Source organism: Indicator indicator, chromosome 11 (genome assembly GCF_027791375.1).
Source record: "Indicator indicator isolate 239-I01 chromosome 11, UM_Iind_1.1, whole genome shotgun sequence".
NCBI lineage: Eukaryota > Metazoa > Chordata > Aves > Piciformes > Indicatoridae > Indicator > Indicator indicator.
Genome location: NC_072020.1, coordinates 18,504,061 through 18,743,725, shown reverse-complemented (window position 1 = coordinate 18,743,725; position 239,665 = coordinate 18,504,061). Strand labels below are relative to the sequence as shown.

The window sequence follows — 239,665 nt, the reverse complement described above, 5'->3', positions numbered from 1 at the left end:
ATGGTTTAGTGGCCATGGTGATGTTGGGTTGATGGTGCCTTGCTGATCAGAGATCTTTTCCAACCTTAAAGACTCTGTGATTTAAGCCACTGGACGGTAGCGTACCCCTCTTGGCTGCCAAACGCCATCACCCTCGGCCCGGGCCACGTCCCCACAGCCCAGGGGGTCCCGCCTCCGCCATTGGCTCCCTCTAGACGGCCAGACCCCCCTGGGCAGCCAATGAGGGGCGGAGGAGTGCGGCTCTCCTGGATCTTGGCAGGGCCGCCCCGCTGCTGACATTGCCCAGCAAACAAGGTCACGGCTGGGGCGCGGGGCCAGCACCGCACCCCGCACCCCCGACGCCGGCCCCGCGGCACCCCTGCGGCTCCCCGGCCAGCCCGGCCTTCCTGGCGCTCCAACCGCGGGTTGGCCACCCGCCCGCTGCCCTCGGGACCGTGGGGGGCGGAGGGGAGCCCCGCCAACGCCTGTCACGGGGGGAACGTTCCATTAAGGGCAGCGAGGCGTGGCCTGGCCGAGCCCGCCCCGCGGGGGCTGTAAATAGAGGCGGCACGTTCCGCCTCCCGTCACAGCGAGGGGACAGCCGGAGTCTTGTAGTTACTCGCCCGTCGGATAGCCAGCGACCGAGCAGTCCGCCCGCTTACCTGCCTGCCACCCGCCCAGCGCCCAGCCGTCAGCTCCCGTCAGACCGACCGAAGCCCCGGGAGCGATGAAGGCCGCCCGGATCGCCCTGCGCACCGCCGCGCCCCTGGTCGGGGGCAGTGGGAGCAGCGGTGGCAACAGCAGTTTTCCCAGCGTTTTGGAGCACTTTTCCCGCTTCTCCCCCTCCCCTCTCTCCATCAAGCAGTTGCTGGACTTCGGTGAGAGGCAGGACGACCACGGGAGGGACGGGGCGCGGGTCTGATCGGTGGGGGACTGCGGCTCGAAGGCTTCCCCGGCTGAGGGGAGAAGCCCAGGGACTGCGGCGGGAGGGGGCTGCAGGAGCCAGCGATCCTCTACCTGGGGAGGTCCGGGCTCTGCCTGCGCTGAAGAAGCCGCCGTCTCCTGGCCTGACTCCCCAGCGCAGAGGAGTAAAAGGAGTAGCGGGGCCGAGCCGGCCCCGGAGGTGGCAGCGGCGGGGGGGAGGTCGCCTTGGTAGCCAGAGGCACCCACCGGGGTAACTGGCGGCCCGTGGGTGGCCTGCGAGTGCCTCAGTTACAACTGGAGATAGGCTACAGCCGGTGGTTTTAGTGGCATGGGGGGCTGAGCTAAATCAGCCAAGAGGTGTTTTCGTGTTACGCTGTGCTTGTTAGCAGGGAGGAGTCACGAGTCTTGTGTTGGAGTGAACGAGCTGTACCCAGATCCGATTACTGCTCGGGCAGCTGTAAACTCTTGCTCACATGCCATTTCCAGACGTCACCCAGAAGAAGCCCGTATTTACAAAGGCTGGAGTGCTTCTTCCAGCAGATTACAAACAAATCCCGCGTCTCAAATGGGAAATGTATAAGTGTGCCTCCCAGGAACGTGCTGTCTTGCTCTCATGTAAACAAATACAGCACAAACATAGAATCATAGAATCGTTAAGGTTGGAAAAGACCTCTAAGGTCATCGAATCCAGCTGTCAACCTAACACCACCATGCCCACTAAAACCATGTCCTGAAATGTCATGTCTGCACGTGTTTTGAACACCCCCGGGGATGGTGACACCACCACCTCCCCTGGGCAGCCTGTTCCAATGCCTGACCACTCTCAGTATGCTTAGGAGAACTGGCCAGTAATAACATGGTGCTGGCTAAGGAATACAGTCCTGAAGTCTGTGGAAAGACAGCAATTTGTAATTATATATCAAAACACCTTAAAAGATTTGTCTTGGATGTATTCACAGGCTCAACTAATGGATGTGAGAGAACTTCTTTTTCATTTTTGAGACAAGAGCTTCCTGTGAGGTTTGCAAACATACTGAGAGAAATTGATCTTCTTCCTGATAAATTGCTAGGCACTCCATCAGTACAGTTAGTCAAAAGCTGGTAAGTAAGAACTACTTGAACTCAGCTTGCAGTTTCTTAATCAAAGCTGAATTTCAATCTATTACGCACTGTCATTACGTAGCAGTAGAAAAGCAAGCTGGTTGCGTTACTGTTTTTAAATAGCTTGGGGTGTTTTTAAACAGTTCAAAATAGCCAGTAGAGCAAATCTCCCTTTTTACCTTTATAAGAATCATAGCAGTGTTTTGGTTGGAAAAGACCTTTAAGATCATCCAGTCCAACCATTCTCTAATTCTACCAAGGCTGGGGCTAAACCATATCTGTCAGCATCACATCTGTGCCTCTTTGAAACACCTCCAGGGATGGGGACTCCATCACCTCCTTGCGGAGCCTGTTCCAGGGTTTGAGAACCTTTTCAGTCAAGAAGTTTCTTCTAATATACAACATAAACTTCCCCTGGTACAATTGAAGGCCATTTCCTCTCATCCTGTCAGTTGTTGCTAGGAGAAGAGACCAACCCCTACTTGTCTCCAAACTCTTTTCAGGGAGTTGTAGAGAGCTAGAAAGTTGCTCCTCAGCCTCCTTTTTTCCAGACTAAACAACCCCAGTTCCCTCAGCTGCTCCTCACCAGAGCTGTTTTCCTGACCCTTCACCAGCTTCATTGCCCTTCTGTGGATCTGCTCCAGCACTCAATGTCTTTCTTGGAGTGAGGACCCCAAAACTGAACCATAGACTCAAGGTGTGGCTTCACCAGTGCTGAGGACAGGGGGAAATAACTTCCCTGGTCCTGCTGGTCACACTACTGCTAATCCAGACCAGGATGCTGTTGCCTTCTTGACCACCTGGGCACAGACTAGCTTATCTTCTGCTGGCTGTTGATCAGTGCCCTCAGGTCTTTCTTGGCTGGGCAGCTTTCCAGTCACTCTTTTCCAAACCTAGAGAGTGTTCATGAGGTGATTACAGGGCATTACAGATCCTCAGAGGTACACAAGATGCAGGCCACTCTCTTGTTTACACCTCTGACTGATGGCATTAAGAATAGGGCAGCCCTACCATAGCCTTGACCTGTCCAGCCAGTGGTTGGAGTTCAGCTAACGTAATCTCTGTGGCTGACACAGTGGCTGGATCTCATTTAACCTCATGGTACTGGCACAGCTGAAGCCTTTGCAGGGATGGCTGAGATAAAGGGCAAAAGTATTAGGGTGAGATCCAGATCTAGCAAACAGTTGTGCCCTTGCAGCGTGCATCAAAGCTGTCAGGTGCCAGCAGAAGAGGCTGAAGTGCTTAGCTTGTGATGAAGATGATCAGATCTGGAAAAAAATTGCTTGACTGGCTTTCTGATCAGTATTGTCATTTGGATCTTCCTGTGAAACAGTTCTCAAGAATTGTAAGGGCATCCTACGTATCTCAAGTGAGGGTTTAGATTCCTTTCTGGGTGGCAAGTGCAAGGAAAAACTTCTAAAACTTCTAGGGTTCAAGAAATGACCATCTGTGATTCCATACTTGGATGGAACTTTGGTACTTCAAAGATGCTTCAAACTTCCAGCTAACTTATTAAGAGTAATGATTTGGACAACACAAAGTGTTTTTCCTGGACTAATGAAAATCAAACCAACAGCATGTATTTCTTGTGTTCTTTCTCAAATAGGTATGTCCAAAGCCTAATGGAGTTGGTTGAGTTCCATCAGAAAAGTCCAGATGATCAAAAAGTCTTATCTGAGTAAGCTTTTCATTTGTTTCTGCAAAATCCTGATCTCATGTTCCACTCTTCAATGATAACTGTCATGAGCTGAAGTTGAGGATCTAGCATGAGGTGCTGTACATAGAGCAAGCTGCTTTAGATCTCTGATCATATTTAGCAACATTTCAAATAAAAATGACCCTTTGCAGCTTGGTTTGAAAGCCATGCTGTCCCTTGAACTGTCATGACAGAGTAATAGCAGTTATCTCTGTGGCCGTATCCCTGCTTCTTTCCAAGATGTCAGCTCGGGGACTTATTCCTTTCCTCACGGTCTCCTCTGCTCAAACTATTAAGAATGAGCAAACAGGGAGTGAATTTGGCATGGCTAATGATTACACCTTCTATATTAAAATATCAAACTGCTCTGGTTTGGGTCAGGGAGAAATTACTTTTGAAAGATAGAATATTAAGGTCAAACACTTGTCTTTGCTGCTGCTGGCTGGCTAATGACACGATACAAAGCTTACATCAGTGCAGTCTTAGAATAATGTTCTAAAATGATCTGTTTTTGTTTTAACCTAGCTTCATAGATACATTAATTAAAGTCCGAAACAGGCATCATGATGTGGTTCCTACAATGGCACAAGGAGTCATTGAATACAAAGACACTTTTAAAGTAGATCCTGTCACCAATCAAAACATTCAGTATTTTTTGGATCGTTTTTACATGAGCAGGATCTCTACCCGGATGCTAATGAACCAACACAGTAAGTAGAAATTTCTACCTGAGGAAAAACTTCAGCTTCAGGAAAACCACATTCATGCAAACATTTCTGAAAACCATTGGAGATTGGCCTTAGGTGGTTTCTTGTGACACTGAAAAATTAAATATGTAACTTAGAAAAATAATAAGAAAACTTCTTTTCTAGGCTACAGACTAGTTGTAAGTCTTGCATGGTATATTTAGGGATCATGGAATCATAGAATGGTTTGGGTTGGAAGGGACCTTAAAGATATCTAGCTCCACCCCCCCTGCCACAGGCAGGGACACCTTACACTAGACCAGGTTGTTCAAGACCCCGTCCAGCCTGGCCTTGAACACCTGCAGGGAGGGGGCATCCACAGCCTCCCTGGGCAACCTGTTCCAGTGTCTCACCACTTTCACTGTAAAGAATTTCTTCCTAATTTCCAGTCTCCTCTTCCAGCCTAAATCCATTCCCTCTCATCCTATCACTACTAGCCCTTCTCATTCTTCAGCTGAAAAGCCTTTAGATGTTGAACAACAGAGCAGGCAATACATAGCATTTTAACTAACAAAACGCATAAACAGCACGCAGCGGTTCATATATTTTGTGATCACATTGTTTTAGTCTCAGCTCAAGGCTTTTTTAACTTAAAGAGTACTTGGGATTAAATACAGCATGGTTTTCCTCCCAAACAGCCCTTCTTTTTGATGATAAATCTCGCTCGGGGCACCCAAGGCACATTGGAAGCATTGATCCTTGCTGTGATGTTGTTGAGGTGGTGAATGGTGAGTATTCTGGGATCTTCACGATCAGTATTTATATCTGATGGCAACTGATTTGGGTAACCATCATGGGATGTACAGGATGCTGAATGGTTTTCATTGAAACAGCTGAAAACTGCTTACCAACCAGCAGCTTTTATAGGACAGAATTTAAGATACAAAAAAAATCACAAAACAAAAGACTAAAGGTTGGAGTGAGGCTTAGCAAGTGAGAGATGAGGCAGGAGTTAGTTGGTGGTGGTGTTGAGATTGGCTTTACCTCCTGATAGCATATGTCTCTTCTACAGAATTATCAAATTGTGAGGAAAATTTGCTCATGCTGCTGCAGTTGCTTCTTCTCTGTTCTAAGCTGTGCAGAAGATGCAGTTATCGTTCTTAGAGTCTAACACCTTAGCAGCTGAAAATCCTGTTTTGCCATGCTTTAGAATGAATTCCTGCAGTGCTTGCTGTTATACCTCATGTATTTTATTGAAATAAATATTTCAGATGCTTTTGAAAGTTCCAAGATGTTGTGTGAGCAGTATTACTTAACATCTCCAGAGCTGAAACTCAACCAAGTGAATGGTAAGATGAGAGTTCTTACATCCGTCTTCCTGTCCTTAGGCAATCTGCTGAGTCAAAAGGCTCCCATTTTTACAGCCGTACTTGGACATACCAGCTCATCTGTCTTGGGCTAGTTCCTTTCAACTCTCTGGTCTAGGCACCTAAAATTTAACTTCCTGTGTTACATGTCATTGTATCTTAAATCCTAGGTAATATTAATGAGTTTGAGAGAAGTAAAACTAATCTATCCTTAAAGTAACATAAGTTGCTAGAGAAGAGATTTTTATCTGGGGTGAGGAACTGGGGCTGTTGACTGAAAGACTGGTTCTGGTCCAAGCTGCCTGTCTCATCTCAGGCGGTCTGCTTAACCTCTGAAATTCTTTACTTAAAGGGAATTAATGCTTGATTTTGTGTGTGTGTGTGTATTTAAAAAAAACTGTTATAAGCAAGTGGCATTTACAGTCTAAACACTGTTCTAAATGCATAAAGTTGTTTGCCTATTTGAGGGGGAAGAAGCAATGAAACTAACTTGACTTATTTTCTGTTTTGTTGTGGCATATAGAAAAAAACCCACCACTCTTTTTAAACATTGCTTGCATTTTCCCCTTCCTCTAGGAAAACTTCCGGGAGAGCCAATTAACATTGTATATGTTCCATCTCATCTTTATCACATGCTTTTTGAGCTTTTCAAGGTATGTCAATATAAACTGCTTCTTCCTTTAGCAGTCTGAGCTGAAGCATCAATACTTAAAGTCTCTAGACTTTAAAAGAAAGAAGTAAAAAAAGAAAGAAGTAAAGCTTTGCATAGGACAGTGAGGCTTCTAAAATGTTCTTATTTGGTAAAAATAGCTTTGGCATTTAGGAAAGAAATGGTTGCAGTTTGTAGGAGAGTGTTTGGACACTTGTGTGATGGTAAATGGGACAGAGGGAAGGGAGAAAGACAATGAAAGTGGGACATGAGATTGTGACCACTACTAACCTTCTGCTTTTAGAAATTGCCCTGATGTCTTTTCTGAGAAGTGAGGGGTGATACATCTTGAAGTAGTGAATGTGGCCAAACTAATGTGCTGCCAACATTAGTTCAGCCTTTAGCAACTGCTGAACTCTGCTCTTGTCCAGAAACCTGGTGACTCTAAAGGGAGTTATGCTACTTAATTTATTTTGGCTGAGTAATGTTGGGCAAGGGCAGTGTGTAATCCTCCACACATGAAAGTTTTGGCTGTGCTTAGTGCCTTTCAGGTGTGAGGTCTGCTATGGTCCTGTTATGATAGGTTGTTAGGTGTGTTCCTTGGATACTAGGCTCTGATAGGAATGGAGGGTAACTGTGCTCTGCTTCTGCATAACAGGGGTGTGATTTCAAGTGCATAGCTCCCACACTCTGCTAATGGTAACCTTCTTTTCTGTAGAATTCAATGAGGGCAACTGTTGAATTCCAAGAAAACAGCTCTTCCCTTTCTCCAATTGAAGTGACAGTTGTTCTAGGACAAGAAGACCTGGCAATTAAGGTATTTTGTGGCCTACTACAGTATGGGCTTAATGTAATCTTCATGATTAAATATGCTGCAGCAAATTCTACTGAAAGAACTTCCAGCCCCTGACAACAGATCAGAGATACTGGCCTCCATTCAGAGGTGCAAAACAAATGTTTGCATCTATTACTATTGGAATCATTTGTTCAAATAACAGAATTTTAAAATACCATTCTTAGGACATGATTGTAGTTAGTTTTTTTCTCTTTTAAATCAGATCTCAGACAGAGGAGGTGGTGTTCCAGCAAGCAAAATTGAGAAGCTGTTTAGTTACATGTATTCCACTGCACCCACACCAAGGATGGATGATGGCCGGAATGCCCCTCTTGTAAGATATTTTCCATACTCATGTTGGTAATAAAGTTGCTCTAAGTGTCAGACAGATTGATAACTTAATAAATTATGAAATACTGTGTCCATCCTACTGCCTTGTGGGATGTGCAAAGATCATTGAGCCTCACAAATAGCAATTAATAGTTTCTGAAGCATTGTTAATATCTGGCTTAGTGGACAAAAATATACTTTTAAAGGTAGAAACAAAAATGAACATTCTACCCTGAAATCTAAGCCATCAAGTGACAGTCATTTACTTGGTTTTCACTCCCACTCAGTCTTCCTCAAACTTAATTATACTGTCTATATGGAGGCAAGCACAACTGGAATAGGCTTAGGCTACTGTAACAGTTTAAAGTCTCTGAGCACTGTTCAGCTCTTTTAAGTCAGTAAAAATACAAAGCCAGTCATAAAAGCTAGGAAAAAAGACAGTAAAAAAAAATTAATTTTCTCTTTTATTTCTAGGCTGGTTTTGGGTATGGCTTGCCAATTTCTCGTCTGTATGCTAAATATTTCCAAGGCAATCTAAATCTCTACTCCATATGTGGTTATGGAACAGATGCTATTATCTACTTGAAGGTATGTATTTTCAGTTGGTTAAATCAAATTAACTACTATGTAACGCAGTGAGGTAACTACTCAGCATTAATTTAAGGTAAATAAATGCTCTGTCATGAGGAGAAAAGCTCTCATTGATGAAGAAATGTCAGCATAATTTGTACTGGTATTTAGAATTAAAAAGGTTGTTTGGCTTTAACTAGTTGATTTGAAAAATTACAGGTGAGAGCCTCATTATTTTATAGGTTGTGTTAAGATTTGTTATCTACTGGTTCATGAAATACAAAGTACTGGAGGAGGGCAGGCTAAGGGAGCTGGAGTTGTTCAGCCTGAAGAAGGCTCCATGAAGACCTAATAGCAGCCTGCCAGTACCTGAAGGAGGCTACAAGAAGGCTGCAGAGGGACTGTTTGCAAAGGCCTGCAGGGACAGGACAAGGAGCAATGGGTTGAAATGAGAGCAGAGCAGATTTAGATTGGATGCTAGGAACAAGTTCTGCACCATGAGCATTCATGAGCATGATGGAGCACTGCAACAGGTTGCCCAGGGAGGTAGCTGAGGCCCCACTTCTGGAGATATTCAAGGTGAGGCTGGACAAGACTCTGAGCAAGCTGCTCTAGTGGAGGATGGACCTTTGGAGGTCCCTTCCAACCCAGACCATCCTATGATTCTAACGGTGTGAGTAACCAATCTGGTTTATTTACTGTTACTTCTTTACTCTGACAACCAGAATGTTTGTAGAAACTAATCCTTAAGGGGTCCAGTACCTGATCCTGTTCAGCATCAGCCATGTAGCACATATCTGTAATCTGAAATACTTGTATAACATGCACTGCTGGGTTTATAAATCACCTGGAAGAAAGCACTACTGTGGTACTTTCCACTCACCACAACTACACATGTTTTTCTACTTTGTGTTTACTCATGAGGAAAACTTGCTTTGAATTCATTCCAGTAAACCAAAACAAAATATAATAGGAAGAGATGGTTTAGCTATGCATGTTACATTTCTATGTAACAGTTGCCCAATAGGATTGGTTTTGACTGCACAATACAGGATTAGGAAAGGAATGTATTTTAAAGTTTCTCTGGAATTCTGTCAGTGGAAGCTCTTTTCCAAATCTTCCAGGTGTATCTTGAAAACAGGTTGCACAGTAACTCATAAGACCTATCAAATTGAGCAGATAGGATTTGATGTCACTGTACTTGTCCTGACTGATTATCCAAAGCAAACAGAGATACTGAAGCACATTAAACTACCATCATAGAAACATTTTTGTAAATAACTGTGATCTGTAGTGTCACTTAACACTTGAAACTACTTGAAGTTTTGCAGAGTGGCATTACTCAGAGGTAGAAAACAAGTGACTTTTTTTCCCTTCTTAACTTCTAGGCCCTGTCAACAGACTCAGTAGAAAAACTCCCAGTTTTTAACAAATCAGCCTTCAAGCATTACCAGGCTACCACAGAGGCAGATGATTGGTGTGTACCAAGTAAAGGCCCAAGGAGTGGATCAGAGCGGAGTGCAGCTGCATGAAGCTGGTATCCAAGCACTCAATGGGATCAAGCTGGCTTCTCAAAAAATAATGATGTTTGGAAGTCTTCATTTACCTCCAAACAAGACAATTCTTCATTTTCTGGACTGACAGAAAAGAAGATCAGGACATTGTAGCCTAGACTGTCTGCACTGAATGTGAAAACTTGCTGTGGACTTCAGGATGAGGAAAACAGGAGCACGTGATATCTTTAAAGAAATGTGTATAGAGGAGAATCAGACTTCCCTTTTTTCCTTACGATCAAAGACTCGATGTGGTAGAGGTGTGCAATTGCTGAGTCCTGTCAAATGCTTGAATTCTCAATACTGCTAAATGCCAGTTATGCTGGTGTATATTTTTCTCTTAGAATAGTTATCAGCAGTTCGTCTTAGTACAGAACGTCTCAGGTAGATAAGAAAACTCCTGTACTTCAAAGCTGTATTTATAACATTTGGAAAAGATCCACTTTAAATGGCAGTCTTGTAGCAAGATACAAACAACAACATCCTCCTGAGAGGTAGGGAGAAAGTGTTTTCCATGTATAAGGAAATCTCATTTTTAAAACACCCTGAATGATCCTCCAGTAATAATTCTTCTGTGATGCCTTGCTCTGTGAGTTTCATTGCTAGATTTTTCTTTTATCCTAGGCTGCTCATGGAAAACTAGACAAGTAAGGCTCCTGTGCATAAGGTAACAAAGAAATCAGCATTTTTTAGAAAGCTGCTGGAAAGCAATGGTTGGACCAGCTGCAAGGTAATGCTACATCCAGCCTACATCCCTGCAAAGCACATGCCAAGTCAGTTGGTCAGGATTTTCCAAGAGCAGACATGCAAGTTGAATGGAAAGGTTTTGGTGTATGTAAGTGTGACATGGAAAACAGCACGTTCAAAACAAGATTTTGTGGTTCCTTTTTGTCATGCTGTTAGATTAATGGCTCAGTACACTAAACTAGAACCTGTCTGTTATCTTTGGCAGCTTTCTAACGTAAAGAGGTACCTGGGAATTCCACACCTGAAAGCTGTGATGAGCACTGAAGGTCTGTTTGGAAGGTTTTCAGGAAGAGTGGTGTTGGAACTAGAGTTCTCCTCTAAGAACTCTTAATTGCAATGGAAAAGGCTTAGGAAGTGAGAATTTTCAAACTGAGCAGTGCTGAAAACTAGAGAGTAACTTTGATGGACAGCAGAATAATGGGGAATTGTCACAGGAACAGTGCCAATGGGAGAGAGCTGTTGCAAAAATCTCCATTCTCAGTAAGTTTCTTCCTTTCCATCTTCTGTGTGCATTTTCCCCCTTGTGAGCAAGGTAAACTTCACAATGGAATAGAATTGAAACTATTTGACATTACCAAACTGGGCAGTCAGCTTGTCAGGGCTGCATAACATTACTTGAATTTTTTTTTTTTTAAACTAATTAGCACCTTATCTTAAGTGTACGGGATCCTTTGCAAGAAGTTGCAAGTGCAGTATTTAAAGCATCCTGCTCAGTCATAGGAGAGTTTTCTAAGATATATTTCTTGGACATAAAGCCACTCCTTACTCTACTGTGAATATCAAATGTCTCCTTTTGTGACAGGATTTCTCAATCAAAAATAAAATAGTGCTTCACTTCTTTTAAAAACGACATTTAGAAGTGTTGATGATAACTACTGAGCACAATGACTTCAGTACTGCATCAAGGCTGGGTTTTATCACAGTGGATAAGCTGCAGGCATCAAAGGGCATCAGATTGTATTAGAGCTCAGCTCAGCAAATGAACTGGGTAATAAAAATGAAATATATTTGTGCAGACTATAGAGTTGTGAAAAAGCTGCCTTCACTGCCATAAGAACTTGAGTAGTTGTTGATTTTTGTATTGAATACAAGGTCAAAAAAACATAGCTGGGTGTAGTCAACGTTGTCAAGTTAACACAAATTAGACCTCTCTCTCTGCACCTGATGATGCTTGCACACAAGCTGTCATCTCATGGTCTGCTGTACATCTGTAAATCTGTTGTCATCTCAAGGTCTGCTGTACACCTGTACCATAGCCACAGCTCATTCAGGTGGGAGCTGTAACTTCTATTTCAAAGCAGCTGAACCACACGGGTGCTGCAAACATGTCTGATGTTGTTTGCAGAGAGAAGCTGCTGTGCAGTCCTGACGCAGACAGAGGTGTGTCTGCAGCACTTAAGGAACCCATGTGGAATTTCTGTAGTAGTAAAAATCACTGAAGGGCTATCTATCTAGAAAATACAGTTTCTTTTTCAGTGTTTACTGAATTTTTATTCCTGAAGGTAGAGCTGTAATTTTAAGCATTGTGTGTCAATGTTGAAATAATTTTATAATAAAGCCTTCTAAATGGTTGTGTTTCTTTTTTTTCTGAGATGCAGGGCTTTTATTTTAAGTATCAACAACTTTTATACTGTGTCAAATAGAGGTAGGAGGGAGTGAAACACTGAAACAACTGTGCTTACACTTAATGGTACATCTTTCATCTCCTGAGAGTTCAGGTAGTGCCTAAAATCAGTGCATCCCCTCACACGTCAGCTTACTCTCAAATTAGTATAGTGTTAAGAGATGAAAACCAAGAATTCTTCATCAGTGCACATCTTACCCTCTAAAGTACCTGGGTTTTCAGTTGCAAAAAATGTGAAGATTCAGCCCTGGTTTTCTATTAAAAAAAAAAAGAGACCCACCATTGAGTACTTAACAGATAACATTTTACACAAACTCCAAACCCTCTCTTGCAGCTCTGAAGCAGTGAGACAACTGGCTTTTACTGACTGGTTTGTAAGAGTGGTGGTTACTAGACAGAACAGACTGTGCTATGATAAACCAGTCCTCCACAGCTGGTGTTTTAGCAGGCTTGGTGTTCCTGGGAATCTCCCACATCTCCCTTCATTGTAAGTAGTGTAAAAATGTGTCTAGGTGCTTTACCTGAGAGAGGAGAGGTGAAAACCAGGCAGGCTCGGGATGTATGGTGGTAAAGCTGTAAGTTACAGCCTTTTGTGCTGCATTCTCCCTTCTTCACAATGCTTGCTTCACCTACAATGCCAGGGAAAAGGATCAGATGGTGTCAGCTTTGATTTACACTCACAGAAAGGTAGCGGTCTGATACATACCAGTGTGGTGGGAGAAACAACCCAAAGCTAAAGTACACCTGGGACTTAAAGTAATTAAAACTACTCCAGAAACCAACAACAAAAATGCCTCTTGTGCTTTCTATTCCCCATGCACCTTTGCTGGCCTGAAGCCCCTGGAAACAGGACTAGCACATTTCCCCTTGGGTTCTTCCAAGCAGAAATAATCTGGGTGCATTCTGCACCCCACTCATGGCCAGCTCGGGAGATGTACACACTTCCCACGGGAGCTGGGATGCCATGGATGCAACAGGATGTACAGGACCTTCCATGGAGTCTGCGTCAAGCACGTGGTCCCAGCAGGCAATGTGTGGCCTCCTCGCAGCACATTGCTCAGACATCACCAGTTCTAGCCAAGCTCCTGCGGTCCAGAAGGCTCCAGAAGCTAAAATGGTTGTTTAGTGAAGTGACAGAGGCCACACACCCAGCTCCTGATTCAGCAAAGCACCAGAGGTATGGGGCTGGCTTGCTCCTAGCACATCACAGGTTCACTGAAATCAGCAAGTTTGCTCATGGCTAAAAGGCAATCTGGTTTCGCAGGAGATAAGCAGATGTTACACTTCTCCCCCCAGTCAGGACATTACAAAGCCAGGTTCCTGATGTCAACAGAAACCAAGCCAAATCACCCTGTGTTTTTTCTTCCAGATCATTAGCTAAAACACAAGTACTGATTTTGTTACTGGTGCCTTGGGCACCCTGCAGCCTTGATAACCAGTTGTTCATTATCGTCTTTTTTCTATCACTTAACCAAGCTTTCAAATCCACCAGACTTTGCCCTAAGCATGCAATCATGTTCTTCCTAGAGCATTATTACAAAACAAGCTTCGTTACCTTTGATAAGAAATACTACTGGACTGGAAAAACAGCTATTATTTTTTTTTCCCCTTTATGGTAGTGATGATGACTTGAGAGGATCAAGGTATAACCCCCAAGAATTGTCTGCCCTTAAATTCTTGAGCAGTTCTGGCAAACAGAAGGTAAAACTTGGAACTTAATGATTCATAGATTCATAGAATGGGTTGGGTCAGAAAAGACCTTAGAGATCATCTAGTTCCAATCCCCTGCCATCGCCAGGGACATCTTCCACTAGACCTGGTTATTCAAGGCCTCATCCAACCTGGGCTTGAACACCTCCAGGGAGGGACATCCACAACCTCCCTGGGCAACTTCTTGCAGTGTCTCACCACCCTTAATGTAAAGAATTTCTTCCTAATCTCCAGGCTAAATCTCCCTTACTCAAGCTTCAATCCATTCCCTCTTGCCCTATCACTACAAGCCCTTGTAAAAAGTCTCTCCCTCAGCTAATTTAGGGAGGGATGAGGATGGTAAAGAGGAAGGGGCACACTTCTGGGTTGACACCTTTGGGTTTTCATTCCCCAGAAGCTGACAATGTAACTTTAGATGCCTATATTCACACTCTGTATTACAGGCCCTAACGTGGCTTTGTACATCAGCATTGCTGTGGACGGTGAGGGCAGAATGACTGAACTGGGGCCTGGGCACATAGGTGCTGCTCCTCCTTGTAGTCAGCAAAGAGAAAGCAGGACACCCCTGCTGGCAGCCTCACTCGGTCCTGCTTCTCCTCATTCACCTCATAGAGAGGAAAGGGCTGAAAATCCCCAGGCAGTCTGAATTCTTCCCTGCAATCTCAAATGTTGGATGGCACAGCAAGAGGCTGGAACACAGCCCTGGGTCTTAGAAGGTTCTGAATCCTCTTTAAAAAGTAATATTTTATATAAGTAGGAAAAGATGGATGGGTTATCAGGAGTTACTCTTCACCGATTCTCCTCAGTATTCCTTCTGCAGCTATGAAAGAAAACCAAAAGAGTGCAACGAATTGGCCCATACAAGTTGCACCAGGAGGGGTTTAGAATGGATATTAGGAAAAATTTCTTTACTGCAAAAGTGGTCAGGCATTGGAACACGCTGCCCAGGTTGCCCTGAAGTCACCATCCCTGGAGGTGTTCATGAAACATTTAGACGTGGCACTTTGGGACATGGTTTAGCGTCCCTGGTGGTGTTATGCTGATGGTTGGACAATGATCTTAGAGATCTTTTCCAACATTAATGATTCTATGAAAAACTCAATTACTGGGCTGACCTTTTGCAGAAAATGAGGAGCAAACTGTAGCTGGAGTTGCCTGTGAAACTGTGAGGCACACTGAGCAATGAGATGCATTGGAAGCTCTTTTCTGAGTGTTTATTCTTTTGAGTGATTTTCTCTTCCTAGCAGATTTGCTGTCCACACAGTTCTGGCTGATTTTTAACAGACTAATTGGGAAACAGGGTGGAACAGCTGGCAGGGACACTTGTCCTTCCCTCCAATCCCTGCAGCACTCTTTGTACCATGCATTGCAAAGGGTATTGGTCACCCAGAGTCACACCCCTGCTTCCAGAGGGTGTTACTGGTGGAATTCAACCTTGGTGCAGGGGTGGATCAGATGGTTTATACCATGCTGGGTATTAACAGGTCTGTGTCATTGCTTCACAGGCTGTAGGAAGCTGTTTGCTCAGGCATAAAACTTGGTCTGTGTTGACACAGGAGACACAGAAGCACTTGTTTGTGCTTAGTTAGGACCTGTTGTAAACCCCTCTGAACAACTTTCCCTTGCTTTTGACCAGCTTTGTCTCAGGTTTTACATAAATACACGATGAAGGAAGCTTTAGTTTCAGGCTCTGACCAAGGGCACTCTTAATTTTTTACTATTTATGTTACTTGTCGAGATGCCCAGAAGTCTTCTGCTGGTCCAAAACTCTTCATGGGCTTTGCCTCTGCGGCCTCACCCTCCTTTTCCTCTGTTCTTCCTACTCCTGCTGCTGGTGTCAGGCTGTGCACACTCAGAGCATATCTGCTGTAGCAGAAGTATGGAAGCACAACTTTGGAGGCATGTCATATTTCCAAAAGCTTGTGATGATTTCCCAGGGCCACTGGATGCTCAGTTCTCTTGAGGAAAAAAAATATGTATAGCATCCTCTGCATAGTCCCAGGCTTTTGAATGACAACACCCATGTCAGAACAACTGGGAAAATGGCAAAACTCTTCACTGGAATGTCGTAAAGTGATGCAGGTAGACCTTGGAAACTATGTTCCAGGGATTAGTATTCAGGGATGACTGAAATAGATGTTTCCATCATTCTCCACAGAGCTGTCCTTGCCTCTTTGCTCTGCAGCAGAATGATACTCTGTACCTGTGAGTGCTGATGTTAAGAAAGAGGATGTGTCTTGACTTTAAATTTGCACTATTGCAGAGAAGAGCTGCAGATCCTCCCATTCCTTCTCACTGCTGTAGGAAATGAGAGTTTGGGAAAGAAGGTCCATCCTCAACAGCACACTTTCAGAAGGGGGTTGTTTCATTTCCTAAGAACAGAAAGATGATTCCAGCAAAGCTGTTGCCAATGAAAGGCTATAAGGAATGTTTTTCACCATTTCTTTCCATAAGCACTGGTAAGTTTGGTTTGTTTGTGGGTTTTTAATGTAGACATTTCTAGCAGAATATTTGTGTCCCTTATGTTAAGATGTCATTTAAAGAAGTACTTTAAAAAAATATAGATTCAGAAGCAGTTATTAATTGTTTTCCATAGAGTGTGGGCATGGAACACAGAACATAGGTAATAGACCCATAGGCTGTCTATAAGCATACCTGAGAAAAGATCTTTAAGATCATCAAGTCCAACCATTCTCTAACAAGGCTGGGGCTAAACCATGTCCCTCAGCACCACATCTCTGCCTCTTTGAAACACCTCCAGGGATAGGGATTCCACAACCTCCCTGTGCAGCCTGTTCCAGTGTTTGAGAACCACTTCAGTGAAGAAGTTTCTTGCAATATTCAACCTAAACTTCTGCTGGTGCGACTTGAAGCCATTTCGTCTCTTATCACTTGTTACTGGGGAGAAGAGACCAACCCCACCTGGCTCCAGCCTCTTTTCAGGGAGTTGTAGAGAGCTAGAAGGTCTCCCTTCATGGTCTTTTCCCAAACAGAAATTAAATGTAAGTTTGTGCATGCCTGTGTACAAATATAACCACCACAGTTACTTTAGAATATTGATGAAACTTTAACAAGTGAGAAGATAATAAATTAGTGTGGGATAAAGGAGCTTTGCCCACGTCTGAAAGAAGAAGGACAGGACTCTTTAAGGGTACACAACCATAAGCATCTACTGCTTGTGCTCATTTCACACCCCTGAGGCTTTTGTAAAGAGCAGGATTAAGTGTGTCCAAGCCCAGAGCAATGTGAGGGCTGTAAATAAAGAGTGAAGAGTTATAAACCTTAAAAATACCTCTCGGGAAATGCACAGCTGCTGATAAATTGCTAGCTGCGGGTTCTTTTGTTCTTCTTACAGAGGAAGGAAGGAAGGAAGGAAGGAAGGAAGGAAGGAAGGAAGGAAGGAAGGAAGGAAGGAAGGAAGGAAGGAAGGAAGGAAGGAAGGAAGGAAGGAAGGAAGGAAGGAAGGAAGGAAGGAAGGAAGGAAGGAAGGAAGGAAGGAAGGAAGGAAGGAAGGAAGGAAGGGTGAGTGAAAGTGAGAAAGAGAGAAATAAAAGAAATAAACAAAACAGAGAAAGAACCAGTGAAATTCTGTGGGTCTATGGTGGAGGGAAGGCTGTGCCAGACCCAGATGACAGACTGGAGCCCAGATTATGCTCAGCACAGACAGCAGTAGGCAACATGGCCTTGAGTTCAGGCCAGCTGTGCACCTTTGCCCCAGCAGTGAACTCGGAAACAGCAGGATGGGCTCACCAAAGGGCCAGCTCAGCTTTAGGAGGTGGATACAATTCAACAGATCTGACTGCACCTGGGCCTTTAGGGTCAGTCTAACTCTGTATGGGTGTTAAAATAGCTACATTAATTTTTGTCAGGAATTGGCTTTTCCCTGACCACAGTGATAGCTCTTCACCTGCGCTCCCCAGCACGCTGTGTGCCTACAGTCAGCCTGGGCAGAGTCCTGCCCATCAGCAGTGCCCTGCCCCTCAGCAGTGCCTGTGTTTTCATGCTCTGTGAGCCTCTGCCCAGATATTTACAGGGCACACAGTTCTGTCCTCTCCTTGTTATAAAACAGACTTTCTGTGAGTGCTGCTGATCTTCTATTCCTTCACCTTTTCCCTCAGACCTTAGCAGCTATTTACTCTTAGCCCCTGACCAAGCAGTGGGTTATGTAAAGTTGTGAGGAGTAAAGACTCCTCTTCTTGACCAGCAGTGTCTGGATTGAACCCCCTGCCTTCCCACAGCCAGCCAGCCAACTTCTGGCTGTACTGAGGCAGCACAGCATCCCTCTGACTCACTGTTGACGTAACCTAACTCAGTGCTAATTGCAGCACCAAGAGCCTAAGCCCCCATATCAATTGCACTGTTACAAGGCTAAGACATGGTGTGAATCTAGCACCAGGCAAAAAGTTGACACCAGCATCCCATGCCAGCCCCAGCTTGAAAGAATGGAGCTGAAAGTGCCATCAGCACTTTGTAAAAAATCACCATGGGCTGGCACAGAATCAAAGAATGAAAAGGGTTAGAAAGGACCTCTGGAGATCATCTAGTCTCACATCTTTGTTTCAAACACCTTAATAGCAATTTAGCAGTACTCCACAGCGTGCCTGTGCAACATAAAGAGCAGCTGCCAGGCACAGAAAATGTTAACTGTGTATGGAAATCCAGCAGGTCTCTGGAATGCACAAAACCCATTGTCACCTTCCCATTTTGTGTCTTACCAGTCTTAAGAGGCATTTGGAGAAATAGTTAGAAACAAATTTCTGAGCAGCCAACCAATTTCAGCTGCCAGCTGCTGTATATAGCAATCTTTTCTGACCCACACATCTGCTGCACCAGAGGTCCCTGCCACTCGACAAATAGAGCCTGTGGTGGATCCTTCTGTGCCTTTAATGCAATTCTTGGGGAGGTCAAGGTGTCAGACAGTAGCTAGGCTTTGGCATCTCTGCTAACAGCATGTTCTCCACTGTCATTTAGTAGAAGAGCAAACCCTAGGGAGTACAGGGAAATTCTACTGCCATATCCTGAAAGTAAATGGAAATATTGCTGTGTCTGACCTGTCTCTATCTTGTAGCATTTCAGAAAGGCAGCAGAAGCCCTTCAAGAGCCTTGCAGGCCTTCCAGTGCACTGAAAAGCTGATGTGCCTCTGGCTTCTCAGAGTTTAATAAAAGTATATAACAGCACCCCAGACTGTTTCAATCTTCCTTCCAATCTTAAAGACTGATCTCTTGTATGTTTAATTTGAAGGTACTTGTCTCATGAGGAAGATCTGCTGCCAGCAGCATTAGCACATTTTCAAAGGACATTCCTCAAATATGAGCTCTAGCCAAGCCACTGTGTGATCATTTTAATTGACCCAACAGTGTGGGCAACTAAAAGTAAAGCTGCAGACCAGACCTTCTCTCCTGCCCCCTAATATTTTTCTTCTTAACACTTTGCAAAAATAATCATCAGTCTTGCTCAGCCTGAGAGTTTTTTTAAATTTGCAATCACAGCAGAGAGTTTGATTCTATCAAAACTGGTGTACAGGATAGAAGATATTGTCCCACAGAAAGAAGAGAAATGTTTTTTCAAGACAGTGAGTTCTGAGTAAGGAAAATTTCATTGATGTCAAAACCCTTATGGGGATGTACTGGTTTCAGGTCTGATGTGGGCTGAAAATCTCTGGTTCAATCCAAATCAAAGATTTTGACTGGGATCTCTCTGCAAGTCTCCCCACAAATGCACACCCATGACCCTGCAGAGCAACCAGAATCAAAATGGGCATTTCAATACCACTCTGCTTCTATGTAGTCAGGAGGTTTTCCTCAAAATCTTACAAGATGATACAGAAAATCTCATCATGCTCCATGCAGACCTAGCAACAATGCTATGTAACAGCTAAATGCAGAAAGACATGGAGATCCTGGCTGGCTGTGCCAGGTGGCCCCAAGGACCTATATTTCAGTCTGAGCTTTGTACCTTCTCCAAAGTAATATGCATGCAGCTCATTATGAGAGGAACAAGGGCTGTAGATCCAGCTTCCCCTTGTGCTGAAGGTCCTGAGGCTGAGTATTGCTACCATTTGGCCAAGGAACAGACTGTCATCAGGGAGCCTGGTTTTGGAGTAGAAGTAGGTGATACCAACTGTTAAGCACCAGTGATAAGCACATAACAAAACATGTATCATGCTGCAGGACCAGTCTGTACGTGGACAGATGCTGATACTTATTCAAAGCCACTTTTGTGGAGAGAAGACTTATTTACCACAACTCCAAGCCTTGTGCAACCCTTATGATCTTGATACCATTGCACGAAGCAGTAGGCAGATGAGAAACACATCCTTCCCCTCCTGCCATGAAAAGCACTGAGAAACCAGCCTGTCTTAAGGATGAATGGTGAAGGCTTTAAAAACACCTTGGCTGGAGGCTGAGCTTTAGTTCTTCTTCCAACATCCTGAGTTGCTGCTTTGTAGTTGCTGGCTTCTCTTCTTGGCACTAAGCCCATCAGGATGAGCAGCAGTGTTGGAGAGCTGAAGCAGCACTGCTGTTTTGGGCTCACTGTCCTAGCATCGAAGAGCTGACCAGATATAAATAGATATTTAAAGGTTTTGCAGGAAAATACACTCCTGAGCACTGCCTTTCATTTCACCTCCTCTCCATGGATAAATTGTTGGACCTTTGAGTCAAGCTGGATCCCATCAGCATTCAGGGGCTAGGTTTAAAATCACTGCAAGAGCACTTTACAGAAAGAATGTCCATATTTCCATGGACAGCTGGACCATGGCTCTGCTGTGACCCACAAATACATGCAGTGTCCCTCTGGTCATAGATGGGATAACTTCTTTTGTCAATCACATGTGTGGCTTAAGAACATCTCTTCATATACATCACTTAAAAAGTACAAGGACCAAATCATGAAATCTCATTGCTCTCCATTGAGAAGCCATTAAGGGAGCTGGGGGAAAGGGCTGCCAGTGGGAAAGTATGCTTCATTCTTCATGCCATCTGCTTTAAATATGCTAACAGGCTGTGAAATGCAGTGGCAATATCTCACACGTGGCTCCATCTCTACTAAGAAGCCAAATGGCAAAAAGCATTCTTCTTCTCTTTCACAGAAGACACCAGACAACCCTGAAAACAATTTTCTGTCATTTAAGGTTATGATTAAATTCAGACTTGCAGCGTAGGGATGACACCTCAGTCTCTCATTATTTCCACCTACAACCACCCAATCTGTTGCAGCTTTGAAAATAGAATCATAGAATATTTAAAGCTGGAAAAGATCTCTAAGGTCATCAAGTCCAACTGTCAACACCAAAACATCATACCATACTAAATCATGTCCTAAAGTGCCATGTCTACACATTTTCTTAACATCTTCAGGGATGGTGACTGCACCACCTCCCTGGGCAGCCTGTTCCAACGCTTGGCCACTCTTTCAGTAAAGAATTTTTTCTTACTATCCAATCTAAAGCTCCCCTGGTGTAACTTGAGGCTATTTTCTCTCACTTTATTGTTAGCTACTCTGGGAGAAGTATCTCCCCTCTCTCCTCTCCTCTCCCTTCTCCTCTCCTATCTCTTCTCCTCTCCTCTCCCTTCCCCTCTCCTCTCCCTTCTCTCCTCTCCTCTCCTCTCCTCTCCTCTCCTCTCCTCTCCTCTCCTCTCCTCTCCTCTCCTCTCCTCTCCTCTCCTCTCCTCTCCTCTCCTCTCCTCTCCTCTCCTCTCCTCTCCTCTCCTCTCCTCTCCTCTCCTCTCCTCTCCTCTCCTCTCCTCTCCTCTCCTCTCCTCTCCTCTCCTCTCCTCTCCTCTCCTCTCCTCTCCTCTCCTCTCCTCTCCTCTCCTCTCCTCTCCTCTCCTCTCCTCTCTTCTCATCTCTCCTCTCATCTCTCCTCTTCTCATCTCTCCTCTCCTCTCCTCTCTTCTCCTCCCTCCTCTCCTCTCCTCTCCTCTCCTCTCCTCTCCTCTCCTCTCCTCTCCTCTCCTCTCCTCTCCTCTCCTCTCCTCTCCTCTCCTCTCCTCTCCTCTCCTCTCCTCTCCTCTCCTCTCCTCTCCTCTCCTCTCCTCTCCTCTCCTCTCCCATAAATTTAATAAACCATGACCTTGTTATCATGTACTTCCACACCTCACACGAGCAACTCCATCCACTGGATGGGAATAGAGTACAGACAGAGGAAAAAGGGAGGAAATGCTAAAAGGTAACAAATAACAAGGTTTGCTTACTGTTGATATTTCTAATTGCACCAACAGAAGCAATAAAAGTGCATCAATCAGGTCTTTTTGCCACGGTGGGGATGTTCTCCAGTGTTTTTTAACAGCTTGCAAATTCCTATGACTACAATCAGTTTGATCCCACTGTGCTCCCTGTCAGATTCCACAATGGCTATAATCTGGCACCTGCTTAGTACAAAGCTTGGAAGCGAGGCTGGGTGCCCACAGAATAAAAATGAAGCCTGTTCACTGCAGAGGGGGAGGATCAGAGGGAATTTAGGAACACTGGCAACAGCCTTCTTTTTCTTCTCCCTCAGCAAGAGAGTCCTGACTACGACAGGTCAGAAAATGCTCTGACCTGCCTTAAACCTCCCTCTTCCAGATGTAGAATTGTCACTTCCAGAAGCTGCCAGAGCAGGGATGTGTTCCAACTAAAATCAGCTACCTCCAGCTGTCTCTTCTGGACTACACAACTCGCTCCATTGTCAAACTGTTCAGAAAGCAACAAACGTTTTCTTGCCTTGACCAGTTTGCAAATCCTCTTTCCCATGCTTGGCTTACATAGAATCATTAAGGCTGGAAAAGACCTCTAAGACCATCAAGTCCAGCTGTCAACCCAACACCACCATGCCCACTAAACCATGTCCCCAGGTGCCACCATGTCTACATGTTTTTTTTAACACCTCCAGGGACAGTGACTCCACTACCACGCTGGGGAACCTGTTCCAATGCTTGACCACCCTTTCAGTAAAGAATGTTTCCCTAATATCCTAAGTGTATCTCCTCGGAAGCAGTGGGTTTAGAGAACCTAAGTGGTTTTTTTTCATCCTTCCATATTCAATCTTTTTTCCTCAGAATTCAGTGGATCCCATTGACCTGGAATCACAGAATCATTGAATTCCTGAATCACAGAGTCGTGGATCATAGAATCACAGAATCATAGAATGGTAGAGGTTGGAAGGAACTGTCTCAAGCAGATTTTTCTATAGGCAGCCTGCCTCAGATTCTAATCCTCGCCCGCCAACCTCTGTAGTGTCTCTGATAGAGAGATTTCTGCAGCTCTGCGGGAATCTTTCATCAGTTTAGAAAATACAGGGACATATATTACAACTTCATTCATGTGAGAAAGCATTTTCTCATGGCCTGTGTTGTCTTTGAAATTCTCCATTGGAACTGGAAGCTGTTAAACAGCAATCTGCATTGCTGTCTGGCTAAACATAAACAGACCCATGAGCTGGATTCTCTCCTAGAGCAGCATACAAGCTTTGATTCATGAAAACTGAGATGAAAAGAAAGAGAAGTGATTTATAACACTAAACAATCTGCACATTTCTTCAAGTGCTGTTACTGCCACTTTGCAAGACACAGAGCCACTGAACAGCTTGGTTACTCCTGTCTGGCTGCCAACAGCCTAATGTGCTGTGGGTTCTCTTGCAAAGTGATATTAATAATCAGAGAGTCACAGAATGCTTTAGGTTGGAGGGGACCTTTGAAGATCATCTAGTCCAACATCTCCACTGAGCAGAAACATCTTTAACTACATCAAGTTGCTCAGAGCCCTGTCCAACCCCAGGGATGGGGTTTCTACCACCCTCTCTGGGTAACCTGTTCTCCACTTGTCTATCTCTTGCTCTGGATCCCTGATGCTCCTTAACTTTTCTACCTCCTCTCACACATCTTCAACTTGGAAACACCTTTCAGCTGAGGAGAGATTCCTCTCACCTGCACTTAGCTGCTAAAAGATGACGTGCATAGTCTATATTAGCAGGCTAAGTTCCTTTTATAGTCAGTGAAGCAAGGGTTTGTATCCTTCCCAGATCCCATCCAACACCATCCTGTGCAGGATGCAGAGGCAAGTCCATTCCACCTGTGTTTCTTGACACCAGGATATGAATTGATCATCAGGCACAATGAGAGACAGCATCTCCTAAAAGCTACCTGGGCATGAATACCAATGTGAAGAAATTCCAGTGCTGCTGATTTCAACCCTTTTCACATGCTATGACTGCTCATGGGGGAAAAATAATCTTACCATTTAAAAGGGTATCATTATGACAAAGCTTTATAATATACAGACAGGTGCAGGGAGCTAACACTGAACTGAGAATCAATCCATAGGGATATGTGGGAACTCCTGCAGTCCTGTCTGTGGTCATGGCTGTATGCAGTGGCCCATTTCTTTCTGGGAAAGCAATTCTGTGACTCAAATAAACGTCCTGGGTTTTGATAGCATCCTTCTTTTTACTCTTAATGACAGAAAAACATATCAAAGGCTGTTCAGACTGAACCAAGTGCTATCTAGCAGGCAGCAGAATAAATACCAAAGGAAGCAGCAGCATTGTTTAAGCTAGAGTGAAAAAAGCATGGAAGTTTGCACCCCTGTGTTTGTTTGGAGCAGGGAATCTTTCCAGCTCTGCCTCCCCCAGCCTGCAGCTGTGATTTCTCAATGCAGGAAAAGAGAGAGGCTCTGAGGAGAGCTGGTAAAGCCCAGCTCAGCTCAGGCTGGTACAGAAGCGAAAGGTTGTGTCAGGGCTTTGCTTGGATCTCCAGCACCCCTCAGAGGTACGTGGATCTAGGAAGGGAGATGCCAGTGGCAGCTCTGCTGCAGTTCAGTAGATGATTCCTTCTGGTTCCAGCAGCAAGTACTTCTTCATGGAGAGGGGGATGGGGAGCAAGGGGACTCCTCGGTGGCACCTTTCTGACAGTATCTCCCGAACTGCACATCTGCATAAGTGCATGAGAGACCGCGGGGAATTGCTGCACACATTGAACAAAGAGTCATAGAAATCCTGGTGCCGCTGTAAAAAACCACAAGTGCTTTTTAGGGCAGTAAGCCTCTTTCCCTTCCCTCCCCTGCCCACATGCAGCCCTCGGCAGGACAAGGCAAAAAGCACAGACAGTCAGCCTGGCCCTTGGAGGCACATCAAGCACTAGGCACCGGGGGCAGCCAAATGCCTGCACAGAATCTTTATGCAAGTCTCAATTATTTAGTGTTAAAGGCCATGAATCTTTAGGTTTGGTGTGTTCGAGGTGGGTGCTCCTTTGTGGTGCTAGCCCTGATCTGCACAGGTTCTGCATCCATTTCAGGGGCAGTGCAAGTGGATGAGTTATCCTCTAAACCTCACCACAAGGCAGCAAAATGCTGGTCTTACTGGTGAATTCTCTGGGGCTGTGAACAGCAAAGCACCTTTGGTCCTGCTTATCACTCCAATGATCTTTTAGAATAAACAAAATCACATCCACACGAGAAGAAAAGTGCAGGTGCTTGCAAATGGTGTTGAATAAAAGGAGCAAATGGCAAATATGTGTGACTGCATGTGACTTGACCCTATTTTATGATCTTGCTACTTGACAGACCTGCTTCCACATATTTTCAGATACACTTTTATGTATGAAGAAGAATGTATCAACAAGAAATGTTCTTCAGTTTCATGTCAAATTTGGAAAATAGCTTTGACAACTAAAATTAAAATCTCAACAAAGCAATAAGGCAACTTTTTCCAAATAAGAATGTCCCAACAGTTTAGATTCATAGAATCATGGAATGGCTTAGTTTGGAGGGTACTTTAGAGATCATCTATTCCAACATCCCTGCCATGGGCAGCAACGCCTCTCAACTCTCAGCTGCTCAAGGCCTCATTCAACCTGGCCTTAAACATCCCCAGGGAGAAGCCATCCACAACCTCCCTGGGCAACCTATGCCCTGAAGAACAACACTTTTGTCCTGAATAACACCATCCTTGTCCTAAGATCCAGTCTAGAATGGTTTGGGGTTGAACACAATGATCTTTTGAGGTCCTTTCCAGCCCCTAACATTCTGTGATTCTGTGTGATTCTGTGGTTTGGGTTGGAAGGGACCTTAAAGATCATCTAGCTCCAACTCCCTTGCAATGGGCAGGGACACCTTCCACTAGACCAGGTTGCTCAAGTGTCCATCCAACCTGGCCTTCAATGTCTCCAGTTTGTTATTTGAAGAAAAGTAGTAGTGGTAGTAGTGGTAGTGGTAGTGGTGGTAGTAGTGGTAGTGGTGGTAGTAGTGGTAGTGGTGGTAGTAGTAGTAGCAGCAGCAGCAGCAGCAGCAGCAGCAACAGTAATATCAATATTAACATTATCAGTATGAGTACTGTTATCATTGTTACTAAGGTGAAAAGACAACCTTTAACTTTTAATTTTGTGTTCATCCAAAATGATTTAATTTTTTTGCTGAATAAACCTGAACCCCAAAAACTCTCACAGTCCCTCTGGCTCTATAACTCTGTGTTATCATATGGATGTAGTTCCCTAAACATCACCGATAATCAGATATTAATACACTTAATTTCAGCACTGATTTGAAAGTTGGGGAAAAGCTCACTATTAATTAAAACCTAGGCTTAAACTGGAATATCAGGACTATGAGGACTGCTGCATAAAAGTCATCATTATGTGAAAACATGTAGTTGGCCCCACAATTTTGCCTTCTGACAATATCTTGTCTTCTCCGATCTTTCATTTGCCATTTAAATTCTCCCTTGTATCCACAGCTCACTAGCCCTGCTCCATAGAAATCCAACCCATGCAACAGAACCTAAAGATACATAGGCATGCCTGGGTAACATGGCACTGTAAAAATATTATCTGACTTAAAAATATATATAAATATACACAGAGACAGATTTACAGGAAGACCAATCCCAGACAGAATCTTTGCACTTGCTGAGTGCAGGGACAGCTGAGCTCCTGCAGCTCCCCTGACCACGAGCACTCCGAGGGATAACATTGCAATGAGAATTTTCAAACATGTCTTTTGCTCAGTCAGTGATGTGGCTTTTGTCAAGTGAGGAAGTGGAACATTCTGAATCCTCTGAGAGTTTCTTCTCTTTCTCTGCCTCATTGAAACACCTCCAGGGACAGGGATTCAACCACCTCCCTAGGGAGCCTGTTCTAGGTTTTGACAACACTTTCAGTCAAGAAGTTGCTTCTAATCTCCAACCTAAACTTCCCCAGTACAACTTGAGGCCATTTCCTCTCTTCCTGTCACTTGTGACTAGGCTGAAGAGTAGGCCTGGCTCACCTGGCTCCAACCTCTTTTCAGGGAGTTGTAGAGAGCATGAGGTCTCCCCTCAGCCTCCTTTTCTCTAGGCTAAGCGACCCCAGTTCCTCCAGCTGCTCCTCACCAGCCCTGTTCTCCAGACCCTTCTGCAGCTTTGTTGCCCTTCTCTGGACCTGCTCCAGCACCTCAATGTCCTTCCTGTAGTGGTGGGCCCAAAACTGAACCCAGTCCTCAACACATGGCCTCACCAGTGTTGAGGACAGGGGTCAATCACTTCCCTAGTCCCACTGGTCACACTGTTGCTGATGAAGGCCAGGATGCTTCTTGACCACCCAGGCACACTGGCTCATGTTCAAGCCAGCTCTCAATCAACATTCCCAGGTCTTTCTTGGCCAGGCAGCTTTCCAGCCACTCATCCCCAAGCTTGGAGCATTGCATGGGGTTGTTGTGACCAAAGGAATACAAACAGTAAGCTTGGACTGTACTTTATCACAACTCATTAAGAGCTTACCTCAAAGACATCATCAGGTATGGCTGCTTTCCACTTAGATGTTGATTTGATGTGTTCATAGGTATTGACAACAACCTCCACAGCTCTGGGGTGGGAATGACAGGCTTGGAGCACCTGCAGGTAGGATGCACAAAGACCATGAGTACCACCAAGAAGCTGGGGCTAGCCTGCATGCTTGGCACTGTGCAGTGGTGCACTGAGGTGGACACAAAGAATCATGAGAGGATAAAGCTGAAGATGCAAAAGACACCAGCCCTGTCTACACTACTCAGTGGAAGTACAGCTAGCCCCCCATGCTAGCCCTGCATTTTAAAACACCGTACAGAAATACTGGCTTGGATCTCCAGAGCAGAGTAACTTGCTGATGGGGTGGGCTTTATCACCCAAATCTGGAGATAACTTGTTTACAGTTGGATTGAGTGACTTGACACCAAGCAGAGGCATGCACCAAGTCCTTGCTCCAGGTCATGCAGCACAGGAACAGAAAAAAAAATGCCATTATATGAATAAAAAATGCATTATTACAGGAAAATATAAAAGAAGACTGGGACATAACATAGCCCAGAAATAAGGCTTCCAAGCCATATGAGGTCTCTGAAACTTCTCTGCCCAGTAAATTCAGCACAGTAGGAAAAAAACCAAAGACTGTTGTCACATTCAGGGACTAACACTTTGCAAGGATTTCATACTGTACAATGCACAGCTTTGTCCCACACAGTCCCCAGGCTTTCACAAAAACAGAACTGCAGAACATCCCTCTGGGATATCTAGCTAGCTAGCTAGCTAAGCCTACTTATTTTACAGGTGGCAAATGATGGTTTGGAAAGGAGACCCTCTCTGTGCAACAGAAGAAAGGTGGAGGCTGGAGTAAGAGACCCCAGACCCAGCTCTCAAACATGCTCTAGGACACTAACGTGTTGCTCTGTTACAGACAGGGCCAGCTCATCCTGGGCTCAAGAGGACACAAGCAAAAGTTGGCATTTTATTCAAAGGATTCTGGTTGTTTGGCTTGTTAAAATTTTACATATACAGTAGAGGAGCTGCATGATGTTGCTCAGGGCAATGGATGAGAGAGAGTAAGTCCTGGCTTCAGCAAGTTTACTTAGTTATCTGATATAATAAGACAGAGCTTTGGGCTTTGCAGATAAACATCTGCAAAATTCTTTGGGAGGGATCCTGTAATTATTTATCTTTTTTTTTCTTTCTTTTCTTTTCCTCAACTATGAGCCCAGGCCAAGCATTTCCCCTTAATTTCTCACATTTCCTGGGAATAAGCTTGAGCTTTATTGAGACACATTTAATTTTGAATGGATTTGAATAGATTTTAAAGGTCAGAAGTGACAAAGTGAATCAGCTGGCCTGATCTCCACTCTTTGGTGGAAGTCATGAAATACTCATTTTGTATAACCCAGTTAAGCCTGTATGGAGCCAGGTTTGACAAAGGCATGTAGGTTTTCTGAAATGAGAAAGTGAATCAGCTCTGAAAAATCAGGCTTGAACCAGTATTCAGTGTTTGGGTTAGTTAAGAATAAAAATGGAATCTGGGTCTGGTTTCTGGCGTTACCAACTGTAATTTTGCTTTGGTTAAATGATACCACTCTTATACCAGTTTGGCACACAAACCAAATGTGGGCATTCTGGGCCCACAGTTTACAAGATTCCAGCAAATCCAGATACCACCAAACCCTGAGATTTGGATCTCTTGTCCCATTCCTGTTCAAGACATCACCACTCTTCATATCCCTAATATACAAAGCCAATCTTAACCTTGTGGAATTGCAGAGGATATACTCTAGCTGCTCCATGATTCAGTAGCAGCTGGTAGCAGATGTCAGGCTGGGCAGCTGGCCGCACAGATGTGACTTTTATGATGTATTGCAGGGGTGCACAGCCATTGACATCCATAATGTTTGCTTCTGCTCCTGCCTCCAGCAGCATATGCAGCAGGACATGATCACAGTTCCAGGCAGCTTTGTGGAGTGGTGATTTGAAATCTTCATCACGAGCATTCACTTCGGCTTTATAGTCTAAAAGCATCCGACAGATGAGGTGGTGATCCTGGCTGTATAGCTGATCCTTATAGTGCAGGGCCCAATAGGCTGCACAGGCCAGGGGAGTCTCCATGTAGGCATTGAGGGCGTCGACTTGTGCTCCTTGCTCCACGTAAAAGGCCACGAGCTCTGGGACACCCAAACGTGCAACAGTGTGCAGAGGAGTCTCCTCATCTTGGTTATTTGTTTTGATGTTTACATTTGCTCCTGCCAAAGAAAGATTATGGGGAAAAGATGAAGGCAATGAAATCCTGGTTTAGGCATCTCTCTGCTTGAGCCCTGCTACTCAAAGAGAAGGTGAGGGTGGACACCTGCCATGAAAGGCACACATGGAAACTCAAACAACTGGAGGTGTGGGTTCTTGTGTTTCTTAGGCCTCCAGGAAACCTGTAGAAACTTCAGGTTCTTGAATCAAGCTTCAGATGTGAGAGCTTGACCCCCAGCTGGCAGAAGAGCTTATCTGAACACTGTTTTGGGGCAGCGTGCAGGTCCCAATCTCTGTGCAAAGTGCTTTTTCATATAAATCAAGAACCAAAAGAAAAAGGAGAGCTTTGCCCCTCGCTCAGCTCAAATCCTGAGAATGCTTCCTGCAGCATCTCAGTAACTGCAGGCCTGAGAGAAAGGACATTTTCTGATCGATCCATAGGTGATAACAAAAAACCCCAAACCTTGCATCACCTGCCGAGGATCGGGGGCCTGTTTTCATGTTGTTCATCTCCATTTGTGCCGAGCGGCTGCCGCAGCTGAAGCAACAGCACCATCTAGTGGGCAGCGAGGCGGGGACACGGCGCGGCAGGCCCTGAGCACCGGGCCCCTGCAGGCCACCACCGGCGCTGGCCTGCGTGCGGCAGGCCCGGAGTCCTCCGCCCGCCCGGCGCTGGCCTGCGTGCGGCGGTGCCTTCACTCCTCACCCCCCCGGCCCTGCCCCAGGCTCTTTGAAGCTGAGACCTTGGCAAAGTGACAGTAAAAGCACTGGTGCAAGAGCAGGTGCAAGCAGTGTGGCCAGGCCTCATGAAGTCACAGCCTGGGTGGGGGTTGGAAGGGAGCTCTGGAGATCATTTGGTCCAACCTGCCTGACAGAGCAGGATCACCTAGAGTAAATCCAACAAGGACACACCCAGGTTGAATACCTCCAGAGATGGAGACTCCACAGTCTGGCCTGGTCCAGTGCTTTGCCACCCTCAAAGTGAAGAAGTTTATGTTTAGGTGGGACCTCTTGTGTTCCAGTTTGTGTCCATTGCCCTTTGTCCTGCCACTGGCCACCACTGAGAAGAGTCTGTCTCCATCCTCCTGACACTCACTCTTTAGATACTGATTAGCACTAATAAGACCCCCCTCAGTCTCTTCTCCAGGTTAAACAGTCCCATCTCTCTCAGCCTCTCCTCACAAAGCAGATCTTCCAGTCCCCTCATCATCTTAGTGAATCTCTGCTAGGCTCTCTCCATTAGTTCCTTCTTCTGTCCAGGCTCACAAAAGCCCTTGCATGGCCAAAGTCACACTAAGACCGAGATGTAAGGATTAGGAAGGAGGAAGCGAAGTCAAGAATTGGCTCTGGGCTGGAAAACCTGAGTGCTAATGCTGTTAAGCCATGTGGAGTGTTAGTCATGTCAGATGTGCATGAGAGTATCATCAATCTAAGTTGGAGGTGGTAAATTGACACAGGCTCAGCTTTGCTTGGCTGGCGAGTTGCCCAGATCAGAAGTGGTTAAACTGCATTTACCTGAATTGACCCAGAGTGACAGCACTGAGTGGAGATGGCAGAGTGGGAGATGCATCTTGAAAACTTTGGTACAGGAACCAAACCCCTGGTTTTGGCTTTTGGTAGTGCTGCTGTGTGTGTGTGTGTGTGTGTGTGTGTGTGCGTGCACCTGCCATGTTTTGCTCCAGACCATTCCCATTTCATCTGGTCTTGAGGTTCAGCTCAGATGGAGACAGGAGTTTCCCAAGTACCTTGAGAAGAAGGGTGGTTTGTAAATTATTATTACTAGTATTATTCCACCTGTACTCAGCACTGGTGAGGCCACACCTCAAGTACTGGATTCAGTTTTGGGCCCCTGATTCCAAGCACATTGAGGCGCTGGAGCAGGTACAGAGAAGGGCAACAAAGCTGGTGAAATGTCTGAAGAACAGGGCTGGTGAGGAGAGGCTAAGGGGACTTGGATTGTCTAGTCTGGAGAAAAGAAAGCTGAGGGAAGATCTCACTGTTCTCTACAACTCCCTGAAAGGAGGTGGTGGTTTGTTCTCCCTAGTAACAAGTGACAGGATGAGAGGAAAGGGCTTCAAGTTGCCCCAGGGGAGGTTAAGATTAGCGATTAGAAGAAACTTCTTGACCAAAAGGGTTGTCAAACCCTGAAACAGGCTTCCCAGGGAGGTTGGTTGAGTCCTCATCCCTAGAGGTGTTGAAAAAAACATGTAGACTTGGCAGTTTGGGATATGGTTTAATGGCCAGGGTGGTGTGGGTTGACAGTCAGACTCAATGATCTTAGAAGCCTTTTCCAACCTAAACAATTCTATGATTCTGATGGGTGGGTGGAGAAAGCCTACAAGAATCCTTCCTTTCATTTGCATTCATTCCATGCTATATTGTCTAAGAGTAGATTTGACTTTCTAGCCTGTTCACTGTAGTAAATTGAACTCCTGCAGTCATGCCTGTTTACTTTGGGCAGGATACTAGTAGCAGCATTTATTTTCCTTTCTACCAACCCAAACACTATGTATCTTTCCATCAGAAGAAAAGCAATGTGGTTATTCATTCAGGATTGCAAAGCATCTCAGGAAAAGCCTTCAATAACAACACATGTAGCAAAAAAACTCAAACCCTCAGAAGCACTTACATTTGCCATGGCAATGTGTGATCAATAGGGAAATCTGTCTATTGATGAAGACTTCAACTACCTGACCTTACTGTACCTTTTATGTCTGTCTTTTCCTGTGTCCTGAGTCAGAAGGACTTTGCCCTTGTGTTAAGGAAATGGTGTGCAACACCAATATATTTATCCAGGAATTACATCTTCATTTGCTAGAGGACCAGCAGCATAATGTGTCTGTCTTTGGGAAAACAAAACCCTTTTACCCTTATATAATAGCCTTTTTACAGTCCCTACATAGATGCAGGAGTTGGGCTGCTGACAAATGAAGACATGGTATGGAAAACTACGTCCAGTTTTCCAAGGTCAGGTCTCAAAAAATAAGTGGTTAGAATAATTGTACTGAGACCAAGGAAATTTGATCAAGAAGAGAGGGGTGTACTTCCACTTGAGAATACTTGAATAGTAAACCTGGATGAAGAAAAGAAGTAGAGAAATAGAAACTCCCTGATTGAGAGGAGTTCTTCTGCTGAGGGACTGACCAGGCAGTCAGCTGGAGGCACTGAAACACGAAACAATCATGGTGTAAGGTGTAAGGGCTAGTGGCCAGGAAGGACACATAGGGAGAGGAATCATAATCAGAGAAACTTCCTCTCATGAAAGAGATGGGGAAATGCAGTCAGCTGTGGATGGAAGGGACAAATACACATGGACTTTGACAAAATGCTTCCTAAGAGAAACCACAGACCATGGCCACTGTCTCTGGACAGGCCATGAGAGACGCTCCAGAGCTTCCCCTTACCTCTCCAGAGCAGCTGCTGGGCACAAGGCATGGAGGTTCGTGTTGTACAGAAGTGCAAGGGTGCCTGCCCACTCATTGAAAAGCAGTTGAGCTTAGCTCCATGGTTACAGAGGATCTTGAGACACTCCACATTGGCCATTTCACACGCGATGTGGATCGCAGCTTTCCCGTTGGGCCGGCAGTTGATTGTGGCTTTGTGACTGAGGAGGACCAAAAGGCTCTCCAGATGTCCATACATGACAGCTAGATGAAGTCCAGTTGCCCAGGATATTTTTAATTTGTAGCTAGGCAGCCAGTACCCTATACAAAGAGAAAATGTGTTACCATCCTTGGCAAGGACTTGTCTTTGGACTATCCACCTGCTGAGAATAATTGAGGGGGAAGGAAGAGTTGGAGTTTTGTTTTAATTTACTGTCGTTTTTCACCAGCTACAGCTTAGTGTACACCAAGTTCTCTCAAGCATAACTTCATTTTCATTAAGCACTTTCACTACATGCAATGAATAGCCTGCCTTTTGGAGAGATAATTCCTGTGTAGATGTACTCTGAAAGCAGCTTTTGTTTTTCTTGTGACCTGTGCAGACAAGATAAAAAATCTGCTTAGAGCATTTGAAATGCCATCAGCTAAAAAATATGGGGGAAATGGGATCTTCAGCCTGCCAATAGCTGAACAGAGGCGGCAATGGAATAATAAGGCAGTATTTACTTCAGCCAGAGAGCTCATCCTGCTGTTTCTGCATGGGAGATGGCAGGATCTTGCATGTCAGGGGCTAGACTTAGACCTCCACTGATGAATCGAACATAGATGACCACTGGCAACGTGGCTGCAGCTGTGTCACAGACCTCCTGGCAACTGCTGCCCCTGAGGAGTATGGAGTGAGGGCTTTGGATGATGATGTAAATTAGGTTGGAGAACCAAATACCATAGTGACAATTAAATTTGACTCCAAAATGTTTGAACTCTTTTCTGAAAATTTCACTGTGATCTTTTTTTTTTTCCCACTTACTTGGCCTTACAGGTGTAGGGTTAGGGTTAGGGTTAGGGTTAGGGTAAGGTGTAAGGCCAAGTAACACTTAAATATTTGTCCCCAAAATAGGACTACATGCTTAATGACTGCACAGAGACAGTCTCACAAGTGATTACTGTAATAAGTTATTTTTTAAAAGTAAACCATAAAAATAATAATAATGTGCAGAAGGGCAGAAGAAGTTTAAAATTTCTTGTCTCTTTTTGATTTTCTTTAGGTACAGAAGCTGCTTCTTAGCTAGAATGTGCCCATAAAAATTTCAGGGTTTGATTTATCTGTTTTTCCTTGGATGAATGCCTGGTTGAATACTGTTATCATGTAAAGGACATAGAAAATGTGGTAAAGATGCATAATGAGGTCAAATTAATCCAGACCTTCATTTTACAATCTCTACTTGTCTATCATTTTTTTACCTTAATATCATATAGTACAGGTTTTTACAGTATTAATGTGTGTTGTATTGGACAGAAAGAAGATAGAAAGGAAGGGAAAAGAGAGATAGAAACAAAGTGCTGGGGGCAGGAAGAAACTTATATTCAAGTTTTTCTTCCCTCCTAGTTAAATTGCAAGTACATTCTGAGATAGATGCCAGCAATGCAGTTCTGGTACGACTCGATTTCCACTGGAAGGTTCCAGATATAAAATGGACAATCGTGAGAGCAGCAGCACCTCCTGCTCCAGCATGCCTGCAGGGACTTGTTGCTGACCAACATAAACACTTTAGTACTACCAGAGTGTGAGATGTCACGGGTGAGAAACAGACCATGACATCCACTCTAGGACTACATTTTGGGGACTAACAAACCCAGTCCCCATGGAATCCATGCCACAAATGACTACAGCAGACAGCTCTGAGGCACCTGAGTGTCCAAGTAGGGTGCCAGGCTGCTCTGCAGCTGCTCAACCCTCTCTCAACTTGCTGACTATACAGGCTATGCTGGCAACTCTGGTGCAGTAACTTTTTCATCTTATGCCCCCAAACTGGGCACAAAGAACTGGGCTATTTCCCAGAGTCCATACATATAGCAGAACAAGTTTCCTAAGTCATCTCTCTGTCCAAATTCATGTGCAATATTCCTCCTTGTTACCTGCAAGCTGTGGAGCACTGCTGGCTTACCCTACAAAAACCAGGCCCTCACATTTATGGTCAGATGTGAGCCATAGATTCATAGAATTATTTTGCTTGGAAAAGACCTTTAAGATTATCCAGTCCAACCATTCTCTAACTCTGACAAATCTGGTGTTAAACCATGTCCCTCAGCACCACATCTCTGCCTCTTTTAATGATACATGACAGCAGGAAAGTGATCCTCAAAAGCTGTTATCACTTTACATACCCATAATTTTCTTGATTGAGACTACCATTTATTTCTTTGCAAGTGCTGCTGCAGGTGAGCTGGGCTCAGATATCCTGAGGGTTCATCTCCATGTCCTCTGTCCAAAACCACAGATATCTCAGCCCAAGGAACAGGAACCAGGCACTGAGCAGGAAACAGACATGGAATCTATGGGAGGCCTCATTCAGCTTGCCTGTTTTTTAGGTGGAAACATGAGAAAGCCATGGCACACACACAAGGTCAGTGTCCTTGGGAGCTCTCAGCCTCTTTGAAAGAGAGGAAGCAAAGCTACTCTGTCACCCATAGCATCTCTTTTCCACTTCATCACTTAGGGCTGTGGCAAACCTCAGACTGTTTGAATGGTGGGTCCTAATTTTTGTCCCACTCTCTCTCCTCAAGGGCATTCCTGTCTCATATCATAGTTACCTGGGAATCAGAATAAAAATAGGGTAGAGTGCCTCCTGCCTTTCAGAAAAAATGAATATACTGCTGTGATTTAAGCCACAGGGTGCATTTACCTCTCTACTTTTCGGAGAAAGGAAAGACTTCTTCAGACTAGACAGATTAATGCTTGCAGCCAAATGATCTACAGTTAAAAATCTGTGCCTTAACCTGTAGTCTCAAACCACAACCTGAATGCAGCTCAGCCTGCTGAGGACAGAAGAAAGGGTATGTTAAGATACATTCAGAACAGACACTGTCCTGAAGGGAAGTACATCATGACAGGTTGCCTAGTGAGGTTGTGGATGCCCCCTCCCTAGAGGTGTTCAAGGCCAGGCTGGACAAGGCCTTGAACAACCTGGTCTAGTGGAAGGTGTACCTGCCCATGGGACTAGATGATCTTTAAGGTCCATTCCAACCCAAACCATTCTATGATCCTAAGACTGCATCACCCTCAGCCTAATGAAATCAAAAGAACAGGAGCCATTGATTAAATAAGAGGGAAACACAGAAAAGAAGAGGTGGGATGTTGTTCCTTCTATGCCACAGAAAAGAAAGTGCATTTGCTGTGCTGCTGGCACTGGAGGTGTTTATCTGCACATAGGATTAACTTCTGGCAGAGGCTGTTCATTACTGTTTTCTAGTTACACACTAAGAGTCTGTCATCAAGTGTCTCACGAAGTGTGTTGATTTTAGCAGGGACCAAACTTGGTTTATTGTTTTAAGTTTTTGGAAATTCAGCCAGTGTCTGGCTGAGAACTGGCCTGGGTTTTCTACACTCCAAAAGAGATGTCTTTTCTGGTTAGGGTTTTCCAGATGATTTTTCCTGTTTTGATAAGCCAGCACATTCTCACTTTCTGTTAGCTTGAAAATTAAATCTCCTCCCATCCAGCAACATCCAAGGTCCACAGGATTTCCTTAGCTCTCCTGAGCTAGGGAGAATTCAGTCTACTACTACTGTAAACCGAAAATGGAAGGCACTGAGTATTTTAGGTTTCTGACTGGTCTGTACATGTGGCTGGGTACATGCAAGAAATGTGTGTACCACTCTTAGTCTACACATTTCTATTCCAGGCTTTGCACTCCAGCTCTCTGTGATGAAATGACAAAGGATTCCTCTTTCTGTTCTCCCCTGAAGCTGCAACAGCTGCCTGTTCAGCTGTTCAGGCTGTTCCCTGGCCTGCCTTCCACAAAGTCCAGCAGGTACAGGTGATAAGGTGCCCTACTGAGGTGACTGTGGCTCTATGAACCTACTGAGATGTTACTGCCTATGACAGCTTACATTGCAGCTTCAGAAGAGATAAAAGGCCACAGTTTCTTGAAAACCACTCAAACCCACCTACTTTCTGGCTGAGGAATGCTGCCACATTTACCTTGTTTGTAGGATGCCAGAATCAGGTTTTCATCTTCCACTTCAAACACCGTGTCCACGTCTATTTTCTTTTGGCTCAAGAGCTCTTCCAGTGTTTCAAAGTCATTGGACTTCAGGGCTTCAAGAAAAGCCTTTTTCACCAACTTTGCAGCTGCAGCTCGAGTAATTTTCCCCTCCATATTCTCTCCCTCTTTGTATGTCTTCTCCAGATCCATTTCTAGACGTATTTGTTTGTGCTGTGAAGAGGGGTACACTGAGGTTCCTATAGCACAGTTGCATGCTGAAGTTCCTGAAGACCAGAAGGTAATTTTATCACTCAGTCATGCTGATCTGCTTGTTCTATTTATATGAGGAGCATTTCAGGCACTGAAATGCCACACTTAGATATCACCACACTCTTTTTATGAAAGTGAGGGCAGACATGCTAGCAATAACACCAAAATCAGAGTTATCTCCGTGGGCTTTATACACATTAAGCTTCATCAACCTCACGGTTACCCTCTGCTCCTGCCACACACTTCCATTAAAAGACACTAGTCCCAGGTGCTATTTCTCAGCTGGAGAAGCACTCACATTTCCTTTCATAGTTATCATTGCTGATTTATTGACTGCAATAGGATGTGATGCTCCACCTGCAGATGCCTTTAACTAATGCATTTCAGAAAAATAATAAATCCCCAAGGCATTTGAGGTACTGGAACGTGTCCAGAGAAGGGCAGCGAAGCTGGTGAGGGGCCTGGAACACAAACCCTATGAGGAGAGGCTGAGGGAGCTGGGACTGTTTAGCCTGGAGAAGAGGAGGCTCAAGGGTGACCTCATTGCTGTCTACAACTACCTGAAGGGAGGTTGTAGCCAGGAGGGGGTTGGGCTCTTCTCCCAGGCAACCAGCACCAGAACAAGAGGACACAGTCTCAAGCTGCACCAGGGGAAGTTTAGGCTGGAGGTGAGGAGAAAGTTCTTCACAGAGAGAGTTGTTAGAGGTTGGAATGTGCTGCCCAGGGAGGTGGTGGAGTCACCATCCCTGGAGACGTTCAGGAGGAGACTGGATGAGGCACTTAGTGCCACGGTCTAGTTGATTGGATAGGGCTGGGTGATCGGTTGGACTGGATGATCTTGGAGGTCTCTTCCAACCTGGTTGATTCTATGATTCTTCCTGTGGGAGATAGCTCACTCTTCCCCAGGACAGCATTCAGTATGTTGGTCCTGGTTTCATTCCTCCAGCTATCAGGCAGGCCTCTACAAGAGCTCCCCAACACACAGGTCTCACACCTACCCTGATCGGTAAAGCCTCAAGGGATCATTGCATTGGTCTAGACTGACCTCCTGCATAACACCCTCATCAGCAGGATGTCTCTAGTGTGCTCAGTGCTCCTCGGAAGGAGAAATGCTGGGATGAAGGGTCTGCAGAGCTGTACAGTCATGTTATGGGGTACAGCAGGCTTACATGTGAATTAACTTGGGTGCAAGCACTGGAGGCTGCGTTGACTCATGGGCTCTTCTCCTTCCCCTGACTACCTTTCATCTAAATTCAGACTTTCTCTTTCACAACCCCATCACCCACTGAACACTTCCCCCTCCCTCCCTTTTCCTTCTGTCTTTGCCAGTTCTGTCCCTGTGTTGACAGCAGGCTGTGAAGACATAAACCCACACATGGCTAGCATAAAAGTGGTTCACACCTACACCTACTTGGGCTGCTGGATGAGACCTTAGCTAGAAGGTGACTATCCACCCTTGATTTAAATCACCTAGCAAAGGACGCCACCACAACCTTCCTGGGAGTTTGGCTGTGGCTACATGATACTAGAAGTTGAAGTAGCCCTTGAGCTCATAGGGTTTCCATGAGCCAAGCCCCATGAGGACCTGGAGGACCCCTGTCCACGGAAATGCTCACCAGCTCTCTCCTTGAGCCAGTGCTAAGGTAAGATGTTACAGAACAGCAGCTCACGCAGAACTGTGACATTTCTGAGTTCCTTCTACTTATGTATTTTTAGATGAAGAATATAAAAAGTACTTTGTAACAGGTAGAGGGGAGTGGAAAATTGTCTGTCCTGTTGTTATAGGTCCCAGGAAGCTCATCTGGGTCTTTCTAGGCTCACTTAAGAGTCAGCATCAGGCTCTCCATGTGCTTCCATTCCTTCCTGCATGACTGCCTCCCTCTTGCTTTGTTACTGTAAGTAGTGAATGACTCCATTTCATACTTTAACAAAAAGTGTTAAGCCTTGTCTGGCACAAGCAGATGAACAAAACATGAAGTCCAGAACTCATGGGCTTCTTGTTACCTGCACCTTGTTTTTTAAACCATTATATTCCTGAAGAGTCATGAATGCACAACACACTGGCCTGACTGCAATCAGTTGTTCACCTCAGGTACATTCTTCAGTTTGAAATGGACTAGATTTCCATCTATCATCTTTCAGAAATCACATTAGATGAACCAAGGATATTCAATCTAGCTGAAGGAATCATGCCAGTATGTCTCCATGCTAGTCTGCTGCTTGGAGGTTGAGATGCAGAAGCACATTGCTGTAATAGATTACTGCACATCTGCTGATCTGTTGTGCTTGCTCTTGGTTGACAAGCAAGGTGAAGTAATCTGTGACAGCTCAGCCCACAGTGGAAGAGAAAGCTGATTAAAATTACCTTACATCCATCATACTCCAAGAGTGTGCACAAGAACCTCAGACCAGATGATGCACTCCGACTTGCTCCCCTTCAGCAATTTCTGTAGCCCTGTTCTGCCTCCCATAGAAATTTTTCTTGACATGAATGAGCTTAAAAAAGAGAAAGGAAACAATTACAGATAGCTGTAGTCTTTGTAGTTTGTGTTTTCCTGTAAGCTGCATTTGGATCTCATCTTGAAAAACCTACTCAGGTGAATGCACTGGTGGCTTCAGTACAGTAACAGATAAGAATGAAGAAATGCTTTTAAAGCACAACATAAGAATTTTTATTAAATTGCCTGAACTATAGTCCAAACATACTTAAGAATAGATAAATACTCTTAAGTCATTGGCTGGGCAAAGAGGAGAAGATTGAGAAGGGATCTAATAAATGTCTATAAATATCTGAAGGCTGGGTGTCAGGAAGGAAGGGACAGACTCTGCTCCTTGTGCCCTGTGATAGGACAAGGGGCAATGGATGTAAACTACAGCACAGGAAGTTCCACTTCAACATGAGGAAGAACTTCTTTACTGTAAGGGTCACAGAGCACTGGAACAGGCTCCCCAGAGAGGTTGTGGACTCTCCTTCTCTTGAGACTTTCAATTCAAGCCCTGTCTGGATGTGTTCCCGTGCAACCTGCGCTAGATTCTGTGGTCCTGCGCTGGCAGTGGGTTTGGACTCAAAGATCTCCAGAGGTCCCTTCAACCCCTAACATCCTGGGATCACTTTTTATTCCATGTCTGTATTTTTGCTATCCTTGATTTCCTACAAGCATCTCCTTCACTGTACCACGAGGTGGCAGTTTGATTTTGAAAGTCAAAACTGATGTCATCCAAGCCCCAAGGCTGCCAAATATTCTCATCATCTCACTGTGAAACAATAGCTCATCCTTTATTTAATCTCAAGAGCAGTACCAGCATTTACTCTATTTCTAAGTTAGACTTGAGGCCACCATGATGGGCACTGTGCACTCACATGCTGCATCCACTCAGAAAACCTGGTTTCCACATCTAGGATCAAGTGTCTAAATTACATAGCTAATGTAAAGGCACATTTTTACCAGTCCTGCTTGCAAGTTTTCTTTCTGCTCCACACAGTGCCACACCACACCCTCCTGTTCCCAGAACAAGCTGCAGGCACACACCTGCATCTTATGGCTGATTCTGCTGGTTCTGCCCCTCATAAGTAGTTACAGCAAGTCAGAAGAAACAAGTGTGAAGGGACACGACAAGTAAGAGAAGAGCAGACAACCCTCTTGGAGTGCACACTACTTTCCCCTTAAGGTGATGGGACTGTCATGACTGGCTTCAAATGGGCTGCCGAAGACCCTCTCCTTCAAATTACACCAGGCTTGTTCCAAAGCCCACTTAGGTCAAGAGAAGTATTTCCACTGAGGTCCAGAAAGGATGCGGATTCTCCTTCTCTATAGACTTTCAAGACTTGTCTGGATGTGTTCCTATATGTCCTGCCCTAGGTGATCCTGCTTAGGCAGGGAGGTTGGACCTGATCTCTGGAGGTCCCTTCCAACCCCTTCCTTTCTACAATTCTATGTCCTTTACTGGGTTGGACACCAAGCAGCAGAGCTAAGCCAGGAAAAGCTGCTTGGAGGTGAGTGGATGAACACACTGGCATGGTATTATGAGGAGGGTGATGAGTGGCACAGGAGTGTGTATGAAAATCAGTGTTGTGACTGCTCACAGAACACAAAGAGGAGAAAATGAGAAAAAATGTACTGGCAGGCTGTGCAGAATGTGTCTCCTGAGGAGCTAGGGCCCCTCCACTGGCACATGCTGATGCAGAGCAGTGATCTACTGGCAGCTACATAACTCACAGCAGTGCTGGGAACAGCTCGAGCAGAGTTTTGTAGGTGAAACAACATCCTGAACTCTGTGCTGGGGTAGACAGAAAGCCAACAAAAGGAAAAAGTGCTCCAGAAGAACAGTGATGATGCAGCCAGAGCAGTGGAGCTATTCCTGGCTGCTGCCAGCCTGCTCTGCAGCAACTCTACCCCAAAGGCAGCAGTGGTGGGAGTGGCTGGGGACAGCATTAGTAGAGGCAGGGTCACCTACTTGCAGGTTTTGCAGGGGTGTGACAAACGTTCTTCTTGCTCCCACGTACAGAGAGGACCTTGGAAGTGCTGCTTGCAGCCTCCTGCTGTGAGCCTTGCAGCCGCGTATTGGCACACTTGGCTTGGGAGGATTCAGCTCTGCCCTTTCCTTCCCTCAGCAGGTCGCTGAAGCAGCAGTACTGCAGCCTCCACACGAAGCAGCCTGTACTGCTCAGAAACCTTACATGTTAAAGAGGGAAACATGCTGAACATCAGATCTGTGGCCCTGAAGCAACAAACAAATCCTTGAGTTAGTCCCACACTTTCATCTCTTCTGAGCAGTGCACACTTGTAAAAATCCTGCTGCAGCAGCGACTGCAATCCCCTCGCTTTGCTGCAGCCCTTGCAGCGTCTGCAGCATTGAGCCAAGTCTACCAGGCTGCTGCCCACTCTGTGGGCAGTGTTGCCTGTCTATCCCTTGTGTTGCCAAGTATATCCCTTGTTCCTTCTTGACAGCACTCAGTTCCCAAACTGGATTATGCAGAACCCTCTTGCTTATTCATATCACACATCTTTTTGCTAATATTCATATTGATTTTTCCCTCCATTGCTGTACATATCTAACCGCTGCTATATTTTATCTGATTTTCTTCTTCCAGGATGCTGACTCTGAGTGAGAAGATCACATAAATCTTCTTCAGGCTTCTTGCTTCATTTCTTATTAGAAAAAAAGTTCTTTATCTCTGCCAGATACAAACTATTTTCTCCAGGTGCTCAGCTACAAATCATCTTCTGAGAAAAGTCCTCTGTGTAAATTCATCCATATGACTGGTTAAGTGAAAACTTCTTAACAACAATAGATCAGAATCTTCCTGTTGTTCTTTGCTGTATTATTTCACTTTTGTGCTTATTTGCTAGAGCTGGGGGAGAAAAATAATCCAAGTCCTTAAAGGATAAAAGACATAAAACTCCCAACTCCCCGGAAATCATATTCCTAGGAGTTGGGAACCTCTGTTTTCAGAGGTTTTCTCTTCTGGTTTTGTTTTCAGTAATAAGCTCAAGTCTAATTTAGCAATATAGGTCAAGTGAGGTGTTTAAGCCTTAAGGTATGTACATGTTATGAAACCAAAGTGGATGCCAACAACACTGAATTTTTGTTGTCACGGAACTTCAGGTCTGAAGACTTCATGGCAAAAGCTTAATCCGTCCTTCCATGGGTTTTGTTTTGGCTTTCATGCCTGTTATTTCCATCTTTAGCCCCAGTGATCTGAGGGCTTTTCTGTGTTTCTTCACATTGTTCCAACTCCTGCTATCAGTGTGTTAGAATGTGCAGAAGCTCATGGTTAGAGCAGTTACTGATGTTAGGGTGTTAGCTGTTGAACTTGGGATGTTTTAAAATGAGGAATAATCTCTCAAAAAATACTACTAATATAATTAATAGTTTGTCATCCTGTAGAAAGTATACACAAAATGCACTGATTTTGCAAAATGGTTAGAACAAAAGCCATCTTTACCCAAACACAACATTTTTTGGTTCTCTTTCATTCAAAAGGTGTGATGTATGGATACAGAGTGAAATTGAAGTCAGGTGCACAGTATTTTCAAAGCACGGAAGAAGAATCCAAATCTTGCCTAACTATGCTTAGTGGAAAATTCTTCTTGTAAGTCTTGCAGCTTGATGGCATAGTACCTGACAGCCTTTAAACAGTGAGACTTTGCAACCAGATTTAAACTCTGAATCTCTTCCTGAAGAAGTGAGGCAGGGACTATGGGTTTAAATGAAGCCTGTGGAAGCAGCTCTTTAAAGAAAAGTGTTCCTTCATAGTGTCGAGACTAAAATAATTCATTGCCCATAGAAAGAGCCCAGCAGGCAGCTGTGTCTCTCTTACCCTCTCTCATGCCCAGATCCCTGCTGCTTGGCTGTGCTCCCTGGCAGGGCTGCAACTCTTGTAGTAGCTGGTCAAAAATGAGACAGTCTCATCAGGCTCTTCTCAGCAGCTTTTGCCTTCCTGAGTGAAATCTGTGTGGAGCCGAGATGATGTAATGTGAGATGATTCCTATATATTAAATAGTTTCCTAGATATCAAATAAAGTGACAGGAGATTTGGGATAGGCAAATAGCCAAAGCATGAAAGGATCTCCAGTTCTGCAACTGCTCTAAATGCACAAAGGAACACACACTGCAGAAGCTGTAGGGGAGCTCTTTGAACAGTCATCAAGCAGCTGGCTGCTTGCTGGCAAGGGGGTTGGTCTCTTCTCCCTGGAATCAAGTGATAGAAAGAGAGGAAATGCCCTCAAGTTGCACCGGGGAAGGTTTAGGCTGGATATTAAGAAAAATTTCTTTAGCGAAAGAGCGGTCAAGCAGTGGAACAGGCTGTTCAGGGAGGTGGTGGAGTCACTATCTCTGGAGGTGTTAAAAAATCACGTGGCCGTGGCATTTTGGGACATAGTTTAATGACCATGGTAATATTGGGTCAACGGTTGGACTTGATGATCTGAGAGGTCTTTTTCAACCAAACCAATTCTATGATTCTATGAATAAGAAACTTGCTGGAAGTGTGAAAGGTGTGGAGAGGGAAGGAGAGAGAGCATGAAATAAACAGCGGACCACAGGCAAGGCTGAATGCAGTGGTGGGGCAGCCAGGGACGGTGCATGGCTCTGGTGAGTCGTGCCAGTGGGTTTGATGAATGTTTTCAATCTTTCCTGCTGCCTGTGCTTCCCACCCTTTCCTGATAAATCAGTCACTGATACATAATGATAGCCACATAAGCTATCAAAGCTTGCTCCTTCATAGTATTGCTGTCTACCTTCCCTGCACATGACAGAACAAGTCCTCAGGTGCAGAAGTGACAATGTAGGTAGGCTAAATCAGAATGTGCATATTAAATGCTGATTTATGGGGGGGTTGGTTTTTTTTCGTTTGTACAATACTGGATAATTTTGGTCCAATTGCTTGAATTCCAGCTCTTACTGACACACCCAAAATTAGTATGAATGATGCAAGGCTAGCCCGGCTTTGATGCCTTTGCAAGGAGTGCAGAGCAAAAGAGGGTGAGAAGTGAATCACCTCTGTCAGAGTTCAGGCTGTAAGAACAACCTCTTAGGTCATGGGATGGAGCTCAATATGGTGACTCAACCAGCTAGAGCCCATTAGTGTAAAAGCCAAGAAAACAAAAGCAAATAGCTCTCATTTAAGCTTATAGTTGCCTTGATTCACACCAGTTATTAAAAGACTTCCTGGGGAAAGAAAATAACTAGTGTTGCTGTTTACCTCCTGAGCCTCTGAGTGACTGAACCAGTAATATGGTAAAAACATCAACATCTGATAGCTATTTATACCGTGATCTCTGCATATTGGTGTTCCTAGCTCTATATAGAATACCTATTGTAAAATTATACTCATTTTAATGAGGTCTGAGTTCATGTACTAGAGCTGTATAGAAAAATGTGCTTGCAGTATTAAAAGCTTTTTATTCCATTTAAATATCTGTTGCCATAGTGACCGATCACAACTTTCTCAGTAGCTTTGTCTAGGAATTGGATGGAGGTTTTATTTTCGCTTTGTTGTATTTTTCATCTTGCATTCTCTGGGCCAAGTCCTCGTTTAACTCATTTGTATTCTTCTTATAGTCTGTCCTTTCCCAGCCATATTCTCAATTAAGTCAGTAAGAGTTCTGACTGAATTCAAACTAAAGATCATGACTTGGGCTCTGCTTCCTTTTAAATAATTATGTAAGAAACAGGAAAAAAATCCACAATGTTGCACACTGTGGACTTTCCTTATCATCAACACATCATCCAGACCTAATAAAAGAAGGAGTCTTGAAGTATCAAAAGCCTTGGGAGTCTGATATTCTTCAGTATCAACGTAATAGTCATGTCAAATATATGGCGAATTGCATCTAAAATGGAAAAGCATTTGGAAAAAAGCTTTGATATTTCAAGGAGATTCTTTGCAACCAAACCTTTAAAAAAAAAATCAATCCACTTATAGCTCTGTTGCAGCCTAAATCTTGTCAAAAATGTACCTCCTTCCAAGAAATGGTGCTGTTAGGGTAATAGTATTTTTGTAAGTTGTAGCTTTATGGCACTTTGCTCAATGCTTGTGTTTTGCTGTAGCACAAAACATCATAGCATAGTGCGTTTCTTATTTGTTACTATATTTATAAGTCAAGGCTATTTCCTCCCTTTCTTTGTGTTGAAGTAGTTTAAAAGCTGTTGAATTTCTAAATCTTAGTTTGTATCTTTTTACAGAGACATTGTATCCTGGAAATTCAGCTTTTGTTGTTTTTTCCTGAGAAATTTCCCTGATACTTGCATAAATAAATAAGGGTAGCCCTGAGTAATGCTTAATTGGGCATTTCCCTCAGAGTCCTTTTCTATGTCGTCATGTTGTTCACTTTGGTGAGAGGCTGGACGGCATCAGTATATCAACCCTACCACAGCAGTCAGCAGTGAGCCTCCTGTTTTGGGAAACTGATGCCACAATGGGAAATCAGTGCTAGATGCCTGCCGATAAGGTTGCATTGGACTCTACTTCCACCTTCTACCCTAGGAGAGAATCGTTGAATCATAGAATCAGAATCACTGAATCCTTGAATCACTGAATCCTTGAATCACTGAATCATAATCACATGATCACGGAATTATTTTGGTTGGGAAAGACCTCTAAGATCATCAAGTCCAACTGTCAACCTAAGACCACCATGGCCATTAAACCACATCCCAAAGTGCCATGCCCACAAATTTCTTGAACACCTCTAGGAATCTGTGATGGTTTGAAACTGTCTTTTTAATTTTTCCTTGCAAAGTTCAGAACAGAGAAAGTGAAAGAATGTAAATAAGTCACTATTGGGTGTAAGAAAGCAAAATAACGATTGTTCTAAACACTTCCATTGGATAGATAGAAATGTTTAAGAACTATTACCCAAAACAAAGTAGGCATTCTGCACATTCTGCGTTCGGCAGTGGGGGCAGTTGCTGGGCTGTCTGGTTGCTGTTTCTTCTTCTCTTCTGGCTGAAGATAACACGACTGACCTTGGCAGCTAAGTTAACAACTTTCTGCTTAACTAACTCTGCTTCTCTGTCCAGGGGGGTCTGGGGGGAAGCTCCTGGGAGAGAGAGGCCCCTTTGGGAGGGTCCCCTTGGGGGGAAGCAAAGGGAGATCGGTTGTGCTTTTTCTGTTGATTGTATATATTTGTGAATGTTGTGAATTTTGTATATTTGTACATATTCATTGCATTTCATTGTAGATTTTAGACTCTGCTTGTAAATACAGCTTTTCATTTGCTTCCAGACTGAGCTAGCCTGGTTATTGTTGGTGGGGGGGGAATTTCAGCTCACACCGACACACTTTTTATTTTTGGCGCCCAACGTGGGGCTCGATTGCTTGTTTGATTTATTTCTGCTCAGATTAGGAAGCAAAATGAAGCTGTTTTGGATTTTGAGTAATTTTATTTCATCTATTATCGGTGCAATTGTTTACAGATGGGCTGTTACCTGCATGATAGACAAGATTGTGAGATATGTGGCATATAAGTCATTTCTTTGGGTTAAGAACAAGTTACTGAATGTTGGTGAATTCTGTTGTGGTCTTATTGGGCTAAGAAACTATGGTAACTCAACTATGGATCTGCTAGCAGACACATATGAGTTTGTTACTCCTCTTACAACTACAGAGGGTCTTTGGAACCAGTGGTACCCTAGATATCTTGTGCTTGCCTTAATTTTGTTGCTTCTTGGAATAATCATATGGCTGCTGATAGCACTGTGTCAAGAAAGACATAAGGCTACTTGCTCTTCCAACTCTGCTGTGAATGTGAAAACCAAGCCAGTAAATTTGGTGGCCACTGTAACCAGAAAGCGTAAAGGAGATGCAGATGCTGCAGGAGATGGTGCAGATGGAGATGAGGGTCCTTCTACTCAGGGTCCCTCTGTTAAGAAAGATCCTTCTGATGAGGAAGAGAGGGTTAGCCTTAAAACTCTGGTAGACCTCTTGAGACCCCACATGGATGATGGAGATGTAGGTCAGGATGTAGACCCTAGTAGATTAGCAACTGCTGGTAGTGCCTCTGAACTCAAAGAAATTCAACGGAGGATTAAAATAGGATTATGGGGACAGCAACCTCAGGATGATGATGATGATGAGGAGGAGGATGACATACAGTCAGCTAATGCACCCAGACAGGAAATTAGACATGTGAGGAAGGATTACATCAGAGGAGATAACGAGCCAGTCCTGTCTTGGCTAGCCAGGTGTTTTGATATGGGAGCCCCAGCATTGGTGGTAGGCGACAAGTCGGCCTCTCAGTTGGGGATGCTCTCAAAGGATACAGGCATAGACAGGCATCTAGGCAAGTGCATTGGTAAAGTTTCTCTGTGGGCACGCCTCCTACTGGCAGTCTCGCTGAGGTACCCCAGCAGAGATGATTTACCATGGAACCCTAAGCCTTGGACCACAATAGCTGAGGGAATCAAGCGTCTGAGAGAGTTTGCTGTGAGAGAAGTAATGTATGGAGATCATAAGACTCTGAATCCTGATGAAATTCCTGTTGGAACAGGCCTTGCCAAAAAGCTCATTAAGCTTGCTCCTCCTAATTATGCTACTATTCTGGCAAGCAGGATTGTGGCAAGAAATTATGGTGGAGCACCTCCTACTGTTGGCCATTTCACTGACCAGATGAGGCAATTGGAGGATAGTCTTGCACGTACTTCTTTGGTTTCAGCCATTGAAACTCTGTCTGGAAAGATGAAGAATTGCATGAAAGAGCTGAAGGAGGAACTTAAAACCTCCATATCCAACTTGATGAAGGGGGATGATTCTGATTCCTCTTCCTCCAGATGGATACAAGTTTCAGCTGTTAGGAACAGACGTGCTCCAAGAAGGCCATTCCAGAATAGGTCAAACCAAAACAGACAGCAGAGGCAATCACGTGGCAGTATCTGGATAACTCTGCGTGATCAGTTTGGTGAGAACATGAACAGATGGGATGGTCAACCAACTTCTGATCTTTTCAAGAGGTTACGGGAGCTGCAGAGGGGCAGATCCCGAGGTAGCAATACCAGGAGGGTAGCTGTCGCTTCCTCAGTTTCCCAGAACAACTCTGATAGCTCCAACAGTGATCCTAATTCTGGTGCTGGACATTGTGCCAGCTGTACATGTGGAGGTAATCCCCACCATTAGGGGTGCCCTGCCTTCCGCCAGGGGGAGGTAAGGGATAATGGAGATAACAGAATCTATTGGGATGTGTACATCCAGTGGCCTGGCACTTCAAAATTTCAGAAGTACAGGGCCTTGGTTGACACAGGAGCTCAGTGCACCATAATACCATCAAATTATCAAGGGGGAGAATCTATAACTATTCAGGGAGTCACTGGTGGATCTCAAGAGTTGTTTAAGATAGAGGTTGATATAAGTTTAACTGGGAAGCAGTGGAAGAAACATACTATTGTAACAGGACCTAATGCACCTTGTATTTTGGGAATTGACTTTCTGAGAGAAGGGCGTTTTAAAGACCCTAAGGGTTACAAATGGGCTTTTGGAATAGCAACTGTAGAAATTGATGGAGGAAAATTGAAGTTGTCTATTAGACCTGAGCTTTCAGATGAATCTGCAGTTGTGGGACAACATGAGATAGAGGATGTAAAGCTGCCGGTTGCTTCTCAAACTGTGCATCACAGACAATACAGAACCAACCGTGACTCTTTGGTGCCCATTCAAAACTTGATTCGTCAGTTGGAGAGTCAGAAGGTCATCAGCAAAACTCATTCACCTTTCAACAGTCCAATCTGGCCTGTGAGAAAGCAGAATGGAGAGTGGCGTCTGACAGTTGATTTCCGTGCCTTGAATGAAGTAACTCCACCCATGAGTGCAGCTGTACCAGACATGATGGAACTCCAATATGAGCTGGAATCCAAGCAGGCCAAATGGTATGCTACCATAGACATTGCTAATGCTTTCTTCTCTATTCCCATAGCAGAGGAATGCAGGCCTCAGTTTGCTTTCACCTGGAGAGGCATTCAGTACACATTCAATCGTTTGCCCCAGGGGTGGATTCACAGTTCAACCATCTGCCATGCAGTGATCCATGATGCTTTGGAGAAAGGTGGAGCTCCAGAACACATTCAGTTCATCGATGACATCATCGTCTGGGGTGAGACTGCTGAAGAAGTCTTCGAGAAAGGTAACAAAATCCTTGACATTCTCTTGCAAGCTGGTTTCGCTATCAAGCGAGACAAGGTGAAAGGACCTGCCAGAGAAATCCAGTTTCTGGGAGTGCGGTGGCAAGATGGTCGCCGTCACATCCCAATGGATGTGATAAACAGAGTCTCCACCATGGCAAATCCCATCAACAAGAAAGAAACTCTGCGCTTCCTAGGCATAGTGGGATTTTGGAGACTGCACATTCCTGGATACAGTCAGATTGTGAAACCTCTCTATGATGTGACTCGAAAGAGAAACAGTTTCCAATGGGGTCCTGAGCAACAAGCAGCCTTTGACCAGATCAAGCGAGAGGTAGTCCAAGCGATGGGTCTGGGACCTGTCCGAACTGGTCCAGACATTAAGAACATTCTGTACACGGCCGCGAGTGACAATGGTCCAACCTGGTGCTTATGGCAAAGAGCTCCAGGGGAGACACGAGGACGTCCTCTTGGTTTCTGGGGTCGTGGCTACAGAGGCTCAGAGGCAAACTACACTCCAACAGAGAAAGAGATTTTAGCTGCTTATGAAGGAGTGAAAGCTGCTTCTGAAGTGATTGGAACTGAGTCACAACTTCTTCCAGCTCCTAGATTGCCAGTTCTGAATTGGATGTTCAAAGGCAAAGGTTCTTCACCACATCATGCAACAGATGCTACCTGGTCTAAGTGGATGGCTCTGATAACACAGAGAGCTCGAATGGGAAATCTCGAAAGGCCTGGTTTGGTGGAGGTGATCACAAACTGGCCAGAAGGCACAAGCTGTGCAAAACCTCCAGAGGAGAGAGTAACTCGTGCTGAGGAAGCTCCTCCTTACAGTGATCTGTCTGATGATGAAAAGAGATATGCTTTGTTCACAGACGGTTCCTGTCGTCTGGTTGGGAACAAGCGGAGATGGAAATCTGCAGTGTGGAGTCCAACGCGCAGAGTTGCAGAAGCGAGAGATGGAGAAGGAGAATCCAGTCAATTTGCAGAGGTAAAAGCTGTCCAGCTAGCTCTTAACGTAGCTGAACGTGAGAGATGGCCAAAGCTTTATCTCTACACCGACTCGTGGATGGTAGCCAATGCCTTGTGGGGTTGGCTGAAAGACTGGAAGAAGAATGGCTGGCAGAGGAAAGGAAAGCCAATCTGGGCTGCAGATCTGTGGCAAGACATTGCTGCTCGCATTGAGAGAATCCCAGTGAAAGTGAGACACATCGATGCTCACATTCCTAAGAGCAAAGCTACTGAGGAACAACAACACAACCATCAGGCAGATCTAGCTGCAAGAGTTTCCCAGGTGGACACAAACTCTGATCCTGATCCTGATCTTGACTGGAAACACTGAGGTGAGCTGTTCTTAGCCGGTGGGCCCATGACTCGTCAGGACATCAAGGCAGAGATGCAACCTACCGATGGGCTCGTGACAGATCCATTGACATTTCCATGGATGCTATCACACAAGTCATCCATGACTGTGACATTTGTGCTGCTATTAAGCAGGCAAAGCGGATCAAGCCCTTGTGGTACGGTGACCGATGGTCCAAGTACAAGTATGGTGAAGCCTGGCAGATTGACTACATCACTCTACCTCGTTCTCGATCTGGTAAGCAGTATGTGCTGACTATGGTAGAGGCAAGCACTGGATGGCTGGAAACTTATCCAGTTCCTCATGCAACTGCACGTAACACCATTCTTGGCCTGGAGAGACAAATCCTGTGGAGACACGGAACTCCAGAGAGGATTGAGTCAGACAACGGAACTCATTTCAAGAACAATCTTGTAAAAAACTGGGCCAAAGAGCACGGCATCGAGTGGATATTCCACATTCCCTACTATGCACCAGCTGCAGGGAAGATCGAACGCTACAACGGTTTGCTGAAAACCACTCTCAAAGCCATGGGGGGTGGATCTTTGAAAAACTGGGAGAAACATTTAGCACAAGCAACCTGGTTGGTGAATAGTAGAGGTTCAGTGAATCGAGCTGGACCTGCCCAATCAGATTTGTTGCGAAAGGAAGAAGGTGATAGAGTTCCTGTTATCAGAGAAAAGAATCTGTTAGGCAAAACTGTTTGGGTATTTTCTCCTTCAGGAGAGGCCAAACCTGTCCGAGGGGTGGTTTCTGCTGAAGGTCCTGGTCACACCTATTGGGTGATGCAAGAAAATGGTGAAATTCAGTGCATTCCACAAAGAAATCTAACTTTGGCTGAGAGAGGTTAAATTCAGAGTGTTGCGCAGATACAGCATCGCGCCCAAGAGGAGAGTTCATGAGATCTACGGTGCACGAACCCTGAGAGCCCTGAGTCACCTGAGAGTCCCTGTTCCTTCCTTCGCTCCATCTGTGAGGAAACAAGCTGTTTGCTGTTTTTCCTGTGATTTGACTCTTTTGAATCATCTACATCTGAGATAGCCGGAATGGACTATGGTCTTTATTCACCTATTGTTGTAGATATTATTTTAGATTAGATAAATGATAGTAGCAGCCAATGGAATTGTTTAGAAGGGGTGGACTGTGATGGTTTGAAACTGTCTTTTTAATTTTTCCTTGCAAAGTTCAGAACAGAGAAAGTGAAAGAATGTAAATAAGTCACTATTGGGTGTAAGAAAGCAAAATAACGATTGTTCTAAACACTTCCATTGGATAGATAGAAATGTTTAAGAACTATTACCCAAAACAAAGTAGGCATTCTGCACATTCTGCGTTCGGCAGTGGGGGCAGTTGCTGGGCTGTCTGGCTGCTGTTTCTTCTTCTCTTCTGGCTGAAGATAACACACTGACCTTGGCAGCTAAGTTAACAACTTTCTGCTTAACTAACTCTGCTTCTCTGTCCAGGGGGGTCTGGGGGGGAAGCTCCTGGGAGAGAGAGGCCCCTTTGGGAGGGTCCCCTTGGGGGGAAGCAAAGGGAGATCGGTTGTGCTTTTTCTGTTGATTGTATATATTTGTGAATGTTGTGAATTTTGTATATTTGTACATATTCATTGCATTTCATTGTAGATTTTAGACTCTGCTTGTAAATACAGCTTTTCATTTGCTTCCAGACTGAGCTAGCCTGGTTATTGTTGGGGGGGGGGGAAATTTCAGCTCACACCGACACAGAATCCTATGTGTAATGCTTTGCCTGATACATGCACTAATGCTCACACCAATGTAGCTAAGCCTGCAAGAATCTTTGGCAGCGATTAATAGGTGACAGGGATTCAAATCTCAGTGTTCAGGATGTTGTTCTGACTTTTTAAAGTGCAAGAGTGTGAAAGTAGTGCACACAGACTGGGCTGAGACTCAGAGCCACTGTTGTATGTTGCCTGAGAGTTTTACTGTGCAGAGAGTGATGATGATGACAAGAAGGCAGCTATCTTTTACTTGTGAAGTCAGGAACCTCCTTCACTTCACACACAGCTTTTATTTTTCAAAACCTACATGACACTCTCCCTCCTTTGAACAACCATTATCAGTCATGGTGCTTGAGGAGCTGCAAGTTAGCGGAATTTCACCTGGCAGACTCAAGCATTGTATTTCCAAGGCACACTACTGGCTCAGCATGCTTCTCCCTGGGGAAAAAAACAGCATTATTTGCTTTATGCTTGTGACAAGGCTGAGCCACAGCACAGCAATCAAAGCTACCAGTAATATTCTGCATACCCAGCACACCGTCAGCAGCAAAGGGCAGACTGCCTGAGAGGACCTCTCTGACTTTGGGTTTAACCTGGCATCTCTCCAGCTTAGCAATTCTGTCACCTACAAAATAGTTAAAGCAGCTCCCTTCACTGCAGCTTACTCCAGATGCAGCAGGAAGCACTGCTTCATAAAAGTCAGTTAACAAAAGTTGGTCTAGGACATAGCCCTGCTTGGGGCTGTTTTTGACAGTGACATATTCTGACATCTTGTCATCACTGAGAACCTTTGCATTACCTCACACCATCACGAAATAACCAAAATATGCTCATAAACTTATCTGGGCATCCAGATTTATGCAGACGCCTCTGGGCTGCTCATGGCTGACAGTGCTGGAGTCTTTAGTTAGCTCCACAAAGGCCAGGCAGAGGCATTTGCTCACTTTGAATTAGGACGAGGCTGAAAGCCAGACTGTTTCTGCAAGAGCCTTTTCAACAGCCTCACCAACAAATCCATTGATGTCATTTTGACATGGATTATTCTCAGCAGCTGAGAAAATCAATACATCTTGGTGTTGCTGCAGGAATTGATTTTAGCTTTGTAAAAGGCACTATGCATCTATAGTCATGAACCCCTTGAGGTACCACCTCTTCATAAGGAGAATGTGGTGAACTCCAGTTTTCTAACCAGTTGTTGACACTGTATTTAGCTATAGTAGTAGGGTATGAGCAGGGACTGTATCTTGCCTTGCCCTATGGCAGCTGCCCAGCAGCTGTAGGAATCTCTCCTCCCTGCCTTTGAACAGGGAGCTGATAAGTGGTTTTTAACTCTAGCAGAGCTGAAAAACACAGGGTTTGAAAAAATGCTGAGGTCTTTGAGCAAGCCATCTACAATTTCCCTTTGATCAGCTGACAGGGTTAAAGTGGGTCTAGGCCACAGCCTTTGCAGAGAATCTTGTAATTTGTATGATCAGCAGCTTTCCCCCCTTGCTTGTGATTTCTGCCTAGTTTTCTGCTAAGCATCTTTCTTGCCTACCACTTTACCTGAAGCTGGTGCAGCACCAGCATGTCAGTAGCAGTCTGATGAGTGTACCCTTCTCATTTACCCAGTCAAGGAATCAGAGAATCATTTTGGTTGTAAAAGACCTTTAAGATCATCCAGGCCAACCATTCTCTAACTCTCATACTAAACCCTGTCTCTGTATTAGTTTGGGGTTAAATTAACAAGGTGGGAATTATAAAAATATATTTTTATTTTCCTGAAACCCCTGCCCCAAAATTATGTACAAAACTAATAAAAATTATTTACAGGTTCTATTCGGTCGTGAATTCTTCCAGGATGTTTATGGCAATTTTTAATACAATTTGGAGAGTTCAGAGACTGGAAAAGGCTAGGTCACAAATAGCTTCACCCACTTATAAATCAAAAGGCCGACCGATAACCCCTAGGGACATATGAGCAAGCCAGGGTTTACTCACAAACGTCGGAGTAGGAATTTGGAGACGGTCCCTAGCTCGTTCTCCCTGCTGGCAAGTTCCAGAAACCGCGGATTTGTGATCCAGTGCGAGGCTCACGGCTTCACGGGATCGGTCCCAGGCAGTGAGGGTCACAGCAGGATCGCTCCCGAGCAGGAGCCGTCCCAGGCTGGCGGTGGCAGGCAGGTCCCACAGCTGGTGGGCCGGGCTGGGGAGAAGTGAGCAAGAGCAGCGAGAGTTGAGCGCCCAAAACGGCAGAGCCGAAAGGAGCGGGCCCCGGAACAGGGGTGAGCAGTGTGAAGTGAGAGTGGCAGAAAGGGAGAGCCCCCCCTGCTCTCTGCTCACCCTTTTTATATATGACTAGACAATCAGTCCAGGCCAAGATGTGACATACCCCCTTATCACATTTCCAAATCCCAGTGGGCTTCTCCCCACACCGGTAAATACCTGTGGGGCCTCCAGCCGGCAGGGACAATAGGTGGTTACTACTGTCGTCAGGGCAGGGGAAGACCATTTCACACCTTTGTCTCCCTGATTCAGACCTCTGCTGATAGATAATGAGGGAAGGTGGGGGTGGGGTGGGGTGGGGGGGTGGTTGGAGCATCCTGCAACAGTCCCTCAGCACATCTCTGCATCTTTTAGACATTTCCAGGGATGGGGATTCAAACCACTTCCCTGAGGATCCTGTTCCAGTCTTTTAAGAACTGTTCCAGTCAAGATGTTTTTTCCTGCTATCCAATCTAAACCTTCCCTGGGGCAACTTGAAGCCATTTTCTCTCATCCTATTACTTGTTACTAGGGAGAGGAGACCAGCGCCCACCTGATTCCAACCTCCTTTCAGGCAGTGGCAGAGAGCCAGAAGGTCTCCTCTCAGCCTCCTTTTCTCCAGGCTAAACAACCCCAGTTCCCTCAACTGCTCCTCACCAGCCCTGTTCTTCAGACCTTTCCCCAGCTTTGTTGCCCTTCTCTGGACCTGCTCCAGCACCTCGATGTCTTTCTTGGAGAGAGGGCCCCAAAATTGAACCCAGGACTCAAGGTGTGGCCTCTCCAGTGCTTAGTCTAGGGGCATACTCACTTCCCCGGTCCTGCTGGCCACACCATTGCTGATGCAGGCCAGGATGCTGGTGGCCTTCTTGGCCACCTGGGCATATGCTGGCTCATGTTCAGTCAGCTGTCGATCAGTGCTCCCCAGTGTTTCTTCACTGGGCAATTTCCAGCCACTCTTCCCCAAGCCTGGAGCGTTCATGAAGTTGTTGTGACCCAGGTGCAGGACCTGGCACTTGGCCTTGTTGAACCTCATACAACCGGCCTCAGCTCATCAATCCAGACTGTCCAGGTCCCTCTGTAAGGCCTACCTACCCTAAAGCAGATCAACATTCCCACCCAGTTTGGTGTCATCTGCAAACTTACTGAGGGTGCCCTTGATCCCTTCACCCAGAAAACTGACGAAGATATTGAACAGAACAGACCCTAATACTGAGTCCTGGAGAACTCTGCTTGTGACTGGCCACACCTGGATTTAATTCTATTCACTATGTTTCATTTATTTATTTATACCACAGTTTAATTTGCAAGAGCACATACTGCTTACTGTCTGGGTCCCATTTTTGGTACAAGATATGTTCAATTAATCTGATAAAATCTGAGTGTCTACAGGGGAGATGGAGATACCAGAGCTGGTTATCAGATTACAAAAGTGGCCATACTGTGTCAGACCAAGGGTTCATTTATCTCAACAGCCAACATAGGTGGTAGGTGGGCTTAAGGAGGAGTAAGGAAATGGGGGGGCAAGTTGGATAGATCCCTCAAGTTTCTTTCCCAGCTTCTAATGATGCTCAGCTCAGTATGATGAGCTTTACCTGGTTAGTGACTTTTAATAGATGTATCTTTTAAGTACTGTCCTGTCTTCCCTTAAAGTAAGTTGTGCCTTTGACATGCTTACCTGATGTCAAGTCACCAAGTCACCCAAGTCACCTGTACAGTCAGAGCAGGGCAACAGTTACTGTGAGGTAGCAATTCATGTGAGAGGTGCCTAAAATAGATTAAGAAGTATTCCCTAAGAAGCAATAATTTCTTTGTATTCATTGGAAAGGAGCCTATAGTACCTATAGATGCCTGATGGTAGATGGAGTGAATCTGCCTTAAAGTCTCTGCTCATCAAGTCACACATGACAGAAGAAAGATCTGGGTTTTCTCAGCAATTTGCCTTCTCCTCACAATCCCAGTCAGCCTGGGACCTGCCCACTGGCACTGCCACCATCCACTGTGTATTCCCTTCCCCAGCACCCCACTGGCTAGCTGAGTAGCTGCAGCAATGCTAGAAAATACATGTCTGCTTTTCGGTCTTTTACAAATTTCCCTGAGCTCTTGATCTCTGGGGCAGACAGAAGAGACTTGAGAGTGACCTCTTGCCATGCAGTGCAATGCCTAAAAGCAGGAATGAGGTGTGTGCACATAACCAGCTGTGGAGGGATGTGTACTGTGCCTGGCAGTGGAGGAAGTGAGCAGGGCAGGGAGACAGGATAAATCTTGTTCTATATATTAGTTATTAGACTCCACTACAGGCAGAAAAAGAAAAGCATCCCTCTGTAAACATGTCCAAGGGTGGATTCATTCCATGGGGGGAAGCATGGGTGAAGTAGGACAAACAGTGCTCTGTAGATGCCTGACCTCACTTTCTCTCCACTCACAACAGAGGAAAGTTAAGAGAACTTGATATGCAAATAATAGGCAATGTTTACATGGCTAAAGACAAAGGGAATAATTTCTACCAGATACTTTGGAAGCCTTACATCTTCTCTATCATGTATCATCATAGGAACATAGAATCACAGAATGCATTGGGTTGGAAAGGACCTTTAAAGGTCATCTAGTCTACCCCCCTGCAAAAAAGCAGGCACAGGCTTAACCAGATCAGGTTGCTCAGAGCACCACCCTCATAGTAAAGGAGTTCTTCTTAATGTTCAATCTAAATCTACCTTTCTCTAGTTTAAAAACATTGCCCCTTGTCCTGTTGCTACAGGGCTTTGTAAACAGTCCCTCCCCAGCTTTCCTGTAGCTCCCATCAGGTACTGGAAGACTGCTCTAAGGTCTCCCCACAGCCTTGTCTTCTCCATGTTGTACAACCCCAGCTCTCTCAGCCTGTCTTTATAGGAGACCTGCTCCAGTCCTCTTGATAGTTTTTGTGGCCTCCTCTGGAACTGCTCCACCAGGTCTATGTCCTTCTTGTGTTGAGGGCCCCAGAGCTGGACACAGTTCTCCAGGTGAGGTCTCATCAGAGCAGAAAGGCAGAATCACCTCTCTCAATCTGCTGGACACAATTCTTTTGATGCAGCCCAGAATGATCTGTTTTAAGAAGTAAGATATATCAGACAGATCTGGATTTCACAATGAACTATTTTGAAATGCATTGTGCTTGAGTCAGTGGCAAAACACCAGGTGCTTTACCAAACCAACTTTAAAAACAAGAAAGCTATTTTTTTATCTAGATTTTGCCCTCTCTTCTGCTGATGTTGATCTACAGTAAATTCACTCATAACTGCATTGCCAAAGTATTTACGATGGATTTACACTAAAGTTTATAGGTCAGAATATTATTCTGGAGCACTTTTGGTTGGCTGATCTGACTAAATGCAGAGGCATAATATTATTGACTAGACCCTTCAGACTATGAAAGATGTTGAGGATTTTAAGCTACGCAGGGCATTGAGGGCAAATCTGATCAGCTAGTGAGGAGTCAGTGCTTGTTGACTCAGAGGTGTGGGCATGAAGACAAGGCAAACATGAGGAAGCTGGCAGAAACCAACCTTGGTGTTGCTGCAGTTTAGAAACAAGCAGAAGATGTCAACACAATGCGCAGTTTCAAGGAGAGTGTAAGGAGATCTTAAACTGAACTCACTGGTGTTGCCAAATGCAGATCTGAGAACTTGGGGGAGAGCAGCTGAAGCATTTTCCAGTAGAGAAAGACCTGGGAGCACTGATTGGCTGCCATCTGAAGATGACCCAGGGTGTGTCCAGGTGGCCAAGAAGGCCACCAGAATACTGGCCTGTAGCAGGAACAGTGTGACCAGCAGGACCAGAGAAGGGATTGTCCCCATGGACTCAGAATACCTTGAGTCCTGGGTTCGGTTTTGGAGCACTCACTCCAAGAAAGACGTTGAGGTGCTGGAGCAGGTCCAGAGCAGGGCAACAAAGCTGAGGAAGGGTCTGGAGAACAGGTCTGGTGAGGAGCAGCTGATGAACTGAGGTTGTTCAATCTGAAGAAAAGGAGGCTATGGGGAAGCCTTCTGGCTCTCAACAACTCCCTGAAAGGAGGCTGTAGCCAGGTGGGTTTGGTCTCTTTTGCACCAGAACACAGAATCCAGAACTGTGTCCTCCTGTCTGGGTGCTGCAGTGTGGTGCCTCCATAGCTACACTCGTTCGGGCTCCTTCTGCCCTGGAGCGTCAGCCCTGTCCCTGCAGCCCGCTGGCCGCTGCCGGCCAGAGCCGCTTTTGCAGGGCAGGTCACCGGTTCCCTGCCGTCGCTCGGGGCGGGCCGGGAGGGGGGCCGGGCCGGCAGCCTGCGGTGAGTGCAGCGCCGTGCCGGGGCGCGGCCGAGCCGGGAGCGAGCATGGGGAAGCTGCTGGCGCTGGCTCTCGTCGGGATAGCGGCAGCTTTGGTAGCCGAGCGGCTGCTGGCGTTGCGGTGAGTTACCAGGGGTCGCCGGACGGCCCGCAGCGGGGAGGGGAGACAAGGTCCCGTCGGGGAACGGAGGTGCGGGGCCCAGGGGGGTACCGAGGATGGGCTGTAGGGGCTCGGACCTGCGGGCGGTGCAGGGGAGACTGAACTGACGCCTCAGGGTCGGTGCCGAATCGGGCAGGGGATGACGGTCGCACCCCTCCGAGCGTGGAGGCACTTCAGCGCCTTCTCGGGCCTGACTTCAGGGAACAAACACCTGGCTCCAGCCTCCTTTCAGGGAGTTGTGAGTGAGGTTTCCTCTCAGCTGCCTTCAGGCTATACAACCGCAGCTCCCTCAGCTGCTCCTCAGCAGCCTTGTTGTCCAGACCTTTCACCAGCTCTGTTGCCCTTCTCTGGACCCGCTCCAGCCAGGTGAAGGTCCATCATCACTCTTGTCATAATCATCATTGCTATCTTCATCACTATCAAGTTAAACAGTTTTCCCTGGACAAAAACTATCCAGTGGCCTGCCCAGCAGTGTCCCGTGCATCCTCTCTATGGCATAAACTCACCACAGGAGCATTTGTCCAAGCAGAAATGCCGTTTGCAATGAGGGGGATGGGAAATTCTCCCCAGGATTTCTGCCCCTCTCTTTGGGGTCAAGGGTGCCCAAAAGGGGAGAGGACGTCTTGTGGCAGGGGGTCTGCTACCTCTGTTTTTGTAGAAGCTGCAGTTAAGGGGGATGTGCCAAAACTGGGATCTGTGAATGTCCATCATTTCCTTCCCATAGCATAAACAGTAAGTCAAAATCAGGTTCCCAGAAACTTGTGGTGTTTTCTGCTGAAGCTGGCATTTGGATAACAATAATCCCTGTGTACATGAGGTTTCCTTTGAAGGAGCACAGACTTCTGTGATGGTAAATTGGAGCCTCAGTCACTATGAGCTAAAGTACCCAGCCACATCATGCTCTATATCGTACACCTCATGTCATGAGGTGTGAATGCGAACATTGTTAGAGCAGCTTCAGACCACAGGGACTCCAAGCACCCGACTTCAAAGCAGTGATATCCAGCTAATTGATCTCTGGGTAGGTAGCAATTGTAGCTCATTACAGAAGGAGGGCTGTGCTGCCTGAACCCAGGTGCCTCACATACATTTTATATCTTGCACTATTCCACCACAAGTGTTGCTAATAACCAGGGTGGTAGCAGGACCCACCTACCCTGGAGTTGCTCTAGGTGGAATGGCAGAGCTGGAAAACACTTCCAGGCTTTTGTACAGTGAAGCATTTCAATGCGCTATGAAAAGCAAGGGATCCCACGTCCCTTCCAAGTTGAAGGGACAAATGCAGCATTTAGTATCTGGCAAGTTGAATCTCCTGGTAGAAGTAGGATCCCTGCCATCTCTGTAGCTCTCTGTGGGTTTTTCTTGTGTGCTGTGTTTTCAGCAAACTGCAGCCTAGCAGTGGTCTTAAGATGGTTGCAGAGCTTGGAAATACAACTTCAGATAACAAAGTGCTCTTAAATAATTTAATACAGCCTTGAGAAGAGAAACTCTGGGTGGTGTTAACTCTTGCCAGGCCTCTCTATTATCCATCCCCCGCCCCGAAGGCAGGAATCCAGCAGACTATTTGCTGTTTCTTCTGAGTTTGATACCTTGTGTTCAGGTAGTATGACACAAGAATCTGTGAAATACTTAAAGATAAGGCTTGAAGAATTGTTACAAGTCTCATAGAAACTCAATTCTTCTTCAGTCAGGTTTATGTATCTTCTACACTCTTGATAGCTACCAAATGGACTTGAGTAGGACTTGTGCAGCAGAAAACTGGTGAAGTCCTTGTATGTTACCAACTGAAATGACACTGTTTCCACTGCTGACGTTTTAAATTGCTAATTCTTCTCTGAAGGTCTGAGCAAATTTGCAAAACTTGAATGTGAATTATACTTTTTTTTCCCCCTCAAAACAACATGCATGTGATATTATTGCTCATGTACAGATACATTTACATGCAGACACAGTGTTATCATTTCATAACACTCTGTTCTGATAGGGTGCTCAGCTTGCACGCTGTTTAAAACAGAAGTGTGCTTCCAGAAAGATCCTCACCATACAGAGATCAGTTGGAACAAGTCCAGAGAAGGGCCACAAAGGTGATCTGGGGGCTGGAACATGTCTGCTATGAGGATAGACTGAGGGACCTGGGATTGTTCAGCCTGGAGAAGACTCCAGGGGGACCTTGTAACTGCCTTCCAATGCCTGAAAGGAACCTACAGGAAGGCTGGAGAGGGACTTTTTACAAGAGTGTCCACTAATAGGACAAGGGGAAATGGATTTAAAGTGAAGGTTTGTATTGGATCTTAGGAAGAAATTCTTCAGTATGAGGGTGGCAAAACTCTGGAATGGATTGTCCAAAGAGATTGTGGATGCCCCCTCCCTGGAGATGTTCAAGGCCAGGTTAGATGGGGCCTTGAGTAACCTGGTCTAGTTGAGAGCTGTCCCTGCCTATGGAATGGAGGTTGGATTAGATGATCTCTAAGGTCTCTTTCAGCCTAAGCCATTCTATGATTGGGAAAGAACTGGGAACAAACCCCAAAATAACAGATGATTTTCAGTCCTATCAGTAAAAAAGATCTGGGACTGGTTAGTCTAGAGAAGACAAAAACTGAAAGAGGTCTTGGAATATGCAGCAGGTTGCTGCAGAAGGAAAGGGGGTGACTGCCATTTGTGTCCTACAATGTGAGACAGTGGGTGGATGACTGAAACTGGGAAGAGAAGACTGAGTGGGAAAAGGCATTATGCACAGGGGTTGCACCAAGCAACAAAATTCCTGCTGCTTTGGAAGTTGCATCTCCCACAGTTTGCAGGTTTGCTGTGTTTTCAGTATGGGTAGTAGTTATCTGGGCCATCTGGCTTAGTAGCTAAGGCTGTCTGAGCTAGATAAACTGACACATTTTGGAAAAGCTGCTCTAAATACTGCAGGCTTGTGACCAGTGTCCTTTTGAATTATTCTCATTCCAGTCCATGAAGTGTTTCCCTGGGAATGCTGTCAGGATATCATCATCCCTTGTTGGCTGCTGGCTGAGTTCCGGCTGTGCTTTTGGTGCAGTCTGCCTAGGAGAGGCTGATGCAGATAGGAAAGGGACAATCCCTCAACAGGCAGCACTGTGGACTTGGAGCATGATTGCCCTAAGCCACCCCTATTGGTTCAGTTCTGCTGGGATGCCAAGGGGCAAAGGGAGACCTGGTATCTCTTCTGTACAGCTTGTGGGCTGAGAACCAGTGTAATTCCCTGTCAGAACTCCTGAGCTGAGGGAGAGGGCTTGGGAGAATTTAACTTGACTCCTTTCCCTTGATGTCCTCTGTGCTTTTTACCCTTTTTTTTTTCCCCCTCTGGCCTTATGTTAACAATCTGTGTCAATTCTATAGCATTAAAGCAACTCAGAATTCTTAATTAAGTGATTAAAAAACTGCAGGACTGACATACCATATGGTGCTCTCAGCCATATCACATATTTTTCATACCTTAGATTAATAGTGCTGTTTAGTTTATGTTTTTGCCTGAAACTGTAACATAAACATGGCTGGGTTTAGCTATGGGATCTTTGCATTCAGAATTGCTTGGGGTTGGAGCAAGTACAGCCTCAGCACATACTACAGACATGCAAAGGAGTGACTGGGTTAGTTTAAGAGCTTTCTCTTAGGAAAAAAAAAAAAAAAGAAATATTCTAATGTGCTAGCTTGAACATTCTTACATAGAGACACAACATATTTTCTTATGGCACTAGGGACCAGAGTGGTCAAACACTTCAGTGCTACTAGTGAGTCATAGAATCATAGAACTGCTGAGGTTGGAGGAGACCTTTGAGAGCATCAAGTTCAAGTGCTCACCTAGAGCTCACAATCCCACCACTACTGCTAAGCTACTACCACTAAACCCTAAGCACCACATCCAGATATCTTTTAAGTACCTCCAGAAATGGTGACTCCACCACTTCCTTGGGCAGCCTGTTCCCAAGCTTGATAACCCTTTCTGTGAAGAAAATTTTCCTATTATCCAACATGAACCTCCCATGGCAAAAATTGAAGCCATTTCCTCTTTGTCCTGTTAACTGCTGCATGTGAGAAGAGACTGACACCCACTTTGCTGTAGCCTCCTTTCATAGAGTTGTAGAGGGTGATGAGGTCTTCCTTCAGCCTCCTCTTCTGAAGACTAAACAACCCCAGTCCCTTCAGCTGCTCCTCATAAGACTCGTGTTCAAGGCCCTTCACCAGATTTGTTACCATTCTCTGGACCTGTTCCTGCACCTCCAATGTCTTTCTTGTAGCAAGAGGCCCAAAATTGAATGCAGTACTTGAGGTGTGGTGTGGCCTGACCAGTGCTGAGTGGAGTGGGACAATTGCATCCCTAGACAAATCTATGTGAAAAGCACCTCCTAGTGAGGCTCCTTTCATACAGATTTGTAGACAGCTTGGAATCCAAGAGATGGAGAAATAGGAACTCAAGTAGTTTCTTGCCTCTGTCTGCTTGTCCAGTAAATCATGAGCCAGAGATCAAGTTTTGTGGGCACTGAGGAATGAAATAAGCACTACTGAAGGATAATGCTCTGGGTGGGCACCAGCAGAAAAGAAGAATGGGCAAGCTGATTGCTAAAAACTGTACTACCAAGTCCTACCAGCTGTTAGGAAATAGATATTCCTACCTTGCAACTACACTGTTGCTACCTTTGAATGTGGACTAAGAAATGTAGAAAGTGCAACTGCTGATAGCCTGTCCACCAAAAATAGCCAATGGGTTGGGGTAGAAGGTTGCCCTCTCCTCATTTGAAATGCTGATCCTAACTGTGGGGTGCTACTATATTTAGGTGGCTGAAACCTGAAGAAAGTGTGGCTATGATATTTTATCGTTTGAGCTGCAGTGGGGTCATGGAAGCTTGCTCCTGAAGCTCATGAACCAAGTCAGGTTCATGAAGTTATTCAGTGCAAGAGAATCACTTAATCCCTGCCTGTGTGGAGCCATCACAGCGATTTGGAGCAATTGCTGTTGTCAGTTCTGGGTTTTGCTTATTCAGTGTTTTACAGATGATTTGTTGCAGTGATATGACAGACAACAAACCGAGGATCAAGCGAGGATTTTACCTGTGCAAAGCTGGCTGTATGCTGTTAATCCTGCTCTTCCCTCCTGCAGGAACAGGCTCAATGCTTCCCGGGAAGTAGCTCCGGTAACCCTCCCGAACTGCCGCCTCATTAAAGGCATTGGTACGTGCTCCAAATGACTCAGTGCATTGCTTTTGTCCAGCTTGCTTTTGCAACTACTTCTCAAAGCCAGCTTCCTAAGCCTCATCCTGAAAACAATTTGACTTTCATTTGATGCTTGGACTCTGCAGTAGGGAGAAACTGTGGGAAGAAATTATACTGAAAATCAAACTAGTTTGGTTTAATACTTTTTGCTTTTGGTATTTGATCTTCCTGATGCAGGATCAAGTCTGCTGTCACTGCAGCTGTTCAGACAGTTGCTCAGCCCTTTGCCAGCTTGGTTGCAGATTCACAGATTGCATCAGGTTGGAAGGGACCCTCAAAGGTTATCTTATTCAACCCTGCTGGCAGTCAGCAGGGACACCTCCAACTAGGTTAGGCTGCCCAGGGCCACATCAATTCTGATCCTGAATGTCTGCAGGGATGGGGCCTCAACCACATCCCTGGGCAACGTGTTTCAGAATTTCACCATTCTCATGGTAAAGAACTTCCTCCTAATGTCCAACCTAAATCTACTCTGCTCCAGTTTCAAACCATTGCCCCTTGTTCTATCACTACAGGCCCTTCTAAAGAGTCCCTCCCTGGCCTTCCTGTAGGTCCCCTTCAGATACTGAAATGTAGTTATAAGGTTTCCCTGGAGAATTCTCTTCTCAGGCAGAACAGCCCCAACTCTTTCAACCTATTGTTTCAGATTTATTAGACAAAGCTGGCTTGTGCTAGGGAGGGGAAGCAGCAACTCCCTTCTTGGATGTTCTGGCAGAATTGATAGGTCTTTGCTGGCATGCATATAGTCCCACTGCAGAAACTGCAACTTTTATTCATTATTGAGAAGGAGCAAAACAATCAAGGAAGAGAGATGATGTCTGATCATCAAATAAAACGAAGAAGCAGTGACGCACAAGGTTTGTTTTGCTGTTGTGGCATCTCCTTCTCTGGAGACTTTCCAGACCTGTCTGAATGCATTCTTGTGTTGCCTGCCCTGGGTGATTCTGCTTTGGCAGAGGGATTGGACTAGACAATTTCCAGGGATCCCTTCCAACCTCTACCATTCTGTGATTCTGATCCCTTTCTTCAAAATTCATGCCTTGCAAACACTTCTGTGTTGCTAAGCCACTTAGGAAATTATTTGGCCTTTAGACGAGGGTGTGCAGAATCTCCAGGCAGGTGGCTACAGGTGCTTGTCAGCTCATGACATGTTGAAGAGAGGCCAAACTACCAGGCTGGAAGCTTTTGCAAGAAGGCCACAGGCGCGTGGTGAAGGAGTGGCAACTGAATGCCAGCTGGGATTGCTCACTTTAGTGCCTCATTTTGCAGAGATTTAGGAGCAAGCTGGTCCCATGTGGTGCAAATAGCAGACAGAAGCTTGGCATGGTTGCACAATTCAGCTGTGTGGTTTCAAAGAGCAAAGGGTCATATTTGTCATCTTAGCTTGGTTTGCAGAGAGGTTTAACAGGGTGGCTGAAATGTTGACTTTGTACTTTGGATCATTTATTTAGCACACGGCAACGTTTCTATCGTTTCTATCTTGTTTTGTTTCTCTTCCTTTAGGATAAGCAGGGTATAAAATGGATAGCTTTACATTTCATAGCTTTTTTATCTTCTTTTCCCCCAAACTGTCATTTTTTAAACTTAATACAGGCTTAATGGCTGGGGTTTATTCTCCTCCTCAGTATTTTTGGGAATGTCTGAAATTCTGTTGAATTTTGCCTAGATTTTGCTTGTGTAAAAAAAAAAAAATAGTCACTGAATGAGCTTTAAGAGCTTTGCCTTTGGGGCTTGCTGAGTCACTGAGTTGATTTCATAAATCTTGCTTCTTCCTTGTGTCAGGAATCAAACATCTTTGTAAAGTCAAATTACTGCTGTCTGCAGAGCTCCTTTGCCCAAGGTTATGTGCAGAAGGAATTTCACTTAAAAAGTTTTCTGAGTCTTCTAGATTGAGCTGAAAGTTACTCAAGGAGGACTCTGAGTAATGCTTATTTGATGGTGTTTAACAGAAAACTAATTGCTGAGTAATTCTTTGAAGCACATCACTATTGCATTCTCTACAAGACTTTTTGCATCATGTTGTCTCTGTTGAGGAAAGAAGGAAAGCTGGAAATTGCAAATACAGATGTGTTTAATTAATGAACAGTTATCTCATTTTGGATGCCTGATATTTACATGGAGAATCTGAGAACCTGGCTCTGCTCAGAGGCTGAGAGAGTCGGAGTTGTTCAGCCTGGAGAATGCTCCAGGGAAACCTTAGAGCAGCCTTTCAGTATTTGAAGGGGGTCTCCAGGAGAGCTGGAGAGGGACTTTTAGCAAAGCTATGAACTGACAGGACAAGGGGTAATGGCTTCAAATTGGAAGGCATTAGGAAGCAATTCTTTCCCATGAAGGTGGTGAGGCACTGGTTGCCCAGAGAAGTTGTGGAAACTGCAAGCCTGGAAGTGTTCAAAGGCAGGCTGGCTGCAGCCTTGAGCAAGCTGATCTAGTAGAAGGTATCCTTGCCCATGGCAGGGGGTTAGAACTAGATGATCTTTAAAGTTCTTTCCCTCCCAAAGCATTCTATGATTCTTCCTTTAAAATACTGTGTCAAAATTGAATAAACAGTCTGTCTTTATTTTAATATTTAAAATAGTTCTTCTGGCCTCTTAAATGGGACACAGGTAATGAGCTGGATTAGCTCTGAATAAAATTATCTTAAGCTATTCATCTTGCCCATGGAAGAGTAAACATCTGGTGTGGGCTTTCATAAACAACTTAGAAGTGATGCATCTGTATTAAGGGAAGCAAACCCAGAGTGAACGGGAAAAAAGATTCTGGTCAACACTTTTCTTTCTGCAGAATTTTTTCTCTCTCATTTTAAGACTTTGATTTTTTTTTTAATATCATGCAATGTACAGACAGATGCAAATACTGAAAAAAACCCAAACCTGAAGCTTGTCCTAAACCTCACTCACAGGTATGCAGAAAAAGCTGCAGATGTAGAATAAACAGGGTCTTCTGAATTATGGTAGTCAGCTGTTGGTACTGTTTATAGCAGAATCATAGAATGGTTTGGGTTGAAAGGGACCTCCAAAGGTCATCTAGTCCAGCCCCTCTGCAGTCAGCAGGGACATCCTCCACTCAGAGCCTTGTCCAGCCTCACCTTGAATATCTCCAGGGATAGGGCCTCCACCAGCTCCCTGGGCAACCTGTTCCAGCATTCCAGCACCCTCATGGTACAGAACTTGCTCCTCACATCCAATCTAAATCTGCTCTGCTCTCATTTCAAACCCTTCCCCTTGTCCTGTCCCTGCAGGCCTTTGCAAACAGTCCTACTGCAGCCTTCTTGTAGCCCCCTCCAGGTACTGGCAGGCTGCTGTTAGGTGTCCTCAGAGCCTTCTCTTCTGCAGGCTGAACAACCCCAGCTCCCTCAGCCTGTCCTTGTAGCAGAGGTGCTCCAGGCTCCTGATCATTTTCATGTCCCTCCTCTGGACCCTCTCCATCAGGTCCATCTCCTTCCTGTATTGAGGACTCCTGAGCTGAATGCAGTACTGCAGGTGAGGTCTCACCAGAGCAAAGTGGCAGAACCATCTCTCTCCATCTGCTGGCCACATCAACAATAAATTAACTGCATGCCCTAAACTAATTCCTATGATAGAAACTGCTAGAAATACTTGCTTCTTGGCACAGTTCCTGGGGTATTGGCAAAATAGTCACTTACTTTGGGACATGAAATCCAGGTGATTTTTTTTGTTGGATGCACCTGTAGAATACATCATAGTAAGATAAAATAAAGACCAAAACCTATCCCCCACAATTCTAGGGTAGACAGAGACCAAGAGTGGGGCAAAGAAAAGGAGCTTGCTGCTTAAACCAGAGCATGAGCCAAGCTGAAACAACACAACTCCAAAGCTTCAGTTGGAAAATACCGGTTCTAAATGTCTCTCGGCACATCAGTGCAGATGTCTGCCTCCTGCCAGGAGCCCAGCTGACATTCAGAACCAAAACCTAGGAGGTGGATAATGGGATGTCTCCCAAAATTTGTTCTTGAGACATTTTGCATTTCAGAAGGCAGGGATGCTCCACTTGTTAGATATGGGATGGGGCTTGCTTGCTGAGGCTGAGCAGAAGCTGGCTATGTCTCTCTCCCCTGTGCCTCTGGAAGAAGTTGTGTCACCAGATCTCCCCAGAGCTGAGCCTGGGAGGAACTTGCCTGAATGGGGGAATTTGAGGATCAGATTCCTCCCCACAGAGCTGTTTGGTGGCTTCAGGGTGAATTGCAGCCCAGCTGAACTAGTGCTGGGATAAAGAGGAGTTACATAAAAGCAAACAAAAAACCCAGCTCAGATTTGCAGGCGCTTCCCTGGAAGGAGATGCCAAGGGTGGTGTGAACTTTGTAGGGTGCTCTATGGCCAAGCAGGAGGGGTTGTGGAAAGCTGGGCAAACTGTATGGAAGCTCTGTTAAAGAAAACCTGCAGAGCAATTTCCTCCTTGAAGCAAATGCTCCCGGGTGGGTTTAATCCAGCCATCCTTTGGGGAGTGGCTTGAGGGGAGTGCTGGTTGTGCTGGTGACTTGGAGAGCAGAGGGAAGGCTTCTCAGGGCAGCAGTCAAAATCTGGGATGGCAAACAGGCTTTGGCATCAGACTAAAAGCTCTGTGGAGAGTACTTGATCAAACCCTAAAATTGTGTTTTTACTAAAGGGATTTTATTTTTTTCTAGCAGGGAAAAATATTACAGGAACTGCAGGAACTGGCAATAGTGGAAATGCTTACCCAGAGTTAAAAGTGTGGTCTAACTATTAAAGCCCCAGCTGTTAAAGACAGGTTCTCTGTCACTTGAAGCATCCCAGCTCAGTCAGAATTAGTGTGTGCAGTTTCCAGAGCTGCCTTCTGCAAGTGCTGGGGCTGAGTGATGGGTACAGTCCTGCCCTGAAAATCCCAGCACTAACTGCTTGCAGCAGAACATTATCATCAAAAGTGGGTGATTCATCCCCTGCCACCCCAGGGCACATGAAGCCTGCAGGGACAGTGACTCCACCACCTCCCTGGGCAACCTGTTCCAATGCCTGACCAGGAGACCGCTTGGCCACCACAGGGGCACCTCTAAACCCCCAGAAAGATAGGAACCCCCAGAGTAATTTCTTACCCTGGCCTGCCACTGCCTTCTGCTACCACTTCTAATGCGATGTGAACTTTTCTGCTGCGCTTGTGCAGTCGTATCAGAAAGGGACATTCCTGAGAGCTGGACTTGTACTAAAAATGAGGTTTTTTGATGGAAAATATTTAATATAATCTGAGGAAGCCTCTTTATCTCTGTCTTGCAGAAACTGGTTCAGAAGACATCGACATACTTCCCAATGGCCTGGCTTTCATTAGCTCTGTAAGTGCCCATGCCTCCTCCCCATGGAGGGGCCCTCCCTGCTTCCTTATCTACAGAAGCCACAGGTGAAAATTGCAAGATGGACTTTTTTCCTACAAGGCTGACTGGCTCCACAGAAACAGCCCAGATTTTTATCAGCTTAGCTGCTGTTTTCTTCTGCTTGAGCAAGTGGACTCCTTGTGACTGAAGTGGTGGTGGTGGCTGACACATGTGTCCTCCTGCACTGGCTTATCTGCCCACATAATCTTTCATTTCTTTCACACTGCTTCCTTGACATGTTGACAGTTCAACTTTCCCTTATTAAGAAGGTGTGTTAATTCCCTGACTTAAAAAAAAATACCAGATTTTATGTGTTGATTTTGTTTTTTAGCCTTTAGGGCACAGATTTTCAAGCTTTTCTTTGCAGGATGACTAGTGATTATTTTCTCAAGCAGAAGCTGATGTTCTCATCCACACGCTCCAAGGACATCCAGGGAATGATAAGGTTGCAAAATTCATGCCAGAAATTGTGAGCTGTCACACCACTGCTATTCCCTGTGGCTTTACCATGTTGGATACAGTCAGTGGTGCTGTACTTCCAGTTTGTCCTTCCCTAGTGTGGGCTTGATTTGCAGAGTGGTTTGACATATGGGGAGCACCCACCAAGGTGGTGTCTTGGTGGTGCCATCCATGCAGCCTGCTCCCTCTGCACTACAATCAAGGGCTCACCAGGGAAAGCAGAGCTGGTCCCTCTCTGTCCATCTTGGCATGGTGGGCTGAAGCACAGGGACACCTAAAGGCTTCTTAAAGCCTGGAACAGGCTTCCCAGGGAGGTGGTTAAATCCATATCCCTGAAGGTGTTTCAGAGAGGCAGATGTGGTGCTGAGTAACATGGTTTAGCACCAGCCTTGGCAGAGTGAGAGAATGGTTGGACTTAATGATCTTAAAGGTCTTTTCCAACCAAAACTATTCTGTGATTCCATGACGTCCTGATGTGTGCTTGCAAGCCTGACCAAGCCTCCAGCATTTTCAGCCCTGTGATGCTTCCCTTTACCTTTTTTTCCAGGAATGATTTTTATATGTTTTGATTTTACAGGGCTTGAAATATCCAGGAATAAAAAGCCTTGCACCAGACAAGCCAGGAGAAATATTTTTGATGGATTTAAATGAAAATAACCCCAGAGCAGTGTCACTGAGAGTCAGCCGAGGGTTTGACCTGGCATCATTTAACCCTCATGGAATCAGCACCTATACAGACAAAGGTAAAGCTGTCTGAGGCAGATCTCAGCCTCAAGAGCACAAACAGAAATACCTCTGTAGCCTTGCACTGTACCTCCACTGCTCTTGCTGGGAGAGAGAAAGCTTTTTCAGGCTGTTTTGTCTTTCTAGAGCTCTTTTCTAAATGCCATCTGCTAAAACAAGCATCTTTGCTCAGTTATCTCAGGCTGACTGAGGCAGAAAGATGCCCTATAGGACACCTATAGGAAAGAAAATACTGGAAAAGTCTGATAAGTTGAAAACCACAAAAAAGCTTTTTTTACCAATTTACATGTCTCACCCAGGGCTCAAGGGTTTTGAGGAGCAGTGACCTCAAAAAAGAGGAGGCTGTGACTAAGAGTGACCAGAATGGAGACTTTTGTGGCTAAACAGTAAATTATCAAATCATTGCAAGCTAACAAAATCTCTGATACACTACAGCCAGCCATAGAATGCAGAGGGTTGGAAGGGACCCTTAAAGGTCATCTTGTCCAACCCACCCTGCAGTGAGCAGGGACATCTCCAACTAGATCAGGTTGCTCAGGACCCCATCACGTTTGACCTTGAATGTCTCCAGGGACGGGGCATCCACCACTGTCCCCATACTGTGACTGCATGGGGACTTAGGTCAAGCTGCAGCAATGGTTCTCTTTCTCTAGCTATTTGCAAACTCCTATTTCCCTTGCCTTCAGGGAAAGGATAGGGAGAGGAAGAATGGCATGAAAGGTATTTTATTGGTAGCCAGAGCTTGCCATAGGACAATATGTCTTGGAGAGGAGAACATGGCAATGGTTTTAAACTAGAGCAGGGTAGATTTAGGTTAGACATTAGGAACAAGCTGTTCACAATGAGGGTAGTAAAATACTGCAACAAGTTGCCCAGACAGGTTGTGGATTCTCCATCTCTGGAGACCTGCCTGGATGCCATCTTGTTCTAGGTGAACCTGCTCAGGGAAGGTTGTTGGACTCCAGAGATCTTCTAACCCCTGTCATTCTGTAGTTGTGTGATGAAGACATGATTTCTTTCTTCCTTGGTAGAACTAGCAAAGATGTAGTTTACACAGCAGTTCCCTATAGAGTGAGCCTGGGAGAAGAGCAGCTGGAGCTCTGGAGCCAGTTGCACTGGCACCCTGCATTACTTTGGTGCTTGTCCTTCTACCTCTGAGGAGCTGAGAGACAAATGCACAAAATCCAACATGTACTCTGTACTGGGGGCTGCTTCAGAGCTGTGGGTGCTTAGCCATGCAGACAGGTGCAGAAAATTCAGCTGTTTCCATCTCTTTTTTCAAGATGACACTGTGTACCTCTTTGTTGTGAACCATCCCCAGCAGAAGAGCACAGTAGAATTGTTTAAGTTTATGGAAGATGACAATTCTCTTCTGCACCTGAAAACGATCCGACATGACCTCCTGATAAGGTACTGGAGCTAAATACTGGCCTCACAGGAACAGGCTGCCTTGGTAAAAGCCAGAGTGGGAGGTTTTCTCTTTCTCAGCTTTGCTGTTTCTCTTACTGATTGCTGCTTCTCTGTGTAATCAAAACTTTATCCTTTTCTCATGTAATCCACTCTTGGGTCTCTTTCTTCCCTTTCCCCCCGCCTTTCCCCCTTTTCCCCCCCCTTTCCTCCTTTTTCGCCCCCTTTCCTTCTTCCCCCCCCTTTCCCCCTACCCTTTCTCCCTTTTCCACCCCCTTTCCCCCCTTTATTTCCCCCTTTCCCCCCTTTATTTCCCCCTTTCCCCCCTTTATTTCCCCCTTTCCCCCTTTATTTCCCCCTTTCCCCCTTTATTTTCCCCCTTCCCCCTTTATTTCCCACTTTCCCCCTTTTCCCCACTCCCCTTCCCCCTTCCCCCTCCCAATGGACTTACAGGCAAATAACCAGAACTCTAACTGATACCTCATGGTACTGTTCAGGTCTCAGCACTGTATAGTCCTGGTTTGTATAAAAGCAAACAGAAGTAAAAAGGGATCTAAATAACTCAGTGTCTGTCTGAAGTGAGATGACCATGTCCTGGGTGGATTCTGGGCAGTCCTGCAATGCTTTCATTTAGTTCTTTTATTTTTCTCTGTCTCTTTTTATTTTGTTAGTGTGAACGATATAGTAGCTATGGGACCAGACAGTTTCTATGCCACCAATGACCACTACTTCACTGATTTCATCTTGATGGCCTTGGAGATGTTCTTGGGTTTAACTTGGTCAAATGTTGTTTACTACAGTCCAAAAGAAGTTAGGGAAGTAGCAGCTGGGTTTTATTCAGCCAATGGAATTAACACCTCACCAGACAGAAAGTAAGTTTCTTGTTGCCTTAGATTTTGTTTGCTCACACAAAAGAATCCCCAAATTCTGATTTGTAGCTGTGGTCCTTCTGTGGCTAAGTGTCTAAGCTGACTTGTGTAAGGTAAGGTGCTACCTGCACAATCTCACTGATGTGGAGGATTTGCAGAGCAGAACTCTTGTGTCTTGTTCTTAATTAGAGGCCATGCTTCTGGCTTTGCACAGGATCAAAAGCTGCTGCACTTCAACCAGCCATAGGTATATTGCTTGTAAGGATTCATGGGGCAGGATTTCTGCAAGGGGGGAATGCTCCACAGTCTGAGAGCCTGCCTAACGGAGTCAACCAGCCTGGAGGTGTACATAAGTGATCTTAAATTTGAAGAAAAGTGTATTTGTGGGCCTTAGGATCCAAGGTCTGTGTCAGTGTCACAATGGCACTGAGAAGACCTGGCACAGCGTGAAGCTACAGTGGTGTCCCAGCAGGCTGGCTTCAGTTCACTGACCTGTGGTCTGCTTGCAGTATCTGTTGCTCTGTGAGAACTGTGAGCTGGATTTCCTCATGGGAAGAGCTGGGCTTGCACAGGAGGAACTGGCTGGTTTTGGTGTCTGCTTACTCATCTGTATCTCTTAAAAGCTGCTTTCTTTTGAAGGTACATCTATGTTGCAGATGTACTTGACCACAATATCCATGTTATGGAGAAACATGCCAACTGGAGTCTAACCCATGTGAAGGTAAGGTGCTGCTGTTCCATGGAAAAGAGGCCTGTGTGAATGTTGGACAGATTAGTCCCCATGAATGCTTGAGATTTCAGCCTGACCATGTGTAAAGTTCTGGTCTGGATGGCTCCTGATGTGGGTTTGCAGCAGGGCAGTGTGCCCCTTACACATCTTCAGGTCTTCCACTCTCACACCAGCAAGCAGAGGTGGATCCTTGGGTGTACTGTAGAGCCACAGTGGAGATCTGCCTCAGTCAGTCTGGGTCACATAACCAAGCACTGAAGCCATCAATAAGCACAAGTGTAGGTAGGGAGGATTGGAGTAGCAAGCAGGTTTGTCATGGCACAGAGGAGGGTATGGAGCACACCAGGGGCAAAGTGTAACAGCACTGGAGGAGAAAAGACTTCTTAACAATCAAAGTTCTGTCAGCTGGGAGCACTGGACAAGGCTGTTGGTTATGTTCTGGTTTGCTTCCAGGACTTACACTTGCTTTAACTTCTCTGTTTTCCTCACTTTTTCCCTCTGTGTTGGACAGACCCTGCAGCTGGACACATTGCTCGATAACTTGTTTGTTGACCCTCACACTGGAGACATCTGGACAGGATGTCATCCCAATGGCATGAAGCTGTTCTACAGTGATCCTGACAATCTGCCTGCATCTGAGGTACCTTGTGGGAGAAGTCACTGGTCTCTGGGCTGTGTTTCTGCCAGAAAGTTGCTGTTCAAATCTCCCTACTCTAACTTAGCTCTGCGTTACACAGAGAAGTGTCTGGGCAGCCTTTGTGAAAGCCAAGGCTTAGCTGGCTTCCAGCTTATAGCTTCTGCTCTCAAGGGGAAAGCCTGCACAGTACATGCTCACTAACAAACACCTATTCAGTTCCTTAGCAGACAACAGAATCATTTCCACCCAGTAGCTCAGCTCAGCCATTCTGGACACCTCAGGCTGCTTTCTGTGCAGCTGTGGCTGTTCAATCAGACTTTGATGAACTTGTTAATGACTGAGCCAGCACCAAACAAAAAATAATTGAGTGCAAAGCATGACTAGAAACGTTGGCACTGGAATGATTTATCTGTGCCAGTGTAGTTCCTCAGTAGGTGACACTGGCCTTCTTCTTCCCTTCTGAAATCAATGAGGTACTGGCATCAGTATGCTAGCAGCTGGGATCGCAGGGGCCTGGTTAGTGTCGTTTGACTTCAGCCTTGTCTGAAGCTCTTCATAAGACACTTCTCAAAATTAACATGTTCAGTAGCAGATTTATCATCACAGAATCATAGAATGGTTTAGGTTGGAAGGGATCTTAAAGATCATCCAATTCCAAACCTCTCTGCCATGGGTAGGGACACCTTCCACTAGACCAAATTGCTTAAAGAAGGCCTCATCCAGCCTGGCTTTGAACATTCCAGGGAAGGGGCATCCTCCCTGGGCAACCTGTCCCAGTGTCTGACCACTCTCACTGTAAAGATTTTCTCCCTAATCTCCAGTCTAATGCTCCCCGCCTCAAGCTTCAATCCATTCCCTCTCACCCTATCACTACAAGCCCTTGTCAAAAGTCCCTTCCCAGCTTTCTTGTAGCCCCCTTCAGGTACTGGAAGGCTGCACTAAGGTCTCCCTGTAGCTGCCTTCTCTCCAGGCTGAACAACTCAAACCTTCTCAGCCTGTCTTGTATACAGGAGGTGCTCCAGCCCTCTGATTATCTTTGTGGTTTCCTCTGACCTGCTCCAGCAGGTCCGTGTCCCTCTGTGCTGTATGCAGTGGTGCAGGTGGGGTGTCACCAGAGCAGAGGGGCAGAATCACCTGCTTTGCCCTGCCGGTCACACTGCTTTGGATGCAGTCATCATGGGCAGTGTTTCACTGCCGCAGCATGTGTGGCCCTACCACAGGAGTCACTCGGCTGCAGCCACCAGCAGCTGCTCAACCTAACTAACTTGTTTCCAGCTAACATCCTGCTGTTCCCTCGGGGGGTGGAGGCCTTTCACCCGTGGTCATTTCAGCAGCTGTGTCCCTCTCCCCCCGGGGCAGGTGCTGCACATCCAGGACATGCTGGGGGAGCGGCCAGTGGTGACGCGCGTCTACGCTGACGACGGCTCCGTGCTGCAGGGCAGCTCCGTGGCAGCTGTCTACGAGGGCAAGCTGCTTATTGGCACTGTCTTCCACAGAGCTCTCTACTGTGAGCTGTAGCTCAGAGAGGGTAAGATCTGCTGCACTGGAATGAATTGAATTCCTTGAGAACTTAGCTTCTGCTAGATTGCTTGTCATCAACATCTGGGCCATTCCAGGGACTACTGTGCTAAGGGTTCTCCTTCCAGACCTTTCTCTTGGTTTTCCCTAATGCTCCTAAAATAACTGGGAGGAGAATGGAGAATAAATGTTATTTCAGTCTCACTTCTTCCTTCATCCCCCTTCAAGTCATCTCCTAACCTGACTTCAGTTTCATAATTTGCCTTAATCCTCCTGAGGAAAGAGGACGGCATCCCTTTGGGTGGTTTCTTACTGAGTCTTCCAAAGGGAGTTTAAAAAAAAAAGCCTTTTTTTTTGTTATCTGAAGAGTGGGAAACAACTCCTGAGCTCCTTCAGTGAAAAGTGCATTAACAACTGCTGTCTGTCACAGCAAAGGAAACATTTCTGAGCTCTTTGCCACAGTGACCTCCCCTTGGTGTTGGTCACCCACTTCCAGTCCATATCAAGCGGATTCCTGCTATGCTGCTCTGCAGCAGGCACCTGCTTCACCTTCATCCAGTGTCAGTTATGGGTAAGGTTATCCACTGCTGACAGACCTGTCCAGCTTCCCACCAGCTGGTGTTTTTTAGCATGGTGTTAGCTAGCAGTCACTTGTCACAAACCAAACTGAGTCCCTTCAAGCTGGAAACCAGTTTTCTGCTTTCCAATTTGCACAGCAAGATGCCAGTTTGGCAGAAGTCCCTCTTTGAGCCACCAACTTCCTGCCCCTGGAGTGAGCTCTTCTTTCATAGTTTAGATGTCCTTACCCACAGGTCAGCTCCTCCTGCTCCTGTAGTCCTCAGAGTTCCCATCTTTGATCACTCACCACTGGTTTTGTCAGAGATGCTGCCATGTGGTAATAGAGAAGGCTCTGTGTTACCTGCAGTGCCACTTCTCAGCAGCTTGGCTGCCTCTCCAAACAATGTCACGAGATAGACCTGGGGGCCACCACCCAGCTGCATCCTTTAGCTGATGCAACAGCATTTCCTTGCTGCTGTTCTCCCACTGCTTTGTGGACCACGGCGGCAGGTTGCCCATGAAGCAGCAGCTAAGGATGAGAAAGAGCCAGCTCCTGGGTGTTAATTGCTGTTCTGGCCTTGCTGCTCTCTCCTGCTATCTGCTTTGCCACCAGCCACAGTCCCCTTTAATGAGAGGGAGTGCAGTACTTTGAAAGCACAGGAGCACTTCTGCCTACAAGGCAGAACAAATAACCTGCTCTGTAGCAGCCTGAGCATGGAGCCAACAGACAGAATGTGTGCAGACCTTCATCTGGCTTTGGGTTTTGCCAGGAGGTGTTCCTGTAGGGGTAAGGTTTGGGGAGCAGCAGCCCTGACCAGCACATCTCTTGGCTCCTGCACCTGCTTTTTAACACAAAACAACCCTGATGGCTTTCATCCCCTGTTATAAAGGAGTAACTGCTCCTTCTCCAAGGGAAAGGGACAGCAAGGAGTCAGGGCAAGGGCCTATTCTCAAGACCTTATTTTTAAAAGATTAAAAAAAAAAGAAAAAAGAATCAAGCAATATTCTCAATACCTGGGCTTGCAACTCAGAGAAGGGCATCAGCCATCATTTTTTACAAGCTGTAGTGTTTGGAGCAGTTCTTGAGCATTTCAGAAACCAAAGTGCAGGTGTCTGAGACAACCTGCACAAAGAACAAGGCCATGGTAGAGTTAGAGAATGGTTGGACTGAATGATCTTAAAGGTCTTTTCCAACCAAAACCATTCTATGATGACTCCTCCAAGCTTAGGAGGCTGCTGAGCAGACAGTGTCAGTAGTGGACTGAGAGCTTCTTACCATACCTATTTTAATTAAGATAATAATTGTCTGGATTGAGGATTCTTTTATCTTCTTGCAGGTGGTGGCCACATTAGCAGCAAGGAAGATTTCTGAGTCAGCTGCAGGGAAACACAGACTGGGTTAAGACAGATTAACTACAGAGTGTTTGGCCTAGATTCTGCCAGATGTAAATCCAGTGAAATGGCAACACAAATTGGACAGCCTGTCCCCTTCTGCTTCTCCCTCACTGAATGCTTCAAAGAAATACAAACATCTGAGGCATGTTCAGAACTGCTGTGCTGTCTGAAGTGCCCAATACCACCAACCTAACACTTAGGTGTAAAACCACAGGATCACAGGATGTTAGGGGTTCGAAGGGACTTCTGGAGACCTTCGGGTCCACATTCCCCTGCCAGAGCAGGACCATGGAATCAGCAGAGGCTGTCCCTTCCTTCCTGACACCCAGCCCTCAGATATTTATAGACATTTATTAGATCCCCTCTCAGTCTTCTCCTCTCCAGACTGGACAGCCCCAGGTCTCTCAACCCTTCCTCATAAGGCAGTGCTCCAGTCCCTTAATCATCCTTGTAGCCTTCCATTGGACTCTCAAGTAGATCCCTGCCGCTCCTGAACTGGGGAGCCCAGAACTGGGTGCAGTATTCCAGGTGAGGTCTCACTAGGGCAGAGTAGAATCATAGAATCATAGTCAGGGTTGGAAGGGACCACAAGGATCATCCAGTTCCAACCCCCCTGCATTGGCAGGGACACCTCACACTAGATCAGGCTGGCCAGAGCCTCATCCAGCCTGGCCTTAAACACCTCCAGTGATGGGGCCTCAACCACCTCCCTGGACAACCCATTCCAGGCTCTCACCACTCTCATGGTGAAGAACTTCCTCACATCCAGCCTGAATCTCCCCACTTCCAGCTGTATTCCATTCCCCCTAGTCCTATCACTACCTGATATCCTAAAAAGTCCCTCCCCACCTTTCTTGTAGGCCCCCTTCAGATATTGAAAGGCCACAATAAGGTCACCTCGGAGCCTTCTCTTCTCCAGACTGAACAGCCCCAACTCTTTCAGTCTCTCCTCATAGGAGAGGTGCTCCAGCCCTCTGATCATCCTCATGGCCCTTCTCTGGACACGTTCCAGCATGTCCAGATCCCTCTTGTAATAGGGGCTCCAGAACTGGACACGGTACTCCAGGTGGGGTCTCACCAGAGCTGAGTAGAGGGGGAGAATCACCTCCCTTGACCTGCTGGCCACACTTCTCTTGATGCAGCCCAGGCTTTGGTTGGCGTTCTGGGCTGCAAGTGCACACTGACAGCTCATGTTGAGCTTCTTGTCCACCAGCACCCCCAAGTCCCTCTCCTCAGGGCTGCTTTCCAGCCACTCACTGCCCAGCCTGGATTTGTGCTTGGGATTGCCTCGACCCAGATGCAGGACCTTGCGTTTTGTCTTGTTGAACCTCATGAGGTTGGCTTGTGCCCACCTCTCCAGCCTCTCCAGGTCCCTCTGGATGGCATCCCTTCCCTCCAGCTGTCTGCTGCACCACACAGCTTGGTGTCATCAGCAAACTTGGTGAGGGTGCACTCAATGCCACTGTCCATGTCACCAACAAAGATGTTGAACAAGACTGGTCCCAGGACTGAGCCCTGAGGGACTCTGCTTGTCACTGGCCTCCACTGGGACATGGAGCCATTGACAGTCACTCTTTGGGTAGAGTTGAAATGTTTTCTGTACCAAAACTAACCCAAGGCTTTTCAGCATCAGCAGCCTATTTTCACATCACTCTGCAGGCTACATTTCACTTGCATAAGAACAACAACAAAAAATGGCCATTCTCTTTACTTACTCTCATTTTTTTTTCTTGCATTTTAACATAATTACAGATGAGATCCACTCAGAGGCCTGTGAATCATGGCAATTGGGCCAAGAGCTGGCATTGAAATAATCTCCACTGAGCAGAAGGAAGGAAAGAACAATCAGGGCAAGATCCATGTCCTTCCCCTCACAGTCTGCCCCATGCAGCAACAGCTGTCCAGTCGTGCTCTCTGTTATTTTCTCTGGAATGACCAAGAAATGGGCAAGAAAAGTGAGGACTCGATACAAATGGTAATAAAGATTCAGGATTTCTCAGTTTATTGCATTCGTTGTCTAACAACAAGAATACTCATTGGCAAGAAAGTTATTTACACTAACAAATCAATTTGAAACCACGAGGCTTTGTTGTTTGTATTTAAACTGTAAGAAAACAAAGGGCCACCATGATGGATGTTTTTTGATGTCTCCCAATAACTAAGTATTAACCAAAGTTGGAGGTGTTTTTTGGGGGGAGGAAGGGGGGAGAACTTAACAATCTAGAGAAGTTCATAGCAACCAAGCACAAGAGAGCAAGCTCAGACATGGCACTACTGTGTCTTTCATGCAGATGATCATGTACAAATGAAAAGTTCAGGAAAACATGCACTTCATATACATTTGACCTCTCGGAAAAAGAAAGAAAAGGAAAATCTTGGAAGCTCAACCACCTCTCTTCCACCATAGAAAAAGAAACCATGTGAGTAGCCAATTTGTACAGTGAGCACAGTGCAGTTTAGTCTTTTAGCTGCCAGGTCTTCTAGCAATGGCTGGCACTTGTCAGTGGCCAGTGAGATACCTCTGCAATGGGATTGGAAAAGAGGAAAGCAGTATGGCAGTCTAAAGGATTCTCTGTGCACGCCCCACTTTCAGGTGGGCTGCCTGCTCTGCATCCCCCTTTCCTTCACACACTCCTGTACCAGGCTCTAAACCCACTTCTGCTGGTGCCAGTGACAAATCTGCCAGCAGGATACTCAAGCTCCTGGGTTACGGGAGACGGGACCCCATCTCATGAGCTGTGCGCCCTCCTCACCTCTCCTCACTCTGCCAAACTCAGCAGAGCAGGTTTCACAAACCCTCCAGCTCATTCCTAACACAGTGCAGCCTTCCCCAAGAAACAGGCAGCTCAAGGCACTGCTGCCAAGCCTTCCAGTAAGACATGGACTTGTGAAATCACTACTTCATGCCAACAGCATAAGTACCAGTTAGTACTGCCAGTTAGTCGCAGAAGGCTCAGTTTGTGAGGGATTGGAGGCATGACTAAGGTATCACAACTTTGAAAAAATCAGTTTTATACATGGAAAAGTACAGCAAAATCCACACAGGAGGTCAACCATAGGGACTGTGCAACCCACACTCCACTGTACTGTGTGGGTAGGTCACCTTGGATGTCACTCATAATCCTTCTCAAAAGCAAGCTGCTGAAAGTGCTCCAATGGAAATCAAAAGTTAGGGTTAAAAATACACAAAAAGATTTCCTTCCTAGAATAGTGCCACTCCAATAAACCAATCCTGCCAACCTCCTGCCCCTTAGAACATTTCTAGAAAGACTGATTTGAATTCTTTTCAATCACTAATTTACCAAAACTAAACCAAACCCATCCACCTGCTCTTGTGCACTCTGCAACCTGTTTTGACTGGTAAAGACTCACAGGTTGATTAAAGAGGTGCTGCTTTGTTCAAATATCTGGGTTTCAAGTGGTTTGGGCCCTAACATCCTGAGGTTTTCAAGTTAGGGAGAGCAGAGAGGGAAGGAAGTGCTAAGAAGGGTCCAGCTCCTCCATCACTTTGATGACAGTGCAGGGACAAGGCCACACCTAAAAAGAGCAGGATCACATTTTGCATTTGCCTTGCCAGTATTTTCTCTCTGCAAACACAGGGCTAATAAATCAACACAAGCCTTAATTCCTGCAGACTGCCCCTAAATTTCAGCAGTGAAAACCAGAGCAGCCTGCAGTGCAGATGCCATGGAGAACTGCAGCTCAAGCTGCGCAAACCTTGCCTTTGGATTTGCAGCGCTGTGCTAGTGCCTGGAATGGTAATTCACGGCCACACACAACTAAAGGAGGATCCTCTTCCTTCCTACTGCAGAACTGGATTCTGCACCCACTGACAGGAGTGGTGTTTCTTTCCCTGATGGAAAACTAGGACACAACTCATTCCCCAAAACCACACAGCATTGCCCACCTCTTACTCACCAGCATGTGTGCCAGGAGGTGACGATGGAGCTGCTCAGGAGGACTTCGATGGGAGTGATGAGTGTCAGGAACCCTGGTGCTCAGTGTCAAGCACCTCTGAATGTTGATCAGAGTTGAGGAGTGGTAGGCTTCAGGAGAAAGCTGCTCAGTAATTCCAGCAGAAACTTGATTCATGTGGAAGGCCTGCAGCAGACTACAGTCATGGCACAGCAAACACTGAGATGCAAACATCACCTAACTCTGCTCAGCTTTTATCACTGGCCTCTGTCACACTGTGCAATTCTAACCTGTGATCTAGAACAGGCTCCACTTACAGTGACTCCCACCACACCTCTTCAGAGAGGGGAGTGAAATGCAGACAGCAGTGGACAACACTGTGCACTGCACCTTCCTCATACCTTGATCCTGGTCTGCCTGGACAGATCCAACCCAAGCTGGGATTTTAACACAGAAGTCACACGGGTGCAGTACCTCAACAAATATGAGCTGGAAGCAAGGAATGCTTGTCTGGTTTGGACAGAGCAAGAGCCACCACTCCACAATCCCAGTACAAACACTAGGATTTGTTAGGACTGAAGTAACCTGTGGACTCCTACTTTCTCTCTGTTTCAGAGTACCACTTTTTGCTACATCTCCTTCCTTCACCCTTTGAGAGGCTCCAAATATTCGCAACTTAGCAGCACCACAACAATGAGCAGAATTAGAGGTTACAGAACCAGGGAGAAGTGACCAGGGTGGTTGTCTGGGTGTAAAGATGGCACAGAAACATGGCTGGAGGCCTGGAAACCCCACACTGCCAGCATAGCTGTTTAAAGGTGGGCAGGCAGGTCAAAAGCTTTAACCCCACGAATAAATACGGAGCAACAAACAGATGAGAGTTCCAGCTGCAGGTGAGCCAAAAGACAAAGGCTTTCCAGGGACTTGTTTCTGTTGTGACATCAAACCCCACATTACTCTGAACTGCCACTGATTTACAGGGAGTTTGAGAATGACAAGAAATCCACATCTTCTGTTTCATGTGTGCTGTCACACAACACAAGGAGAACAAATACAAGACAACTTGGAAGGTCTTGGAGAACAGGAACCAGCGTTTCTAACTGTGCTTTACCCCTGCTGTTAGCACTCCAGCCGGGAGTGACCACACTGAATGCAGTAACAGACACAGCAGCAAAACTCTTGGAAGTGCTCTGCTTGCTCAGTTTTCATCTGCTGATCAAAATACATTCGGGGTTTTCATTGAAATTCAAGCTGTGAGGGGTTTATTCAAGTTAGGATTTTTTTAAAGGTAGGATTTTGTTTAAAGTTAGTTTTCTTATTTGATTTTTTTAAACTTAGTTTTTTGTTGGATTTTTTTCAAATTAGGTTTTGTTGTTTTTTTTTTTTTTTTTTTAAACTTAGTTTTAAGGATTTTTGTTTGGTTGGTTTGGTTTTTTGTTTGTTTGGGGTTTTTTTAAGTTAGGTTTTTGTTGTTTGGTTTTTTTAGCCTGCTCATGCAGGGGGGTTGGACTCGATCTTTCAAGGTCTCTCCCTTAACACTCTGTGAAAAGCAAAACAACCTTAGCACAAAGCAACAAAACCTCCCTGAATACCTGAACGATTGAAGCCCAATCACAGAATCAACCAGGTTGGAAGAGGCTTCCAAGATCATCAAGTCCAACCAGTTACTCTGCAGGACAAGACTCTGCTTTCCCAAGGGATTAAGCAGGCACAGTTCTAAGCAGCAAGGATGAAAACTCAACCTGGAACTGCCAAGCAAGTCTCCTCAGCTTTCCACAAACCCAACATGAACCAGGGACACCACACCTTGGATGACCATATAGAAACCACTTAAAACATTGCTACAGTTTAAACGTCATCTAAATTAAAACCAATCACTGAATGCATTTATCAACATTGTATTTAAAATAGGTAAGTTTCCAGTTTTCCCAGATCATTTCTCTCTTACTCACATATACATGGATGACCTCCTAAAATAGCAAAATGCTCGTTTTACAAGCATGTTAAAAAAAAAAAATTCTGTCATTATTTTCTCCTACAAAGAGCAAAGAAAGATTCACTGCAATGTGGAGTTCTTGTTAGCAAGTTTTTTTTGGGTTCTTTTGGTTTTGGTTTGTTTTCCCTATCTCAACAAAAATATCCCAAGCCTTTAGGAATGGGAGGAACTATCTTCTAGGGCAATTTAATTTTCAGACCTGAAGAAAATATACATCAGAAAGGTGTAGGAACTGGATTTGGAAGGAAAAAGAAAGCTAAGGCTAACTAGATCTGGTGTGTGTTAATTTTGAAGGAACAAGGCTCTCTCAGTCCACAAACCGTTTTACTTGTCAAAGAAGTTAATTCTCAGGATGAAAAGCAATTGAGCTGTAAATACTGCACCCCACCCATTCCACATGTGAACTTCAGAAACAAATCTGAATGCCATCAAGTACAGAGCCAGAGAAGTCAAGCCCAACTAAACCAAGTATTTTCTTCAGGAGATTCCCAGCATTTGCATTTTTTTAGACTGGCAAAGTTTTAAGTTCAGGATCCCAACCTGATCTTAAATGACTTCTATGTTGGCCTAGCTAAGTGAAGACTGCTCTGGCAGGGGGATTGGACTCGATGATCTTACAAAGTCCCTTCCAACCCCTACCATTCTGTGATGCTGTGAAAGGGCATTGAGTTTGACTACAAAGCAGGAAGCTAACACCTCTGGCTTCTCATTGTGGGTGTTTGCCTGGTGTCTCTCCATTCTTCTGAAGAAATACTGAATACTCTGCTTTTAAGAGGCAGTGACACCTTGCAGTGCCAGCTCTACATTGCTAGTGACACAGCCAGAACTACACTGCAGGCTTTGCCAATGGCCTCATGGACCAGGAAGAGAGGAATCTCTGAAGGATGGAACATGACCACTGCTAAGCCATCAAAACATTCTAGAGCCTAGGCCCCAAAATTCTGGGGTTTGTGGGGATATTCTTCAAACATCAATCCAACCAGTTAACAGATGGCAGCTTTGGATTAGTTTGTAACCATCACCTCCACGGCAACATTGATTTTAAAAACAATGTACACAATTCAACCAGAATCCCTCCTCTTCCTCTTCTTAAAGTGCTGTTCTGTAAAAACTACACCTCTTCAGCACACTCAAGTTTGACAACCATTTCTAACAACAGCTTCATAACAGTGCAGCACAAAGCTTTTGTTCTCCACAGTGCTTCCTGGAGAAGGAATCTGAAGATGTGGTGATTTTCTTGGGGAGGGGAAAAAACCCACCCAAACCCTGAAAGAAAATAAGCCCAGGTGCCTGTTCAAAACACATGAAAAAGAAAGCAGAGTGCACTATAAGAAAGTTGCTTACACACCAGGAGCACAAGGAGATTTGTACAGATCTACAGGCTGTGAGAGATTCCTCCTTGCTCAGATACCTGCAGGATAAATGTTATCCTCAGATCTCTATGTAAACCCACAGAATCAGTTAAGGCTTTGCCTCCTTCCTGGGTTAGCTATTGTGCAGTTAATAGAGTTCCATCTCCTGTCTCTGGCCCAGGATAGATATTGACTTTCCTGGCTTGATCTCCAGTGTGTGATTAGAAGTCACTGAACAGTTGTGTTTCCAGAGCAGTGTTGCTTCAAGGTACTGGCCAAGATGAAGCTTACTCCGGTTGACAGAGTTGAGTATCCAAACACTGGGAAGAATCTGAACTTCCAGTTAGAAAGTGAAGTCAACTCTTACCAGACAGAGAACAACTCCTTCTATCCAGCTGAAGAAAGGTCCCCCAGTCCTTCTGACTGGCTACCCTGTTCAGAAGAGGTGAAGCAGTGGACCGTGCTCCTCGGCATCATGCTGGTTACTGACGTGACCAAACACACAGAGCTCAACAGAGAAGTTTGGAAGGAAACATTGCCACATGAACATGAAATCGGTCAGCTGTCAACAACAATGAAACAATCCGAGGGGCTGGGCTCATGCCACACGGCACCGCCAAGGCGTGGGAGTGGGTATGAGGGAAAAGGAACCTACACAATGGAGACCTGGCAGGGAACTCTATGTACAGCCCCACTTCGCTGTGCACACCTCCTGGAAGCAGCACAAGGAAGCTGCAGAGGCACCAGAGTGATCTGAGTTTCTTTTCCCTTGAGGTGCCTCCACCTGCCCACAGGGCAGCTGCCTGTCACTGCTCGTTGGTGCCCTCTGTCGCATCTGACGAACACTTGTCTGGCTTCTTCGATTTCCTCTGCAGCTGCTCTTGTTCCTTCCTCCGCAGCTTTTCCCTTTGCTTCTCCATCTTCTCTTGAGCTTTGCGAGCTTTCTCCAAGGATGCTTTCATTTCCTTTAGTTTTTTTTTAATGACTGCTCTGTCCTGGGAAGATGTCATACCGAGAGCCTGAGGTGGGGAAAGCAAAAGTATAAGACAATTTCATACCTTTTATCTCCATCTTTTTTCTATTCCAGTAATAACTTTTCTTAGGTAGAATCATAGAATAGTTTTGGTTGGAAGAGACTTCAACCAGAATCCCTCCTCTTCCTCTTCTTAAAGTGCTGTTCTGTAAAAACTACACCAGCAACCTAACACCTCCACAGCCAAAGAAGACTCTAACAATCTGAGACACATTCAGAGACATAAATGCTATGCAAGGAACACACTTGCCATGTACTACTGTACTACTTGCCACGCCTTCCACTTCTGGAGTATCAAAGAATTACATCCCATTGCACTACCAATGCCAATTTCATTGATTAAATGAGGCAAATAAAGGTTAAACTATTTGCCTGAAGTCATCTAAGCTGACATAGAACAAGATGGTTGGACCTGATGATCTTAAAGGTCTTTTCAAATGAAAGGATTCTGTGATTCTAAGACTTCCCTAACTCTCACTGCTATGCCTTAGACAAAAGTTCACTCTTCTAAAACCCCCAGAGTTAGTGAAACGCCAGCAAAAAATTTCAGGAAGGAAACATCAAACTTGGACTTTCAGATCTGCCGAGCTTCCCACAACCCCCTCCTGTAATTATTTTTGACAAAAGCAGGCTCATATTTTCACTACAAGAACCATGGCACACTTCAACCATCACAGCTGGATTTATCATAGAATCGTGGAATGGTTTGTGTTGGAAGAGACCTTAGACATCATCTAGTTCCAACCCCTTTGCCATGGGCAGGGACACCTTCCACTCAACCAGATTGCTCATAGCTTCATCCAGCCTGGTCTTAAAACACTTCCAGGGATCAGGTGTCCGCAGCTTCCCTGGGCAACCCATTTCATTTAGCTCTACTGGTATCAACTCATACCTCCAGTACCTCACTAATCCATTTTCCAGTTGCTGCTTTTGATTTATGTCTGTTTACTGTCTTCTCTGGATCACCAGCCAGAGCTGGATGAGAAATCTGTGCACGCAAACAGCGCCTAATGTGCTGCTGTGTGATTTATGCAAATAAGGGCACATTTTACACAGCCAGAGTTTTCAGAAGGCAAAGGACAGACTTTCCTTCAACTTTTCATCACTGCTTCTGAAGCTTCAGGATCCAAGTGCACGTGGGAATTCCTGAAGGTGCTGCGGTGGCTTTCTGCTCTGTGTTTGCTATTCTAGCCCAGCACCACCTCACAGACATGGAGTCACTGCTGCTGGCTGAAGTCTTACCTAAGTGACAACAAAGATTAGTTTTTCTTGAATTCCAGCCATTTACCTTGAGCTTGCTGCCATCCAGCTGAAGGAGATACTCCCCATTAACATTCTGGGCGCTGAATTCAGACACATACTGCTCCAGGTTGAGGCTCATCAGCCAGTGGGACACCTGCTGCACGCTCCACTCCTGAACGGCACGGCTCTGGCACTGGCTGTGCTTAGGTGACTGCCCCTCATCCAGGATCTGTGACAAAGCCATACTGTCTTGTTAATGGTAGGTAAGGTGGGTGAGGAACAGCATTCTTCTGTACAAGCCACCAGCATCAGAGCAGAGGTAGCTGTGCTAGCTTTACACTGCAGTCATAACAGTTTCACACCACTCTACCCCATCTGAATCTAACCTGGTATCTAAGGGTTGGTACAAGGTACCCAAGAAGTCTTCTATCTATAGACAGAAGAAAAGAAAGGAGCTGGCATTCCTTTGAACCCAAAGAGGGACTGAAATGCCCAGCTGACACCATTCCAACCAGGTATGCTCCCACTTCCTCTCCTTCAAATTGCAACATTTCTAAGGGATGCAATGAATACTGCATCCCACTTCACAGGCTTATTCACAGAGTTGTTTAAGCTATGGACCAAGAAATTGAGCAGGGAAAAAACCCTCAGGAAACCACTCTGAAGATCAAAGTGATGACATCAAACAGCCACTGAGAGTTATGCTGTTTATGGAAGACTATGAGATGACACAGAGGAGCAGTAAGGAATGCACAGCTGTCCCACAGCCCTGGCCCTGCTCTCCTCACCTTGTGCTGCTGCTGCAGAGAGCACAAACACAGCACCAGGAGGGGCAGGTGGGGTGCCAGCTGCTGGAGAAGTCCCATGTCCCTGCTCTGCCAGTTTATTCCACCCAGGGCTATGCCAGTGGGGCCCGGAACAAAAGCTACTCTATCCCAGCCATAGTCAGCAAAGCAGCTGCTAAAGCCTGCAGCAGCTGTCTGCTGTTAGAGCAACTTTTACAAAGGAGTGAGATGATGCTGGGAGCTCTCAGCTTCCCTCTGCCCAGTTCTCAGGGCTGAGGAGAAGACAGTTTAAGCACCATCTTTTCCTTCTCCTATCACCAGCAGGAGCTCAGTGCAGCTGACGCGTGGACTGCTGGATTTGCTCCACCTTCCAGCACGCTGTAAAAACTGCAATTTGCAACGGCTTTGAAATCTCCTAGCAGAGAGGAGAGGGGAACTGCAGAGAAGGAGAGAGGAGGCGGTGACATCTGTGTGCTGTGCTGGAACAAGAGGATTTGCCACACCACAGGCATGACATGAGGAACGTGACTCTGGGAACGGGGACACCACGTCGGCACGCCACGGTCACACGATACACCACAACGGCACACTAGTATCTCACCTCATCATCAATCATATCCAGGCTCTGAGTGAGGGAGCAACAAAGAAATGGGAAAGAAAAGCATTATAGAAACAAAGTACAGAACACGTAACAGCATGTCAAAGTTCAGGCAAGGGCAGCACTGAGATTTGCAAACAGAGAGGGCCACTCAAAACCAAAGGGATCTCTTTAAATCAAAAATCTTTCCAGAAGCAGAGAAGCTATGCTGAAAGCTCAGCACACACATGACTTGGCAGCTAAACCTCTAAACTGTCAACCAAACCCTCCTGGAGTTCCTGGTCTGGACAGCCTAGAACTGGTGGGGTCCTTCCTGATGGCTCCAAGAGCAAAAGCTCCTTAGAGGAGAACCTGAAGAATATGGCTTCCTCCCCATCCTCTCATTTTTGTCATCCTTCAAATGCTCAGGTCAGATCTGCTGGAAATACCAGAAAGGGAATGCTGGCAGCTATGGGAGGCTGAAGAGCAACACTGGCCTAGTCCCCTGCCAGGGTGGCTGTGAAGGTTTCCACCACACCTCTTGCTGAACACACTTCCTGATCTGTTTGGCAGACAGGAGAGGATGGAGAAAATTCATTTTTTTAGACCTGTTGAGGCTTGATTATTTTAGAAGTGATAAAGCAGAGAGGTGAACAAGCAGAATGAAAACATTTTCAGGCTCTTAATTCCATGCTGCTGGGAACGAGGCCTTGCCACAATAAAATACACAAAGTGAGGGGAAGGAAATGTGGTAAGAGATGGAAATGCTTGTTGTAGTGTTTGTCCTTTACCACCTGCAGTCAGTAACCTCCATGGAACGGTTGGATTTGGAGCCTTGCACTTTGGTCTGTAGGGTTGCATGGAGCAGCTCTCATTCTTTAAATCCATGCAAAGCATGCAGGCAGGAAGAGAACAAACCTAACTATCATTAAAAACAAGGAGGACATAGATACTTCAAGTTCCTCCGCTCTTGAAAAAAAAGCCTGGCTCAAATGTCACATAGAAAATCATGGAATGGTTTGGGGTTGGAAGGGATTTTAAAGATCATCCAGTTCCAACCCCCTGCCACTGGTAGGGACACCTCCTACTAAACCAGCTGGATCAAGTCCCCAGCCTTTGAATGGTGCCAGGGCTGCAGCCTCCACAACTTCTCTGGGCAACCTGTTCCAGTGCTTCACCACCCTCATGAGGAATTGCTTCCTCATGTCTAACCTCAAGCCAGCTTCTTCCAGTCTGAAGCCATTACCCCTTGTGCCGTTCACTCCATTCCTCTGTAAAAAGTCCCTCTCCAGCTCTCCTGGATGCCCATTTCAAATTCTGATAGGCTGCTCTAAGGTCTCCCTGAAGCCTTCACTTCTGCAGGCTGAAGAACCCCAACTCTCTCAGCTTGTCTTCATAGGGGACCTGTAAAATTCTCCCGGACTGCCTGTGAAGAACACAGGCACAGGCTGTCACCAGTTCCCAAGGTCTGGAATGCTTTTTCACATTGCCACTGTTTAGAAAACCTCTGGTTTGAAGTAACTGAATTCAAATCCACTGTGCAAAGCAAGCAGAAAGCATGCAGAGTGGATTGACACATAGACATTCTAATCAAGGTACATACACTCAGGTACAGTAACACACAATTACTGCAGCTGCAGCTTGGCATTGTTTTATCAGGGGAAAAATCAGTCCAGGGGAAGGTGCCTTGCAGATCAACTAGATGGACCAAACCACCCTGTATCTTTGTTTTCTCGTAACTGTCTCAATTCCATCCAGTTCAGTGTAGGTATATCTACACCTATGGGCCCACAGGTACATATTTACAATGTAGAAGAATGTATGAGGAGACAGCATCTTTTAGGAGACCAATTTCACTCTGTTTTCCCATGATAATGCCACAGGACCTTTATTTTGACTCATTATTAAATGAACAAGAAAATCATCATCTAGAAACTGAGATTAATTTCCTTTTCCCATTCTACTCCCTAAAAAAATATCCCTTTATTATTTGAGTATCAAAGAAAAAAAAATCTGTATCCCATCTTAAACCAATTCCACCAGCATACCTCATCTGAAGACAGTGCCAAGGAATGTGAGAAACCTGGGGGTTTAGGTTCTGCTCCTAAGCCACTCAAATCAGCTGAGCTCGTGCTGCTGGGACTGAAATCATCGTTGAACGTGAAATTCTGTGGAGAAAACAAAGGAGTCTGAATGAATAAACAACCTCATATGTGCTTCTACAAGGGACATTTGCTTTCTGTCCTCCAGGCTGGCATAGTTCAGGAGTGATTTCCAGCTGACACAACACACATGGAAGGAGCCTGGGTTTTGGCATTAATATTTCTAGGATATGCAGTATTTTTACCACTGCGTACTTCAAGAGATGTCTTTGCCAGTTTAATGCCTCAGTGGGGTCTGGAAGCAATTTCCAGACTCCCTCTTAAGATGCTGGCTCTCATCCTGGAGCTAAATTACTGCTTCCATGGGTTAATCACTAGCATTTTACTGTCCTCCAAGTATTTAGGACAAGCACAGCACAGGCAGTAGCACAAAGAACAGGACAGAAGATTAATTAGCAGAGAGAAATGAAAACTGCTATTGAAAGAACAAGAAGAAGGTCCTGTGAATCCATGTTTGAGTCCCAAATCATCTCCTAGGAGAAAGATCCTCCCTCTTTTCCCATATTTTTAGAAGAAACTGAAGGTAAAAGAGATCTTTGGACAGTGTTATTTACTGAGCTAACAACAGAACAACCCCTGTTTTTTGGTAACAATGCAATGGCAGACATCACACCAAACAGCAAAGGACAGCAGAAGCATGCAGAGATCTTTTCCCCAGGAATACAGTAAAATTACTATCAGAATACAACAAAAAATTAACTAATATTTCACATTAGAGTAAGAACCATAAAAACCCAGGATCTGTAAACAATTAAGGAGACCAGGATATTTGATTTACCTTGAATATACAGCTGATGATGTAGAGCCCTTTCATCTCTAGCCTAACATCTAAATGAAGACCAAATTAAATTCACCTTTGACATTCAATTAAACATAGAATCAAACATCAAAACTAAAAACAACATTAGGAAGGTTATTCTTTTATCTCACCCAAAGATATCTGACCTATCTCTCCTGAAAACAAGAAGCCTTCCAAAAATATAGTGTTCATTCTCCAAGGTTTGCTGCAACTGAAAAGTGGTAACAAACTGTGCCTTGAAAACCTGAAGAGCAGTACAGGAATTGTTAATTTAAGAGCTTGTAAACTTTACAGGGAATGTCAAAATGGCTTTGTGACCACTCTTCTCACGCCTACATTCAGAATTCCTGTTCTGCTTCTCGCAGCTCTTTATACAGGAGAAGCAAATCCGAGCAGCTTCCTTAATATGCAAACTTGTAGCCCCCACAGTGTTGTTAGAGCAGGACTTCAACCACTCTACCTCCTGTTGTGTGAAGAACACTGTTTTGCTTTTTTTAAGCACTCTGATTTTCCTTTCACCTCTATTTTGTGCCAAGCTTCAGCTTTATGATGAATTTAAGTCTTTAATGAATTTAAGGATTTAAGTCTTTAATGAATTTAAGGATAAACACAAGACAGCCAATGCCTACTAGTAATTGCAATAGCAGGATAAACCTCTTCCCAAAAGCCTCATACTCACACAATCTGTACAAGAAGGTGCCTCTTTCCCCTCCATTTGAAAATCACTTTCACACAATCTTTGTTTGGTACTACAAACAGGATTTGCAAATCTCATTCTTACCTTCCTTTTTCAAAAGAATCATAGGTTCGTAGAATGGTTTGGGTTGGAAGGGACCTTAAAGATCATTTAGTTCCAGCGCCCCTGCCATGGGCAGGGACACCTTCCACTAGAGCAGGTTGCTCAGGGCCTCATCCAACCTGGCCTTGAACACCTCTTGGGAGGAGGCATCCACAATGTCCCTGGGCAACTTGTTCCAGTGTCTCACCTCTAAATAAATGAGGTAACCAGTTAGCTTCCCTTTAATCATCAAAGATTTCATCTGTGGTATTCTTGATTGATCTGCTCTGGCCTTCTCAACCTTTTCTTGCACCTCCTACCACGCCAAACACAGCTATGAGCTTGGTGCACAGCAGAAGTAAGGCATCACCAACTCTTGGAACCAAGAGAATAAGAAAAGTCTGTGGACACTGCTATTATACACAGGTGTTTGTAGAGGACAGAGAAATCGCATTTCTCATTCATATTCCTGTACATAAAGTGAAGAACCATACCTGCTTCTTTTTACCAGACCAAGATAAAAAGTCAACTGCTGCAAGTCAGAAGAAGAATGAGGCAGAGAAATACTTCCCAGAAGTGAAAACAAAGCAAAGTAGTTTGCTGTAACTAAGGGTTATTGGAGGAGTCATCATGCTGCAACATTCATGCACATAGAAAGGAATCACACAGAGAGCTATTAAACTGCAATAGTTCAGATTTCCACTTCAAATAAAGAATTAAATCCAACATCCAGCATGCATGACAAACAGATTTAATTACTGGGGGGGGAGAAGAAGGCAGATGACTGACAGCATACAGCATTTCCTCACTTGCAAACACCTCTGCTGAACGCAGGCAGGTTTTCCCCTCATCAGTTCTGAAGAATGCAGAAAATACCCAGCACTGAACACACAAACCCAGCATTTGCTCAGTGGATCCAAATGCTCATTTCCACTGGCACCACTTTGCTTTCTGTTATGGTGCAGCACACCAGGGTTAGGTCACTGAATTCATGAACACTGAGACAGTCAAAAAGGTAGAATGCGAATGGTACAAGGACAGAGATGTTCTGTTTGGATGAGCTGTTCCCATACAATGAACACCATGCACTGTTTGTTGTAGTAGTCATAGATTGGCCTGTTCTTTCTTTCCAGAAACAGGAAGCCAATTATGCCACTCAGCAGGGTGGGAAGAAGGTAGCTTTGATGTTCTACCTTTGACCCTTTTTTAGCTGGACTTATGTTTTCAGAGGAAGGTTCGGTTGAGCTGGTGGGCGACGGCAGGTTGCTGGAAGAATTGGATCCCTTGCCACTCTCTCCATACCATGTGAATGGTACACAGTGTGGGAGAGAGGAGGATCTCTCTGATAAGGGTTTAGTGCTGGCTTGCTTCTGCAGCACATCCTTGGCCATCCTGTGTAACAGAAAGGAGCAGGAACATCTGTTAGGTTGCAAAATGGGAGAAAATAAAATGCTACAGGGGCAGTTCATAGATTCATAGAATGGTCTGGGTTGAAAAGGGCCCTAAAGAACATCCAGTTACAGCCTCCCAGTCATAGGCAGGGACACCTCCCACTAGCCCAGCTTGCCCAAGGCCTCATCCAACCTGGCCTTGAACACCTCCAGGGAAGAGGCATCCACAACCTCCTTGGGCAACCTGTTCCAGTTTCTCCCCACCCTCACTGCAAAGGATTTCTTCATAATCTCCAGTCTAAATCTGTTTTTCTCAAGCTTCACTCCATTCCCCGACATCCTATCACTACAGGATGTAGTAAAATGTCCCTCCAAAGCCTTCTCTTCTCCAGTTCATCCTAAGCAAGAGTGACATTCCCTGTAAATGTAACTAAAGAACTGAGTGGCATGCAGCTGGTAGGGGCATGCTTGAAATCTCTCTCAGCAAAAGAAGGAAAAAGTGTGTTCTTTTGATTCTTTGTTTAACCCAGGCTCTCTTAGACAACGCACACCCAGCAAATGGAGGCAGAAGCCTCTACTTCTGATGTTCAGATGTGAACCAGCTCCAGGCAAGAAGCTGCACGCTGTGCTGGTGCATTTCTGAGCCCCACTGGTATCTCACCATGACTAAACAGATCAGGCTTAGCACTGGCCCAAGTGGACTTGATTCCCAGAGAAGGTCTGGCTTGGGATTTTATAGGATCATAGAATTGTTCTGGTTGGAAAAGATCCCTAAGATCATCGAGTCCAACCATGACATGCAGAACGAATCAGGTGCATCTCTATCCATCTATGGAGATCTGCCTTTGGAACAATAGCTAAGCACTGATAAAGGTTATTAAATATTAAAAATGTTAATTTATTAAAACAAAATAAACACCTATGAGATACTATCAGCTTCTCTCTTTGTAGTAACAGAGACAGCATTGCATAATGTCATCAAGGCAAAGGCAGCAGTTAGAAAATGCCTAAATTATTCATTAATATCTCCTCTCAACAGCACAGGCTGTAAATCAAAACCAACTATGCAAGGTGTCTGCCTCAGATCAGTGCTGCATCTCTGGTATTATTTATACCCATATATATATATATATGGGTATAAATAATATCATACACACACACACACACACATATTACTGTTTCAGAGCATTAAACTTCTACTGCTCTTAGCAGCCACCAGTAAACTGCACATATGTAAATCTCCCCTTTGCTTCTACCTTCTGGACAGCTTCTAAATCATGATTAAGATAATAATTAGAGCTTTGTATATTGTCAAACCTCTTCTCTGTGTGGACACAACTGAGGTTGTCAAAGGACCCCCATCCATGGAAGCAGAAGAATAATCCTCCCTCCATTTAGCTTCATAAAGAAAGGTAGATAGAGATATCTGACCCAGTCCTTACTCCTCCCTCATGCTCTAATCTTGTTTGAAACTAGGAAGAAAAAACAAATGATGCTGCCTGAACCTCCTAGCTCCAGAGAGTGGAATATATGCTTCTTAAACTGGGACTTTTTATACACCTAACATTAGTGGCAGACTTGGGAAACAATTCAGGATTTTATTTACATGTCCTCAGAGCTATTTTTCTGGCAATGGCAAAATAATGCATGCAACATCCATCTGACAGTATGATTAATTCTACATCATCAGGATTAATTCTACATCATCAGGGTTGATACTACATCAGTTCTTGGACATGAAGAAGTTATTTGGACATTAGCAAGGAGTTCTTTGGACACTAGGTAGAAGTTCTTTACTATTAGGGATGGTGGAATACTGCAACAGGTTGCTCAGGGAGGTGGTAGAGGCCCCATCCCTGGAGACATTCAAGGTCAGGCTTGATGGGGCTCTGAGTGATCTGATCTAGCTGGGGATGTCCCTGCTGACTGCAAGAGGGTTGGATGAGATGACCTCTAGAGGTCCCTGGGCAGCTTGTTGCAGTGTTTCAGCACCCTCATGGTGCAGAACTTGTTCCTCACATCCAATCTAAATCTGCTCTGCTCTCATTTCAAACCATTTACCCTCATCCTGTCACTGCAGGCCTTTGCAAACAGTTCCTCTATAGCCTTCTGGTAGCTCCCTTCAGGTACTGGAAAGGCTGCTACTGGGTCTCCCTAGAGCCTTCACTAACTCCAGGTCACACTGCAAGCAGACCCACCACTGGAACCAGCTAGAACAGGTTTTCTGTCACCAGCACAGAGGTGATGCCTAAGCTCACTGAAGATCCTGCCAGACGTTTGTGGGGTACAAATGTACATAAGGTTGCTGAGACAGAACTTTGCACTTCAATACAGTCTGCCTGAGGGAGTAAGTCAGAAATCTAAGGTCTCTTTCGCTGATTTTATGGAGCTACAAAACAGACTTGTCACTGAGTCTCCATATATTAGATTGTCAGCAAACCCCACAGATATCCACCATTATGACTGAGTAGCACTCAAAGTTTGCTTTCTTCCTGTACTCTTTCATGTTAGGGGTTCTCTTTTGCTTTGTTTTATGTCCAGAGAGTTTTTGAGTTGCTATGTCCTGTCTAGCCTTCTGGACCATATTAAGTTTGCTTAGTACTCCTGATATAAAATTGTCTTTTCATATCTGGACCCAGGTATTACTGCCTGTAGCTGTGATCCTGTCAGACTCATCAATATCAGTAAAACTATACATTGGCTTTTGCAGAGACAATTGCTTCCTGCCATTCTGAACATTCATTTATCTATTCAGAGGCCAGATGCTGGTGATGTGGTCTCCTCAGATCACACAAGGGTCTCACAATTCCTTCCCTGAGAGATGGTATTGTGACAAATGCAGTCAGCATTTTCCCTGTCTTTGACAAATGCAGTCAGCATTTTTCCTGTCTGTTTTCAGCCCATGATGCTCATCTTCAGAAACAAACCCTCCTGAAAGCTTTCCTGATGTGTCTGCTGTGAAGCTGCAGTGAACAGCTGCTGCCCACCCTTGCTCTAGGGGCTTTTATAAAATTGTGTCAGGATTTCTGCTTCATAGGGATTATTAACCAGCTGTGTGTGCATCTTGTAGGCCAGCTCTGATAACCTACTTCTGCAAATTTCATTAGTGGATACAAGAGCAGTAATGATGTCATGGTATTATAAGCTTCCAAGTATTTGTAGGTTACATGTTAGTCTTTCATTATCATGGAACCACAGACTTGTTCTGTCTGGAAAACACCTCTGAGATCATTGAGTCCAACTATTAACCTAAGACCACCATGGCCATTAAACCGTGTCCCAAAGAGCCACCATGTCCACACATTTTCTTGAACACTTTCAGGGACAAACTTGGTAACCAAACTTGCTGCTCTCAAACATGTCCCAAACCCTCAGTTTGTAAGTTCAGAGGTTATCTCAAAGCTTAACACTTATTCTGTGAAGTCAGTGGCTCTGACATCTCCCATCTGCTAGGAGGATCAGGTTTTCCCACTGTTTCTGACAAATCATTTCTTGCACCCTCCATTTTTTTCCCCATACCTACTGCCACAGGTCACCCTAACAGCTTCTTTCTCTTTCCGCTTCTTGCCCTTGTTTGAACTCCTCCTCAAGGGAGCCCTGTAAGAATATTAGAAAACACCAGGAAACATCTTTGAAATGTTACTTTTAATCCTTTTTAATGAAAAAAAAAATTTAAAAAAGTATTTGAAAGAAGAAAATGCTTACCCAAGATCTGCAAGCTTTCGCTTTAGTTTTTCTGTATGCCCTATAGCAGGGCCAGTTGTTCTTGCTGCCTGAGCACATGTGGCACCATCTAGGACATATTTGTACATGGAAGAATGTACATATTATTATTATTTTTAATTACTACTGATTGCTATTGCACTTGCCAGAACAGTTTGTCTATCTTTTGCTGATTAGACATGCATGCGTGTACACCTGTGTGAGCACACCTGAGTTCTTCTCATTTTTAAGATGATGGTGTGAGGAGGAATAAAAATCAAGAAATACTTTCACAATCATAGAATCATAGAATGGTCTGGGTTGGAGGGGACCTCCAAAGGTCATCTGGTTCAACCCTCTCTGCAGTAAGCAGGGGCATCCTCAACTAGATCAGGTTGCTGAAAGTGCACCTGAGGAACTTGTAATTGAAAGAAACGGAAAGTTCACTTTGGTTGAGTTTTAATGTTCTAGGGCACAAAAAATTTCCAGGTAAACATTCCAGTGAATCCAGTTGTAAACTCAGCAGTAGCCACTTCAGTTGGCTGTTATGGCATTCATTTGGTGTGCATGCATCGCTTCTAAATGACTCCTGAAATGCTTGCTTAATCTTTGGAGCCAAGACTACCTTTTATGACAGACATGCTAGGTTAACTGTTCAGCTTCAGCTTCAACATCTTTATTACCATAAACATTTAACTTGAAATCCAATAATTCTGAATTAAAAAAAAATAATTAAAAGTAGCTTAGTTTATAAATTTGCCCTCAGATGCCAATCAATTTTTGATCTCTTCCACAAACACCGTTAAAATCTCAAGAGGAAACAGCCTGCACTACCTCTAGAGTGAAAACAATGAATCTGAGTCTGCAAAACTTTCTGTGAAATCTAGATGGAAGCTAAGAGAAAACACACAGCAGCTGCAAAACTCAGGCACAGCTTCTGTGATTCTTAAACATAACCAGTGTCCCCAGATACTCTAGAGGCAGCAATTAAAGGTCAGCCATTTATGTCACTTGCGGTTTGGTGGCTTTTGCAACGTGACCTGAGATGTACAGAGACTTCTAACTGAAAGTACTGCTGGGTTTGTGGATTTTTGGCATAAGAAGCCCTCAGAATTAACTCAAAATCCCCCAGAGCTAACCCAGAACAGTCAACCCTGTGCACAGAACTTTGTACACTGCTTTGTGGGTAATAGTTGAGCAAATTTTCATTCAGCTAAAAAAAAAAAATCAGTGTTCAACTGGTTCATAAATCCTGGAAAAGCAGGAAAAGAAGCCTCCTGCAACATCCACACTCTTAAAGCCACACAACTTTTACCACCAGAAGTCCTGATATTAAAAAAAACCAACGTTCAGGAACAACTGACCAATAACCTCATGTCAAAAAAAAAGCAAACAAAAAACAAGTGCTAGGAAGAGTGACAAAAGCAAGGTGAAGCCTCCTGAGAAGAAATCTGTTCCTTAGGGAGGCTGAAGAGAACTTCAGGCAATGCACATCAACCCTATACTGTGCACACTCCTCTCTTGTCTCCTCTTACGGTTTCCTCTTTCACCTTTAATCCCCGTTTCTCATTTAGCCACTCTCAATTTTGCCGTTTTAAAGAATGAAAGTCATAATGCCTATTTTCACACCAGCTATTCACAGGCAAGTGTGGCTTAGGGGCCAGTAGTGGGCTTCTTGGGGAGCTTCTTCATGAAAGTGAGCGACACAATCAGGCACCGCTAGCTTTCCCATGTTCACACCCTTGTTTTTACTGCCAGAACTCAAACATTCATTAATTATACAATTAAGAACACATAGACCACCTGTTTCAGAACCCATATCAAACCCTAGTATATATTAACTGCTCTTAAATTCAACACAACTTCCTGAAACTGCTTTTTAGGAAGCTGCGTGAAAGCCTTGCATGAAAATGAAGAAAAAAAAACCAAATCAGTGACAAGTCTTTTCAGCCACACAAAAATCCTCAACAAATTGTCCTTGGCAGTCAATTTAAATAAGCCAAAGTTTGTTAGGAACCTCCCCAGACCCATTCCTGCAGTTGTCACTTACAAACAATTATTATGAGGTATTTTAGTTTACTAGAACACATCATAACACAAAATAGTGACTGGCAGAGAATGCAAGGGACAGAGCTAAGCCTAGAGTTATGTAAAAGGTAAATTCTGACTTCACAAGCACCTAAAACTGAGGACTCAGTGTTCTGTGCCATTATTATACTCTTAATTCATGTAACAAACTGCTCAGATGGACCTGATCTAGGCAGAATTTAAAGAATCTGAATTAACTAAATAGAAGCTAAAGAATCTGAATTAACTGAATAGAATTTAGAGAACTGCAATTAACTAAATAGAAATTAAAGAATCTGAATTAACTAAATAGAATTTGAAGAATGTGAGTTAACTAAATAGAATTTAAAGAATGTGAATTAACTAAACAGAATTTAAGAAATCACAATTAACTAAGTAGAAGTTAAAGAATCAAAATTAACTAAACATAAGCTAAGGAATTTGAATTAACTGAATAGAACTTAAAGAATCACAATTAATTAAATAGAATTTGAACAATCTGAACTAACTAGAGAATGTAAAGAATTTGAATTAACTAAACAGAATTTAAAGAATTAGAATTAAATACATAACAATGTGGCCAACTCTCCAACAAATTACTTGATTTTTTCATTGTTGTTGCAAATGTAGAGTCTCCAGACACTAACTTGTTTCATCTAGACTATGCAGTCTCTCAGCAATTATAAGCTACAATCTGCTCTTCTTGATTTACACTCCTCTCCCCACACTCCAAAAAAGCATCTAGCAGTGCCAAAATCGCATAATTCAAGTAAGGGCACTGGTTACATATGTTTCTAATACAGAAATACCCCATTTGGGCTTTTTAAAACAAAATACAAGATTCTCTTAAAGGCAGCTTCCCCCTTGTTGGTGAGTTCTTAGAACTCACCAAATCTTCACCTTTTCCTAAAAAAGAGAAAGCAAAAAGAAAAAAAAAAGAAAGGAAAGGAAGCAATTCCTGATCTCATTTTAAGCTTTGTCCTTCTTTTATATCATCACACAAGGAATTTTTTGACTTCCAGGTAGACAAAAGAAGCTATGATGTGCTGGTTTTCTAGGTGGCAAGGTCCTGCTACAAAGCAGAAGCTCCTAAAGTAGGTATGTGACCAAAATGATGCATCAATTTAGTTCAAAAAAATAAGTTAATACCTTTATCTTGTAAAATATTCCTGCCAGCTGGGTGATGCAAAGGAGATGCCTCAGAGCTGTGCCCAGATTTGGAAGGAGAGGAAAGTGGAGTGTCTCCCTGAGCAGGTGGGGAAAGGACATCTCCTTTGTGCTGCTGTCCTTCTTCTTGGTTTTCAGTTAAGTTGTCAAGTGAGATTGTTGCACTGCTAGCCACGGGGGAGAGGGAGGAAGCACCAGAATCTGATGCTGGTGAGGATGCTCTCATGCATGAGGGCAGTGGTGGTTTTGAAATGTGCATGGGACTACTGTAATTGTTCGACGGCTGTTGGCACAAGAGATTATAAAGCAGGTTATATCATTTAGCAACCAGAGCAAGGTGTTCTCTGAACATGCAATTCTTTTATTCATGATTGGGCCTTCTATTTGTATGAAATGCTTTAGCAGTTCATGCCATTACCTTCTGATACCACACGCTGCAGTGTTTATTGGTATTAGGGTTCAGACCTTAGTCAGAAAAGGACAAAACAATGAGTGATTATCACATCATTTTCATTAACAAATTAAGAGAGAGAAATGCACAATCCAAGTTCCCTTCATGACTCCTGCACAAATGAAAGGCTCCACTCTGCATTATAAAGCACACCTAGATCAGAAAGCCCAGGTTACCTGTTAAAAAAACAACACAACAAAACCAAAAGCCCGGGTGTGCAGGCTTAAAGAGACCAGACTTGCACATCACTCAATGACATTTACAGCATACTGGCCATAGAGGAATAAATACTGCCTGTGCTACACTGACAGCCAAAGACAGAGGAGGAAATGACTTAGAGGGACAATCTAGCATTCCATGGGAAGCCTGGAAGAGAGGATAGAGCCCTTCTCACCTTTCGTTCTAGGCTGTCCTCTCCATCGGTTGAACTGATGCTATCATACAGCCTTGTTCTGGATGGCCTCTGCCGCTTGTTCTTCACTGAAAGCTGAGCTCGAGTCTTCAGAGCTTTGGAGTCCAGCCTCTCTGTTTCTGGCACTGCTTCACTGAAATCTGTATGGACACAGGATTCGAAGCTATTTAGAAGAAGAATCTTTCATTGCTTTTCCCCAAGACAGGGCCTGCAATGGCAAGTAGCTGCACTTTGCATGCTTTCCTTTTTCCTGTATCTTCAGAGCTGCTAAAAGTACAATGCAAAAAAAAAAAGGTACTTGCATAAACCATTAATAAGTTAAAAAACCTGTAATAACCCATGATACTTACTCACTTCTATTTCATAGAATAGGCTTAGGTTGGAAGGGACCTGAGACATCATCTAACTCCAACCCTCGGGCCATGGGCAGGGACACCTCTCAACTAGACTTGGCTGCTCAAGGCCTCATCCAGCCTGTCCTTGAACACCTCCAGGGAGGGAGTATCCACCCACCTCCCTGGGCAATGTGTTTCAGTGTCTCACCACACTCCTACTAAAGAACTTCTGCCTAAGATTCAGACTAAACTTATTCTCTCTCAGCTTAAAACCATTCCCCCTAGTTCTGTAGCTAGACACCCTTATGAAAAGTCCCTCTCCAGCTTTCCTGGGACTCTACCTTGGCAATAGATACTGAACTTTGGAAAAAACAACATCCCTGCATTATCAATTATTTCTTTTATATCCTAAAGAATAACCATGCTATTTACATCAACATTCATCTTTTACATGAACATAAATCAATACAATTAAATTAAAGAGTATTCCCTGAAAATAAAACAAACAGTTTCAGAAACAATATGAGGCCTTGGTACTACTTTTAAATTGGTCTTAAAGCTTCAATGATTGTTTGCTGCTACTCTTATCTGCAGTCATGCTGGATAAAGCTATAGCTAAATGGAAAGTTCAATGTATTCATGAGGTGTTTCCATTTAGATATAGTCTACATCTACATTTGGTTGAAACAAACCTTGGCTTAAGCCATCCAGGCAGGACACTTGCTTAGTATCTAGATTTTCCACTGGATCTCCTCTAGAAACGTCTCCAAAAGATGTCTGCCTTTCAAAAATGTTGTTGTTATTGTTAACCTGGCTCCCATTTTGCTTCATTAGCCTGAAAACTTCTGCTTCCAAGTCTTGTATCTGAAAGAAATACAACACAGTGTCACTCATAACACACGCACAGAGCTATTACAGATTTTTTTTTTAGGTATGTTAGCTATATTTCTTCCAGCATATCAGACAGAATTGTCTCAATGTGGGAGCAAATCCTACTCACACGAGCCTGTAAGCCTTGAACCTCCACAAGGTGTGCTTTCTCCAAGTCTTCGAGTTTCTTTCGTTCAGCTTCCTGGCGTTTGATGAAGTCAAGTTCTCTTAGGGAAAAAACCAAAACCAAGATGTATTTGCTATCATCAAAGCAATGAGGTTCAAACAGAAAATAAAACCTTCTGACATATCACAGAATCACCAAAACATTCAGCTTGGAAAAGACCCTCAGGATCTCCAAGTCCAACCAATAGCCTTACTCTACAAGGTTCAGCCCTAAACCACATCCCCAAGCACCACATCCAAATAACCTTTAAACTCATCCAGAGCTGGTGACTCAACCACCTCCTTGTACAGCCCATGCCAATGCCTGACCACTCTTTCCCTGAAAATTTTTTCCTAATGTTAAACCTACCCAGTCGCAGATTGAGGCCATTCCCTCTTGTTATATCTACCTGGGAGAAGAGACCAGCACCAGCCTCTCTACAATGTCCTTTCAGGTAGTTGTAGACAGCAACAAGGTCTCCCCTCAGCCTCCTCTTTTTCAAACTAAACAGCCCCAGCTCCTTCAGTCGCTCTTCATGTATCTTAAGCTATGCATCAGAAAATCTGTCCTTAACAATTTATTGCCAGCCTAAGAAGCATGAAACTGCAATTAGGTCAAAACCCTAAGCTTAGTCTAAGTGAATGTGCTAAGTGAAGATGTAAAAATGGCAAGAGGACAGGCTGAAGAAGCTGGGGCTCTTTAGCTTGAAGCAGAGAAGCCTGAGGGGTACCCTCATTCATGTTGATAAAGATGTGCAGGGCAGTGTCGGGAGGATGGAGCCAGGCTCTGCTCAGTTATGTCCAATGACAGGACAAGGGGCAATGGGTACAAGCTGGAGCAGAAGAGGAGGTTCCATGTGAACATAAGGAAAAACCTTTTCATTGTGAAGGTGTCAGAGCCCTGGAGCAGGCTGCCAAGAATGGCTGTGGAGTCTCCTTCTCTGGAGACATTCAAAACCTGTCTGGATGCCTTCCTGTGTGACCTGCCTAGATGATCCTGCTCTGGCAGGGGGGTTGGACTGGATGATATTTTGAGGTCACTTCCAACTCCTACCATTGTATGATTCTGTGACAAACTAATACTTGAACACTACTAACATCTTTCCATAATAAAGAGCCTGTGTTTTTCAGGGAAAAAAAAATAAGAGTGAAAAGCAGTGTTCACCTTACAGTGTTTAATAGTGGGTTTCCTATTTCAAAACACATGAGAGAGATGTTTCCTATCTGGCCACTAAGTCATTTTCTGAGACTGGTGCAGCTGCTTACTTTTGCTGAAAATCCTTGATTAATTTCTTTGCCTTGTTGTATTTCTTCTCCAGAGCCTGATACTGGCTTTGTGTCTCCTTGAGGTGTTCATTCACTGTGTGACACAGGGTTTGTGCCTCAATCCAATAACTCTCTAATTTCATCATCCTCTCCTTATTCTCCTCAATGTTCTGCTGGAGTTGGGTCTTCTCCAATTCCCACCTCACCTTCTCATTCTCAGCAGCCTGCAGCTGAACAAAAGAGCAGAGATGAACTCAGTAAAAAAGCTGTTAAATGCTACCTAATAGTTTAGGATTAATTCAAACAAGGTGAATAGTGAAAATCAGTGAATTAATAACTAGAGTAGTAATATGTGAGCAGTGAAAAGAGCATTCCAGGACAATGAAAACAGGTTGATACAGGCTGATTCTTCCTCATCAAACAAAGCAGAGCCAATAGTGGAGTATTCAAGGCAACTGCAGGGTTAATTTGTCAGCACTGGGGATGGCTTTTGCTCTGTGCATGTTGCTCAGGTATTGTAAAGCATTTATGAAGGCTCATAAAATGATGGAATTTCTTATTTTGAGAGGCAATGTGATTTCCAGGTTATATATTTGACTTAAGAGCAACTTAGAACACACTAAGAAAAAAAACAACAATTGCATCTAATAAAACTACCTGTTTTTTTTTAACCCAAATTAGAAACTCTTTTGAGTTCTCCCCATGTCTTGTTTTACGTCATAATCCTCCTTAACCTACAAAGCCAAACAAAAGAGGTTGGAGCAAAATTCAAAATTTATCATTGGGTTGTAACCTTTTTTTTTTTTTCATTTAAGCAACCACAGACTTTTGCATCCAATACTGAAACTACGCTAGAACTTTGACAAGGCCAGAGGGAACCTGGTAGAAATATATTACTCTTGATTTCTTTAAACTTGCTTATAAGGAGTTAATATGAAAAAGAAAATATGTCCTTGCTGTTGAAGATCCAAAAAGAATTCTGCCCAGTATAGCAGCATTGCTCAACTCTAAAACCAGTGCAATTCCACTGCTAGTTCCACTATTTGGCACCAGTGAAGTCCAACTACTTTTTCCAAGTCAGGGCTTGGAATCCAAGGCTTCCTCAAAGGAATCCAGGGCTTCCAATCCAGGCTTCCTCAAAGAAGCCTGAATTTTACTGCTGAGTTTGTAATAAGTATTAGCTTCTTTGCTGTTTTTTTTTGTTTTGTTTTGGGGTTTTTGTTAGATTTTTGGTGTGTTAGGCTTCTTGCTTCCCAATCAGAGCTAGCTGCAGGCTTCTGTGTTTGGTGAAGGATAAGGGTAGGGTTTTTCAGCAGCTTGTTTATTTTAGGTCCCAGAATTCATAATAAGAATCAAAACAAACAAAAACAATGCCTAAACATCCCTGTTTACTTATCAAGATTGTTTATTTTGCTCTAGGCAGTTCTGTTAAATGATACACACACAAAGACAAGAACTTGTTTGCAGTTTTATTTAGTAATACACCTGAACTAGGCACGTGTTGTTCAGCTCTAATGAAAACACTAGGTAAAAAATCCAGCAGGAAGAGGCACGTGAACCTTCATCTTGCAAATGCATTTGCTCACACCCACACATCACTGCCATCAAGGCAATGGGGCTCGGCACAATCCCAGGGGATTGACCCTGTGTCTCTCATTGCTAGAACGCAACTGGAAAGCAGAGCAAGAAAAGATTTCTGACTTTCTGACCTGCAACAGTACCACAGAAACTGCCCTTACAGCAAAGACTTGCACTTTGCAGTTGTTCTTAACAACGACATCGATAAACAGGATGCAAAACACATAGTGAGTGCAAACGTGGCTGAGGTACAATTTTCTCCTTCTCTTCTTCTGATTTCCTTTGTCATGTACTCAAAGAGAAGGATGTCATTATAAAACCTGATATTACTCAAAAACTGGAGCAGCAGTTGAGTTTCCAGAAGGTTTACCCCAGTACAAAAAACACAATTTCTTTTTATTGCCAATTCAGTCTAACTAACAACTGATTGTGAGGGAATGTTTTCTGTTAAACTGGTAAGCTTCTCCCTTTCTAGAATATCATTTTAAGACAACTGCAACAATATGAAACAGAACCTTTTCTTCTGTATGTAAAAAGTAATTTATCTTAAATAACTTTCAATAAATCAAGGGGTTTTAAATGATGTCAAAAAAAGGAAACTAGTGTTAAATAGGATATTTTAACATCACTGGTAAGCAAAAATCCTACTAACTTAATACTTAAATATTCAAGCCAAGTAGAATTTTAAACCTGAGAAACTGCATTAGAATTGTAAAACTAGAAATCTGCCATTTAGTCATTATGATACCCCCTAAAATGTACGTTCAAGTTGGCAGTTGCTCTTAACAGCAGCACTTAAGATTGTACTTGAAACTTTGAATAGAGCACATACACCTAGACAAGATTTAGCTGAGCCATTGTGCTTCTCAATCACCCTTTAATAAGGATGTTGACTTCTCCACCCACATAGATACGTCTTCAGATCTGACTTTTGCACGAGAGGAACAAAACCAGCGTGTATTAACCATATATTCATTCTTACCTTTGTCTTCAGCTTCTGAATTTCAGCTTCTGTAACTGCATGTTTGATTTGCAACTAAAATTGAAAATATAAAATAAACAAGTGAAGTCACAGAGAGAACTCCAGCATTTTTAAAGCCTGTGCTGCAAGCTGAATACCTTATTACACAGCAGAAGGCCTTGAAGAGTGCTGCAGTGCAGTAGATTGTAAATTAAAATGTCTAGCTTGCAAAATGACTCAGTCTGTGCAACCTAATTAAAGATAGGATGCTGTCTAACCACTCATAATTTCAAATCAGAACATCCAATCTGTTTAGCAAAACCAAATGTCTTGTGCTTTAGAAAAAAAAAAGAAAAAAAAGAAGAAAAAGATGTTAGTCTGCTGGGCTCTGATGTGAACGTGAAATATGTCCCAGTGCTGCCAGGAAGTCCCACTGCACTGATTAAAGCAGGCATGTTACAAAAAGCAAATATGGAAATAAGTGATTTAACAACTTGAGAAGTCAGGAAAACCTTGAGGGAAGATTCCACACATTTATTTCAAATCCGCCCTCCCCCCACCCCCCGAAAAAAGGTAAACTGATGCTACCCTTCTCCACCATTAGCTGGAGTGATTCTGCTCAAGCTGGCTGAGCTCAATTGAGGCCAGTTCCACAGGGAAACTGAAAAACAGGAGCTGGCATTGGAGCAGATCAAATGACTGCAAGGAGATGAACAGCCCAGGCAGTGTGCTGAAGGCTGGAGTCACATTACCAATCAGCATCTCACACTAACATTAGGTTTGTGCAGGAAAAAAAAGGTTGGTATGAGGACCTGGCATCCACCTGCACACTTCCTGGAAGGATTTCTTTTGGCCTAACCTACGTTAGTCTGATCCTGTGGACTGAATACTCATTAGTGGAGTGAATAGTCATTAGTGGAGTGAATACTCATTAGCTCTTACGAGTGTGTTAGGTGATGTCCTGAAACATCTTTAGTTTCACTGCAAATTTGCAGGCTCCAAGAACAGAAAATCAGAGAGTAGTGGGGGCTGGAAAGAATCTCAGGAGATTGTTGAGTTCAACCCCCCTGCTACAGCAGGTTCACCTAGAGCAGAAACGTTTCCAGGTGGGTTTTGAAAGTCTGCAGAGAAAGAGGCTCCACTGCCTCTCCAGACAGCCTGCTCCAGGGCTCCAGCACCTTTACAATAAAGGATTTTTTGCTTAAGTTCAAGTGGTTCTAGTTTGTCCTATCACTGGGCACCAGTGAAAAGAGCCCAGCCCCATCCTCTTGCCTCCACCCTTTAAATATTGATCAGCATTGAGAAGATTCCCTCTCAGGCTGCTCTTCACCAGGCTAAACAGCTCCAGGCCTCTCAGCCTCTCCTAGCAAGAGAGATGCTTCAGTCCCCTCAGCATCTTTATGGTCCTCCATTGGACTCTTTCCAGTAGTTCCCTCTCTCTCCTGAACTGGGCAGTCCAGAACTGGACACAACACTTTGAAGTACAAATCAAATCACAGCTTCAACAGCTGATCCAAATGGAAATGGTCATGCACACAAACCCAATAGTGGTTTGCATCCCCAATCCCTGCTGCTTCATTATGTAAAGCAGGCAGCATGGACAACCTTCTGACAGGCCCCATAACCTTACACTTAAAGCATTTTTCAACCTGAATCAGTGACCTGAGTGTGTTAGCTAGGAGCTGAGGGCAAAGGCACAGCCTGAGTTACAGGTTGGGCTGGAGGAGTGGAGCAGGACAAAGCCTTCATCCATTTTTCATGAAGACCAGGAATAGTTACCTACAAACATGTTGTACAGGGGGGTTATTTTCCCTCACAAGACTAACAACAGCTTTTGGGAACAGTTTGTGTTGAGCTAATGGAGTACATGAGGGAGCTGCACTCAACCAGAAATTATAACCTCTGGTGAAGCAATGGCAACATTCTTGAAGACTAGGCTGTTAGTAAAAAAATGTACAAACAACTCAAAAAAGAAGTTCTGGAGGAGAGGAGCAATTTTCAAAATACCAGGAACCATCAGAGAGTTGATTGGCACAGGCAGTTTTGAGAAAGGCCAAGCTTCTTTTGAAATCCCCTTTCTGTGGGGCCTCCTGAATGCATTTTTTGTGGCAGCACAGGAAATAAAGGCACGGTCTCAGATGCAGCTTGATTTGCAAATCAGCTTTAACTGATCTAATGAATACTGCAGTCCTTTCTGGTAGAGAAATACTGAAAGGAAGGAAGGAATAGAGAGACACTGATGCAACCAGTTCCACCTGAGGAACACTTTAAGAATCTCGTTTCCATCATGCCTTTCTTGGCCACCATCTCCAGAGAAGACTCTCAGCAATTCTTGTCTCCAGGATCATCTGTTACTGACACTCACTGTTTGACTTTGCACTGACAAGTGTAAGGAACCTTCCAGTGCTCAGTGACAGCAGCCCTAAGACTTCCCTTCAAATGAAAGCCATGCTAGCAGGTGGACCATACATGGGGTCAGACTGAACCTACCCTAAGCATGCGGCTAACCCACACATGGGCTTCCTGAAGAAGTGCCAGATGAGAGCAGGGCTACTGGGCCAGGCTGGAGAGACGCCAGTGCAGCTGGGAGCAGGGATCTCAGCAGCCCTGGAGCTGGTACTAACAGCAAGAAGTGGCCAGTGGTGCTATTTCACCTAGCAGACCAGGAAGGCAAGTAGGGTACATATCTTTCCATAACTATGTATAGTAGAGGAAACTATGTAAACACTTTAATTAGTATTTGCAAGAGGTTACTTGCAACTTTTGAGCTCACTCAATCCAGCCTCTGATCTGCAACTTTCAGATCATTCCATTTCTTTTAGTAGTGAAAAATTACAGAACCATCTCAAAATATTGTGGTGCTTATGAAGTGCCCAGGTCTTTGCTTAGTTCTGCTACTTCATTGTTTTGGAGTGAGGTAAGAATCAGGGGAAGGATGGATGAGCTAGACTTTGCTCCTTTGCAGAGTTCATAATGAAATCAAAAAGCCAAGACTCAAAGCCTTAGGCTACCTGCTTACAGGCCTTTCCCAGCTCTTCTAAAATCCACAAGCAGTACTTAACCAGCTCATTATTACACACAGTAGACGCCACCTTTTGGATAAATGACAATCTGCTGAGGTACAGATGGGTCGAACGGTTATTTTCATACTCTCTTTCATTAAGTTAAAAATGAGTACTGAGCACCCAGTCAGATCATTGAATCAATGTATGCTACAGCAGATCTCACTGAGGCAGAAGTAAAAAGAGTCTTTTTTGTTGAATGTATGTAGCTGGACATCTCATTTCTTTTCATTTTTTCCTCTGTTTTTAGAAGAACTAATGCTGCTTGCCGAACAGATGAGAAATACTAACACATTTACCAGTTAGACTGAACAACAGGCAAGGTCACTTGTTTGGCAAGCAAATTTGGACTCCATAATTAACAACCTTTAAGTCAATTTACTAATAGGGGAGCACAAACTCCCTTACTCCACATCCCATATAATGCCAGAAATTCTTGGCAGATCCTATTTTGCATTTTTACGTTTTCTAAGCCAACATAAAACTGTGAAGGCTTCATTTGAACAAAGGCATTTTGAACAATTTTTGGCACTTTTCCTTTTCAATGAGGTCTTGAAAAGCTGATTAATTTTCTCCAGAACAATGAAACATTTTATCAAAAGATACAGATAGAAAATGGATTGAATTCATCTCTCAATGAATTCATTGAATCATTCGCAGAAGGTAAAATGGGATGAAAAGCTAGCAAATGGTAAAATAGCCAGAGTACACTAGGAAAGGAAGTACCCAGTGGAATCTAATACTCTCCAGCAAAAAATTTATAGTCATTATATGTATTTTGCATGTTTATTCTATACATTATTCTATATAACTTATTATATAGAATAATATGTAATGGTATATATTTTGAAATCATTGAATGGTAGGGGTTGAAAGGGACCTCTGGAGTTCATCCAGTCCAACTCCCCTGCCAAAGCAGGGTCATCTAGGGCAGGTCACAGGGACACATCCAGATGGGTCTTTAAAGTCTCCAGGGAAGGAGACTCCACAATCCCTTTGGGCAGCTTGGTCTAGGGCTCCAGCACCCTCCCATCAAAGAACTGTCTCCTCATGTTGAGGTGGAAACTCCTGGGTTCCAGCTTGTGCCCGATGCCCCCTGTCCTGTCACAGGACATCACTGAAAAGAGCCTGGCCCCTTCTTGATACCTGCCCTTCAGATCTTCATAACCACTTATCAGATCAGAGGGACAGGACTGATCTGTGAGCACAACAGGAGAGAAGGAAAGCAACTGAAGATTTCACATGCTTATATATATTTTGCAGTACTACACTACTACCACTAATCTATTTTTGCACGTATTTCATTAAGGCATTAAATAAAATGCCTAAGTCCTATAAAAGATGTCCCTTCTCCCTACAGATTTTGTCCCTCTTCAATCACTACAGCTAAAACAAAGCTTCTAGCTGTTTCTCTCAAAGCAGTCATGGAAACTCAGTCCCATTTTTTCTGTTTTACAGTCAGGGAAAGAAAATTTGCAGTAGAGTGATTCCCCCAGCAATGCCCATCTCTCCCCTGACTTTCATACCAAAGGCAATGCACTTCAGCTAAGGCTGCTCTCAAAAGTACAAGAGCACATTTTTTCACGGCAAAGAGTGAATTCAACTAATTAGGTCAAACTATTATGCTTAAAGATTACGTCCAACCCACTTGTTTAATACTTTCATTAATCTCTGGAGTAAGAACAAGAAAGTACAGTTATTCTTTAAATACAATGCCAGAAAAACACTGTGTGGGCTTATGCAGCGTGATTGTGAACAAGTCCTCCAGTGTTGAAGGAATTCAGGGCAAATACCAAGAAAAATACATGTACTCACTCTGGCAGCCAACAAAATGCAGCTGTGTGCTGTTAAATACAACCAGGGAAACAAAAGTGAAGTGCTTGCAACAGTGGTACTGCATGGGTTAGAGAAAAAGAGTCCACTCTGTGCAGGAGCACTGAGTTTCTTCTCAGGCACTCATCTGCACTTAAACTGAAGGATCCCCAAGAGGATATCTTCAGCCCATCTCCTCTACACCAGTGTTTTGAGGGCATTACAACAATAGCTTCAAATCAGTTTGGATGTGCTCAAGTGTGGCAACAGTCCAATGTACTCCAGCAGAGTTTGGCAGGTAATCCAGAAGTCAGTATCTTGCTCATCATTGCATCACTGTTTTGTATGGCCTTGGTATGCTGCCACAATCAGCATGGCAGCACCTTCCCATTGCTCGAAAAACTATCACAATGTATGATGAAAAGATAGCCTGAATTTGAAATACGGAGCGAGTAAATAATTTAAGTAGAGTAAAAAACTTTCCGAAGACAACGATGAATAACAGGAACCATGCAAAGGCTGAAAAGGGTATTGGTAGCAAAGGGAAAGACTGGTTGCTCACTGATTACTTTCCATACATTACTCTCTCACTAGAGAATAGCAACAACGTACATTTATAGAAGGCAACATATCTGGTTTGAGTGGAGGGAAGAGGACAAAGGAAGAAGGATAAAAACAGAGCCTCTGTATTTAAAAACTCCTTTCTGGATCCAGATTCTGCTGCTCAAATCTCCTATGAGGTTCTGGTTACTTTCACCCCTTCCATCTTCCTGTATTTAAAACTAAAAATGTGCTTTATTGGCATCACTCAGCCTATTACTGTGGGCTTAGATAAATCCAATTGTTTTTAATTGCAGCAGCCTTCAGGAAAGCTCAGAACCGAACTGCATCAAAAGCACAGCCTAAAATACAGCAGAAATGTTTCTCAGTACTTTGGTATGTTAAGTTATATGAGGTTAATGACGGCAATCAACACCATTGACACAAGCCCTGGTTAGTACTGGTGGATACTATACAAACACTGTAACCACAGAGCTTGGTAAAACACCAGTTTGAAATATGCCTGCTTCCCAGTAGAGTTTTCCCAGTCTTTCTAAACACGTGGCCAAACATATGACACTGCTGCTTTTGCTGTTTGGTTTTCCTCAACACTTTTGATTGAAATCTTAGGACAAAAAAAAAAAAAAGCCCCACCACCAAAAAAGGCACTAATGGATTAACCTGCACTTTGTCTTCCTGCTCAAAAATACAAACTAAGTGCTGAGACAGAATAGCTTTAGTGTGGAAAACTTCCACCTGAAAGCTGATGCTGAAAGAGCTCTGAAGAACAGCCCCACTTCTTTTCAGCAGAACTTTCTCAGTAATTCAAAAGTACTGAGTACACAAACAGCTAGAAATCAGCTTTACAATCTAATTCCACTGAGATACTTCAGGACTATTTTCTGATCTGTCACTTACCTCTTTGAATTTGTGAGCAAGCTTGTTGGTGTCCACATCACTGGGGGAGAACATGTCATCGTTTTCAGGGAGATCAAACACTTCAATAGCCATGTCACCTCCTGGAAGGACAGGTCCCATGTCTTCATCTTCTTCGTCTGTAGCATATTCCCCTGTCTTAATTTCACAGCATTTAAAAAATTTCAGTTATCCTCTTATTGTTAGGCAGAGACTGTTCAAAAGAGTAATGAAGCTACTCTGCAAACACAAAATCCTACAGACAGAGAAGTTTCTCTTTTTCTTTAACTTCAATACTTAAAAATTCTGCCACAAAAACTACAACTCCACAGCACTATTTCAGAACATTAAGAGAGAGGAGAAAATATTGTCTTAAGCACAAAGAATTTAGTACTTTTAGTCTTTTGTAAAGTCTTTTACTTAAGGAAACAGTTCTCCAGTGATAGTCCATGTTGCATTTGAAAATCCATTGGTTTTGCTCTTTATCAACAACTTCACGGTAGAAGTCATGCCCACACAGAAAGACACAAGCAGGAAAAAGAGGTTGAGTGTCAGGGACAAGTTCACAGACTCACGTCAGAGCTTAGTGATTTGCCCTCTCAACAAGGAGCTGCTTCAAGCTATAAACAGAAAATGCAGGTGGTTTCTTGGGCTGATAACTTGTAAGATGTGAGCAACTTGGTGACAAAACAGAATTGAAAAAAATCCTGAGGTAAATCAGTATTTCAAGATTAAACAGAACCATAGTACTGAAAAGAAAATGACTGCAATGTTCAACCCCAAGCTGCCTAGACAATGCTTTACACAAAAACCTGTGCAGCCCAGAAGGCAAATCGTATCCTGGGCTGCATCTAGAGAAGTGTGGCCAGCAGGGCAAGAGAGGGGAATCTGCCTCTTTCCCCTGCTGAGACCCTGCCCTTTTACTCTGCCCTGCTAAGACCCCACCTCCAATACTGTGTTCAGTCCCAGTGTCCCCAGCACAAGGACACAGAACTGTCACAGCAAGTACAGAGGAGGGCCACAAAGATGATCCAAGGGCTGGAGAACCTCTGCTATGAAGATAGGCTGAGGGTCTTTGCTTTTTCTCCCCCCCCTTATTTAAATCAGAACCAAAACCCCCACCTGCAGTTTTCAGACATCATAGTATTAGAGCTAAAGATCCTAACACCTGAAATTAAATTTATAATTCTGCATGATGAGATTTCATAGACACACAATCTTCTGTTAACCTACGCTTGCAGTAACCCCTGTTCCTATTTTATTCCCCATGGAAAAGCACAGTTAATGTCTAAACGGAAAGTCAGGCTGCTAACTCTTCTGACTTTTTCCAGGAGGATGTGACACAACACACCATCACAGCAGGGAGAAGCAGAGCAATTCCGCAATCTCAGTGAGATTTCAATGAGATGATTTTTTCTGGGGGCAAAATACCAACAACATCCATGTGCCGTCAATTTTGCAGTCACCCTCCCTGAAAAATTTATAAGGTGATACACATCTATCATTTCTTCATGAAAAAAAGCAACTTGGCAGGGCCTGCACCAGTGGCAAAGAAATCTATGAAGCACGCAGAGAGGAGGCAGAAATAGGATGGTTAAGCAGCAAACTCATGCCCAGTTTGCATCAGCCCCCAGCCCTGGCTCAGGTATTCAGGTACATGTGCATTTTAAAGGAATATATTCATTTAATGCTGAATCCTAATTATGTTAGAACTAAACAGATTAGTTTAGTTAAAACTGATCTCTCCGAAGTATTATACTAGAAAGAAGTACTACATACATAAAGAAAAAAACACACACAATCATGTGGGTTGGAAAAGATCTTTGAGATCATCAAGTCCAACTATTCTCTAACACTACTAAGGCTGGTGCTAAACCCTGGCCCTCAGCACCATATCTCTGCCTCTTTGAAACCCATCCATGTCCCTGGGCCGCCTGTTTCAGGCTTTGAGAACCCTTTCAGTCAAGAAGTTTCTTCCAATATCCAACCTACATCTCCTCTGGTTTCTTCTAATATCTCAGACTTGACATGCCCTGGGCAGCCTGATCTAGTTGGAGATGCCCCTGCTCACTGCACAACGTTGGACAAGATGATCTTTGACGTTGGAAACCAAATGCAATCTGTGAAGCTGTGAATCCAACCTAAACCTCCCTTGGTGCAACTTGAGGCCATTTCCTCTCCTCCTGTCACTTGATACTAGGGAGAAGAGACCAACACCAAAGATATGAAGGATTAAACGATAGAATTTAATCATAAAATGGTTTTGGTTGGAAAAGATCTTAAAATCATTGAGTCAAACCATTATATAACTCCAAGTCTGGGGCTAAAGCATGTACTTTAGCACCACATCTCTACACCTTTTAAAGACCTCCACTGATGGGGATTCAACCTCCCCGGGCAGCTTGTTGAGTGTTTAAGAACCCTTCCAGCCAAGAAGTTTCTTCTCAAATTCAACCTAAACGTCCTTTGGTGCAACTTGAGGCCATTTCCTCTCATCCTGGCACTAGGGAGAAGAGACCAACACCCAAATATGAGTTAGATTAGGGAAAAATTCAAGCGCAGGCAATATTCTACTGGCCTCAGGAGCTGGAATGTTTGAAGAGAGACACCAAGCCGCTTACAATGAACACAAAGGAAAATGTTGCTTGAAATTGTAGATAATGAACGTTGATGGGCAGTCATTTCTCCTGCAATTACTGCAGAAAGTAGTCATCAAAGCCAAGCAGTGCAGTGTGCTCAGGTAAACAGGTGAGCAGGATGACACAAACACATTACAGAACACAGAAATAAATGGGACTTTTGCTTTAGTCTTGCAAAGAAAGGGATCCCATCTTGCCACCACATGAAACAAAATTGCTGCTTCAAAAGAACCAAGGGGTGCTCTAAGGAGATCTATGTCATAAGCTACATGAAACATACTTGCCTGAAAAAGATTGTCTCTGCTGACTTTTGTTTCACATGAAACCACAAAAAGGTTTCTCAGACCCAGTACCACACAGCTAGATTGGGGAATTCAATGTTTTACAAGGCACAGACAAATGTTATTTTGCTTGGAAATAACACTGCCTTGTAAGGTAACGCTTGAAGCAGCTGCCTGAGGTTCCTTGCAATATATTTTTTCCTAGCCTAACCACAGAAAACTTCCATGCTCTTGAAGGAAAACCTTAAATTCTTCAGTCTGGATTGGTGAGCAAGACTCACTCATGCATTTAAAAAATCTATTTCACATTTTAGCAGCACCTAGGGCTTGAGCTTATCCCATCCACAGCAGCAGCTTTCGAAATCAGCCATCCAATTCTGCTCCATGCTGTCACAGCTAATAGCATGGAATGATCTTTATAAACACCAACTGCATTTTCTTACTTCAAAAGGGAAAATAAATTACTCAGGTGGTTTAACTGCCTTCTCAAGTCTTGAAATAGGTTTGCTGCTCCCAAGCAGAAAGAAGGAGCAGCCAGGATAATGCAGGACATTTGTACCGTAAATTATATTTCCTTGGATTAGTCATGTAGTGAATTATCTGTCTTTTGGAAATACTACATTTATTGGTGTGATTCTTCCCCACCAAGTAAGTGTCATGGAACATTACTGCAAGGCAATGAAACGAGAAGTCAGAGCAGGCCACCAAGTGTCTCTTTAATTTGGCATGACCCAAGTCCAGTGCACACTGGCTGGCAGAAACCAAAACTGCCTCAAAATGCTGCTCTGTGAAAGGACATGGATCCTTCTGATAAAGCAAGGTGCTGCTTGAGCTATGATGAAGACTCTCCTAAACTGAGGAAATACAGCAAGATAAACCAGCAGGACCTGCACATGCCTGGCACATGCTCTCTTCCTGTGGTTTGACCAGCTCTACCACACACAGCCATCTGCAGTGACTCCTGGACTGAAACACACATCCAGAAACCTGTCTTTGTGGGAGGGTCGCTGAGGCTCAGAATTTGGTGGTCTCAATGCAGGGCTGAATAAAGTGATTTTCTTGTATATTTACACAACACTGCAGCTCAAGATCTGCTACCAGATTTTAAGTACTGAATGAAAATGAACAGGGCAGTTTGACAGCTCTGAGACTGAGTAACTCCTGCATAATTCACCTCAGCACCAAACTCCTTATGCTGGCAATCCAAATATTCCTCAACTTCATGCAGCCAGAAATACCACGTTGAGGAAATGGACTCGAAAAGGTAGGATTTTTTTTTTTTTGGTCTATTAATTCAGACAGTATAAACTGAGATTTTCTTATCCAAAAGATGCCCTTCTTACCAAGCCCAAAGAATGCAGGGTTAGCAGTGGGGTCTGGCACACAGCAACGTAAACCCAACCACATTTGTCGTCAGAGAGCAAGGTGAGCTCAAAGTAGTAATGCTCATATTTGACAGCAAGTGGAGCAGAAGTGTTTGTGGTGACCAAAAATATCTCTGAACTGTGTCTAATGTGCACCAGATCACAGCTTCCATCATGTCAATTGTCTGGGAATGGTGCAAGTCATGTGAGTTTATAAGGATGGCATAATCAACTGACAGAAAAAAATAAATTCAGAACTGCTGCAGGTTCCCAATAAAATTTACTTCTGGTAATTCTGTTAATTGAAGAAAAGGGACATGCTTCATTAACTACAACCCACCCATCTAGTCTAAGAATAAGGTTTAGCATCTCCTAGCCTTCATGCTTCACACAAGCACACACACATGTGCACCCACAAAACAGGTGAGTGCAACTTTTATTTACAATCATAGACTCACCAAATGGTTTGGGTTGGAAGGGACCTTAAAGACCATCTAGTTCCAAACCCCCTGCTATGGGGTGGGGGTTGAACTAGAAGTTGGATTGAGATTAGACATCAGGAAGCAACCATTCCCCATGAGGGTGGTGAGATGCTGGAACAGGTTGCCCAGAGAAGTTGTGGAGGCTCCAAGCCTGGCAGTGTTCAAAGGCAGGTTGGCTGAGGCCTTGAGCAAGCTGGGCTGGTAAGAGATGTCCTTGACCATGGCAGGGGGTTGGAACTGGATGATCTTGAAGGTCCCTTCTAGCCTAAACCATTCTATGATTCTATGATTTACAGGTCAGCAGATAAGACTTGATTTATTTATATGAGTTAAATAGGCACCTATGATAGGATTTATTCTGAAACATATTAAAATAATTTTATTTTTAGTATCAGTGGACATCAAAGCAAGTGAAAGCATCACTGGAGCTAGACAGGATTTTTACTCAGTCTTCTGGGACACTTCTGACTGTTCTGACCTACTGCTAGTTTAAAGCAGGTTTCAAAATCCAAATGTATCCAAATTTTATCTCAGAGTTGTTGTTTTTTTTTTCTCTGTCACTTTTTAGAAGCCTTGTCTCAGTACCTAAAGGAAAACTAAAGTTAAACACACAGCAGGAATTCTCTATCACCTCCTTCCACAAATAAAATGTAAAGCCTGGCTCAAGACTGAACCCTGGAGTCTGACATTTCAAATAGTGTTATCCAAGATAATGTGACTGAAGGCAGCATGCTTGGGCTATGCAGAAGTGGTTTGCTACAACAACTGCCTTTCACCTTCACCCAGCAGCTAATTTAGGGAGTAACACAGACAGTAGTATCTGAAAAATCTCATTAATCTTCCCAAATATCACAGAATTGCAGAATGGTAGGGCTTGGAAGGGACCTCTGCAGATCACCTAGACAAGTCCCTGCCAGAGCAGCTTCACCTACATCAATACAAAATACCTTGCTATTTAGGCATATTAGTTTTAAGCAAATGGAAACAAATCACAGAAAATTACTGTATAAAGTTGCTGGTTTCAAATCCTTTGTACTGGGACACTGGGTGCTAATAGCAAACATCAATACATGATGCAGATAAGGCAGATTCATTCTTTATCCTGGGGAATACCTGTTCACACAGAAAGAAAACTGTGTGGAAGGAGAGGTCTGTCCTGGAACTTCCAGAACATTTCTTAATGTTCTGAATGAAGAAAAACATCAGTCCCTCCAAGGGAAAAAAAAAGACAAGGGGTGATGAGTACAAGTTACTGCTGGGGAGATTCCAAGTGGACTCCAGAAGAAAACGTTTCCCTATGGCAACAGCTGGACATTGGAATCATCTCCCAAGGGAAGCAGTGGATTCCCCTACAGTGGACAGTTTTAAGACTCAGTGTGACAGGGTGCTGGGCCAGCTCATTTCAACTACACTACCATCTAGAAAGGTTGGACCAGATGCTCCTTGGGGTCCCTTCCAACCTGGCATTCTGTGATTCCGTGATCAACCTATTAGATATTTGCTCTTCTGGAAAAAAACAAACATTTTAAATCCATGTTGAAAAGCTTTTCAAATAACTTTGCTGTTCAGATGAGATTGGTAAACAAGATCACAGGATCACAGGATGTCAGGGGTTGGAAAGGACCTCTGGAGATCTTTCAGTTCAAGGCTCCTGCCAGAGCAGGAGCATAGAATCTAGTGCAGGTCACACGGGAATGCATCCAGGTGGGTCTTGAAAGTCTCCAGAGAAGGAGACTCCACAACCTCTCTGGGGAGCCTGTTCTAGTGCTCTGTGACCCTCAACAGTGAAGAAGTTCCTCCTCATGCTGAGGTGGAACTCCCTGCTGCTGTAGTTCTTTAATCATCCTTGTAGCCCTCTGTTGGTATCTCTCAAGTAGATCCCTGTCCCTCTTGAACTGGAGAGCCCCAAACTGGATGCAATATTCCATGTGAGGTCTCACTAGTGCAGATCTGTAAACATCAGCAGCAGAGGTAATGGATAGGGTCAGAAGGTGACCTCTGAGTGAGAATTAAAAGGAAGGAATTAGGAATAGAAAACAGAACACTGAAAAACACCAAACAGTGAGACAATGGACAGCCTTACCTCATCATCATCTGCATCATACTGTGCATAGTGCTGCTCCAGCAGCTCTCTCTGGCGGCGTTCCTGCTCCAGAGTCTGGCTGATCAGCTGCGCCACCTCGCTCACCTGGCCTGGTTTTTCTCGGCCAATGACAAACCTAAACAGAACAGCAGGGAAAACAAAGGTTACTCCTCTTTTTTCACTGAAGATCCAGATGTTCAGACATGCCTTGTAGAGCTGGGTAGCCTTCTTCTTCAAAGACACCAGGCTGGGATTGTTTCAGGTGTGCTCTCTGGATGGCATCTGTGCAGCACTAGGAGGGTTTGGACCACAATAGTACTTACAGGAAGTTGGGGTAAAAAGAAGTGATGACCGAAGCCTTCACTCCAATTTCAGTACAAAAGGTTCTCTGAGTTTGAACTTTACAGACACAGACTCAGAGTAGGGCACTTTTAAAAATGTTAGTGATCACTTCCATTCCCTTTAAGAGCAAGATACAGAAGCCTACAGAAGACCTGATGCACAGTAAGAGCACAGGGACACTTCTGGCAGCTTGTAATGAAAGGACTATGCCACAGAGCAATTTCTTTCTCTATCTTGACTTAGAAGATCCCAGAATCACAGACTGGTAGGGGTTGGAAAGGACTTGTGAAGATCACTGAGTCCAACCCCACTTCTAGAGCAGGATCACCCAGAGTAAATCACACAGAAACACATCCAGGAGGGTTCTGAATGCCTTCAGAGAAGGAGACACCGCAACCTCTCTGGGCAGCCTGGTCCAGTGCTCTGCTACCCTTAAACCAAGCTTTTAGACTTGCCTTCCTCCTGTCTAGAACAGAGAATCCACTTACAGGTTTTTCAGTCTGACAGACACTATTTCCCCTCATTTTAAGCTGCATTTAAATCTTTCTTTGATTTCATGAACTTGTGTTGCTAAGGAGCATTTTCCTCCAGCATCAGCTACTGCTGAACGCTGGGAGCACATTTCTCTGGCTTAACAAAAGGCAAGGGAAGTGTCCCTTTCTTGGTTGAGACTTCCAAGGCTGCTTCCCAACCTTGCTTTCAGCAATTCAAAATTGGCTTGGTCGATAATAATTTGCTCAGCACAGTAGCATGCCTGAAATTAGATATTTTGCTACTTATAGTACTTATGACAAACACCCATTAAACAGCATCAACACACTATATACTGAGAAAAACACAATTTAAAGATGTCAAGCTGAAGGAATATTTTTCTAGCAGGTCAGAAAGACAACTAGGTAATTACAGGTGAAACAACAGCAGAGCTGAAAAGCATGATCAGGTGACAGAGATACTGCATAAGGCAAACCATTTGTTTCCACAACACCTGGCTCACAGAATTTCAGAATCCCAGCATGGTGGGGGTTGGAAGGCACCTCTGGAGATCATCCAGTCCAACCCAGAGTCACCCAGAGCAGAATCACATTCAGGTAGTTTGGAATGTCTTCAGAGAAGACTTCACAACCTCTCTGGGCAGTCTGCTGAGGGGTCTGCCACTCTCCATGTAAGTAAAATTTTCCTCATATTTAAGTGAAAGTGATGCATTTATTATTGGAATAAGAGGTAGAATTGTGCATTATATCCTAAAGAAGAAAATTATTTTCATTAGTGCTGCCTATCACTGCTAAAAGTCCCTTGGGATTTGGCATCTATGTGGATGCCAACTTCCCCTGAGTGGATGACCCTGAGTCCATTTCCTATGCCAAACAGTTTGTCAGCCTCTATGAAGTCAGGCAGTACAGGAAATAATACAACGTGGAGTTTATTTCAACAGTATCGAAACACCCATATCAGTAACTACTTCCAAAAGGATAAGAAAGGTGAGAATGAACGAGTCCATCTGAAATGATGACACAAGGTGCTCTGAAAATAATGTGTGAGGAAGTGTCTTAGTTTAAAAGCATTTACAGAAAACACAGCAGAAAGAAAAACAAAGCCGAGGAAATACCATCAAGCATTTTAATCCTGATCAAAACAGATGACAGTCTGGCACTCATACCCTGCTGTTAGAAAATGTGACATTGATTCTCAGTCATGATAAAGACCTTGGGCTGAAAGCAAAAGAATGTTTCCTCATGGCCCCAGAAGTTCATCTGTTCTGCAGACTGACTCATGCTCGGATCCTGTTTCCTCTGAATTTTAATTTCAGAGCCAAGTATTGCAAAGATTAACCCAGCCATGTTTGCAGTCTCAGCTGGGGGGGTACAATGAACTTTTAGTAGTATTACTACACAAAGCAAAAAAGGATTCAACCCGTATCTGCTACATTTTTGTGTAATGCAAAAACAAATTAAAAGCAAAGATGGAAAAAAGTAACTTCTATTTCAAACAAACATTTTCCATGAGTGTACTATCTACAGGTAATGAGGAGAGCATCATGTTTGTAAATTGAGGGAGATAATCAGCATAGTAAATTATGGAACCACAAAAAGGAATGCAAATATCATAGAATCATAAAATGAACTGGGTTGGAAGAGACCTCTACAGGTCATTTAGTCCAACCACCCTGCAGTCAGCAGGGATATCCCCTAGTAGATGAGGTCGCTCACAGCCCCATCAAGCCTCGCCTTCAATGTCTCCAGGGATGGGGCCTCCACCCTGGCAACCTGTTGCAGTGTTCCACCACCCTCTCAGTGAAGTACTTCTGCCTGATGTCCAGTATCATATTCCCTCCTGCCCTCTGCCTGGTAATTCATCTCCCATGGGAAACAGGAGACTTAAAATATTTGAGACAGTCATTCTTGTACACTGAAAATCTAGAGTGACAATATGTCACTCCTGGTAACTCCTGATTATGTAGGAGTGGTTTTGACACCTTAGACTAAAGCATGAAGGTTTTCATACAGATAAACAAGTTGAGGCAGGGCCATTTCCAAGTTTAGCTAAGAAAGTAAAAAAAAATCAGATTAGTTCTTCTTCTTACGCCGAAGCCACTCACACTTCATAGTGAAGTGATTTTCAAGGCTTGAATCGTACATCAGAATGAAGTTTCTCGATACCTACAGATTTTTGTAGATGATACATGAATAAAAGCCTAAAAGCAATGATGAAAGTTTAAAGCAAATGTTTTCCAGGGAGAGGCAAGGAATGTTTTATTTTCCTACAATTTACTGCTTTAAAGAGAGACATTTCCACTGTATGAAAATAAATGTTTAGAAACAAACAAGCCAAACCTGGCATTCAACATCTGCAGGGAAGGGGCATCCACAACCTCCCTGGGCAACCTGTTCCAGTGTCTTACCACCCTCACTGTAAAGAATTTTTTCCTAATATCCAGTCTAAATCTGCCTTCTTCCAGCTACACTGAGGGTGGTGAGACACTGGAACAAATTACCCAGGGAGGTTGTGGATGCCCCCTCCTTGGAGGTGTTCAAGGTCAGGTTGGCTAGGGCCTGAGCAGCCTGGTCTAGTGGAAGGTATCCCTACCAATGGCAGGGGAGTTGGAGTAGATGATCTTTAAGGTCCCTTCCAACCCAAACCACTCTATGAATCTATAAATCTTGCTTCATTTCCCCAACTAGTCACCCAATCATAGAAGGATATCAGATTAGTCAAGCATGATCTCCCCTTGGTGAATCCATGCTGACTATCCTGATAACCTTTTCTTCCGTGTGCTTAGATCATCTAGTTCCAACCCCCTGCCATGGGCAGACACTGTCCATTAGCCCACATTGCTCAAAGCCCCATCCAACCTGACCTAATAAATTATAAATAGGTAACTTAAAGACAGATTAACAAATATTTCTGTCTGAAAGCCACAAAGTGGAGGCAGTGATTAAAATGCTAAGCATGAATTAGATCTTTCCAACCAGAATACAAGAACTATCATGATCTGAAGTGTTTAAATATGAAAAAGAGACATAAGGTTGTGATTCACTGACCAGAAAATGAGTCACTGAACCATAACATGCACACTTCAACCAAGTGGGTAATTATGGATTTCTCATCACTCTGGCTCAACAAAATTAAGCACATTCATTTCAGACTTCATTAATTAGTCTCAAGGGCCAAAAGTATTATAACAAAGAACTATCAATTCTATCAGCAATGATATATTTAAGAAGCTGGTTATGTTTCTGGATATGAGACAAATGAGTGTTTAAAAGCCTTTAAACCTCATGACAAAAATATTCCACTTAACTATTAAAGCCAGCAGCAGCAAAATGAACCCCAGTGTGTCTGTGATGCTGCACTACAAGCGACCACTGTGCCAGTGCTGATTATTTCTGATGTCCACAAAAAGGAAAGAGAGAGAACCTTGATATTCAGTTAGGCAGGATCCATCTGAAACAGCAGCTGTGAAATATTCAACTTGGTTTTGTTAAAAAATAAACAGGGATGGAACTAGGAATATAATTCACATTTGATGACTAACATGGAGAGACGTGGACTTGATGGATGGACCACTGGCTGGATAAGGAACTGGCTAGATGGTTGTACACAAAGATTTGTGATTAACAGCTCGATGTCCAGGTGGAGACCAGTGACAAGTGGTGTTCCTCAGGTTTGGTCCTGGGTCCAGTGATGTTTAACATCTTTGTCAGCAACATGGACAGTGGCATCAAGTGCACCCTCAGCAAGTTTGTTGATGACACCAAGCTGTGTGGTGTGCTGGACTCACTTGAGGGCAGGGATGTCAGCCGGAAGGATCTTCACAGGCTTGAGAACTGGGTCAGTGCCAACTGCATGAAGCTCAACAAGTCAAAGTGCAAGGTCCTGAATCTGGGTAGGGCCAATCCCAGGCACAAGCCCAGGCTGGGTGCAGAGTGGATTGGGAGTAGCCTTGAAGAAAGAGACTTGGGGGTGTTGCTTGCTGAGAAGCTCCTCATGAGCCAGCAGTGCCCTCATGCAGCCCAGAAGGCAGCTGTGTGCTGGGTTGCAGCAAGGGGAGTGTGGGCAGAGGGGTGAGAGAGGGGATTCTGCCCCTTGGCTCTGCTCTGCTAAGACCCCACTTCCAGTACTGCCTCCCGTTCTGGTGTCCCCAGCATAAGGACACAGAGCTGTTGGAGTGAGTCCACAGGAGGCCTCAAAGATGATCCCAGGGCTGGAGCACCTCTGCTATGAGGACAGGCTGAGGGAGCTGGGGTTGTTCAGCCTGGAAAAGACTCCAGGGGGACCTTACAGCTGACTTCCAGTACCTGAAGGGATCCTACAGGAAGGCTGCAGAGGGACTTTTCCTGAGGGTGTCTAGTGACAGGACAAGGGGGAATGGTTTGAAGCTGAGGCAGAGCAGGGTTAAACTGGATCTTAGGAAGAAGTTCTTCAGTATGACAGTGGAATAGATTGCCCAGGGAGGTTGTGGATGCCCCCTCCCTGGAGGTGTTGAAGGCCAGATTGGATGAGGCCTTTAGCACCCAAGTCTTCACAGTGAGGTTCCTTTCAGAAGCACCTTTAAGGTCCTCCCCCAGTGTCTTCTCTTCTCTAGCCTGAACACCCCCAGCTCCCTCAGGCTGTCCTCACAGCAAAGGTGGTGTGTTTCTGGGAGTTTTACAGATGGATTTTAAAAGTGGCTTTCCTTTGAGCTTCCAAGCACAAAGCTGCTTCTGCTACCATTTATCCAATTTATTTCAAGATGTCTTCAATTACCTCCTCTGGCTGCTTCCATTAGGATAATAGTCATGTAATTAATACAAAGTGCTAAAGTGGTGTGAACCCTGTAAGAAGGAGGTTTTATTTAGTTACAGCACTGCAAGTTGGATCTTGTTGGGTTTCCATAAACAAGATCAAGCTCTCCTGATACATGGAAACCTCAAATACCGACTGGCTGTAAGGAATTCACAGCCTATCAGCTTCCATTACACTTCTTCAGATAAAATGATCTGAACCTTAAGAATCACAAAGATTCTTTGAATTAATAGCTTAGACTGGAAGCTCTGACCCACCCCAAGTTCCCCCCCACTCCCAAGCAGGGCCAGCTCTGTCATGGTTTTGATCAATTTTTCATCTCTCTAATGATGGGATGTGACCTGTTCCAATGGTTGAGAAACTTCACAGTATGATTTTTTCTGGTGAAAATATATAGTCAGAATTTCCCTCACTGCAGCTGCTGGTCATGCCTGTTATCTTTTTTTTAATATAAATAGAATCACTAACATTGGAAAAGACCTCTAAGGTCATCAAGTGCAACCATCAACCCAACACCAACCATGCCCACTAAACTATGTCCTGAAGCACCCTGTCTATTTGGGTTTTTTTGAACATCTCCAGGGATGGTGACTCCACCACCTCCCTGGGCAGCCTGTTCCAATGCCCGACCATTCTTTCAGGAAAGAAATGTTCCCAATATCCAATCTAAACCTCCACTGGTGCAACCTGAGGCCTTTTCACCTTGTAACTGCACAGAGCATACAAAGTATCTGGGTTCACCCTTTCTACCTCCTGGAAGGTAGCTGGGACATCTTGAAGATTTCTGCCATTGCATCCTTCTTTCCTTCAGATTGAAAAAGTTCTTTCCAACTCTTCCCCGGGTGTTTTCTGCACAGCTGCTCTACAGCTCTCTCAGTGTCACACAGGGCTATGCTGCTCCAGAGGCAGAACTTGCATTTGCCCTTGCTAGACTTCATAATGTTTCTTCCAGCTCACTTCTCCAGCCTCCAGTCAATGTCCTGTCTGTCAGCCTATCAGCTGCTCTACCCATTTGCTAAATGTGCCTTCTTTAAGCCATTTGTTATGTAAAAAGAGGAACTGATGGTGCGTAGTAGAAGATAATCTTGTAAACAAAGTCTGCCTGGAGATTGGTGATGGTAGTGACCCAAAACTAACATAAACCAGTCAACAATCCTGCCTAGAAAGTAGGACCCAAAGGAGCATGAGGATGTAACCACCATCAGTAGATAAAAGGGCCAATGATTGAATGAATTTATCTAAAGTCATGTAAGAAACACCTGACAGGGCAGTCTGTGTCACGTCTGATCAGACAGCCTGGAGTAGACACCAAGAGCAATCCCTTTGATGACTTGGTCTCTCTTACCCATAACCTTTTACCTGCACATGTCTGCTCTCACAGACTTACTCAAGGTCTACCTCATTTACATTCAAGGAAAAAATTATGCAGCAGAAGAGCTTCTGCAGTCTCTCCACAGCATCTTGGATACAAGTCCCTGAGAAGCTACACTTCCATCATCACTAAATGGATATTGAGTCAGATGATTTGGAAGTCATGTAGAAAAACCCACACATCAACGTTAATGCACTTAGATTAATTATCCCACAGAAATCAATTTGACTCTAGGGCCTCACTGACACATTAGCTTTACTCAAGAGTACTTCAAAATTAGCCAAGGGATTCAATGTTTTGGCATCTCTTTATGTGCTTCTGGTCCTTAGGTTGCTTTGCTCTACTGAGAGCACAGGTAGAGGATCTCTTTCATCTCTCCCTGACAGTACCCCAATGCAGTGCTTGCAATAAAGGTTTCCACGAGTACATGACAATCACTTAAATCAGAATTCTCTACAGCACCACACAGCTCTCAGGGGAATGGTCAGCTCTAAGAAATGCATTTGTAAACCTGTGCTTTAACATACCTGAATGCAAGTGAAGTTCCTGAGTCAGATCTGTTCAAAAGGTACAAGTGCTAGCTGGGAATGCTTCCAAAACCTAACTGTATTTTGAGGTGAGATCACAGAATCACATAATGGTTGGAAAGAACCTCAAAAGATCATCCAGTCCAACGCCCCTGCCAGAACAGGACCACCAAGGGCAGGTCACACAGGAAGGCATCCAGACAGGTTTTGAATGACTCCAGAGAAGGAGACTCCACAACCTCTCTGGGCAGCCTGCTAGAGGCCTCTGGCACCTTCACAGTGAAAAAGTTTTCCCTTCTGTTCCTGTGGAACCTTCTCAGATGCAGCCTCACCAGGGCAGAGCAGAGAGGAAGAGAACCTCCACTGACCTGCTGGTCACATCCGTTCTAATACACCCTAGGATACCACTGGCCTTCTTGGCTGCAAGGGCCTTCCCTCACTCCCGCTCTTGCTGGCATCCATGGGAAGGAAATCTAGAAAGAAAATACAGATGGGCTACCAGTAAGGTACTGAGTTCAGACTATGTCCTTCATGTGGATGATTAGGTGATTCCAGATCTCAAGTCTAGTCAAGCTGGACCACACTCAGAGCACAGTCCAGGCGTAGCTAAATGCACCCAAAGCACTATCCTCATGGCTTCATAAGTTATCCTGCAAGGATGAATGGTAGGACACATTAATCAGGGTGCACGAAAACTGGGTGAGATTTTCCACAACACAGTATCTTGAACTTTGAAACAATAAAAAAGATAAACAAATTGCTAAATAAACATTTCTGATGACATTTGAGTTGCAGGGGTAGGAGTTTCTGTTTACATCCAACCAACTTGAGGATGAAGTGATTCACAACCTGTCAAGTTGTTCCTTTTTCCAGGAAAAGGAAAGCAATTCCTAATGAAATCCAGCCCTGCTGAATCTTATTAATTCATGTTACACTTAATTTTAAAAACAATGTTCTAGATATATAGAAAAATGGCCAAAATCTTTTAAATGAAGATTTCTCTACAGATTTCACACTCAAACATACAATTTCCTATCCACATCTGCAAATATTTCTAGAAAGAACTTGCCATAAAATTCGAATTAGCAAGATCTCAGAACTGGGAGGCTAATGTTCATGCCAGTAAATTAAACAGTGCCAAGGGAATGCTCCCAAGCACTAGTAATTGATCATCTACACTATGAAATCACTGAGGCAGTCTTTGGAATCCTCAAATTAACTAATACACTATCAAATAACACTCACAGTCAGTGATTTAGCAAAGGCTAGGAGTTAGCTTAGAAGTTTCCAACAGATTGTTTGGATCTGGCCACCCTGATCTGAAAGGTAAAGGAAGTTTAACAGCAGGAGCACAGACCATGCTGGTGCCAGCTGGCCTCTGTGCTGGAGACCAGTCCAAGGCACAGTTCATGTCCTACAACAGGCAGAGCCAAGGATTATAAACCAGCAAAGCAGTGATGAATGCAGTCTTACCTCACTGGTGCTAAAGGGTCAGAGCACTGGTGAGTAATCTGTCACATTGTTCAGCATGCTACTCCTGGTAGTCTTCTAGAACAATTACCAGTGCTTGTAGGGGTTCTTTGCAGAGACCAGAAAGGAATTGCATTTTTAGTGGAATAAACAGGAGAAACTACACTATTTTGGCACAAGACATCATGAATTTAGTTTCTGCCAGGTCCATGATTCACATTTATCAAAGAAGGAGAAAGTGCACCAAGCACACATGGCTTCCTAGGTAGCCCATTATCAAATCCCAGCTCAGCACTCAACATCACAGAGCAGGGGGCTTTTCTTTCCTTTTCTTTTTCTCCAGCACTTGGATTCAAGTACAAAGAAACACAGAAGGAAGGGAGGAACAAAACCTTTCCCCCCCCAGCCAGAAAAAAGACAGCAGAGTTCAGCTTTCTGATTCACACATGGAGCATGGTATCATCCATGTGATTTGGGTCCTGTCCCACTACCCAGGACTGAGAAGCAATCTCTCCTGCCTCTTCCACAAGGTGTATCTGTATGGAGAATGCCTGGAAGGTTTTAATGACACAGCTGTTTCCCAGGAAAAGATCCCAGGTAGGGTAAGCAGAAGGAGCAGAAGAAAATCTGAGCACTGGAAGAAGAGAAGACAGTTATTTAGGGGAAGCAGTCACAAAAACAAAGCAAGGCTGTGAGCAAGCAGCATTCTCACCGGGGTATGCTGCTGCTGTGGCTGGCTTCATCTGACCTCTACACATTGCCTCAGCACTGACAAAGACACAACTGTATGACCTATCTTTCCAGATGTTATGATGTCAAACAAGACTAACAGCAGGCAAGCAAATAATATTTTCTGAGACTGCATATTTTCCATTAAAAAATCAGCTCAAGATGGGGTGAGGAATTAGCTGAAGAAGAAACAAATGACTCATCAAGTTGGTGCTAATTAAAAAGGCAGTATTTTCACTTTTCTCCCTTTAGCTGCTCCCTGTACAAGAGCTAGCTAAAAGAAAAGTTAAAACTTCACTTTTGTCTGATGTTGCATTCTCACTAGAGTATGAGATAAAGAAATTAAGCTGTGAACTGGGAGTGGGAGCTGAGACAAAACCCTCCTTTGAATTAAAACTGTCTACAGTTAAGAAAACCCAAAAAACAGTAATAAATGATTCTTCATTAGAACAGAAAATAGTTAACAGTGGAAAGCCCTAGGGACTGATGGCTACACTGCTATTGTTAGAATCTACTCTTGATCTAGAAAATTAATTAAACATGCCAAAATTTGCTAACCAATTATTTAGATCCTTTATTAAGATGGGAAGACTTTGATGTGCTTCAGTGGGCTTTAATTAAACAAAAAGATGGTAAACTCATTGGTAGGTTAAAATTAATGCAAAGAATGATGTTCAACGTGGTGCAAATCAGGAGAAACCAAATGAGTTTTGATCAGGTTTTGTGTGGTTCCCTGAAAACTCAAGAACTGCCTCAGAAAGCACCAAGACAGCATCCGCTCAGTGCCTAGCAACAGTTTGGAAAGCTGAGAAAATGCTTAGTCACATTCAGGAGACAGGATATGGAAGGAGGACACTGAATTTGAAATTGGCCTCTCTACTGAAACACTGAATTTGGCTAACTCCCTTAGAAGGAACCTTGCAGAGGAAAGCAAGAATGACAAAAGGATGCAGGAAGCATTTGAAGAACTGGGATTTTCTGATGGCCCTCATGCAAGACTCCTTCGACTTACTAATGTAGCAAGACTTCCCAGGACCACGTCCTCCTTTGCTGGGACCCTGCCTTTCCCAGAGCAGTGTGGACAAGAGTATATGTGAGGCAGAGAAGTGCACTCCCCACTGAAAGCTGCTGTCTTTGCTCTTGGAGGGACAGAGACTAAGCAAGTATGCTAAAAGGACAAAGTTTTCTCTGGAAAAGAACTGGATTTTCTCTCCTGTGAGTGTGCTCAAGAAAACATCAAGTTCCCTGGAGTGTACAGCTCTCCAAGTGAGCTTTCTCTGGAGAGAACATTAGGATCCCCTAGCACCCTTTTATGATGCTGAAGAACATGGGGAAAGAGTGGAGTCACAGAGGCTCAACATAACACAAGAGCATCAGGTCTGCTATTCAGCAGCAGAACATATGGGGAGAACACAAGCAAAATAACAAAGGAGAAGCTCCATGACAGGATGGGATTCCCACTGCCAAGCTGCCTCATCTTATCTTTTATGATTGTAGGCTCACAAACTTGAAGCTGAAGGATTACATCCTAAATGGGGTCAGAAGAAGCAAAGAACAATTAGTGATATTAGTCTGGCACTGCCCTCTGACTGATCCATTAATCTCGGAGCAGGGGCAACACTCCACAATATTGAAACCCAGCACAGAATTCAAAGGAAAATCCCTCCTGTAAATAACCAAAATCAGAAATCCACTTGTGAGACAGTGAGCAAAATTATAAAGACTTGATATTTATGTCAAGTGAAATAGCACTCCTAGCTGTATTTGCCAGATTGAGTCACGAGGACACTAATTCTCATCCCTAAAAACAGAAGCTGATTGCCAGCTGGGATTATGAAAGAATTCCCCCTCCTTCCTTTTTCTCCTAGGCTACTAGACTACATCTGATGGGTGCTGATTATCTTCCATAAACATGATCAAAAAGAGTAATTGAATTTACTAGCATTGGGTTGGGTTAATGACCTTCCGTTATGGCCTGACAAGTTTCTGACTAGTCCAGCACTTCAAACAATGGATAAAATAGCCATACATGTTTCTATTTGCTCTTCTTTCCCACCTCTCACCCTCACCAAGAACAGTTCAAAAGGTAAAAGCTATGTCTTGATTCCCCCTGATTCTCTACTGTGTCAGCCACAGACAGTCTGGATACATTTTTCTGGCTGAAACACTGCAAAAATCTATTCTAGGTCAATGACTTCCACTGTCAGGATCATTCAAAGTGTTCAGGAAGCTCGATGGAGGAAAATAAATCACTAAATATTGGTATCAAGCAAGCTGCCTGAAGAGGTATTGACTGCATTTATCACAAAGAATTAAGCAACAGCTTTAATGTCATTCTGTTCATGAATGTCCTTTCTTTGCAACTGATCTCTCACAATAAACCCTGCTACAAAAGCCAGTGTGCACTCTGGCTAGATTAAGGACTAAAGGATCCTCTCTGCAATGCTGGGGGTTATAAATGTGAAGCAGTGCCAGTGAAACCCATCCAAATCTCTGCACAGGACACCAGGTAGAAGAAAGGTGCCTGTGGTTTATGCTGTCATCACACAGAGGCAGTTCTAGAATATTAATTGACTATTAAATGGCAGACATGCTGGACTGCTTTGAGCTGGAATAGAGTTCATTTTCCTCCTAGTAGCCGGTTTAGAGCTGGGGTTCAGATCTGGGACAAGAAACAGCATTGATAACACAGGGATGGATTAGTTGCTGCTGATCAGTGCTCAGACACAGTCAAGGCCTCTTCTGCTTCTCAGGCCAGAGGGGTGTCTTCAGGGGGTGCACAAGAACTTGGGAGGAGACACGGTTGGGATAGCTGACCCCAGTTGATCAAAACCTGGAGAAGAGACAGCTCCAGGAAGAACTTAGAGAGGCCTTCCAGTAGCTGAAGGGAGCCTACAAGAAAGCTGGTGAGGGACTTTTTTACAAGGGCTTGTAATGACAGGACAAGGGACGACGGCTTTGAGCTGGAAGAGGGGAGATTTAGATTGGAGATTAGGAAGAAATTCTTGACAGTGAGGGTAGTAAGACCTGGAACAGGTTGCCCAGGAAGGTCATGGATGCCCCTCCCTGGAGGTGTTTGTGGCCAGGCTGGACAGGGGCTTGAGCAACCTGGTCCAGTGGAAAGTGTTCCCTGCCCAAGGCTGGGTGGCTGGAACTGGATGATCTCGAAGGGCCCTTCCAACCCAAACCATTCTATGAATCTATGATGTTCCAGACCATGCTCACCATGTAAAGCTGGAGAAAGAGGAAGGAATGAGGAGATGCCGGGAAGCTGGACTAGATGTCCTTTAAATGTCCCCTCCAGGGCAAGCCCTGCTTTCCTGGAGGTGGCTGAACACCTGCCTGCCCATAGGAAGTGGTGAATGAATTCCTTGTTTTGCTCTGTTTGTGCACAGCTTCTGCTTCACTTATTAAACTGTCTTTATCTCAAACCCATGTTTTTTTCTCACTTTCACTCTTCCATTTCTCTCCTTCATCCCACTGAAAGGAATAAGTGAGAGGCTGTGTGGGGCTGAGCTGCCATGTGGGGTAAAACCATGACACATGGACACATGCAGCTAATAATCACAGAATCATTAGGGTTGGAAGAGACCTCTAAGACCATCAAATCTAACCATCAACCCAACACCACCATGCCCACTAAACCATGCCCTGAAGTGCCATGTCTACACTTTTTTTAACTCCTTCAGGAACTTCTCCTGTGAAAGGAGGACTTGTGAAGCTGCCTTGTCTTGAATTAGATGAGGTGTGAGATTGTGCGTTGCCTACACATTTGGAGTTCAGCTGGGACACCCATCACAGAAACGGCAGAAGCTATTTATTTATCAAGAACCTTTTCCACTGCTCCTGCTTCCCACAGCTCATTAATGGCAGCTACCAAGGGAACAGTGTACCCAAAGGTCAGGGCTCCACCCCTTGCTCTGCCAACAGGCAGGAGCTGATGGCTGGGGGCAAGCAAGGGATTTTGCCCTAGAGGATCCTCTTATGCTGTCCCTAAATATCTGGAGCAGTTCAAGTGCAGAGGTGAGCACTGTCTGCCCAAGAGGGTGGAGACAAGAGATTTCTCCATCCCAGCTCTAACACAGGTCTGAAGTGGGAAAAAGGATTTGTCAGAAAACACTTGATCTCTCCAAAAGACAAGCAGCAAGCAGGGCTTTCTTGTCACACAGCAGAAGAAAAACAGCCAGAAAGACAAAACCACATCTCTCAAGTCATCAATATTAGCTCTCACTTCCTTTACAAGCATATGTTAAACGTTCTCTGAAGTCAAACCATCAAGCATCCTCAAATCCTTTAGGTCTAAAAACCAGCTGTCTGGAACCATTTCTGATTTTGATTACCTAAAACCCATCAGAGCCAGCAGAGCCTTAGACAACAGTGCAGGACTGAGCAGAAGCCAGCAGGAGCCTGTGGTACACAATTCATAGCCATCTCATCAAGTCCCTCTCTCAGCCTGGCACAGATCAAGATAAAAATCATGCATTACATGGCCTGTGTAAAGCAGAAGAGTAGTCTGAGGGCTTTTTTCTCCATGAAGTTTTAAATCACACAAATTCAGGGGAAGTTGTGCCAAGTTCTATCCCTTCTTTTCCTCTAATTAGACATCAGCATTAGTCTACAGATGCTGCTGCCCACACAGTGTGCCTATCAATTCTTATAAATTTGCTTTATTTAATAACATTTTAATATTACATTATATTGTAATTCCTATTATAATTTTTATTTTTCATTTAACATTATTTTATGAGTGTTTTTCAGTCTATTTGTGACACTAATGCACCAGGACAGTTCTCCCCTGAAAGATCAGTATCCTAAGCTGACTTACAAAGAAAAATGCAGAAGCTCACACACATCTCTCCTTGATAAATGAGACCTGTCAGAAGCCAATGATCCCAGTGCACAGGGTACACTTGACAATGTGACCTCAACAACAATGAAGAAACACTTTGGACAATCCACTATTTTGTGACAAAAGGGTTTAGATTGCAACCAGTCTGGCTGTAATTTCCTAACCAAGAGAAGATTCTGGGATCATTCCATGTGAAAACTGTTTTATGTTTCTTGCTACAAAGATCTTAGGGGACTGGACCATCTTTCTTATGAGGAAAGACTGAGGGGATTTGGGCTTCTTAGGCTAGAAAAGAGCAGACTGAGGGGGGATCTCACTAATGCTGATCAACACTTAGGGTGTAGGCGTCAGGAGGATGGGACCAGGCTTTTCTCAGTTCTACCCAGTTACAGGACAAGGGGTAACAGGCACAAACTTGAACATAGGAAGTTCCATTTAAACACAAGGAGGAGCTTCTTTACTTTGAGGGTAGTGGAGCACTGGAGCAGGCTGCCCAGCAAAGTGGTGGAGACTCCATCTCTGGAGACTTTCAAAACCTGCTTGGACATGTTTCTGTGTGACCTTCTCCAGGGTGAATCTGCCCTGGCAGTGGGATTGGACTCAATGATGTCCAGAGGTCATTTCCAATTCCTACCATTCTGTGATTCTTCTTTCCTCCAAACTCATGACTTTTAGCATGGAAGCAAGCACTGCATTCTCTAACGTATGCAATGATAATTACATGAACTAAGCCAATTATAAATGTATGCAATGCACACATTTTATGTGAGTGCTTTGGGTTTCCTTTTTGGAGGTCTAAACCATCAAACATAAAACACCTTTTTTTTTTTTTTAGTGTGTCCTGAAACACAGGAAGACATTTTTGTTTGTCACAAAGATTTTATCACTGAAGGTCCCAACTCTGCAGAAAACCTAATAAAGTCTCCTCTCATTTTTATAGTTAACTCAGTAGGAACCCTCACAGCATGTGTGAGCCCTGGCAGAAATAGCACTGATGTAACTAAAACTGTAAATGTTACACCAAAATATAGTCACCTGTAATTACACCACCACTTCTTATAACTTTTCTCCTAAATAACCTCTTTCAAACAAAACCTTGATCAACCACCCCCAATATTCTTTGCAGAATACACATCCTAACATGATTCCTTAATGTTGTGTGGGAACAGCTATGTAATTAGAGTGGAACTGTGCACAGCAGCCTGTAGCACCATCATTTGTGGGGGGCTGCATATTATTACCCCTAGTTTAGTCATGGTTCAAAAGAAGTCAGCCCTCGTTTCATGAATTTAAGAATTCAGCTGTATTCCCTAAGAAGGAGGTTTGAAAGAGAACCAAAGGGTTGACTGCAGAATGGCTGTTGCTTTGCACTATGTCGAAGATATGTGGGGATGAAATCTTCAATGAAATTAATAAACTGTAAACTATATTCTGTTTGATAAGCTATTACACAGAAAAAAAAATCTATGTGAGTGCAGAGGTTTTTAAATGGCAAAACAGTTAATTTCTAGGGAAACACTGTTCTTATTAGTTTATAAACAGTTTCCAGCGTTGCTCTGACATTAGTTCACAAATTGACTTGCAGTCTATGTCACATTTTCTAGCCTATAAATTATTTTATGGATTTTTACAGGGAAGCCTTTTAGTGAACCACAGCATAGGGACAACGAAAAACTCAGAGATGGTGGAGGGACTCAGGCTGCTCAATGAATTCATGCTGGGATGTTACTCTCCTAATTCAGTAGTTGTTAACACTGCATCAAGCACTCTCTTCTCTGTGCTAAGGTGGCATCTGAGAACAACAGAGTGCTCACTACCTTACTCCTCCAGCCTTACTGGGTCAGGAACGTAGCTAGTCTCCCCAATACAGAAGCAGAAAGGAGATCAGTGGCAGCATAGTTTCCCACTGACCAACACCCATGACCTTCATCATTCCAGCTAATACAAACAATTTGAGGTCCATGGAGATCTACATCAGTGAAGAGCTGTCTTCTGTGAGCAATTTCAGCTTGATTCATAAAATCATCGAATCATAGAATGGTTTGAGTTGGGAGCTCCAAAGGTCATCTCGCCCAACCCCTCCGCAGTCAGCAAGGACATCCTTCACTAGAACAGCTTGCTCAGAGCCTTGTCAAACCTGACCTTGAATATCTCCATTGATGGGGCCTCAACTACATCCTCAACTCTCATGGTGCAGGACTTGTTCCTAACACCCAAACTAAATCTTGCCCCTCATCCTATCACTACAGGCCTTTGTAAACAGTCCCCGAGCAGCCTTCTTGAAGGTCCCCTTCAGTGGTCTTGTTTTAAAAATCTAAGCCAAAATACAAATACCAAAGCTCATCCCTGTCTTGGGATAAAAGCAGAGAGGACACAGTGGCCAAAACTCTCTGATTCCACTTAAGCACATGGACACACCTGAGAAAGAAGTATCCAATCACAATTCTTTTTTCTTCTCTAATACTCACCTGACTTTGCCTTTTGTGTTTCTAAGAACAGTTGCAGCAAAATTTTGGGTAACACCAACCAGACTGATGCCATCAACTTCCACAATTTGGTCATTCACTTGGATCCTTTTGGGAAAAAAAAACAGAGAGAGAAATAATTTTGTGAATTCTTGGTCAATTTCCAGCAAAGCTTAGCACAGAGAGATCTTTTCCATTTGATTTTTAGCAAAGACTTTAAACAAACACTCAGGCATAAAATGACTGAGGTAAACATGAAAAATGCATCATTCCTTGCATGCAGACAGCTCATAAATCCAGCTTCATTACATTAAATTCATTCATCCAGCCAGCTTCCCGGTACAATTAATAGCATTGATCAGCCAGTTGCTTTCCCTGTCTATAAATGCAGCAACACAAACTCTTGAATATGTCATATGACTTAAATTAAAAGAGATACTCAAACAGTTCTTGTGTCATTCTTTCCTAAACCAATCCTGACAAACAGCATAAGACACAGCTCTGGTATTTCATGCTAATGGAAGAAAAATGTGCTATTTAACTCAAACAACCTGCTCATCTGGGGAGAAAAGACCTTGTGCATCAGACTTCATTGTGACATACTCTCTTAAAATATTTCATCAAACTTGCTCCAAAAGGATCAATTCCCAGTCTAAATGTGATTTTACTGCTCACAATAAGAGCTTGCACTGCTTTAATGAGGACTCTCTTAGAAAGCAAACACATATTTACAGCTGATATGCTTGTTTGATGCAGGAAAAGTTAGGCACAATAAAGAAAATGCTGCTTTTATCTGAAGCAAGCACTGCTGTGAAATCCCTGGAGAACAGAATGGACTCATCTGGATGACAAATGCTTGCAAGGAGGACTGACTGCTATACCAAAATGCCCTCTAGAAACACAGCAACTCCTGTCATTTCAAAAACTAAAATTCTATACAGTCATATATTTTCACCATACATAAACACACACACATATACCAAACAATCTGCAATTATTGCTATTCAAGTTAGAGAATTACATGGAATTTAAAAAAAGGTCTGCTGTCTGCATACCTTCTAAACTGCCCAGACTATACTACTCTCAGAGTCATACTCTCCTAGCTGTCTTCCTCTTTCTTGGGCATCCCCTCTCCAGTCCCACTCCCACTGCAGCTCTGTACCTGTACCCTACCCTACCCCTAACCCTCCAAAACAAGCCACCACAGAGACCATCTAGACCAAAATACTCTCACAGCCATGCTCTCTAGGCAGCCTTCCCTCCATCAGGAGCTCTAGGCTTCCTCTGGCTCTCAAAACTAATTCCAAACATGAATGAAAAATTAGGTTCAGGTTGGCAAAGCCTGGATTAGAGCTGTTTTAATTCCTTTTATAATTATTGAAACTGGTAATTCTTCTGACAGGTCTTTTCTAATGCTTACAACTCAAATCTCTGCCTGTGTGAAGCAGCACTTCCATAAAGCAAAAACTACAGAAGTGAACCAACTGAAGCTGAGCAACTCACGTGTGCCATTACTGCTGTGTGATGAACTGAAAAATTGAACCTGTGCAGAGACAACATTTAGAGTATTTTTCAAGTTAACAGCTGTGCAATGTTTCAAAACTGTTGTTCTCTATGTTATCAAAATAATTTCAATTGTGAATGACTCATCACCACAAGAACTTGAGAGCAGCAGCTACAAATGCACCCAAGAGAAGTTTTTGGTTTCCATGTTCACTCAGCTCACCACAAGCAGGCAGTGCCCTCTTGCAGCCCAGAAGGCAGCTGTGTGCTGGGCTGCATCCAGAGGAGCATGGCCAGCAAGGCAAGAGAGGGGGTTCTGCCCCTTGACTCTGCCCTTTGAGACCCCACCTCAAACACTGTTTCCTGTTCTGCTGTCCCCAGCCTAAGAAGGACACAGAGCTGTTGAAGTAAGTCCAGAAAGATGATTCAAGGGCTGGAGCACCTCTGCTATGAGGACAGGCTGAGGGATCTGCGGTAGTTCAGTCTGAAGAGAAGACTCCAGGGGGACTTTAGAGCTGCCTTCCAATACCTGAAGGGATCCTACAGGAAGGCTGCAGAAGGACTTATCATAAGGGTGAAAAGCAATAGGATAAGGGGGGAATGGTTTTAAGCTGAGGGAGAGTAGGTCTAGACTGGATCTTAGGAAGAAGTTCTTCAGTAGAGGGTGGTGAGACACTGGAACAGGTTGCCCAGGGAGGCTGTGGACACCTCCTCCCTGGGAGTGTTGAAGGCCAGGTTGGATGAGGCTTGAGCCGCCAAGCCAAGTCAAGTCAAGAGGTGTCTCTGCCTATGGTGGTGAGGTTGGAGTAGATAATCTCTAAGGTCCCTTACAACCCAAACCATTCTGTGAGTAAGCCAGGGGTGCTCAATCACTGAAAAGCCTCTTTGTCCAGATTTTGGGTTTTCATGGGAGGCAAGTCCTTCCTATCACCATTCCATCAGTTATTCAGTAGAAGATGGGAGTTATCCTACAGATATTGTCATGGTTTAAATTGTAGTTTCAGAAGAGCCTGGTTGAAGATTGCTGTGAGATTACTCAGAACATCTGATGCAACTGCTGAAATCTAGTTTTATTTTCTGTGAGGAGACTTTGCTTTGCTATCAATGTTAATGAATAACTAGGCTTTTCAAAGCTAATAGGAGCCTTTACAGTTGATGCACTTTATTGCAGAACTGGCTGCTCCTAACTGAGAGGATAACATATCCCTTTCCCAAGTGAATGATCAATCAGGTTCTCAAAGAGAAAATCAGAAGGCTATTTCTCAGCTGGCTGAACAGGCAGTTGAAAACCAACACAAATATTTGAATGGTCAAAGAAAGATGCAATTTTGTACAGCTGACATGCTCCTTTCAGATGCCAGCCAGGGAAATGAAAGAAGAGATTTATGATTGAAACATTAATGTCTGTAGCCCAAAGATGTGAATATTGATAGGAACAGGAAATACAGATCATCACAGAGCAACAGTGAGTGTCTGATTATCAACCAGAGAATTTCACACAGAATGCCAATCACAGAATGGCTTAGGCTGGAAGAGACCTCAGAGACCATCTACTCCAACCTCCCCGCCATGGGCAGGGCAGCTCTCAGCTAGACTTGGTTGCCCAAGGCCTCAGTCATTAGCTTAATGCCTTTTGGCTGAGCTCAAGCATACCTTTCAGAAAAACCTTCACTTGACTTTAAAGCAATGGATGAAATCATGACATCTTGAGGTGTCAGCTTCTTTATTTTCCTTCAGCATTTTTAAGCCTGTGAGAAATCAGTACTTGGCTTTCAATCTGGTATCTCATTGCCAAAGAGCTGTGAAGATACCTGTGAGCCCACTCTGGAAGACAGTTTACATCAGTAGTTTCAGACCAGTGTCATTAAACTTTGCAGTCCCCTGCCATGCAGAGGCTTCTAATTTCATTTGTGTGGTTTTCACAGCAGAACAACCTTTTATTTTTCCTGCCTGAAAACCTCCAGGTATTCCTCAATAAGGAACAGGTTACTGCAATACATTTTTCAGAAGAGAGCAACAACATTTTAGAGTTGATTCCTACTTCCTGTGTTCATGTTTGGCATTATTTATAACTATTTCAACAAATCAGTAAAGGCTAAAAATAGAAGGAGAGGATGCATATAGATAGACTTAATTGTTAATGTGTCAGATGAGGAATATTTTATTTGCATCCAAATTTACAAAGGGTATGAACTGGGACAAATCAGCAAATTATATAGGTTGGAAGATGTTTAAGATTACTTTCCACTATGAAACTGTTCCATAATAAAGTGTTTTTAACTTTTAATGAGAAACATTGGCCTGATTGTGGCAGGCACTGTGTAATGCACAGATAACTCCATCCCATGCAATAGGAAATATTTATTGGATGTTAAAAAGCAATTCTTTAATCTGCACACACCAAGCAAGCAACTCTAAAAGGAACCTGATTTTATGTGAGCATCATGTAAGACTACAAAGAGCAATTCATTTCTTTAGTGGGCAAGATTTATAGTGCATCTTCCTATTCCAACTGATTAATGTGCTTTCAGTGCTGTAGCAATGAAAACTAAACTCCGGAACAGAAGGCTAAGCACAAAAAGAAATAGAAACCTGTATTAGGAAACTTGAAAGGAGGTGTATTTACTAAGAGTTTAAGCATGAGGATACACTCATCATTTTCCTAATAAAATACCAAGCAGAACTCTTTTTCAGAAGTACTAAAGCTGGTTTGGAGCCAAAAGAACACCTGGGAGCTCAACTCCTTTAAAATCTAGACTACTGTTAAAACTGATACTCAGTTTGGAATCTCCAGCTTCACTCACACTGAAGCATCTGGGTTTTCAGTAGATACCAGCACACACCTTCAGCAAATCCGCTCTCCCTGAAGAGTTTAAACTCTGTGCACCAAACTGGTGTTTTCTCATGACCACATCAGGTACATGGACTTTATCAGTCAAATTTCCGAATTGTAGAGCTTTGAGTTATCACGACAAATATTAGGAAGGTTGGACTGGATGATCTTTGAGGTCTCTTCCAACTAGATGTTTTCTGTAATTCTGTGATTAAGCAAACAACACCTTCTGATGAAAATTGTCCTTCATAGTAACTACTGCTGGGCAAAATTGCAAATACTGAGTCTAGTTTACCTGCCATCTCTTTCTGCTGCCCCACCTTCAGTTACTGTTTTGACAAAAATTCCCAGTTTTTCCAGGCCTGCATCTGCTCCAACTCCCATTCCAATAATGCTTATGCCAAGTCCATCTTCATCTGTGAAAAAAGGCAAGTGAAAGCAGAAACATCTTACATTTGATTTGTACAGTTACTTGCTAAGTAAACATTTATGCTTTGGTTCCTCTTCATTTTCTATGCCAGTATAATTGATTTGCTTCCTTTTAAAAAAATCTATCCCACTACCATTTTAATTGCACACCAAAAATAAAACCTTTACCTTTATGAGGAATTTAGAACTACAATCAGGATTTTTACAATGGTTGGACTTGATGATCTTTAAAGGTCTTTTCCAACTGAAACAGTTCTATCATTCTATGAACACATTGCATTAAACACTGTGTAAAAGCACGTCTTAATGGAATGCCACCAAACAATTGTCTTAGGGAAGTAGAGAGGTCTGCAGACCCCATACCTTTTTCTAGATCAACTGGGAACAGCTCCAACTTTTCCACACGCTTCTCAAGCTCATATTCAGCTGATGCAGCCACTGGGTCAACTTCATCGTTTCTCCTGTCATAGTCTTCATTGGAATATGTATTGAAAACCTGTGAAAACAGACCAAAAATCATTCAACTACCCACTCCAAAAAAGACTTCCTACTCAGGAAAATCACAGGTTATTTAATTTGTGCTTTTTCATTCAAGTTGCAAAAGTCAACTGAGTAGAAACGATTGATTTTTGTTGTTTGTCATTATAAATGCAGAAGAGGAGCTTGAATGACTAAGTTGGCCTATATGTGTATTTAAAAGACTTAACTTATTAATAATGCTCTTATTAGTGGCTGAGGAGAATCTCATGAGGTTCAATAAGGCAAAGTATAAGGACTGGCACCTAGGTCAGGGCAATCCTGGATATCAATACAGGCTGGGGGATGATGAGATTGAGAGCACCCCTGCAGGAAAGAACTTAGGGTGCTGGAGGATATGAAGCTGGACAGGAGCCAGCAATGGGCACCTGCAGCCCAGAAGACCAGTGGCAGCCTGGGCTTCATCAAAAGCAGCATGGCCAGAGATGGAGAGAGGGGATTCTGCTCCTCTGCTCTGCTGAAACCTCACCTGGCGTACTGTGTACAGGTCTGGAACCCTCAACACAGGAAGGACGTGGACCTGATGGAGCAGGTCCAGAGGAGGACCAGGAAAATGATCAGGAGCCTGGAGCACCTCTGCTATGAGGACAGGCTGAAGGAGCTGGGGTTGTTCAGCCTGCAGAAAAGAAGGCTCCAGGGAGACCTAATAGCAGCCTGCCAGTACCTGAAGGGGCTACAAGAAAGAAGCAGAGGGACTGTTTGCAAAGGCAGTATGCACAGCCATGGGTATTTTTGACACTACCCAGGTTTATCAGTTCATCTCAGCTCTAAAGCTGCAGTTTATCATCAACTGCATTAATCTGATCATGTGTGCTACTTTCTATCATATTTCCAACATGAACATGGCCTTCAATCAGAGACTATTTAAACATTCATGAATTTTCCTTCAGGAGAAGCATGCTTTCTTATTTTAGAGGACAGAGTTTGCCAGTCTGATTCATTTAACCATCCACATTTGGCAGTATTGAAAGCAAATAAATTGATTTAGCACAGGACTTTGGTAGATCAGGAGCAGAGTTGGACTTGATGATCTTAAAGTCTTCTGCTTGAAAGTCTCTCTACAGTCTACCTTCAGGGAGGAGAGGAAGCTCTGAAAATGCCTGAAATATTTCAGACACCTTTTTTAAAGAGTCTTTTCTCTGTGATGTAGTCTTCATCAGAGTCAAAGGGAGTCAGTGAGAAGGAGCTGACACAGGCTTCCTTCAGCTTTCCTGGCTTCACACTCCCCTAAAGCCTGCATGGGTATCAGCTGTCATTAATGCTTCAGCAGGGAAGCACCAGGGAGACAAATCTTCCCAAGGAGCAATTGCAGGGGTGAGACAGATGGGAATTAGACGGTTGCAATATTGAAAGAATTTGATCATCTAACACCAAACCCAAGCCTGGGGATTCCCTCAGGTTTCTCTGCAGGAGAAAGATGTGTTTCAAGCAGCCCATAACTCCAGCTAAAGGAACTACATAGATGAGATTAGTTTCTGAAATACTACAAGTATCTGGGCTCTGGACTTCTCCATCCCAGAGAGACCTCTTCTGACATACATACAGAGAGCCAGGAACAACCGTTGCCATGCACAAGCAAACTGTTCAATTTGCTGTAACAGAAAATATTAACTCCTGAGATTCCTGTTGACACTGCCAAGCAGCACTCCTCTTTCACAGACTTTGGAACATGAGATATCTGCAGGTGTTGGGACCTTATTTCAATAAAGCATTTACAAAAATCACACCATTTGAGATACAGCCTGCCTCACCACCACTGCCAACAGCAGATCAAAACCAAGGGGAGAGAGAGGGTGTCCTGCAGCTCAAGAATGAGATACACCAAGTGACAGCAAACTCCTGCTGAGAGGGAATTTCTTGTAGGCTGTAACTCTGACCAAAATAAACTCTGCAGTTGCAGGATGTGAACTTTCCCATGCTGCATCCATTTAGGGTCCAAAACCTGTTAGAAACAAGTGGGACTGTAACCCTGTCCCACCACCTCTTCATACTTTTTAAGGGATCTGAGAACAAGATAAGCTCCTTTGGAAGCAAATTAATATCTATATACTTCAGAAGCTATAAAAATGCACTGCTGGTCTCATATACACTGAGGACTTTTTATTACACAACACAGATTCATAGATTTATAGAATGGTTTGGGTTGGAAAGGGTTTTGAAGATTATCTAGTTCCACTACCCACCCAGCCATAGGCAGGGACACCTCCCACCAGCCCAGCTTGCTCAAGGCCTCATCCAACCTGGCCTTGAACACCTCCAGGAATAAGGCAACCACAACCTACCTGGGCAACCTGTCCCAGTGTCTCACCACCCTCACTTGAAAGAATTTCTTCCTAATTTCCAGTCTAAATCTGCCCTCCTCAAGCTTCAATCCATTCCCCCTCATCCTATCACTACAAGCCCTTGTAAAAAGTTCTTTTCCAGATTTCCTGCAGCCCACTTCAGGCACTGGAAGGCTGCTCTAAGGTCTGCCTGGAGTCTTTTCTTCTCCAGGCTGAACAATCCAACTGCCTTGCATCTTGTGTCCATCTTTACAATCTTGACCTAGCACACCAGGAAAAAGTACAAAGTGAAGACTGAGCAGTTTCCCATGGGTGTGAGTCTCTGCAGAGTAAGCTTGCCCCTTGGAGCAGTAATCCTACTCATGTGAAACTTCAGGAATATCGTGCCCTGAGAAACACAGATGACAGGACTCATTTCTTTCTTTTCCACACAGGCAACGAATTATGCCTCTAGGCTGTTGAAGGCAGACATGACCCTAAAGCAATCCTGGAAAAACTCTGGCTGTTTTCCCGAGGCAACCCTACGATCCCAAGCAATTCACTCATTGGCAAATAACAACCTACTTCAGCACAAAAAGCTGCAAAATATTGCTGTGCCTTTTGTTTATTCAACTCATTCCCCATGCTTTGAGCATGCAACCCTTTGTATTTATCTGACTTATGTTGTGCTGGAAGGGAATCACAGTCTCTCAACTTGATTATCCTGAAAGGGTCACCTTGGCCAGGTTGGTATCAAAACACAGCTCACATGGCATTCCCAACTAATTCTTTTTGCCATGACCATTATTGCAAAAGGGAAATTCCCAATACTGTCCTGTTTTTCTCTTGCGTTAATGGAACATGGTACATGATTTTCATTGACTTCTGTTTGATGAGTTTTGCAGACCTGGGTCTAAATCTTCTTGTGCAGTGAGTTGGTTTTTGTAAATGCAGCAGGTTGGAAGCAATGGTATAATGGATGAAGGAAGGACCAGGGAGGTGACTCCCCTGACTCTTATTGTTCATATGCAAATCCCAAGGAGATTTTTTCAGTTGTATGTAGTTCACAAGTACACTTCATATGTAATTCATTCCTTTGCCATTTAACTGGAACTTACTGACCAAAAAAAAAAAACCAAAAAACTTTTTAGCTGTTTTAAATTGTCTATTGCCTATTTTTGGTCCAAAATCTATAATTTAGAAATTGAGAATAAAAACTGGGGGGAAAACCCCTTGTATTTTTCATGACAGTAGCTTGACAACTCCAGGGAAAGGAGCCAAGAACCAAGTTCCACTGTCCTGCATTCCCATAAATGGGATTCCTCAGGGTTCCTCAAAAAGTCTCTCCTGCCAGGCTTCTTTCAGATCCCAGACAGGTTAGCAATCTAGGTCCAGCAAAGGAACATGTCATTGCATAGAGCAGGGCAGTACTGACCCTTAAACCTCAATGGCTTTGGCTGACTGGAAGCCCTGGAGCAGGCTGCTGTCTCTGTCTCTGGAGAGATTCCAAACCCACCTGGACACTGCAATGCTGGGCAACCTGCTGTGGGGTGACCCTAGCAGGAAAGTTGGACTAGATGATCTGCAGAGGTCCCTTCCAACCTCTGCCATTCTGTGACTAGAACTTTACCCCTGCCTCAGGACAAAACAAAAGCATCTGCCTACACGTTAAGAGTGTCTCCATCCAGCAGAACAAAGAAGCAGGTGCAACAAGAGCATGTTGATAGCCATGCTGTACAACAAAAACTATTAAAATAGCAACAAGAACATTTAAGGAGAAAATTTGTTTCCAATGTGACAGCAGATATATTTTATCACTCTTTTGGCAAGCCCCTCTATTGCCAAGGTAACAAACTGGCATGCTCAAAAACTCATTGTATCTTTGAAGAGGCAAATAAGCAAGCAAAGGAGAACATCTGTAGTGAGCCAAGTTTGACAAATTAATTATAACACAGCACAGCCTCGAGTCTGGACCTCTGGTGTCTAAATAAGTTTGAACAGAAATGGAGAGCATGAAGCAGAGTTGCAGCTTCAGTACCTAGCCATTTCTTCCCAAATCTGGTGCAGTGTTTCTCCCAGATCCTTGCACTGCTGCCAACTTACATCCTAACTGAGGGTGCTATTTTTCTCCTGCCTTCAAAAATATGACACATGAGCTGGCCAAGAGTAAATACTGCTTCTGGTACCAATTAGTACAGACTACCATACAGTAGCAATGTCACCATTAATCAACACATCAGTGTTTCTTCTCCCAGCAGTCTCACTCTCCCTCAGCCTACAGACGTCCAAACACAGAGTGATAATCGTAGAATCACAGAATGGTTTGGGTTGGAAGTGACCTCCAAAGGTCATCTAGCCCAACCCCCTCTGCAGTAAGCAGGGACATCAACTAGATCAGGTTGCCCAGAGCCCTGTTGAGCCTCACCTTGAATGCCTCCAGGGATGGGATCTCAACTACTTCCCTGGGTAACCTGATGCCTTGTTCCAGCACCCTCATGGTAAAGGAGTTGTTCCTAACACCCAATCTAAATCTACTGGCATGAACCTAAAAATGCCATGCAGTTTCTCAGAAGCAAACACCTGAACCAAAATACTGACTATTCTTCAAACATTCTTATTACCATTTAAGCCTCTGGAAAGATTCAAAATTCAATTGGAGTGGAAGGGACCCTCAAAGGTCATCTTGTCCAACTTCCTCTGCAGGCAGCAGGGACACCTCCAACTAGATCAGGCTGCCCAGGGCCACATCAGGTCTAATCTTATATGTCTCCAGAGATGGGGCCTCAAGCACGTCTGGGCAACCTGTTCCAGTATTTCACCACTCTCATTGTGCAGAACCTTCTCCTAATGTCCCAACCTAAATCTGCCCTGCTCCAGTTTCAAACCATTGCCCCTTGTCCTATTGCTACAAGCCCCTGCATATTCACTAAAAATTAATATAAGAACCCAAAGTTTCAGAAGCAATTCCTTCTGTTCATTTACAGGTGTCAGAACTGTTAGGAAAATAATTTAGAGGGAAAAGAGGGTACAGAAATTGATCACAGGCATTAATTTAGAAGATTTGCTGGATAAATAGAAAGAGTGAACACAGATTCTTTGTATGCTCTGTACAGTTACAAGATGGGATGAAAGAAAAAGGCTTCAAGTTGTACCAGGGAGAGGTTTAGGTTGAATATTATGAAAAATTTATTTCTTCAGTCATTGGAACAGGCTGCCAGGGGTGGTGGTGTTCAAGAAACCTGTGGACATGGCACTCCAGGGCATGTTTTAGAGGGCATGGTGGTATTGGGTTGATAGCTGAACTTGATGATCTTAGAGATTTTCCCAACCTTAATGATGCCATTCTATTTTTAAAAAAAAATCATTATGCAGCAATAATTAATCAGCAATAATTAATCCAACTCACCTTTTATTCAGTTATAAACCGAACAAAAAATTAATACAATGCTTTTGTATATATAAACAGGCCTATTACAGATGCACTCTAAATAGTACACATCACCATCTATCCTCCTACTTAAAGCAAAGAAGACATCAGAGGTGAAAGGGTTAGGTGGAGACAGTCTGACTTGGTGTCCGATTTTCTCAGCATCACATCATCAATACAAATCATGTTCTTTTTTGAGGTGCTAAGTTGCAACTGCCCCAAAGATTTGTTATGACTCTCTCACACTGTGTCTCATTCCTAGCACCTGCTGCATTTGGTACCAACTGGCAATCTTACTGATTCTGCTGCAGATGCAGAAAAGACTGAGTGAGCCAGGGAGAAGGATCTCCAGTCCCAGAAACCAGCAGACTTTATGGCTTTGCCTCAGATCACAGCACAACAAGCAAATGCAACTTCTAGGCCATGACTTCAGTGGGAGCCTTTCTGAATCTCTAAAGCCATCTCATCACCTTCTCTCATAACTATGTTCATGTAAAAATCAAGAAATGTTTGGGTTTAATTTTTTAATATGAAATTCTTAATGAATAGTTTAAATGAGACTGGGCTACTAAATAAAGACAGTCCCATGTTTTAAGATGACTGTGGGAAATCCCATTGTATTCTACTCAGAAAAACTCAGAGATGTGTTAAACTCTTCCTTTGCGGAGTGTCAGCACACAGACTACTCACTACTTAAGTACACAGCTTATGTGTTGAAGCATAGCTGAAGTATGACACTAGGTATTAGCAAACCCTTCAATCAGCTTTCTCTACAGGAGAAACACAATCCCCCAGTTTAAGACAGCACACGTTACAAAGAGGTTTTATTTAGTTTCTAATTCAAGCAGGTATTTTTCTACTGCTACTAAAATGCTTGCGATTCTAGGGGATCCAAAGCCCTTGGTAGCCCTACTGTACACTCACATGAGCATCACCACACAGGAGATATCAAGAAAATCAATTAATGGGGTGTTGCATTAATTCAGTTGGAGCCTTGCACCCATTCCCACCAAAGCCTAGCCTGTTAATGCCACTGCTTGTATACAGAAATGGACAAACAAGCAGAAGCTAAGAGGATTAAGGGAAAAGCTTCTGTAATACACCAAAAAGGCTGCTGTGTTTTGTAAACATCTTTTCCAAACAGAAAGTGCAATGCAGCATTCCCAGTGCCAGACCACTACTCAATCACTTCATATTGTAGACCTCCCAATCCTTTAATTGCACCTACAGGCAGAGCTCATTTGGGCTGGCTGCCTTTCTCCTAGTGATGGTTTTGCATTTGCACTCTGTGGCACAATGAACTGAGTCCTAGTAAGATGTCAAAGGGCCTGGAGTAAGCAGGAGAATGTTGGTCCATTAAGCATTCATAGCCAGTGGATTGCATTACAGTTAATCACAGCAGTGCTTCAGGAATCACACACTCTGTGTTTCCAGAGGAATTCAGGCTCCTTAATGCCTCCTAATACGGTATGTGGGCTAAGAGAGACTTCAACACTAGCCAGGAAGAGGAGCTCCCTGGTCACAGAATCATAGGATTGTTTTGGTTGGAAACAACATTTAAGATCAAACAGTCCAACCATTCTCTAACTCTACCAAGGCTGGTGCTAAACCATGTCCTTTAGCACCACATCTCTTCGGAACACCGCCAAGGATGGGGATTCAAGCACCTCTCTGGGGAACCTGTCCCAGTCTTTGAGAACCCTTTCAGTCAAGAATTTTCTTCTCAAACGCAATCTAAATCTCACTGGTGCAATTCGAGGCCATTTCCTCAAAGATTCATAGAATAGTTTGGGTTGGAAAGGACCTTCAAGATTATCTAGTTCCAGCCCCACCCCTGCCATGGGCAGGGACAGCATCCACTAGCCCAGCTTGCTCAAGGCCTCATCCAGCCTGGCCTTGAACACCTCCAGGGCAACCTGTTCCAGTGTCTCACCACCCTCACTGTAAAGAATTTCTTCCTAATCTTCAGTCTAAATCTGCCCTCATCAAGCTTCAATCCATTCCCTCTCAGCGTTATTCTATCACTTGTTACTAGAGAAAAGAGACAGGCCCCCTGCCTCAACTCCACAGCCTCCTTTCAGAGAGTTGTACAGAGCAATGAGGTCTCCCCTCAGCCTCCTCTTCTCCAGACTAAACACCCCCAGTTCCCTCAGCAGCTCCTCATCAGCCCTGTTCTCCAGACCCTTCTGCAGCTTTGTTGCCCTTCTCTGGACCTGCTCCAGCATCTCCTTTTTGTTCTTGAAGTAAGGGCCCCAAAACTGAATCCAGCACTCAAGGTGTGACCTCACAAGTCCCTTCTCTGGACCTGCTCCAGCACCTTAGTGCTTTTCTTGTAGTGAGGGCAATTCTGACTGCATAACTGGTTCAAATGCAGCAGCTTTAAATGCAATTTAATCTGTGGTATTAAGGGAGCAAGAAACAGAAGGTTACAGCTGTGTGCAGGCAGAATATCCGAATGAACAAAGGGAAAGAAGGATCAGGATGATAAGCCGGCATTAATGAGTAATGCTAGCTTGAGATGAGACTACAGTAATAATGCCACAAAGTGGGGATTCAAGATAAATACATTTAACGTGACTCAATTCACCATTGGCTTTTGTACTTTTTTCAACTTCAACATTTGCTATGACATCAGGCACAAAGTCTGACATTACTCTCTTAATCAATAGCAAAATTGACTTTATTAACCCCCAAGAGGAAGAGGTCAGAGTCTGTATCATGATTGTTTTTCACTCTACCCTTCAAGTTCTAGACAGACTAAAAAGCAAAGAAACTAAAAGGAGTTTTGCTTACACATTTTCACTTTTTGTGTCGAAATTTACTGCACAAATACAGATTTTATAGATGTTTCCTATACACCACTCTGTGATGGACTGGAAATTCCGGAGGACCAAATGCAAAGCATAGCACCCAGTGTTTTCCATTCTGAGAAGGTGTTCATGGAGCTCCATGGAGCCCAGTCTGTGGGCACCCCAGTTTTTGGTATGACTTCCCTATTCCATCACCAGTCTTCTCACGTCTGTGGCATAGGGTACCAAAGACACTGTAAGACTGAGCAGTGCTGCTTGCAGGGCTGTTACTGCTGCACCTCAAAAAAACAAAACAAAAGACATTTGTTGGCCCCATCAATACCATCTCCTTATGCTGAAGAGTGAATGTGAACCTTCTGCACTGACACCTGATAGGAGAGTCCTGAGTGCTGTCATTCAAGATGCAGGAATACTACGTAGAAAAGCTACAGGAGAGAAATCAATGAAAAGTGGGAAAATGAAGCCTTTTTGTTTGCTCTCTTTCCTAGAAAGAAAAAGGTTTCAGCCTGGCTGCTGTGGGAACTGGGGAAGATGCCTTTGGGCATGTGCTTTTTTTCTTTCCCTAAAAGAGTTTTGGTGGATATTCCCCCCCACCCCCCCCACTGGAACACCATGCCTTACTGCTCTGGGTTTGACCAAGCATCTCCCTGCGCATTGAATCATAGAATTGTTTCAGCTAGAAAACACCTCTAAGGTCATCAAGTCCAAGCATCAACCTACCACCACCATGGCCATTAAGCCATGTCCCAAAGTGCCATGTCCACACGTTTCTTTAACACTTTCAGGGACGCTAACTCCACCACCTCCCTGGGCAGCCTGTTCCAATTCCTGACCGCTCTTGCAACAAAGAAATTTTCCCTAATCTCTGACCTAAATCTCCCCTGGCACAATTTCAGGCTATCTTCTCTAATTCTATCACCTGATAGTATGGTAGAAGAGACCAACCCCCACCTCAATCCAACCTTCTTTCAGGGAGCTGTAGAGAGCAATGAGCTGCATGTCCTTGTCAGTTCCAGCATGCAAGGCTACATTTGAGTAGAGTGGCAAGTGGGACACCATATCCATACACATCCCTTGTGGACATGAAGACAGATAGGTGGTTCAACGTCAGCCTACTGTTAGCGCTACCATACACCAGCAGCAGAGGTGGCCATGGAATCAGACACATAAGTCAGCAAAAGGTCCAGGAGTTTGTTGACTGAGTCCTCTAAGCTTCCTGTCTTCCAGACGCAACATCTTGACCTGCTTCAGACAGAGATTACTGAAGCTTAAAACCACCTTTGTGAGGGAAACTAAAAGATGAGGCTTAGCTTTCTGTCCAGATTTGCCCAAGCAGAGTAGGAGAAAGTGCTGGTTGCCATGTGCAGAGATGAAAGCCTATAAACACTACAGAAGAACTTCTCTACATGTTGTGTGACCAGAGCAGGGGTATCTAGGAAGGAGAGTGCTGTTCACTTGCTCCTCCAGCTGAAGTGTACAGCACACAGCTGGTATGGCTGTCTCTGGCAGGGACTGTATTCTGGTTACAAACAGCTGCACATCTCTTTTCAAAGGAAAACAGTCACTGTTTAGTGGAACCTGGAGATATTCCAGCTAACAAATTACATGGGGTATAATCTGTGTGTGACAGGCTGGGAACCCAACAGAGTAAAGCCCTTCAATCATCTTACCATGATTTTAATGCTTACCTCAGTCTAATATAATGAATCAAGACAATATTCCCAAAGATCTCTACAAATCCCTAACATTCAAATATTTTTAAGTCAGTCAGTGTTCAGTGTCTGAAGAAATTGGCAAGGCTGTGACTGTTGCCTAAAGGGAGAGAATTGTAAATGAACAAGCAGAGGAAGATAGCAAACTAATCTTACAAAACTTTCCTAAAATACATTTACACATTTAACCTCAGCTGTGTTTAAGAATCTCTAATTAAAAGAGATGACAGGCTGGGAGAGTTGGGGTTGTTCAGCCTGGGAATAGAAGGCTCCAGGGAGACCTTAGAGCAGCCTTACAGTACCTGAAGGGGACCTACAGGAAGGCTGGGAAGGGATTGCTTAGAAGGGCCTGTAGCAACAGGATGAGGGGCAATGGTTTGAAACCAGAGCAGGGGAGATTTAGGTTGGACATAAGGAGGAAGATCTTTACTATGAGAGTGGTGAAATTCTGAAACAGGTCGCCCAGGGATCTGGTGGAGGCCCCATTTCTGGAGACATTTAGGATGAAACTTGATGGAGCTTTGAGCAACCAGATATAGTTGGAGATGTCCATGCTGGGAAAGTGCACAACATACAACTGTCTGCTTTTTACCTTTAAATAAAACCCAACAATTGATAAAAACATTGTCCTGGATGAGAAAGTTAGTTAGATCCAGGTACTGTGGGAAAATAAACAGGTGGTTGGACATAAAGCAGTCAATCTGGTAAAACTTTAAACATGAAAACTCTAATTTTAACCATATTGTCATTGATTAAACACTCTGTGATTCTAAATAAAACAGTAATTATCATAAGAGCACCTTTTGCTTGCAAATAAAAATAGCATGAAATGACAACTCTAAAAAGCCTTTTCTGTTGTTCTGGTGAACTGAACAACCACAACCACAGTTCCGTCTATAAGTTAGTTCAAGTTTTAGCTTTCAATTCGTAGAATCACAGAATTGTTTGCATTGAAAAGACATTTAAGCTCATTGAGTCCCACTATTCTCTAACTCTACCAAGCCTGGTGCTAAACCATGTTGGGACGGTTTAGCCTGGAGAAGAAAAGGCTCTGGGGAGACCTTAGAAGAGCCTTCCAGGACCTGAAAGAGGCCTTCAAGAAAGCTGGAAAGGAACATTTTACAAGGACTTGTAGTGATAGGATGAGAGGGAATGGATTGAAGCTGGAAGAGGGCAGATTTAGACTGGAGATTAGGAACATATTCTTTACAATGGCAGTGGTGAGACACTGGAACATGTTGCCCAGGGAGTTTGTGGATGCCTCATTCCTGGACATGTTCAAGGCCAGGTTGGATGAGGTCTTGAGCAAGCTGGTTTATTGGAAGGTATCCATGGCCATAGTGTGGGGAGGTTGGAACTAGATGATCTTTAAAGTCCCTTCCAACTCAAACCATTCTATGCACCTATGAATATGACATTTAAACCCAAATGGATGCATGGGTTTGGTACCACATAAAATGATTTTCATAAGAATATCAAGAGGATGGCTGTCACAGAAAATGATGGAGAGAACTGGTAATCTTACGATGACAGTTAGCTAAAAACTGTCTGACAGCACTTCACATTAAAGGTAAGTTGAATATACCATGCCTGGTTTTGCCCACTTATCCTGAAAGCTATGAGATGTTGCTTCAATGCAAGTTTAAAAGGCCTCATAAAAGCAGTATTAAATTAATCTTACTTTACCTGCCTTTATGTTAAAAGCCTGCCTGTCTTGCCAAAAGGGCAACTGTCATAATCTGCTTTCAATTCAACCTTCCAAATGGTGAACATACACTGTATTCCATGCCCCAAGTTTAATTTTATTTTTGATAAATGTCATAATGTAACTCATTAACGAAGGCACAATGAAAAATGCAAACTATAATTGTTGTATCTTAATGTTAATACTTGCAGCTAATAAGAGGCAGATTTATGGAAAAGCAATCAATGTCTCTGTTTAGGAAACAAGTTGCATTTCATTAGCCCAACAGATTTTACGGAGCTTTTTCCAGGATAGGTGCTTGAAAACCAGATGCACAAAATGGACTCCATCATTTTTCTACAAAATGCCTTTTGGATACAAGAGTTGCTCTTCATACTCAGCTTCTTTTTCCTTTTTCCTACCAAAATCTAATTGTCATGGCTTGAATTGATTTAGATCATAAAATGGTTTGAGTTGGAAGAGATCTGCAAAGTTCGTCTAGTCCGGCTCTGCTGCAGTCAGCAGGGACATCCTCCACTAGAGCTGGTTGCTCAGCACTCCATCAAGCCTCACCTTGACCATCTCCAAGGATGGGGCCTCAACGACCTCCCTGAGCAACCTGTTGCAGTGTTCCACCACCTACATGATGCAGAACCTGTTCCTAATATCCAGTCTAAATATCCTCTGCTCTCATTTCAAACCATTGCTCCTCGTCCTGTCACTGCAGACCTTTGCAAATGGTCCCTCTGCAGCCTTCTTGTAGCCCCTTCAGGTACTGGCAGGCTGCTGTTAGGTCCCTCTGGAGCCTTCTCTTCTCCAGGCTGATCAGGACAAAATTCCTTTTTACTGTGTTGTAAGAACAACTTAAAGGCTGTCACTTGGCCTTTCAAATACTGCTTGATAAACTAGGGACTCAGGTAGAGGCAGAAATTAGTCAGCAGGAGACTACTGGTACAGGATAATCACCTGCATGAAAATCCTTCAGTGCACTTGCAAGATAATTGAACCCAGATTAATCTTCCCTCGTGGAAGATACTTCCAACCCCCCTGGAAGGGGGAAAGGGAATAAAGGAGAAGGACTTATGGGTTGAAGAAAAACACCACCTAAATAGCTTTAATGAAGCAGTATAAGATATTCTATTGTAATAATATTAACTATTCTATTAATTACTATAATATAATTATTATAATAATGGTATTTAAAATAAAAGACTTAAATATATAGAAAATCAATACCAAACTCCCCCAGAGTTCAGGCTGGACTCAGTGGCAGATGGGGACAGGATGGCCTTGAACACCTCCAGTGAGGGGGAATCCACAACCTCCCTAGGCAACCTGTTCCAGTGTTTCACCACCCTCACTTGAAAGAATTTCTTCCTAATCTCCAGTCTCAATTTCCCCTCCTCAAGTTTCAATCCATTCCCTCTCATCCTATCATAACAAGCTCTCATAAAAAGTCCCTCCCCAGCTTTCTTGTAGGCCTTCTTCAGCTACTGGAAGGCTGCTCTCAGGTCTCCCCTATGTCTATCAAACATTTGGGTTATCAGCTATGACCCAGACTGAAGGCAGACAGTTTGTAGAGGGCATAGTTTGCATGATTGCTCAGTACCAGAGAAAAGTAAAGGCAGCAGCTGTAGAAGTCTTTTTCGGCCAGAGGAGATAAAGCAGCTCAGTTTGCTGCATGAAAGCCAAAATCACAACTTCAAAGGAACACCAGTGGGGTTTTTTGGTGAGATTTAGAAGTATTTCTAACTGAAACAAATGCACACAAAAATCATCTAATCACAGAATCACTAAGGCTGGACAGGACACTTAAGACCATCAAATTCAACCATAACCCAACTACCATAACCACTAAACTACATCCTGAAGCACCACACACTTCTTGAACACCTTCAGGGATGGTGACCGCACCACCTCCCAGGGCAGCCTGTTCTGATGCCTTATCACTCTCTCAGTAAAGAAATGTTTCCTCATATCCAGTCTAAACCTCCCCTTACGGGCAACATAAGCCCACTTCCTCCCAATCTATCTCATCTGCTGGGGGGTTGGACTAAATGACCTTTGGACGTTCCTTCCAACCCAAACCATTCCAGGATTCTATGAAACAAAATGAATAGAGAAGATACAATAGACTGGGGAGATGTGGTACTACCACACAACTGATTTGAAAAAATTCCTCTTCATTCCATACGGCTTTTCCATCAGGGCAATCCCAGGCCCACATGAAATTTAAATGAAAATCAGGTGTTTGACTGAACACTGCTGAATTGCTGCTATTTACAGTCCTTGGGGCTCTAAATAACTCAGTAAAATAAAGAAACTGGTCCCAATATAGTAATGAGAGTGTAAGGAGTGATTCAGACCATCCCTTTTTTCCTTATCCAAACTGCTCTCGTACTCTTCTGTTAATGCAAGCACGCTGAAACAAGCTCGGTCCCCATTAACATCATGCCAAGTTGAAAGGGACTCAGAGCTGCTTTCCAAAGCAGTCACACAGACATCTCCAATTCATTTCCACACAATCAATATCAGGCCAGTACTCAGTGGATGAGAGTGCCTATTATCCTTACACAAAAAACTGTTCCTGTTCAGGAATCATGGGTATATGCTGAACTGGAAAAGTCTGAGGCTTTTCCAAAGGTTCATCACCTTTTAAGATACCAAGCTACCCCAAAGTTTTCCAGGTAAGGCAGGACTGGGTATCTTTATATGTTATGTTTTACAAGGGCTTGTAGTGATAGGGTGGAAGGAATGGATTGAAGCTTGAGGAGAGGAGATTGAGACTGGAGATTAGGAAGAAATTCTTTCAAGTGAGTGTAGTGAGACACTGAAACAGGTTGCCCAGGGACGTAATGGACATCCCCTCTCTGGTGGTGTTCAAGGCTTGGTTGGATGAGGCTGTGAGCAAGCTGGGCTAGTGAGAAGTGTCCCTGCCCATGGCAGGAGGTTGGAATTGGATTATCTTTAATGTCCCTTCCAACCTAAACCAAATCTATGAATCTTTTTAGGGAATGGCTTCCATGAAGTATTATCAGGCTTCTCTTTTCTTGCTTATGAACGTCCCAACTGGTAACATATGAAAGGGAAAGAAAAGGTAAGAGGTAACTGGTGCTGAGGGAAGATTAAAACAAAGTGATAGACAAACAGGACTGGGAAAAAAGAATCATAGAATTGTTCCTGTTGGAAAAGATCTCGTTCATCAAGTCCAAACATCAACCTGTCACCACCATGGTCATGTCATCTCTTCAACTAGAGTCAACACAAAAACACTTCCATGCCTTTTCTATTTTCTTTCTCATTTAAACCTTTCTCTCTTAAGCATTTAGGAAGTATGAGTTAATATTAATTTTATGCATTTTAGAACAGATGCTGTTTCTGTTCTTCAGTTATCGAGACAATCTCTTAATTAAATATCTGCATACAGCACCCTGGGAATCGGATTTGTATTTTAATCACATATTCCTCCACTTTGTTATTTTGCTTTTATTTACTCTGGTGTGTGGCAATATTGCTCATGCCTATAAAAAAAGCTGTGTGGCTAAAGCCGTAATGAAGACTCTGAAACCAAATCACTTAAATATGAACACTTCTGACTCTCAGAAACAATGGAATCATGGAATCACAGAATCATCTTGGTTGGAAAAGACCTTGAAGATCATCTAGACAAATCATTCTCTAACTCTACCAAGGCTGGGCCTAAATGTCCCTCAGCACCACAAGCATCCTTAGAATCATAGAATGGTTTGGGTTGGAAGGGATCTTAAATGTCACCTACATCCAACCCCCCACCATGAGCAGGGACACCTTCCACTAGAGCAAGTTGCTCAAAGCCTCATCCAATCTGGCCTTGAACACCTGCAGGAAGGGGTATCCATGACCTCCCTGGGAAACCTGTTCCAGTGCCTCACCACCCTCACTGTAAAGAATTTCTTACTATTCTCCAGTCTCCATCTCTCTCCTCAAGCTTCAATCCATTCCCTCCATCCTATCACTACAAGCCCTTGTAAAAAGTCCCTCCCCAGCCTTCCTGTAGGCCCTCTTCAGGTACTGGAAGGCAGCTCTAAGGTTTCCCTGGAACCTTATCTTCTCCAGACTGAACAACCCCAACTCTCTCAACCTGTCCCCATAGGGGATCTGCTCCAGCCCTCTAATCATCTTCTGGCCCTCCTCTGAACCTACTGCAGAAGGTCCATGTCCTTCTTATGCTATGGGAACCAGAACTGGACTCAGCACCCCAGCTATCACACCACTCCATTTTATCAGGAAAAACACTTTTTTCAAGACATAATTACACATTTCTACATTAGAGAAAAAAATAACTCCAACATTTCCTGTTGTGGAGAGGAGATTTATTTAGCCTTCATGTGAAAATATAATTTAGAGCTCTAGTATCCATCCATCAACACACTTCTCTGAAGTAAAACATTGGGTAAACCTCCACTGGCACATTTTTATTGAAGAGGGCTGTAGAATTAAGTTAAAGTTACACTGTCTGTATCCTTTCCTAAAGCACCAGATATCAGCTAATCCCATTATTTCCTAATGTACTGATTGATTTATTTGCTATGTTAAAAACGCCTGATCCCCTTCACTCACCAAGGAGAATCCTGTGGCCAACTCTGTTACTGTTACATGGCATTGCCCAACTTTGGGGGTGATTTGATGTTCAGCAGTTAGTGCTCTTACAGTAGAATCCATCATGGAGCACATTTATTAGGTGGAAGAAGGAAAAATTACATGAACATGCTGAAATTTAAAAATATCAGCTTCCTCCTCAACAAACGAAGTGCATGCTGAACCCAGGTAAATATTCATCTCCAGAAGAGTTCAATATTTTATAAGGATGTTTACTTTTTTGTGCGTTTACATATTTATGTATTATATGTAAATATGAAACATTTGTATACTGGTATTTACTACTTAAATAATCCACTGCTTGGAATCTATCACATAGGAAACATAACTAACTTCCAAAGCGAAGGAAAATTTGGACAAAACACTAATAAATTAGTAGTGTTGATTTTAAAAAAAAGATCTTATACTCCTCCTCAGTGGGTTTTCTGAGTTGTTGTAGTTTGGGTTTTTTAACTTAGAAAGCAACCATTTGAAGAGTTTCCCAGAATCACAGACTAGCTGGGGATGGAAGGGATCTCTGAGCCACAGTGATTCTGTGACTGGCACATAGTCCGACTCCGTGCTAGAGCAGGGTCACCCAGAGTACACAGGAACACATCTAGATACGTTTGGAATGCCTCCAGAGACAGAGGCTCCACAACCTCTTTGGGCACCCTGTTCCATCAATGTCCATGGAGACTGCAAGATGGAAAAGTATGATTCCCCCCCACCCAGCAAGGTGCACTCCCAGCCACGCTGAAGGGGCCTTGGCTAGTGTCACCCAGCACCCCATCCCTCCCACATGTGGGATTACAGCTGAACCATGTGATGGCTGACAGCAGGCAAGGGTGGCCCTCGCCACCATCTTCAGCTGCTTTATGGGAGGGACTAAAGAGGGATTGGAGGCCCCAGCAGAAGGATGAGAGGCCACAAGCACAAGCCTGCATGTGGGAATTTTCCTCTTAAGACATAAGGAAAGATTTCTGCCCATGAGGATGCTCAAATGTGGGGACAAGGTGTCCAGAAAGACTGTAGAGTCCTGCTGGCTTTGGGAAGATGCCCAATCAGAATGGGCAGAGCCCTGAACTAACTGTTCTGCCTCCACCTGCTCTGAGCCTGGTGCTGGATAAAAGGATATCCTGGGGCTGTTCAACCTGGAGAAGAAAAGGCTCCAGGGAGAGATTAGAGCAGACTCCCAGTACCTGAAGGGGACTATGAGAAAGCTGGGGAGGGACTTTGTACAAGGGCTTGTAGTGATAGGATGAGAGGGAACAGGTCGAAGCTTGAGGAGAGGAGATTTAGACTGGAGACTAGAAAGAAATTCTTTCCACTGAGGGTGGCGAGACACTGGAACAGGTTGCCTAGGGAGGTTATGGATTCCCCCTCCCTGGAGGTGTTCAAGGCTGGGTGGGACTGTGAGCAAGCTGGTCTAGTGGAACTGGATGACCTTTAAGAACCTTTCCAACTCAAGCCATTCCATGATTCAGGCAAAGAACATCCAACATTACATACTGTCCAAATCAGAAGACTGACTAGATTAGCGCTGGGAAAATAGGTATTTGCATCCTGTAAGTTCCTGTGATCTAATCAGACTCCCACTAAACAGCAACCTGTCCTTAGGCTGAAGCGAAGCCCGTGTGCTGAGTGAAAGCCTACGATATATTAGGAAAGGCTTAACCTAGTCTCCCCTGACCTGTTGAGTACCTAAGTGGCTTAGCAACTTAGCTCTTCCCACAGGCGCAGTATTAAATATCCTGTTTGGATGCAGTTTTCATTGCACTTCCTTACACACAGGAATCTGAAAATTGCTAATGATCTGTAATCCAGCTAAAACCAGAAAGAAGTGGAAAATCTCTTTGGGAGGTGCTCCTCTAACCACTAATTGATGACTAGATTGCAAAAATATGAAGATTGAAAGCTCAGTGATAGTTAAGCTGCTAAAGGCCTTGTCTGCTTTGCCTTCCTTCCCGAGACTCAGAGCAGTGTAACACTGATCATGATTAATTAGCACAAGCTCTTAGTGACAACTTAAAGCAAGAAGTTACCGAAGCTGTAGATCAAGTTTTGCCAACAAATGGAAAGGAGTTTCTGTCATTTGTCTTTACATGGAGGGAGGACATCAGATGAGAATTCGGGACTCTTATTCTTAATTACCCAGTGTGGCTATTCCCTTACCCCTGGCTGTTTGGAAGAGCAGGGATATGTGAGGTTGTGGGGTATAGCAGCATTTTTCTCTTACCCTTCTGGAGTCTCCTAATCTGCATTTCCCATTATTGCAATCACAAGAACACTGTGCCTTGTCCAACATCATCACAATTTAGGATGAGAGGAAATGGACTCCAGTTGTACCAGGAGATTAGAAGAAGTTCTTCACTGAAAGGGTTTTCCAACCTGTGGCAGTTTAGGCTGGGTGCCCCCTGCCACTGCTACATGAGATACACCTCTGGTGTCCTGGGTGCCCACCCAGAGGGGTGGACACAGGAAATGGCGTATTTCTACCCATAAATCCTGCGCCCTATAAGGCCATCTGCAGAGTCATTCTCTTCCTCTTTCTTCCCTCTGCTCCCATGGGAGATGTCCTCTCTTATCGGGTAATGCCGGGGGAGTATCCTCAAGGCCTCTTAGGCCTGTCTAGGCCTAATGCCAGGAGGAGAATGGAGGGGGAGGCAGTCTCAGACCTGGCCAGCCTGAGACTTGCCTAGCAGTAGGAGGGGGGGGAAGGAAGAGCCCTGAGGGGTTGGGTAGACCCTCAGGTGGGAGGAAGGGAGGACTGGGAAGCTTTTGGGAATCCTGTGAGGGGATTCTGTATGCTTTAGGATGTTCTTTTCCACTATGCTTTGTAGTTTGTAGTTTTCTGTAGCTTCACCAATTCGTTTTTCCATTTTAACTTTTTTCCATCACTCTCCAATCCGTTTGCGTGTGTCATTCTTTTGTCCCTTTCGGGGCAAGAGATGTTCTGGCTGGCCTCAAACCAGCACACAACCCTAAAACAGGCTCCCTAGAGAGGTGGTTGAGTCCCCATCCCTGAAGGTGTTTCAAAGAAGCAGAGATGTGGTGCTGAGGGACATGGTTTAGCCCCAGCCTTGGTACAGTTAGAGAATGGTTGGACTCAATGACCTTAAATGCCTGTTCCAACCAAAACAACTCAATGAGATGCCAGTGTTGATTGCCATTTTCATGCTAGAGCTGGTACTCACAGAAGGGCTGAGATCTCAGGCTGTATCTATAGTAATCCAAAACTAACACTAGCAATTTCACACTACAGATGACTGCCTGCCAGGTCTCACACCTATAGACCAGCCCTGCTCACTTCCATAAGGCAGATACAACCCTAATGTTCCTGCAGGCATCAGAGGCTACTTAAAGAAAACAAAGAGATAGCAGAAGTGGAACAGGTTGCCCAGGGAGGTTGTGGATGCCTCATCCCTGATGGTGTTCAAGGCCAGGCTGGATGAGGCCTTGAGCAAGCTGGTCTAGTGGAAGGTCTCCCTGCCCATGGCAGCGGGGTTGGAACTGGATGATCTTGAAGGTCCCTTCCAACCCAAACCACTCTATAGTTCTATGATACTTAAGACTTGCTCTAACAAAAAGATATGGCTGGGACAAAAAGTCAAATCAAATGCAATCAATATTCATTAAAGCTAGCACCATAAGACATGACGAGAGCTAGACATAAGCAGAAGGAAGAGGTGCCATTAAAACCTGACCTTGAACTGAATCATAGTAATACACTAAAGTCGACTTCCAGTCCATTATTAAATGCTTCAATGTCTCTAAAGGCCTTTTTCAGCCTCTACAATAGTCTACTGTAGCTGTCACATGGTAATCAGATCTGTTGAGTATGCAGGAACTTGCTCCCTTTCAAAATGTTATGGTGCTTACAAAGGATTTTATTCATTAGGCAGATTAATAGCTGGTCTTTGAACCCTCTCTATCCTTCACACATGTTTGTGCTGAGAACCAGCTCAGTGCTGCCTGGAGGACAGCAGAGAAGGACTTCAGAAACTTGCCTGTGAGAAGAAATGCAAGCTTGGATGAATAATGTTACTAGTAACCCTAACTGAAAACAAATTATTGAGCAAACATTGATGTCTTCATTATTTAAACAGGAAAAAAAAGTAAAAATAAATTAGCAAGCAAACACGATTCTCTTTATTATTAAAATAGAAAAAAAACATACGAATAAATTCCCAGTAATAATACAAGAGGAATCTGATGATGATCATAGAATTACAGAATCATAGAATAGTCTGGGTTGAAAGGGACCTCCAAAGGTCATCCAGTCCAACCCCCACTACAGTAAGCAGGGGCATCCTCAACCAGATCAGGCTGCCCAGAGCCCTGTCGAGCCTCACCTTGAATACCTCCAAGGATGGGGCCTTAACCACCTCCCCAGGCAACCTTATTGCTTCTCTAGTTCCTCCACTTCAAAATAAGATAATTCTGTTTTCAAGTCTGCATTGAGCAAACTTCTTAGCTACCATGAGAAAAACATTACCGAAACCTCTGACACAAACAAGTGTGTAAATATCTTGTTGTGTTACATGAATATAACCTAACTACAGGTAATCTAAGTGCAGGTGTGAGTCTGGAAGAAGTTATCCAGACAGTCTGTGGATGCCCCCTCCCTGGAGGTGTTCAAGGCCAGGCTGGATGAGGCCTTGAGCAGCCAAGTCTAGTTGAGAGGCGTCCCTACCCATGGCAGGTTGGAGTAACCAATCTCTGAGGTTCCTTCCAACCTAAGGTATTCTGTGATTCTATGAACCTACAAGAAAGTAATCAAGAGTGTACTTAAACCATGTTGGTACTCGCTCATCATAGAATAATAGAATGGTTTGGGCTGGAAAGGACCTTGAAGATCACCTAGTTCTAGATTCCTGCCATGGGAGGAGTTTGCCACTCCAAACACCTCCTATTAGTTGTTATTAAAAATAACACAGAAATGCTTTGCTGCCTTTATGTTTATAAATGCCATTTAAGAAGTTTTGCAAATAAAACACTTAAGATCACATTTAAACCCTACCAGAGGAAGCAAATATAATAATTGTGCATTTATTCCAGTACAGAATTTTATCTGTTATGGGAAAGAGCCTGGAACAGTATGCAGAGGCTGTAGATAAATATCCCTCACTGAAAGCAGACTAAAAGTGCCTACAGACTTGGAAATTTGGAAATTTGAATTGTTCTATGTATACTTAAAAAAAAAAAAAAGACAGTATTTGGAGCTTTCCTAATTCTCTTAAGATGTTACATTTATTTATGCTACACTCAAACCCAAATAAATGATCAGTAGCATTAGAACAATCCTAAGAAATGACATCCTAATGCTGTGTTTTCCCTGATACGCTTTAACATCTCAAAAACCAGGATTAATTTTTTCCCCCTTCCTGTGTCAGTAGTATTGTTATTCTGATTTTCCTTCTAGAAATAACATTTAAAGAGGCCCTGGACTCTTTCAAATGAAACAATACTGTTTCCAGTCTTGAAAAAAATAATGAAAAGGTAACAACACAAGAAAAAAAAACACCCAATACTATAAACTGGTGGCTTCCAATTTTAATGGAATGCCATCTGGGGCTTTATTCATTTTTCCCATAATCCCCATTCAAGACAACAAAAGACAGACCACGTACATCAGCCTGGCATAATATTCCTGTCTGACATCAGCACAACCATGCTAAAGACTTGGCTCAATTCTTACAACAGGAGGTACCTTCTAAATGACAGATTCATCTAAAATGAACACAGTCGTAATGAAGTCTGGCCAGCAATAAAACATCTTGCTGGGCTGCAACTGAACTGCATATGGCAAAATAAAACAGCTCTCCTACTGATAACGGATATCCTCACCCCAGATACTGAATCCAGCTATGGGGCCCCCAACAAAAGAAGGGCATGGACCTGCTGGAGAAGGTCCAGAGGAAGCCACAAAGATGATTAGAGGGCTGCAGCACCTCTCCTAAGGGACATGCTGAGAGAGTTGGGGCTATTCAGCCTGCAGAAGAGAAGGCTCCAGGCAGACTTCAGAGCAGCCTTCCAGTACCCAAAGGCGACCACGGGAAGGCTGGAGAGGGACTGTTTAGAAGGGCTTGAAGTGATAGGACAAGAGGGAATGGATTGAAACTGGAACAGGATAGATTTAGGTTGGACATAAGGAGGAAGTTCTTTACAACGAGAGTGGTAAAATACTGGAACAGGTTGCCCAGGGGTGTGGTTGAGACTCCATCCCTGGAGACATTCAAGATTGGACTTGATGTGGCCCTGGGAAGCCTGCTCTAATTGGAGGTGTTCCTGATGATTGCAGAGGGGTTGGACAAGATGATCTTTGAGGGTGCTTTCCAACCTGATGCAACTTGTGAAACATGTAAAGTAATGTGAAAGCAAAACTGGAAGCCTAACACTGTAAAATCCTATTAGAGGTTTGCATTTCTTCATCATTTCTGTGATAACCTTGCTAGACAGAGTTTGTGCCACGACCAAAAATTGTTGCTATTTGCCACAAAAACTGAAAAAAATAATTTAATGTGGGTTTCTAAGATGTTTTTTCCAGTTAGAAAGATCTTTCCTGGCAGAGAAGAGTGAGAGCAGTCTGAGGTGCTACACTGTGGTGTCAGGCTGAGCACAAGCTCTTCTATGATGGTTTGAACATCTGGAATGAAAAGAAGAGCCTGGATGGTCTCATTTCCTCTTCTCAGGGGACAATAATGAGCTCTGCACATCAGAATTAACACTCGAAGCCTGGATGTAAATAGTGGTCAAGGTATTTTAAATCACATCATTAGCAAATGGAAGACAATGCCCAGTTGTGATTTCCAGCATAATTAGAGCAGCAAGCAACAAAAATAAGGGCACTGATTTTACTTTACACAATGTGTACAGGAAACACCAGCAATGCTGGGCTGAAAACTCCCCAGAGGCATTTCCAGTCCTTCTGCATAGGAGGAAGCCTACCCCTACCAACTGCCAAGGCAATGGAATGCTGGCACTCCTGGGATGTGGAAGGAGAAGGGCTGCTGGCCACAGGAGACAGAGAAAACTCCTCATGAAAGAGAATTTGGGAAGCCTGAGACAGACAAAACACTCTAAAGGACATTTTCTCCTCCAATATGAATACAGCTTCCGTGCCAAGTCAACAGGAGACCTCCCAGGAACAGAAAGGTTGCTTAATTTCTGCTTTTTGATTTTAATCTGTTTACTCTAAATTAGATCCTGGCTTCAGAATGTTTCTCTCCCTTCAGCATGGAGAAATAAAGGAAGCCAATCAATTTCTCTTCAAGACTAGTAACAGATACTGCATCTCAGAGATGTGATGCCAGATAGTTTGCACAGTTAAAAGGAATCCTCTCTCACGTATCGAGCCACTAAACCTCATCTTTTCTTGGCATATGTATTAACTGTGCTTCACTGAGAATTTCACTCAGCATCTGAACAACAAAGTGGCCTCCAGCAAACTGGAAATGACACCACAGGCTGGGAAGATCCTGTGAATCTCTCACTACAGCATAAAGCAGCTCTCATTTATGCAGAATAACAACAACTGATCTAATTTATGAAGAATAACAACCGTTTCAGTGAGACAAATGCAGCATTCCTTCTTTTTTTTGCTGTATGCTCCTTCTTCTCTTCACCCATTTCCCACAGTCCAGTCCCTTAACACCTTTTCTCTTCTAATGCTTTTCTCCACCCTGAAGCAACACACCAAATACTGTGTCTTGGCAAACTTCTAGTTGTGTCAGATGGGGCAATGGAAGGTGACCAGGGAGAGCAGTTCCCCTGCAGGGATGAGGCTGAGAAACACATCTGGACGCCCAGGGGATGGACCTCACCTCCCCATCGTTCCTCTAATACTGATCAATGTACTCAAATCACAAATTTACAGTGAGGGTGGCAAGACACTGGAACAGGTTTTCCAGGGAGGTTGTGGATGCCCCCTCCCTGGAAGCGTTCAAAGCCAAGTCGGACAGGCTGCTCTAGTAGAAGGTGCTCCTGCCCATGGCAGGGGGATTGGAACTAGATGATCTCTAACAGCCCTTCCAACCCAAACCATTCCATGATTCTATGAAATTCCAATGAGGAACAACTGGTTTCAAATCAAATGCCTGCATAAATGTGCTGTTAAATTTAAGCACAAAGCAACAGGGTTGAAAGAAACAGATCTTGCATGTGTCTGTCCTACCAAAAGCCCTTGACAATCCTGTTCACTCCAGCAAGCCAATGACACCACCATGAGAGGCTTTCCAGAATCAGGGATAACTTAACTCAGAGAAAGGTCTATTTTCTGTTCCAAAAAAGTTGCACTACTGGTTTAATCTGCAGTTGAGTATCTCAGCAGAGTGCTCCAGTTTATCAAAGTCTGATGACTCTCCTGAGCACAGTAAAACTCAAGTAGCTGAGAAATATCCTACCTCTAAAGTCACTGCTTCCCCTACCCAACCTTCTTCCAAAATGTTTATTTAAGTAAACTGGACTTCTGCAAGGCCTTTGACATGGTTCCCCACAACATCTTGCTCGCCAAGTTGCAGAGATATGGATTTGCTGGATGGACTGTTCAGTGGATAAGGAATTGGCTGGATAGTCAAATCCAGAGGGTGGTGCTCAATGGCATGAAGTCCAGATGGAGAGCAGTAGCAAGTGGTGTCCCTCGGTACTGAGACCTGTACTGTTTAGTATTTTTATCAATGACATAAAAGGCAAGCCTGAATGCACCATTAGCAAGTTTGCAGATGACACCAAGCTGTGTGGTACTGTCAATACACCAGAGGGACCTGCACAAGATGGAAAGGTGGGGCCAGGTGAACCTCATTAAGTCCAACAAGAGCAAGTGCAGGGTTCAGCATGTGGGCCAGAACAATTCTCACTGTCAACACAGACTGGGGGATGAGATGTTAGAAAGCAGTTCTGAGAAGAAGCATTTGGGGGTGCTGATGGATGAGAAGCTGGACATGAGTAGACAGAGTGAGCTTGCAGCTCAGAAGGCAAATCACATCCTGGGCTGCATCAAAAGATCCGTTGCCAGCAGATCCAGAGAGGTGATTCTATCACTTTGCTCTGATCTGGTGAGACCTCACCTGGAGTACTGTGTACAGGTCTGGAGCCCTCAATGTAGGAAGGACATGCATGAGTAGGTCCAGAAAAGGGCCACAAAAATGATCAGGGGGTTGGAGCACCTCTGCTAAGAGGACAGGCTGAGGGAGCTGGGGGTGTTCAGCCTGGAGAAGAGGAGGCTCTCAGTGATACCTAACAGCAGCCTTCCAGTACCTGAAGGGGGCCTACAGGAAGGATGGAGAGAGACTGTTTGCAAAGGCCTGCAGTGACAGGACAAGGAGCAATGGCTTCAAACTAGAGAAAGGCAGATTTAAACTAGGTATCAGGAGGAAGTTCTTTATTATGAGGGTGGTGGAACACTGAGACAGGTTGCCCAGGGAGGTGGTTGCGGCCCCTTCCCTGGAGATACTCAAGGTAAGGCTCGACAAGGCCCTGGGCAGCCTGATCTAGTTGAGGATGTCCCTGCTGACTCTGGGGAGGAAGTCGGACTGGATGACCTTTGGAAATCCCTTCTGGCCTGGACCATTCAATGATAAAGCCAGAATAGTCAGGGAGTACCACAATATGGTAGGGGCTGGAGATCCCACCAACGTCCCACTAACTAGGCTGACAGACATACTTAAAAGTGTAGAAGAGGCAGCCCACGTGTGTATTACTGTAACTGCTGAAGGATCAGCTGGATCACAGAATAACAGAATGTGAGGGGTTGGAAGGGACCAAGTCCAACCCCACTGCCAGAGCAGGATCACCTAGGGCAGTACACACAAGAAGGCATACAGGCAGGTTTTGAATGTCTCCAAAGAAGGAGACTCCACAACCTCTCTGGGCAGCCTGCTCCAGGGCTCTGCACCCTCACAGTGAAAAAGTTTTTCCTCTGCTCCAGCCTGCACCCATTGCCCCTTGTCCTGTCATTAGGCATCACTGAGCAGAGCTGGGCTCCATCCTCCTGACAGTGCCCTGCAAATCTTTGTCAACATGAATGAGGTCACCCCTCAGGTTCCTCCAAGCTGAAGAGCCTCAGCTCCCTCAGCCTTTACTCAGCAGGGAGATGTTCCACTGCCTTCACCATCTTTGTGGCCCTGTGCTGGATGCTTTCAAGCAGTTCCCTGTCTCTCTTGAACGGAGGCTACACGCCCCACATTTTCTTTCCTTCTATTGTTAGTTATTAAAAAAAAAAAAAGGCAGAAATACATGCCAGAGAAGGCTGAGGGATGTAACTGGTCTTCTAAGGCAGATAAAAAAAGAACAAGGAAGTATAACGGACAACAGAAGGAAGCAAAGCAGCAAAGACACCTCAAAACGTTTCACAAGGAACTGTATTCATATTTAAGGAGACAGTAACACAATCAAGCCATCAGGTATAAACTTAGATGGAAAAGGTAAAAGACTGAGATATTATTGCCAAAACAAAATACAACACCAAACCTTTGGAATCTGTATAAAGAGGAGCAATTACACTACCAAGCAACTTACAGACTGCAAATACTGAATAAAGACAAATAATAATTAATTCTTTGTGACAGCTGTCACTAGATTACAGCAATCACATTAGTGCTGTAGTTACTCAGAAGCCAAAACTACAAACACCAGTCACCAAAATGCTCTTTATATTTTCCAGTGTTTTAATTAACTTACCAGTTTTGGGTGCTGCTTAAGTCCATCCCTAAATTAATTACAATTCTGAGCTGCGTGTACTTCAGTACAGACAAATCTCATACCTCTCATTATGTCAATGAAATAACAGGGGCACACTGGAAAGCTAATTTTAAAAAAATCAATTTCCAGCACTAAATAGATTTAACTCTTTCGGGGAGTTTATTTCCCATACAATGGACCTTTAAGATCTTATGCAGCTGGCTTTGGCTATGCACATGAGCTCTGTACTTCCCCAATCAGACAGGGTTGGGTTTTTTCCCCAATTTGAAAAGATTAATTTAATTTCACACATATTTCATTGTTATTCCTCAACACGGACAGAAAACCAACATGCCATGACCTCTGTTGCTGGTTTTGAAAGGCTTTTTTTCCAAGCTAATTGCCATAGAATGCGCTGAAACTTCACGTTCTGAAGCGTGCCTTGCTGATCAGTCAAATTTCACTGCAAAAAGCAACTGGAAAACTTATTGTGACAATTTACTGAAGACAATCAAAATTCGAGCAAAAAAAAGCACCCCACTGTTTTTGTTATCCTTCCTGAGGTCTTTGGCTTCTGCTCCAATGCTCCTGAAAAGTGGGAGTTCTTGCAGAAAAGTAAAACAAAACAGGACTCTGCATGTAGAAAACATAAATAGGTAGAGTCCTCCTTCCTGATAGCTCTCATGGAAATGCTGTGAAGAAAACATCCATCTTCTGAGAGTGAAAAACTTGGTTAGGCAGAAAGAAATTGTCCAGAGGAATTATCCTAACATCCTCAGTTCCACTGATGTATCTTCTACATTTAGGGCACTAACCAAAACACCAGCAAATACAAAAATATGCAAGCTGCAGAAGATAGAAAGCTGCAGAAAATACACAAAAATACAAACCCTCAGAAGTATCTTACTAGGAAGAAATCATCTACAGAAAGAAACCCACAGAAATGTCTTCAGGGAATGCATTCTAGCACAGCTTTCAAAAATCCTTGTTTTACTTCCATGGGAAAAAGCCAGAAGTTTACTAACTGCTTTTAACTCAGGATATTTTCCTTCATTTCTGTAGTATTTTTTATTTATTTTTTTTCCCCCTTTCCTGGCTGCTTGTGCTTTAAATAGCATTTGGTGGCCTGGAAAGATACAGAGTCAGATTTCCTGAAAAGGGACTGGGATTTTAATATTGGCAGCATCCCATCCCTGCGTGTTTCCGGCAGATAGAGTAGAACCTCCACCTGACTTCTGCAGTTGTGCTCTGGATCTTAAGAACCGCCCAAAAGCCTGAGAGATCAGGAATTTCCTTCTTCATGCCAGGTAAACTGATCTCTAGAAGAGGCTCTAATAACTAACTCCTTTTCTTTTTTCCAGGTTGTTTTTAACCAGATTAGTCCTGGGACTCAGGTCCCTGCTGGGAGGTACAGCAAGCAGCTGAAACCCAGCAAAGGTGGACTGAAATGACTTGCCAAAGTGAAAGAAGAGAAAGGAGAAGCTCCTTCTTACCACACCAGCTGCACCGTGTCTGCAAGAGCAACCCTAGCAGTGCCTCCAGGCTCCCACTGGGAAGACCTATCTGCATTAAAAGAATTGCTATTTCTGGAACACTTAGCCAAGTCTTACACAACACTCTATTAGCTACATTATCTGCTTCAGAGACTGTAGTGGGGTGGGCTCCAGAACACTTGAAGAACCAGGCAGAAGGCTTTACTTAGACCAGACTAAGCCTTAGAGGCCATGCCATGGCAGGGGCTGCCTTCCCCAGTCAGCACAGTGCCTGATTTCTGAAAAACAGTGAAAATGACAACATGGAGATTCATAGAATCATAAAATGGTTTAGGTTGGAAAGGGCATTGAAGATCATCTAGTTCCAACCTCCTGCCATGGCAGGGACACCTTCCACTAGACCATCTTGCTCAAAGTCTCATCCAGCCTGGCCTTGAATGCCTCCAGGGAGGGGACATCCACAATGACCTTGGGCAACCTGTTCCAGTGTCTCACCACCCTCACTGTAAAGAATTTCTTCCTAATAATTCCCCTCACCTTCAGTCAAAATAGCAATCTCTTTGGAAGGTATTCATTGCCTTGGCTGTTTAACCATAAGGGTTAAAATCAACTGAGTATTCAACTCCGCTGATCTTTCCAGAAGCCCTGCTGGGTACTGCTACTGCTATAACTGATTCTTTTTGACAAAGTTGCACCTAAGGTTGCTGAGATGGTTTTGGATGTTAGCGTGGTGGTATCAGAGGGAGAGACCCTTGCGAAAACTGCTTTGCCACCCTTCTGCTACTGTCTTCCCTCATTTGCTTTCCTATGCATTACTGTACTGACTCTGCAACCCTCCACCAGCCCTCCCCTGCAGACTTGATGCCTCCTTTGCACTACATTTTTCTGTTCTCCTTACGTGACATTACAGGGGAGGAATGTTCACACTACCTAATTTCAGGCAAGGAAGTTAGCTTTCCTATTTGAACAATGGCAGCAGCATCTGCACCCCACAGTTGAGCAAGCAAACCTCATTAGGACCAGAAATGGAAACCCACGTCCCAGAGGTGGCTGTCACGCAGCAGCAGACAAGCCCACTCTGATACCTGAAGGAAGGCAGGCAGGCAGCCTCCCACGCTTCAAGCCTACTCTTTGAGCAGGATTTAAATCTTCTTGAACAAATAAAACCTAAAAAGGGAAATACTGAAAAGCACAAATTTTATCAGCCACTATATAATCCTTCAAACAAAGGACTTACTCAACAGTCTCATCATCTCTTCACTGCCCAGAAGCAGAGCCTGGCTGAGCAAGAGCTTGCTTTTCCTGCAGCATGAGAAGTGTCTACAAATTAACATAGGGAGAATGTTAAATTAAGTCTGCTCTCCACCAGGTACACTAAAACCTACAGGTGAAAGTCAGCCTGATGCAACACCAAGGAAAGGCGGCTTTAGGAGACCATGTTGCAGCATTTCAGGATCTGAAGGTGACCTACAAACTGGGGAGGGCCTGTTTACAAGGCCATGTAACACTAGGACAAGGGACAATGGTTTTAAACTAGAGCAGGGTAGATTTAGGTTGGACATTAGGAGGAAATTCTTTACTATGAAGGCTGTGAAATACCAGAACAGGCTACCCAGAGAGGTGGTGGAAGCTCAATCCCTGGTGGCATTCAAAGTCAAACTTGATGTGGCTCTGACCAACCTGATCTAGTTAAAGATGTCCTTGTTCACTCCAGGGGGTTTGGAGAAGATGACCTTCGAGGGTCCCTTCTAACCTGATGCATTTTATGATTCTATGGGTCTACCAGTGGGAAAGGGGCTGTATGGGGCTGCAGGTGGCTATACTGCAGGCAGAAGCTGCAACCAAGATGAGGGATTTCTAGGTAGACACAGACACAGTGTTGAACATGCTCCTATTTCCTCCTCCAGAGGAGGAAATCCAATTCTTCACTCAATAATTCAAGGCAGGATTAAGCACGCATTGCTGCTCACAACCACAGCTAGAGAAAGGAGACATTTTCTGCTCAGAATGAGAGTAATAGACATTGAGTACCATAGAATCATAGAGTGGTTTGGGCTGGGAGGGACATTAAAGATCATCTAGTTCCAACACCCCTGCAATGGGCCCCTGCCACATGGACACCTTCCACTAGCCCAGCCTGCTCAAGGCCTCATCCAACCTGGCCTTGGAACACCTCCAGGGAAGGGGCATCCACAACCTCTCTGGGCAACCTGTTCCACTGTATCACCTCACTCACTGCAAAGAATTTCTTCCTAATATCCAGCCTAAATCTCCCCTCTTCCAGCTGCGATGGACAGGGACACTTTCTACTAGACCAAACAAACCATTCTTCTCTTTTTTTAGAAGGAAAGAAAACCCCAAAACATTCCGATCAACACACGCTCTTCTGAGGCTCACAGGTCTGTATGATAAGTGATTTGTCAGCAGTAAAAAGGCTGCTTCAAAGTCCTAACAACAAACTAATCACAAGGAAAAAAAACAGTTCATATTTAGCCTAGTCCATAGCAAGCCACTGAAAGTCTTCCCAACCATCACCAAAGCAAACTTGAAGAGTTTACCTGGACCCTTGGACTACTAATACCAAGGTAATTACTCTTTCCTACTATTTTTCCCTGTCAGAACATGCTAAGCAACCAGTGAAGCAACTCACACTTTGACCTGAGAACAGATTTTTTTGTAGTGTGGCATTTGGTCCAAAGATTTAGCTGAAATCTTAAGAAATATATTATCTAAATTTTAGTTAAAAACAATCTTTCTCTGTTCATTTGGAACAGGTCTGAATTGAAATCCATTTAATGTCTGATTCTACTTGGTTTCAACCAGATCTTTACAGATTTCCTCATCTCAGCAGCTTTTTTAAGACTTCTGGAACTCAAAACCTGATGAACCAACTTCTGTTGATTTTCTACCTTGGCATACTTTATTAAAAACTGCAGCTTGAAGCAAATTCTCACAGCTGGATTAATAGCTCCTGGACAGAGTTTAAAATGGAAACATTTGACAGGACCTACAGGTTAAGTTCTAACAGCATCTGAGCCTTTCAGCAAGGTTTCTGTTCATGAGAGGTTTGACCATATTCCAGATGTCCAATGATTTCCCACCCTTCTGTAGCTTCCATGTGCTAGTTTTACAGAATCACCAACATATGACAGCAGTTCTTAACTAAACTCAGAAGACAGAGTGTGTATCATGTTAGAGACTCTCAAAGTCATGATACGTCTTTTCCCACCTGTTTGCAAGTACAAACTGCATACAGTCCTCTAATAGCAGACACAAAGCTGAGGGGAGCTGTTAATATGCTTAAAGGGCCAAGATGTCATCCAGAAGGATCTGGACAAGCAGAAGGTTCAGCAGAGTGTTAGACACTTTTCAGTAGAGATTGTGGAAAACCTGGTGCTGTGTCAGTCCTTATTTGGAAAAATGTCAGGGAAAGAGTTTCTTCTGCTTCCCACTGCGCCATCGACAGCATTTAAAGTCTTTTTCCTTTTAAAGCAATTAAGATATCAAGATAAGATAACAGTGCATCATTAGAGTCTCTACCAGAATCTATTAAGAACGACATAGCAAAAGCCAGGAAAATACATCTGATTCATACCAGGAGTCATCTAGTATTCTAAAATAGGCAGGGCATGCTTCTGAAGTATTGAAAAGTTCAGAATTATTTCTTCTTTTGATAGACATTTTGAAGAACTCAGACAAAAAGCAGAAGTTGTCAAGCACTGATTTACCACAGAATTGTTTTGGTTCGAAAAGACCTCTAAGATCATCAATTCCAACCATTAAACTAACACCACCATGGACACTAAACCATGTCCCAAACTGCCATGCCCACATATTTCTTGAACACCTCCAGAGATGGTGACTCTACCACCTCCCTAGGCAGCCTGTCCCAATGTCTGACCACTCCTTCAGGACAGAAATTTTTCCTCATCTCCAACCTAAACCTCCCCTGGCACAATTTCAGGCCCTTTCCTCTCCTTCTGTCAGTGATACTAGGGAGAAGAGACCAACCCTCACCTCACTTCAACCTTCTTTCAGAGAGAAGAGCAATAAGGTCTCCCTTCAACCTTCTTTTCTCCAGACTAAACAACCCCAGTTCCCTCTGCTGCTCCTCACCCACCCTGTTCTCCAGACCCTTCAGCAGCTTTGTTGCCCTTCTGTGGACCCGCTCCAGCACCTCAATTATCTTTCTCATAGTGAAGGGCCCAATAAATAAAAGAGCCACTTTGGACAAAAATCAGTAGTCAGATCTACTTTTTCAGTTATTGGAAATCTTCTGAAAGAAAAGGATGTTATTCTCAAACGGTTAAAGAACACTGCAGAGCGCATTTAATTTATCAGAACTACCACAAACAAAACCATCTGTAAAACCTTAAAAATTATGACGAGCTGCACTCTGCTCTTTGAGATAAGTTTTGCACAATGGTTTGAAATTAGAGAAGAGCAGATTTAGATTGGATGTCAGGAACAAGTTCTGCACTATGATGGTGGTGGAACATTGGAACAGGTTGCCCAGGCAGTCAAGGCCTCTCTCTGGAGATAATCAAGGTCAGGCTGGACAACGCTATGGACAACCTGTTCTTAGTGGGGGATGCCCCTGACTCACTGTAGGGCGGTTAGACTAGATGACCTATGGAGGGCCCTTCCAACCCAAACCATTCTATGATTCTATAAGGTACTGCAGGCTGAGAAGCTGATCTGATTTTAGCATGAACAGTTCTTTCCTCCCACCAAGCTGTCAGAATGGGGTAATAACTCCTAAGCTGGACTTACTGAATCTGCTTCGCCTTTTCTTAGTTACTCTTTCCATGTATTCCAGGAAGTTGTCTCTTGGAGGCCTGCTTGCTTTAACACCTCTGGGAGATAAAAGAGCAAGTGCAAATAGCTTGTCTCCTATCATTCCTAGCAGATGACAGCTGCACTGTTAACATCAAGGGTTGTCACCAACCTATCACAAAACTTTTACTGCATCTCAAGTCTGGAGGGGGTTCAAAACAGAAAGTACAGGCTTGCAGCTCTTGCACACAACTTTTATCAAGATTCTGATAACAAGACAGCTCTGAACAAATCAAAGAATTGAAAAGCTCTTAGGCATACATGGCAGTTCAAATCTGAAGCAAAAAGCATTCAGTCATCCAAGATAATAAAAAAAAAAATTCCAAGGTACTAGCAAGATGTCCAGAAAGATCAAAATATCCTCCATAAAAGAGAAACTTTATTGTCAAATAAAATAAAGTCATAAGAATGGCTCTGAATTGCAAATAAACCTCAAGACATCCAAACAGACCTGTTAAGAGGAGTCTTAAAGAAGCATTTTAAATTAAGTTCGCAAGAAAAAAATCAAAGCATATTGTAAAACTTTGCTCCTATTCTGCTCTTGCTGGTGATATACAGGAGTTTAATTCCTTCAGCTTGACCCGAATATATTACGAACAACATTCTGCTAACATAAATCCCTGGTATCTGTCCTGCAACTGGAAAAAAAAAGTGCTTTGGAGCTACGAGAGCAGGCATTTCACATGGTATATGAGATACTAAATAATCATCACAGGCTTGCACCACCTGAGGCTGTATCTTTCCTTCTTACAGCATTTCTTTCAGCAAGACATGAATTAAACTTCACATTTTTTATAGCAACCATTCATTTAATGAACTTTTGCTCCATTTTACCCTTGAGACAAGGCTGAAACAGCAGCAAGTTGCAGTCACACACTCTACTCCTCAGTCTTTGCAACAGAGCAGTTGGGTTTTGACATACACAGTGAAGAATCTAAGCTAAAGCACAAGCAAAACCAAACTAAAACCAGCTGAATACTCCAAAATAAGTCTTAATATGACACTTTATGAAATAATGCAATTTGTTTAGAATTAAAAAAAAAAACCCACTTCCTCAAAATCTGCTTCCATTTTAAGACCTTACATTGAAACCTACATGGATTTTTTTTAAAATATATTATTTTTTGGTTTAGATGTTAAAAATATCTTTAGAAATGCATTCATTGCAGTTAAAGGGAGGGGAGTTAAACCACTTTCATTTATGTCGGTGGTGTTAAGCCAATTTTGCCCTGATACCTATTTCAGAGCCTATTTATTACTAGTGGTTATAAAAAAGCATCTTCTCTATGTAGATCAGAAAAGTTTTTAATGCCACTCTGCTTCATCCTAGGAGTTCAGTACTTCCTCCTTTATACTGATAAATACATCACAGAATCATAGAATGGTTTGAGTTGGAAGGGACCTCCAAAAGTTATCACCCCCTGCAGTCAGCAGGGACAACCTCCACTAGAGCAGGTTATTCGGAGCTGTGTCCAGCCTGACCTTCAGTACCTCCAGGCGAGGGGCCTCAGCTACCACCCTGGGCAACATGTTGCAGTGTTCCAGCACCCTCATGGTGCAGAACTTGTTCCTCACATCCAATCTAAATCTGCTCTCATTTCAAACCATTGCCCCTTATCCTGACAGTGCAGCTCTTTGCAAACAGTCCCTCTGCAGCCTTCTTGTAGCTCCCTTCAGGTACTGGCAGGCTGCTATTAGGTCTCCCTGGAGCTTTCTCTTCTGCAGGCTGAACAGCCCCAACTCCCTCAGCCTGTCCTCATAGCAGAGGTGCTCAAGCTCCCTGATCGTTTTTGTGGCCCTCCTCTGGACCTGCTCCACCAGGTCCATCCACACAGCACATCCTGGTTGATACGAATTTGTAAACATTCAAGCTCCACAGGATGAATAAGCCACGATTAACATTTTTTTTCCTTCTCGAAAAGCCTAATATAACAAAGCTGTATTCCTTTCTGCCATTTGAGATTTTATATTCAGTGAATTCCTCCTTTCCTAAATTATATTTTTTTCCTGGTACAAGTACATAACTTCACTGTGTAGGCTGCAAATCTGGTGAGGAAAAAAAAAAACACAGCACCACATTTTGGAGAAATGTCGAGTACTATCCCATTATCATTTTATGGCAAGTTTTCCACCTACATGAAAACCCACAGATAGTAAAAGTCAAAAGGAGCTGTGTTAGATACCAGCTTGGCTCTGGAGGGAATGGAATTACTGCTTTTGTACTCAATTTAGTGCCTCCTATTTTATTTTTAACCACTTCACATTGCCGAAACTGAACCTGGAAACAAACGCATTTTAAACTGTTCCTGCTCTATCGAAGCAGATGTTTCACAGCAGCCCATGTTTGGAGTTTTCCCAGTTGCTCTGGAACCTGAATATTCCCAACTGTTCTCCAAATGTAATACTATTTTTGGGTTAAGATCACTGATTAAATATAGCTGGAAAACCTATATTGATTTTAACGTCAAATATCACAGACCCCTGAAATTCATAGATTCACAGAACGGTTTAGATTGAAAGGGACTTTAAAAATCATCCAATTTCAACCCTGCTGCCATGGGCAGGGACACTAGATCAGCTTCCACTAGATCAGCTTGCTCAAGGCCTCATCCAGTACCTCCAGGGAAGGGGCATCCACAACCTCCCTGGGCAACCTGTCCAATGTCTCACCACCCCTACTATAAAGAAATTTCTTCCTAATATCCAATCTTCCTAATCTCTAACCTAAATCTGTCCTCCTCAAGCTTCAATCCATTCCCTCGCATCTTATCATTACAAGCCCTCATAAAAAGTCTCTCCCCAGCCTTCCTGTAGCCCCCTTCAGGTACTGGAAGGCCTCTATTAGGTCTCCCTGGAGCCTTCTCCAGGCTGAATGACCCCAACTCTCTCATCCTGTCCCCACAGAGAAGGTTCTCCAGCCCTCTGATCACCTTCAGAGTCTCCTCTGGACCTGCTCCAGCAGTTCAATGCCTCTCTAATGCTGGGGCACCAGAACTGGATGCAGTACTCCAGGTGGGGTCTCACAAAAGAGCAAATGCACATGCTTCAAACTTCGCAAGCTCCTAGTCATGCAGCTGCCTTCAAGGTACACATGAACTTTATTTATAGAGGATCTAGGCTAAGTCACCCTCTCTGTCAGCAAGCCCCAGGGTAGGTTCTTTCTTTGACTTCTATTATACAATGTGTTCTCCTGCAAATAATAGGGAGGGTTTTTTTCTTCAAGGCAATTATACATGTTTTAAAAAAGAAACCCTTATATAAGCCTTTCACAATTGAGGAAAGAGTAATTAACTTGCATAATTGTAAGTTGTGACCTGTAGTTTCAGTAATGCAGCTCAGCAGGCCTTTAAAATGGTCAGACACTTTCTGCCACAAAAGAAAGGATGTACTCAGGCTGTTTCACCCTCCTTTTTATGCATACACATCCTCATCACTGCTGAAAACACAGGGCAGATGGAAGCAGAGATGACCTTCAAGAACAGATCTCAGATATCAATTTTATTTCCATAAATTTTATTCCTGCCCTCAAGACAGAACATTTCTCTCCGGTCTTATGGTTGGCTGAGCAGAGCAGGAGGAAACACGAATTAAAAATTCCATCAGAGTGGCACACAAGTAATGAGATAGAGGAATTTCTGTAAGATGTATGGCTAAATAATCATCCAGAGGGGTTACAGATGGAAGTTAAAAGCTATGAATTAATCCTAGAATAAAAAACTTGAAGAAACAAATCTAAAATTTGAAGACTGGGGGGTGGGGGGAAAGGGGTATCTTTGTGGCAAAAATTCTTGTCCCATTATTTCAAAACTGACAGATGCTGAGCACTTCAGTTTATGACTCAGAAATGCTCTGAGGGTGCTGCTGTTCTAGTCCTATTAACTCCTCTCCAATGCACCTTGAAGCAGGAAGAAAGGGTACGACACTGTCCCAAGTGCCCTGGCATCAACTTGCTCTCTCTAACCTCATGCTTCTCAATTCTATTTTCAATACTCTCTGATTCTTCTCTTTTCAGTAATAAAAATGTGTTTTAATTCAAATGACATCAATATGTATTATTTAAGCACTGAAGTAATGACATTAGCAGACGTTTGCTCTTGCTCAGTAGCTCTTCTGTACAATTAATTATTAAGTCAGAAATTAAAGCAGAATAACCTGAACACCAGTTTCTTCCCTACCTGCCTAGAATTTGAAGCCTTCTCATCTCTGTTCACCACCACACTGAAATCATAGAATCATAGAACAGTTTAGGTTGGAAAGCACTTCAAATATTATCTAGTTGCAACAGCCCCCTGCCATGCACAGGGACACCTTCCAACAGACCAGGCTGCTCAAGGCCTCATCCAACCTGGCCCTGAACACCACAGCCTCTCTGGGCAACCTGCTCCAGCACATCACCACCCTCACTGTAAAGAATTTATTTCTAATATCAAATCTAAATATGGGATCTTGAACAGAGGTTCTTTATACCCATCTCTGTTGGATGTAAGATCAGTGTTGAAAACCCCTCTGAGCTGAATCAGACTGAGCAGCCACAGCAACAGAGTACTGCAAGGGCACACTCACAGTGGGAGACAATGAAGCAAACAGTTATGGCCCCTGGTGCTAGCTCTGGGCTTTCATCTTCCACCCATCCTCCACGTTCCCCTTGGTGCATCTGTGCTTGAAAGTCATCCTCCATCCCAACCCCAATTCTCTCAGTGAAGCTGATTCAGAATCAAACTAAAATGGAGAAAATTAATGCAGAAAAAACCCCAGCCCACTTCAAATATAGGACTGTATTCTCAGAAGCTGCCTGCCATTTTTGGAGCAACAGCTTTTAAGTCCTCTGCTTGAGACATTTTGAGCGCTGTTTCCATGAAAGCTGAACATTTCCAACTCCCATGGAAATTAGCAAGTGAGGTGGGTGCTCAACATCTCAGCAAGCCACAGTAGTGCTTTTGCAAAGGAAACCTGTTAAAACTGAATTGCTTACAGTAAGAAGGTGCTATCCAATTTTAGAAACTGTATTGAAAACCAAAATAAGGTCTTGGAATTTACAAAGAAAGATAAATTAACTCAGAAGAAAAACGAAAGGGGAAAAGCAGCATTTGGAAAGGCATTTAATTCCTGCATCCTCAGACTCTCAATTTTTCATAGCCTTGGGGATATGCCAGCATGTTGAAAAGATGAAAGATACCGTTCTTCCAAAGGGGTCACACAGACAACATGTTACTAACCATCAACAAGCCAGCAATTATAACAGCTTTACGTTTATTTGAGACCATTTTCCATTCAAAGGGCTCCTTCAAAGGCCGCTGGCTATTTCTACACCCTGTGTGCAATCTGTGCCCTGCAAAGGACCTATTTGAGCACAGCAAAAGCCTCCCCTAGAAGTGGGTATTTAGGTCATTTCTATTACTGCACTGAAGCGTCAGTTATTTCGTCTGATACTCTGCGACAGTTTGTGATTTGCCAAGAGTGATGTTTTCCATCAGTAAACTCTGGTGAGTCAATAAATGCAGGCTTGATTTGACTCGAACTGGCATAGGGGTTAGAGATGGAGAGGGTGAACGTGAATCCTCATTGTGAGAGTGAACACCCTGTTTTGTGAATGGTTAGCACTGCTCCCTGCACCTTCTCCTCCCCATGCTCCCAGGGTCACCTCTGACAGATGTAAGAAAAGAAACGTGTAAAGGAATTTCTGCCTGCCACTGAAGATAGCTGTTTAAATGAGTGCTATGCAGTGACTATGAAGCCACTGAAGCAGAACATGCTGGACAGTTAGGAAAGAGTCTAACGGAAGAGGAGTTGGGGTTCACCCTGGAGAAGAAAATGCTTATAGCTGCTTCCTAGTACCTGGAGGGGGCCTACAAGAAGGAGGGGGACTATTTCCAAAGGCCTGCAGTGATAGGACCAGAGGGAATGGATTGAAGCTTGAGGAGGGAAGATTTAGACTGGAGATTAGAAAGAAATTCTTCACAATGAGGGTGGGGAGACACTGGAACAGATTGCCCAGGGAGGTTGTGGATGCTCCTTCCCTGGAGGCCTTGAGCAACCTGTCTATTGGGAGATGTCCCTGCCCATGGCAGGGGGGTTGGAACCAGATGATCTTTAAGGTCCTTTCTGATCCAAACCATTCTTTAAATCTATGAGGAGTGACCACCAAGATGAACTCTGAATATAAGCAAAAAGGTCTATAGGCACAGATCAAAAAACAGAATCTCTCCTACTTGCCCTTTTCTCTCCACAGGGGCAGCTCAGTCCAGAGCACTCTGGGTCTTGCCCAGTTCTACACACTACAGCTGTCAGATGGATGCCTAAAACCTGCTAAAAACATTGTTCATAAGTATGCAAAAGGAATGAAAATCTCTAATTGTTGCTTCCTTCAAACCTGGGGGGCAAATCTAAACCACTACACATTTAGCACCAGACTTGGTAGAGTTGGATAATGGTTGGGCTTGGTGATCCTAAAGGTCTTTTCCAGCTGACACAATTCTATGATTCTATGTCAAGATGTAAGTAGAACTACAATATTTATTCTAAAAGCTAGTGAAACATGTACTGTGCAACTGAAGCAATGGCAACTAAATTTGCTTGTGTCTGTTTTTTGGGGTACAATTTGATGTGCCAATCCACAGAATCTACCCATGTAGAACATTAATTCTAGAACAATAAGGAAGTAGTAATGGCACATGGTTCTAACAGTTGGCCTACAAAGTCTTCATTTTCACCACCCTCTGGACTTGATGGTGTGTAGATGGCTGCTGTTTTGCTTCCTGTTTCTTCTGTCCATACCAAAAGAATGGCATCACCTCCATGAACCTGTATTTTCTGTCACTCTCAGCTAGCTATCACACCAATCTATACTGGCATTTCAGCTCGTGAGATTACTCCAAAGCCCTTTCATTAATGCACAACTAAATAATGATTCCTCACAAGTAGTCATACTTCTTGTCATTACCCAAGAATGTATGGATGGAGGAAAACAATGAAACACCCTAAATTCTACCAGAATTGACAGTAACACAGTAATACCCTTAATAGTCTTCAAAGTTCTTCCTTTCAAACATGACAAACAAAACAGATCCATTTGCTCAGACCTTTCATGAGCTGTGTATTTGGAAACTTCACGTCAAAATCAGGGGCACAGATGCTGTGATCAAAGAGCAGCTGCTTGCTTAATCCATCAGGAAAATAACACAAACAAAAGCTTAAACGAGCAAAACAACAAGGACTCCAATGTCGAGGCTAGAGCTCTCCTGCAGTGAAAAGCTGAGGCTGCCTTCCAAACAGCTGCCAAGAGGTAAAATAATATGCAGGCATTTCCATGTTTATGGATCCCCATCTTCAAAACATTTAATTGACAAATCCATTAGAATCTACTCAAGAGCAAACGTGGAGTCTTCTGGTGATGAAAACTTCACTGCTGGTACAGAAACTGTCAGCTTGTTTGGGTTATAGAACTGGGAGAGAGTGTCATTATTTATTTCTTTTTTATTACATGTCTTGTGCCATGTAATCAGTTACTGCATGCAACCGCTGGTGCATGCAGCCAAGTGGAACAAGTCTTATTTACTAAATTTAATGAGATCATTTGTTAGGAGAAGTTATTGTGAAATGCCTGAACGAAGAATGAACTAAAATTATAGAACACAGGTTATGTTCAGCTCAGATGTGCAGTGTTAGCCAAATGAACTGAGCACTCTCTCCTCAGGCTAGTTCTCTGAATTCAAGAGGTGGGTACATTGCTGATGACTATTTTTGTCTCCACAGACTGACAAAGAAAACCCCAAACCTGTATCAATGAGACATTCATATTTGAATTGCTCCAACTACAGTAACATCAGCAAGATACACTCAATTTGAGGGCTATGAGGACAGGATGAGAAAGTTGGGGTTGCTCAGCCTGGAGAAGGCTCCAGGGAGATCTAAAAGCAGCCTGCCAGTACTTAAAGAGGGTCTGTCAGAAAGAAGGGAAGCCTTTTAAGCAGGACCTGTTGTGACAGGACAAAGGGTGATGGATTTAAATTTAAAAATGGGAGATTTAGACTGGATATAAGGAAGAAATTCTTTATGATGAGAACAGTGAAACACTCAAAGAGGTTGCCCAGAGAGGTGGTAGAAGTCACATCCCTGGCAACAGTCAAGGCAGTCAAGGTCAGATCAGGCTGGATGAGGCTCTGACCAATCTGATTTAGTTGAAGATGTCCCTGCCCACCGCAAGGGGGTTGGACTAGATGACCTTTAAAGTTCCCTTCTAACCTAAATCATCCTATAATTTTATGATTTACAAAGCATGGTCATTTCCATCAGCTCTACTGATGTGTTGTCAGTATAATGGAAAGCACCCACCAAAATTAAGAAAGAATCCAACCCAAACTAATCACAGAATGCCAGGGCTTGAAAGGGACCTCCAGAGATATCCAGTCCAACCTCCCTGCCAGAGCATGATTACCTAATGTATATCACACACGAACATATCCAGGTCAGTTTTGAATGTCTCCAGAGATGGAGACTCCACCACCTCTCTGGGCAGCCTGTGCTAGTGCTCTGCCACCCTCACAATAAAAAACTTCCTCCTCGTGTTTAGATGGAACTTCCTATGTTCAAGTCTATGTTATCAAAACTATTTAACCTTACAAATCTGGCACTTAGAACAGGAAAGAAATCTAGATGGTGGGGGACACAAGTCTATCCATCCATAGGTATGCTAAACACAGAAAACCAGGAATTGGGAAAATGATTTGAGGAAGATCACCTTAAATGAAAAGGCATTTTAGGCACTGAACACTGTCACATGGCGTATTGATATAGACTGCACAGAGAGGCTTTCAGAACTTACATCAAAAAGTACAAGCAAAGAAGCACCACCAAGAAGCTCAGTTTCCAGGTTTCTCTGATTAATTTAATTAATTAGTCCGACAGAAAGCAGGACAGCTTTGCTGGGGCTTTTTCACAGGGAATGAGCTTCACTACACAAACTGAAGCAGACCTGCTATCAGTGGCATTTTCCAGCTGACAAGTTTGTCAGTTCTAACATGTTAGAGAAATCCACAGCTCTTGTGTGCTAAACCTGCCAGAATGAAGCGGCAAAGCATGCTGCTGCAAGCGTCCATCTCTTCTATCACTGGCTCGCTCCAGCACATAGAGAAGCTAAGGCATATCATTCAATGATAGAAGTTAAATACTGCAAGAGGTTGCCCAGAGATGTGGTCAAGGCCCCATCCCTTGAGACATTCAAGGTCAAACTTGACAGGGCCCTGAGCCACCTGATCTAGTTGGAGATGTCCTTGCTCACTGCAGGGGGGTTGGACAAGATGACCTTTGAGGGTCCCTTCCAACCTAATGCATTCTGTGAATCTGCGATTTAGGACATTGTAAAATGAAAAGAAACCAGGAGGTCCCTTCTAATTATGAAACCAAACCCTGCTCCTGTAGGGTACTTCACAATCTCCTTCATGAATTCAATAGTATTTCTGTGCCTTCTACCTCAATATGCTGTCCCCAGCACAATTAGGACACAGAGCTGTTGGAGCAAGTGCAGAGGAGGCCACAAAGATGATCCAAGGACTGGAACACCTCTGTTATGAGGACAGGCTGAGAGAGCTGGGATTGTTCAGCCTGGAGAAGAGTTGAAGGATCTCAGAGCAGCCTTCCAATACCTGAAGGCATCCTACAGGAAGGCTGGAGGGGGACTTTCCATAAGGGTATCTAGAGACAGGACAAGGGGGAATGGTTTGAAGCTGAGGGAGAGTAGGTTTAGACTGGATCATAGGAAGAAATTCTTCAGTACAAAGGTAGTGGAACTTTGGAATAGGTTGCCCAGGGAGGCTGTGGATGCCTTCTCTCTGGGGGAGTGTTCATGCCCAGGTTTGATGAGGCCTTGAGCAGCCAAGTCTAGTTGAGAGGCATCCCTGCCCATGGCAGGAGGGTTGGAGTATCTGATCTCTGAGGTCACTTCCAACCTAAGGCATTCTCTAATTCTATGAAAATTCAAGGCATGCTGGTCTGGTATTAATACTGACCTCTACTTTCCATGCTAAATCTACTTATGGCTCCCTTGGATCCCACTATTGCCAGCTCTGTCCACCCATTCATTCCAGTGCAAAGTCAAGTTTCTTAACTTGACACTGAAACTGCAAATGGTTGCTCAGGGTGGGATTTCCCTGTGATCTACTACTTGCATTAGAAATACCTGACTGGGTCTCTCCAAACACAAACTCACACAGTACATGGCTACACAGGCTCAACAGACTAAGCATACTAGTCTTGTGATCAACAGAAATTCTAGCTATTTCCTCCTCATTTCTCCTCAATTTTCAGGAGGTGTCAAGCTATAAACCACTAAGGGCAGGACTTCATTGTACTTCTAACTGACTGCAATCTCACCTCTGTTACACCAGTCTTCAAGGTCAATTGGTTCTTCTCTTGTCTATATAGCTTACACCTCCAAATTTTGCACAGTCAATTATCTCCACAACTGTTTTTTTGGTCAGCATCATCATTCTTCAGTTCTTGAAAATGTCTGTCCAGTAATTCCTCATTAGCCTGACTTTTCTGCTTTTAACCCATTCACTGACCTGTGTGCCCAATTTGCTACCTATACTTCTACAACACTGGCAGCAAAAAAACTTGCTGTTGCCTGTTTAGACTGAAGCAATGCTCCAAACAAGTTTCACACATTCACAGAACAGTTGATGTTGGTAGGAGCCTTTGGAGGCCATCTGGTCCAACCCTCCTTGCTCAAGCTGGGCCACCTAGAGCCAGACGCCCAGGATCACATCCAGATAGCTTCTGAATATCTCTGAAGACAGTGACTTCACAATCTCTGGGCAATCTGTACCAGTGCTTAGTGACCCTCTCAGTAAAACAGTTTCTCCTTATTTACAGACAAATGGTACATGGCTGACTCATGTTTAACTTGGTGTTCTCCTGTTTCCCACGTCTTCTGCAAAACTGCTTTCCAGCCAGGTAGCCCTGGTGCATGAAGTTGTTCCTCCCTGGCTGCAGGACTTTGCAGCTCTCTTTGTTGAGCAACATGAGGCTCCTGTCCACTCACTTCTCCCGTCAAGGTCCCTCTGGACAGCAGCACAACCCTCTGGCATACGAATCACTCCTCCCAGATTTGAGCCATCAGCAACCTTGCTGAGGGTACACTCTGCCCCATCATCCTTATCATTAATGAAGATGTTGAGAAGGACTGGACCCAGTAGGTTTACACTGCTGATTACTCTCCTCCAGCCAGACTTTGTGCCTTTAAGCTCAGTCATTCAGTCAGTTTTCAGCTCACCTCACTGTCTGCTCATCCAGCCCACACTTCATCAGCTTCTCTGTGAAGATGTCATGGGAGACTGCATTGAAAGCCTTAATGAAATCAAGGCAGACAAGCTCCACTGCTCTCCCCTCCTGTACCAGGCCAGTCACTGCAACAGAGGTGCTATTAGGTTGGTCAAGCACGATCATCTTCCCCTTGGTGAATCAATGCCAGCTATTCCTGATGATCCTGATGATGTTTATTTTAAATGCTTTGAAACCCTGGAAAATATCGCATCCATCATCAGTAGATAAAAATTCATGTGGTTACATCTTCTTTAGTATAACTCTGCACCAACTAAGAATTTATCACTGCAATCTACTACTACACATTCACTCTTCATTTCAGGCATTCTTTTTTTTTCCAAGTAACAAAGAAGGACAAGTCATGCAATTCACACAAAGAGAGATAGAAGTGATTCATCAGGAGATTCTACACACACTTCCCATCAACACCTTCATTTTTCAAGAGATTTTCTATGAAATCTAACAAAATTCCTTCTTAAATCCTATCCCCCAAATCATGGGTCTCTAATTATCAGAATTAACCATAAGGAGACTAATCAAACAAGAAAAACTGCATTTTTTTTCCAGATGAGTATATAAATCCTGTTCTCTAATGTGTTTTTTTCTCTCTCTCATTTAAGCAGTTTGAAAACTTGATAAAACTTCTGGGGGAAAAAAATCCCATTACAAATTATAGAAACCCTATATAAAAATTTCAGAGTCAAACTTTTGTTACCTGAATTCTGAACTAAACACATCTAACAATATCTGAAAGCCTTAATCACCCTCAGGAAATGTTTCAATGACCTGAATGTGTCGAAAAGAGGAAGAAGCAGATGACCAAAAAAAACATGAAAGAGGAAAGATTAGCTCAACTATTTACTGTAGCACTGCAAATAAAGTATTTTCACCACAATCCAGCATATGCTTAGAATTGATTAAAGACTTTAAAAAAAATAATTTGTGGCACACAGTGTAGGATTTTGCCAGATGAGCTGTCAAAAAGCATCATCTCAAATAGACTGGAAGACAAAAGCATTGATAGTTCTGCTTAGACAGCCTGATTCCACAGTGAAATCTGGTGGGAGAGAGAGGTTTCTCTTACCAGTAAAGCCACTTTCAGGACAGGTTCCCATAAATAATGATTAAGTTTATATTAAAGAAACCCAAACAACCCATTCTGCTTTTCTGAATAACATTATCCAACTTAAGGTGAACTTAAGTCCTTCTTAACACTATTCAACTTAAACTGGAAGAGGACAGATTTAGACTGGGTGTTAGGAAGAAATTGTTTACAGTGAGGGTGGTGAGACACTGGAACAGGTTGCCCAGGGAGATCATGGCTGCCCCCTCTCTGGAGGTGTCCAAGGCTTGATTGAATGAGGCCTAGAGCAAGCTGGGCTAGTGGAAGGTGACCCTGCCCATGGCAGAGGGGTTGGAACTGGATGATCTTTAAGCTCCCTTCCAACCCAAACCATTCTATGAACTTGGATGTTCAATATAAAATCTGGAAAAAAATCGTTTAAGAAATCACAGTTTAATAGTTCCATAAATAGTTTAATCATTAGAAAAACCTTCCAGAAGAGAAAAATCAGTGTTTTCTATGTTGTACCCACAAAACTGAATGCAACTTGTAGTGTTCATCTGTAAGCTAAAAAATGAAATTGTGATAGTGTGGAGACAAACACAAGATCAGTGAGTACAAAGTGAAAACTAAAGTAAAAGCTATAGGGAAAAAAAAATAGAACCTTTTTTTCCTTTTTTGTTTTTTCCCTGTCTCATTGAAGACAAAAATGTCACTTTCAGGAGAGTCTGTTCCAAGGAAGTTTGAACTGAAGTGAGTAATGAATGAAGCACAGGAGCCAGTGCTCCTCACCAGTGCTGGGGCAGAAGTAAACCTCTCTGTGACTGGGCAGAAGCTACACCATCAGTGTACAAGGAGACACTTCTGAAGCCCCATCCTTCAGTGCACAGACTCAACAGCTGTATGACGTAGCCTCAGGCATTAGAAGCAGCTTTATGCCTCTGTGTTTTTGTACTGGTTTTAGGGCAGAAATTCTGATATTGCTGGAAGATTAACATCCTTCTATTAAGGACAGAAAAAAGCTTTCTCATTGATTTGCAGGCGTTACATATTATTTCATCAGTTCGGACAGGAGATGTGTGGGTAAACTGGTTTCCAAGGTAACTGGCCTAACCATGGGAAGTCAGCAGGGTGATAAGAAACTCAGAAAATTTAGAAGGTGCCATGCAGAAAGAGAAGTTGCTGAATTGCAGCTATTCAGATAAGCCCCAGATTTACTGATTTTACACAAAGCAGAATAGGATTATATAGAACAGTATTTCTAATATTTAAACTGCAAAGTCCTGAATAGTGCCTGCAAGCCTGCCTTGAGGCCAGAGGAGAAGGTTCTTGTCACTCAACACAACAAGCTCTAGCAGAAGAATGAGTCCTTCAGTGATGATGCAACCCGAAGTGCCCCCGAGTTCCTGCTCCACTGCTCTCAGGCTCAGTAAATGAGAGACAGGGAACACAGAATAAACAGGAAACTTGTAGAGTTTACAACAACAGAGATGGCTAAAGTGTGAGTTTTAGGCCTTCACAAGTGCTCTCAAGTTCCACCACAAATGCTGCTGAAAATAGGTGAGCTAAACAATATCCATGGTCAAACACTGGAACAGGCTACCCAGGGAGCTACTACCCTGGAAGTGTCCAAAGAATATGTTTAGACACGGCACTTTGGAATACAGTTTAGTGGGCATGGTGGTGTTGTGTTGACAAAGTTGGACTTTTTCAACCTTAATGCTTCTATAATTGTATAAAACTAAAATTCTGAAGCCTGATGAGTTTTTCCCCCAGGTTTTAGAGCTTCAGGCAATGCCATCTCTAGAAGCAGCTAGATAACAGAGCAAAATATTGTGCTTATTTATGCTTTATACATATATGCAGACTTGAGTATCACTAAACACAACGCTTGACATTTGCGATTTTGTAGGTGGATGCCATGAATCAGCAAATGTTTAAATTTAAACTGACTGCACAAACTAGAAGGTATAAATGTTTCAGCAGGACAAGTGAGACACCACCTGAGTGCTCTATATAGTTCTGGTGCCCCCAACACAAGAACGACACAGAACTGTTAGAGCAGGTTCAGAGGAAGCCACAAAGATGATCAGAGGGCTGGAGACAGCCATGTGGGGACAGGATGAGAGAGTTGGGGTTGTTCAGCCTGGAGAAGAGAAGGCTCTGCAAAGACCTAATAGTGGCCTTCCAGTACCTGAAGGGGGCCTATGAAAAAGCCGGGAAGGGACTTTTTACAAGGGCTTGTGACAGGATGAGGGGGAATGGGTCGAAGCTTGAGAAGGGCATATTTAGACTGGCAATTAGGAAGAAATTCTTTATAGTGAGTGTGATGAGACCCTGGAACAGATTGCCCAGGGAGGTTGTGGGTGCCTCATCCCTGGAAGCATTTAAGACCAGGATGGATGAGGCCTTGAGAAAGCTGGACTAGCGGGGGGTTGGAACTGGATGAGCTTTAAGGCCCCTTCCAACCCAAAATGTTCTATGATTCTGTTTCAGCCACAGAGAAAGGTGTCCTTCAGAGCAAATGAAAACATAACCCAGAAATAAAAATAGCTGGTTTTAGATAGCACCTTCAAGGTGTGGCTTGCTTCTTCCTCTTGCACTAACTGCACAACATCTATCAATGTGCAACATCAGTCCACACTGTAATTTGCATCCAAGGCAAAACACAAACAACATGGGTTTGCTAACAAGGTTTTTTAAAAAAGGTTTTTGAAGAAAATAAAATTATTTTGTATGCAAACCAGGAAAGTTCCTCCCAGGCTGCAGCCACTGGTATCTCAGGGAGGAAAGGACCATTTTCTTCTGTGGAGGCAGAAAAGGGAATTTTTGGAAAATAGGATGCCTGGCTGCTTCCCATGTGGGACAGAAACTGACATGCAGCCAGGGCCCAAGGCCACAACACTGGGGGGACATGAGGGACAGACTTTGTCTTTGTGTCAGGGTCTAAATTGGGTAGTTCATTTTAGAGCTGCCTTCCAATACCTGAAGGAAACCTAGAGGAAGGTTGGAGAGGGACTTTTCATGAGGGTGTCTAGAGACAGGACAAGGGGGAATGGTTTGAAGCTGATGGAGAGCAGGGTTAGACTGGAGCTGAGGAAGAAGTTCTTCAGTACGAGGGTGGTGAGACTCCGGAACAGGCTGCCCAGGGAGGTTGTGGATGCCTCCTTCCTGGGGGTATTCAAGGCAAGGCTGGATGAGGCCTTGAGCAGCCAAGTCTAGCTCAGAGGCATCCCTGCCCACGGCAGGAAGGTTAGAGTAGATGATCTCTGAGATCCCTTCCAAACTAACACTATTTTTAATACATCACCACAGCATATTAGCTGCAATGGAGTCCCTTCAGTTACTCTATCCTGAGGGAAACGATCCTAGTTTTCTTCTTCAGTGCTCAATTTTCTGTTTGTTTTTTTTTTTTTTTCTGAAAACATTAGAAAAGACTTGGAAAAGACCAGCTCATAACTGAAATACTTCTTAGAACTGAATCCTGTAAGCTGCTCCTCAACTAGAAACACCATCACCTACTACAAAAATCAGGGGAGCTTCTGTAAGAATATAAATTGAAAAGGCTTTGCACAACCTTGCCCTCAGTGCAGACAGCCCTAAATCACATTAAATTCTCATCTGCAGTTACATGTTTATTGTGTGCTCATTTCTTCATTTGCAGCACCAGAAAAAAGGTCTGATAGAGCAGCAAGACAACCCCACATAATGGCAAAAATAACTTGTGTGGATTCAAACACAAAACCCTCCACATTACATAATGACTCTTACAAACCACTTAAAGAAGACAATAAGGAATGTAAGATACCCACAGAGAGGAAGAAAAAGAAAATCACACCAAAACTAATTCTTAGCTTGGCAACAGAGAATTCATTCACTAATTTGTGTCCCACTAACAGCAGGATTCTACTGTCCTGCATCTGCCCACAACTTAGCAAAACAGGAAAAAAAAACCTAAGTCTGTAGCACACAGTAGCGCACACCAAAAACCCAACTGCTACGTCTTACCATCCTGTAAGACACTTAAAAGACTGGGAATCCAGAGAACTTCTCAATGGGATGGAATAATTCTGTTAGCTTAAGTTCTCTGCATCAAGCTCCCAGCACCTTCAGTCGTAGCACAGGAATAGCCTCTACACTCACTGTGTTAAAAACATGCTTGAAACCACCACAGGAAAAAGGTAAAAATGCCACCAGCTGTAGAAGACATAAACTAACATAGAGCTGCCTCTACAGAATGACAGAAAGGTGAAACAGCCAGCCCCTCCAATTGCAACAGAAAAATCTCCTAACTTCAATTGCTGCCCAGGGAGGTTGTGGATGCCCCCTTCCTGGAAATGTTCACGGCTAAGCTGAATTAGGCCTTGAACAACCTGGTCTAGTGGAAAGGTGTCCCTGCCCATGGCGGGGCATTGGAACTAGATGATTTTCAAGGTCCCTTCCAACGCAAACCACTCTACAATTCTGAAGAAAAGCTTACCAGAAAACTGGTACATGGAGAAGAGCAGACATTTATTTAGGTACACACAGGACCCTAGATACTCAGTTCAACCACAAAATTAATTTTGTCTTCAAACTGGAAGCTTTCTAAACTACATCCCTGAATTAGCAGAAATAGCATTCTGTCAAAGCATCACTAAGTTTCTCATTTCTTGTTGTGAGGAGCGTGTAATTATTAGCAAATTCTCTAACCATCCATCAGCAATTAGCACTTGAACAGGCAGGCTCAGGAAGAAGAATTTGCTTGGCTTCTTTTCTGTAACACATAAACTAAAACAAAGTGCATAGCTACATTGCAAAGCAAATTAGGCTTTTTTTGCTGGACTGCTTTCGGTACCCACTCATCTTGTTTCATTTTAATTCAGGTGCATCAATTTATACTGCTGCCTGCACCTCAACCCCTTAACTCTTAAATCTCTTTTGTGTCCTGAGCATAGCTTGGTAGTTCATACAGAGGAAAGGAGAACAGAATCTGGGAGCTCATTAGCTTCTGACTTCTATCGACCTAGCAGATAATTACATCCATGACAGATAATATTTTCAAACAAGTACCAAGTCCCAATTGTCTGCTGCTGAAAAGAAATTCAACACTAGCAACTCAAATCACAGGCTCTAACCTTTACTTCCTCCTCTACATTAATTTCAGTTTTGGTTTTGCTGAAGATTTTTTGCATTTCTTTAATTTGGGGGGGATTTTAAGGCTTTTTGGAGTCCAACAGAGGCTACAAGGGTGACTGGGGGACTTGAACATCTCTCCTATGCAGAAAGACTGAGAGTCCTGGGGCTGTGCAGTCTAGAGAAGAGAAGGCTGAGAGGGGATCTTATCAATGTCTATAAATATCTGAAGGATGGGTGTCAGGATAAAGGTGCCAGGCTCTTTTTGGTGGTGCCCAGTGATAGGACAAGGAACAATGGGTACAAGCTGGAACACAGGAAGTTCTATGTCAACATGAGGAAAAATTTCTTTACTGTGAGGGTGCTGGAGACCTGAAGCAGGCTGTCCAGAGAGTTTGTGGAGTCTCCCTCTCTGGAGGCAAAACCTTCCTGCATGCATTCCTGTGTGGCCTACCTTAGGTGACCTTGCTTTGACAGTGGGGTTGAACTCATGATCTCTGGAGGTCCTTCTAATCCCTAACATTTTATGATTCTATTAAGATATCACTGCCAACATACTCACTTGTGTCAGGCTGAGTTACACCTGAGGTATAATTCTATCTTTTTATTTTTAATTTCTGAAACTTGCTTTCACAGCTGGCAAAGATCTATGGCAATGCAGGAGGTATGTTTTGGAGATTCTGAAGACCACAGAAGAGTTCTCTCTAATCAAAATGATGAAGGGTAGAGCAGTAGAGAAGGCAGGAGCCAGTGCTCCAACATTGGGAGCTGCAGCTCCTGGCTCTTTCCCCAGATTTCATAGCATCACAAAATTGTTTTGGTTGGAAAAGATCTCCAAGATCATCAAGTCCAACCATCAACTTAAGACCACCATGGCCAGTAAATCATGTCCCAAAGCGCCATGTCCCCATGTTAATTTCACTTGTAGCTCAGTAAGTACACATCATAAACAGCAAATAACATTTTCCTTCTGAACTGTACTATTATGACATCAATTCATCAATGACCTAAGATTCCCCAAAAGCAGTTCTCTAAATGTTATAAGCTTCATTTTCCATCCATTTGAAGGTCTCATTTGACTCCTCTCTTCCACTAATCCCAGTTGCATAACCAAGCAGTATTTCATCTCCTCTGCCTCTTTCTCTTCCTACTACGTTATCTGCTGGGCTAATTTATAAGCATTATGTAGACAAAGAGACATTCTAGTCACCAACTGAATACTTCAATAAAGCCCTGACTGTGCAGCAAAACCAGGGCAGCTTCCCAACGTAAGTAAGAAAGCCTGCTCTGGTTATCCTGGCTCTAAAATGATTTCACCTTCTTTATTCATTGATGACTTATCTGCCTTTCCACGCCCCCCTTGAGGACTGCTTCACATTCAAATTGCTTTAGGTTGGTGAAGTTAAGCGTTAAGACTTCGACACCACCCAGCCACCACTTTCAAACAGCCTAATGGCAGAGACAACCTAACAAATACCAGTCAGGTTTCAACAGATGCTGTAACAGGATGGAAAAACATCAAGGAGAGTCTGGTTGGAGAAACAAATATTATTTATTATGAGCAGGTCTCCCTCTGCCCTGCTGAGACTACACCTGGAATGCTGCATCCAGTTTTGGGTTCCTCAATTCAAGAGAGATAGGGATATACTAAAGAGAGTCCAACAGAGAGCTACAAGGATGACTGGGGGACTTGAACATCTCTGCTGTGAAGAGAGACTGAGAAACCTGAGGCTGTTTAGTCTGGAGAGAGAAGGCTGAGAGGGGATCTTATCAACATCTATAAATATCTGAGGGGTGGATGTCAGGATGCAGGTGCCAGGCTCTTTTCAGTGGTGCCCAGTGATAGGACAAGGAACAGATACAAGCTAGAACACAGAAGGTTCCATGTCAGCATGAGGAGATACTTCTTTATAGTGAGGGTTATAGAGCACTGGAGCAGACTGCCCAGACAATATGTGTTCCTGCGTGGCCTGCCCTAGGTGATCCTGCTCTGGCAGGGGGGTTGGACTGGATGATCTCTGGAGGTCCTTTCCAACCTCTAACATTCTGTGATTCTGCGATCACAAAGTGCAGGCTGTAATTCAATATTTACGGTGTTATCAGTTGGTGAAAGAACACAACATTTTTGTACTGACTAAACTAAAAATCTGCAGTTGAGCAGGTAATAGAATGGTAGGAGTTGGAAGGGACTTCTGGCAATCATTGAGTCCAACGCCCCTGCCAAAGCAGGATCACCTAGGGCAGGTCACACAGGTACACATCAGTAAGGTGAGGTTGCAAAACAGGTAAAATATTGCCAAGTCCACATTAAACTTCAACAGGGCTGTGAGAACATCAAAAAATCTTCAGTTGAAACCCCTCCGTTCCATGACACAGAGGTGGTTGTGATTTTAGCTAAATAATACCCTACAATCTCCCTGCCAGGCTTTTAGCAGAGGTGGCTAAGTGCACCAGCAAGTCCTGCAGGGCCACAAAGCTGAATCCAGCACTCAAGGGGTGGCCTCACCAGTGCCAAGTCCAGGAGGACAATCCCTGGAGGACAATCCAGGAGGACAGTCCTGCTGGCCAGACTATTACTGATCTAGGCCAGGATGCTGTTGGCCTCCTTGACCACCTGGGCACATGCTGGCTCAACTAACATCCCCATGTTCTGTATAGCCTTCCTACCACTACTTGCTGCCATACACCCACAGCAAAAGGAAGCACTGCCTGTCAGTTTTGCAGCTCTCCTGACCCCTACTTTGTTCAGCATTGTCAAATGCAGTGCAGGTGGAGAAAAATCAGTATCTGTGCACTTCCTCAGGTCATGGTCATCATTGTGCCTGTTCAGTCGCCCTGTGCTTGCTGACACCTCATTTTCTATTCCCTATGCGCCTGATCAAATGGTGCAGAAGATGACAGGTATCTCAGTGATGCTGTAAGGATGCTTTCCAGCACAGCTCTCTGCTAATCATGTCCTGTCAGGAATTCTTGCACGCAGGCTCAGTGAACTGAATCAGAGCTGGTGCTGTAACTCCTGGAAATCTGCTATCAGTACAACTAACCTGATTTACTGATCAGATTCATGACAGTGGCTGTGGAGCTGGGAGTTCCCCAGAAAATCTTATTTCTGATGGCAGCACTTCATGGTGCATTTGTCTGCACCAAACACATGGTCAAGGATATTACTAGAGGCAACTGATCTAAAGTATTTTAGATTTAATTTATTCTACTATGGCATTTCTTCACTACAGAAAATTAATCAAATCTGAGGTCTGAAAGGGGGATGAGGGACAGTCCTTTTTTTCTTTTTCCCTTCTATTCCTGGAGGTTTTTCACATCATGAGACAAAAGATAAAATTTTGACCTTCATCTTCCAAGTAATCCAAGCCAGTCACTAAAAGACAACTGTTATTCAGCAAGTCACCGAGTGATGTTGTATCTTAGAATTGCAGTGCTCATAAAAGACAAAGACTTAGATCTAGTATTTCATGGTTATAGTACCTTTCTTGTTCAGAAAAGAACAAAAAATACCTTATCCCAGAGACTAGTCATGCTGTGCTTGGCCTTAACAGACGTTTCTGCTACAGCCTCCTGGCAGGTTTACCTTGCACTGCAAAACTTCTTACAGCTAAAGCATGCCCCACACCCTTGGAAGCATTCTCTTCATCTGGAAAGAATAAATTACAGAGCTTTTGAGACACATATTTCTCTTTCAAAGCCTTTTGATGAATTACCACTACAATCATTTGTTCTTTTAATTCTTACTTTGCTAGGTAATGGAATGAAAGAATTCATAAGGTTGGAAAAGACCTCTAAGATCATCAAATCAACCATCAACCTAACACCACCATGGCCATTAAACTATGTCCACACATTTCTTGAACACCTCCAGAGATGGTGACTCCACCACCTTCCTGAGCAGCCTGTTCCTATGCCTGACCACTCTCGCAGCAAAGAAATTTTCCTAATATCCAACCTAAACCTCCCCTGGCAGAAGATCTGCTTCTAAGTTGGCCAGATGAAGGAGGTACTCCATGCAACACGTCCTAGAGAAGATGCTTTGTCTCCTCTCAGGTGTCAGACAGTTCTAAGGAAAACTGACACAGAACATATGGCACATCTAGATTTTGTTGTGTTAGGCAATGGAGAAGCAAGCTATCAAAGACAAACAGTGAGATCAGGGAGAAAGAGTAAGATCTGTAGAGAGAATAAGAACACCCAGAAAATGAACAGCACTTACAGAGCCTCTGTGGATACAAAACCACACATTTCACAATCATCTACTTATTACAAAGAATTATAGACCAATGGAATGGTTGGAGGTGGAAGAGACTTTAAAGATCATCTAGCTCCAACCTCCTTATCATGAGCATAGACTCCTCCTACAGACCAGCTTGCTCAAGGCCCCAGCCAACCTGCCTTTGAGGCTTGGAGCCTCCAAAACTTCTCTGGACAATCTGTTCCAGTGCCTGACCACCCTCATGGGGAACAATTTACTCCCCATGTTTCCTCTCAGTCTGGCTTTTTCCAGTATAAACACAATAAAACACCATGAAAAAAATCCATAGATAATGTTCTAACAAAATCAATTCAGTGGGAAAGAAACACTACGGTCAATTCTTCAGTATTCTAAGAGATGAATATGCTCTCCACAAAACACAGATAACAATTAATAAACTGGCAAAAAGGAAGATTCTTTTTTTTTTTAATTTCCTTTTTTTTTTCATGTAATGTAAAGTGTCAAGTAGGTAGCCCCAGAAAATAAACCAAAAAACAGTGATATAAAAGGAAATTATTTCCTAGGCCATCAACAAAGCTAACTGCAGCCTGAGAAGTGTCCAGAATCAACAGAAGATGAAAAAAAAAGGAAAAAAAAAAGAGAAGACAACCAGAAACTACTTCTTTTTTAATATCTAGGAGGCAGACTACAACATTCAGATACCATCAGGCAGTCAACTGAGGCAAAATGGTGAAGAAAGGGTTCAGCTGCATATTTCAGATAATGCTCCAGTGCAGACTACCAAAGCAGCAGTAAGTGGTTAGCTCTTAAAAGAAGGCCAGAATACCTGCCTTATGGCTTACCTGAGGCCTCAGTCCTGCCCAGCACATCACTACCATGCACCAGCTGCATGGTTTATGAAAGCCGGGGCAGAACTCAGCTAGGGCAGAGTGCTGATGAGGCACCCTGCTGGAATAGGAGACGCCCACCACTCCACCACCACCCCAGCCCTCATGGTTCTCACTGTTGGGCTGCTGGAAGCTAAATCCAGCCTGCTCAAGCTCAGAAACATGCAGTTCTCCATGGTGTGGATTAACTACAGGGAGTCTCCAGCGCTTGACCTCTTAGAAAAATAAAATAAATACCATCACAGAATGCTTCAGCTTGAAAGGGACCACAAACACCATTTAGTTCCAACTCCCCTGCCATGGGCAGGGACACCTTCCACTAGACCATGCTGCCCATCCAACCTGCCTTTGAACACCTCCAAAACTCCTATCAATCACATATGGGCACAAAAGGCTTACTCTAACTGATCCTGAAGCCAAAGGAGTGAAGAACAATTTATTTTATACCATTCACTTTCAGGCTTAATCTCTTTATTCCAAGTGCTACTTTTCCCACTAATCTCTCTCATGTTTTCTAACTTGCTGTTGGTCATCTTCAGCCACACACACTGGCCTCTCTTCTGGGAGCTTCTGAGCTTTGTGAAACCAGCCCAGCACCTCCCTCCATTGCTACTGGAAGAATTTCATACATCAGCTAGACAATGGGAGCATCTCTGTACGTTTTTATCATGTAAGTTTAAGATTGCACTGAAGGTGTACAGCACAGCCTGGAGTTATTCACCGGTCTGACCAGAGCTTTTGAACCTCAACTGAGCAGTCAACTAACCTTTTTCCTTCCAGTCAAGGCTTATATACATTAATAAGATTCCTCCCTGAGCCTTCTCTAGGCTACACAATTCCAGTTCCCTCAGCCTTTCCTCACAGGAGAGATGCTCCAGATTTTTCATCATCTTTACAGGCCTTCATGGGACATTCTCCAGTCTCTTACACTGAGGAGCCCAGAACAGGACCTAGAACTCCAAGTGTGGCCTCACCAATGCCAAGCAGAGGGGAAGGATCAAGCCTCTCAACTAGCCTGGCAACACTACTCTTAACACAGCTCAAGGTACCATCAGCCTTCATTGCTGCAAGAGCACATTGCCAGCTTTTGATGTTCACCAAGACCCCTAAGTCCTCTTCTGCCACTTTACAAACAGGCAGGCCCAAGCATGCACCAGTAGGGCTTCTCCTCCCCAAGTGCAGCACTTTGGACTTCATGAGGTTCCTGTCTGCTCACATCTCTGTTCAACCAGTTCTCAGTCCCCCTCACTGCTCATCCAGCCCCTACTTTATCAGCTTCTCTGTGAAGATGTTATGTCTTAGTGAAGCCTTACTAAAGTGAATGCGGACAAGATCCATTGCACTCCCCTCATCTACCAAGCCACTCACTTCATTAGAGAAGGTTATGAGTTGGTCAAGCATAAAACTTCCCCTTTTTAATAGCCAAGACTTACTGGTAATGACTGGTCATGCGCTTATAAGTAAACCACAGTAAGCCTTAGCAGTTAATTTGGATCTACAGCTGTTAAGGTTGGAAATTACTTTACTGGCCCTACAGACAGAAAGAAAAAAAAAAAACAACTCTGTTTAAAGCCATTTCCCTTAAATAACAACATGAAAGAAATGCACAAAACATCAAGCTGGGAGTTTTTAGTCAACCTACTAGACTAATAAAGGGGTTAAAAAACGGAGTAACTACTTCAGAGAAAAACAGGATTGATTTGGTTGGAAAAGACCTTCAAAGATCATCAAGTCCAGCCACTAGAGGAAAAAAGAACTACACAGGTTTGTAGTCTCATGCTCCCAAACACCACACTGGAACATTCTCATTTACATTAGTGCACTTTGCTTTGATCTCTAGATTCCTGATTTCTCTCTGGTTTGTGCTTGTGGAAAAAAAAAATCAAATCTTGTGAACATTCCGTTCAAGCAGTCCATGCACAAAACCAACTACGAGGCAATCACTGCAGTCAGCATCAATGACCAGGTATATCTGGGCTCCTAAGGAAGATGAGCTAACAGGTAAATATTTAAATATTATGGAATCCACATATATTCAGAATCTAAATATGTCAGTACCTAAGGATGTCAGAGTTCATCTTAAAAATGACTGCAAACTTACAAAGACAAAAACCATGACAGCAAGCTGGCTGAAACCTTGGGATGCTCATTCATCATAAAAGCCATAATCCAGATGAATTAGACAGGAGTTTGATAGCATGACTTTTAAAAGACTCTGGAGCTTATTGTTTTAAAACAAATCATGTGAACCGTAAATTTGAAATACAGGTAGTTCAGAAAATAAAAGGCAGCAGAGTCTGAATAATAAAAGATATTCTTGCAGTATGAACCAACATCTTACGCCCTTGAGGTTAAGCACTGAATACTAAGGCAGATGGAAACTGCAGAGAGGGACCTAAAAAGTTACAGATGTGCTGAGAAGTGCAGTTGGATGTGCAATAACACAAGGCAAATGGGTCTCAGAAATGCTGCCTCTACTCCTTCCACTGCCTTTAGCATATGGAAATATCTGAGTGATCCAACAGGTCTCTTGAATCAACTCTTGCAAGTACAATTAGATTCTGCTCTCACTAGAATCCTTCCTGGATTAAAAAGGAGACTACAGAGGCACAGCTATGGCTTTGTATCCCTTCATGTTTCTTTTTAATAGATTATTTGTGGCCAGAAAGTTCAACAGTGCTGAAGGAAACTCCTTCACAGACTTAGCAGAGACTGACAGACAACACAGCAGTCTGTTAGGAGCATAGGAAGAAAGTGTCTGTTATTACGATTCTCTAAGGTGGAAAACGCTCAATTCCACTTTAAAAGTGGAACCCTGCCCCTTAGCCTTCAGGTACTTTTTCTTTATGAATATACCAGAGGAGCAATTATGCTTTTTCAGGCTTTGTCATCTCTCAGTGAGCAAAACAAAGGTGTTAAGCCCTCTCTTTTTTATGATAGAACTAAGAAAAAGACAGATAAGAGCAGCAAGTCACAGCAGCTCCTCCTGCAAACTGACTTGCCTCAAGCAGAAGCCACCAGACACCTTCCAGATGAAGTCTCCACAGTGAGTTATAAAATGCCATTCACAATTCCCTACCACTACCAAAATATTTAGCTTCATGCATCTAGAATGCCATTTCCCTTCCTCACAGCTGCACTGCACCACGGGTTGCTGCTGTCATGCTGCAAGAGCAAGGCAGAGTGGCTTTCTCCTCTGTCATCCCATAGAAATGAGTCACTGGCTTACAGTGAAACTTCTTGGCTCATAAACCCATCCCCACTACTTCAATCCTCCCAGTCATCCAGATTTTACTGCAACCAAATGCAATGAGAAGGCTTCCCCACATCCCAGCAGCAGCAAATGTCATTAGTGTGCTCCAGCTTGCTGAGACAATGCTCCTGAAATTTTTAACAAGGTTTTCTGTCCTATCAAAGACAGACACTAATTCCATCTGACATATGCTATGTCTCATCCATCCATCCACACAGATTCCACTTTTCCCTTTGCCTCCCTGCCTCTGATTATTTGTGAAAGGGTTTTTTCTATTGTTTTGCTATTGAAAATAGAGATTAATCATTTTCCAGCTGCCAGAAACACCTCTTTATTTTCTGAAACAACAGTGACTGCTATTTGCTCTTCTGCAGTTACATACCATTTGTATTTTGAGAGTGCTCTGTTCGCTTTGAGATGTTTGCTATAAGACTTCCTCAAATACAGCTTCTTTCACCCAGTCCCCTAGAAACCTGAGCACTGGGAACTTCCAGGATTCATCTTTATTTCATTATTAGAATTTCCGCTCTTCATATTTGTTTCTCTCTTAATCCTGATCCCAGGTTCAACATAGAAACACAGAATTGAACCAGAAAATATTCTTGTTAGAAAAGACCTCTAAGATCATCCAGTCTGACCATTCTCTAACTCTGCTGAGGCTGGGGTTAAACCATGGCCCTCAGCACCACATCTCTGCCTCTTTCAAACACCTCCAGGGATGGATAGTCAACCATCTCCCTGGGCAGCCTGTGCCAGGCTTTGAGAACCCTTTCAGTCAAGGAGCTTCTTCTCATATCCAATCTAAACCTCCCCTGGGGAAACTTGAGGCCATTTTCTCTCATCCTATCACTTGTTACTAGGGAGAAGAGACCAGCACCATAAAAAAATGTAACTGAAATAAAAGACCAGGCTCCAGAAATGCTCCATATACCCCATCACCAGAATAAAGAACCTGGTTTTATGTCATTAACTTGAACAAATAAAGTTAGTACCACAAGCCTTGCAGATTATTTTATTACTCCTCAAGTCACAATACCTGAAAAATGTAGGTGATTATTTTATGTAGCAGAATAATCCACGTTTCAAGCTACCCATGCAGAGGCTCAGTACGTCAAACTACTTCATATATTGAGATTAATGAAATTAATTAACCAGCTTGCTGCCCATTTTACAGAAGTCAAACACCAGCATAAAGGTTTAGTGATTTATTCAACAATAAAGGAGATAGAGTCTAAGTCTTCTTAATACTAATATACTTAACAGTTTCATGCTTTAGCCACAACTGCCATCTACTCCATGTTGTAAAACAAAGCATGGACACAGGAGCCATAGTACAGAACCAAATTTAAGGGAAGGAAAATATTCTTTCAGTCATTTCAGAAGGAAGCTTTGCATGGTCAGGCTTTGGAAGCCTGGTCAGGCATTGGAACAGGTTACCCAGAGAGATGGTGGAATCACCATCCCTAGAGGTGTTCAAGAAATGTGTGGACACAGCACTTCAGAACATGGTTTAATAGCAACATCCTCTTAGGTTGATGGTTGGACTCGGTGATCTCAGAGGTCTCTTCCAACCAAAACACTTCTATGACCTTTATCTGTAAAGGTTCTTAATTAACCCACCCAAAAGTGGATGAATTCCTCAGATTCTGGAAGAATTTAAAATCTAATACAGCCTGTCTTCCACTTCTGCCTTCAACAAGTGTCCTAACAGCCACAGGGACTATTTTAGTTATAGAATCACAGGCTTACTGGGGTTGGGAAGGGAATACAGAGATCATCTGAATCCAACTCCGTGTTCACTTCAGTAAAACACAAATAGAAGCAGTGGTGAGTTTCGAGCACAGTGCTTGAGAGAGGTGTGTTGGGTTTGTGCATGGCAGGGCTTTGGGAAGTGGGCTACTGGAATGGGCCCTGTAAGAAGCTTCAGGAAGCTCCAAGTTGGACCTGCCTTTGACCAAGGCCAAGAAGCAGCAGCTCTGTGGTAACATGTTTAAGAAAGGGCAAAACTGTTGGGCAAATTCTTTGGTTTGGGAGAGGAGAGAGACAACCATACAGATACCAAGGTCAGGAAGGAAGGAAGGAGGGAGGCATGCCAGAGCAGCCATTCTCTTCTGGCCTGTGGTGAGCCCTTGCAGCCCTTAGAAATCAACAGTGAAGAGTTCCACCTACAGCCCATGGAGGATCCCATGAAGGAGCAGAGGATTGCACCCATAGAAGGTTGTGACTCTGAGGGGAGGCCATCACTTGGAGGACCTCCTTTGAGAAGCTTAGGGACATGGTCTAACAGTTGTGTACAGGGAGATGTTAGGTTATGATTGAACTCAATGATCCTCAGTTCTTTTCCAACCAGGCTGCAGCCCATGGAAGGTACCCACACTGGTAGGACTTCATGGAGGACTCTCTCATGGAAAGAAAGCCACACTGCAGCAGGGAAGTGTAAGGAGGGAGATGCAATAGAAACTACAAGGAATCAACCAGAACTGACCATAACTCCCATTCCCTGACCCCCGTGCACCACTGGGTCCAGGAGGAGAAGAGAGATGGGAGGAAAGTGTTAAGGTACAGCTGCATCTATCACTCTCCTACTGTGACTCAACTGCTGAACTGGTGGTGGCTTTGATGTTTAAATTAATTTGACTTTCTTTCCTCAAGTTGAATGTTTCTTTAGCCCATGACCACAGCTGCTGAGTGAACCCTCCCTGGCCTTTGTCTCAACCCCTCAAGTCTTTTGCTGTATTTCTTCCTCCCACTCCCACGAGAGTTGTATTCAGTGCCAGACAGGTGGCCTTCAACCACAACAGTGCTTAAACTTCAATTATTACTTCCATGATTCAAAATAGTTCACTAACACTTTAACAACAACAGGTAAATACCAAACTAAGCACTGAATCAGGCAAACATTGGAACTTGCAAATGTTTCCAGCATGCTTTATTTTGATGTTTACTAGATAAAAAATAATATTTGAGAGGGCAGAAATTTCCTAAGTAATTGCAGTGTCAGATTACTGTGTCCACTTCTGGAGCACCTATTACAGGAAAGATATGGATGTGCTAGAATGTGTCCAAAGGAGGCCCACAAGGATGATCAGAGGGCTGGAATACCTTTCCTATGGAGACAGACTGAGAGAGTTGGGGTTATTCAGTCTGGAGAAGAGAATGCTCCGAGCAGACCTTATTGTGGCCTTCCAGTATCTTAAGGGGGCCTACAAGAAAGCTGGGGAGGGACTTTTTAGGGTGTCAGGTAGTGATAAGACTAGGGGGAATGTGGCAAAACTAGAAGTGAGTAGATTCAGATTGGACGTTAGGAAGAAGTTCTTCACCATGAGGGTGGTGAGACACTGGAACAGGTTGTCCAGGGAGGTGGTGGAGGCACCATCCCTGGAGGTGTTTAAAGCCAGGCTGGATGGGGCTCTGAGCAACCTGATCTAGTGTGAGGTGTCCCTGCCCATGGCAGCGGGGTTGGAACTGGATGATATTTGAAGTCCCTTGCAACCCTGACAATTCTGTGATTCTTTCAGATTCTTTCTTCCTCACTATTTACATTCCTGAATGCATTTTAGTGAGAGAATTAAGGAACACCTCAAAGAAAGACTTGTTCCTTCAACTGGTTTTTTGCAAGAACACTCATCACAGGGTTCCTACCAAATTTCAAAACAACTGGTAAATACAGGTAGCATTTAGATTCTAGACTTCACTAGTCACCACACTACTTGTAAAACCTCTTCAAAGACTCACTTTAAAAAAAAAAAAAAAAAAAGAAAAGAGGGAGAAAGAAGCACAAATCCCAATTCCTGAAGACCACTTGAAGAAAATATGATCTGGAGAAGCGAAGTGCTGTAGGCTCTAAGATTCAGTCAAGCTGCATGGCAAAAGAAAGGAAGAATGTGAGGCCCCACCACTAGCGTGCATAACTAGCAGAAGCACAGAGGAGCCACTAGCTATATCCTGTTAGCCCAAAACTCAGAGAGGTCTGCATAGAGGTGCCTTCACCACCAGTGCACTGCAAGGAAGCCTTATGGAACCCTGAAAACCGCAGCAGCAGCAGCTTGGACTGAACCCTCTCAGTGCACCATGAGCTGCCTGCTGTCTGCCATACGGTTTGACTACAGTCCCCAGTTCACTCCAGCTCCTTCACTGGGTAGGGCCAAGTCAGCGGAACAGAAGGTTGCAAAAGGAGGCCCAGCAGGAGACACCCATTGCTGCTAACAGCTTTAAACGTTCCAATGTGTACCCGGTGCCAGAAATATGGCACTGACTGAAGATGAAGCCATCAGCTATCAAGATACCAGACGTCATAGATTTGGAGAGAGGAGAAGAGATGAACGTTACTCTTCCATCCTAAATATATCCAGAATGGAGGAAGCATGGCTCAAAAATAACTATGATTTGGACAATTAATATATATCCATTTGCTAGAGTGTGGGTAACCATAAGCTAATGAATTTTGTACCACAATTTTTGGGAAACAGCATGTAGCCCAATCCTCAGGAGACCCTGCAAAACTCAAAAAAAGGCCAATAAATCACAGAGTATCTGCCTCTTTTTTTTTTTTTTTTTTTGGTTGGTTGGTTGGTTTGGTTTGGTTTTGTTTTATTTTGGGTTTTTGGTACAGAAAAGTATCCCTTGGCAAGAAAAAAGTTGAGTTTTCCCTCATCATATTTACCTAAACTGTTTCACGGAATCATAAAATTGTTTTGGTTGGAAAAGACCTCTAAGATCGAGTCCAACCATCAACATAACACCACCATGGCTATTAAATGATAGAATCAGAGAACTGGTTTAGTTGGAAAAGCCCTCTAAGATCACTGAGTCCAACCATCAACCTAAGACCACTATGACCATCAAACCACATCCCAATGTGCCATGTCCACATGTTTCTTGAACACCTCTTGCACTCACCTTGGAGAGTTTCAGTTCCATCCCTGAGCAGAAAGACAATAACATAAGAGCTGGCTAGAGCTGACAAAGGCCATTCTATCATGATATAAACACTAATATGAACTAAAGACCAGCATGCCCATCCACACACTGATGCCTGCCTCTACTAACAGCACCAATTCCTGGGCTCTTTTAGGCTGTTTTGCATTGAACAGCACCAAGCTGACCTGAGCTCCCACAAACTCAGACAACTGCTCACCTTAACGATGCCACATTCTAAATACCTAGAAATCCTCCATGCCTGCAAAGGCCCCTGGGCAGCCACATGCTCCTCAAATGGAACTTTCAATAGAGATGAGATCAGCAAACACACGCCATAATTCCAGAGCACAGTAAATGGCCCATGGAGTATGGGAGCTGTGATACTGGAATTACAGACTGTAAAGGAATTTCCTCAAGGGGAGTGTGGCCAGAAGGGCAAGAGAGGGGATTCCACCCCTTGATTCTGCTCTGCTGAGACCCCACCTCCAATAGTGCATCCAGTTCTGGTGCCCCCAGCATAAGAAGGACACAAAGCTGTTGGAGTGAGTCCACAGGAGGGCCACAAAGATGATCTAAGGGCTGGAGCACCTCTGCTATGAGGATAGGCTGAGGGAGCTGGGGTTGTTCAGCCTGGAGGGGACTTCAGGGGGAGCCTAGAGTTGCCTTCCAGTACCTGAAGGAATCCTACGGGAAGGCTGGAGAGGGACTTTTCATGAGGGTGTCTAATGACAGGACAAAGGGGAATGGTTTGAAGCTGAAGAAGAGAAGGCTTAGACTGGATATTAGGAAGCAGCACAAGGGTGGTGAGACTCTGGAATAGGTTGCCCAGGGAAGCTGTGGAGGTCTCCTCCACGGGAGTGTTCAAGGCCAGGCTGAATAAGGCCCTGAGCAGCCAAGTCTACTTGTGAAGCACTCCTGCCCACAGCAGGGAGGTAGGAGCAGATGATCTATAAGGTCTCTTCCTAAGCCATTCTATGATTCCTTCACCTCTTGATGCGAGTCTTTATGAGTTTCTCAGTAATTGGGCCTTTTCCTTGCCTGGGAGATGAGCAGAATTCAATCTTCACCAGTTTGATGAGTAAGATTTTATTTATTCATCCTTCTGCCCATACTTCATTACTTTTCATGGACCATAGCATGTCCCCTGAAGAGACAGAAAAGATTCTTGGTCATAACTGAAAGCGCTTTGCTCTTCAGACTGAGCACTCTGATCACTTACTTCTCACACTTTTGCTTAAAAAATCCCTTGGAAAAAAATAATTCTAAGAGGTTTGTTTAAACCTGTTGGAAGCCTTCCAAGTAATGATTTATGGCAATAACCACTTGCTCATTTCACAGATTCCACATTCAAATGTCAATTTTGTTATTTTAGAGCTTACCTGTAGAAGAGCAGAGGTGCAATGCTGTGAAATCAGCATTGGATTTTTCATACTATTATCTAGCAAAGTAGTTAAGTACAAATTGCTTCATTTTAATCGAGAGAAAGCAGTTTTGAACAGTTCAGAAGATGCTCCTGTATTGCTTTGTCTTTTTGCTTTTTCAGTTATGCAATGCATGAAGTGATGCTCAGGAAACTATTAATGAATCCATTTATGCCCAGAAAATTGCCTAGAACAGAAACATTCTTAACTAGTTGCTGTCTGTTCAGTTAGTAAGCTTGCTCCTCACCTAACAGATGGCTACAGGAGAAATCAGGTAGGTTTGTCCACTAGCATCATGAGAGGAACAGGTCATAGAATCACAGAATGCCCTGGGTTGGAAAGTTCACCCAAAAAGTCATCTTGTCCAAGCCCCCTGCAGTCAGCAGGGACATGTCCAACTAAATCAGGCTGCTCAGGGCCCCATCAAGTTTGACTTTGAATGTCTCAAGGGATGGGGCCTCAATCACATCTCTGAGCAACCAGTATTTCACCACTCTTTGTGAAGAACTTCCTCCTTATGTCCAACCTAAATCTCCCCTGCTCCAGTTTCAAACCATTGCCCCCCATCCTATCACTACAAGCCCTTCTAAAGAGTCCCTCCCCAGCCTTCCTGTAGATCCCCTTCAGATATTGAAATGCAGGTATAAGGTCTCCCCAGAGCCTTCTCTTCTACAGGCTGAACAACCCCAACTCTCACAGCCTGTCCCCATACCAGAGGTGCTCCAGCCCTCTGATCATTTTCACAACCCACCTCCGGACCTGCTCCACTAGGTCAAAGTCCTTCTTGTCTGAGGGCCCCAGAGCTGGATACAGTACTTCGGATGAGGTCTCACCAGAATAGAGGGGCAGCATCACCCCTCAACATCTCCTGACCATGAGCAAGAACCTCATGAACCTCATGAGGCCCCTTGCCCTCTGCACTAATAATCTCTCTGTCAGGCAGGAATTGCTTGCCAGAGCCAAACCAGCAGGACTGTGAGAGAGACAGCACAGGAGCCCAGAGATCTGAGAGCCTTCAAGGTCCCACCGTGGGACTCTCCAGCAGCTGTTCCCAGGTCCCTGCCCATGGTGGTGTGGCCAGGCAGTGACCTGATGCCACTGGCAGCCTGCCCGAGGTTATGCTGCTTGACACTGCCAAGGGAGTTAGGGAGGGTGGCAGAGAGAAGTAAGAAAGGCTTGAGAAGCAGCTTTTCATCTGCCACAACTTCTGCTGCCCACCCTGCTCCCCTGCCAGCCTTCCACACACTCTGACTTCTGTTTCCCCACACGAGTAATAGGCTGCAGGCACCCAGGACAAAGAGCAGGGGATCTCCCACACCTTCCAGGCTCTCCCACCCTGCTCTCTCTCAAGGCAGCTTTGATTCTGTTTTCTTCCTGTGCCACAATAAAGATGCTAAAATAATTAAAGCAGCCATTATTTCACTTTGGATAAGCTTGTTCAGAGTCCTTTATGCTTAAAACCATGACAAATGTACTCTTTTTATTATGTACACAAATGACTTTGAGAGTGTTCTCCTGGTGGACTGTTATTATTACTTGCTAGTATGCAATCTGGAATGAACAAAGTATGAAAAACTGGAGAATAAAAGAAAATTCCATAACTAAATAACTGAGAGAATAATCTAATAGCTCTTGGTATGACAGCACAATTCAGACAGATGACAGCAATATATTGAAGTAAGGACATCACTACTTAGCTCTTTCAAAACAGAAACAGTAGAAAAATCCAAGCTTCTCAAGAATAAGAATCAGTAAAGTCCCTTTCTGGATTCTTACCTGTTGAGCCGTAATAAATATGATAAAACAAACCTCTGTGCATAACTGGTGGATCTTTCAGAAGACAGCTCATCTTTTCTTTTAGTGCAGCCTGAGGAATCATAGTCACAGAATGCCAGGTTGGAATGGACCCCAAGGATGCTCTGGTCCAATCTCTCTTGGTGATAGTGGAGTTCAAATGAGCTGGCCCAGCACTCTGTCAAGCTGAGTCTTAAGCCTGACCAATATAGGGGAATTCACTGCTTCCCTTGGGAGATGATTCTAATGTCTCACTGTTCTCATTGTAAAAAAATTTCTTGCAGAGTCCATCCAGTCAGAATTTCCCCAGGAGTAACTTGTAACCCATTGCCCTTCCACATGAGGAAGAAGGTGGACACACATAAACACGCACACACCAATTTCCATAATCCTTTGTCATAAAACCTTTTTCTGCTTCATTAAAAAAATAATAAAAAGATAAGGAAACCCAACTAGTTAAATTCTGAGAATAACCTAGAAGGAGCTCAAACACTGAATTTTTGGTCCATGAGGCAAGCCTGAATAAAATACTAACAAAACGAAACAATAACAGTAACAAAAAACCTCATTATCTTGGCTTGGAATGGTTTGTTTCGGTGTTAAAAACTCTCTTCTCAAAGCATGAAGAACCCAAGGTCATTTCCTCTGCCTCTACCCTTCAATAAACAGATGTGAAAGCCTTGTTGCTTCATTCAGATTAAAATATCCTAGTGCAAATATCCATCTTCGCCTCAATTAAACCATCTTAGCTTCACCATCACACAGGTGGTGTGAAGATTCATTTTGCTCATCACATCACTTCAAGCTTGACAGTGAAACTTCTGTTCATTGATTTAGCAAATTTCCTTGCTAACATCACACAATGAAAATCCAGGCAATTTCAATTACAGACTCTTAATCTGGAAAACATTTAAATTTTGAGTATCCCACCAGATAAGGCTGTTTCAAGAGGCATTTCTGGAAAAACCTAGGTGTTTGAATTGTCCATTTGAGCCCAGGGGCAATAGCAACTTGGAATAAAATACAGATTTAATTCTGAGACTCAGCAGTGACAAGTTGGTAGAAAACACGAGTTGCTGCTCTCTGAAGTGAAAGTACCCAAACCAACATTCTAAGCTCTCATTTCAAGGCACTTAAACCAGAAAAGCTCTGCAAGAAACCTATCCTTCATCAGGTGTTTTAATTAACTGGCTTCTGCCTCTCTGTGGAGATAATGTTCTCAAGTTTTTAAGGGACAAAGCTACTAGAAAAGAAGATGCTAATTCATAGAATGGCCTAGATTGGAAGGGATCTTAGACATCATCTGCTTCAACCTCCCTGCTGTGGGCAGGGAAGCCTCTCTAGACTTGTCTGCTCAAAGCTTTATTCAGCCTGGCCTTGAACACCCCCGTGGAGGAGACATCCACAACCTCCCTGGGTAACCTATTCCAGAGTATCACCACCCTCATACTGATTAGCTTCTTCCTAAGATCCAGTCTAAACCTATTCTCCCTCAGCTTCACACCATTCCCTTGTCCTGTCTCTAGACACACTTATGAAAAATCCCTCTCCAGCCTTCCTGCAGGATCCCTTCAGGTACTGGAAGGCAGCTCTGAGGTCCCCATGAAGCCTTCTCTTCTCCAGGTTGAACAACCTCAGCTCCCTCAGCCTGTCCTCACAGCTGAGGTGTTCCAGCCTTTGGATCATCTTTGCGACCTCCTGTGGACTCACTCCAACAGCTTTGTGTCCTTATTCTGGGGACGCCAGAACTGGATGCACTATTGAAGTTGGGGTTGTAGCAGAGCAGAGTCAAGGGGCAGAATCCCCTCTCTTGCCGCAACCCAGCACACAGCTGCCTTCTGGGCTGCATGAGGGCACTGCTGGCTCATGGTGAACTTCTCATTAGCCAATACACCAAAGTCTCTTTCTTCAGAGCTATTCCAAACCCACACTGAACTCTATTCAGACATGGAATTATTAACAGGCCTCTACTATGAGACAGTCACATTGTGTTTCATGACACAATGTTTAAATACAGGGACTTTAAAGAACATCTGATGAGAGCTGAAAAAAAGGCCCCTCAATTCAAAGAAGCTGTGGTCTCCAATTAAAAGAACAACCGCCAGCCCAAAGGCCACCAAATAACCACTTCTACATTTCACCGCATTACAGCTCAGTCACCAAAGTCAAAAAACACACATATCAAAACCCCAAGCCTCACCAACCCAGCTGCCATTCTTGATTTCTGCTGGTTTAGCCTTCAAGGAGTCTAGGAAATGACACAGGTTCATCAGAGCTCAGCTTCCTTACTTCATTTAGGGTTACACTCACTGGCTCACCATCATAAAACCACATACTGAAAGATCTACTGTGATCTTTCTAGAGCCACAGTCAGTCAAAACCTACTTCAAATAAAGCCACATTTCAAAACAACCCCAACTGCAGAGGAACAACAGAAGAAAACTTAATTACCTTAATTGGAGCACGGCTAAACTGGATTTTTCTGTTGGCTGGGATTTCATCTTCATCTGGCAATCCATTAATTTCAGAATATTCCATATCAGGCTCGTAACAGTTATTGTCATCACTGTCATCCTGACCATCCTGCTCTGTCCCTGTCTCTCCCCAGTCAGAGCTGTATCTGGAGCGTACTCGATAGACGCTGTAGTCAGAGTGCATGTACACGTGGGAGCTCTGTAAATTATTTCCATCTTCTTGCACTTCTTTTTCACTTGCCTCATCATATTGGGACTCCGTAGCATCCGAAACAGCATTTGTAGCAAAATCACTACCTGAAGCTGCATTCCTTGACAATTCTGCAGCTTCAGGGCTATCAAAGACACCCTTTGTGTGTTCTGACCGTTCCTTTTGCTGAAACAAAACTTCTGCCTCCGTTTTTGACTTACTCCTAGCACAGCTGTTCACAGATCTTTCGCTGTCAAGCACGCTGACCAAATCCTGTTGATGTGCTGCAGAGATCTCAAGAGAATCAGCACTGACCTCTGCATTCTTCTTTATTTCTTCAATTGTTTTTGAACTTACCAAAGTGCCTGTGGATGTCTTTTGCCTTGGTGCCGAAGGCATGCTGTTCTGCTGACAGCTCTCAGGCGACACCATGCCTGCATTCTGCTTGGCTGCGGGAGACCACGTGCCATCTTTTGAAGGGCTGAAGCCCTCAAAGTCTGCAGCTGGGGAGGAGATGTTTGTGACAGTGGAGGAGAGGTTCAGAGGGTAGTGTCCAGTTACGGAGTACTCCTCGCTGTTTTCTGACTTGTCCACAGTGACCGCGCTGTGCACGTCAGCATTCTCGAACACGGCGCTGAGCTGGCTGACAGTTGGTGAGACGGTCTCTGTCCTGGGGCTAAGGCTGTCCAGTGAGTCAGTGCTGCCTCTCTGAGACTTGGAGCTACACCACTCCTCTGGAAGCTCACTGGAAACCACCTTCTCTTTCTTTGGGGAATAGCGATTGGAGTGTCCCGTTTCATGAGAGTTCCGCTCAAACATCTTCCGGGTCTCTGTAAACTTGGAATAGGAAGGCCCATCGTGGAGAGTATCGAACCTACTGATCCTCTCTGAGACGGACGACTCCAACTTGACGATGGAACCATCTGCTTTTTCTACAAATTCTTTGGGCCTAACTCGTCTCTGGGGCGAGGGAGGGCCACCCTTCCCCCTGGATTTCGGGGTAACGCCAGCACTTTCAGTGGGCTCCATGCCCATCTGCATAAACAAATTCTTAATCCTATTGACATTTGAGCCATATTTCCTTCCTCTGCTCTGCAAGGCCTCTCCTTCCTCTTTCGCTTTTTGGTCTCCATCTGATTTGGGTTTGTCAAAGGTGCTTTTCAGCGCCTGGAACTCAGTTCTGTAAGCGTTCCTGTGAGGAGAGGCACTTCGGAGGGTTGATCTTTCTCCTGAAGGCTCTGTTTTCATCATGTTTGCTCCAGGAGCACAAAACCAAATTACATAGTTTCTGCAGGACTGCTCTCTGTAGCGTGCCACAGCCCAGACCGGGCTGGAGGAGAGGTTTTCTCAGGGGGCACTGTCCTTCAGCACAGCCATACTCAGCATGAGATCTGGAGGCAAATATTCTGGCCAAGCAGTGCAAATGAGGGTGTTGAAGAGTAACAGCTAACTCCACCTGCAATAGAAAGGAGGGTTTTCTGAATCACACCAGGTACCTGCACTTTTTTAAGCCACAATTTCCCTTTATTGTTACTTAAAATGTTTACCACAAAGAGTAAAAAAAAAAAAATAAATACAATCTAACACTGCATATGTAGAAACCTATTACAAACTTTTTCAAACTGGAGAATTTGCAATCTCCAATATCATTACATAGCTACATATGATCCCATTTTACCATTCACAAACTACTGCAACAATGCCATGCACGCATGGAAAGGCCACATGACAAGGAAAATAACATTATTTCTGTTCAATTTAACTTTTCTAACACAATAAAGAAGAATAATCCCCAAATCAAACCTCTGAGCTGCCACTGACGATAAAGCAACCCATGCAAATACGATGGTTCTGCTTCCCTTAGGCACTGCAAGACCACCTTTGGTCTCTCAGGGAAACGTAACAGCAAAAACACCATCAAACATTAGAAATACCATCACAGAATGTTCTTAGAAAGGCAAATTAAGCAGCGGCAGCTCCAGGGAATAGGAAAACCTGCACCCAAATTTAACGTCCTCGGTTGACATAGGGGGAAAAAAAAGTGAAATCCAGTTAGAGAAAGTTGTCCCTTGCCAAGGGCAACGGTTTGAGCACCTGGAAAAGCCTGGAGGTGCCCAAGGAGCAGCTGCAGGAGAAGCCAAGAGCTGGAGCCGCTCCCACCGCCGGCCCCGGGGGGCTCGCTGCGGCCGCCGTGCCGGAGCTCCTCAGCCTCGGTGGCCGCCCCCGGCTCCCGCAGCACCGCGCTCGCTGTGAGCCAAATCCCTCTCCCTTCCCGTCCGTTCCTCCTCTCCACCGCTCCCACCGTGGCGAGGAAGCCTCATTTTTGGACGCTGCAACACGCGGTGCCCGTAACCCTGAACCCATCCCCGCGCCTCTCTGCGCCCCGCTCCCGCCGCCCTGCCGAGCGGGGGACGCCGATCACCACGGGCGATCTGAAAAGGCCACACGGCATCGGCTCCCGCCGCGACCCGCTGCTCCTCCAAGGTTGGAAGAAGGCAATAAACTTCACCCGAGAGGACAGCGCCGGAGCCCCTGCGGCGGCTGCTCCTCGGGCGGCCGCGCCATGCCGCGCCAGCGGGCTTGGGGCTCCGGGCGACAACACCTTGCGGCGGGGCAGAACCCTGGCAGTTTCCCGCCGTGGCGCTCGGCCCCGATAAAACAAAAGCCCGGTGACAAGGCTGCTCCCCCGCCGAGCCCGGCGGCTCTCCCGCGGAGCGCGCACCCCGCCTTACCCAGCCAGGAACCGCGGCGGGCTTCCCCAGCCTCCCGCCTCAGCGCTGCCCCCGCTCCTCCTCCGGCGCCTCTGTGGAGAACGGCCGCTGTCGCCGCCCGCCTGACAGGAGGCAGCAAACGCCGCGGCGCCTCAACGCCATTGCAGGCAACAGCGGCGGATGGGGCACCGACACGGCTCCGTGCGCACACACCCGCGGCGACAGCGCAGGGGAGGAGAACCACCGCGCCCCGCCGCAGCCGCGCTGCCGCCCGCCCCTCCGCCGCGGCGCGGCCGCCGCGCCCCCTCCGCCGGACGCGCCCCGAGCCGCCACCGCCCGCCGTGGGGCCGCCCGCCGCCGCTGCCGGCGGGTGACAGGTGCCTCACCTCCTCGGCGAGCCGTAATGGTTCGCTCCGCCAAGGGGGAGCGAGGGAGGCGGCGAGCCGCGCTCCCTCTGCAGTCCGGCCGCGGGCGGTTACCGCCGAGCGGCGGAGGTTGGGCCCGGCCGCGACCACGCCGCCTTCGTGCTTGGGCGGCGGGCGAGCCCGCGCTGCTCCTCCACGGTGCCGGAGCCGAGCCCGCCCTTCCTCCCCCTGGGAGCGCTGGTTTCCAGTTGACCCCTGAGGACCGGGACGGTTCGGCACCCGCCCTCGGCTGGGAGGAGGCCGGGTGCCGGGTCCCGCGGCAGGGAAATCTCCTCTCTCAGATCCCTCCCGCCGCAGGAAACCTGTGGGGCGCGTCCAGCCACCGGGCACACCGAGAGCTCGCTGCAGCTGTAGCCCCAGCGCCTTCCCTGCTCTTACTATGGAACTGTTTGACCCAGCAGTAACGTGCTGGTAACGGGCAAACCACTCAGCTCCGAACGCTACCGGCTCCGGAGAACGATACTGGATCACCATCAGTGAACCAGTATGCTTTCATTGGTTTTTTGGTTGGGCCAGTTTGCCACAAAAATGTTTGGGCTTTAGCCAGTGCATAGGAAAACTTAACTGCAGAAGGTGAAATCTCCAGGTAATTTGTCAAACTGGTAATTCCGAGAAGGTAATGACTGTTAATCACCTAGAAGCACCTCAGCAAAGTTCATTAAACTAATTGCATAAATATCCAGAAAACGGCCTGGGGATGTATGTTGTAAATTCTGAAAGCTAATTATTCAGCCTAGAGAACCTAGAGAACACTGAGTGGAAATGAAGACATAAGGTGCATGGGTTCACAGACTTAATTCATTAGTGTTAATGAGACTGAAGCATGGGTGCTAGCTGCCCTTCTGAGTGTTTACAGCTGTCAATCTCCAATTAATCTAATACACAGTAAGAGTGTGCAGCTCCAGATCTTTGTCTCAAAAAAAAAAAAAAGTTTAAATAACCAGCACACTCACATTGATGGGCAACCCACAAATCTTGTAAAGCAGACAAAAATCCCAGCATCTTGATAGATCTACACCCAAGAAGCTAGCAACAGATGTGGGGACACCTCAGTAGTGCTTTTCCCACCACCAGCAATAGAATCACAGAATTGTTTTGGTTGGAAAAGACCTTTAAGATCATCCAGTCCAACCATTCTCTAACTCTGACAAGTCTTGTGCTAAACCAAGTCCCTCAGCTCCACGTCTTGGCCTCTTTTCAACACCTCCAGGGATGGGGATTCAACCACCTCCCTTGGCAGCCTGTGCCAGGATTTGAGATCCCTTCCAGTGAAGAAGTTTCTTCTCATATCCAGTCTATGGCTGCCTGAAGACAGTGGCACAGGAGGAGGTAAAGGGGCTCTGATGCCCACAGGCCACTGAGCATTGCCATGGCAAAACACACCAGCACAGCAGGGAGAGGAGGAGATAGGGGAGCACTGCAATAAGCAAAAATACAGGCAGCAGCTGAGCTTCAGAAGCAGTTGCAGAAAGCTCCCCTTCTGAGGGAGACCATTTCCGAAAAAAGGAATGTGGGAACTGCTTCACAGCTGCTTGCAATGAGAAGTCTTACAGGTGACTCCCTGCAGAAGGACTAAAGCTGCTGCAGCTAAGTAGGACATTGCCTATTAAATTCTAACCACACCAGGTCTGGAGTCCCACCTGTTTGGCAGCACCTTTCCATTGGTGTAATTTGTAGACATGAAGCTGTAAGAACATTTAAGAGAGCTGCTTGACTTTTGAAGATACAAGTAGATTAATAGAACTTTGAGTGTCGTTGAGGAAGAAGAGAGACAGAAAGCAGAAATGTAAATGTTGATTATTTTCTTTGTAAACCCAGACTAAGCATACAGAGTGGTAGAAGAACTTAGCATGTACCAGATATGTGTCTAGAAGAGTTTTATAATTCACATGCGAAAAAAAAAGGGCACAAGTAAACATTAATCTGTGAAACAAATACAACTATTTTGGAGACTAATTTGCATCTCATTATGTAAAGACAATTAGGAAAGGATGCACAACGTTATCTACACAACCAGAGCCGTAAATATTAGCAAATCCCTTTGCTAACAGGAGTTTTGCAAATAAAATGGCCATTTCTGACCTATTATGTATTTCAAACAAGGTACTCATGGAAACATTTGTATGAAACTGAACAAAGGCGTAAGGGTGCTGATCAACAGCCACCTGAAGACGAGCCAGCGTGTGCCCAAGTGGCCAAGGCAGCCACCAACATCCTGGCCTGGATGAGGAACAGTGTGAGCAGCAGCACCAGGGAAGTGATTGTGCCCCAGGAAGCAGCATTGGTGAGGACACACCTTGAGTCCTGGGTTTAGTTTTGGGTCCCTCACTACAAGAAAGACATTGAGTTGCAGGAGCTGATCCAGAGAAGCTGGTGAAGGGTCTGGAGAACAGGTCTGGTGAGGAGCAGCTGAAGGAACTGGGGTTGTGTAATCTGGAGAAAAGGAGACTGAGACCTTCTGGTTCTCTACAACTCCCTGAAAGGTAGAGTTAGAGAAGGGTTGAACTGCATGATGTTAAAGGTCTTTTCCAATCAAAGGGAGTCTCTGATTCCTTCGTGGCAGAATGGTACAAGTGATCTCTATATTATACTTGAGTAGAAAGGAAGGAAACGAGCTGACTCACTGATTCTTATAGAAGCACACAAGAAACTGCAAGATCCCCACAATGAGAGATATGATATATTACATCTATGTCCTCTTAAATGTTTTAAGTACACAGCACAGGCATTCAAGCAGACAATACTCATTTTTGACACAATCTAATGCAAAATTTTTTCAGTAATTTCACATTCCCTCACTACCACTTTAGGTTCACAACAACCAGCAATAGGACATGGGGTAATGGTTTGAAGCTGAGGGAGAGTAGGTTTAGACTGGATCTTAGAAAGAAGTTCTTCAGTACAAGAGTGATGAGACTCTGGAACAGGCTGCCCAGGGAGGCTGTGGATGCCTCCTGCCTGGGGGTGTTCAAGGCCAAGTTGGATGAGCAGCCAAGTTTAGTTGAGAAGCATCCCTGCCCATGGCAGGGAGGTTGGAGTAGATGATCTTTGAAGTCCCTTCCAACCTAAGCCATTCTATGATAATTCCGTGATCCTGTGAAACTACTGGCAATTTTGGCTGCTCAGTGAAAGCTGCTTGGACCTTATTTAGGGGTTCAACATTGGTCACCAACATCCAAGATATTCAAACTTAGTAATCACAAAACCATTTCAGTCTCCAGCCTTATTTCCCCAGTGCTCATGTTAAAGAACATTATAATTTAGGCTCTGGGCTAATTAATTGTGCTTTGTTTCAATTGGTGTGTCACTTCTCAGGACAGGCTCTTCATAGCTGAGCATGGCTATGCAGCTAGCTATGAAGATGAGAATTGCCTGTCCTTTCACATTTTCAGTATTTCTGTGACAATCCTTTTGACTAGAAGGTATTTTTAGGCTCTGCTAAAGCATGATTGACATTTCTGTTAATTCCTCAGCAGCATTAAAAGGCTGCACAGCATACTTTAGAAAAGATAAGAGACCAAGGCCTTCCTTATTATGTTAGTATCAATTCAGAGGAACTTCACTGAAGTTAGGGAATTACTCTCTTCCCAACCAATGGGAAATTTGAATTTTTTCACCTTCATAGTTACATATGATAGAGTATGGCTGTCATTTTACTTGCACTGAAGGTGCAACTCCATTCAAACTGCTCTGAATTCACACATATGACAGGGAGAGAGACCCAAGTTGTTTAACCTGACAGCACCACTTCAAATTATACTCACTATCTTTTAAAACCAGTTTTGATACCTCCCTCCAACACTGGCTATAACTGATGTTCTTCTTATTCTAGATGAATGAATTGTATTTATTTACAAACATGACTATTTGAATTTCACTGATGGGATTGTTCAGCCTGGAGAAGAGAAGGGCTTTGGTGAGACCTTAGAGGAGCCTTCCAGTACCTGAAGGGGGCTACAAGAAAGCAGGGGAGGGACATTTTTACAAGGGCTTGTAGCAATAGGATGAGAGGGAATGGATTGAAGCTTGAGGAGGGGAGATTGAGACTGGAGATTAGGAAGAAATTCTTTACAGTGAGGGTGGTGAGACTGGAGTAGGTTGCCCAGGGAGGTCATGGATGCCCGCTCCCTGGAGGTGTTCGGGGCCAGGTTGGATGAGCCCTTGAGCAAGCTGGGCTAGTGGAAGGTGTCCCTGCTGACTGCAAAGGGGTTGAAAGTAGATATCTTTAAGATCCCTTCTAACCTAAACCATTCTATGAATCTGTGCTGGGTTGGTCTGAGTCACTTCAGTGCTTCTGAGGTTTCAGATAGCAATTTATTTGCAAAACAGAGCAGCAGGGCAAGTTTCTCCACACAGCTCAGGCAAAAGCAGAAATGCCATTCCATCATGTGTCCTGTCAGTGTCTTTCAGGTCTTGCAAGATAACATCTCTATGTACACATACAAATGGAAACTATCTACCTATTCTGTCTTTAGCTAAGAAAGGCTCTACCTGCTACCTCCTGCTGTCCTGCCAAACTACTGATGGGGAGGAGGTTTTTCTTCCTCACCTATCACAACACAAACAGAAGTGAGTTCATTAATTCTTATTATATAATCCAGTTCAAAGAAAAAGATCTTGTCTGAACAAGATGCATACATTTTGGCAGACAAAGAGTGTTCCAGTTGGGGTTCCCCTGTACCAGAGCAATAGGAGACTAAATAAACAGCAAACAGCTGTAATAGTCGGAGAATCATAGAGCTGTTTACACTGCAAATTATCTTTCATATCTTTGAGTCCAACCACAACCAAGTCTGCTGCTAAAGTACATCCCATCCACATCAGCTACATCCCTGGGCAGCCTGTTCCAAGGTTTGAGAACCCTTCCAGTCAAGACGTTTCTTCTAATATCCAATCTAAACCTCCCCTGGGGCAACTCGAGGCTATTTCCTCTCATCCTACCACTTGTTATTACAGAGAAGAGACCAACACACACGAATTTCTTTTCAGAGAGTTGTGGAGAGTGATGGGATGTCCCCTCAGCCTCCTTTTCTCCAGATTAAACAACGCCAGTTCTCTCAGGGGCTGCTCACCAGACCTGTTCTCCAGACCCTTCACCAGCTTCATAGCCCTTCTCTGGGCCCCCTCCAGCACCTGTGAGGGTCCCAAAACTGAATCCAGGACTTGAGATGAGGCCTCACTAGTGCTGAGTCCAGGGGCATAATCCCTTCCCTGGTCGTGCTGGCCACACTCTTCCTGATCGAGCCAGGATTCTGCTGGCCTTCTTGGCCACCTGAGCACACTACAGGCTCATCTTCAACTGGCTATCAGCCAGCACCCCCAGGTCTTTTTCTGCTGGGCAGATTTCCAGCCACTCTTCCCTAAGCCTGGAGTGTTGCAAGGGGTTGTTGCGACCCAAGAGCAGGACCCAGCACTTGGCCTTGTTGAACCTCATCCCATCAATCCAGCCTGTTTAGCTCCCCCTATAGAGTCTTTCTACCCTTATGAGAACAAACTCCCACCAAACTTGGTGTTGCCTGAAAACTTACTGAACATGTCCTCGATTCCTTTGTCCAGATCACTGATAAAGACACTAAGAAGAACTAGACCCAGTGTTGAGTCCTGGAGAACACCACTTGTGACTGGCCACCAGCCAGATTAAACTCCATTAACCACAACCAACTGATAACCTTTGGTTTCAAACATTAGCAATCTGTGGCTGCAGTAAGTGTAATTATTTTATATCAGAAGCCATTAACAGTTAAAAATGGGAGCTCATTAATATCACTAATTTGGTAACTTCAGAAGTCTGTGCTGTTTTTACATAGAACATGTCAAATTACTTAAAACCTCAAGAATAGCATTTAAAAAGGAAAAAAAAAAAAAGAACTTTGTCCTGAAAGATCTCAGAAATTCTCTGCTAATGATAACAAAAGTGCATGTTTGTGCAGTTTAGCAGAAAGACAAATATTAGCATTATGAAGGCCTCAGCTCAGACTAGTAATAGCCTCTTCTCAGTAACAGTGAGACTATCACATCCATTCTTAAACATTCTGCTTTTAAATTATTCAAGAAATGCACTGTTACAGCTAGAATAAATGAGACTTTTCAGAAAGGAAAGACAGGAATTACTCACTACATACAGCTACTCACATTTAGCTACTATAAAAGCTAGAAATGACAAGAATGGTCAGAAGAGCTGTGTATTTCACACAGCTTTCTCTCATGGGCACACAACACTGGATTTATAGCACACCACACACAACTATTAGTTACCAGCCTAGCTAGAATGAGGTCAGCTAGTTGCAGAAAATATATCATCTCCTGAGAAAGGAAAATACTAGAGGCTTGGTCTGGATTCACTAAGAAGAAAACCCTGGCAACTCTCATATTTCATGCTAAGATGCTGAAGTGGGGAAATTACTAGGAAACATTCTAGAAACCAGGCTGAACAAAATGGGGTTGGACAAGATGACCTTTGAGGGTCTCTTCCAACCTAATGCAGCCTGTGAATCTGTGCAATCTGTTAGATGATAAAATCTGTGAGATACTCCAAGGTGAATGGTACCTGTCACATACTTCATCAGATGAATAGCATGTAGATACATGGTGTAGAAAACGCTCTTTTCCAACATCAACAGGAAAGATTCAGACTTGGAAACGGAACTAATTCAACTATTCCAAACCAGAAAAGCAGATATAAGAGGTAGTTGGCAGCCTCATAATAATTTAATAATTGTTATTTCAACACAGAGATGTGGTGCTGAGGGACATGGTTTAGCACTAGCTTTGGTAGAGTTAGAGAATGGTTTGACTGGATCATCTTAAAGGTCTTTCCCAACCAAAACAATTCTATGGTTCTATGATTAATGGAAAGCATTTTTTATTATATATTAAAGAAATAATATATATTTTTTCTATTGAAAATATTTTTTTCTTAACAGTCAGAGTCTAGAATACAGAAAATAATGGGTTTTGCCATTCTGTGCAAAAGCATTATCTCAGAGTATTTATTGTACAGTAAATAACCATGATTATTCTTAAAGAACACTTAAAGAGTCAGAAGAAAACTGGGAGAGGAAGGAGAGGTATACTTAATGCTCAGAGCTTACCAGTATGTTTGATACTGCCAGTATATAGCACACAAGCAAATCTGATTTCTGATTCCAGTAATCATTACCTTGCCAAATCGTAGTTGGTGCTGTGAAGAAGAGAAGACAGCAAGTTTGGCTTTTATCTTTTGCCAGTGATGCAGAGATGTGGTGCTGAGGGACATGGCTTAGCACCAGACTTGGCAGAGTTGGTGGAGAGAGAATGGTTGGACCTGATGATCTTTAAGGTCTTTCCCAACCAAAGTGATTCCATGATTCTAACTGCCTGACTATTTGAGTTCAGTGGCACTTTGCAGTCTATACTCCCATTCTGGAAACAGCAACAGATGACTCCCCAGACAGAGGAGTCCCAAAATACAGCACACTACTGCTGCCTTGCAGGCTGCAATTTACTGGCAAGTGGGAAAAATACCTGTCTGGATTGCTCCACTGTGAAGCTGATGCATGTGCCTGTGTTTGGCCTCATACTGTAGCAGTCTGTCTCCCAAGCCCTCCTGGTAACATGAATGGGGGCTTGTTACAGCTGCATTAGTGGAAGTTGTTTCTACTTTTTTCCTTTACAAAACTCTAGTAATTACAATAAAAAAGAGAAAGCAGCCATTTAGTTCCAAACAGCAATCTGTCACTTACAGAATGTAAAACCAGATATAATTTTCCATACCTTGGTTACGTGCTATGTACTTTGATTCATTTCCTCCTACCTTACAGGTAGTGTCTTGCTAATACACCCTCAGTGGCTACATTTGGCAATCAGTTTAATTTAGTGCATAGGAGCATTAAATATCTAATTACTGTTGTTGATATAGCATCATAAAACAAACTAAAAAATATTAATGGATTCATAGAATGGGTTGGGTTGGAGGGGACCTTAAAGATCATCCAGTTCCAACCCCTCTGCAATGGGCAGGGACACCTTCCACTAGCCCAGCTTGCTCAAGGCCTCATGCAACCTCCAGGAAGGGGGTTTCCAGTGTCCCAGCATTATTTTGGAAAATTTATTTTTGGAAAAGCTGTGATCTTTGCCAACATACCAAAACTACATCACAGTGCCACAGTCACTGCAGAAATACAAGTTACCGGTTTGAGGTGTCTGTAAATTAGAGTGCTATGCCAACCGTAAGGCACAAGAGACTTCAAGAGGGGTGAGCACTTCATCACACCATTAAAAAGAGAATGCTGCCATCATGTTGAAATACAAAAAAATCAAGAATTAAGGAATCAAAGTCTAGAAATTTACCATTACTTCTTTAAGAAAGGGCTGGAACACTTCCATTTAATCAGTATAGAATTGCAGAGGAATAGGATTACACCAATATTTGCATAAAACACAACAAGCAATCGCATGAGGCAGAAGAGACAAGCTTTTGAAGGATCTAGGCCATTGCCCAAGGCAAAAATACCCAGGAAGAGCTGCTCTAAGTTAGCCAGCTCTGCGCAAGCACAACCATGGAGCTGTCGGGAAAACAGAGAAAAGAAAGATCACAACTCTGCATGCCAAATACTGGGTCTGATATTGAACTCTCAGGTGTGGAATACAAAAACCAGGAGAATTCGCATGACAGTGGAGGTGACTGAAGTTCTTTGGCTCTCCCTGTTGGGTGAAAGGGCAGTGTCTTGCTTGTGGCAGATGTTTCAGTGCCTTTCTGAAACACAATCTAGAGTGGATCAAAATACTGAGTTTCTTTATTGCTCTGAAGAGTTGTGTTTCCTTACCTCTGTAGGGACAAATGAAAAGATGCATCACTGGCCGAGGGGAACCTCTTGTGACTTCACTGCTAAGTCAGTGGCTAAATCCCAAAGGAAGACCAGTGATGAAGGACTTTGATTCTTTAACAAAAATTCAGTTGGTGTGCTGAGTAGGTGCAAGTAAAAAGGAACATAAGGTAATTTAAAAATTAAAACTTCCAGTATTTGGAAGCTCCACTTCCTGTCTTTCAAGAAAGGGGTTAGGAGTTGTATTTCCTCATCTTAAGCTCTGGGTTCAGATTTGGGCACTCAGGTGCTGGAGCAGGTCCAGAGAAATGCAATGAAGCTGGTGAAGGGTCTGGAGAGTAGGGCTGTTGAGGAGCAGCTGAGGAACTGGGGTTGTTCAGCCTGGAGAAAAGGAGGCTGAGGGGAGACCTTCTGGCTCTTCACATCTCCCTGAAAGGAGGTTGGAGCTAGGTGGGGGTTGGTCTCTTCTCCCTAGTAACAACTAATAGGACAAGAGGAATTGGCCTCAAGGTGCACTGGGGAAGGTTTAGGTTAGACGTTAGGAAAAACTTCTACACCAAAAGGGTCCTAAAAGACTGGAAGATGCTCCTCGTGGAAGTGGTTGAATCCCCATCCCTGGATATATTTAAAAGCAGTCTAGACATGGTACTCAACAATATGGTGTAGTAGTGGCCCTGGCAGAGCTAGGTAGTGGATGGATTTGATGATTTTAAAGGTCCTTTCCAACCACGGTGACTGTATGTTTCTAGAAAGCTGCATTAGTTCTGATCACTCTGCTGCAATAAATGTTTCTGGCAATAACAAAGTCAATGTATGCTCTCTCAGAAGGAAAGCAACCCATCTCTAGAACTGGAGAAGCTGTAACTTGAATTAGGAAGTTTTGGAACAGGCCTGCAAAACAGCTTCAGGCAGTGGATCCTTGGTTCTCCATGAGAAGTTGAAGTAAACAGCACTCTTGCTACCAAGGAAAGTTATATTTACACAAAAGCCACCCATCCATTTTCACCAAGCAAGTTTTGTCTGATCTAGCCACTGGTAACTTGGCTGTGAAATGACAGAGAGAATGAAGAGTCCAGAATGCAGCTGATGAATGGCACTCAGGTCTGAAGGGGCCATTAATTCTTCAAGTGCCCCTGTGAAGTGTGCCCATGTCCCAGTGGAGGCCCATGACACGCGGAGTCCCTCAGGGGTCAGTCCTAGGACCAGTCTTGTTCAACATCTTTGTTGGTGACATGGACAGTGGCATTGAGTGCACCCTCACCAAGTTTGCTGATGACACCAAGCTGTGTGGTGCAGCAGACAGCTGGAGGGAAGGGATGCCATCCAGAGGGACCTGGACAGGCTGGAGAGGTGGGCACAAGCCAACCTCATGAGGTTCAACAAGACAAAACGCAAGGTCCTGCATCTGGGTCGAGGCAATCCCAAGCACCAATCCAGGCTGGGCAGTGAGTGGCTGGAAAGCAGCCCTGAGGAGAGGGACTTGGGGGTGCTGGTGGACGAGAAGCTCAACATGAGCTGTCAGTGTGCACTTGCAGCCCAGAAAGCCAACCAGAGCCTGGGCTGCATCAAGAGAAGTGTGGCCAGCAGGTCAAGGGAGGTGATTCTCCCCCTCTACTCAGCTCTGGTGAGACCCCACCTGGAGTACTGTGTCCAGTTCTGGAGCCCCTATTACAAGAGGGATATGGACATGCTGGAACGTGTCCAGAGAAGGGCCACGAGGATGATCAGAGGGCTGGAGCACCTCTCCTATGAGGAGAGACTGAAAGAGTTGGGGCTGTTCAGTCTGGAGAAGAGAAGGCTCCGAGGTGACCTTATTGTGGCCTTTCAATATCTGAAGGGGGCCTACAAGAAAGCTGGGGAGGGACTTTTAAGGATATCAGGTAGTAGGGGGGTTGGAACTAGATGATCCTTGTGGTCCTTTCCAACCCTGACTGATTCTATGATTCTATTTCCATTCATTCAGGCTTGGAGTCATGCACAGTTAGCACTGATCATTCAGTGAATAAGCTTGTAGTAGGGCTTGGAACTAAATGTGTGTATGTGCTCCTGTCTGGGCAGCAAAAGAAGTACTGCAAAAGCATAGGCCTCATAGCCTCCTAGAAGCAAATATACCAAAAACAATAAATGGGAGGTGATGCAGAACCAAGAAGAAATAGGATGCAGAATTTTAACTTCTACCAAGGGCTTTGCATAAAGTCAGTTGTCACTGTAAAACTCCTTATAATGAGGTCATACAAGTAGTTTTTCCTCTGTATTGTGTTGGCACTGTCCTATGTAACACAACTCTTAAAAACGAACAACCTCTCTTCCAAGCACTGTTTTGTCATCTAAGAAGAATGGCTGTAAAGAAGTGGGGAAGAGAGGGCTGGACTGAAGGGTGAAGGAAAGAAAATGAGATTACAGGGATCTCAGCTGGATCAGACCCACTACCCAGCAGTCTGCATTAGAATCGTGCCATGCCATGTGAAAGAGAAAACAGTGTTTAGGAATAGATGGTGAGGAGGTGGAGGCAGAAGGGAAATACAGATGGGTACATAACTGCCAACAACCTGTCAGATCTGAAAAGAGGGAAGTTGTAAGGAGTGCATGAGGAGCAGACATCTAGACAGAAACTCTATCTAGAACATGAATCTTCTCTGCAGTGTCTTACTTTCCTACCAGGCATGAAATCACTGGCTCTGGTTTGGGTAGCTTCTATGGTACAGATGCCACAAAATCAGTTACAAAAAGTCGTAGATGTAGGTAGAGTTTTGCTTTGTACTTCAAGAGCTCCAGCTTGTCTCTTACACAGAGCAGAGAAAGAAGTTTTTAAAAAGAAAAAGGAAGGAAGCAGCTCAGGCAGAGCAGCAAGGGAATGACTGGCTTTCATGGCAGCGCTCTTCCCAGACTGCAGAGAGGATTGACTAAGGGCAAAACCCTAGAACCAACAGGCAAGTAACTGGGGTGGGAGATGGCAGGGGAGACAAGACCATTTTCCTAGTACCCTGTGTTTGAGAGCCTCAGATTGAGTCAGCTTTGCACAGCTGCTCTGCAAGAGCACACAAAGGCAGCAAAGAGACTGATCTCATCAGGTGAAGAAATTCCTTATTTTACCGCAAGGAAAAAAGTAAATGGATATTTAATATAGTATGAGGTAGTAGTAACTCATGGTGCTACTACTAGTAATGCACAGTGCCACTGAGAGAAGGAAAAAGAACACAGTGCACCAAGTCTTCAGAAACAGCTGAGAGAGTGGGAGTTCAGCTCAAGCCTAAATTCCCCAGTGCTCCAGTTCGCCCATGCAGGATGTTCCATGTGTTCTGGAAGTGCTTTGGAGGGGCCATCTGAAGCTATACATAGGCACACGCTTGCAAACGGGCTCCACGTTACTATTTTACTATCTCTGTGCAAAAGAAGAGAATGCTAGGCGTAAGTTTAACTACCAGCATTTTGCACTTCCCACAACTGCAAGGCTGCCAAGTCCCTGCCACATGCCTGAATAAGATTTGTGGATTGTTGGAGGGAGGCTGCACCAAGAAAGGAGTTTGAGTTTTGTTGTTGGTTTTTTTTTTTTTAATTCTGGTTTTCACTGCTCTCCCTCCTCCCCGGACAGCAGATGGTGGCATTATCATGGAGGGATGATTTGTTAACAAGGCTCTTCTTATGACTTCTCAATAGAAAAAATCAGCAGAGTGTCAGAATACAGGGCACACCAGGTTGTCCCAGTGTATTAATTTTAAAAGGACAGCTTACCAGGAAAAAAAATCAAGGAAAATAATTATTTTCCATTGAATTAAATTCTGTTGTCTTAACTGTTGTAAATTTACAGTCACAGATTCACAGATTGCATTGGGCTGAAAGAGACTCTCAAAGGTCATCTTGTCCACCCCCCAGCCCTGCAGTCAGCAGGGACACTTCCAACTAAAACACACTGCCCAGGACTACATCAAATCTGATCCTGAGTGTCTCTATGATGGGGCCTCAACCACATCCCTGGGTAGCCTGTTCCAGTTTCTCACCACTCTAATTGTGAAGAACTTCCTCCTTCCTCCTTGCCCCTCATCCTGTTGCTACAAGCCCTTCTAAACAGTTCTTCACCAGCCCATTGCACCAAGGCACCAAATTCTGGGGTGTTTATCAGGATGAATATTATTAAGTCATCAAATTATTCTACAATTCCCTTGAATTCATGATGTTCAAAAATTATCGGGGCTTCAGGAACATTGTGGGCAGATAAACAGAATGGGGAATGTCTTCCTGACTAGATTTAGGCACCCTGATCACTCAAAAAGCAATTGCCTGTAAACCTCCTAACTGCAAAGAGTACTGAATTATGTGCCAGTTAAGTTTAGAGCTCTGAACCTATACAGTAAAGACAGAAATGTGGCTAATAAATGCACAAGACTAAATGATTGCTTTTTGGGCAAGCTTTCTGCTTGCTGCCTAGAGCATTTCCTATTGCATTAAAGGCCCAAAACACTTCTTATTTTTCTCTTTAACTAGATTTTCTGAAGCTTGCATTAAAAGCTGCTAGAACAGCAAGTTCACTGAAGAGCCAGCAACAGAACAATGAGTGGGAAAGAATGGTGAGTAGTGGAGGGGGGCAGGGGGCAAAGAGACCAAAGAGGAGATATTTTAAGGCAATACAAATGCATATGCTACAATTTCACATTTTGTTTCATATGCCGAGTAACAGTGGAGAACAAAAGAGTAAGTTAAATTAAGTTAAGCATCCTTCAGAGGACAGCCTGCACCTCATGTTACTATAAAGCAAAAAGAGAAAAGATACTGATGATCAAAAAACAAGCTGGTCCAGTCACTTCAGGACTTTGGAGCAAGTCATTCCCACTTCTCATCCCACTCCTCCCCTACTGGATTCCTATGGGTCTGTTCCAACAGATGTATTTCAGAAAAGTTGCTTATTTGGGGCATAAATAAAGCTTTTGCTGTTTCTCACAACATTTACACATGACACTTACCCTTTCTGCCCTGGTAGTCTGCTGTCTGGCAACCAGTGCTAGCAGTAATTTCAGGGATTCATAATCTCAAGACTGAGGCCTTCATTTTTTATTTTTCTGCCTTCTTTCACTAAAACTTTTGCTTAATTAAAGCATCTTATTGCAAGGAACGGCTTCTGCTACACTGGACTTTAAGAAGTTCAACTTTCTTCCCACCTCCATTCCTTCCCTTCCCATCAAACTGTGTTGGTAAATGTAAACCATTTGATTCAGAGAATCACTGACCATGTAGCCTTGTTTAACTTTTTGCCTTCTCCCCATTTCATTTGCAGTGAGTTTGAAAAGTATCAACTTGAAATCAAGCATCTAACCATATGCAATTAATATAATTACTGAGCTACACACTGTTTCTGAGATTAAACCTGCCTCTGGTAGGTGTACCACAGACTATCTGATACATAGCAGCCATCCTCGCAGTCAGAGCTAGGAATCTACTGCTCCAAGTCTTGAGTTCGACCATGCTTCATGAGTCAGTTACAAGGTCCTCATGGATGAAGTATCAACAAGAAAATGGAGAGCTTAACACTGAAGAAATGAGAAAAAAAGATAAGTCAGGAGGGATATGATCCTCAGGCCACATAGGTGGGGAAGCTCACCAAATTTTTGTGTAGGAATGAGTCATGAATTCTTCTCCAACTGATTCATCTGTAACACAAGAGATTTTAAAGAGGACACATGCAGAACACTCTGTGTTCCTCATGGAAAGCTCAAAACTGGAGAAGAAAAGGAGATGATACAGAGAAGAAACCGTTTTTTTAATTACTGTGCTAATATCAGGCACAATTAAGAGAATATTCATTTAACATTTTGCCTTCTGAGAGCAGAGCAGAACTCATCACAAAACAGACCGTTTTTAAAAGAATTGTTGCAGACTATAGCTCCTTAAAATGCTCCAAGAGTAGAGATTCAGGTTAATTAGAAGACTGCTCACGTTTCATGCACTACTTGCTTCTTCAGTGCTGCTTTTGGAGCAGGGAATTGATTTTTTATTTATTTATTTTCCATACCTTGTTTAGGTATAATTGATTCTGTTATTTCAAACCTGTGCAAAATTAAGTAGATGAAATAATATAATAACAAGGGGATGGAAGTTAAGTGTTACCTAAAAAACACCCCAGAATTCTTAAATATTGAGCTATACCATAATTACTTCTGCATGTACTTTGGAAGCTGATTTTGTATATTTAACCAATGGAAACCAGCAGGTAAATACACAGTGCTAATTTTTATGTGCTTATTTCTTTGTTTAACCGAGCCTGTACAAATTCAGTGAAGTCTACACCAGAATCCTACATTAATTTTTTAAGCTTTTTCAAACTTACTGCATGGAAAAAGGATATAGACTCAAATCAGGAGTTCTGCTGGAGGGCTGTGCTCATGTAGATAGCTAAAAAACCTTCAAAGAGAAAAAATACAGACATATAACCTTCTTCACTGTAGGTGGGTGTAGGAATTCTCCTTTTTCCTTGCTACTTCTTAGTTAGGCTAATCACAGCTCATAGTAAACCCCCAGAGGAAAGCAAACCACTAAGCACCTCCTGTGGCACAACTTTATCCTGCTGCACAGGCAGGGATCTTGCTCTACATGGTTACAGAGTGGAGAACAGCATGAGAAAGGCATGACAACATGGCATTGGGATGTCATGTTTACACAGAGAAAACAGGATGAGGTAATCTCCATGCCCTTTTACTACAGAGCCTATAGCTTTGCTTGCCCCCAGAAGCAGGAGCAGACCTCCCAGTATTGTCCTCTGCTCTTTACCCATGCACACAGACAAGGGTTAGGTACACAGGGCCATGAAGGGAAAAACAGACATGGAGGGGAAATGAGCAAAGCATTTTTCCCTGTAGCCTTTCTTTTGGAAGGTCAAGGAAGCCTGACACAGGGTGGTACAAGCCTCCTAAAACACAGCTATAGATTCACTCAGTCTCCCCCAGCTTGTGCAGAAGGGCTTGTGGGAACATTTTGCCCCTTGAAAACAGCACAGTACAAATCCTTGGCAGACTGCTGCGTGTCACAGCCATGTTACCAGGGACAAAAATGTAACCCCACTTAGACTAGATCCTCCTTAGCCTAACTCAGCCTTGCTTGAGTCACTCTGCAACAGCTTAACTAGCTCAGCACCAGGGCATCTGCTGAGTTCCTGTGAGTCTAACTCCCTTGCTAAAGAAACAGAAGAGGAGACAGCTTTGATTTCAGGGAAATCAGGAATAGCTCAGTCCTGGCAAAGCTTATGCTTCCAACATACCCAACGGCAGTTGGTTCTTGGGAGCTGCTTTTACTTACAGAATCATAGAATGGGTTGGGTTGGAAGGAACCTTAAAGCTCATCTAGTTCCAAACCCCCTGCCATGGGCAAGGATACTTTCCACTAGCCCAGCTTGCTCAAGGCCCCAGCCAACCTGCCTTTCAACGCTGCCAGGCTTGGAGCGTACACAACTTCTCTGGGCAACCTGTTCAGTGCCTCACCACCCTCATGGGGAAGAATTGCTTCCTCATGTCTCATCTCAATCCAGCTTTTTCCCATTTGAAGCCATTACCCCTCATCCTGTCACTCCATGCTGCTCTCAAAAGTCCTCCAACTCTCCTGGAGGCCCCTTTCAAATACTGGAAGGCTGCTCCAAGCCTTTTCTTCTCCAGGCTGAACAATCCCAACTCTCAGCCTGTCTTCACAGCAGAGGTGCTCCTCCAGCAGAGGTGGCCGTCCTCTGGACCCGCGCTACCAGTTCCATATCCTCCTTGTGTTGGGGGCTCCAGAGCTGGACACAGCTCTTACCTACCTAACCTTACTTACATGTTTGGGTTGACATTTCACAGACTGAACAGAAACAGAGACTTCTCGTCTGAAGGACTATTTAGTGTCATTAAGTTACTTGTCAAATTCTTGAATAGTCTGTGAGGTAAAATACTTGCCATGCACAACTGGAAGAGAAAATACAAACCATTTGCATCCTTTAAATAAACAATATTACTGGTTTACACAAGGCTACATTAAAAAGTATCCAAGACTCTGCTGATAGACTGGTCTGGGTCATTAAAATAATTCTACTTTCATGGTTCTGCCCTTCACTGGCAATCAGACTTTTCTACTACTGCTGTTATTCTTGCAGATAAAACCTTGCCTCAGCAACCTGATGTTAGACATGAAGGTCAGAGCAACATGCTTCCTTTAAATGACTCTTACAACATTCTCTACAGTCCCTTTTCTAACCTAGTTTACATTTCAAAAGCTCCTTCAAGCTTTTCATCTCATAATGCTCAAGTAAGAAAACACAGTACAACAAAGGTGAGTGACAAGCATAATATCAGAGAGTAAGCAGGCAGTAAACAGATTTTTAGTGATTCTAAATTAGTTGATGCTTGTATGTCTTCAAAGAATCTTGGATCATAGTTTACTTACTGAGAAAACAGAAAATAATGGTTGGGCTCAATGATCTTAAAAGTCTTTTCAAACCAAAATGATTCCATGAAAATATTCCTTCCTTGAATGAGGAAGAAAAAAATGTGTATCTGATAGTTTTGCCTTCCACTAGGATAGCAGACCTTGAAAAAGAGTGAATTTCTATGAGTGCTGTTCTACCAAGATTTTCAGCAATCAGAAGAGATTGGTGATCAGGAAACACTTTGTTCCTGCAAGAGTAGTCAGGCATTGGAACAGGCTGCCCAGGCTGGTAGTGGAGTACCCGTCCCTGGAGGTGTTCAAGAAATGTGTGGACATGGCACTTTGGGACATGGTTTAATGCTCATGGTGGTATTAGGTCAATGGTTGGACTCAAAGATCTTAGAGGGCTTTTCCAACTAAAACAATTCCGTGATCCTGTTTGTTAACCCACACTTGGACTGTATCAAAATAAGATGAATTAAAGATGGATGCTGATTTCCTCTCACAGGCAACAAAACAAGAGGGAATGGCCTCAAGCTGCACCAGGGGAGGTTTAGCCTGGACATTAGGAAAAGTTTTTTCACATAAAGAGTGGTCAAGCATTGGAACAGGCTGCCCAGGAAGGTGGTGGAATCACCATTCCTGGAGGTGTTTTGCAGTCCTTTACATGTGGCACTTAGCAATATGGTTAAGTGGCAAACTTAGCAGAGTAGGGTTAATGGTTGGACCTGATGATCTCAAGGGTCTTTTCCAACCTGAATGATTGTATGATTCTGTGAATCCTAGCAGTGGGACCTACCACATGCAGCCCAAAAAGAGTGTGGCTGGACATTCAGCAGCCAGGACTACCTCAGTCCTTCTCTAACCTTGTAGAAATATCTTTGGTGGGCACACATGCCTGCTGCTTCACAGAATCACAGAATCACAGAATCACAGAATGGTAGGGGTTGGAAGGGATATCTGGAGATCATTGAGTCCAGCCCCACTGCCAGAGGAGGTTCACCTAGAGCAGGTTCCCCAGGATCACATCCAGGCAGGTTTTGAATGACTCCAGAGATGGAGACTTTACCACCTATCTGAGCAGCCTGGTCCAGTGCTCTACCAACCTCAAAGTAAAGTTCTTCCTCACGTTTAGTTGGAACTTCGTATGTTCAAGTCTGCTCCTGTCACTGGGCACCACTAAAAGCACCTACATTTGTAGAGGAAACAGTGGGAACTAAGTGTCCTGTTGAAAGAAAGCCACAGAGCATAATCATAGCTGTTAAGAGAAAGTCACTGCAAATTTCAGAGGTGATTTCAGGCCAGTTTAGTCAGCAGTACAAAACGTTCATCTCAGCCAGCATGACAGCAACATTTACCAAACACATGAGTGTCTCACTCAGGTCTGCAGATTAGTCTAATTAAAATGCATTCACCAATTTAAGGTTTAAGGACAAGCCCACTTTCTTGGAGCACTGCCCACATTTATCATACTTGGACACTTTGTTCAGAGCAGACATAACATTTTTGATAATGCACAGTATGTAGGATCAAGCTGCAGCAGTTTGTCATGGGTGGGCTGCTCCTCGCCCACTTGAGTTAGACAGGTTTTGGAGGACTTGTGAGAGCAGCAGAGAGATTCTTTGGTGATTAATAAGCACACAGCATTGTTCAATCTCCCAGGAAACGATGCTGTTTCAGTCGGGCATGCTGTGATGAAATGGCATTGGATCAGCCCTGTCCTTTGTTCCACTGTCTCCTATCAGATGTTTAGGAGCCATCACCATTTCTGCTGTTCTTAGGTGATTCTCATTGCACTATCTCTCACTGCACCACCCAGACCACCACAGTAAGCAGCAGCCCTGATGCCTTTTTCTCCAAAAGTACTTGAGATTTGTGATTCAGCAGAAGTGTCTTCAGTTTCCCCTCTAATAGTCATCTTGCCTAACATCTGTAGTCAGCAGTTAGGGATCTAGCTCAGAGAACAGCAGGGAAGAGAGTGTTAAGCAGCCTGCCAACATTTGGTGGCTCCTTATATTCCACATCCACCATGAGCTTGGTTTACAGAATCATAGGATGGTTTGCGTTGGAAGGGACCTTAAAGATTGTCTGGTTCCAACCCCCCTGCCATGGGAAGGGACACTACCCACTAGACCAGGTTGCTCAAGGCTTCATCCAGCCTGGTCTTAAACACTTCCAGGGATGAGGTGTCCACAACTTCTCTGGGCAACCTGTTCCAGTGCCTCACCACCTTCACTGTAAGAACTTCCTCCTAATGTCTCATATCTCAATCTACCCTGTTCTAGTTTCAAACCATTGCCCCTCATCCTGTCATTACAAGCCTCTATAAAGTCCCTTGCCAGCTTTTCTGTAGGTCCCCTTCAGGTACTGGAAGGCTGCCACTATTAGATCTCCCCACAGCCTTGTCTCCAGGCTGAACAGCCCCAGCTCCTGTCCTTGTAGGAGAGATGTTCCAGCCCAGCAGTCTCCTTCTCAGATTAACTTCAGTTAGGTGAACTAGTGACAGGAATGAAGATTTATGGTGACGTCCTTCACCCCTAGAAGTCAGGATGGGCATACTGCATAGGGATAGTACCAAAGGTAAGAACTGGGTAAACAGTTGTCTCAAGTCAAGCAGTAGGAAGTGAATAAAACCCACGGAAACATTCTCCACTCATCCTTTGGTCACCAGACCTGTCCAGGGCAGTCATTTAACATGAAGACATTTTAAAACATTCATTAGGAAAACTAAAATTGGAACTCAGGAACAAAATGGGCACTACTTTACACTTCTAAACTGCAGACCTCCTTCTTGCAGGGTCTCTTTGTGCAGGGTCTGGATCAAGTGACCCAAAGGCAGTGCTTAGCAGTTTGCCAACTCTAGGTATGCACCTCTATGCCAACTCTAGATGCACCTCACCTGCATTCCATCCTCCCCCTGCATTAGGTATTCCTTCATACTGTTGGCAATACAACTGGGGGTTTCTGCCCAAAATAGTTCTTTCATGTGGAAAAATCCTGTGGGCTTTTTTTTGTTAAATGCAGGCATCTCACTGTATTTTAACTTCGCCCACAAGCTAAGAAAAAATACTTTAAAATTTGAATCCTGTTTTTTAAATACAGTAATTCATGTAATCATAAAATGGTTTGGGTTGGAAGGGATCTTTAAGATTATCTAGTTCCAATCCCCTGCTATGGGCACAGACACCTTCTGCTAGATCAGCTTGCTCAAGGCCCCAGCCAACCTTGCCTTTGAACACTGCCAGGCTTGGAGCCTCCAAAACTTCACTTGGCAGCCTGTTGCAGTGCCTCACAATGCTCATGGGGAAGAATTGCTTGCTGATGTCTCATCTCATTCCCGCTTCTTCCAGTGTGAAGCCATTGCCCTTTGTCTTGTCACTCCATGCCTTTATCAAAAGTCCCTCTTCAGCTACCCTAGAAGCCTCCTCCAAATAATGGAAGGCTGCTCTAAGGTCTCCCTGGAAAGGTCAGCTAAGATGCATCATGTGAAGGTGCACTTCACACTGGACAAGTCACTGCTAGCACCTGGAAAGCTGTCCCCAGGACTGTTTGCTGCCAGCTCTTTCAATAGCCTCCAAAATGCTGCACTCATGAGATGGCTCTGTACCCCTGCCACAGATGCAATCAACTCACCTCCTAATCACCACTGCTCCCTACCATTTTCCCTGGACTATGACTGTTTGGATCTGGCACAGATTCTCTGTCTATCACTCAGGAAGTCTAAAAGCACAGGAGGATACAGTGGGTTTCCCTTTTAACACAGTTAGTGTCAACCCTACAGGTATACAAAGCAACCTTGGCCTCCTTCCAGGTGTCTTTTTTTTCCCTTCTCTCCTTCAAGACATAATAATCCCTAGTGCCTCCCATTAAACACTGGAGAAGTAAATCTTTGCCCACTGGTAGAAAGCAAGATTATTGTTTGACTGTTTCAAGACTCATCAGTTCTCATTCTCTGGTTCCCATGGAAACTATCCCCAGTGAAGTTTGAGAGGGGCTGTGTGTGCAGCAGAAATGCCAATAATAATAGAGAGAATTAAGTTTCTGCAGGGGAAAATATTAAGTCATTTTCAAACACTGGCCAGGTGCTGGATGGCAAATCATCTGCAAGCTTCGTTTTTTGCCAAATACAAAAGCAGAAATGCATATTTTGCTACACTGACTTTGAGTTCCTAAGATTTTTAGGGCAAAAAGGTACTGGACTGAAGAATCTGCATCAAATAAAGAGTATGCCATTAGGCTGATATTAGGCCAGTAATAGTCAAATGTTTGCTTGGAGATTTTGTATCCAAATTTATGGATAAAGTTCTGTCAGCAGAGCTACATCTCTTTGCTCTCTTGAAACTGACAGACTCTTTCACTGAACCTCTACTATACATTAATTTAATGAAGCAAGAAATAATGCATTAGAGTTGGAACTAATCTAGCATCCTCAACAGAAAAATCATAGAACCATGGAAAGGACCTTAAAGATTATCTAGTTCCACTACCCCTGCTATGGGCAGGGACACCTTCTAGTAGACCAGGTTGCTCAAGGCCTCATCCAGCCTGGCCTTGAACACTTCAAGGCTTGGAGCCTCCACAGCTTCTCTGGACAACCTCTTTCAGTGCCTCACCACCTTCATGGGGAACAATTTCTTCCCAGTGTCTCATCTCAGTCTGGCTTCTTGCAGTATAAACACAATAAAACACCATAAACACAATAAAACACCATAAACAAAATCCATAGATAACGCTCTAACAAAATCAGCTCAGTGGGAAAGAAACACCACTGTAAATTCTTCCAAGGCATGAATATGCTCCACAAAGAACGAAGATAAAAATTAATAAACTGGCAAAAAGGAAGCTTCACTTCCCAATACAGAGGTAAGGGCAAATACAGAGGAAAGGACATAAAGTTAAAAAATGAGAGGATAAAAAGTGCTCACTTAAATACAAAATTTTGTGAAGTGTACAAAAGTTCTACTAAATTCTGCTCCTTGATGAATGAAAAACAATAGGTTCAGGAATGACAATACTTGAAAGAAAACTCCTGTGCTTAACATTAAATCTCATCTTCTGTAGAAAAAATTACACACATTGAAATCAAACTGGATGAATGATTGAAGGTTGGACTAGATGATCTTTGGAGGTCCCTTCCAACCCAGACCATCCTGTGATTCTGTAGTGGCAGAAGTGGTTCTAATGGTGGGCAAAATACTACAGAGACATTGCTCTCCAGTGAAGTATTACAGGAATTATGGTCAGTAATTATTTAATCTCTTTTTGTTTACAGATTTGGAAATCAAATAGGCAAAAGGACAGGAAAATGAGCAAGGGCACTAAGTTGGGGCCCTGCTCAGTTAAGGCTACACATTCAGCAGAGAATTTAAACATCCACATTATTGTACAGATACTCCCAAAACACAAACCAGGCAGCTGCAAGTGCACCTCCCACTTAAATCTGAAACCTTTCTAAAAATTCTGCTTCTGTGCAAGCAGAAAATGAAGCATCCTGGCAGCTGTGTCACTTGCCTGTTCTAACTGAAGATCCCAAACCCTAAGTGTCAATGAGGAGCCCAATACCTGTGCTCAGAACATACCCAGCTCACAGCAGGAGCCCAGAGTACTTCACAGCATGAAGAAGTGAACATTTTCTCTTAAAACACAGCCAGAGAAGAACAAATTGTTGCAAGTATTCATTTCCACACAGCATCCTGCTGGTTTTTGGAACACTCACTGCGAAAAACAGG

General features: G+C 44.0%; 4 protein-coding genes across 6 annotated transcripts; 2 read left to right on the top strand and 2 right to left on the bottom strand.

Annotated features, from left to right (window-relative positions):
- The first annotated feature begins 706 nt into the window (after positions 1 to 706).
- PDK4 (pyruvate dehydrogenase kinase 4) lies at positions 707 to 12,004 on the top strand. Its single transcript, XM_054385108.1, has 11 exons — positions 707 to 857; positions 1,863 to 2,004; positions 3,611 to 3,682; positions 4,226 to 4,410; positions 5,085 to 5,174; positions 5,658 to 5,735; positions 6,330 to 6,406; positions 7,121 to 7,219; positions 7,461 to 7,571; positions 8,042 to 8,155; positions 9,526 to 12,004. Exons 1-11 carry the CDS (start codon positions 707 to 709, stop codon positions 9,667 to 9,669), a joined length of 1,263 nt encoding a protein of 420 aa, XP_054241083.1. The 3' UTR covers positions 9,670 to 12,004.
- Positions 12,005 to 24,564: 12,560 nt separating this feature from the next.
- Positions 24,565 to 37,550, bottom strand: ASB4 (ankyrin repeat and SOCS box containing 4). Its single transcript, XM_054385046.1, has 5 exons — positions 37,337 to 37,550; positions 33,159 to 33,458; positions 29,266 to 29,756; positions 27,499 to 27,612; positions 24,565 to 24,753 (listed from the first exon to the last, which is right to left on the bottom strand). The coding sequence occupies exons 1-5, from the start codon at positions 37,548 to 37,550 to the stop codon at positions 24,565 to 24,567; spliced, it is 1,308 nt and encodes a 435-aa protein (XP_054241021.1).
- Positions 37,551 to 59,915: 22,365 nt separating this feature from the next.
- Positions 59,916 to 80,912, top strand: LOC128969804 (serum paraoxonase/arylesterase 2). Its single transcript, XM_054384746.1, has 10 exons — positions 59,916 to 59,989; positions 65,148 to 65,218; positions 70,507 to 70,562; positions 71,638 to 71,803; positions 73,088 to 73,214; positions 73,883 to 74,083; positions 74,720 to 74,801; positions 75,322 to 75,450; positions 76,807 to 76,975; positions 80,671 to 80,912. Exons 1-9 carry the CDS (start codon positions 59,916 to 59,918, stop codon positions 76,963 to 76,965), a joined length of 1,065 nt encoding a protein of 354 aa, XP_054240721.1. The 3' UTR covers positions 76,966 to 76,975; positions 80,671 to 80,912.
- Positions 80,913 to 86,692: 5,780 nt separating this feature from the next.
- PPP1R9A (protein phosphatase 1 regulatory subunit 9A) lies at positions 86,693 to 214,868 on the bottom strand. Of its 3 annotated transcripts, XM_054384739.1 has the most exons (19): positions 213,405 to 214,868; positions 143,266 to 143,398; positions 142,769 to 142,889; positions 138,141 to 138,245; positions 121,101 to 121,236; positions 114,255 to 114,410; positions 107,944 to 107,997; positions 105,384 to 105,613; positions 104,083 to 104,179; positions 103,775 to 103,946; positions 102,730 to 102,887; positions 101,867 to 102,167; positions 98,654 to 98,741; positions 98,468 to 98,545; positions 94,751 to 94,949; positions 91,867 to 91,986; positions 89,843 to 89,866; positions 88,503 to 88,685; positions 86,693 to 87,200 (listed from the first exon to the last, which is right to left on the bottom strand). In XM_054384739.1, the coding sequence occupies exons 1-19, from the start codon at positions 214,866 to 214,868 to the stop codon at positions 86,988 to 86,990; spliced, it is 4,032 nt and encodes a 1,343-aa protein (XP_054240714.1). In that variant the 3' UTR covers positions 86,693 to 86,987. The 3 variants fall into 3 exon arrangements, with proteins under 3 accessions (XP_054240714.1, XP_054240717.1, XP_054240716.1); XM_054384742.1 differs by lacking the exons at positions 94,751 to 94,949; positions 98,468 to 98,545; positions 98,654 to 98,741; positions 101,867 to 102,167; XM_054384741.1 differs by lacking the exons at positions 89,843 to 89,866; positions 94,751 to 94,949; positions 98,468 to 98,545; positions 98,654 to 98,741; positions 101,867 to 102,167.
- Positions 214,869 to 239,665: the final 24,797 nt, after the last annotated feature.

Bases quoted from the DNA above. Each gene is read 5' to 3' on its own strand.
- PPP1R9A (XM_054384739.1), bottom strand. From the start codon at position 214,868: ATGATGAAAACAGAGCCTTCAGGAGAAAGATCAACCCTCCGAAGTGCC. The intron at 142,890-143,265 runs GTATGGGGTCTG...CTTTTTTCACAG, and splicing joins CCCAGTTGATCTAGAAAAAG to ATGAAGATGGACTTGGCATA. The intron at 107,998-114,254 runs GTAAGTGACAGA...TTTCAATTTTAG, and splicing joins TTGCTCACAAATTCAAAGAG to TTGCAAATCAAACATGCAGT.
- ASB4 (XM_054385046.1), bottom strand. From the start codon at position 37,550: ATGGATCTGGAGAAGACATACAAAGAGGGAGAGAATATGGAGGGGAAA. The intron at 29,757-33,158 runs GTAAGGGGAAGC...TTTCTTTGGCAG, and splicing joins CCAGCAGCTGCTCTGGAGAG to GAGCAAATGTAAACATCAAA. The intron at 27,613-29,265 runs GTTAAGATTGGC...TCCTACCTGCAG, and splicing joins ATCCTCTGCAATTCCACAAG to GTGCTCCAAGCCTGTCATTC.
- LOC128969804 (XM_054384746.1), top strand. From the start codon at position 59,916: ATGGGGAAGCTGCTGGCGCTGGCTCTCGTCGGGATAGCGGCAGCTTTG. The intron at 73,215-73,882 runs GTACTGGAGCTA...TTATTTTGTTAG, and splicing joins CGACATGACCTCCTGATAAG to TGTGAACGATATAGTAGCTA. The intron at 75,451-76,806 runs GTACCTTGTGGG...CCCCCGGGGCAG, and splicing joins ACAATCTGCCTGCATCTGAG to GTGCTGCACATCCAGGACAT.
- PDK4 (XM_054385108.1), top strand. From the start codon at position 707: ATGAAGGCCGCCCGGATCGCCCTGCGCACCGCCGCGCCCCTGGTCGGG. The intron at 3,683-4,225 runs GTAAGCTTTTCA...GTTTTAACCTAG, and splicing joins GATCAAAAAGTCTTATCTGA to CTTCATAGATACATTAATTA. The intron at 5,736-6,329 runs GTAAGATGAGAG...CCCTTCCTCTAG, and splicing joins GAAACTCAACCAAGTGAATG to GAAAACTTCCGGGAGAGCCA.